The 288,358-nt window shown below is 42.0% G+C and overlaps 5 protein-coding genes and 1 long non-coding RNA gene across 7 annotated transcripts; 4 read left to right on the top strand and 2 right to left on the bottom strand.

The window, feature by feature from the left end:
• Positions 1-42,030: 42,030 nt before the first annotated feature.
• LOC134022457 (adenosine receptor A1-like) lies at positions 42,031-46,576 on the top strand. Its single transcript, XM_062464035.1, has 3 exons — positions 42,031-43,057; positions 45,656-45,950; positions 46,186-46,576. The coding sequence occupies exons 1-3, from the start codon at positions 42,723-42,725 to the stop codon at positions 46,567-46,569; spliced, it is 1,014 nt and encodes a 337-aa protein (XP_062320019.1). The 5' UTR covers positions 42,031-42,722; the 3' UTR covers positions 46,570-46,576.
• A 14,738-nt stretch (positions 46,577-61,314) lies between these two features.
• tpra1 (transmembrane protein, adipocyte asscociated 1) lies at positions 61,315-270,259 on the top strand. 2 transcript variants are annotated; one of them, XM_062456474.1, is made up of 12 exons: positions 61,315-61,326; positions 240,368-240,392; positions 248,758-248,944; positions 250,032-250,164; positions 251,180-251,266; positions 252,869-252,941; positions 254,147-254,226; positions 254,378-254,488; positions 254,593-254,653; positions 257,146-257,248; positions 265,516-265,596; positions 268,747-270,259. In XM_062456474.1, the coding sequence occupies exons 3-12, from the start codon at positions 248,769-248,771 to the stop codon at positions 268,994-268,996; spliced, it is 1,155 nt and encodes a 384-aa protein (XP_062312458.1). In that variant the 5' UTR covers positions 61,315-61,326; positions 240,368-240,392; positions 248,758-248,768; the 3' UTR covers positions 268,997-270,259. The 2 variants fall into 2 exon arrangements, with proteins under 2 accessions (XP_062312458.1, XP_062312466.1); XM_062456482.1 differs by lacking the exons at positions 61,315-61,326; positions 265,516-265,596 and having other exon boundaries at positions 240,106-240,392.
• On the bottom strand, positions 87,512-95,818 carry LOC134030082 (integrin alpha-5-like). Its single transcript, XM_062474020.1, has 14 exons — positions 95,812-95,818; positions 95,367-95,467; positions 94,907-95,029; positions 94,626-94,687; positions 93,162-93,207; positions 93,031-93,040; positions 92,511-92,636; positions 92,283-92,327; positions 91,882-91,925; positions 90,780-90,914; positions 90,613-90,665; positions 89,268-89,470; positions 87,885-87,937; positions 87,512-87,574 (listed from the first exon to the last, which is right to left on the bottom strand). Exons 1-14 carry the CDS (start codon positions 95,816-95,818, stop codon positions 87,512-87,514), a joined length of 1,071 nt encoding a protein of 356 aa, XP_062330004.1.
• LOC134017168 (chymotrypsin-like elastase family member 2A) lies at positions 112,309-116,769 on the top strand. Its single transcript, XM_062456528.1, has 8 exons — positions 112,309-112,375; positions 112,838-112,926; positions 114,832-114,929; positions 115,152-115,280; positions 115,574-115,710; positions 115,822-115,967; positions 116,413-116,565; positions 116,641-116,769. The coding sequence occupies exons 1-8, from the start codon at positions 112,336-112,338 to the stop codon at positions 116,653-116,655; spliced, it is 807 nt and encodes a 268-aa protein (XP_062312512.1). The 5' UTR covers positions 112,309-112,335; the 3' UTR covers positions 116,656-116,769.
• On the top strand, positions 149,868-208,767 carry tctn1 (tectonic family member 1). Its single transcript, XM_062456402.1, has 14 exons — positions 149,868-150,262; positions 176,404-176,521; positions 179,792-179,925; positions 180,193-180,344; positions 180,995-181,097; positions 181,489-181,601; positions 183,516-183,536; positions 202,552-202,698; positions 203,013-203,138; positions 203,286-203,374; positions 203,898-204,035; positions 205,884-206,037; positions 207,391-207,522; positions 208,498-208,767. The coding sequence occupies exons 1-14, from the start codon at positions 149,899-149,901 to the stop codon at positions 208,642-208,644; spliced, it is 1,938 nt and encodes a 645-aa protein (XP_062312386.1). The 5' UTR covers positions 149,868-149,898; the 3' UTR covers positions 208,645-208,767.
• Positions 159,919-162,511, bottom strand: LOC134022409 (uncharacterized). Its single transcript, XR_009930646.1, has 2 exons — positions 161,382-162,511; positions 159,919-160,686 (listed from the first exon to the last, which is right to left on the bottom strand). It is a non-coding gene; the product is annotated as an uncharacterized LOC134022409 (long non-coding RNA).
• Positions 270,260-288,358: the final 18,099 nt, after the last annotated feature.

Below are 288,358 nucleotides of genomic sequence, written 5' to 3'. Positions count from 1 at the left end.
GGGGGCCGGCAGGGTGGCCATTCTCTGACCAATGGTGGCCGTGGCCCCCCCTGGCCACCACATGGCTACGCCCCTGGACGGTGCATAAGGTATCGGGAAAACATGACATGGATTTCGGTAGAAATAGGTTGTTAATGTATAGTGTAAGGCAAGTCGAATGGATTTGGGAAATGGACCGGCCGGGATTTGATATTTTCGGAGCTGGAAGAAACACGTAGGCTACTAGCAGTCATATCGATATTGCCCGCATAATCATACAGTATTAACAAATATCTGGGGGGACAAATTGTCCTTCTTCAAATTTTCTAATATAATATATATATAATTACACCCTTACAACACACAATGTGCCAGTTGGGAGATCGATCATTTTTATATGATTAGCTAAGCAGTCCTATAAAATCCACTTACTCTCATATCGTTTGTGAAACGTTTTGCGACAAAGCACAACAACCGTCGCCTTAAGGTTTCCTAAAAAAGATGGGTGATCATGGGTCATTTGTGGACTGTAGGCTAATTATAAGTTTTTAATTATAATACTTGAGTATTGTCTGCTGTTTTATACTAGTCCACTGCATCTTGGACACAATTATTGTAGCCTACTTTGAATTTTCATTTAGCTTTTTATACTTTTACTTTTTAAAAGATGCAGTTTTGTTTTGTTTGAACACTGGGCTCAGTGGGCCTCATTCACCAATATCTTCCTAAGTTATTTCTTAAATTTGTTCTTAAGAAAGTTCCTAAGAGAAATCTACGTGTGATTCACGACGTGTTCTTAAACAGCAGAATTGTTCCAAGGTGTGTTCTTAGAATGATGAATCCCAATATTTCGTAAGTTGAAAGCTCGTGCCCCGTTGCTCCTATTTAGCATAGGTAAACGCCCCGTTAATTCCCATAAAAGGGCATGATATGGCAGGGCTGTGTGCACACTCAGAGAAATGTCAAAACGACGTGGTAAAGACGGTGGAGGCCTCGACAAAAGACAGAAAAACTTTAATAATTCTGTGGAGGTACAGCTGCAAGAAGTTAGCGACAAACAACACATCATATTTAAAAGCGTCAGCTGTGGATACAAAGCAGTAAATAAAACCGATGCATGGAATGCAATTACTCATGCAGTGAACGCTGTATCTGGAGAAGTGCGCAGAACTGATGAAGTGAAATGAAATGGTTTAACTTTAATCTGAATTCTGAAGCAAAAAAACATATTTCAAAACATAGCCTAGAAAACAGTTGACTGTTACAAAATATCCATGAGGACTGCTCTTGGTAGCCTAAAACGTCCCAACAGGTACTCCTCACTCTCTGCAAATAAATCGGTATGGTCACGGAAGATGCGTTCCCTCCTCAGGGGACGATCTGCAACATTTTGCAGCAGCAATAAACACGCCATTGTGTGATGTTGTCTTAGTGTGCGGAATAAGACTACTTTGGGCCTATAAATACCGTGATAAGTCACTTATTATTGGATGGCAAAGTTCCCCGTTAACATAATTGATGTGAATTGAAGGCAAAGCAAGGCTAGTTAATTTAAATAGGCCTAGCACAATTCATACACCATGGCAATTCAAAGTGCTTTACAAATGAGCAGAAGTGTAAGTGTAGTGTGTATTTATTAAAACAAACAAACATTTAATTATGTGTAAAATAATAAAAAATATTAGTTGCAAGATTATAAAGAAGACAAAATATTCAATTTTAAATTAGAACGGACGAAAACGGTACTACTTATAAACTACTTATTTTGCGCAAACATGTCAGCTCTCAATTGTGCGTAAGAGTGCTCTTGGGTGTGCGTACATTCTGTTCTTACCTAAGAACAAATCCCAAATAAGAAAACATTGGTGAATGGCAGAATCTTCGTGAAAAATGCGTAAGTGGGGTTTAAGAGCAAATTTGTTCTTAAGAACATTTGGTGAATGAGGCCCAGTGTTCTCATCTGAGAATTCCCGATGGGCCGCTCTGCCCGCTCATAAATTGGGCCAGCAGATCGCCTGCTTTCTCTTTGTTATTACAAACACTGAATAAAGTGATATGTGTTACGTTGGTTAAGTAGCCTAACTGTGTGACTGATAAGTAAGCTAATAGGCTACACTAGGTTTTAATCTAAATAAGCGCATTATCAGACTGTGCATTAAAAAGTGCCGTTTTCGCGCATGATCTCTTTCTCAAACACATGATCGTGAACCAAGGTTGTTGCCATGGAGACAACCCTAAACCATCATTTATTGTTGTGGAGGGAGTCAGCAAGATTAAGCTGATGCGAAAAGAATAACATGGATGGGAAAAAGATGCCAAGAGGAACTGAAAAAGCCAGCCAGGTAAAAAAAATCTGTCACTTCATAAATCTAGGTTCCTGCAAGGGTGGGAATTTTTTTTTCTCAAATCGTTCAGGTAAAAATGTGGGTTGTAATTTCCCGAAAATATAACAATGAGTCCAATGTAATGTTTATATTACATAAAGCTCATAAACTATTTTGCACTGAAATTAATGCAAAAAATCTTGCTCGGGCGCTATGCGCGCTCGCATTAATGTGAAGTTCCGATTTCAGCTCACATCAAAACCTTGACTAGGTTCGGGTTAAGCCCCGGATGTTCAACGTATGGCCCGGCCTCTGGTGGGGATGGGCTGCAAATGGGTTCCACTCCGGCCCGGGCTTATTCCTGTTTTGAATTAAAAACGCTTGTAGTGTGTAAGGGCATGATTAAACAATAACTATACCGTAGTTTAAAAGTATTTTTGTGTTGTTTTGTTAAAGCCATTCACATTTAGGGATTCCCACTTACCATTTACCATGCCACCCTGCCATAGGAGTTTTGCTTACTCAAACATGTTCTGAGGAGAGGCGGTTAGAACCGAAACTGTACTGTACTGTAGCGAGTGGTACGTGCCAGTGGAGCGAGTGGTACGTGACAGTGCCTCCACTGGCATGTGACAGTGGCTAGTGGTACGTGCCAGCGCCTCCACTGGTACGTGACAGTAGCTAGTGGTACATGCCAGCACCTCCACTGGTACATGACAGTGGCTAGTGGTAGGCCTACATGCCAGTGCCTCTACTGGCACTCTCTTTTTCTATGGCTCTGGCATGTTCACTAGCTACTGTCACATACCAGTGGAGGCACTGGCATGTACCACTAGCTACTGTCACGTACCACTCGCTCCACTGGCACGTACCACTCGTTACAGTACAGTTCCACTGGGAGTGATCGCGGTCGAGTGCAAAATGAATGGGAGTCTATGGAGCTAAACGGCAAAATTTGTCTCTTTCACCTGATTTTCGTTGAGAAATCTCAGATTTGATTGTAGTGTTTGCATGTTCAACATGGATTATAGGTCAAAAGTTGAATGAACGAGTACTTATGTCCTTTCGATTTCATTTTTACCTCCCCTTTCAAATTCAACATTGAAATTACTAGACAAAGAATTATATCCTGAGAAAAGTGGATTTTGAGGGGTATAGCTCCATAGACCTCCATTCATTCTGCACTCGACCGTTATAGCGCCCTCATATGGAACTAGAGTGGAACTGCAGAACCCGGAAGTTTCCAGAGAGTGGGAGTTCTCCCCATAGATATATATAAACACTAGATGTCTTACGGCGGAGTCTAGAACGGCCGCACGTGGCGGCCATCTTGGGACAGTCAACTCGCTCACCCATAACATTGTGTTGAATCTACATGTACTTTTTAAATGACCATAACTTGCTCAATTTTGAAACAGTTTGGTTTGTTATCAACGTCAGCGATGTCGGTATGCCACTGCATACTTCTATTCTATTTTTTTTTAGAAGGCTCCGTTCTTGAACCAGCTCCGAACTGGGTATAGCACCAGCTCCGAATTAGCTCCCGGTTCATTTTGGTGGAAAGGGGGTAATATAGGTGCCATCACCACTGTAAAAGTAGTTTTGCCAAACTTTATTGGCAGACATAAAATGGTAGATGCATTAAATCAGGGGTCCCCAAACTACGGCCCGCGGGCCGAATACGGCCTGTCCAAGCATTTGGACCGGTCCTCTGAACAATGCCAGAGTTCACACTGATTAATATGCATACGTATGTAAATGTTTTGATTTCAATAGCAATGAATATGAAAAAAGGTCATTACGATAGTAATAATGCTCTTTGATATGTACGGATGTATGGCGCATAACAAAATAATAAACTAATCTAGCATAATAAATACATTTAAAATCATCATAAAATCTCCACAATAATACTGGTAGTCACTCCGGCCCATGTAATTTTCTGTTACAGACTGACCCGGCCCCACATTAAAGAAAGGAAAAATTATCTGGCCCTCGCAGAAAAAGGTTTGGGGACCCCTGCATTAAATAATCATAAAGCTATCTGTTTTTCTCCTTTATTTATTGTTTATTTATGTTGTGTGTAATTATGGATCATATTCATGCAAAGTAACGGGCGTTGTTAGCTCTACTGGGGAACAGGCCTTTCGTTACTCATATAAAAAAAAAAAATCCAAGCTTGCATGGAGCGTGGAGCGTACAAGTGTGCAACACAATGCACAATACAAACTTTCCGTTGCTTAACCCACCATACATACAGTGCAGGGATGTAAATTTGATATCAGTTTAGGCATGCATGGACATCAATATTCAATGTGTGTGTGCAGTAGTTCGCAAACCATAATTTGAGTGCATATACAGTTTGTTGAGCTTCATTCATGTAATATAATATTTTGAACGCATGTTATTATGTGTGAGTCAAAATAAGATGATCGGTAGTATTATTTTTCTTTAGTTTCGTAATGTTTTCTTAGTGTTAGGTCTTCCCTCAATCAGCCTCCAGCTCGTTCACACTCTCTACCCGCAGCTCCTTCACAAACACCCACACAACCCACCTCTTCTGAACGCAACTCCACTTGTATAACACACTCACCTGAGTACTAGCACCTGTTGCCCATAAGCACTCCCTATTTAGGGCTCCCATCTGCCCTTGTTGCCTTGTGAGGTATTGTTGTTGTGATAGCTTTCAGTACCAAGCCATTTGTGCCTTAACCTGTTGTGCGCTTTTTTTTTGACCAGCCCTTTTGACCTGTTTTGGACCTTGTTTGCCATTGATTACTCTTCTTGCCTGTCTTCTGGTACCTTTGCCCTGTCGTCTTGCCTCTATGTGTACCAAACTCTGCCTGGCCTTGTTTTTGTATTTTGCCTGCTCCTTTTTGTGCGGGAAATAAAAGTGTGCGCTCTGCGCTTGTACCATCTCCCCAGTCTCCGCAGAGTATTTGTTACACTTAGCCTATAGCTTGCGCTACCTCAATTCTAACTTGCTTGCCGACACCTGGATTTCTATGTGCAGCTGCAGATATCATAGCAAGCACAGAAGAGCGTGCGGACATGACATTCTGCTTGCACAAATCAGTTTGTTTTCTGTTAAACTTCGTTGATTTCACAAGCGTTGATTGGGAGGCTGTTTATTTTTTCAATTATCTAAATGAATGCACTAACTAATAAAGTAAATTGTTAAAACTCAAATGTGAGATTTTACTGGAGTATAGCAGATTTATACTGGGGCCCGTGCCCAGTATAAAAAGGATCTAGTGCACTGCCACGGTAGTAATGCACATGTGCTCAAATTAGTTAATTACTTGTCAAGTCCCTTCCCAACTTGTAATTCAGCAGGTACATTTGAAAGGTCAACTGATTAGGCATATCAATAGGTAACCACTGTGCTGCTTCTATATTGTCCCAGCTTAACAGGGTTAAGGTTTGCCTGGTGTTGGCCTTGCCGATATTTCCAACTTGGACCGGTTGGAACAGGTACTCCCAGTTACCTTAGCATCCTTTCCAGGTCACACTATCCAGTCCCCCCCACTGTATCTTACCCACAATTCCTTGCCCTCCCAGTACGTGCCCTCAGAAGCCATGCCGGTCCCCCATCGGGTGACAACATGACTTTTGACAACTTCCTAATGAGTCTCCGCCTCCTCCAGCTAATCCTCCTCAGGGAGGGGGTTCTGGTACACCTCTGGACCCCACGTTAAAGAGAATTTACTGGCTGGGACTGTGATCCGTGAAGGACGGACGTTTGCGTGTGCTGTAATCTGGTGCCTCCTGGCACTGCGTGGGTCCTGTCACGGTGTATAACCCTCAGGGTCACAGGTTCATTTCAGGAACAACAAACTCTGAGAACACTGGAATAACTTGGGATATCCCTCACAAACATGTTCCATGAAGTCATCAGCTGACTGAGAAACAAACTGACTAGTGCCTCTGGCTCTACACACAGCTTTCTCTCTCTCTTCATCTCCCCTAAATCTCTCCTGCAATCTGACTCTCAAACACCTCAAGGTACTTAATTGTTAACTCTGCTGAATGAAGAGAGACACCACATACAACTGTCTCTCTCCCTTTTTCTCATTCCCCCCCTCTCTTCCTCTCTCACTCCCTCTCTCAACCTGGGTTGTGTCTTTCCTCTTTGTTCTTGATCTGGTCAAACATGCTGAGAAAGGTACTGTGTAGGACATCTTTTACAGCAACAACTTTGTCTGCTGTTGGAATAACAAAGACTAAGCCCCTTCCACCGTGGCCAAAATACAGTTGTGAGGGACAGTTTCCTGAGATACAGATTCCTTTAGCATAAGAGCCCACACCCATAAATTCCTAAAACCACAAACATTTATAAACAGACTTCATTGTAAAATTGTTGATCAAGTTATCTACTTATGTATTTCATGGTCTATTATTATTCTAAGTACACAGTAGTGTTGTTTTTGGCAGCCTTTTAGTTTTAGTCTAGTCTTTGTGTCAAGCTGTCATTTTAGTTTACCTTAAGTGTTTCTACCTATTCTTATTCTTATTATTAGAATAATAAGAATAAATTGCTTTTTATGATGGGAACATCATAAAAGCAATTTCTCAGACTTCTGGCACATTATAGGGTAAGGGATACAAGCGACACATTGGCAAGAATACAATATAAGAATACAATGAATGAAAAACGGATGGATCAGGAAGTGATGCAATTTACTGGCTCCTACGTCGAAGTAATAATCCCATCCACCAAAAGAAACCATGTATGTAGTACGTCATGTGCCTTGTGCCCCACTAACATAATTTATGTTACTAACATGCATTGGAAGGCTCTCAGACAGATCAATCAGTCATGAGATAAAGTGAGCCTTGCACATTGTAATACACTGATCAAGGCAGTAAATCATGGAAGCTGCACTGATAAAATGCAGCTTTGACAGCGAGAGTTAGAGCGAGAGATGAGTAGAGAGTGAGGAGAGAGAGTGGGAAGGGGAAGAGATAGAGGGGGAGAGAGGGAGGAGAGGGAAGAGAGGAATAGAGAGAGGGAGAAAGAGGGGGAGAGGGGCTGGCAGAGAGAGGGGGAGAAAGAGGGGGAGGGGGTGAATAGGGGTTAGAGAGAGGGGGGAGAAAGTAACAGACAATGTTAGAGAGGGAAACTGGAAGAGATGGAGTCAGAGCGTTAGTGAGAGAGACAGAGTGGTAAAGAGAGAGGGAAAGATAGGGAGTGAGAGAAAGAGAGGATAGAACTGTACGGGAACATTTTGGCAAGTTTTACATCAGAGGAAAAGATAGTGTCTCGTCTTTCATAGCAGGAATGTTGCTTACATAACTACCTCTCTATTTACAGGCCTATTATTGGATGGACGCCTATTCTGTCCCTTTGTATCCCTACAAATCAATGTTGAAGCCATAGTGTTAAGATCTAAAGAGCTGGGGCCTCATTAGCTGTAAGGAGGTTAGTATCCACACTGGTTTTGAGGGACGGGGGTACACACTCACAATCACACACACACTGGTAACACATCTAACTGGTTTACACATCCCAGGTTATATAGACTTGTAACACATCCTACGTTATATACTGTAGACTGGTAACACATCCCAGGTTGTATGGTAACACATCCCAGGTTATATAAACTGGTAACACATCACAGTTTCTTATATACTAGTGTAATAATTGGACCAATACACTGTTCCTATTGGTCCAGAAGACATTCTCAAAAGTTAATAAATCCGTTTATATACCTCCTGAAAGTTCGCAGAGGTAAATAAACGTTTTTACGGACCTAGCAACAAGCGGTTGCCTTGGAGATGTAGCAATTGACCATAACAACGTGGCATCTGCTCGGCAACAAAGTATCCTAAATTGCCTAAAAAACCCTAAAACAACCAAATATGGTTTTTGCACAGGTCCGCAAACGCCCCGCAATCGCTTCCCGTTTTAAAGAAGTATCTGAAGCAGACAGAAGACGAATTGATGTTGTTGATATGTTGCCTTGGAGATGTAGTGACGTCACCAGTGCAAGTGCAGCTGATTGCTCTGACAACATGGCGTCTGCTCCAGATTCGACGTGTTTGATTTCGGATCTTCCCACGTATTGTTGTAGTATATAAGAAACCAAATTTTTACTCCTCGACAGGTCAGCAAACGCTTTGTCGACTTGAAAAAATCTCGGTTTACAAAGGTGTTTGCAGACCTGTCGAGGAGTAAACATTTGCAGTTTATATACTGATAATAACACATCCCAGTTTATATAATCATTGTGGAGCCCTTGCTCTGTGACACACTTTCTCCCTGTTTACTAGGGCAGACGAGGCTTCAGAATTTGGATGCTCAACAAATCCAATTATCCCAACTTCTGTCCAATAACGGGTGTTTCCATTCCATCGCTCTCGCTCCACTGCACAAAGATACCATGGCAATGATGGCCACCACTTGATGGCTGATGTCATTTCATCGGAACCCCGCCCAGTTTTCCCAGATTCAGAACACCTAGCTGGGCAATCACTTCAAAATCACCTACATTAAACGGCAAAGCCTTTCAATTTTCCAGCACACAGCACAAGCCCTCTCATCTCCCTCTCCATCTCTTTCCCTCCCTCCAGGCTCAGCCTACTCTCATCCAGGCAGCAGGAAAGGTGAAAAAGTGTCTCAGAAACAGTTTACGAGACTCTGGGGCCTGATTTACCAATGGCCATCGACCATAACAATGAGTTGTGCAATCGACCATAGCAACGAGTCATCTCGGTTTCCCTCCCTTTGATGAGCTTACAGGCTTGGAACAGAAAAATGTGCTGTGGGTATGCGCTGTGGTTATGCACAGCGGTATCTGATGTTGGAGTAGTTAGTCGTTATTAGTATTAGCAGAATTATTAGTTATCATTGCTTAGTATGAGTAGTTTGTGGCTGGTGTAGTTAGTATTCATAGTAGTTTATTCATGCATTGGTAGGCCTACATCGATTTTGAACTGTCAAATTTAGTAGGTAGCAGGGCTCGATCATCTGTTCAAGCTCAGTTTTTCACAAAGATCATTCTACCTATCAACCTACTAATTATTATAATCAGGGCTATCTCTCCATGTAGTATAAGCAAAATGCTGAATCTGGATATCTACTTGATATATGAATGTCAACTGTCCTACTGGTATTTTATCACACACCCATCATGCACCCTCTCTGTTTGTATAGCCCTTATTAACTTTAATCTTGACGCTGAAATGAAATCCTTCTAACAAAGCTCAATCATTTGGCACTTTCAATGAGACCACATTTGGGGTTTCACGATAAACGGCTCTCTTCTGACTGGAGCAAGATGGAAGGGTAAGGATGACAGAATTGCAACCACTGGCATTTGTCAATGGACCCAGCTTGTTTTATACAATGCAATTGTAGTTATTTCACTGCACAGACAGATGGTGCATTGATGAACCTGATATTTTCTGTACAGTTAAAAATTGGATAGTCAACAATTTATTTTTATTGAGTTATTAACTTAAAATATAACTTAATTCTAGTTAGAGAAAATCATTTCGATTGGGAAATTAAATATCTTGAAGAAAGCAGTTTTTGAGTCATTAAATCCTTCCTCAGCTGACAATATTAGACCTGTCTCCCACTCTCACAGCCGTTTAGGACCTTCTGCATGACCACAAATCAGCTGTGGGATGTTTGAGCGGTGAGGATTCACATTGTGGAACTGTTCCCCCAGGAGGTACCATAACCATTCAGATCAATCACATTCTAGCTGTCTGGAAAGAGTCATCTAGGAAACTGGCTTCTCTACCTAATCTGCAACCAAATTGAATTGCTGTAATAAACTGTATTGCTAGACAATCTGAATATTTCAGTCCTTTGCGAATTGATGAACCTTGTTTTGTGACACTATTAATGTTTAAAAATATATATTTTTGAAGACCTCACGTCTGTTTATCACACATACATACATATACACATACATAAACTCAGAATCAGCTTTATTCGCCAAGTAAGTGTCCACAAACAATTAATTTACTATGGCAGGAAGGTGCATTTGATAAACAAAATATGTCTTAATATAAATGTTGAACATTTACAACAGTTCTAAATAATTTTAAACAATATTTTACAATGTAAAAAAAATGCATATATATATAAACTCCTCAAAAAATGTTAGTAAACGTTATTTCAGTCGATTATTCCTCCCCTTCAATAATACCAATTGGTATTGTATTTTATATCTGTATGTATTTGTTCTCTGTCATTGCTGGTTGCTTCCTGTTATCTCTATTGTGTTGGCCTGTCTTTCGTTTGGGTTGCCGTGTCCATCTCTTCAGATCCGGACGACGTGTTTGGGGATCTGGTAGAAGGTTTTTGGGGATCTGGTAGAAGGTTTCGAGCTGCTTCCTGATGGTTTTCCATCCGAGGAGCCCTGCACCAACGAGGTTGGCAAAGACTCGGGGAGCCGAGTCAGGCGCAGTACCCGGTTGGCCGTGAAATCGGCCAACGTTAAGAACTGGCCGGTGTACAGGATCTTGTACGCCCTTGGACGACAAGGGCATAAGACAGTCATGGGGTTTGGCCATGAGGAGCTGTTCCTGTGTTTTCCCGAGTGAATCAAAGGCAAACAGTCGCCTAGGCTACTGTGCCCATTGTTTAGGCAACAATCTGTATTTATAAGGCTATTTTAGTCCTTTGTTAAATTCATAAAGTAACTTGGACAAGTAACGCAAGTTACTTAAATAAGTAACTGTAATAATATTACTCAATGTCAAAAGCTAACACGTTATATTACTTTGTTACTCACTCAAGTAATAATATTACGTAACGCGTTATACCCCCAACACTGGTCTGAACATAATCAATTAGGCCTACTGTCAGCTGCAACAAAGGTCAGTTAAAACTAGTGATGGGCATAGATAAAACATTTTTAATCTAGATTAATCTCACTGTAATCTTGGCGTTAATCTAGATTAATCTAGATTAAAATGGCTCATTTGAATTCCGCAGAAGGGGTTTCTCAAGCCAGGTGGCGCATTAGACCAGGAGCTCATCTCCTGTTTCCAAAATGCATCACAAACTGCTTGATAATTGGTGATGAAAATAAATGATGTTCAATAAGATGTAATTGTGTTTATTAACTGTTTATTAGATTAGTTAGCTTGGCTGATAGAGCTGTGCTGACGGAGCTGTGCTGACGGGCTTGCCTCGGTTGCACTCAAACATCGTAGTTTGACGACGACTCTTCCCCTGCGCTACATCAGTGCTTGGCCCGGCATCTTCCGCATTAGCTAAGGGATACTTTGCGTTTAGGTGGTATTTGACACTGGAAGAACTCCTACAGTAAACTAATTCCGCATAGCACAAGGTGCAAACAACCTTAGTCTTGTCGAGGTTTCCATTGGGAAGCTTCTTAAAAATACATTTTCCCTGAAGCAAACCAGACGGCTTCATAGCTGCATCCATGTTAGCACGTCACGTTTGATGTGATAATTTCATACACAAGGCATACACACAGGTTCGAAGACTCGTTCTCGCCCCCTACAGTGCAATTCGGCTAGGTATACATCCGCGCTAAAATATCAAGGTGAAAGTCATCATAGCTTGCGTAGTATAGACCCAGCTCCCAACCCAACTTTGAGAATAGATTAACGGCGATATTTTTTTTATCACCAGATAAGAGTCTCACGTTAACGCAGCGCGTTAATGCCGATAACGGCCCACCACTAGTTAAAACTTAATAAGGCAAGGCAATTTCATGAAAACTCGCAATGCAATATTTGTCAATATACCATTGTATGGTCTTTGCCGACCAGAGGATAGCCCGTAAACCTAACCAACACAGCCGCTTCGTTTGTTCTCTGCGGGATCTCAGGGCAGAGATTCTATAGGCATCTATACTACGCATGCTGCATATGATAGGAAAGTAATGCCACCACTCTCAAGCAATATAGTTGAAGTGAAGCTTAGCCAATCAGACAATGAGACTTATTCTGATGCAAACGGTCGTCCACTTAAGCCCATGAAATGTCATATTGTGGTCTCATACTGGTGTGGCAGTTGCCTCTTGGCCACATCCTTCTCGACGGCGTGGCTGGACGATTAGGCCGTACCTGGCATTAATTTCCGATCTGGTACTGCGGAACACTGTCTATGTTGCCTGTCTGTGTTGCCTTGTACCTCCAGAAATGGAATGAACGGCTGGACTGGTCGGTGAGGGACCTCGAATTGATGAGTGTTTACCGGGCACATGCTCTCCTGCTCCGTTTGCAGATCCCTGGCTTGCTCGGTGAACCTACGTCCACAAACCGCATTGGTCGGTAAAAAGTAAAAGTGAGGCACCACACAAGGCCGAAGGTTGGGCCCACAGTCGTCCGCTGTTAGCCCAATGCTGTGTATACATTTCAAGGACTGTATGCCGCTATGCTTATTGCAAATATCTGCATGCTTGCAGTTACTGCGGGGAAGCTCATCCCCGAGCTGTCTGCCCTCGTCGGCCCCACCCGGCCCGAAGGGTAAGTGATTACCTGGGTCAACCCCTGAGAACGTTTGGAGATGTTGTTGAACGAGTGTAAATGCACTGTACCTGCTGGACGATTTTTATTGGAAGATTTTTCGTGTTGCATTTCCATGTTGCGTTACACAGTCGATGAGCTAGGTGTCCCGTTGTATGACGAGAACTGTAGGCCCGCTGACCTCGCTCGAGTTCCTAGGCATCTAGCTGCACGCCTGCACACTAATGCAGGCATCGTTGACCGCGGAGAAGCTCGAGCGCGTTCGCTCCGTAATGGGGGCCGCCTGTAGTGCTGTGACCATGAGCAAACGCAAGTTACTTTCTCTGCTAGGCCATCTAACCTTCGCAATGCCCATTATCCCTCAAGCGCGCACCTTTGTTTCTCGGCTCCTAGACCTGTGGAAAACCGTAGCGAACTTGCAGGACACCTGGTGCTCGATGCTGGGTGCAGGTCGGATCTGTCATTCTGGGCTGCTGTGCGCCGAGTGGCACGGCATTTCAGTTTTAACATTCTATAACAATGAGGTGGCTCTCCAGTCTACATGTGGCCCCTCGGTCGGGTTCGGGGGTTACCACGTCGAGAGTGGTTCTGTGCTGCGTGGCCTGCGTGTTTCCTTTCGCTATGGCCTTCCACCGGAGCGCTATTGGAATGCGCTCAACAAATTGTATCCGATTGTGTTTTCTTGTATTTGTGGGGGCATTTATGGTGTAGGAAACAAATCACCGTGTTCTGTGACAACGAGGCGGCTGTCCACACAATCAATAAGGGGAGTTTGGTGCCTTTTATCAACCGACGCAATTTCATATTGTATGCAGCTACATTCCGGGGCTAGCCGACCTATACATTGATTCCCTGTCTGTGTACCTGCTATGCCGCCCCCGGGTGATGCCTCATGAGCCCCTGTTTGCCAGTGACGCAGCCAGCAAGGCCATGACCAGATTATGGCTCATGCAGCGCCACCGAATCCTGTGCGAACACTGTGGCCTGTCTCTGGAGCTGCATACGGTGCATCCCTTCCGGTCCGGTGCATCCCTTCCGGTCCGGTGCATCCTTTCCGGTCCGGTGCGGCCACCTCTGCTTCTGCGATGGTGTCCATGTACACGCTGGACATTGTGGAAGCGCAGAAACTAATGGGCGCTTGGGAAAGGAGACTGTGTGACTGTGTGTGTTGGGCAATGTTTGCACAGCTGGTACACAATACAGAGGCTTGCATTAGATAACACTCAACGACTATCTCTACTCCAGACATAGTGCTCAAGCTGAGCGGGTCTGAGACCAATGTAGTCCATAAGTATCCTGTGGCTGGGTGGCTTCATACATTGCTAATGCTAGAATGTCTCTTCGGATCTACATGTAGCCGTGGTGATCCGCATACGGGCTCTGATGCGCTAAGATAGCCATCTGAATCCACAGTGTCGACATGGAGACATCTGTTGAGATGCCCCGGACTTCCAGGGTACAGCGGATGCTCTGCTGACACATTGGTTTTCATATCCTCTTGTAGAATCCCATGGCTGCGCACACACAGGCGCCTTCGCATACATCCTTTGGGTTGCCGACGGGCGCTAGAATGAGTCAGGTCTCTAGAGGTAGCATAAATATGCCCTGTATGGATAAGAAGGCTACCGGATCATCACAATGCTAGAATTGCATGCTGCATGCGCTAGCAATCTTTCTGGAGGTATCTCAGGAGATACCCCGGATACCGGCCAGGGAACAGCATGCTGCTGACACTTGTTTTCCTTCCCACTAGATAACATATCCCCGTGTTCCAGCGTACTTTGTGCTGTCTTTGTGTATATCCTGGGCTCGATGACGATGGACCGCTAGATGGTCAGCGCTGCTCTAGAGGTGGCTATCTGCCCACCGTCGGATGAGAAGGGTACCGGGGAGATGGTCGGTGTATGGGGCTTGGTTGCAGGTTCCTGGTTCCTGGTCGCAAGTGGATCTTCAACTTCCTCACGGGGAGGCCACAGGTGGTGAGAATCTGTGAACGCACCTCATCCACACTGATCACCAAAACAGGCACCCCCCAGGGCTGTGTGCTCAGACCTCTCCTGTTCTCCTTGTTCATGCACGACTGTGTGGCAATGCACAGTTCCAACCTCCTTGTTAAGTTTGCTGACAACACAACCATTGTGGGCCTCATCTCTGACCAGAGCATATGAGCGGAGTGGAGTGGTGAGAATCTCCGCTCATCACTCACAGAGTTGTTCACCCCTCCACTCCCCCGCTCAAAGCCGCTCCGCTCATTATCGCTCAGCGCTCAACACAGATTGCATTCCGCTCCACTCAAATTGCCCTCTCGCTCGCTCCAAAAAAGGAAAGAAATCTGCATGTATTTCACTTTTAGCTTAAACCGAAGCCCAAATAACTAAAGAGCAAAAATTACATTTTTCAAATGTATCCTAGAGAGGTGTCTTTTTAGATTCCAAAATGAATCTTTACTGACTGAAACGATGTTACCACATTCTTTTTCTTGTATGCCTACCACATTATTGTTGTTAGTTAGTTTAATATTAATAGTACACCTGTATGACTTGGTGAACTCTTATTGAGGCGATTTTTGGACTGAAAATAGTCTACTGTTGATGACTGGGCAGGACACAGATGGATTCTGGGTCGGGCTTGGGCATGCTTCAGACTCGTGGCGTGAGCATTCCTGGAGCGAAATTGGGGCGAAAATGGAGCGGGACATAGGGCAACGCTCCGTCCTTTTAAAAATCCCGCTTTGCGCTCTGTCCAAAATCCGCCCGCTCACGCTCCCCGCTCGCTCCGCTCACATGCTCTGTCTCTGACAGTGACGAGTTCAGCGTACAGAGAGGAGGTTGATACCCTGACATAATGGTGTCAGGACAATAACCTCTCTCTCAACATCAGCAAGACTAAGGAGATGATTGTGGACTATAGGAGGCGGAAGGAGGAGGAGCGTGCACCCCTACACGTCAACGAATCCGAAGTGGAAAAGGTCAGCTGCTTCAGGTTGCTCGGGGTGAACATCAGCAATGATCTCACCTGGTCTGCTCACACAGACAAGGTGGTCAAAGCGGCCCGGAAACAGAAAGGTCTACGCCAGACTTAGATGGACTACTGCAGCAAAAGGGACAACATATGCTCATCGGGGCTCTGTTAGCAGGTGAGCAGATGGCTGGCAGTGTGGCCCAGATGCCACTCCCTCTGCACAAACACTAATGAGGAAAGACCAGTAAAAGATGAGAGAGACAGAGGGGGATTTGACAAAGGTAGAGTAGAGAGTAGTGGCAAAGTAGAAAGAGAGAGACACTGACACACTGACTTAACTTAAGGCAGGAGCATTAAACAACAGGCAATGGAACAGTCTCCTTTGTCTTGGCAGAAAATATACAGATGCCTCAGGCTCACTTTTAGGTAATGACCAGAAATATGCCAAGGCCTATCAACAATGGTGCAGGCATCGTGTCCTTTAAAACCTTATTGTGTCCATTTGGAGTGCAATGTTTCAAAACATTTTGAGTTGATGAATAAAGACCCTGAATTAATTAGGAATTATTTTATCTGGCAGCAACTTCACTTTGGAAGGAAGAGCCTCAGGATACAACTTAGGTAAAACAAATTTACTAGACAATGTGGCGTTGTGAATGTGAAACTAAAATACTGTTACTGTTTTATTGCTTGACATGGATACAATGTCTCCCATTCTACAAATGAACACTTTAAATTATTTTGTAATTAGAGATCTCAGTTTACACACACGTTTATGCTCTTCAGTTGATGAAGACTAGACTAGTCTAGTTCATCCTTCCACATCTTTCATGATTCTCTTTTTAAGATTCACCTGCCATGCTAGATACATCTCGGCAAGACAATGAATGAAGAAGACCAAAGACTCTTTTTGTTTATCTCTGCTATATCACTGCCTGACCTTAAACTACCGTCTGTGTTGACTGATGGGATGTAAGGTAAACGTTCTGATCAGATACAGACCTTCAGAGAAACTTATAATGTTGTTCTTTCTCGAGTCATGTTTGCATTTTTCTCATCTTAAAGAGCTACACACGGTCAAATATTGCACATCTCATCGCTATTGCCTCATCACCAGACTTCACCTTCACAAATTTTTTACGTAGATATGTGTTTTCAGACATCGAATGTGATCCTTAGATGGACTAACTGCAGTTAGCGAACTCTCCAAAACCTCCTTTCATTGGATTTACGGAATAATTCATGAAAGGGTTAGGGTACACACACTTTCCAACCACTTTTTCCAAACACAATTAGATAAGGACTATGAAGCAGAACCACATGATTGTAGATAAATCACCGAGTGTATCACAGAGGTAGGGGCCCTAATTCTATTTTCGGTCAGTATTTGCGACCAGATCCTGAGTGTGGAGTGGGCAAATTTGGACTCCTTTGTTATTGTACTCGGCAACTTTAACAAAGGAAATCTCAGCCATGAACTCCCCAAATACAGGCAATTTATTAAATGCCCTACCAGAGAAGGGAACACTTTGGATCGCTGCTACCTACAGTAAATTGAGACTATCACGCTGTTCCCCAAGCAGCACTGGGAAACTCTGACCACGCCATGATCCACCTGATTCCTGCATCCATGCCAGAAAACATCTCTCAAACTTAGCTTTTCAACCATTTTCAAAATTTACCCCATTCTTGTTGAACAATGTAAAAATGGCTCTTGACATCAAACAGGTTGCCGACCCTTGGGCTCGTTAGAAACATTCTATAGGTTCTGTTTCTTTGTGGCATGTGGTTTTTATGTACCTAGTTTCCAATTAGTGAGAAGACACTCAAAGTGCACTGACATCAAAGAGTTTGAGGGGACATCATGCTAAATTAAAAACTTGGTTGAACTTACTGATACCCCACATACAACAGTATGTGGGGTATCAGCTTTCCCTTTTTAATTTATTGAAAAATGTAGGCATTCACTTCATGCTCATTGTTCATTCACCTGTTCATTGTTCATGACACTGTGATCTTGTTTCTAAAATTTAATTATATCAAGTGAATGAATATTATACTGACCCAGAGAAATCTCATCCCCTTTTAATTTAATTTCTGTATCATTACTTTCCTAACACATGCAAATGAAATAACAGAGCCAGATAAAAATTCCATGCCCAATGCCAGTTATTTCTTTAACTAGAAATGAACCTCACAAATCACAAGTGACAAACGCATTAAAAAAATACACATTTTCCAATACTCCCCACATCTCTCATGCCTTCAATATAAAAAGTAAACTTCTTTTCCAAATTCAAGGATTTTTCACATGCTGAACTGTTTAGACATGACTTCCAGTAAGTGATGAATATGCATGGCTACACCAGGCCAGACAGCGTCTTGGTGGCGTGTGATTGACACCCCTACAAGTCGTGAAGATTCCATTGTGTCCTAGTGAATCAATTTCTGAATTACAATGAGGATAGTTACAGCCATCCCCAAGGCCCAGGAGTAAACAGAAAATATTTTGCTCTGCATTCCAGCACAGGCCAGGGTTGCTTCATCATATCTAGTTAAAAAGTAACATATTGTATGATGCAAGTGAAATGCACACTGTATTTGTGCATAAGTGATTTATTATTGACAGACACTTACATACATGACTAGTAGGAAGAGTAAAGGAGTAAATAAAAATACATACATGGAATCTCCCTCCTCCTCCCTCATTTATTCCTCCTTCTCTACCTCCTCCTTCTGTTTCTCCTTGTCCTCTCATTCATATTCAGGCTGCAACTCTATACATACTCTCTCTCTATCTCTCTTAGTCCTGCTTCCCACCCCATCTCCCTCTCTCTCCTTCTGAATCCTGTGTTACCTGCTTTAAATAAATATGTGGGATTTGTCCTGAAGGTGAGCCACAGGAGGTCCCCTAGACACTGTACTTTAAAGACAGGTACTTTTACTTCCTGACATGTATTCACTATAGTCAAGAACAGAAGTTAGATAGAAGCGTATTATTATTCTCCATAAATATTATAACTATTATTATGTAACGCCTGTTCCGCTTTACCGCTTATGAACAGCGCCCAAGTTGGTTTACTTACACTCTAAACTAAGTAGACTAGGCTAATAAACCCCAGTATGAGTGTGTAACTAAAGTAAGAATGTATAATGTCTACAATATGTGTAGAGTGCGTGACAGGCTACTTCAATACAAAATATCTATGAGAGAAGATGGTGCAAGCTTAACACTAAATAGGAACGAAGAAACAATAGGATACATTGAAAAGGTCGACCCATTTAATGATTCGGTGGGTCATAAAACTATTGACCAAAGGCAATAGTCACAAGATGATTAAAGAGATTAATACCTTTCTAGTATCAAATACAAATGGAACAATAACCATCCATAAGTGCTGTTAACCACAAACAGTAGGTTATCACATGAACATCATTACCACAGTAATAAACACAATTAGTTAGGGGTCCCTCAATAAACACATCAAAGAAACATTACTAAAGCTGACAATGTTATCAATCAATAAATGTCCCTACTCGGTACCGAGTGCTAATAAAGGTCTCTGACGGTGCAGGCCTGATGTGAAGAGTCGATGCAGCTCAAACTGCTATACGATGGCGGCTACTGTTACACGCCCCAAGAGCGTGTACTCACCAACACCGAAGGTTACCCTTCTGTAATGGCGCCCCGAAACAACAACTCCGGGGGCAGAAAGAAGGTAGCGCGAAACCACAACTCCGGGGAACAAAGCTATCCCAAACTTCCAGCGCTGTCCTCACCGGGTGGATTTCACGGGCTGGAACAAACAATCTAGTGCGGTCCTCACCGGTGCTAGGTCACACGGGTCCAGCGTTGTCCTCAGCTTGTAGGAGATCTTCTGCTCTAGGCTAAACCGACTAAAACACCGGCCACAGTCACGACTACAGCGGGACTACGGCTAGGCAGGAACACAGTACCCACTGAACAGTTCTCGAAACTTCAACGAAGGTAACAGTCCGTTAACCACTTCCCATAGAGGCCGGACATACACAAAGCATAGAAGCTAAGTTTAGCTAGCTTATACAGGGTCCCAACGTCGACGCACCACGAGAGCTTAGAGTCCAGCTTCCCCGTGAGCGGTCGCGTCATAAACAGAAAGAAAGAAACGTAACATCTGTACAGTGCAAGTAGACAAGGGCGTAACTTCCGCCCTACCAATCAACAGAATTGCTATTGCCCTTGATTGACCAGTTTGTTGACCAAGCACATGATACTAATTTACTTGTAATAGTAAATAAGTGTTTTAGAATAATCGAGAAGGATGCTAATACAGATTGTAAAACCTGTAAGGAATGTAGATATGAATCACTAAAGGTGAACATGTGTTTAACAGTGAATGTAAATATAATAGTACTTAAGGGTTATTAATATTTGTGCACACATAAAATATCCCAGGGGGTTACAATTATTATTATTCTCCATAAAACGCTTATTCAGCACAACAAACCAGCTTGGTAAACACTGAACCCCTTTTGGTAGTTTTGTTTATGTTTGTTTGCTGTTTTTTGTGTTTGTATCCATGTACACTGCCTTGGCCCATCATATCAGGAGGTAGAGAGTGGAGTGGGGGGTAGAGAAACGTTGCCATGTTTGCCCTGTGATGGTGCTTCCCCTTTTCTTAAACACAGTAAAAACTGTATATTGCAAGATGCTTCACCACAGTCATCACTGACCCTTCACCCAAGGCCTCTCTGCCATCACTGCCCCTCCCTGTCCCCTGAGCTCTGAGATCCGTCTGGTGTCATCAACACAGTGCTATGCTGCTCTGTGTCACTGCAGGTTGAAGTCTGCTGAAGTGATGCTCAGGGTAAGAATGATTTGACTAAAAGAGGAAGTTTGATGAAATACTTTGTTTCCTGGAAATGTCCAAGACGTGGACTGCTAGAGAGTAGAGAGTTAGGGATTAGGTTAGGGAAGAAACTGTGGCCTATTTGTGAATGTTGTTGTTTATTTAAAGGGGTCATTGATTGCAGAACCGAATTTACCTTGTCACAGTTGAATAAAGATAGTTCAGTGGGTAAAATGGACATACAGTGAACCCCAAAGTCCATTGACACCTCTTTCCTATGCAAATCTCACAATTAAAACATGTAGCTGTAAAACGGTAGGTTTTGAAAAAGCCTCCGAACTGACGTCAGTTCGGTGGCTTCACCTTTTTTGGCTCTGGTCTGTACCTTTGTCATGCCCCAAAATTTGCTGCGCGCTGCTCTGTGTACTTCCAAGGAATTACAAAGAAGAACGTTTTTCAAGGATATTGAAAATTGGACTATGTTCGTAAATGCAGTGTTCCAGCCTGTACAGGGAATGCTGACACTTTTCAGAGTCTTCCCAAGGAACCAAACACTTGACGGGCTGTGATGTTTGTCTATGAGAAGATCCCTGTGCAGTTCGACCCTCAATTACACATTTTCTCGAAACATTTCACTGAGGACAGTTTTGAAAACCTGGGACAATGTAAAGCAGGATTTTCTTTGAAGCTGTTGCTGAAAAGAGGTGCTGTTCCGACCTTATGTTCATCACAGCCGCAAGCTGTAGTATGATGTTGTCGCTAACAGTTATTAGCAATGCTAACGTATCCAGCCTGTATCTAGCATCGGTAGAATGTGTGATGATTTAGTTTACTGGCAATGGGGCTAACGTTATTTCATGTTCCTGACTGTGTTTCATTCAAATAAATAACCTGTGTTGTCATGTAAATCTACAATTCAAGATGCATGTTTGTCCAGATCTATTTTTCAGCAAGATAGCTAGAGCTAACTGAAGCTGAGTTGAATCACAATAGTTTGTTTGCTAAGCTGTAGTGCTAACGTTACCCACCTAAATCGATCCTGTTTGCTTCGACAACAGAAGTGGAAACAACTAACGTAATCATTTCAAATAATATCTAGTCAATCTGTTGAAAACAGTGTTGTGTAGACACAATAGATTTATTTGTATGTTTTTATTTCAAGTCTCCACCTTCAATGTTTCAGTGAGTGTTGGCCGTGTTGCATCTTTGCTCCACAGCTTCACTCGTTGTAAACCAACCAATCAGCGTGCAGCTCATCTATATATTCATGAGCATACCATAAAAGGAGAAAACCTAGCGTTTTTTCCCGGGACAAATTCACTGGAAGGATCAGGGGGCATAGAACAGCACCCGGGCCATTTTCAGCCCAACCAATGTTACATACCCTATTCGGAGACCTTAAGGAACAGTGTGAAATACCCCAAAAACCCAGTCAATCACCCCTTTAAATATATTTATGCTCAAATAGTGTGACTATACAGACAGAACAATACAGGACAGACACTTTTTTTTGGTTTTAGACTAAACCGTTTCATAAACATTTACCTGATCTGTTTTGTGTCTAGAGCTTGTGGTTCTGGACTTTCTTTCATGTTGGGGTAGGCTGCCTGATGCTGTTAGAGATAACGAGATGAACATACAGACAAACAGTCATAAAAGGACATTTCCGTTTAGTTCAAAATCCGAAATGTAAATTTACAGAACATGTTCATAGTCTCGAGAATATGTCCTAATTTAATTTCCTGGAAGTCCGTCTGACCAGCGTGGGCATGTACAGGCATACCTCTGTACATGTCATCCTCTTATTTCTTTCCCCTATCCAAACAAATGTTCCTGACAGATTTATTGTTGAATCAACTCTTACTTTAGCAGAGCAATGCTTTTCAGACTGCAATAACACCCCACCCCTCCAAATGGATGGAAAAAAATATTCTATAACTGCCATATCCTCGCAACACAATGATCCTGACTATACAACTGCCTAACCTTACACAATGATCAGAATCAAAATCCGGTTTATTGTAAGGTATGTTTTCACGTACAGGAAATTTGCTTTGGTAGGTTGGTGTATAACATAGTAAGTAGAAAAATAGGACTGTAAGTAAAAGGCATAAATAGAAACATTTGACAATAAGATATAAACTAATTCTACAAAAGAATAGTATAAAATGTGTAAAATATGACTGTTACTTGAATAAATGATGAGCCGTACAGTTTGTGCAGGGATGAGCACTAAAAGTGCGTTAATGTAATGAATTAGACATGTCTGTTGATTTCACTTTAATTTAACATCAAGTCAGTGTAAGTGGGGCCTTGTTAAGAGGCCAGATGCAGATGGGAAAACACTGTTCTTGTGGCATGAGGTTTTGATTCTGATGGACTGCAGCCTAGTGTCGGACAGGAATATTTGTGTCAGGTGGCTGAGCGGTGAGGGAGTCGGACTAGTAATCCGAAGGTTGCCAGTTTGATTCCCGGTCATGCCAACTGAAGTTGTGTCCTTGGGCAAGGCACTTCACCCTACTTGCCTCGGGGGAATGTCCCTGTACTTACTGTAAGTCGCTCTGGATAAGAGCGTCTGCTAAATGTAAATGTCCAGGGTGAGAGGGGTCAGCTACAATCTTTCTTGCTGATCTGGGGTCCTGGAGGCGGAAGAGTCCTCGAGAGATTGCAGGTTACAGCCAATCACCTTCTCAGTAGAGAGAATGATGTGCTGCAATCTACCCTTGTCCATGGCAGTGGCAGTAGTGTACCAATTTGTGATGGAGGAGGTGAAGATGACTGGTGAGGATTGATGTTTGTGTAGAAGTGCACCATCATTGTCTTTGGCAGGTTGAACTTCTTCAGCTGCCACAGGAAGTATATCCTCTGTTGTGCTTTCTTGGTAAGGGAGCTGATTTTAAGCTCCCACTTGAGGTACTGGAGAGGATAGTGCCCAAGAAGTGTAAGGACTCCACAGTGTTGACTGGTGAGTCACACAGGGTGATGGGGCAGAGTGGGGCTGGGCTCTTTCTGAAATCCACAACCAACTCCACAAATGACTCAATGTCACATCAAACATTAAAGACGGAAGTAAGAAAAAGATTTTCAAGGGATTCGAGGCAACATGCTTCTTGTCTAATTCCAACACAAATGCAACATGTTCCCAACACGCCTGACAGAGGCCTCTCTCACCACCACCAGGTACTGACCCTGTCCTTAGTTGGAATACACAAACAGGAATGCTTCAGCACGAGGACGTGCTTGGACGGGCTCGTACCATTACTCCACAGCGGTCAAACAATCTGTCCATTCAGAGAGGGCCAGAGAGGGGTGACAGAGGAATGCACTCGTTTTGCCAACAATCACACTTCCAAGCACAACTCAACCCAACTAGACCACATGCCGACCCGATTGGACCGCAAATGATTGTTTAAACTCAAATGTGTAGTTTGAGGTACATTGAGTGTAGGGTGGTTGTCTTGTCACAAGCCAATAATATAATACAAATAATGTCAGAGTGCATTTATTCTATTCATTTGAAACATTAGAAATCATGGGATTGTTCAAAAGCCTCTATGCTGTAAAGCCAGTTTCACAAACCCACCATCTTTTTGATAAGTGTAATTTGAACGGCTGACATAAACTTATCCAGGCTCAGAAAAACACTGGCGAGATAGCTTTCATGTGAACTGATTTCAAGTTGAGCTGTGGTTTTGTCGTAAATGTCTTGTTTTTATGTTTTTCTTGCTAAGGACCCTTTTGTGTGTCTGAAATAAAGTGTTATTTGTTTACCTCAATCACTTTCGCGTGACTAGGTTTAGTAAGACGTGAATGATATTCGTTCACAAGTGCAAATTACAGGTTTTGTTATTTTAACTTTTTTTTTTTAATCTCGGCCACGAGAAAATGAACGAATCACTCTCTGAGACTACTCGTTACACCCGAGTCATATTAATGATTCGTTCAAAATGAACGAATCGTTCACGAACGACACATCACTAGTAGGGTTGGGTACCGAAACCCGATTCCACTACGGTTCGCAACCGGTAGGAATCAGACCGGATTAGAACGCAAATTTCGGTTCCTCATTTTGGTTTTACTTAATGTGTCGACTGAAATATTTTCCCTCTGTCGCTCCGAAACGGACGTAAAATTATCACACTCTGTAGTCTACCGTTAGCTAGCTACTGTAAATGTAGGTTCAAATGCCATATTTTCCCTCTGGCCTCACCAAAACAGACATAAAAGCATAACGTAACTTTTATTAGTAACCATTCACTGCACGTGATCGCTAGTAAATATATTACACTTGCTCTGATAGTCTATCGTTAGCTAGCTTTTAGTGCATTTAAAATGCGAAAGTGAGGGTGTATTTCACAGCCAAGGATTCCGACATCGCAAAATGTCACAAATGTTTCATAACGATAACAAATTTATTGAAACATGAATATATAATCTGGGTCTAACCAGGTTAGAGGTTAGATCCTTTGATGAATATTTTACATTAAAACATAACTATTAGTGTATACTCACACAAAAAAATGCCACAGTCATCAAAACAAGAACACATGAATCAAGAACCAACATTTTAAAGTGAGGCTTAATCTGAAAAAAACTTTTGTGTAGGCTTACATGTGTGGCCTACAAACACAAGCTAAACTTGGCATGTGACTGACTGCCTAGTATGCTCTGACCTGGTGCCTGTAGCCTCGGGGAGGGAGCTGCTCTGAGGTCTTGGGGTGGTGCAAGGACTGGGGTCTATTTCCACCTGATCCTGTTTGCTCAGCTTTTTGAAGTCTGCTATCTCACCCCTTCTTTTAATGTTTGAAATGAACCCTAAGGAAAAATAACATGTAGGCCTACACATCCAATTACCCACATTTGAGTCCAATCTCAATCTTAAACATATCCCCATTATTATCTTCAATCAACTACCAGCCTTTAAGTTACTTGATCATGGCTAGCCCTACTCTGAAATACGTATTTCAAACAAGCATTATACAATAGCAAACAGGGTAGCTATCTGACTGCAGTGTTAATCTTTTGTAACGTTAATGGATTGATAAGGCATCTCATCAAGGAATCTTAGCAGCAGTGTTGGGGGTAACAAAGTAACGCGTTACTGTAATCAGATTACGCATTACTGTTGATAACTTCAGTAATCACATTACAGTTACTAATACAAAAATGTATTGCGTTACTTGCGTTACTGTCACGGATCCTCCTCTTGCACCCCTCAGACGGTCTAGTTCCCCAGAGTACTGAGGACGGCGGAGGAACACGGACCGACTCACACCTCATTATTGCACACACCTGCACATCATCATCAATTACACACAGTACATAAACCCTGTTCAGACCAGGCACTGTTGTGGGTAATTGTCTGCACTAAACTATTCTATGCAACTAATGTATCTTGTAAATGTCCTAAAGTGCAAGTAAAAGTGCTTCATCTGCCTTTGTCTCCTCGTTCCTAACTGCCAAGGATCAAAGTGTCTCGTGACAGTTACTTGCATTACTGCGATCTGCAAATCGGGAGGAGAAAAAAACAACAAATCAAACCTCCCTTTACAGTAGGCTACGTGTGTTTGCTTAACACTCGTCAGTTGACTTAGCCCCATACCTATCAACACTCCCGTTTTCCCCGGGAGTCTCCCGTATTTCACACCCGTCTCCCGCCCCCTTCCCGTTTTGTTATTTCTCCCGTGAAACTCGCGTAATTTGTATGGCCCCCGAAATTGGCTGCAGGATGATGAAATACACCATATTAGTTGATATATTTGAATAAAAAAACATGTTATTAAGATTTTACTCCATTAATTGTAGACTACGGTGCACATTTGTAAAGTTGTAGACTTTATAATTACACAATGTTGGTAACGAACGGCCTTTACATGTGGTTACCCTGATGAAAACGAATGAAAATAACTGTTGAGCTAGCATGCCTGTAGTTGTTTTGTTTGCTTGAGAGAAACGAGTTGTCACACGTTGCACACAACACACACGCGTGCAGACATAGCCTATCGAGAGAGAACCCCCAAGTCGATTTCTAAAATCAGCATCAAATGAATTCTCGAAGTTGAAAAGCACAGGGAGTTGTATGACCCCCATCAATGCTGGGATATAGCCAATGCCATGTTTATGTACCATGTCAGCGTAAAGGAAAGCTCAGAGTAGCAGAAAGGCTTGGTGACCGGCACGGAGAAATGCGCGTCTGGTGTGAACAGCTTTTGCTCAGTCGTAGCCGATCGTAGCCGATCGTGGCGCTGCGCGGCGCGTCCAGGCGCTTTGCAGCCAGTGTGTCCCATGCGGAACGCCGATAAAAGGTTGCCGTTGCCATTGTTGCCGACACCAACCAAGCAGCCATGACTTGACTTTCAACATCAGCAGGTTACCAAAGCAGAAATAAACAGGCTTGTAGCAGCATACATAGTAGAGGAAATGTTGCCATTTAAAGTTTTAAGCATTATTTTATTTTGAGACATTTTGCTTACTGCCAGTACTGTAGCCTTGTTATGCTTGACAACTTTTAGGTTGATGTTCACAACTTTTTTGTCAGCTTTGTGGTATTAAAAAGCATAAAAGAGAGATCTGTCCTCATTATAATAAGTATGAGTTTATTTGGGCATATATATTGTTATTTGGCAAGTGCATCTCAGGTGATGTCACGGAATAATCCAAAAGTAATGTAACTAGTAGTGTAACTAGTTACTTTCAGCAGTGAGTAATCTGGTAATGTAAAGCATAACTTTTTTTTTAAGTAACTAGTAATGTGTAATCTATTACTTTTTTTGAGTAACTACCCCAACACTGCTTAGCAGTTAAAGTACAAAAATAGTGTAGCGACCCACACAGAAAGACGTGTGTTAGGCTATATGTTAGGCTGTTAGTTGGTTGTTTACCAATAGTGTTCGCGGGGTCCGACATGCCAATCAACCTGCTGTCTGCCAATCACGGGAATGCCCGGAATATTCAGATGCCGGGCAGCCTGGTGGTTGGCGAAGGGGCATGGAGGGGGGTTGGGCAGGGGGGATGGAGCATTCGAAGTTAAAGATCCTGTAAAGTGGACCTGGAAACGAGTTTTAAGTTCACCACACCACAGAATAATGTGTTATTAACTACCCATCCAAATTCGAATGGAAAAAAAACACAGACAAGTATGTTAAATTAGGCTTTGAAATCGTGAGAAAATCAGCAGTCTTCTCTGCTTGAGACTGGGGGGGCGTGTTGCCCGAAGGAGCTGAAGCTCCGCCCCTCGCTGCCTACGACCCAGATAATGGACGCTACGTCAAGCCGAACAAAACCGATAGAATTTGAATTTATTTGTTCAATGAGTGAAACATACAGATGCATATAAATGAAATGTTCCCCTGAGCTGTAACAGTAAAAATTGACACCAGAGACAGCAGACAGTGAGCTTTCCAATTAGGCTACTTCTAGCACATTAGCTACCATTTCACCAAAATACCATCATTCTACACCGAGTAGCCTAATATCAAGTTAGCGGTTTGCACTAACTCATAGCAGAGATACCTCTGGAAAAGTTATCTAGATAATTATAACAAGCACACAGAACTGAGTGATGAACTGCTGGCGGCGGTGGATGGTCCAGGTGCGACCGGAGGAGGAACAGCCGGGAGGGCAATGCTCGGTACGCGCTGCAAGAGAAGCCGTGTGTCCCTGAACCCCGTCTGTCTCTGGTCCATGTTAAAACTATCCGCCGTGAAATGGTCACTGCAGAAGCGGCTGTTGGAGTTTATCCGAAGCTTTCCATCAGCATGGCTCTTCACAAAATCAATCCACCTATTTTTCCTTTCCTCATCAATAGGGAAATTAAATAGCGTTGCAGCGCAGCTGAAGTATTGCATCCAGGGAAGATGCAGTTGCGGGTGGAGGGAGACATCCTCAGACATCCCAACCTGCAGAGACTCATTTCCGGGAGGTAGCTCCCCCCCCCCAGACGCAATCAGGATGCATGATGTACCCCCTCCACCTGCACGTACCCCCCCCCCCCCCCCCAGACGCAATCAGGACGCGCGATATGCACCTATCTCTACCAGAAATTACCATTAGACAGTCTCTCGCTCGCTCGAAATACAAAATCCCCAATTTCCGGGAGATTGTACAGCATTTGCGGGCGTCAGGGAGCCGCTATTGAAATGCAGGAGACTCCCGGACCTTCCGGGAGACTTGGGATGTCTGCATCCTGAAGCTGGCTAGCTAGCTGATGTAGGCTACAGCAGGAGGAGCCATTCAGTGATCTGACGTAGATGGGTCGAAATGACGTAGATGGGTAACTTTTTGGCCCCACCCATTAAAACCTGATCTGAAAACGGAAGATAAACTGTTCTACGGTCTAACTCCACATTTCAGTGCGACAAAGTTTTAGCGCTTTGCACATGCTTTCAGGAACTCATTTCACACGTATATAATGTACTGAGAAGCAAATCATGGAATTGACTTTACAGGATCTTTAAGACCAGGTTTAGCGTCTGTTCTTTCTGTTACGTCTGGGTTTTACAAGAGACGGTCACTATTGTTTTGTGGGATACCTTTCTTTTATTTAGCGCAAGCTAGGGCCAAACAGCTGTTTAGCTTACTAGTAGCCTGTGTACCGTGTGGTTAATAAACGTCAATTCGGGAACTTCATCTTATGCCTGGACGATTGTTCCTTTCTGACCTAGTCAGGTCATTACAATAGATTTCAAATGGCTAAATGATACTGTTGTTGTTTTAAAAGTGTAAATGAAAAAAACGAAATTGAATAAACTACACCACAGTACGACAACTGCGCTGTTAGCTACTAGGGTAGTGCTAAGTGCTAAACAAAAACAGAGATATTTCTCTTATGGAACCAAATTGCCAATATGCATCTCTTTCTATGGCTCTGCGGCCCAGCAACTCAACTTTTATAACATTTTGTTCAGGAAGCCTCAACCCTAATGCTAAACCTTAAAACGATAACTGTAATATGACGCTTTTGTCTTCTGTCACTGGTGCTGTATCAGACGCTGGCGTAGTGATTTGTGACTGTGAACTGTGGAAATATCCTCGATTGAAAAAATGCGCTGCCAGATGTAAAAAGAAACGCTTCTTTTAACAAGATAAATTAAATGTCAATCAGCATCCAATTGCCAGGGATAGCGAATGACATTTTGAGGTGGCACCTGGGGTGGCCAGTCCGATATCAGGGGGGTCCAGTGCCAACCCGGCCACCCCTCTGGCTCCGCAACTGCATGGAATACTTCTTAAAGCAGAGGGATGCACCGTGTTTGACAGCTTGTGGACATCAGTCCCTGGTCCCGGGACAGCCTCCACAATTTGTCTGCCCTTTCAAACTCATACTTGTGTGTACAGGCCTCTTCGACACCATCTGAGAGAGTTTTCTCCTGTGCAGGACATGCCATAAATCAGGAGAGGTGTCGTATCTTGCCAGAGAAGGCAAATATGGTAATTTTTCTGCAAAAGAAAATCTTGAAAGTTTGAAGCTGGTTTAGTTAGCATACCAACTCAACATTTATTTTATTGTTGCTTGTTAATTGTGTAACTGTTATTTATTGTTAAATTATTGTAGTTGTGTGTTAGGTGACTTAGGTTTACTTATTATATATTGAAGTAGGCTACTTTAAAACAGTAATATATTGTTAAATTTAAATAATTTTCCATTACAAAAAACTCTATAAAAGAGCCTTTCTTTGATTACTTTCATTTTAAAAAATTTCAAGAATCGGCATCGGAATCGTAAAAGTCTGTAAAATGCTGTTGGTTGTACGGAAGGGAAGAGGACGAGTGATACTTGTTTAAGGACCATGGTGTGTACAAGTTGATAACATGAGGATTACATTACGACAGTATGATGACAATATGACATCAGCAGGGTGACAACATTAGGACAGAACGATGGAAACTTGAAGTCAGCAGGGTAAAGCATAGCCTGGTCCTAACCAGACTCTCGTACATTGCATTTGTACAGAGTCTGGCCTCGCTCGATTGACAAGCGTTGACTTCCTTGTAGGCGGGTACTCTGTTGAAGTTTAAAACTATTGGATCTGCCCAGAGCCACTCTGATCTGCCATAACCAATCGCTAGCGTTCGCCTTAGCCAATTCCTTCACCACTACTGTAACAGAGCTAGCTGCCGTAGTTGGAAAATCAAACTGTTCCCGAACCTCGTGGGGAGGAGGGCCACAACATCATGTCCACCAACAAAACTCAGCAAAACTTGTTCTTGCTCCGGCTTTAGCTGTTGGATATTCGGCATTGTTGCCACAACGGACCGAATGGCTTTGCTCGCATCTTCCTCCGCCGCCATTACGGAACTACAACACAAACTAGCGCACAACATCAACGTCATCGTTCTCAGCCACTCCCTCTGTTCGCTGATTCGCCGGTAGAAAATCAACCTGAAAAATCTGACTTACGTACCTCATGGCCAGACCTTTGTACAGAAGCAAAAATAAAATTGAGCGGAAGTACGTAGGAGGGCAGAGCCAGGCTAGGTAAAGCAGCCCAACCAACAACAATATTACCAATACAGGGTAAACAATAGATCATGTAAAAGATATTGAGCATGTTTCAATAGTGATAGCCTTCTATCGCTCAGTTACTAGTTCTACAACACTATGTTCTTTCACTATCCACTATTACTAATACAACATTACAGACGTACTGTATGTCTCCTTGTTCCCCTTTTGTGTATGTTTGTGTTGTAAATGTCAATCTTGAAAGTACAAATACAAATTATTTTCTTGTATATTTAGAAAAATGTTTGTAGTACAGATCAAAACATTGCAGGACAAACTAAAAGGTACACACACGTGCACCCTGTCAAGTGTGAACATCTCCTGTGAGCTTACATAGTAAATACAAAGGGCCCGATCTTGCACCCAGCGCAATTGACTTTGTCAACGACGCAAGTATCATTCCTAGTTTGCAGTCGACGCAAAGCAGACTTTTTCCTCCACAGACTCACGTCGAAATGACCTTGCGCTCCCGTGGGCGGTTCAGCAAAAAAGGAGGCGTGTTCCGGCGCAAACGTTCCCTGGTGCTATTTTGCAGTTTCCGAAAAACAATTCCGCCACTGACCAGGGGGGTATTCGTCGTAGCTCGCTAAGCGGTTTAGCGAGCTAATTTTCAGGCTAAGATAAAAAACGCCCCTCTTTTTGGTTCGTGGAAGCAACTTTCGATAAATCACCATAGTAACATATCAATTAGCACTAACCTGCTCCAGAGCAGGCTAACGTAAGTGTAGCTGGATAAGCTTGCCACACCCCCAGAAAATAACATGGCAGCTCCCTTTTTGAGAGACCCAGTTGACCAAGGAGCTATATTTTAGTTCGATTAGCTTTCCATACCAATAGAGTTCTTCGCGATTGCCAATTAGATCCTTTATTTCACACGGATGAGTTCTTGTTTGAGCGATATCGATTCAGCCGACATGGACTCATTTGGTGCAAGACCTTCTCGGGCCGTACATTGCAAATATCACACGCTGCAGCAAGCTTTATGCTTTATTATGAGTTTATGCTGCTGTATGTGAATATGTTTTACGAAATGTCTTGTATTATTTGTTGTGCCTGTGCTTTTTATATGTTTCACTGTGGGAGAGTGGGAAACGTCATATCGATTCCTTTTTATGTCTTGACATGTGAAGAAATTGACAATAAAGCTACTTGAAACTTTAACTGTGCTTAAGACTGCATAGCCTTGAGGTTTTTTTTGCGTCAGGTAGGCTATAGGCTACATTTTTATACAGTATAGGCGATGCAGAAAACATTGGCAAAGCCGCAGCACGCGTTGCTGTAAGAAAAGTGTACTTGGCGCTTAACCAGCTGATGAATCAATTCATCATATTCCCTGGCCATGTCCCAGTCAATGACATCAAAGAGGGATTTACACATATGCCTACATGCATATACACATATATAGTACATGATATAAGCGCAGTAGCCTACATATATCCTCATAATTGTCTATGAATTCGTATCAATTCGATACTCTTTGGCCTTGTTTTTATCTAGCCTACTTATTCTGAAAGAGTTGAGATCATTATTTTCGCTAGCAAGATCTCATTCGATTATTAATTTCCATTAAGCCTATACCAGCAGGCACAATTAAAGAAATGTGATCTGATAAATTGGGGTAATGAGGCACTTAAGATGAGCCTATACATTTCCCCAAAACTTTCGCATTTAGCTTATCGGCAATTTTTTCCCAAGCTGCTTGCTTGCTCTGGCAGCGGTGGCGGTGTTTGATTTAGCCATGATAATATGCTTATTGTCTAGAGACTCATTATAATAGTTTGCTCGGATGGCGAGAATAGCCTATCACCGCTCTCTCTTTGGTCTTTTCCGCCATCATACCGTTAGAAAATCACGGTTTTGGTGATCGACCTTTCCTGCCTTTTGAAGTAGGACGTGCACGTGCAATTTCCCTGATAAGTTTAGCCTGATTGAAATTAACCACATGATTTGGATGCGGATCAGCCGTTGACGAACCGATATTTGCTTTTCTCACTCATCTCGCTAATGTTAACGGGCTAAAGGGACAATTGATTAACTTAGCTTCAACCCTTACGACGAACGGGGCCCAGGAAAAATGTGGTCTAAAGTCAATGGCGCATTATTCAGATGCTATTTTAAGGGCACAAGCTTGGTCCGTGCACACTGCTGGCGAGGCCATGGTCTTCTTTCTGCGAAGCTACGTTACATTGTTTTGATTTATGGCGTGTTACATTTCTTCAATGATTATAAAAAGATTTTCATGAGAAATCTCTATGTATGTGAACATGATTTGTAACAATTGTGGCAATTTTCTCCCACGCCTGTTTAACCGAAGCTAATTTGTCTTCTCCCATCTCCATCAGAATCAGAATTCGGTTTATTCGCCATGTAGCCTATGTTACACAAACACGGAATTTACTGTGGCAGGAAGGTGCAAACAATAAACATATACAGGTCTTAAATTAAGTAAAAAAGTACAATAGTTAAACTAATTCCAAGAACTAAACAATTTAAAAAATAAAATATAGGGTAGGCTATATAAAAATAAGAATAAGAATTTGAATGAGCAGCATGAGCGGGCAATTTAGTGCAATGAGAAAACTGCTCTGCCTTTCCCATACAATGTCACTTATCTATCTGTTACGGCCCTGACTAGAACGTCGGTCTCCTTGGCTGTGAACAGCTCCTGGCGTGCGCCTGGCAAATCCACCGTTATAATAGCAATCCGCCATGGAACAAGCGCTGCTCTTAAAGGGAATGTGAGATGACGCTCTGATTGGTTTATTGCACGTTACGCCCAAACCACACCCATTCATTAGTAATGTAGCTATTTCGGACCTACCCATTTTAGATTTGCGCCAGGCGCAAAGTCATTTATCCCGCCGGCAAAATAGCAACCGAGCCGGAGTCCCGCCCAAAGTTACTTGCGCTTTGCGTTTTGATACTTGCGTGTCAGATCGTCAAAATAGGGGGGAAAGACTTATTTTATCTTGTCAACCATCAGTTATCCAGGACACATCTATAGCATGCTGGCAATGCTTGAGATGCAAGAACATCTGTGTTCCATAGTGTGCTTTGAAATAAGAAAAAAGTAATTTCTGATTTATATAAAAATATTTTTTTGTATTGGGTAAAATTGGGTAAACACAACGATGGTTCGTTATGAACCTTTGGGTCATGTGACCCGAAGGCAGCACAAGGGTTAAAAAACTCTTTGGTTACTTTCGCAGTATGCTTCGGGTCATTGTCCATCTGCACTGTGAAGCGCCGTCCTATGAGTTCTGAAGCATTTGGCTGAATCTGAGCAGATAATATTGCCAGAAACACTTCAGAATTCATCCTACTGCTTTTGTCAGCAGTCACATCATCGATAAATACAAGGGAACCAGTTCCATTGGCAGCCATACATGCCCACGCCATAACACTACCTCCACCATGCTTCACTGATGAGGTGGTATGCTTTGGATCATGAGCAGTTCCTTCCCTTCTCCATACTCTTCTCTTCCCATCATTCTGGTACAAGTTGATCTTGGTCTCATCTGTCCATAGGATGTTGTTCCAGTACTGTACAGGCTCTTTTAGATGTTTTTTGGCAAACTCTAATCTGGTCTTCCTGTTTTTGAGACACACCAATGGTTTACATCTTGTGGTGAACCCTCTGTATTTACTCTGGTGAAGTCTTCTCTTAATTTTTGACTTTGACACAGATACGCCTACCTCCTGGAGAGTGTTCTTGATCTGGCCAACTGTTGTGAAGGGGTTTTTCTTCACCAGGGAAAGAATTCTTCTGTCATCCACCACAGTTGTTTTCCGTGGTCTTCCGGGTCTTTTGGTGTTGCTGAGCTCACCAGTGCGTTCTTTCTTTTTAAGAATGTACCAAACAGTTGATTGAGCCACACCTAATGTTTTTGCTATCTCTCTGATAGGTTTGTTTTGATTTTTCAGCCTAACGATGGCTTGCATTACTGATGGTGACAGCTCTTTGGACTTCATATTGAGAGTTGACAGCAACAGATTCCAAACACAAATACCATACTTGAAATGAACTCTAGACCTTTTATCTGCTCCTTGTCAATGAAATAACGAACTCCCATGAGGGAATAACATACACCTGGCCATGGAACAGCTGAGCAGCCAATTGTCCAATTACTTTTGGTCCCTTAAAAAGGGGGGGGCCACATATAAAATGTATTGTAATTCCTACACCGTTCACCTGATTTGGATGTAAATACCCTGAAATTAAAGCTGAAAGTCTGCACTTAAAACACATCTTGATTGTTTCATTTCAAATCCATTGTGGTGGTATACAGAGCCAAAATGATGAAAATTGTGTCAATGTCTAAATACTTATGGACCTAACTGTATATGCTGATCAGAATGAATGACGCAAACGTGCGTGGAGAGTGGATTCAGTGGATTGGCACCCTCAGCCGTTCGGCTGCTTTGCGGTGCTTTGCAGCCTGTGTGGCTGGTCCAATTTCATAACATGGGCGCCGAAAGGATAAAGGCTGTGTCTTTGCGCTTTGCAGCTATTTGTGGCCCTTTGCAGTGTGTCCCTGCCATTAGCTAGGTAGTGCAGTTGCAATGCTGGGGCCCGTTCTCCGTACGTCGCTTATTACATCCAAGATCAAATGACACATCCAAGATGACATCATCATGCTAATCATGATCTGGCTAATTCGGTTCTTCCAACACCCTTGTTGTTTATGATTAGTATAGCTGGATTGAGTTATGCGTTGGTTGAAGGTTACTCCAAATTGGAAGATTTAACCAAACTCCAGGGAACACCTCAAAATCTGAAAAATCCAGGAGAGGGATGGCAAAAAGTAGCAGACAAATTAAATGTAGTGACCAATAAATGTATGTTTTATCGTGTATTACAGTAGGCTATTTGTCTTTGTATTTTCTTATTTTCATAATTACTTTGTTTATCATCTAATGTCATATAATAATTTAATGTGGTTCCAACAAATTAATGATGTAAATGACACCCTCACGAGAAAACCAATAGGCTATCTCTCAAAAGGTAGGCTATAGTAGCCTGTCTCGCTGTGCTAATTGGATATATCTATCACGCAATGTGCGATTAATATTAAATGCAACAGGTTTTTGTCGTAAAAATGGACAATACATGGCTGTGACAGACTTCCTATATCACCTCTGCTTGTAAAGCCGCAATCAAATCCTGTTTACATAAAATAAACCTGCTCCCGAGCAGGTTCAAGTTTACGGACCTGTTGCTATGACAGCAAGTCCAGGATGAGCTTTGAAGAACCGAACAATCCAAGATAATGACAAATCGTCAACAATCAAATCCAGCTAACTGAGTTACGTGAGAGACTGCTAGTGCAAACTGATGCAAATTTGACACTAGAGAAAACACTGCGAGTTGCATGCCAGGTGGAAGCTGCCATCGGATATGCGCGAACTCTAGGTCCAGAGTCCCAGGCTCCCGTGCACGCTGTGACGGCGAAGCCTGCATTCAAACGTTGATTCAAGAACAGAGTGAAGAACAACTCTGCAGAGCATGGGAACGCCACTCCAAGACAGGGGGATAGATGCTGTTTTAGGTGTGGGTCATCTACTCATCTTGCAAATGCGCCGGACTGCCCTGCGCTGAAAGTGACTTGCCGTAAATGCAATAAAGCAGGACATTTTGCCCGAGTTTGTAAGTCTTCTGAAAGGTCAGCTGAAAAACCAGCCAAAAAAGTAGGTGAAGTTATTGTGCTGGGAATAAATACAACACAACCAGCTCAGAAAATAACCTGTGAAGTGACTATTAATGCAAAGTCAACTTCCTGCCTTGTAGAACTAGTGGTGGATACGGGCCCTGCTGTGTCCATCATTCCTGAACCTGTTTACAGAGAGCATTTCAGCGATGTGCACGTGACTGAACCTCAGGTTAAGTTAGTGTCATACACAAAGGCAGATATCCCAGTGCTAGGCTGCCTATCATCTACAGTGTGGCATGAAAATACTACAGTGCCAGCTACATTATACATTGTGAAAAAGACAGGTACGGCTGTTTTGGGGATGGACTTATTCAGGGCACTGAGACTTTCCATTGTAAACAACACTGTGCTTTCAACTGTGGCTCCAGTGACCGAGGTCAAGACTGGACCAGTGAAACTGGGCTTAGCTAAAGGCTTTGTCCACCATGTGAAGGTGAAGGAGGGCAACGAAGCTGTACAGCCCGTCCAACAGAAGCTGCGGAGGCTTCCTCTCTCCGTGAGACATGCTGTCTCCACAGAGCTGGAGAGACTGTTAGAGATGGACGTGATCGAGAGGATTGATGCATCTCCATGGGTTTCACCCATCGTGGTCACGCGACGGAAGAACGGTGCGTGGACTTACGTGAGCCTAACAAGGCAATAGTGATGGACAGTTATCCACTTCCACATATGGACGATCTGTTCTCCGAGATGAGCGGTGCTACGGTGTTTTCCACCATTGACCTTGCGAACGCTTATCATCAGGTGCTCTTGGCTGAGGAGAGCCGAGACATGACTGCATTCATAACGCACGACGGACTTTTCAGGTTCAAACGAGTACCATACGGACTGTGCTCAGCTCCAAGTGCGTTCTCCAAGATGATGTCGCTTGTACTGAAAGGCCTTAAGGGGGTCCAGTATTACTTGGACGATGTCATTGTGTACGGCAAGGTCAAGAAGGACCACGACCGCAACCTGCAGGAGGTGCTCACCGCGATCAAGGGAGCCAGCCTCCAGCTAAACAATGACAAATGCCAGTTCAACCAGTTCAGCCTGCGGTTCCTTGGGCACACGATCTCTGCCCAGGGCTTGCTGCCACTCAGCGAGCACGTCAGAGCCATTACAGAGGCTCCGGCGCCGAGTGATACGCTCATTCCTAGGGCTCACAGCGTGGTACCAGAAGTTTGTGAACAACTACGTGTCGCTCGTGGAGCCCATGCGAGCATGCCTGCGTGAGGACACATTCCAATGGACTTCAGCAGCTCAGGAGAGCTTTGAGAGTGTCAAGGACCGCATCGTGAACAGCTCAGCGCTGTCCGTCTTCGACACCAGCCTCCCCACCTTTGTGTCTACAGACGCATCAGACTATGGCCTGGGGGCGGTACTGACACAACTACATCCAGATGGAACAGAACGTACAGTTGCATGTGCCTCACGCTCACTCAACTCCGCTGAACGTAAGTACTCCATTGTTGAAAAGGAGGCGCTAGCCTGTGTGTGGGCAGCTGAAAAATTGAGGACTTTTTTATGGGGTACTAGGTTTACACTACGCACAGACCACCAGGCTTTGACCACACTACTTGCAACAAAAGGCCTGGGCCGCGCAGGGATGCGTATTGCGCGTTGGTCGGCAAGACTACTGTGCTTCACAAACGATGTTGAGTACCGTCCTGGCTCACAAAACCAAGCTGCCGACTGCTTTTCCCGGTTGCCTCTCGCAGCAGAAGAGGATACAGAGCCAGTGACTGAGCCAGAGCTTGTTGCTCTGTTGGACACAGAACTGAAAGCTCTCTCTGTGAAAGACTTTACTGAGGCATGTCAGGCGTGCCCTGAGCTCACAGCTCTTAGAGCACAGATACACAGGGGCTGGCCTAAAACAGCAAAGTCCCTACCAGAAGAGCTCAAACCTTACTTTGCTACGAGAAATGAACTGTCAATACAGGATGTGATAATTTACAGGGGCACCCACCGACGACTCGTGCCTGTTGCTTTAAGGAAGCAGCTGGTGGGCTTGTTACACGAGACACACCAGGGTGTTGTCCGCACCAAACAGAGGCTGCGGGACTTATACTGGTGGCCTGGCATGGACATGTGTGTGCAGGAGACTATCCGTACATGTGGATCATGCCAGATCAATGACAAAAGTGCCAAGACGCATCCCGCCCCTCTCCAGCCCATCAAACTTCCAGATGCCCCGTGGCAGAAAGTGGGGATAGATATTGTGGGACCATTCGAGTCAGCAAACTGGGACTGTCGCTTCGCAGTGACGCTGACTGACTACTACACAAAGTGGCCAGAGGTCGCTTTCACTTCAACCATCACAACTGCGGCGATCACTACCTTCCTATCTACTGTGTTCTCCCGGTTTGGAAACCTTACAGAACTGGTGAGTGACAATGGAACTCAGTTCACCTCCAGCGAGTTTGCAGAGTACCTTGCAGCGAGAGACATTGAACACAGTAAAGTGTCTCTCTACTACCCACAAGCTAACGGAGCCGTAGAGCGCTGGAACTGCGTTCTCAAAGAAACACTGCTCTCTGCCGAGCAAGAGAAGAGGCCATGGAAGCCGTATGTACAAGATTTCTTGCTCACCTACCGTGCTACTCCACATGGCACCACCGGGGTGTCACCGCATGAACTCATGTGCAACCGACTGATGCGCACCAAAGTGAACATCGGCCCGGCATGCAAAACTGACCCACTGCCAGAGGAACAACTACGCAGTCGGGTCGCCGCCAAACAGAAGGAATCGAAAACGTACACTGATGTGAAAAGGGGAGCACGTGTTCCAAAGATCAAAGAGGGAAGCTTAGTCAGGGTAAGGAAACCTTTCCATGTGAAAAAGGGACTGTCTAACTTTCAGATACCTACCAGAGTGATACGCAAAGCTGGTTCAAGTGCCTTTGTGCTAGAGGATGGGCGTACATGGAACGCTACCCACCTCTCTCTGGTCCCTGAGAGTGAAACAGACAGGGGTGCAGACCCTGAACCTGTCGCTTGCCCTGCCCCTGCTCCCGTGACGGAGTCGGCTCAACAACCAGTTGACGCTGGGGTCATGGACAGACCTATGAGAGTGAGAAGGGAGCCTGCTTGGCTTAAGGAGTATGAACACTAGTTCTGATGGACTGTGAGGGATGAGGAGAGAATAAGTTGAGATGTGAAAATAATACTGTTGACTACTGAAACAATACTGTTTATGTTGAACATTGCTGATTGTGATTTATATTAGGCTGTTGTAAGTGCCTTTGTTACTTTGAGATTTTACAGTTTCAAGAGAGATTCCCTGTTCAAGTCACAGTTATATTACAGTGAAGCTGTTGGTTATGGTTATTATGAATAACCTTTCTAATGTGAAGATTCGTGATGATGCTGACAATATAGCACTTATTATTTATTTAATATTGCAATGCTGGTGTCTGTGTAACGGGACATAGTACTTTTGTTTACAGGTAAGCTTCTAAAGAGAGGGGGAATATGTTGTGTATTCGGTCTATATTGTATAGCCTATTGTTCATTCATTACAATACCACCACGCCACCTAAGGGCGCTGTAGCTTATGTTATGTATGCTGTGTGTAATGCCATTGGACTTGAATGAAGAAGTGAGATAAAGTATGGACGTTGAACATACGGTGCACGTTCCTGCCTCGTTCTTATTTTATAATAGTAACCCACAATACTAGTACAAGTGCTTACAGCTAGGGATAGAACAATAGTGAATATGAGGAGGCTGCCTTTTGTTGATTAATTGTGAGGCATAGCCGTTTGCCTGAAGGTGGTAGCCAGTGTGTGCTTTTTGTGGTGCAGAGGTGAGGCCCTCTTGGTTAGTCTTGCGTCTGGCGGGCTGACCCGGGTTGCCCAGACTCAGTTTTAACTTTTGCGTCTGGCGGTGTTTTAACTGGGTCCTCATTGGATCTTGCGACTTGCGGACCAACCTGGGCAGCCTTTCTGCCTTTCGGGCATGACCCTAGCGACTTGCGGGGCCTGTCTTGTATGGCATGTATGGCATGTATATTTGTACATAGTTCGTTGATTGCACATGGGGAACATTCAACAGCATTACGTTACATACCGGTTCGTCATGTGGTTGGTGGTTACGATGCACACCGGTGCCCAACAGCTTTTGAGGTAGTTTAACCACGTTTAGTGGGTGTGCCAGAGGTGATACCCAATCACCATCAAAGTGTTTACATTGTGACTCTGGTGACATCTGTTCACCCTATCCACCTCACAAGCAGACTGGCCTTCTCAGCTTCACCGCTCACATGAGGCAACAGGGTGTTTAACCCCAAGGAGTTTATTGGAATCGCAATGCTTTTTCTTCCAGAAATGCAAATTTGAATCAAGTATCAGGAGGGGATTCAGCTTCACTAAACCCTGAAAAAAATGCTTTAACATTCACAAGAGCACTCATGATTCTGAAATGTAAGATTATTGTGTTTAGCATGAAAATAACCTTAGATTTTGTCCAAAATTAATAACAAATGTGTCTAAATGTATCCAAATTTGTTATTCAATTACCATTTTAAAGTATGACAGTGTCAGAATTGAATTCAGCATTCTCTAAAACCTCTAAAAAGCCTCCAATATTGTATGAATTGGCCATACAGTGCAAAATATGTGGTCAAATTGGACGATTAAGCTAATTATGCTAATTGCTCAACATATGCAAATTAGCATCCGGCAGTTTCTGTATAGTGGGGACCCATACTTCACATTTCTGCAAAAAAAACTTTGGTGTACTCAACATTTCCAGGTTCACCTAGTTGGCTACTAGACTAAGTGATTTGGGATGGAGTTCACAAGCTATTTTTCATACCTACCTGCCTGGGAGAAGTGTTAAAACATCCAAAACCTTTTAAGGGGATTTTTTCTGCTTGTTGGTAGGTGTATAAACATTTAAATAAGTATGTCTTCAGCTATTTCTTTATGTATGTAAAATCTTTTAAGGGGATGTATTCTGCTTGTTGGTAGGTGTACCAACATTTAAATAAGTATGTCTTCGGCTATTTCTTCATGTATGACAGATCATTTGAAAGTTTACAAACTGTACTTTAATAATCTGTAAAAAAAAAAAAAAACTAAAAAAAAACGCACAAATGCTTTTATGACCTTGACTATGTATACCTACCACTTCTTGTTACATTATTAGAAAAAAATCCAAACCACATGAATTCCTTATTTCTTTGATTTGATTGTCAACTCCCAACATGTCTATAAATCCTAGCAACGCATATTGAGATCAATGTGTCATGTCACGTGCGCAGCAGGCAGCACAGACAAAACGGTACCACCGTGCGTTCAATCCTGGTCCCGGTGAAGGATTGGATTGGGTAACTGTTGGAAAACCGCCGGCGCATTAACACAACAGAAAGTATGCAAAGAACGTGCAGAATCGTTTCTGGAGCTTGAGCCGATCTGAACGCACCGAATAAGATAAAGGTCATTTCTATTACAATCGCCTCCAAATCTTTTTATTTTTTTAAATTGGTCTACCTTCAAGGAATGGCTATAACGCAGAACCGCATAAGGAAAGGTTCATGGATGAATTAATAAGATGTACTATCTAACATGGAGTAGTTAGCTAATGCACACGAACGTCGTAAGAATCCACAATCTTTGTTAAAGTTAAATACTAGTTTTTTAGGAAACGATGAAGGGGGGCGATGCCAACTGGATTCCGGAGTAGGCGCTGTGTTCTGACTGATATTTCCACTGTAGAAGCTATTTTCTGTGGATAGGGCATTGGCCACTTTTACTATGTTACTCGAATGTCATTGGAATAACAACATCGTCTGCGATTGGTTGGTCCTAGACCAAAATAATAGGCACCAGTTTACGCGCTTTCCTAATGCTTAATACTACCTCACAGGACCCAGTACCATCATGCGTAAAGAAGAATTACTTTGGTGGGGCAGAAAAGTAACCGAAGAAATATTGTGTATCATATTTTGGTGAGATACTACCCGAAGTCTTCAATTATGTCATCGGATATGTCTAAAGCAGTCTACATGGGAATGGAGGTGGTGATCGCCTTGTCTTCAGTGATCGGGAACGTGATGGTGGTCTGGGCTGTTCGTATCAATCGCTCTCTGAGGGACACGACCTTTTGTTTTATCGTCTCTTTAGCCCTGGCTGACATTGCAGTTGGAGCGCTCGTCATTCCTCTTGCTATCATCATCAGTATCGGACTAAAGACTCATTTCTACAGCTGCCTGCTCGTGGCCTGCACTGTGCTGGTGCTCACACAAAGTTCCATCCTCGCTCTCCTGGCTATCGCCATCGACCGTTACCTGAGGGTCAAAATACCGATGAGGTAAACATGAAACAATTAAGAAAATATTTTCTATCCTCAACAACCTTTCTGTTTAGAATTCACTGATCCATTATTGTACATTTACATTTATATCAACAGTTGGATATGTATAACATAAAAATCCATAGCTAATGGAAGAACATACCATAGCCTACCCGGCATCATTTTTGCTCTAAGAGTCTCTAAAAATGGCAAGCCATACCATTATATTAGGGGGCCCCTAATATAATGGTATGGCTAACACTGGGACACCCAGGTCCGGACCTCTGTACTTTTTTTTATTGTAAAGGGAGGGTAAATCCACTATCGGAATTCACACTGGCTGTAACCCTGGTACAGACAGTTTTTGGATCACAGTATATCACTTTAACACGCGGAGGAGCTATTAAATGTCATAAAATAATTGCCTGATAATAACTCTTTGGTGCTGCAAAGATAGTACAAATATGGCAAACTTAGTTTTTTGGACATCGATATTTTTACAAATCCTGCATATGGCCATGGTTATGACAAGTTATATACTGTATTTTAATTACATTGTATCTTTAACATTGAGAAGTTTTGAGAGCAAAATAGGAAGAAGACATTTTATTTGCTTGTCTATGAATTTTTGTAGCTGTTGAATTCCACAGTCATGCTTGTCCAGTCACCAGGTAAATCTTACATTCCACATGGCTAGCAGTCATGCTTGTCCAGTCTCTAAGTAAATTTTACAGCTCACCCGCACATGTGTGGAAAACATGTGGGAGGTGCTGCAAACCTTACTGGAAGAGAGGGATGTGGCCCTATTATAACTAAGCCCATTCCATAGGTATTTTATTATTATGTAGATATGTATGAATATATTTAATATAATAGCTGTTCTCTGAAATTCCTATTGATTTGTCTGAGTTCAAGATAGCTACTCCCACAATTCCAACTCATCCTATATAAGATCATATTGTTTTGTGGAGACACATGTTCATTTAACTCAAGGACAAGTGGCCAAATATGATTTTTCTGTAGTTTTTGGTGGTTCATGGGAGTATCCAGAACAACCAACAGCTGAACCGCCAGCTATGTGGAGATGAATGGAATGTATAAATGTATTAACACAAGCACTTTATGTACATTTCCATAAATTATTGTAATGGTTCTCTAGAGAGTAAAATACTTAGTTTGGAGCCAAGAGTTTCAGTGTATCTGACTTTTTCTTTTTCTTCTGGCTCACATCCATATATTCCACCAGTAAATATTTCAAATGAATCATCTTGTGCCATGAAACATTCCATAAATGCATCATGTTTTCCACAAGAGCTCTCACTCATCCCTTAGTCACATCTGTCAACACAGATCTCAAGATGCATGATTGATCAATAATATGACTGGTTGGGTTGGCTCCTGTGATGTTTTATGACTTGAATATGTTTATCTTAGACAGCAAAAAGGACACACTCATTGTTAATTGGAAGAGTTCACAGCAATGTTCAATTAGTCAGCAAAGAGTTTAAGAGATGTGCATTCAGTAAACATGCCAGCCACACTCAGAATCAAGCTGCCAATGTCAGTAAGTCAAGCTTTTAGTTACCCAACACAATAGTGCAACACTTGAGGCAGGAAGTGCATTTGACAGCCCTGTGAGATAGTATGTGTGTGTGTGTGGGGGTTCTCTCGGACATAGAGCATGTTTTATCTACCGGCAGCTTTGGGCCAGATTACTCATTGGGGTGTCCATTAACTTCCATTGAATGACCACTCATCCTGCGTGGGATCTGTGTCCTGCTCACTTAGAATATGTGTGTGAGTGCATGTGTTTAAGTGAGAGAAAATAAGAGATGAGGGAAAAGGAGAGACAGAGAGGGCGAAACTGTGTGTTTGGAGTGGGAATGTGTGTGTGTGTGTGTGTGTGTGTGTGTGTGTGTCAAGAAGGAAAGCCAATGTGCACATGTGTAGAGAGTGGGAAAGCTAGTCACTGGAGGTCCTTTATTCATCCTTTTGGGATCGTTGAGTCAACATTCTTTCGTAGAGCTGCTATTGAATCCTAGACCACCACAGATGTGTGTGGTTATAATAATCCAACCCACTCACACTTTGACCCGGTATAAAGACTTATAAGGGTATAGGCTAAGCCCATATATAGACAAACTATAGACTAGGATATAGACTATGACCAGATATAGACTACCATAGAAAACCGTTCTTGTTCGGTTTCTTAAACTACAACATACACTAAGAAAGAAAACCCCCCAGTTTTGTCGTTTCACAATTATTGTTTCAGGACAGGAAATGAACAGAAGGAACACTGACCAACCTCAGGGTCATCATAGTTTGTATGTTGTATGTACTATAACTGAATTGGAGTAGCTGTAAGCCTGTTTGTACTCACATTGGGACTCAATTACCAAGCTTGCGTATGAACGCTTTATGCACAAATCCAGAATTCATCTATATTTACTAACTGAATTTGTTCGTACTCTCAGACCATGCAAATTGCAGAAATTATGAAGGCCCGGTTGACATTTTTACACTCTCTTCTGTCGCTTACCATCACAGAAACCCTCTCTGATCTGTCCCCTACCGTTACAGTAACACTCTCTCATCTGTCCCTTGCTGTCCCAGTTACAAGCGCGTGGTGACCCCTCGGCGTGCGGGCACAGCTGTCGTGGTGTGCTGGATCGTGGCCATCGTGGTGGGGCTCACACCCATGCTGGGGTGGAACAACCTGCAGCATCTCCGTGACAATGGCTCTCAGATCACCCCTGACCTCCTGGTGACCTGTGAGTTTGAGAAGGTCATCAGCATGGACTACATGGTCTACTTCAACTTTTTCGGCTGGGTGCTGCCTCCTCTAGTGCTCATGCTGCTGATCTATGCTGAGATCTTCTACATGATCCACAAGCAGCTCAACAAGAAGGTGAAGGCCCACTGTTGACATCAAGAGAAATAGACAATACCTCAATAGAATGGACACAACTAGAGAATAATAAACAAATATTGGCATTCCCATAATAATAATATGTAGATCCACTGTCATATTCCATATTCAAAAACACACCAGTGGTCTGTGCATTGCTTACATTATTTGGAGAATTCCATTCAAACACTCCTCATTTGCTGAGAATCTTTCTACAAACTCTATCTCATTCCAGGTAACGGCCAGCCAAACAGACCCAAGTCGTTATTATGGTAAGGAACTGAAGCTGGCAAAGTCACTGGCACTTGTCCTCTTCCTGTTTGCCGTCAGCTGGCTTCCTCTCAACATCCTCAACTGCATCACACTCTTCTGCCCCACATACCACAAACCCATGTTCCTCACCTACATTGCCATCCTGCTCACCCACGGCAACTCGGCTGTCAACCCCATTGTCTATGCCTTTCGCATCAAGAAGTTCCGCACCGCCTTCCGCAAGATCTGGGAGCAGTACGTGATGTGCCAGGACTCGGTGGGACAGCTTCCACAGAGGGGCAGCCAGAGGTGCCAGAGTCTCGAGAGGAGGCTGAGGCACCATGAGGTCGACGACAACAACTGTTAGTGATGGGAGGTGGGGGAAGGGTTAGGGTGGGGGAATGGACACCGCATCCCAGGGTTTTAGGGTGCTGGGAGGGGGGGGGGGGGTTGATAGGTTGGGGGGGAGGGGTGGATGTGGGGGTTGGGTGGTAGAAGGGTGTGGGGGTTGAGTTTGGGGTAGAGTGGGTGGGGTGGTAGAAGGGTGGGTGAGTTGTGTTTGAAGTGGGGTAGGGTGGGTAGGTTGGGGGAGGGGTGATTGTGGGATGCATAGGTTGGGGTGGTAGAAAGATGGGTAGGTTGTGTTTGGAGTGGGGGTGAGTGACAGAACTATGTTTATTTCAAGGCAGTGTGGTGGACAACGGACCTGACATAGACAGGGAAACTTTCCACTGCACTAAGCCAGAGATTTGCCTCTTTTTAAACCTCAGGCCGTGATACATGGAGGCTTTTGGTTGGATGAGAGGAACTGAGATTGACTTATCAATACCTCTCATTGGCTGACATATGATGAGGTCATATGGGAAAAGGGTCTCCCAACGCAGTTCCAGCAAAATGCTGCTGAACTTGAATCTATATGAAATGTGAGAAGGTGGCAGCAGGTGATCATGCTTTTGAAAGGAATCCTAAAACTTATGATGGCCTTTTTATGTACATGTTATCACCTCCTCACAGCCAAAACATTAGGTCTGTAGCCTTACAAATAGACTGAGAAACAAAGTGACAAAGTGTCTTTTTTTCCTAATAGTTTTATCTGGTTGCAGCAGATAAGACTAGAAGTTATTTCAGTACATAAACAGTTACACCTGATTGGAGGTAGGAATGTGTGTCTGACTCAGGTCCCAAGCCAAATTTTAAATCAGACATCGTAACTTTGACATTTAAGAAAATCAGGCTAATGGACCAGTTACACAAGTGGACGTTACACAATCAAGTTAGGATTGAGATGATCCTGAACACGCTCTACTACTAGTGGTGATTGACAGCCAAGCACACGTTTCTGCTGATGCTCCTATGACAGAACAAGCCTTGTTACAAGCACTCACTCAGAGCCCCCCCCCCCCCTTCCACACACACACACTCTCATATACCCAAATTAATCTTCTATGACTGGACATGTGTGTATATGTGTGGGGGGAGTGCAAAAGGGTGTGGGCAGCTGAAGGAGGGGGGTTGGAGAAATGATTGTGACTTTTTTTTACGTGTCTGTGTTTGCCTGTGAGAGGTGTCTTGGATGTGGATGTCGATGTGCATAAAGATTTATGTCATTTTGTGTATGTGTGTATGTGTGTTGATGGTGTATATATGTTTATGTGAATGTGTGCGGGTCATTTACAAGGGTGTTGGTCAGAGGGGAGACTGCAGTGGAGATCTCATTTTAATTCTCATCTCTCAGAGGTCACCAGTCACCTTGCAGGTGGTAATGCATCTCCACATGCCTTTCCAGTTACATGATTGATCTAGAACTGTGCACAGCTTAAGGCCTGTGAGTTAAGACACACACAAGACATGAGGTAGGACATTTTCTCATTAGAACCTACATCAACTTGTCTGGATTTTAAAGCTCTTTTGTTGCTATATCCCTGTGGTGGTGCCCTCAGGGGACAGGGTTAACATGGGTTTCCTTTACAGTACCAGCTAAATGAAGTACCTCCAGTGTGTGCTGTATCCTCATATGTAGATTGAAGAGTCCAGACATCATAGGATCCATGTGTGTATCAAGGCCCCAGTAGAATCATCTTAGTATAATTTCCTTTTCTCTGCTCATAAGCCCTGATCCCAGACGTATCATGCATGGTGGATAGACAACTCTGTAGACAAGGTCACTTTAACCACATCAGTCATCGTTAGATCAGTTTTCCTCAAGATAGATTTAGCATTTCAAAACCAAGTTTAGATCTTCATGGTGAAGGTGACCACTATGTCTGACAATCTACATGAGAAGCCAGTGACCAGGTTTAAATGTGATCATTTTGTCCAATTTTGAGTCTTCCACCGTGATGATGTTGAAGAAACACATTTCAGCATTGATGTGTGAAAGCAACTAATAAAGATTTTCAACAAAAGAAAAGTCCCGGCAATAATTTCAACAGATGTCATCCTAAAAGAGTAGATTTTATGGTATTGTAGAGTCTTTGGAAACATAATTAATTGAAAATAAACTTCATATGAATTGTATGCTCTGTTACCCTATTCCTATTCATAGCAGTTCAGTCTGCTCACTATGGTCCTTACTCCTTGGGGAAGACAGATGATTTAAACCTGTTATCTGTGTGAAATGTGATTGCTGCCATTGTCTCAACACATAGACACGCCCCCCACCTCCACACAGACACACACATACCCTGTGTTGTGAGTGAACTCTCACAACACAGTATCTCTCACTATTCACTTCCTTAGCAGCACCTTTTCTGGTTACATGTTGTTTATTGCTTAAGGCCCAAATTCATCAGCTTGGACTTGTTTTGGGAATGACAAAGCATATTGCAACTGCATGATGTTGTTGACAGAAAACATTAAATGTAAATTTACCCTATTTTACAATGTTAATTCAGTGGTACAGGTTGGTACTTGGTACAGGACAGAACATGCAATTGCAAAAATATGTATTGGTGAGACCTTGAACCTGATCAATATCATCATCGTCATCATCGTTGTTTCCCTGATCTCCATGCGCTTTCTCTGTTGCCGGATAGCCCTACCGGGACCTGGGTGAGTTGAACAATTCACTTGTTTGAGGAGGAACCTAAGATATCATTGAGTTTGAGAAAATGCCTTATGTGAGCAAACAATTTACCTGGTTGTGTGTCTGTTCTGAGTTATGTTACAGTAAGTCACACCCCGGTTTGAGCTCTTTGGTTGCCACAATATAGATTAATTTATACTCTGAGGCCCAGTTTCCCAGATATGGATTAATCCTAGTCCTGAAGTAAGAGAGAAATTCTAATAATATCTCCACTGAATTAAAAAAAAATCTAGGAATAGGCTTATATCCATGTCTGGGAAACTGGGCCATAATGTTGGTTGCAACTTAAAGTGTTAGAACTCAAAAGGCATTTGTCTTGGGAATTGGGAGAATTATACAGCGTGCATTTAACACTATTAAATATATATAAAAGATGTGTTTAGCTATGGAGGATCTAACCATTCAAAATAAAATAAATGTTATGAAAGTAGTGGTCATGACATGGAAAAAGGCCATAGAATTGGGACATTTTCTTGATTTGGCCATCACAAAATGTTAAAAGCTACTATGAAACATCTGACACTGAACACATTACACTGTGAAAAAGAATATGGTAACATTGTAAAAAATATTCTGAGAAAAGTGTCACTTATTTTCATTCATTTTCTTACTTTGGGGCTCTACTGTATGCTTTGTTGTCATAGACTACAGGATCCAACTTTCTGTACTAATAAAAAACACTACTGGGATCAATTTAAACAAAGCCTGTAAAATATGAGTCAAATGTAGAGGATACATTACAAAAATCCAAATTACAATTGACAGTTACAAAGCAGAAATGCTACAATTTATTGGTCTTTGCAAAGCATCACTTTTATTAAAATCATCAACCCCTAATAAAATTGCACATAACACACCAAAATACAATGTAAACACAAAGTGACACATATTCAAGTGTTTTAAGGCATAAAACTGGCCTTACAAAATCCCTTTGGTCCATTTTCAGATGATGATTCAGTAGTTATATACATATATCACGCTGCTCATTATTCTTATTCTTATTTTTATATATATTTTATTTTATATTTAAATTGTTGTATTCTTAGATTGTTTAGTTCTTAGAAATAGTTAAACTTTTGTACTTTTACTTAATTTAAGATCTGTATATGTTTAGTGTTTTGCACCTCCCTGCCACAGTAAATTCCGTGTTTGTATAACATACATGGCGAATAAACCAAATTCTGATTCTGATATTCCTAGGGATATAGAATATTTGGACTTTGACCCCAATTCAATCAACCAATTGACCAAACTAAATCAAAAGTAGATCAGATTACAACTTCATAAATTAAGACCCTGAACACATGAATATATTAAAATAATAAATGTACTACTTATTAACAATGGTTTCTTCACAGGCTTCACATGGATGATACCTAACAGTAGTTGCCTTGTGGTTTTCCTACACAACCTGTTGCAAAGGTGCAGCTTCAAAACTGATACAAAACAGAAACTGACATGTACCTACATGATTACGTAAATGATTACGTGTACCTTCTTGAAAAGCAAGTGTTCCTGCCACACTAATGGACACGTGCAATCTGTTGGTATTTGTGGAAATAAGTGAAAGTGTAAAGGTGTGTGTGTGTGTGGCATGTGAGGTGTGAGATGTGTGTGGAGAAGTTAAGGTCTGAGGAAGAAGTTGATGATGTTGGCACTCTGATGACTTATAGTCCTGAGAAGGGCCGCTGATACGGCACTGTACATCATGGGTTCAGGGAGAACTCCCCATGGCCTCTTATGCATTAGTCACTTGAACCTGAAGAGGGAAACCAAAACAACATTTATGCATTTATTAAATCCTAAACACTGTACTGAAAGCCACATTTGCTAAAAAGGTGGTAGTACTGCTTAAGGACTGATTGAACGTGTTTTTGTAAGATGCAGAATCTAAATGTTGTATCATAGTGATTAGTTACTTGAGTACAGCATGGGTATCACTGACCTACATAAAGTGATACATGAGCTCATTCCTTTTAACTGCCTCATCTAAGGCTAAAACACAACAAATCGCACTTTGCCAGTTTGGAAACATGTCAATCAGGATTTCACCTACCGCATGAGTCAGTTTATCGTAACCAATATACAGACAATTTTACTGCTTGGCGATAATTGATTAACAGTGGTTGTAGGTTGATGAACTCTCCACATTGTACACTGACATGTTGTTGTTTATGAAAATAGCTTTAAACCATATTTGGATAATACTTGACTGTCAGTTAACACTTCACTAAAGGCAGATTATAGCTACAGTACATACACATTTTAGATCTAGCACAACTAATAGTCGAAGTAACAGCTTTCTGAATGTTTTCAGAGAAAACAATATGGGGTTTTATAAGAAATACCAGGTTAATGGTTAAAAAGTACTAAAATCCTGGGTCATGTTGGGCAGAATCACATTACGAATTTTGTTATTTCTCCTTTAAAAACAAATTACTTAAAAGGACAGTGAGCATTGGATAATTGATAACTAGCAAATGTTCAGACATGTGTATTCATAACAAAGTATATAGATCTGGTAAACAGGAAAACCAATCTGCCAGTAAACAGACACTCAATTTGATCCCTCACAGACCACCTCATTCATACCTTAACATATATCATTTTCCACTGATCAACATAAATCCTGTCATTTATAACCATGACAATGATAGAGCATGGTGTCCTCACACAGCCCTGCTGGTTTGTAGAGGGTGTCACAATACTGTGTCCATATTTCCTGACAGGAGCAGGGTGTGTCATGAATCAAGACATACTGTGTGCATACTTCAGCTTGGGCAAAGTTCACCCTCTTGGTTGACTGGAGCCTGCCAGCTAAATACTTCCAAGTAGATACAGACTCTAAGGCACAATATATGGACAAGGTAGTTTCCTCCATATAAACACCTGTGGTGCCCTGCAGATGTTTGATACCCAGTGTTTCCTCTACCATTAGGGGGGCGCCCTTTTTTTTTTAATATAGCGCCAGATCACAAAATAGGTCATTTAAGGTTACCTTTCCTATAAAACAGGTATATAGCTTGCTCTTTTATTAAACAAACTAAATGGCCTTATGTTATTTATCTTATTTACACGACGGCATGTCATTTCTGTCTCTCTCTCTCCACCCCCCCCAGCTGTGAACCTAGGGGAAAAACTGATACCAACACACTATCCTAAGTTCTCTTCCATTTGGAACAGGTAGTACCATTGATGGGACAATTTTTACACAGTGCTAGAAGGAGCCCCTAGTTTATACAGCCTGTAACAGTTTTAACAAAGAGAGCAGTACTATAACAAGCTAGATTTATAATCAGCGCCAGCATCGTCACCAATGCTAAGAGCAGCAGTAGAATTATAATGAGCAATCATACTGGTAGATGGTCACTTACCCATCCTCCCTGATCACGCACCCAGCCTACCACGCGAGTGTTGAGGAAGGTTGTCATGGCACCCGCCACCTTGCTTTTGAGTTGGGGAGAGTTGTTTTTCACGTAGCGGCCCAGTGCCACGGAGGCCCTGAGGAGCTGCAGCTCAGAGGACAGCTCCGGCTGGGATGAGGCCAGGCACAGCGTCTCCACCGCCTCCCCAAACACCTGCACGGCCTGGTGGAGGACAGCACTAGTTACCACTGATAGCAAGACTCTACATGGAAGACCAACCATCAGTGAGGAGCATGGGCGGAACGGGAATGTGGTGGCTTACGGGGCTTGAGCCCCGAATGTTATCTCAAAAGCCCTGAATCTTTTAGGTTAAAATTTGGGTTGTCATTTTCGACAAATACAAAAATACGAGTCCAACTTAATGTTTATTTTACATAAAGCTCAAAAAAACGTTTGTGCTCAAATGAATGCCAAAATAATTTTCTCACGCCCTACGCACGCTCGCTTTCATTGTGGAAGTCCCTATCTAGCATCACATCAAACCTAGACTACGTCCTAGGTTTGGGCTAAGCTCTGAATGTTTACAATGTCTGGCTCCACGCCTGGTGAGGAGTCACCACTAATATCACACAATCTTATTAAATGGGGAAATGTGATTCCCAGTCAGAACCACAAACTTAACCTTCACATGGAAACCTTTTTATGTATGATACTTCCACATGAGTCTGGCTGAACTCGGACCTCTGACAACCTGTCTGTTTTTACCACTTCAAAAGACTGAAGACTTCAGAAGACCGAAGGCCTTGTGAACAGGCCGTCCTCACTTGGTTTGCTGTTGCTTGGTGCAGTGCCTTTATCAGGGGCTCCATCTTCTCATCGTTGTACTCATCCGCCAACTGCCTCAGTTTATCTGCTATTATAACTGGATCAAAGTCATCTGTAAAAAATAAATAATAATGAATGTGTTGAGTTTGGGTGTTAATGTGAATGGCATGTTTGAAACCTAGAATTTTGTTTCCTCAATTCTTTCAAGGTTCCAGTCTCTACCTTGTCATGATTTTAATATTATAGGCAATAGGCCTATAGCACAGTGTGAACAAAGCCATGAATAATATTTATTTTATTTCTATAAACATCGGACTGCCTGCTTTGCAATCCATCTATAGGATTAACATTGGTTGTACGAGATAACGAGCTACAAAACAAATAGGGTTCTACCGTCGCTCATCGATCCATCCGTCTCTATTTGTCCACAGCGATCCAGCACCTCATCGTCGTCAAATAAACACTGTACAATTAATAGCGTATCTTCTTCTATATCTCGAGGAGCCATAGTTCCATTACTTTCGATTCTTCAAACGGCTGAGACGAACGCCTGGTTTATACTATTCCTTGTTCTGCCGGCCTGCGACTCTTCTTCTTTCACTTTCAATGGCAGATTGCAACCAACGCTTATGAGGTGCATCATCGCCACCTACTGTTCGGATCTGTGAAGCAGGTGCTTAAACCATATGATTCAACCACAATAGGGTTATGCGCAACATTCTTCCGGGTTCTACAAAACAGATGTAACTACTTCCGGCCGTCCGCTACTGATGTAAACACAGTGTAGTAATGGCCACCTTCGGTGTTTACAGGAGCTAACGTTACCCTTAATTACAATTTCCGATGTACACCGTATTGCCAAACGGACGTCCAGAGCCCCGAGTACTCTGTTAGACAAGGTATTTAAGTTTTACGCCTCCTCATTTATTCATAATTATGAAGGTATGTAATATATTGTAATGTTCTCCTCAATGTTGCGTATGAGATTGAGGCAGGGAATGGTTTCTGACTTCCTTGTGTTTATTAAATGCAGAACCGATGAATCTTGATCACTGTTGGCTGTGACCACGCCGTGCTTCTCGATAGTTCGCTCACACGCCACCAACAGAACCCCGCTCTCCAAACTCCCCCAAACTTCCCGGTTGTCTCGATTGTCGTGAGAACATGCATAACACAACCGATTGACAATAACAGGAACACACTCCGCTCGTTACACAGCTCGTTAACTCCGCTCGTTACACAGCCCCCCCTCAACAAAGTCCCTCGTCCCGACTACACAAAGTCTCTGAGATGGCCCGGCCGACGTCTCTGTCTCCGCGGCAGTGGATGAGTGGGGGACGCCAGCGCCTCTGCCTGGTGAGGGGGGGCACGCCCCTGTGCAGTGAAAGGTGTGTGTGATGGGAAGGGGAGGGGAGGAGGGGTGTGAACAGGGGGGTCTGTCACTGTCTCTGGACAGTGACAGACCCCCCAGAGAAGTATGTGCAGGGGGAATGGGGCTTTGACCAGGCTCACGTGTGTGTCTGTGTGTAGTGCCGTCGCCCCTCCGCACAGGCGTTTGGGAAGGGAGGGAGTCTCCTCTGTACGGGGCCAATCTGTCCCTGTGGAGTGCAACCGGCTTTCTTTTTCCTGGCAGCTGGACTCTGTACACTACTTCACCCAGCCGCTCCACCACCTGACAAGGCCCCACCCACTGACAGTCCAACTTGGGGCACCGCCCCTTCTTCCCACGTGGGCTGTGCACCCTAACCAGCTCTCCGGCTTGGAAGTGTCTCCCTTTTGACCTTGTGTCATAGTTTCTTTTCTGTCTCATGCTCGCTTTCTCCAGCTGGTCTCGGGCAAAGATGTGGGCGGACTCCATCCAATCCTGGAGTCTTCTGGCGTACTCTCTCCCTGGAGGAACAGCAGGGGTGTCAGGGGGTTTGCCAAAGGCCACCTCCACTGGTGTCCTTAACTCCCTCCCCAACATGAGGAGGGCAGGCGTGCATGAGGTGGACTCCTGAACAGCAGACCTGTAGGCCATGAGGACGAGGGGCAGGTGCGTGTCCCAGTCACGTTGATGCTCCGCGGTGAGGATTGCCAGCTGCTTTGCCAGGGTCCTGTTGAACCTCTCGACGAGGCCGTCGCTCTGGGGGTGCAGCGCTGTGGTCCGGGTCTTATGCATGCCCATACGCTCACACATGGTGGCAAAGACCCGTGATTCGAAATTCCTCCCTTGGTCACTGTGGATGGTTTCTGCCGCCCCAAACCTGCTGAACATGCCCTCTACCAGAGCGTCAACCACTGTCTCTGCTTCCTGATTTGGGATTGCGTACGCCTCAGGCCATTTTGTAAAATAGTCAAGACGTACCGGTTGCCTGTGTCCGTGTGGGGAAATGGGCCCATGACATCCACAGCAACTCTTTCCATGGGAGCCCCCACCGCCTGTTGCTGTAGTTGTGCGCGGGACTGGGGGGCCCTTATAGGCCGCACAGAGGTCGCAGCGGCGGCAAAAGTCTTCCACGTCCCGTCTGGCCCTCCCCCAGTAAAATCCCTGACGAAGCCGGCGGAGTGTTTTGGCTACTCCAAAGTGCCCCGCCCCAGTGGTCCCGTGGGATGTTCTCAGCACAGCGTCTCTCAGTGAACTGGGGACTATCACCTGCCACCTTTCCTCTCCCGTGGCAGGCTCCTTCCAGGCTCTCTGCAGTATCCCATCCCTCACTCTCAGCGCATCAAACACTGCCCACAGTCCTTTTGTTGCAGTGGAGCTCCCCGTCACCTCTTCCCAGAGTGGTCTTTGTCCTGCTTCAACCCACTGCCGCACTGGTTGTATGTCCCTGTCCTGCTCCTGTTGTGTCTGCCACTCAGCCACGTCAACCATCCTCGTTTCCCGGCAGACTGGTCCAGCTCCCTCGTGCATGGGGCACGTCTCCTCCTCGATACGGAGCTCTCTCTCACGTGCTTCTCTCCGCTCACAGTGACGGCACCCACCCAGAGCACAGGGGCGGCGGGACATGGCATCTGCGTCGGTGTGGCTGGCTCCGGCCCTGTGTACCACTGTGAAAACATAGGACTGCAGCATTTCAATCCAGCGTGCAACTTGGCCCTCTGGTTCTCTGAAGGACATCAGCCACTGAAGCGCTGAATGATCCGTCCTGACAGTGAAGGGACGGCCACACAAGTAGTACTTGAAATGCTTTATCGCCGCCACCATGGCAAGGAGCTCTCGCCGCGTGACGCAGTAGCCTTGTTGAAGGTTTTGCTGAAATACGCCACCACTCTCTCTCCTTCTGGCCCCGCCTGAGCTAGCACCGCGCCCATGCCCACGTCGCTGGCGTCTGTGTCCAGAATAAACGGCAACAAGGGGTCAGGGGGGGCGAGGATGGGGGCCTCTGTCAGCGCCTTCTGGAGGGAGTTGAAGGCTTGCTGGCACTGTGATTTCCATGTGAAGGTTAACCCTAACCCTAACCCATTCAAGGCTGTTTGAAAGGAGCTCCCATGGGCCAGGATGTCATCCAAATACACCAGACATCTCTGACGGGGGATGCCAGCCAGCACCTGGTCCATGAGTCTTTCAAAGGTGGCTGGGGCGTTGCACAATCCAAAACTCAGGACGCGGAACTGCCACAAGCCCCTGTCCATACAGAAGGCAGTCTTTGGTCTCGCTTCAGGGCTGAGTGTCACCTGCCAGTATCCGCTGCGCAGGTCGAGTGAAGAGAACCAGGAGGAGCCAGACACCAAGTCTAGTGACTCATCGATCCTGGGTAATGGGTACGCGTCCTTTTTGGTCACACTGTTCAGCGGTCTGTAGTCCACGCGGAATCTCATTTTGGAGGTCCTCTTTTTTGAAACCATCACCACTCCCGAGGCCCATGGGCTGTCTGATGGTTCGATAATGCCATCTCTTTGCATCTCCTCCACCGCTCTGTCTGCAGCCTCACGGTGAGCCATGGGGAGGCGCCGGGGACGCGTCCTGATGGGCTGCGCATCCCCGGTGTCTATTTCGTGTTGCATCAGGTGTGTCAGGCCCACTTCATCGTCTGATAGTGCAAAAATGTCTGTGAAGTTAGATAGCACCTCCCACAGCTCCTCCTGCTGCCATTGCTCCAATTGGTCACAATTCTGTTTCCATATCTCTCTCACCGCTGTCAACCTATCTGTCCCCTCCACCGTAGATGACTGGGCTGGGGGAGATGAACTGGAGTGTGCAGAGATGGGCTGACCGTTTGGGGGCAGGGGGCACCAGTGGCAGGGGACTGTGGATTGGGGCGTTGCTCTCTTCTGGGGTTTCCGTGTCATGGCCGTATGTCTCCACGGCTGTCCCGACCAGGGGGTGTGGCTTTGAGGACTGTGTGGGCGGTATCATTCTGACATCGGGGCCCCCGGGGAAGGTCAATGTGTTCTCCCCTAGGTCCAGCAGGCAGCGCGCAGACCTCAAAAAGTCCAGCCCCAGGATACAGGGGTCCTGCACCTGTGCTACCCACACTGTAAAGTCCGTTGTCTGCCCTCCCACATTCAACGTCACCCTCCCCCTACCGAGCATAGGAGCCAGCTCACCAGTCACCGTCCTCAGCTGCACTGTAGTCTGCTCCAACTGTGTCCCCTCTGGAACCACATCTGGCCGCATCAGTGTCGCTGTGGAGCCCGTGTCCACAAGGGCGGTACATGAGGCCCCACATATGGTGACGGGAACGTGGCAAAAGTTCCCAGCATGAGTCCAACCTACCACCATCGTGGATTCTGTGTTCTTGTCTGCTTCAGGGGGGAGTGGAGCCCCTCTCCCCCGCCCGTGCTGTTTGGATCCCCCTTCCCTCGATGATGCAGCATGGGACATAATGCCAGGGGTCCGTATCATCCCATCTATACGGGCCCCTGTCCGTTTCCCTGGTCGTTGGAGTGCTTGGGGCACTGTCTGAGGAGATGGCCAGGTTCTCCACATCCCCAGCAGACTAGGGGCCGTTGACGAGGGCGCGTGGCACTTTGTGGCGAATGCATGGACACGGCCCGGATCAGTTCAGTAATTTCAGCCACCCATGCAGGCTTTACTTGGGCTGTGTCAGTGCATGCAGCGGCTCTCACTGTAGGACCACCCTCACCAGGGCCACTTTCCATGGCCCCGCCCTCCACAATCTCCCTTTCCAGAGCCAACTCCAAAGCCTCCTGTATGGAACAGGGGTGGGCGAGCTGGGTTTGAACGCGCAGCCCCCTGGGGGTTATGGCCTGGATAAACTGGTCCCTGGCAAGCTCCGTCTGTACTGCAGGGGGCATGTGGGCATAAGCCCTCCGGGCTAGAGATTCGATGTCATTAGCTAAGACACGGAGGGGCTCCCCAGGCCGCCTGCGTCTGTTGGACAGTTCTGAGCGCAGGAGACCGGGTTGTTCACAGTGGCCAAACCGTCTCTGCAGGGCTCCAACAAGAGCTGTATAATCATTTCTTTCTTCTGGGCTGAGTACTAACAGGCACGCTAGTGCATCATCTGTAAGGCATAAGGCCAACTGTAGTGCTTTATCACTCTTTGACCAGCCCGCAGCTAGCGATAGCAGTTCAAATTGGTCGTGAAATGCCTGCCAGTCTGCCTTACCGGAGTACTTTGGTGTTTTACACGGGGCCCGGTAAGCATGGGCACCGCCATTTTGCCACACAGGCTGCGCATTCTCTCTGCTGTAATCTTGAGGTCGGGCCGACATTCCAGTGAGGTAGCTGTCCTCACGTCCTCCGCTCTGTCGGGGGTCAGCGGGGCCCATACCCGCGTCGTTGGCCATGCTCCTTGCCGCCAGCTTCAACCGGGCTTTGGACTCCACAGTGTGCTCAAACTCCGCCGCCAGACCCTCCGCACGGGCATAACTGTAGCTCATCTCCTCCTCCTTAACTTTCGGCCGGGCTCCTCCCCCGTGCGGCATGTCTACTGGCAGTACAACAACGGCTATGCTCGGCGGTTCTGCTAGCCGGCAAGGCTAACCCGAAGAAGAAACCAGTCCGTCACTTTAAACTTCTGACACCAGTGTAATGTTCTCCTCAATGTTGCGTATGAGATTAAGGAGGCAGGGAATGGTTTCTGACTTCCTTGTGTTTATTTAAATGCAGAACCGATTAATCTTGATCACTGTTGGCCGTGACCACGCCGTGCTTCTCGATAGTTCGCTCACACGCCACCAACAGAACCCCGCTCTCCAAACTCCCCCAAAACTTCCCGGTTGTCTCGATTCCCCCCCCATAGGTCTTAACACAGAACCACATCAATTTGCTGATAACATGCATAACACAACCGATTGACAATAACAGGAACACAATAACTCAGCTATATGTAGCCTTTGCTAATGGCATCGGATATAGCGATAGTGTTAGCCTAGCTAACTATCAGTAGTTAGTTTAGACTTGTATGCATCAGTAGTTTAGTCTTTTATTTTTGCTCGCAGACAATTAAAACAGTCAAACGAAGACTGCATTTTAGCGATGGGGTTATAGTACCAACAGTATAATTACTACGATGTCCTGTGTGTTTATGCTGGTCAACCGTTATGTAATCCATCTGACTGTAGGTCTAATGTGTCGACTGTAGGTCTAATGTAGACTGCTGTTCTGGCAGGTGTTTCAGATTTCTAAAATATTGTTAGAATAATGATAAAAGTACTGAATGGATGAATGCTGTATCTTCTTGTCCACCAGTTTCAAACAAAGACAGGTTGATCGGTACTATCAGTGTCAGAGCAGCTTGTCACAGGTCCATGCAGAAGAATGAAAAACCACACAGCTTGAGAGTAGACTAATGTTTAGGGATGGGTTTGGGTATTCTGTTCAATTTTGCAGTCTGTTCCAGTTCAATGACTGCAGCATAGCATGCGTTCATCAAGCCTCTCAGAACGAAAATATTTACATTACAACTGCTTTCATTTGACCATGAACATGTTCTCAACTATGTAAACATTCTTCTGAGACACTTGATAAATGGCTATAGTCTACCTGTTAGTGGAGAAGTAAGGTAATTGGGGCAAAGTTGATTGACAGTAAATCTTTCTATTGCAACATATTTGGTATGGTATACCTCACCTCGTATTGTAATAGACTTGTAGGAAACCCCTTGTCAACAAACTTACCCCAGCAACTTTACTAGGCCAATTCTTAATTCAGCGGTATCTGAATAGTAGCAAAATTCACTTCAAAAACAATTCAAAGGATACATCAGTATCAATGTTTGTCTAATTGTCTCTTTGTGTATTTTACACAGATAGTGCTACGTGATTCAGAACCTGTCGTCATGACCTCCAGTCAGTGTTCATGCAAAGCTGGCACAGCAGTGTGTAATGACACTGCTGCACCGCTCTTTCAGACACCTCATTACCTAACCCTTGTACTTGGAGCACTAGTGTCATAACCTCTAAAAACAAATATCCTCTGCAAGACCTACCAGATGCACAAAGCTGATACAGAATCCTGCTGCTGACTGTTGTATATTATGGTAGTTTTTATCCAATCATAATTCAGCTAGCTTGTGTTGTCAGGTTCTATGAAATAGGCCTTCAGAATCAACAGAGCAGGCTCCCGTGTATGGAACGCCGATTGTGCCAAAACGTCTGAATTCTCGTTCGTGTACAGACGTTACATTTTAACGTACACAGACGTTTTTAACGTCTGTACACGTTTTGACGTCTGTACACGGCCGTTTTTAACGTCTGTACACGTTTAAAATTGGGTGCTACCACTTCATTTGTTTCTGAGGGGAAACCAGATAACGATCATTGCAAGAGAGAAAACCTGTCCACACTCAACCAATCTTGATTGAATTAAGGTTAAGAAATAGGCTAATATAAATTGGCAGTGACATTATCAACAACTGTAGGCCATTTTGTAAGCTACTGAAAAAATAATTACGTTTGTATACTATATCATATTCACATTTCGAAAAAGGTATACATTTAAGTTTGTTAAAATTCCCACTAGATGGCAGTGTGAGTGCACAAATAGTAAGGGCAGAGCCTCTGGTCAATGTGATGGGTATACCCAAGGATAATTTGTGGCGCAACAGCAAGCAAAATAACATTACAATAAAACAGGTTGGGAATACACAGGGTTGAAGACAGCTGGACAGTACACAGAGTAGCCGTATTCAAGAAATAAAACACGTAATACCCATGGCAATATACAAGTAATATCCAACACAGGGAATGTACAAAATACTTTTAATGTAATTGAGAGTAAATGAAAATGTACAGGGTCTGTTTTTTTCCCCCAGGATAGGGATGGGAACCTATCAGTAGTAGTGGTTCCCAACCCTGGTCCTCAGGGCATCCCTGTCCTGCATGTTTGAGATGTTTCCCTGCTCCAACACACCTGATTCAAATGAATGGTTATCAGCAGGCTTCTGCAGAGATGGATAACGACCCATTCATTTGAATCAGGTGTGTTGGAGCAGGGAAACATCTCAAACATGCAGGACAGGTCTATAGAGGATAGAGACCTGTGTTATGCTGGATACACACAAAAATATATTTTTAATCTTTTAAGATTTTTAAAATGTGAGACCACAAACATGAGGACAAGAAAATCCTAAATTTAACCTTTTTGATCCTATAGTGTGTGGTGTTTGTCCTCGGGGTTCCCCTCACACATCATGATTTCGGAGCGGCTCCGACGTTTTTCCGAGCAAATTCGGCCACTTTTAACACACCTCACTTCAAGGGAAAATCTGATAAAATAATCTGTAGATAATCGGGACATAAACTAGAATTGTCGGGACATTACCTAGGATTGTCGGAAGGGGGAAATCGGCCCAAAATCAGCCCGATTATCTTGTGGTGTGTACCCAGCATTAGTCAGAGCATGTTTGAACGGAGTTGTAAATTATTGGAGCAAGGAACAGAGTGCCATTAATTAAACCTGAGCAAGGAGCGCACATTATTAATGGCCCAGTTTCCCAGACATGGATTAAACCTGTAGTCCTAGTCCAAAAGTAAGAGAAAAATGCCTAGGCTTAATCCATGTCTGGGAAACTGGGCCATATCGGCTGTAAGAACAAATACAGTATGTAACAAATGTGATCAGATTTAATCTCCATGCCGCTATGTTGCATTGCCTGAGCAGCTCATCTCCTTGCATGCTTTGCACTTGGAGTCATTATAGGCTATGGTTGCATTCATCCCTGTTCCCCAGTCGAGGTGCATCATTTTCGTAAAATTAATGATACTGAATAGTTTGCCATGAAATGCTTGTCTTGTTGACTAGAAAAACAAATTGTAGGCTTATGTGTAGGCTACAGAGTCACATATATTTATGCATAAAGTTCATAAACACGTTCATAAACACGTTGTTTATGAAATGTCTAAAGTTGGCCAATTTAGATTATGTAGGCATACCTTAATATTCTAACCCAAGGGGGTTAGTATATTATGCAGTGTACATAATGCACTGTATATTTAAACATCAGTTCTCTGCTTTTTTTTTTTTTTACTGTCGGAGGCCGAACACACCACAAAACAAGGCTACAGTAAAATATATTGACTTGACTAGGAATTAATTAGCCGACGCACTATAGAGGCTTAATTATTATTATTATTATGATTATAACATGTATTACATATTTCCAGTACAGCCAGAGCTCGCCTTTCTCTACCCAGAAGATGGACTGGCCAGGTTCCCAAAGGCAAACACGTGCGCGCTGGTGCTATACTTACCTGTGGGCCAGACTTATGACAACTTTAAAAGGTGTAGCTTGGAATAGGTTAGAATAGGTTCTGCGGATCAGTTTGGGGAGGGCTAAATGTAGTCATAAATTAATTTTATTTTACATGAACACGTGTTTTGTTCTGTTTAAATGTATGGATTTCAAAGGCGTGATACTCATCTTAGAATTTGTTATGTATGTGATCTGCTGATCCGTTGGGAGGGCTGAATATTGTTCGTCCTACATGCATCCTATTTTCAGTTACATAATGCAAAAACATTAAACACACAAAATTGTATTTGGTCTGCTCATCTTTATTACATTGACGTGATTGAGACTGCTTACTCATTCCAAGGCCTATTGACAATGTGATTACAACAGTTAAATTATGTGTGTGCACTGTATTTAAGACAGGACATTGAGGACCTGATCAGTTCCCAAACTGTCTCTATCTCCACCCAAATGATTTGTGTGTTGCCTGAGGTGTTCCAACTGTTCGTCACGTGGTTGAAATTGGTTTAGGGGAACCACAACTCTTTGTAGCCAGTCAAAGGCAAGTGCAGCCGCCCCCTGGAACTGGCTGCTCCAAATATACCTTGGATACCAGTGTGATGTTGCAACTGTTGTGTCAGACAGCCTTGCACAAAAATTTGATATGGTGACATGTATCTGGCAGTCCTCAGGTCACGTTTTATACGAGGCAGGTAAACGAAGTGAAGAGCCCAAAGATGCCTTTCGTTGTTGGCAATAATGATTCCTTCATTTTCTATATAGATATGTAAACAAGGAGTGGTAGAAATCCGTTTCAAGTCTTATTGTCAGGTACACAGTACACGTCAGACTGGGCACTGACATTTTTGGGACAAGACAATGCAAAGCAACCTGGCATAACATAATAAGTACTTAGATTACATCTATGATAAGACAAAAGAAAAATGATAATAAATTATAAACCTCAATATACAAAATAGTATACAATATTTTAGACCTCTAATACAGATAATGACCTATACTAACCTTAGACCTATACTAACCTAAGACAAGTGGGGTACAGTTAGTGTAATATTGCTGATAGTGCAACCAGTAGCTGAAAGTGACAGTGTGTAAAGTGACTAGTGAGAAATGCATCAATGTAAGGTGGCTAGCGAGAAAAGTCCATGTAAATGTTCATTCAGAAGCCTGCTGGCCCTTGGATAGAAACTGTTGTTCAGATGGCAGCGGGGTAGAGACTGAAAGATGGGTGGTAGCAGTCTTTTAGAATCCTGCCAGCTTTCCTGAGGCATCGTGTGTGGTAGGTTTCCTGTAGGGCTGGGAACTTCCTGTCGATGATAAACTCAACAGACCTGACCACACTACGTAGGACCTTGCGTTTTTTTTGTCACGCCTCTCCAGACATCGCCCCACAGTCTTTCAATGCATTGATTATGAGTGCTCATCCCTCTTAAAGCACTCCCTCGGGTTGATCCTCGGAAGACATCCATGAAGAGACAAATGGCGTTGTTTTCCCCTCCATAGTCATATCTGACTCTGGATGTTACACCAAACTGGGCGACTGCTTCCGAAAACAGGTCCATTAAAATGTCACTTCTGTTGTTGTTAGAAGCCTTCAGGAAAACCACCAGTCGGCTGAAGCCATCGATTCCTCCATGGATTACAATCCTCCACCTAAGAGGTGAAGGAAGGGAAAATAAAAGATTTCACTTGCACATCTTATTTTATAAATAACAAAAAATATATAAATGGCTTGAATGCAGCTAAAATGATTTGTATACATTTCTGTGCAACATGTTGGGCGTTTAATAGAAAGAAAAGTCCTAACCTCTTATAACCTCTATCTAGTATATAAGAAACTGAATTGGCCCACCTTTTAGGTCATTTAGTATACTTTAAAGTACACTTATAGTGTATTTGAAGTTTACTTTTGAATACTGTAAAGTAGCCTGTGTAGTGCACTTTTAGTTTATGAAGTATACTTCCTAAAGTTCTTCAAAGTATACCTTTGAATACTTTCAAGTGCACTTACAATTAATGTAAGTACTTCAGGAAGTAAACTTAATACATTTCCATTTACTATGATTTACTATAATATTTATATGTTTAGGGGCCCCTCCAATGATCTTGCATTACTTGCATCACTTGACAAGAACGGGGGCTCTCGCCAAGTGACACTTATTATAAACTGAAAGAAGCTAATTCCTGTGTATGGTCTCATGTTGCGTGAATACAGCTCTTCTTATCAAACGTAACAGTCATTTAACTCATGGTTACAATGGTAAACCAGCACAACAATGACAATTACCATGCAACAAAACACTACATTCTAAGCAGACACAATAAAAAAACGAAATTCATGAAGTTACATTTGTATTTCGAACAAACGGCAAATTTATCAGCAAATTCTAACACTATTTACCGCCTTGCATCATGGGAATTGACCAGCCAATGAGCCACGCTATCTTCATTTTTTCACGTTGTTATTTCGTTCTTCAGTCAGTTTGACAGTATAACCTTCAAATGCATAATGCAACCCTTCTGTCTGCTTCTTTCTCAAATAGTTTTTTCCCCCCATTAATACTCCAATTGATAATTATTAGTATCGTATAAGAGTATAGGGCTTCAGCAAAACCAAAAGATTTAATCTACCCATTTACTGAAGCTAGTTGGTCCAAGTTTGTTCAGAGTCCATTGCAATTGCAAAATTTTGACAGCAAGGAAAGCATTCTTGCAGAAAAAGCAGTGGAAAGATTCAACTTAAAAGGTGACATGACATGAAAACTTCACTTTAGGAGGTTATTTAACATTAATATGAGTTCCCCTAGCCTGCCTTTGGTCCCCCAGTGGCTAGAATTTTCGATAGGTGTAAACCAAGCCCTGGGTGTTCTTCTCCGCCTTTGAGAAAATGAAGTCTCAATTGCTCTGTTTGAAAATCTCCTCCCTGTGACGTCACAAGGAGGAAGGTTACCTCCCCTCTCTCTGCTTTGCCCACCCAGAGAATCTGGCCCGCCCATAAGAAACTGAGCTACGACCGTGCAAGTGTTTTTATCCTCGAGAGACATCATGGCTTGCAAACGAACAAAGCATTACATTTTCTCAGTTTGGATGTACAAAGGAAAAGAAATCTTTTTACAGTTCCTTCATCCAAGCCTCTGAAGACCCAGTGTCTTAATTTTATTTTCTCTGGAAATGCGCCTACACAACTTCTGTTGTAGGCGCATTTGTTTTGTATGTCTGCGCCAAACACTTCAGCCATGACTGTTTCCTCAACTTAAGCTAATACAAAACTGGTGTAACGCATCACAGGAGACAGGAGTAGACCCAAGCGCAGAGCGCAGATTTATTTAGCAAAGGTACAAAAGGGAGTAGGCTAGTCGTATCCAGTATTCAGGCAGGAGGTCAAAATCCAAAAGCAGGTAGAGAAGCGAAGGTACCGACAAGGATCAGACAGGAGGGAACGAGGTCTGGAACAAACAAGGATTGTCAACAAGAGGCCAAACAGGAAATCAGATCAACGCTCAGAATGTGACGGTAAACTACACACGTCTTCACAAGGAACACAAGGGAGTATAAAACCATTGGCGAGAGCCTCCTCCACAGGTTTCCATGGCCTGGGATTCTGGCAACGATAATGGATAAATCCTACCTCTGGGTGGAGTAGCTCCAGACACCAAATCTATGGCACAGTCCCACGGTCTGTGTGGTGGCAGGCAGGTGGCACTCTTCTTGCTGAAGACCGCTGCGAGGTCTAGATAGGCCGAGGGTACATCTGGTATGACAGAGACTGAAGGGCTCTCGATGCTGGTTGCTCTGATGGGTTTAGCAAGACACTGGGAAACACATTTGCTACCCCAACGGAGCAGTTCATTAGTGGACCAGGAAATCTGTGGTTCATGATAAGCGAGCCATGGCATACCTAAAATAACATTGTTCGTTGTGTGGTCTATGACTAACAGAGACAACAAGAGTGAAGAGCACCCACAACCAGAGTTACCGGGACTGTAGCCTGAGTAATGAAGCCAGAACCAAGGGGCTGGTTGTCAATGGATGTAATCAGTAGTGGAGGAGAACAGGGTGACGTAGACAGTTGAAGTTGTTGAACCAGGCATTTACTTATGAAGTTTCCTGCAGACCCAGAGTCTATCAAGGCTGAAACGGTTGCGTGACTCACACTCCCATAGACAATGACAGGTAAAAGGCATTGGTGCTGAGTAATGTTAGGACAGAGTAGCGTACTCACACGTAGCGGCTGTTCTGATCCAGTCAGCCGAAGTGGGCAGGTATTCCGAAAGTGTCCCGCTTTACCACAGTAAAAACACAAACGCTCTACCCTACGCTGTTCACGCTCCTCAAGAGATAATCGGGTCCCCCCGAGTTGCATAGGTTCTTCCTCCGAAACTGGGCCCGAAGGAGAGAGGGGATGTGGAGAGACCCTGGGACGATAGACATTGCTGCACCTGAAACTCTTTTCCAGCTGCCGCTCTCTCATGCGGCGGTCCAGTTGAGCAGCCAGGTCGATGAGGCCCTCAAGGGTAGTACCCCAGTCCCTATTTACCAACTCATCCTTGATGATATCGTTGAGGCCGTGATAGAAGGTTGTCATCAGAGCGGAATTTTCCCACCTACTCTCTGCAGCCAGGGTCCTGAAATCTATAGCAAACTCGGAAACGGACTGTTGTCCCTGGCGTAGATTTAGGAGGCGTTTAGCAGCTTCCTGCATGTTAGTGGGATGATCAAACACACGTTTTAACTGTTGCATGAACATCTCACTGTCTGAACAAACAGGGTTCTGTTGATCCCACACTGCCGTGGCCCACTCCAAGGCTCTTCCTGTGAGTCTAGATATAAGAAAAGCCACTTAGCGCGACCAGAGGCAAACTGTGTAGGTTGCAGTTCAAAAACCAAAGAGCACTGGGTTAGAAAACCTCTGCAAGATTCAGGGCTGCCATCATATCGCTGGGGTGGAGCTAGATGGAGTGCAGAGTGCTGAGCTGAGGGGGGGGGCTTCGGCACCAGAAACCCCGGCTGTAACAGCAGGGGCAGGTTCCTGAGCAGAAAGGCTCATCACATGGTGTTTTAAATCCTGGAAGACTCCTGCTAAATTGTTGAGGGATTCCCCAACTTGGCCGAGTCTGTGACCTTGCTCCGTTTGTACAGCAGCAAGGTGTTCAATGACCTGTTGCATACTGGGGGCTCCTACTGTATGCTGATCCGGCTCGGGCATCCTCAAACGCTGAGGGAGGCTCGTGACAAACTCCGCTGGGTCTTGTTGAGGCGAAGTCTTCTGTAACGCATCACAGGAGACAGGAGTAGACCCAAGCGCAGAGCGCAGATTTATTTAGCAAAGGTACAAAAGGGAGTAGGCTAGTCGTATCCAGTATTCAGGTAGGAGGTCAAAATCCAGAAGCAGGTAGAGAAGCAAAGGTACCAACAAGGATCAGACAGGAGGGAACGAGGTCTGGAACAAACAAGGATTGTCAACAAGAGGCCAAACAGGAAATCAGATCAACGCTCAGAATGTGACGGTAAACTACACACGTCTTCGCAAGGAACACAAGGGAATCAGGGGTATATATACAGACCAGCTTGATGGGTAACCAGACACAGGTGTGTAGGGATAAGTGGACAACTCTATCCAAGGAGTGGGCGTGCACAACAGATAGGCAGAAACAGAATGGAACAAACCAACTAGACAGTAAACAGGGGGGGAATTTGGGGTCCACATTTGAAGGCCTCAGTACTCAGGGGAAGAGGAGCGTTGGATCGTGACAACTGGCCTTGCTGAAATTAAATTCTGGATCAGTACTAACTCTCCTTCGTCCAGCTACTAACCTCGGACAAGTAAGTTAACTAACGCTATATCATTTTGTAGCTTTACTGTATATGGTTACCTAGCTTGCTACCCTTAGAATGTGGCTGTAACATTAGCTCTGCAGCTAACAGCTGAGTTGCTGTCGCTAATGGAAAGGTAGATAGCATCAAGTATGTGTGTGAATACACATGCTATAACGTGAGTGTTGTACACTTCTTTGTTATTTGGATAACCGTTCTGCTGTTGGTGTTATGGCGCGCGCGATATCCGCCTTTCCCCTCATTGAAATGACTGAGTGTGTACCTCTGCAAACCAGGGTTATCAGATGAGAATGGGCAAATTCGAGGCATCTTACAGCAACGGGGCTACAGCCATTGCAATACATCCATTGTAAACATTAGCGCATGGTGCCTCCCCTCCGCTCCTCATTAGCATTTAAAGCTACAGACACCAAAACAGCGCGTTCTGAGGAAAGCTCCTTGTGGGACTGCTAGTAGTGGCTGTAATTCTGCACCAAGGCTGAATTTCGGGAAAGAGACTTCTGATACAGTATTAGGGGACCACTAAGGCCAATATAAAAGCATCCAAAAACAGCATGTCATGTCACCTTTAAATTCAGCACCTCAGAATATGCGTAATGTTGGATTTCACAAGGGTGCTACAGTAACTTCACAGACACAACAAATATAGCTAAAGCACGTAACAGGAGTGAAAATGCTTTGTTTTGCAAACACTGCCTGTGATCAAGTCATAGAGCAAACAGCCAACAAAGACTCCAAAACTAAAGTTGGACTGACTGGATTCTCCCTAAACAAAAATGCAGTGCATAGATGCACCTCATCACTCCAACACAGTGAACTGCATGAATCATGAAAAGATGAAAAGGATATTCAAAACATCATGTCAACAATCAAATGTATGATCAACACATTTGACCAGACATTGGAGGGAGAAAGTCACATAACATCATGAAAACTAGCTTCAGATGCTGTTGTCAGTGACCTTTTTGAGGCTGAAGAGAGAGGAGGCATTGCCTTTGTAGAGTCTGTACAATAAAGGCTAGAGTGAAGAGATTAAAAAACATAATCTTTAGATGTTTAAGGACAGAGCAAGAAAGACAATGACGAAGGTTAAAGGCCGGGAAATAACTTTTAGAGCAAGCCGAGACCCATCGCTTGTTTGATTATGTTGACACAGCTCAGTCTCCCATCTTCAGCCAGCTCAGTCTACTATCTCCAGTCAGCTCAGGATCCCTTCACCAGCCAGCTCAGTCTACCATCTCCAGTCAGCTCAGGATCCCTTCACCAGCCAGCTCAGTCTACCATCTCCAGCTCCCCCCCAGTCTCAAGCAGAGAAGACAGTTGATCAAAACCAAACCTTAAAGATCCTGTAAAGCAAATTCCATGATTTGCTTCTCAGTACATTATATACGTGTGAATTGAGTGCAAAGCGCAAAAACTTTGTCGCACTGAAATGTGGAGTTAGACCGTAGAACAGTTTCTCTTCGGTTTTCAGATCAGGTTTTAATGGGCGGAGCCAAACAATTACCTATCTACGTCATTTTGACCCATCTATGTCAGATCACTGAATGGCTCCTCCTGCTGTACTGTTATTGTAGCCTACATCAGCTAGCTAGCCAGCTTCAGGATGTCTCCCTCCACCCGCAACTGCATCTTCCCTGGATGCAAGAACTTCAGCTGCGCTGCAACGCTATTTAATTTCCCTATTGATGAGGAAAGGAAAAATAGGTGGATTGATTTTGTGAAGAGCCACGCTGATGGAAAGCTTCGGATAAACTCCAACAGCCGCCTCTGCAGTGACCATTTCACGGCGGATAGTTTTAACATGGACCAGAGACAGACGGGGTTCAGGGACACACGGCTTCTCTTGCAGCGCGGAGCCGTACCGAGCATCGCCCCGGCCGTTCCTCCTCCGGTTGCACCTGGACCATCCACCGCCGCTAGCAGTTCATCACTCAGTTCTGTGTTCTTGTTATAATTATACTAGATAACTTTTCCAGAGGTATCTCTGCTATGAGTTAGTGCAAACCGCTAACTTGATATTAGACTACTCGGTGTAGAATGATGGTATTTTGGTGAAATGGTAGCTAATGTGCTAGAAATAGTTGGAGAGCTCAATGTCTGCTGTCTCCTGTGTCCATTTTTACTCCTGTGTTACAGCTCAGGGGAACAAGCTTCATTTATATGCATCTGTATGTTTCACTCATTGAACAAATAAATTCAAATTTTATACCGTTTTGTTCGGCTTGACGTAGCGTCCATTATCTGGGTCGTAGGTACTTGAGAGAGGCGGCGCCTTCCAGCGAGGGGGCCGAGCTTCGGCTCCTTCAGGCGACACGCCCCCCCAGTCTCAAGCAGAGAAGACTGCTGATTTTCTCACGATTTCAAAGCCTAATTTAACATACTTGTCTGTGTTTTTTTTCCATTCGAATTTGGATGGGTAGTTAATAACACATTCTTCTGTGGTGTGGTGAACTTGAAACTCGTTTTCAATTCCACTTTACAGGATCTTTAAATAAAAATATTGAAAAGTTTACAGGTCCTCAAAGTTTTCACAGATTTTTGCTTCTTTGAGAATCTTATTGAAACAAAATAATGCTCAATTTCTTTCTTAAACTAAATAAAACAAGGCTTTTTATGAAAACCTACATTTGTGAATATAGAACTTTGCCATTAATATAATAAAATGTATCAAATAAACCTGATAACCATTGTCTCTACAGTCCTCTAAAAGACCGAATACTAAGTGTTTCCACATCAAAAGAAATTGGTCATCAATATTTACTGTAATAAAATCACGAACATTCTGCCAAAATGTTTTCCCAAACGGGCAGTGCCAAAACAAATGAACCAGTTTCAGGGTGACTGTCACAAAAGGTACAACTATAATCAATGTCAATTTTAAATTTAAGAAAATAATGTTTCACTGGGTAAATCCTGTGTATAATTTTAAAAGATACCTCCTTAACTTTGTTCGTAATTAAATACTGATTAGGTATAAGCCAAACCTTTTTCCAAATAATATTGTCTGTTAAATGTTCTCAGTACGAATAAATATAAGGCAAAGATACAGAGTCCCTTTTAAGTAACTCTCTTATGGATTTATTACGTGAGTTAAAAGAGAAACAAATATTACCTACATAAGAGTTTACTATAGTAGATGGGGACCAGTGTTGAATGTCTATTCTTTTCCCCTGTCTAAACAGCATACACACTTTTGAAGATATTGCACCAAAAACTCTAGCATAGTCCCCTGGTGTTACAGGAATCGTATAATGTGCCAGAAACTCTTCATAAGTGTAAAGTAAACCATCTTCATTAAATAACTGATCTACCAATACAATGCCATTATCAAACCAACGTTTCAGAAAAAAAGATTTGCATTCATACATGATGTCCTTATTGTTCCAAATATAATACTTATGAGGTGAAAAGTTATGTTTGTAAATCATAGACCATGACAAAAAGGCTTGGCGATGAAATTCAGACAGTTTCACCGGTGTTTTTCCAATACTATAATTACAACTGAGAAAAAAAGGTATACTACCAAGGTTTGAACAAATATGGGAAGGGATAAAGTTCCAAATGGAAAGGGTATTTCTGATAATCTGACGAAGCCAATTCATTTTAAAAGTATTATTTAGTGTTCCAAAACATTTAGGCCACCATTTTCATAAGAATTTGTGATAACTGATTTCTTAATGTAATGTATTTTGTTTTTCCATATAAAGTCAAACAATATTTTATCAATCTCTTTACATATGGTTTTATTTAGATGCAAATACCCTCTGCCTTTGTAATTAAAACTGCCTCTTAAAGAAAGATCTCTCGTAAGCCACAGATTTAATTTCTTTAAAAAAAAAATCAACAATAGGATTGAAGTTAAGTAAACACCTTCTATGTTGATCCTTTGTAATAACTATTCCCAAATATTGAACCTAATTTTTAAGAGGAATACCATAGTAAGACGTTTCAGAACAATCTTTGATCGCCATAAGATCACATTTTGCCAAATTCAGGTATACACCAGATGCCTTTGAAAATATACTGATCAATACAGTGGGCACAGAAATGTGGTTTCGGTTCAGAATGAAAAGTGTAGTGTCATCGGCTAATTGGATTTTTTTAAATATATTTTTTAATCTCTATCAGCGATAGTGATACCTTTTAACGAGCTTGATTTTATATGAGAAGAAAGAAGCTGACTCACTAATAGAAAGAGGTATGGAGAGACTGGGCACCCCTGTCTAATTCCTCTTGTGATATCAAATCTAGGGGAAGTACCATTCAATAACTTAATAGAACAATTTCCATTTTTATATAGAGTTCGAATTGCTGCAGAAAAAAAAAACTACCAAAATCAAATTTATTAAGCGTTTCAAATATAAATTGATGCTCTACGGAGTTGAATGCTTTATAGAAATCTAAAAAATAATATAAATCCGTTATCACTAATCAGGTCTGAATAATCTAAAACATCCAAAACCAATCTTATATTATTTGTTATGTGCCGATTTCCCATGAAACCCGATTGTGATTCATCAATTACGGAGTCCAAAACTGTTTTTAGTCTTTGAGCCAGTATTAGGGCCATGAATTTATAATCGTTGTTTAATAAGCAAATAGGGCGCCAATTATCAATATATAGCTTGTCTTTTTTCGGTTTGGGAAGGAGTGTAATTAAACCTTGTGTTAGAGTGGGTGGAAGATATTGTCTCTCTCTGCTTTCAGTGAATACCTCTACTAAACCTACCTTTTTACCGAAGCATTTAAGTAATTTTATCTCAAAAGGGTTTTCCTACTTTTATTAGTTATATTATTGTAGAATCTTGGTTTAGTAAATTTGGGTCATTATTTGACTTGCTATTTTTACTTTGTCCAGGTCAGAGTTGGCGAACTCTGATAGCGTACAAGAACTCTGGTCGCGTGAAGTATTTAAACAAATATGTAAAACAATCTGTATTCTTGATCTGAGGCAAAGGATCCATTAACAGAGAATACGGCCCATACTCTTGACCTGGGGAAAGGATCTGTTAACAGAGTGTATGGTTTTATATATACAGACCAGGGGTTAACCAAATGTATGTTACTTTTAAGATGCATGTGATGAAGAAAGTGTTTTGTCCGTCTCTTCATAAACGGAGTGACTAAGTTCAGTTGAGTTCTGGATTTTAATAAGTATTATCAATCTGCAGATTGGGAGAGAAAACCAGACCTCTGACAATAAATGACCACACAACACCAGGCTTAGGTCTCAATCATGTCTCTCTCAGCTCTGAAAGCCGGAGGACCATCTTTTATAGGGCACAGGAATGTAAACATAGATAGTGACAGTCAGGCAGTAATGACGTTACAACAGTCTCAGAGGAAGAGATTCACAGCTCCCAACACATGACCACTGAGACTAGAGAGATCATAGTTGGCGCTCTCCTTGTAGTCATGACCAAGGACGTTTACCCAGTACTTTCTCCTGATCACGAACATCTATTAACCCTGACACATAGACACCATCTACTCTTATTAATAGCAAGCTTACATGAGAACATACTAACTAGTATCCAATGACTAGTTATATTGATTAGTGAATAATGTAAGCACACCGGAAATCGCAATTTCTTCCACAGTCCCCCCCTTTTGACGTTTAACGTCAACACAACAACCATTCATAAACTGTTTATCTGGGGCCTGCTGTAGTGCCTTACATTTCACAAGTTTCATACCATTTAAAAACCTTAACAATCAAACAATACAGTATCTGTAACTACTCAGCACAGCATACATGATTATAGGATTTGAAGAAATATTAGGTAGTACCCAATCACAGGTGAAAAGGTACAAAGTCATTGAAGTGAATAGCTTTTTGCTTAGTTTATCAATAGTTCTAGAAACATAGGCATATTTCTCTGCTGGACATACCCACTGGTCATGCTCTCGTGAGCTCAACACATCAGGGTATAGGTCAAACACTGTTCATTAAATTCAGAGTATTTCAAACAGTATAAAAAAAGTAATAAAGTAACCATCTTTAATTATTGTTAACTGATCTGTGGTCAAGGACAGATCTATTCACATTGCATACAGCATTGTATATCAGTTGGAAAATAGAAGGAGGCAAATGGCCATCTTTATTACATTGGCAAAATAGTCACTTGGTACTTGAGATTACATATCAGACATTTCAGTCATTCCCAGGGCAATAAAGTTATCATCAGTCTTGCTTGCTTTTGTCTGTGGCTTGATTTGGGCTACCATAATCTTACTGGCAGCCTTACGAAAACCTACTGCACAGCACTGTACACAGCAGGCAGTACACATCTTCCAAGCGCAAACCACAATCAGCACAACAACGATTAACATGCCCAATCCAGTGATTCCTATTTGAATGATAGTCGAAAAAGAAACCCCGAACAGAGGAGGTCAGTCAGCACAATTCCTAGCTTCAGGTTCCCCCAAAGCTGACATTATGTTTTAATGTAAGCAGCCATACTTGTGATATTAGCAGATTCATCGTGGATAAAAGTACAACAGTCATGACTTATCACAGCACAGCTACCTCCCTGAGCTGACAACAGATAATCCAGTGCCATACGGTTCTGGAGCACTACCTGCCTCATGGCCTTCATCTCAGACGCAACTGCAGTTAAGGCGTCGGCTGTCTCATTACCAATGGACTCCAACCCTACTGCTAAGCTCCTAATATCTCTAAAGGCAGTGATAACACCATACACAGGGAGAATGGCAACTGAAAACGTGAAAAGTGACTGAGTACTATTGAATCCACGTGATGTGATCCCAGCTTCTTAGCATCTGCATTAATAATACTTCTCTTGTGGCGGTGCCACCAATGTTTGGGAAAGGGGTGCAGGGGCAACCCATCTACAGGTCTGAGGGCTCCTACAATAAACCCAAGGTAACACGTTCCTGACCAGACGGCCGGCAGGAAATAATAAGCACTCTTAACACATACCCACATGGTGCCATTGTTAGCTGCACGACGAGACCAAAATGGTGATGCCCTTATACTTACAGGTCCATCTGCAACAGGCAAATCATGCAACAGGCTGTTAGCATACATACCACAGTGTGGTTACATGTATTTTTACCAAATACCTTCCCATAATTATTTAAACATTTAATCAACCATATAGTACATCTTCTGTAGTATGCTAAAAGTGTAGGAATAGCATAGTCAGCAACATCAGGAATTTATGTCACCCGCCCAAATGGTATACAGGACAAGTAACATTGAACTCAGATACAATTGAACTTACAAATCATCCAGTAGAGTGTGAGCATACATAGAAACCGTATCCTTGCATGTATTTTTTTTCACTCTCACTGTACCACTATGCCATACACATAACAATGCAGGTGGGGCATATTCAAGAGATCACTGACTTGTTCGACAGAACAGTCACATTTGTTACATCCAACCCTACACAAGGCCACTTCTTGACCTTACACATATCAGCCATTGACAGAGGGACAGATATCCCTGGATAACCTCCAGAATGCTTGGGACTCTAACCACAAACCCTGCAAGGTCTGTCCCCTCTAATGCTGCGTCCAGTCATTTTTTCCCGTCCACGGAAAGGTGTTGTTGCACAGATTGTTCTTCATGTGTGCTTTATGATGAATCTCAATGTTCACATCAGTATAATTGGGAGCGTGCAATAGTGACTCTCGGTGTGGCTCATGTATGCGATGTCTGTGGACTTGTGCGTCCAGTATCAGTATATGTCTGTCAGGTGTGTGCGTCAGTATGTCTGGATCTCATCTCTCATCGTAGCTCCGGCAGCGGCCTCGGTTTCCTTGAAACAACCGAGGGCCTCCACCACAGTATCCTCTCGTCCCCATTCTGGGTGCTGTCATCTGCTTCATGTAGAGGCCGGAGGAAGACTGAAAGTGTCTTCCCCTCTCCAGGCTCCTCTCTCTGGTTTCCCGTCTGGGTGCTGTCATCTGCTTCATGAATCACACATGGGGGAGAGAGGCATGGTAGCAACAGCAGCCCCTCTCTGGCTTTCTCCTCATGTGACTCACCTTTCGACGTCTTCAACACCTCCGGGTGGGTGCTCTTTGGGACCTCCTTCTCAGCGCCCCTGGATTGGAGTGCTGGTTGGCGGGATCCTGGTTTTGGCTCAAATCGGTCAGCTGGACTGGAGCCTGCTCCCGGATCAGCCGCTGCAAACGGGTCTCCACCCCCCTTGGTGTACTCCTGGAGGAGTAACCCAGTGGGGATGAGACAAATGACAAGTTGGAGCAGGCACCATTTGGAGGTGCACCTGCTCCTCCACCGGCCCCTGGCTCTCCGTTGGGACCCTCCACCGTGTTGTTCGGTGGAGGGGCCATTTTGCACTCCGTTGCATGAATCCATGTCGGACGACCTTCCACTTTTACAGCTGTGTGAGTCACCAAGAGAAAACCAGGTATGGACCGGTCCATCTTGGTGAGAGGGCAGTCCTCCGTTTGTGCACTTTCACATAGTCTCCCGGTTGATAGGGATGACATGGCTCCCCAGCAGGCAGCTTTCACCTGTGAATGCACAACCCTGGTTGCTCTAGTTAGGGCAAAACAAAAGTTTAACATTGCATCATCCATCTGGTGGATATCCATCTGTTTCAATGATAGTGGGGGAGAGACAGGCAATTTAATTGGTCTCCCTAAAACTATCTTGTGTGGGGAAAGTCCATTCCTCCTCTGGGCTCATGGCCATATGAGCTAGTGGGAGTGCATCAGGCCATTTTAGGCCAGTCTCTTCACATATCTTGGCTAGTTTGTTTTTCAAAGTTCCATTTTGCCTCTCCACTGCCCCTGCAGACTGTGGGTGGTAGGGACAGTGAAAATGCTGGTTGATCTGGAGCGCTTTACAAAGTTCCTGAACAATTTGACCCGTGAAATGTGAACCTCTATCACTGGACAGTCTTGTGAGGATCCCATATCTACAGATCACATCTCTAATAATAAGAATCTTGGCTATCGTGGTAGAATCAACTTTCCGACATGGGTAGGCTTCTACCCATTTCGAGATCATGTCAACAATTACAAGTACATACTCAAAATTACAACACTTGTTGTTGTACAACATTTTGTAAATTAATAAAAGGACCACTTGGTGGTGGGTGGGCTCTTCTCTTTGGTCCCTTTTCGGGATTATGCTGCTGGTAAATATGACACTGAGCACAATGTTGCTAAGTCTTTGTGGAAAAAAACAGGTGCAAACCAATCTGTATTTACTATTGAGACCATACCCCCCTTGCTCGTATGGGCACATCCGTGCGCCATGCGAGCCAACCAAGGGAACAATGCACATGGAATCTTTCGCACAGCCAACAGATAACCAATCATCCCTCTCAGTGTTATCAGCAGCGGCTCAAAGGTCCGCCACAACATGAAGAGTGCGTGTTTCCGGTTGCTGAGACACAAACAAATAGAGACCTGGGACCTGGGACCTGGGACACATCAGAGGAGTTGGCCGCAGCCTTTGCTGCTAAATCAGCTCTAGCATTTCCTCTTGAAACATCATCTGTATTGTTAGTATGAGCCTCACACTTAGTAACAATAGCTAGCTTTCTCTGTAGTAGTATTGCAGACAACAAATTATCAATCATCTTTCCATTCTTGAATGCTCCACCTGAGGAGTTAATGAAACCTCTTTCTCGCCATATGGCACCAAAATCGTAAGTAACTCCAAATCCATACCTTGAGTCAGTGTGAATATTTACGACCTTGCCTTCTGACAAACAACATGCCCTTGTCAAAGCAAAACTCTGCCTGCTGTGCAGTGCATTGTGGAGACAGTTTACCAGATTTGAATGTCTCACTGTCCGTGCAGACCGCATATCCGGAGTTTAGAGAGCCATCCCATTCTCGGGACAAAGATCCATCTACGTACAACACAAGTTCAGCATTATCCATAGGTTTGTCAAACATATCAGGTCTGGGTGTTAGCACTTTATCGACAACCATCTCACTGTCATGTGGTTCACCATCATCAGGGTTGGGCAACAATGAAGCTGGATTCAATGGGGAGCATCTATGGATTGTAATGTTACTTTTAGTCAACAATTACAGTTCATACTTTGTAGCTCTAGTGGCTGACAGGTGTTGAGTTTTTGGTGCGTAACAGAAAAGCACTTACTGCATGAGGAACCATCACTGCCAAGGGCGACCCCAGCACTATATCTGAAGTTGCTTACACACATGTTGCCGCAGCACAGACTGCTCGTAAGCACGGGGGGAAACCTGCTGCCACAGTATCTAAAGAAGAACTCACATAGGCAATAGGCCTCTTAAGATTACCATACTGCTGGGTCAGTACACCCTGGTGTAGTCTGGCAGACCGAGAGCTGGCGCCTGGGCCCAGGCCTGCTTGAGAGATACAAATGATTTATCAGCTTCAGTTTTCCACAACAAATGAGTATCAGTCTCCTTCCTTAAGTCAAGGATAGGTCTAGCCAACACAGCATAATCAAGGATCTACTAACGACAATACCCGGCTGAACCTAGAAAAAGACTTGAGTTGTTTTGGTGTTCTAGGCTTCGGTATCCATCGGATGGCCTCCACTCTATCAGGCGTCAATAGATGCTCTGTACCTTTGAGTGTATGGCCCAGATACTTGACCTCCTAAGACCATAACTGCAGTTTTGCCTTTGAGGCCCTGTGGCCCTTCTCAGCCAGTGCCTGTAGCACAGCAATAGTGTCCTGTTGGCAGGAGGCAACAGGACACTGGTAACAGAAAAGAAAGCAAACAATAGTCATTCACAGAGCTAGAAAGTAACAGGGTTACTTGCTAAGTATCGTAACAGGGTTAGGCACAACAGGATGTATAACACAGGCATTACCTGCTTATAAACCCATAATAAACTTCCAAGTATTTTATTAGCATTAAAGGATCAAATTGACCTAAAGTCTACCTATGACTCCTTGTTTCAACAAAGCATTAATAACTGGGACAATACCTTTCCCTACTTCTCTATTACTAGCATACTGAGGTACGGTTCTCAAGAGTCGTACTACAAACAATGATAACAACTGGGGTAGCATTCTTAATGCGCCCAATATGATAAGCGTGTGTGGACCACAGTAGCTCAGGCCCAGCTTCTAGCAAGGCCACATCTGCGGTCGCTAAAATCTCTGCATTCCACTGCTGGGGGATGTGTATGGGATTGCTAGGCCAAGTGTTCTTTATCCTAAGGAATAGATAAGAAAAAGTCAGTAGTGCATTTCATTTCGGTTCAGTTTGCACAACAAATTCCTTTCCAACAGATTTACTTGTTACTTACTTTTACATAGTTGAAAGAAATACATGTTCATCTTTCAAAGATCCATCTATCCACCCATAAGAGCTAACTGACAGTTGTGTCCACAGGAACCCCAGAAACTACCACTATCATCTCATTGATTTGGGTACTGTATACTGTTGAACTGGCTAACCTAGTAGCTCTGGGTCTTACTTGAAAAAAGAGAAGCTCTCTGCCTCCCGTATTCTTGATTATTATTATTTTTAGAGGACTCTAACCTCAAGGATTTGAACCTATTTTTTTCTTTACTTTAGAGGACTCTAACCTCAGGGACTCTAACCCTATTTTTTAGAGGACTCTAACCTCAATGATTTGAACCTATTTTTTATTTTTTTTTGAAACAAAATGTACATATATTATTCTCCGTAAGACATTCATTTGCAATGTCATTAATTTCTCAACTTTCTTTCCTGCATTCTCCTGCATCAATGTACAATTATGTTTGACATAATCCATAATCATATCAACAGTTTTTGTTCTCCCAATTTAGAACCTGTTTCTTAACTTCTACCTGGAGTTCAGGAAGCAATCCACATATGAACACATGATAAAGTGGCATGGGGATGCAGCTGCTGTAAAACCAGAATGTTTTTTTTTGTTTTTTTTTCAACAAAAAAAAATCCTAGTAAGTCTTTCCAGATCATCTGTAGGATCCTCATCTTTTCTGTTTGCGATCATACACTTTGCTCCAGTCAAGCAACACCCCTCCAGTATTACTGCCATTAAACACCATCAGAAACCTAAGTTTTCTCAACATACCGGTCTGGAGTTCACCCTCTAAGCCTTGATTCAAATCAATAAAAGTAGGTATGTTGGCATTGATAGCTATATTTGCAAATCTCTTAGAAATGTTGCTGAGTCCTCTCATGTCAGGAAATCCCTTTCCTAGCTCCCTCAGCTCAGTCACTGACCATGGGCGATAAAGGTACATAGGCTGTCATACATCAGGACCTGGATATGCACACATAGGGTTCATTGATACCTGGGGGTTCAACTGACAGGCCTTCCTGGTTAACCTCACCCATCATGTTTTGCTGTGATATAAACCTTCTCTTGTAGGTTCTGTTCTGGCTGCACCTGACCCGCTGCTTCCCCTAATAATGCATTTTCCCTGTCTCTGGCTCTCCTCTGCATAGCCACAGCTATAGCAACAACATCATCTTCATTGTAGGTGAATAGGCTACAAATCTTTGGTAGACTCTCTTGTTTCCCTTGAGAATTAGCGCTACCTTCAGCCTGTTTCACAACTACTGACTTCTCACAATTAGTTTTGGCACTGTTAGTCTGTTCAAGCAACTTCATGTTAACATGTTCGAGCAATGTCTTGAGTTCAATCACTTTATGACTTTGTTCAGTCTGATCATCTTTTCTCTGTCTCAAGACGCTCCGGGTCATTTCTTGCTTCTCTATCAGAATCCGTTTTAGCTTGATCTGATTGTATTTTCTCAAGATAGACAATGCCACGTCGTCTCGTAGCTTCAGTTAACCATATCATAAACATTGGCCAGCTGACAAATTGTTTACACGTCCGACTTGTTTCCTTGTCTTTCAAAACCGCTTTTAAACTCTCCTATATATATATTTTTTTTTTACATCAAACGTTCACTCCAGCGGAAAACAATGTCTCGGTCATGATTAATCCACGCATGCCATCTCTCAATGCTTGACACTGCTTGAATTCCATGTAAATCAAATCATATATCGGGCTGGACTAACAACGTCTCTATCGCTCCTGTACTGGAAGCTAGATTACCCATACTGAATTACAAAGTATCTGTAACAAATCTCATAACGGTAGGCTCTTATGATTTACTGCAGCAAGAATCACACAGCACTTTAGAATATAGTCACAAAATCACATGGCACTATAAAACAGTCGCACAATCTCATAGCACTGTACAACGGTCACAATATTGAAGAATAAAAGAACTACAATATCATGTGGTAGTGAACTACAAATATGGCCTTTTTCAAGCCAAACTATCCTCGCCCTCCGGCGCTCGATCATGGGACGCGCCTACAAAGACCCAACTCTTTGGGAACGCGCATACAATAATTTCCTCAACTCCATAAGTAACAAAATAACCACAATTCGTGCTTAAAAGGGACGAGTTAATTCATAAACTGCCAGTCTATATCTTTCCCTTAGTATTTGATTGTGTCCCTCGCTGATAATTAAATGCCAAGCTTGTCAGTTAAAAGCCTAACTGCCCCTTTACATTGTCAAAGTATCCCTAACTTGTTTAAAACCACTTTACCCTTAAAAGTTGGTCTCTCGCATAAAGCCTGTGACCCTGATACATTATGACCGCCCACCTACTGTGCTTGGTCTTAAGAAAAGCCCAAAACAAAACTTAATACAGTTACAATTCAAACCAAAATAAAAGTCCCACTAAGATCTCTGTTCAAAAGAGAAAAGCCCAACACAAAACTTAATACAGTTACAATTCAACTTAATACAATTCAAACCAACATAAGATGTCTGTTCAACTAAAGTTTTCAGCTGTAAACGTGCATTTTAAAAGAAACACATACCTTTCCTTGTTTGGTTCACCCCTGGTCTGCATCTGTAAAACCATACTCTCTGTTATCAGATCCTTTTCCCCAGATCAAGAGTATGGGACGTATTCTCTTAACAGATCCTTTGCCTCAGATCAAGAACACAGATTGTTTTACATACTTTTTCAATACTTCACACGACCAGAGTTCTTGTACGCTATCAGAGTTTGCCAACTCTGACCAAGACAAAGTAAAAATAGCAAGTCAATTAATGACCCAAATTTACTAAACCAAAACTCTAATATTATCTTCCTCCTGTTGAGGCCTAGCAGACTCTGGTCTGCTAAGACCAGGCTCCCAACTGAACGTCACAATAAAAGGTTCTTAAATTGTTTACGTTACCAGCATCGCAGAGGGACAGCAGGCGCACCAAGCATAAAGCAGTCCGTGAATGGGGTTTTGGAAAAGGATCCCCTTACCATTTAGTTTTGTGCACCACGGGTTCTGCTTTATACTGGTGCTGCCGTGGGTCTCTCCTGGATCTGGTTCTGCAATCCTGCTGCTCGACAACGCCAATTGATGAAGAAAGTGTTTTGTCCGTCTCTTCATAAACGGAGTGACTAAGTTCAGTTGAGTTCTGGATTTTAATAAGTATTATCAATCTGCAGATTGGGAGAGAAAACCAGACCTCTGACAATAAATGACCACACAACACCAGGCTTAGGTCTCAATCATGTCTCTCTCAGCTCTGAAAGCCGGAGGACCATCTTTTATAGGGCACAGGAATGTAAACATAGATAGTGACAGTCAGGCAGTAATGACGTTACAACAGTCTCAGAGGAAGAGATTCACAGCTCCCAACACATGACCACTCAGACTAGAGAGATCATAGTTGGCGCTCTCCTTGTAGTCATGACCAAGGACGTTTACCCAGTACTTTCTCCTGATCACGAACATCTATTAACCCTGACACATAGACACCATCTACTCTTATTAATAGCAAGCTTACATGAGAACATACTAACTAGTATCCAATGACTAGTTATATTGATTAGTGAATAATGTAAGCACACCGGAAATCGCAATTTCTTCCACACATGTTTAAAGTTGTTTTCTCTCTTGAACAGAGATCTTATTGGGATTTTTGTTTGAATTGTTTATCACTTGTATTATTGTTTTTATTGATTGTATGTAAAGCACCTTGAGCTACAATTCTTGTATGAAATGTGCTATATAAATAAAGTCTTACTTACTTACTTACTAGAAAGGGAGCCAAGTCTTTGGAAAATAATTGATAAAATTCTGAAGTCAGACCGATGTGCCTGGTGATTTGGAATTCTTCAAATGATTTATTGCATCAGTCAATTCCAAAATGTAAGATTAAGATTTAATCTGCAACCCATTCAAAAAGTTAGCAGCTGTGACCTTAGAGTAATTGGAGGTATACAAGTTCTTGTAAAATGTGCTACAATACTGTGAGATTACTACTTGATCATCTGTCACAACCCCATCTATGTTTAACTTACTAATGGCGTAACCAAGAAAATTCTGTCTTTCTAGATTTAAAAAATTATGTGAGTTTTGTTCACCTTCTTCAAGCCATTTTCTTCTCGAACGAATAAAGGCCCCTTCAGCTTTTTCCTTATAAATATCCTCTAATTTATTCATCAACTCAGACAATTCTAACTTTTCCTCCTCTCTGATAGAATCTGGATGTCTTCGTGATAAATCTGATATTCTTGTTCTTATTTTGGTTTCACTGTTTATTTTACTCTTGGCTGTAAAGGAGCCATATTCTCTCATATATTTACCCAATTCAAACTTCAATAGTTCCCAATTAATACTAAAGGAATTTTCCACTTTGGCTTTAATCCAAAAGCTTGAGATCAAATGTCCAACTTTCTGTTGGACCTCCTTATGCAGCAGAAGGGAATTAATAAGCTTCCAATATGAGGAATTCACATTTTGTTTTTTGGGGAACATCTTCACAGTTATATAAATGGCTTTGGCTTAAAGGGAGTAGGTAAAATATCCACATCAACCCCATCTTTGTCAAACTGTCAGAAATTACCCAGTAGTCAATTCTAGACAGACTAGAGCCTGTCTTGTCACTCCATGTAAAGGCTACACTGTTAGGATATTTAACTCTCCAAATATCTATAAGATTAAATCTAGCCATAAGGTTTTTCAGACAGGTGTTTGTTGAGTTTGGCCGACCTGGTGGCCACTTATCTATATCATAGTCCTGAATAATATTAAAATCCCCTCCCATAATTATGTAAGCATTTGGATATTTGCCCAACCATTCTATAAACGTATTTTCTATGACCTCCAGAAGCTCATCATTGTCTGACTTCCTATTGTATCCGTAAACATTAGCTGTAATAATAAACGTATCATTACAGTTGAGTAGTAAACAAACAAAGTGCCCGTCTGAATCACAAAATTAATGCACAACTTCGCCATTAAACCTATTTTTCAGTGTCATCACCCCAGCTGAATGTTCAGAACCATGTGAAAACCATATTGAAGTCCCCCATTGAGACTTCCAGAATTTGGCATCATCGTCAAGCGAATGTGATTATTGAATCAGAAATCAGCCCTGTATTGTCTAGCGTATAGAAAAAGCGTTTTTCGCTTAATCGTATTTTGCATCCCCCTAGCGTTAAAAGATATAAAAGAGAAATTCAACAGGTTAACAGGACAAATTGAACAAATGCAAAAGTAGTTTTTAGATGAAGATAAGAACTAAGAATCAGAATAGATCAAGATCAGCACCCTTTAAGAGCCATTTTAACTAGGATAACCAATCATTAGTAAAAAAACATAACAAGCTAGGCCTAAGCCTGTTCAACAACGCAGTTCCTCTCTGAGTCCCTCGGAGGGGCTCAGAGAGGAACTGCTCATTCTACACCGAGTAGCCTAATGACAAGTTAGTGGTTTGCACTAACTCATAGCAGAAATACCTCTGGAAAAGTTATCTAGTATAATTATAACAAGCACACAGAACTGAGTGATGAACTGCTGGCGGCGGTGGATGGTCCAAGTGCTCTGTACGGCTCCACGCTGCAAGAGAAGCCGTGTGTCCCTGAACCCCGTCTGTCTCTGGTCCATGTTAAAACTATCCACCGTGAAATGGTCACTGCAGAGGTTGCTGTTGGAGTTTATCCGAAGCTCTCCATCAGTGTGGCTCTTCACGAAATCAATCCACGTATTTTTCCTTTCCTTATCAATAGGGAAATTAAATAGCGTTGCAGCGCAGTCGAAGTTCTTGCATTCAGGGAAGATGCAGTCACGGGTGGAGGGAGACATCCTGAAGCTAGCTAGCTAGCTGATGTAGGCTACAATAACAGTACAGCAGGAGGAACCATTCAGTGATCTGATGTAGATGGGTCAAAATGACGTAGATATGTGGTTTTAATGGGCGGAGCCACATCTGAAAACGGAAGAGAAACTTACTCCACATTTCAGTGCGACAACGTTTTCGCGCTTTGCACATGCTTTCAGGAACTCATTTCACACGTATGTTATGTACTGAGAAGCAAATCATGGAATTTGCTTTACAGGATCTTTAACAAAAATACTGAGTGGAGGGGGAGCCAGGCCATGAAGGATCTTGAATACAAGACATGCGTCGGTGTATTGCACAAGATTTTCCCAACTCAGGAGCTCATGCTTTCTGAGGATGTAACAGTGATGATGGCTGTTGATGATATGTGTAATGCTATGGTCTGTAATTTAGGTAATTTGAGTGTTCACCCTGATTGTGAATGTTGTCTAGTTAGATCGCTATCCAAGCTGTCCAATGTGAAAGTGTTCTTGGGTAAATAAACAGTCGGCCTATATTCCAGTGTGGCCTAGACTCTAGACAATTTACAAACACAAAGTTCCCATTCTGGTGGGATGCGGCTTATAGAAAATGCGGCCTATTTTCTGTAAAATACGGTACCCCTGAATTACCATAAACTCTTGAGTTAATTTTATTAGTGTCATGCCCTCTGCCCCCTAGTGGCGGTTTGTTGTGTTTGTTTCCCGGTTGTGGGTGTGGCCATGGTCTCCAGTTCCAATTACCCACTCACTGCCTCACTGCCTCAGTCTCCACACCTGTCTCCCATCAACTCATCAGCCCTGCAGTTTATCAACCCTGGTTTTCACGTCATTCATCGCCGGATAATAGTTTTGTCTACCCTCGGTAGTATACTCTCGGTTACAAAGAGAGATTGTAAGACCTAGTATTTTTTGTGTGAAACCATTCAGTGCTGACTTTGTTCACCAACCTTGCCTCCCAGCCAAACCCTGCACAGCCTACCCTGCCGTCCTGTCTGTTTTCCGTCACCATCATTCCCCTCTGCACTTACCCCAACATTAAACCCCTCTGGACCATCCCTCAGTTTTTTCTCGTCTGTGTTGCGCACTTGGGTCCACCACCACCACCCCGTAACAATTAGTCTTAGTTCTTTATCTGATTGTTGGGGAATTTTACCTCTTAAAAAAACTCAAGATAATTTGGTAAATATTTCACAACAGTGCTAAATTGAGAACAAAAGTGTTAAATGTAAACTTAAAACCAACATTTGTATTATATTGAACTTCTATAAAAAGTGTTAATTTGTCCTAAACATACAACATTCGTAAAGGCAGATCAATGACTATTTATCTGTCTCATTACAGAAGATGGACCTGATCTATCTTTGTACGGTAAAGAAGAACAGTACTACCTACCATGAAACAGAGATGGTCTCATTCCCTTTGGTCACTACACAGGTCCTCTCCTCAGGGTTGATCATAGTAGGGTGCACCAGCAGAGAGGCACTGGCGTTCACTATAGGCCGAGCCCTGAGGATGGCAACCAATAGGAAGAAATGAGATCTCTACCAAATAAAAACTATACTGTACCAACATCAAAGTTACACACAACTCTACAGTAAATATGCAATCTCCCATCATTGATCAATGAAGTTCCTACCATATGATTGACTGAGAAGGCAACAAATATATATTTGGGGTAAAATACCTGTATAGAACAGCCTTGTCAACCCCAAAAGCACCTACAATGAGATCTGAAAAAGATAATGTGAGGATACAACCTCAAACTAAACAAGAATTCAATACCTTTGGAATAAAACTTCACTGAACCATGGCTTACCTGGGTAGCCATTTTGATCCAGGTCTTTGTTACCACGGAGTGCATAGCCAAAACTGGCAGGAAAGGTTGAAGAAGCCCATTGGCCAGCTAGAGTCTGTGTGGCTGTGGCCTCCAGTCCACTAGAATGTCCATTAACCCTTGTGTTATCTTCGGGTCGTTCTGACCCATCAGTCATTGTGACCCACCGTCGTATTGCGACAACTTTACCGCATACAAAAACAAAGTGAAGCATTTTCTTTTAACCGTTGGGCTGTCTCAGACCCCCCACATTGCGAAGGTTAAAAGAAAATTATTTTTATTTGTTTTTGTATTGGGTAAAATTGGGTAAACACAACGATGGTTCGTTATGAACCTTTGGGTCATGTGACCCGAAGGCAGCACGAGGGTTAAAGATGAAGACCAATCCCTGGTGGTCATCACCTCCAAAGGGACAGCCAACGGCTATGTCTACAAACATTAACACACAAGATTATATGTTGTTAAGACTAATAAGAGGCAATTCTGATAAGTTATTAATCAGTGAGAATGGCAGTTTTCTAATTTCTTTCATTTTCAGACTCCTCAAATCTTTGGCAAAAGCAAACACAGATTTTAATGAAAATGTATCCAATTTAAAATGTATCTTCAAATGACACACACCATCAAATAAACAGAGATTTTAAAAACCAAATTGAACACTGATGTTCTCCATGGAAAACACTATGAGTGGAAACCACTACTATGATAATCTTATCAGAAGGCCTTAAGCATTTCCAGTCCGAGTACAACAGTCCGTTGTAAACTGTTATGTTTTCATACTGAAATATAAAACACATAAATACAAGAAAGAAATGTGAATAAGACTACTACTGCATATTCTGTCCTGAAAAATAAAATTCCTACCAAAAATGTATGTCTGGCCAGGTGTGAGATTTGTATAGAACTGCAAAATGAGTGAAAAGCAGGAAATTTGAGCAGAATTTGTATAACTGAAGGAATGAGGTTTAGTCACCGTGTTTAAAGTTCCAATGTTAGTACAAAAGCAACTGAGACAAACTGTAACTGCCCTTGGGATGATATTAAAGTCTTCTGAAAGACCTAAAACTAAGTCTGTCATTTACTGAGAAACATAGAAAACAAGATACTATAAAACACTTGATGAAATGCGTGCAGAACTTTCACAAGGAGTGCTAAAACCATGAATGCACATTGTTACAATTTTATCATCAGCTCTTCAGCAAGAAAAAGCCCTATATCTCTACACCAGATAAGACAAGATAATAACTAATAATCTGCTTAAGGAAATTATGCTATAAGAACATGTACATACAAAACAAGACAGAAAATGACAGATATTTAAGTAATTGTAAGTAATGTAATTGTGGAGCTTCTTTGTGGTGTTACCATTGAAGCCATCCTGGTTTAGATCCCCCAGTGGAGCAAGGGAGCTGCCAAACCTCCCGAAGGCTTGCGTCCCCTGCAGGCTTGGAGGCTGGCCGGGCACCAGGGACCCTTGCTGGAGGTACACGTACACGTTGCCCACCTCCTCAACACGCCCATACAAGCTCCGCATGAACATGGGAGCGCCCACCACCAGGTCCATTAGACTGGGGTGAGGAGGGGGAGTTTAGAGGAAGATCAGAAGATGAGAATTGTGATGGGAAATAGAAGGATTGTAAGATGGAGAAAGATGGTGAGGGAAGGGAGAGAATGGGATATGAGGAAACATTTGAAAAGAAGAGGGGAGGGGAGAGAAGGGTATAAGAGAGGAGTGGAGTGGAGTGGAGAGGAGAGAATGGGAGAAGAGAAGGGCAGAAGAGAAGGGGAGAAGAGAGGAGTGGAGTGGAGAGAAGGGGAGAAGAGAAGGGGAGAAGAGAGAGTAAGAGAGTAAGACTGAAGATCAAAGGTCCCCTAAATCCCCCTTGTATGTTGCTAGTATAAAAGTGTCTGCTAAAAACATATTAAAACAATTGATATACCATGCACATTTCATGCACATTCAAGCTTGAATTGTTGTTCAACTAACCCTAGACCAGTATTTTAGGTTCTCAGTCAGAACAGTGAGAGTTGAGTGATTATACACATTAGTGAGTCTTTAGCAAAGCCATTTGGGAAAGTCATTAGTGACTGATTAGGACAGGGAAGTGAAATACACTAAACAAGAAGTTCTAGAAAGTTTAAGAAAATTAATTCTAAAGAAGTACCAGGGATTTTCACAACTCATGACAGAGGGGGAGGATGGCAAGCAGTGTGATTTGCAGAAGCTCCGAGTTCAGCACTCTGTTAAAACCTCTATCCCTTTCTCTTTCCATGTCTCTTTCTCTATCCCTCTCTTAATCTCTCTTTTAATCTCTCTTTCCCTATCCATCTCTTTTTCTTCTTTGTCTCTCTCTCGCAGAGAGACAAAGTGTCTCTCTGAGACAAAGTGTCTCTCTTTGTCTCTCCATCTTTGTCTCTCTCTCGCAGATCTCTCTTTCTCTCTCTGTCACACTCTTTCATTCTCTCACACATACAATTGCATACACTGTAATCTCTTTTGTAATTTTGGGTAATCTGGTTTGCTGTATTTCATACCCTTCAATCTCTCTCTTTCTCTCTCTTTCGCGTTCTCTCTTTTCTCTCTCCCTCTTTCGCTCCCTCTACCTGTCCTTTACCTCTCCGTTGTCTCTATATTGCTCTCCACCTCCTCTTCCCCCCCTCCTTCCCCCTTTTCCTTCCCTCCTCCTCCCCCACACCTGGATTTACTCACCCGTTGTTGTCGATGTCTGTGGCTGCCACCGCGTAGCCGAAGTAGGACCCCATCTGAACCACATCAAACACAAGACAGGGTCTTTAATCAAACCACAGGGTCTACATCTCTTTCTGCCTTACCTTCCCCCAACCCACCCCTTTCTCCCCCTTCATCTACCCTCTCACTCTTCTTTTTCTCTCTTTCTCTTCTTGGTCAGCCGTGCTGATGACTATGCAAGGCACGCACAGCACTTGACAGCACAGCATTGCATACAGACAAAATGAGATCCAGGGCTGCTTGTTTGGAAAGGGCCCGTTGGCCTGAGACAGCAAAAACTCATCAAAATCAAGCAGAAAACTTAAAAACCCAAATCTCTAAGGTCCCTTGAAAAAGCAGATATACTCTATCGACATTGTTTATTCAGCTGAGCTGGTCAGGGCCATCAAAGCTCCCATGTGGAGACCGCTCACTGTAAATAGATTGTCGAGACTATTATAACCAGGGGTGTACTTCAGATAATTCTGACAATGCAGTTGACAATTATATTTTTTTTTTCATACACCTAATGCCTCAAAGCACCGCATCCATTTATGCGCAAGCACAAAAGATAATTCACGTAATTATTCATCTTAACATAGTCACATCTTAAAATCCATGTCCTGGTATGTACACTGCCAAAAGAGATCCATCGCTTTAGTGCAGTGACACCAGGGTGCACGTCTGGTAGCCATCTTGAACCTCCCTCAATAAAACAGCAGTATTTGGTCAACTACAGTAAGTCAGTAGAAACTGATAATGGCCAATGGTTTTTGTTTTTGATTCACAGCTTAGTGAACACACAATCTGTGTCAGTTACTCTGACACAAGGATAATACTCTCTCCAGAACAAATTCCTTTGGCTCACCCCATGTGCACACACACACACAGGTATACACATTCATGCACAGTGCACTCTTTCTCTGTCTCTTTACAATTCTGTCTCTGTCTGTCTCTCTCTCTCTCTCCATATATACATACCTGCTCCCCTGTTAAGTTCAGTATGGACCTGAGATCCTTGCCATCAAGTATAGACACATAGATAGAGATCGATAGTCAGAAAAATAGTCAGATTTCTTTTTGTTGCATCAATATTAGACATTGTTGTAAAGAAAAAAGAAAGTAACAAAAGAAAGAGTAAAGTTGATGTTGAAATCAAGGAGTTTCCCCTTGGAATGTTCCATAATATTTCCACTTTAATGTTTAACAACCCCGATGTCAAATGAATGCTGGGATCTCAGGCTTCCTTACTAAACCATATAGCATGAGTCTTTTGGGGATCCCTGTGATGAAATCTGCCAAGACAAAAAAACAAAGACGGAACATAAATCCAGGTTAGCAATTAAAAAACGTTTATGTATGTATGTCTTGTTATGTAAAGACAGAAACCTGGGATAAAATGTTGCTATATGGGATGGATATTGATTAGATTTCAGTATTCTATACTTCATATTTCGAGGCTTTGTTCAACAAGACAGTTGAGCAGGCTAAGACTGTTTAGTAGAACCACAGTGATAATTTAGCAAGAATTCTGGTCAATCAGCACAGTAAGTCAGATGGCAGGCAGATATGGTATAGAGTGGTTAACTATTAGACGTAAGCAAAACCTAGGCTCAGCCATGCATGAGCCAGTCTGTCAACATGACCCTCACCCTCGACACGGTCCCCGCTGAACTCTCCTCCAGCCACGGAGTACCCTGATAGGAGGAGAGGGAGATAGAAAGAGAGGGAGGGAGAGAATGAGAGAGGCAGACAGAGATGTAAACCCTGCAATGGTAAATATAGTACCCAATGTCATGGTGTTTGCCTGCTGCATATTTCCCACAAACCAAAACTTTACCTAACCAATAACAGTCCAATAAAGAGGCGGACCATCTCACCCAGGTAACTGTCATCATAACTCCCCTGCGCCTGCTTGGTCTGAATCTGCCCGGTAACAGAAAGCAGGAAGTAGGAGGCGTAGTAGGCCTTGATGATCTCCTCAGTGGTAGCGGAGATCAGCTGGCCTAAGGATGGATGGATGAGAAAACAGGTCAAAGTGACTGTGTTAAAACAAGAGGCTGTGACCTTTGAACTTGGGTTTTAGACACCACTAAGTATTCTTGCACTGTTTGATGAATTATTCCCTCTTCTTAAAAGTCCAGGATAGATGGTCTGATATGTTTTAAGACTGATTTGTTGAGGTAAGCTAAATCAAGATATTTACAGTAGATTTTATGGCATGCATTATTCTATACCTTGGCCAGAATAAGTACATAGATAGCACAATACGTGATCTTCTGAACAATTCATCACAGTATAATCTACAGATCTCAAAGGCAGAACAATACTCCTACTCTCAAATTCTCTGTGAACACAAGTTACATAAACCTATTCTTCTTCTTCATCCTGCTAGCTCACCTTGCCAGTACTTGTGAATTTGTGTTCACAGAGAATTTGAGAGTAGGAGTATTGTTCTGCCTTTGAGATCTGTAGATTATACTGTGATGAATTGCATAAACCTATTCTTCTTCTTCATCCTGCTAGCTCACCTTGCCAGTAAAAGCTGCCAGGCCCTCCAAGAACAACCTTTCCATCCTGAAACCAAGGGAAACATTGGATAAGAAGTTGAGGTGTTCATGGCCCTCGGGAGATTTAACTTCAGGTTTGAGGTGCTGCTCACCTCACACAATGTTCAGATGTCCACCTGTGTGAAAATCTTAGGAGGAGTCTAATAGGAAAGTCCCATGAAAATGTAGAGTGAATGCCCTGCTTTTTGCCCTGCTTTTGATTCCATTTCAATAAAAATGTGCATGTTTTTATTTTGGTTTCCATTTGACAGTTTGTCCATACTGTAGGCTTGGAGATACCCTGTCCCCTCCTCTCATATGCTAAACTGGAGTTGCTGGATGTCTTTGCTTGATGGTTTTTACACCTAATTTTGTAACTTACCGTTGGATTGGTAGTCACATGTTGATAAGTAAGGGTCAAGGTGTGGTCTGATTGGTTGTTCTTAGAGATAATAGTTGGGTTTACTAAAAGGGAATGTGCTCTCAATATTCTTCTCCTGAGGTCCTTCTCCTTTAGCCTGGTCCTAACCAGCCTCGCTCCATTGACAAGCGTTGACTTCCTTGTAGGCGGGTACTCTGTTGAAGTTTAAAACTGGATTGGATCTGCCCAGAGCCACTCTGATCTGCCATAACCAATCGCTAGCGTTCGCCTTAGCCAATTCCTTCACCACTACTGTAACAGAGCTAGTTGCCGTAGCTGGAAAATCAAACTGTTGCCGAACCCCGTGGGGAGGAGGGCCACAACATCACGGCCACCAACAAAACTCAGCAAAACTTGTTCTTGCTCCGGCTTTAGCTGTTGGATATTCGGCAGCGTTGCCACAACGGACCGAATGGCTTTGCTCGCATCTTTCGCATCTTTCTCCGCCGCCATTACGGAACTACAACACAAACTAGCGCATGACATCAACATCATCGTTCTCAGCCACTCCCTCTGTTCGCTGATTCGCCGGTAGAAAATCAACCTGAAGAATCTGACTTACGTACCTCATGGCCAGACCTATGTACAGAAGCAAATACATTTGAGCGGAAGTACGTAGGAGGGCAGAGCCAGGCTACTTCTCCTTAGCCTCAGCTTCTACTTCTCCTTGCTCTCTTCCTTCTCGTTCTCTTTCCGGTTTACAATAAAGTATAGAGTGGTAGGTAAGATTTAAAACCTTCATTTTGTAACATGTTTGTCTTGTAAGAGATTTAATTCATTTGAAATGTTATTACAGTTAATATCAATTTCCTTTAACTTCAACCCTTTCTGTTCCGATTTTACCCATAGAGTCGTATAACTGCTTTTCTATTTGCTATACACTGTCCAGCTTACCCTCTTTTATTAAATCAAGGGGCATAGTTTTGGTTGTTTGGCCAATATAAAAACCCCTACAATACTGACAGCAATAGACATATCTATAACTGTACTGTATAGTGAGTGAGTATTATATGGATTTCACTTACCTTGGTGAAGTCAGCACTGAAGCCACCTTGGCAGTAACCCTGACCTGCAGGGCCATGTCTCTCTGAGGGAAGGATGTGGACAGGAGAGGAGTGGAGCGGAGTGGAGTGGAGAGGAGGGGAGAGGAAGAAGGGAGAAGAGGAGGATTATTTACAAGAGACTAAAGAAAGAAAGAAAATGTCAAATTATGTACTCTGTGAATCCAGATAATGTTCAATAAAAAAACTGTAAGATAAATGTTTTTTTATGTCCACGTTTTTTGAGTTGGGTTGAGTTCCTTAACTGTCCTGCAAGGGGCGTACTCCACAAACATGTGGAAGTCATCCACAGAGAGGTAGCAGGTCCCGGTGGCATCAGAAAAGGGCACATCATGTTCAGTTCTCCAGTAGTATCTAGGAGCACATGCCTGCAGAATAAATGGAAGATTGTTGACGGGAAAACAGATGTTAAAGAAAATGTGTCAATGTTGCTTCCTCCGTTGCAAGATAGCACTCAATCTCAAACTTCAAAAATGCAAATACACCTGACAAATGTCTGAAACCAAATTAGTTAGATTTCAATACGGCTGCTAGGTCCCCCCCACTTCCACCCTCAACACTCCCCTACCCTACCAATGCAATCCCACCCCCACAACAGCCATAGGTGCACCCTAAACCCTCCTCTCCCTGAGCAGTACCTGAGCAGTACCTGTGCTTGTGCTTGTTGAAAATGGCAAATGAAAACACCTGTGGATAATGTCTTACCAGGATAGTGTTACCATGGGAACGTACGGTTGCCCCAAACCACTGATGGGACTTAAACTCCACTGGAAGGTCTGAGTTGTTGATACGGAAACGACGGTCACCTTAAGACATGGCAAAGGAGAAAATGTAAGTGCATTGGGTTGAGAACAGAATGAAGGAAAGACAAAAAGCTGTTAGTAAACAGGGAAACCTAGAAGGTAGTCCCCCCTATTGAATGTTTTCTGCTTTTTTTAAGCACATTAATGTATAAACATTTGGTGCACAAAGTAGTGAGTGGCTGAACGGAATCACATTCAGAATAGCAGAATTACATTTTAAAAGTCAATCAACATGTCAAGGATGTCTGTTTCAATATCCCTGGGGCCACCTCTCTTCTGTGTTTGATGACATCGAGTCGTACTGCACGGACCACTTCCCACAAGGGTTTCATGGCCTCCATCTCTACCTTTCATGTTCTTTTAATATGACACAAACATCGAACATTGCTCAGCTGAACTTAGATACTGTTGTTACTATACCCCAGTAGTTGTCCTTCAGAGTTTGGACCTGTTTAAAGAAGGGGTCAGGAAAGTGATGTTTAAAGATAAAATTGCAGATTGAAAGTCAGCCAACATTAAAGATAGAAAGACTGAGGGGCTCACAGTGCCTTTATGCTGTCAAGTGAACTTTCAGGATGCCATCATAGCTACATTACATCTGGGCTACAGCTCAGCAAGACTCATCTCATTAAGATGTATTTGCAAATATATGCAAAATAACAAATAAAGTTGATTAATCTGTATAATGTGAGTTTACAAATCATTGCGTCAAACGTTTTTAAACTTTGATTTGTGTCCTAAACCAATTGCAAATGATTACTTGGATGGCTGTTGTTTCTGTCTATCACTAAACACGTGTTCTATGTGTACTTAAAGAGGGTGAAGGTAATGTTGTTGAGAAGCACTTTTTGTCATATTTGCCGAAATAAACTTCACATTTTGATTGCAACCAATACATCTAAAGGTTTGACGGTTATTTGAAATCAATCCGACATCTGTGGACGTCGCAGGACTGTAATAAACACAACAAATCATTAACACCGTTCCGAGACTAATGATTGGACGGGCTACCTGCCTGTCTACCTACCTACCAGTGCGCACTCTGCCCCTGCACTTGACTGATAACTTACTGTACCTAGCTAACGTTACCGCAGCCAGCTGTTGATAGCTCACCAGCAATGGGTTAAAATTCTATTACAGAATTTCCCAATACTAACATGCTTGCTTGAAAGTAGTGAGTACTAACGTTAGCCATGTGTATGTTCATTATGATAGTGTTGTGTGTTCTTACATGGGGTAATTTGTGAAAAAAAACTATGCTGCTCTCTCAAAAGTTATCTCTCTCATGGACTAACTAGATTAGTCTCCCGGCAGTTTTGTAGTCAGGCAGCGTGTTCATGTGTTTTGTGGGAGTGGCTTTGAACTGAGGGGGTGGGATATTATGGTTTGAATCGTTTGGAATAGAAGCTAAAATAGCTAGTTTCGCAAAATTTACCAGCTTTATCTATGGTCCAGGTATTCAATTCAGTCAGCACATTATGCACATTATGACTACGATGACTACGAAGGTAGTACCTTTACTGTCAAAGTTGATGACGTAACAATCATATTGGCCATGGCTCCAGGGACATAAGAACACGGAACCTCCTTCAATGACATTTGGTTGACTGGTGTTAGCTTTGGGAGCACCAATCAGAATGCTGACACTGTGAAGTAAACAAAACAAATAGTGCATCAGTAAACGGTAAAAACACTTCTCACCACTAACAGTAAACACACTTCTCAACACCAACTGTACACACACTTCTCAACACAAACAAGTTGCAGTCCAGACAGAAATTAGAGCTCTTCCAGAAAATGTTCACTTCCAAATTAGTCATAAGTCATAGTCTCCTGGGATCTGACATATCCCTTTTGTGCCTTGAAAACATTTGAAAGATTTGTATTGAGTGAAATATGTTTTGTTCAGCCATCTACCATTGAGTTATACCCATCACCATGCTCTACCACTGACCTATACTCATTCATACTGCTTTACCACTAAGCTATACCCATCTCCATGCCTTACCATTTAACTATACTCATATAAATGAATGGGTTGGCTAACTGTACATTTGCACATATATAACACTTTTCACAATTACAACTACAGGAGAAATCATTGTTGTATTTGTTGTAATTGTTGACATTGAATAATTGGTGTTTAAAGGTACTGATTCTTAATAATAATGTATTTATTTAGCAGACACTTTTATACAAAGCAACATACAGTATGGGGGGGATTGGAACCTGCGACCTTGATCTGCAGTCAAGTGCTTTAATAACTGATTATTCTGTCTCAGTGCATGTCCATCTGATTCTTCTGTCTCATTTCAGTTTCCAGGTGGCAGCAAAAGGACACAAATTGTTCTTAAAACTGGGAGAGGGGCAGCTGTTTGGCTATAAGGGCTGCTACAAGGGTGTCAATTTTATTATTTATTCTTTGTTGTAGTTGTAAATTGTATGACTTTCCTATATCATGGATGTGTGTTATTTCTTGGTGGAAGAAAAGGGGTGTTGGTTTGTCTGTAGAATAGCCCCATGCAGGGTTATGGGTTGGTTTGGTCCAATTAGCAACCTATTACGTAGTAAAGGTTGCTGGAAGTCAACCTGAAAAGTGTGAGATGTAACATGAATAAATAGCACGTGTTTTGTTCAGCCATCTACCATTGAGTTATACCCATCACCATGCTCTACCACTGACCTATACTCATTCATACTGCTTTACCACTAAGCTATACCCATCTCCATGCCTTACCATTTAACTATACTCATCCCCATAATCTACCACTGAGCTATATCTATCATACTGCTTTACCACTAAGCTATACCCATCTCCATGCCTTACCATTTAACTATACCCATCCCCATAATCTACCACTGAGCTATATCTATCATACTGCTCAGGGAGTCAGGTGGCTGAGCGGTTAGGGAATCGGGCTAGTGATTAGAGGGTTGCGAGTTCGATTCCTGGCCGTGCAAATGACGCTGTGTCCTTGGGCAAGGCACTTCACCCTCCTCGGGGGAATGTCCCTGTACTTACTGTAAGTCGCTCTGGATAAGAGCGTCTGCTAAATGACTAAATGTAAATGCTCTACCACTGAGCTATAACCATACCCATGCTTTACCCCTGAGTTGTACTCATCCCTATAATCTACCATTGAGCAATACCCAGCCCCATACTACTGCTCTACCACTGAGCTATACCCATCGCCATGCTCTACCACTGAGATATACCCATACTACTGCTCTTCCACTGAGCTATCCTTATACTACTGGCTACTACTGCACCTTTTGCTGTTCAGACTGCGAAAGGCTAGGATAGGCAATATAGGAGTTCATTGTAGGACAGGCTCTGTGTTCACAACACAACACGTTCATGTCCATTCCATGGCCGGAAGGTAAGAAGTGAGACAAACCAAGCTATGCCTTTTAAGGTTTTCAAGACGTTTTCAAGACGCTAAAACAACCCTAAAAAAATATCAGGGAAGTTGGTTTAGGGTTAGAGCTGGAGGCAACAACGACTGATGACGTTAACAGAGGTCAGACAGACTCTGTCATCGAGGGGCCCCTGAATGTCTGGCGAGCACAAGAACAACAATTCTGAGATTTGCTTTCTATAAACCATTCACTCTGTATCCACTTTATAGATTCAAAAAGAGTCTTTATAACTTTTTTGCAATCTTTAAAAGTGATGAGTTGTAAAGTACCCCTGAGGTCAGTGATGGATGTGGGATGTAACAAAAGAAACATGCACTGTTTTGAGCAGGTTAACAAAGTGTATTTTGTACAATAAACAAAATGATTAAACCTCATTACTACAGCTCATTGTATCTGTTGGCAGAGATTAACCCCAAAATTGCCACACATTGAGTTTGTTACAGCCACCTGCACATACCATACTACAACTACTTGTCATATCCCAACGCAAGTGACTGGAACCGCGAATGTGAAGCCTCTCATAACTGACGTCATCTAAGAGGGTTACCGCAACGTTAAACCATGCTCACCACCCTACAGCTGCTGCTGTGTCGGCCACACATCTCTGAAAAGACTAGTCTCCCTTTCCAAGAACACAATGGTTCCATATCAGCCAGCCTTATTGACTTAACCCTTGTGCTGCCTTCGGGTCACATGACCCAAAGGTTCACAACGAACCATCGTTGTGTTTACCCAATTTTACCCAATACAAAAACAAATAAATATAATTTTCTTTTAACCTTTGCAATGTGGGGGGTCTGAGACAGCCCAACGGTTAAAAGAAAATGCTTCACTTTGTTTTTGTATGCAGTAAATTAGTCGCAATACGACGGTGGGTCACAATGACTGATGGGTCAGAATGACCCGAAGATCACACAAGGGTTAAAACTGTGGATGTCACTGAGACACATCAGGCCACATCATGAATTGCGTTTAGAGGAGCGAGGACCAGTCTGAACACTGTCGGACTGGCGTATCACAGTCTATACTAATCGGTCTAAAGCAAGACATTCATCTGAGTCATTTGGGGAAGACAAGGAGGAAGATAAGTAACTTCATCCATCAACAGCAACATCTTAAATATTTAAATCAAACAATTACAGCAGAATTTGGTGCATTGTATAGACCTGGCAAAAACACAATGGGCTGCAAAGAAAAGACTTGCACAATATAACTACATCATCTTGATAATAATCCCACAACATATTGTTACCCTCCAAAACACAGTAAGAAAACGGTCAGAAACTCCTTGGTGTCTGGTGTCATGTTTGCATTCATTATACATATCTAACAAGATCTGAGGACATTTATGTGGTAAATTGCTGATATTTACATTTAGTCATTTAGCAGACGCTCTTATCCAGAGCGACTTACAGTAAGTACAGGGACATTCCCCCGAGGCAAGTAGGGTGAAGTGCCTTGCCCAAGGACACAACGTCATTTTGCACAGCTGGGAATCGAACTGGCAACCTTCAGATTACTAGCCCGACTCTCTCACCGCTCAGCCATCTGACTCCCTGATATATTCTGTATCTGAAATAAAGTGAAGAAAAAATAGGGGAGAGAGAAGCAGAGAGACAGGAAGAGAGCGAGGGGGATAAATAATGTAAGAATACGGGTGGTGAGAGAGTGACAAAGAAAGAAAGAGAGGATTGTAAATGTCAGAGACCTTGTCTTGCTTCTGCTGTGAATGCAAAACCCACTGACTGAGTCAAAGGTGGAAGGTGCCCAGTGGCGGATCTAGAACATTTTACATGGGGTGGCAAAGGGGGGGGGGGCAAGAGGTCTTGGCAGGGTGGCATGGGTAAACGGTACGTGGGAATCCCTATATGTGAATGGCTTTAACAAAACAAAAATAGGACGGGAGTGTAATGGCCCAAACCAGCCCACCCCCACCAGGGGCCGAGCCATACTTGAACATTCGGGGCTTAACCCGAACCTAGGACCTAGGTGCTGTTGATGACGTTATTTGAAATCAGAAGTTCACAGTAATACGAGCGCCCATAGCGCGCGAGTGCATTTTTTTGCATTAATTTCAGTGCAAAATAGTTTTTTTTCTTTTTTTTACCTGGCTTTTTCAGTTCCTCCTGGTATATTTTTCCCATCCATTTTATTATTTTCGCATTATCTTCATCTTGCTAACTCCCTCCACAACAATAAATGACGGTTTAGGGTTGTCTCCATGCCAACAACCTTGGTACACGCACTTGTGTTTGAGAAAGAGAGCATGCGCAACAACTGAAAACGGCACTTTTTAATGCACGGTCTGATCATGCGTTTATTTAAATTAAAACCTAGTGTATCTTTTATAAAGTCAAAGTATAAAAAGCAAAATGAAAGTTCAAAGTACAATATTTGTGTCCAAGATGCAGTGGACTACAAGTAAGCTATAAAACAGCAGATAATACTCAAGTAGGCCTACTTATTATAGCCTAATTAAAAACTTATAATTACAGTCCACAAATGACCCATGATCACCCATCTTTTTTAGGAAAGCTTAAGGCGACAGTTGTTATGCTTTGCAGCTAACATTTCACAAACATGTGAGAGTAAGTGGATTTTTATAGGGCTGCTTAATCATATAAATGATCGATCTCCCAACTGGCACTATGTAGGCCAGACATTATTAGAATAATATGGTGTGTATCTGAGATTTTTTTAAACAAGTTTGAAAAAGATATTGAGATTAGCGAGGATTTCATGCTATTTTCAGAGATTAGCGATTAATTGGAATTTTATTCAAAACTTTATTGGAAAAGTAAAGGGTGTGGAAGTAGGCCAGACATTATTAGAATAATGTGGTCTATATTTTAGATTGTTTGACATAAATCTGAAAAAGTTATTGAGATTAGTGAAGATTTCATGCTATTTTCAGAGATTAGCGATTTATTGGAATTTTATTCAAAAATTTATTGAAAAAGTAAAGGGTGTGGAAGTAGGCCAGACATTATTAGAATAACATGGTGACAGTTTGGTTTTTATATCCATAAAAATATTATAAAAGTCATCATTTTTCAAAATTGTATGGGTAATTTTCACCCGGTCCCTAACTCGACGCTGCAAAGTAGCGTTTTCCGAATGTGAGACGAATGTCGAATGTCGAATATGAAACTAACTTCACCTCGGTTTAAACAAGCGGGTTGTGCACACATGCAAATCCAATAGCTTTATGACCGATGAGAATTGTGCTATCATCCCAAAATCCTTGAGATTAGTTAGAGCAAGGCTCCCATCTCTTTCCAGGAGTCTCCATTAGCAAACAGGATGCGTATGACAAAGAAAAGTATAGTTTTTTAAGTGTTACATTTAGAAAGTAAAATGTACAGAAAATGAATTACCTTACCATGACCCTGGTTAATATCCTTGGAAAGGTCAGTGATGGATGTGGGTTGTAACAAAAGAAACATGCACTGTTTTGAGCAGGTTAACAAAGTGTATTTGGTATAATAAACAAAATGATTAAACCTCATTCCTACAGCTCATTATATCTGTTGGCAGAGATTAACAAAAACATTTGCCACACATTGAGTTTGTTACAGCCACCTGCACATACCATACTACTACTACTTGTTACAGTCAACTGTTATCACATTCCAACACAAGTGACTGGAACCACAAATGTGAAGCTTCTCATAACTGACGTCATCTAATAGGGTTACCGCAACGTTAAACCATGCTCACCACCCTACAGCTGCTGCTGTGTCGGCCACACATCTCTGAAAAGACTAGTCTCCCTGGGTGTGTTCTGGTCCTGGTCTTGTCTGTCTCTCTTGGCTTCCTGCACCTCCTGTGTCTCTTTCCAATCACCCTCCCTGTATATCTGTTTGCTCCCTGTGTCAGTCCTTGTCGCGTTCTCGTCGTATATGTTGTGAGTCAACTGCTTTTATTTCCAGCAAAGCAAAAATGTGTCAATATTGGTTTACAAATATAAATATTCAACAACAAAGACATACATTGAAACTTCACAGACAGGCTAACATAAATGGCCTAATGTGTCCCTGAACAAAGGGTGGGTAAAAATCAAAAGAAAAAGTTGGCATTTGGTGTGGCCAACAGCTGCATTAAGTACTGCAGTTCTTCTCCTTCTCAAGGACTGCACCAGATTTACCAGTTCCCGCTGTGAGATGTTAGCACACTCCTCCACCTAGGCATTTGCAAGTTACCGGACATTTCTGGGGGGAATGGGCCTAGTCCTCACCCTTTGATCCAACAGGTTCCAGACGTGCTTGATGGGAGAGTCAGAGAGTCTTCACCCCCTGACCCCTCCCTGCTGGTTGACATCAGCCACCGTAACCTTGTTCGAAGATCGAAGAAGGACATCCTGATCCATCAACAGCAGGGTGAAGTGGATCAATGAGCGACACACTCTACAGGGAGACGCACAGAAACAAGCTGCCGCTAGGGGGCAGAGGTGGAGGGCGTGACACCTAGTGATTTTGATGGGTTAAGATGCTTGGGTCATAAAGCACTCCATGTGGCTATTGCCTCTAGCCTGGCTCTGCCCTCCTACGTACTTCCGCTCAATTTTCATTTTGCTTCTGTACTGCGTCTGGGCTTTAGGTATATTAGTCAGATGTCTCCGGTAAACCTTTTACCGGTCCAATCAGAGAACAGAGGGAGTGGATGAGAACGATGATGTTGTGCACTAGTTTGAGTTGTAGTTCCGTAATGGCGGGGGAGAAGGATGCGAGCGAAGTCATTCGGTCCGTTGTGGCAACACTGCCGAATATCCAGAAGTTAAAGCCGGAGCAAGAACAATCTTTGCTGAGTTTTGTTGGTGGCCATGATGTTGTGGCCCTCCTCCCCTCGGCGTTCTGGAAAAGTTTGATTTTCCAGCTACGGCAGCTAGCTCCGTTACAGTAGTGGTGAAGGAGTTGGCTAAAGCGAAAGCTAGCGATTGGTTATGGCAGATCAGAGTGGATCTGGGCAGATCCAATAGTTTTAAACTTCAACAGAGTACCCTCCTTCAAGAAAGTTAATGCTTGTCAATGGAGCGATCCCAGACTCTCTGTACAAATGAAATGTATGAGAGTCTGGTTAGGACCAGGCTATATTGCTTCCATCATCATTGGCATTCTTATCATTGCTTTTTTCTGCATAGTTCATTTCACCACAGTAAGGAAGATGATTACAATGTATTACAATAGTCTAGTGTTGCTTTTATATTTTATCATTTGGTTTTCATGTGGTTTTTACACCTAAACTTTTGGAGTGATATTAACCCCAGTTCAATTGATTTGGAACTGAATATAATGGTCTATAAAGGTCCCTAAGTCAACAATGCATGTCAGAACAATGATCAAGCCAAGGTCGAAAGGAGTGGTTCATCAACTTTCAAGACAGGATTGTGTTGAGGAACGAATTTGGGGAAGGGTACCAAAATGTTTTTGCAACATTGAAGGTCCAGGAAGAACACAGGGGCCTCCATCATTATCAAATGGAAGAAGTTTGCAGTTACCAAGACCATCAATCAAACATCTATGGAGAACTGGAAATAACATGTGCAGCTATTATAAATAAATAGCTGCGCTCCCCATACAATCAGATTTTAAAATCATCTTAAAAGGATCTGTGGTGAAGAATGGTAGAAGACTATGGAAAGCCGTTTGTGCCAAAACCCCAAATTTAACGTTTGTGTACAGACGGCATATTTAACCGTGTACAGACGGCAAATTATGTTGTCTGTACACGGACGTTTTTAACGTATGTACACGTTTAAAATTTGGTGCTTAAGTAAAATAAGATAAAATAAAGTTCCCACTAGATGGCAGTGTGAGAGCACAAATGGTAAGGGCAGAGCCTCTGGTCAATGTGATGGGTATACCCAAGGATAAATTGTGGCGCAACAGCAAGCCAAATAACATTACAATAAAACAGGTTAGGAATACACAGGTTTCAAGACAGCTAGACAGTACACAGAGTAGCCTTATTCAAGAAATAAAACACAGGTGATACCCATGGCAATATACAAGTAATATCCAACACAGGGAATGTACAAAATACTTTTAATGTAATTGAGACTAAATGAACATGTACAGGGTCTGTTTTTTCCCCCCTGGATAGAGATGGGAACCAATAAGGATAGAGACCTGTGTTAGTCAGAGCATGTTTGAACGGAGTTGTAAATTAGTGGAGCAAGGAACAGAGTGCCATTAATTAAACCCGAGCAAGGCAGTTAGCAAACAAGGTATAGCTGCATTACCGCCACCTACTGGACTGGAGTGTGATACAGGATATACTGCACAATTTGTTCTCCCCTACGCTCACTTTGAGGATGGCCTGAATACCAAGCAACTGTTTAACTGGAGCAATCCAAAATCCAAAGGGTGGGGATTCCTCCCGTGTAAACTTGAATGGTGCACTTGTCCATCCGGTTTACAGATCGCGGAAAAAGCAAGAGACAAAAAACAACGGGCACTCCAAGCAAATGCTGCAAAATGTAAAAACATTGAACAAATGTTTAGACCGCCAAAAGCCAAGCTAAGTGAGGGAAAGAGTCTGCGGCCCAAAGATGCGGCAGTACCAGAGGCATCAGGTGCAAGCAGCTGCATTTTCGACATTTATAAAATTAAAATATCCAGATCATATTGTTTTCATTTTTCTAAAAACATTATAGGCTACATTTGGTATTACTGCCAATATATAGGTTATATATTTTAAATGAAGGAAAATAAATGGCCAACAGAAAAAGGCACTCATCTAAATATGCACAACATGTTTTTTGGCTTTAAATAATAAATGTGCTATGTGGATACAATTCAATATCACACATCAAAACTAGCATTCTTATAGTGTCTTGTGAGCAGTGTGGTTTTTGAGATATGTTCAGAATTCCATAAAGTTAAGTTTTTGGATAAATCCCTTTGTCTTTGTGAGCAAGTTGTTCCAGTTGCATTGCCAGTTGCGTTGCTATGTGTCAGAAAAGTTGAAGATGTAACCCTTTATCCTGTATAAGGGGGGTCAGATGGCTGAGCGGTTAGGGAATCAGGCTACCAATCAGAAGGTTGCTGGTTCGATTCCTGGCCGTGCCAACATGACGTTGTGTCCCTGGGCAAGGCACTTCACCCTACTTGCCTCGGGGGGAATGTCCCTGTACTTACTGTAAATCGCTCTGGATAAGAGCGTCTGCTAAATGACTAAATGTAAATGTCATGTAAATCTACAATTCAAGATGCATGTTTGTCCGATCTTTGTAAGGTTATTTTTTATTTTTCAGCAAGATAGCTAGAGATAACTGAAGCCTAGTTGAATCACGATAGTTTGTTTGCTAGGCTGTAGTGCTAACGTTACCCACCTAAGTCGATCCCGTTTGCTTCGACAACAGAGTGGAAACAACGTTATCATTTCAAATGATATATAGTCAATCTGTTGAAAACAGTGTTGTGTAGACACAATAGATTTATTTATACATTTTTATTTCAAGTCTGCACCTTCGATGTTTCAGTGAGTGCTGTTGGCCGTGTTGCGCCTTCAGCGCGCAGCTCATCTATATATTCATGAGCATACCATAAAAGGAGAAAACCTCTTGTTGTTATTTTACAGGATGCATCAGGGCTCAAAGAACAGCACCCGGGACATTTTCAGCCCAACCAATGTTACATACCCTATTCGGAGACCTTAAGGAACAGTGTAAAATACCCCAAAAACCCAGTCAATGACCCCTTTAACAGTCTTCGATAGCACTGCATTATACTTTATTATTATATAGCCTATTTGTATTAAGCAACTGTACACAGGTCACGGGCCGGTCTGCGTTTCAAAGTACCGGGATGTTTTTCGGTCCCAGTCCGACCCTGGTTGTAAGCGGCAGGTATAATTCTATTTTTGACTAATCTTTTTGGTTGCTTACGGCAGTGTTTCCTCTATGTTGATTTGGCGGAACGCCACGGCAACATTTCTGCCGCCACGGTATCAGAAATAGGGCTGTACAAAAGGCCATCTATCAGCAGTGACTGAGTGCATGTCGGAGAATAGCACGGTCACGCGCTTCACACCGCGAGCGTGCACATACGCCACTTGGCGTTAAAGGGAGAGAAAGAAAAAAGATACTGCCGCTGTCCAGAGGATAACTAGCTAGTTGAGATTGCGTGTGTGCGTCCTTGAGAACTTTAAGTCGTATAACTTATGTTGTCAGTTCATTTAAGCCTGTTATTGTATTAGCCTACAGTTCTTGCAAATTTAAATTAAGTTAACTGGTGATTTTCGTTGTTTGTATTCTTCACCTGCTAGCTAAATTGCACGTGGCTGTTGATTCGATAGCGATTGCTGAACCCCCTTGCTCACGTTTGTATTTTAGGTGCATTATTATTCCTTTTGGCCTTTCGGGTCCGTGTTATGTTGTCATTTATCGGTGTTGCCTTCTAATAGTATTTAAAGTTGCATCGGTTAGTTAAACTCAAACCCTCCAAGTTACCTGACAGAGCGCAAAAACGCACACCCACCTATATCGCCGCCATCTTGGCCCATCCTGCACGTCGTATCTATGTGTCGTTGCTAACGTGTGCTGACATTGTGACGTTAGGCTAGCACTGAGTTCCCTTTGTGCACACTAGGCACTTTTTGCCACAAAAAAGTTTTAACCTCTTAAACCGTGCAACGTAACGTAAATCCCAATACAAGCAACGCAATCGCTAACAAGAGAAACCTTGAGGGATCCTTAGGGGTAGGAAAATAAATAAATAAGAAGAAAGAAATATATATGAGAGATGGTTGGTTTTGCTCGCCGAAGGCTTGAGCACCCCCAATAATTCTAAACTAAATACTATACAATGTCAAATATAAAATATAAAATAAGAGTGCAATATGACTGGTGCATTGTGCAATGTGCAATAAAGTGACAGATGGACTTTATAAATGTCAGGCCAACACAATCATTGGATTGCATATCAATTGTCACATTAATCCTGTTACTGTAGAATACTTATTTTACTACAAATGCTTCATATTACCTATGCCAGATACTGCAATGTTTTAATGCTTGTTTTTATGAGTGATCTAGGGTGATTGAGTAATGCTATAATCTCGTTATCAAGACAATAATGTACAGTATTTGCAGAATGTAATATTTACTAATACAGTGTGGTGGTTAGAGGAAACCAGTCATAAACATTTTATTTCAAGAGCGTAAACATTTATGCTTAAAAACCTGGTTCATCCTAAGTTTCTGGCCTTCCCTGAAGACCTCCTTAATTCCACCAACATGGTTTCCGACGTGGAGGCAGAGTCTGGAGACATGGGGGGGGGCCCTTCTATCTCTGGGGCTGAGGTCGCCGTTAAAAAGCTCCACAGTGGCAGGGCCCCTGGGGTGGATGAGGTCCGCCTGGAGTTCCTTAAGGCTCTGGATGTTGTAGGGCTGTCTTGGTTGACATGACTCTGCAACATCGCGTGGACATCGGGGACAGTGCCTCTGGACTGGCAGACCAGGGTGGTGGTTCCCCTCTTTAAAACAGGGGACCGGAGGGTGTGCTCCAACTTTAGGGGGATCACACTCCTCAGCCTCCCTGGGAAAGTCTATTCAGGGGTTCTGGAGAGGAGGGTCCGTCGGATTGTCGAACCTCGGATTCAGGAGGAGCAATGTGGTTTTCGTCCTGGCCGTGGAACTGTGGACCAGCTCTACACCCTCGGCAGGGTCCTGGAGGGTGCATGGGAGTTAGCCCAACCAGTCTACACATGTTTTGTGGATTTGGAAAAGGCGTTCGACCGTGTCCCTCGTGGGGCTCATGTGGGGGGTGCTCCGGGAGTACGGGGTACCGGATTCCCTGATCGGGGCTGTTCAGTCCCTGTACGACCGGTGCCAGAGTTTGGTCCGCATTGCCGGCAGTAAGTCGAACTTGTTCCCCGTGAGGGTTGGACTCCGCCAGGGCTGCCCTTTGTCACCGATTCTGTTCATAACTTATATGGACAGAATTTCTAGGCGCAGCCAGGGCGTTGAGGGGGTCCGGTTTGGTGACCTCAGGATCAGGTCGCTGCTTTTTGCAGATGATGTGGTCCTGTTGGCTTCATCGGGCCGTGACCTTCAGCTCTCACTGGAGCGGTTCGCAACCGAATGTGAAGCGGCTGGGATGGGAATCAGCACCTCCAAATCTGAGGCCATGGTTATCGACCGGAAAAGGGTGGAGTGCAATCTCCGGGTCGGGGAGGAGATCTTGACCCAAGCGGAGGAGTTCAAGTATCTCTGGGTCTTGTTCACGAGTGAGGGAAGAATGGAGCGCGAGATTGACAGGCGGATCGGTGCGGCGTCCGCAGTGATGCAGGCTCTGCATCGATCCGTCGTGGTGAAGAAAGAGCTGAGTCGAAAGGCCAAGCTCTCTATTTACCAGTCGATCTACGTTCCTACCCTCACCTATGGTCACGAACTGTGGGTAGTGACCGAAAGAACGAGATCGCGAATACAAGCGGCCAAAATGAGTTTTCTCCGCAGGGTGTCCGGGATCTCCCTTAGAGATAGGGTGAGAAGCTCGGTCATCCGGGAGGGGCTCAGAGTAGAACCGCTGCTCCTCCGCCTTGAGAGGAGCCAGTTGAGGTGGCTTGGGCATGTGATAAGGATGCCTCCTGGACGCCTCCCTGGTGAGGTGTTCTGGGCACGTCCCACTGGGAAGAGGCCCCGGGGAAGACCCAGGACACGCTGGAGGGACTATGTCTCTTGGCTGGCCTGGGAACGCCTCGGGGTCCCCCAGGAAGAGCTCGTGGAAGTGGCTGGGGAGAGGGAAGTCTGGGCCTCCCTGCTTAGGTTGCTGCCCCCGCGACCCAACCCCCGGATAAGCGGCAGATGACGACGACAATGACGACGCCGAGTTAACTGGTCAAGTATCATTAAATTAGGTACAACAAAGTACTGAATATTTTTTGTGACAATTTGAAGAAATTAAACATGTTAGTTAAAATGTTACTATTCTACCTATTTCTATATCATATATATTGTCTTTAGTATGAGTGACACATGAACTGAACACATTTGTAAAATAATCTGCACAGATTTAGGTTTTGTCAAATTTGACAATAAACAATTAAAAGTTTTATTGTAAAAGCAGAAGTTTAGATTTGTACTTACATTGAATGGGACAGTCTGTTTATCAGCTGTTAGAATGTCCACTGGAGATCTCTGTCAGAAGGAAAGAGGATACTCGTGAGAATGTATGCATCTTTGGACAGATGCTCTTACATGCTGATAGAGAAGTGCTGGAGAATGGAATGTGTGACTGTTACACCTCTCTACCCCATTTAAACAGCTCTATCCTTGATTTTCACGTTTGCACTTTCACAGGCTGAAAGTCAGTCTGATACGTTTTGTTATGATGATGAGTTTACAGTTGCTTGATCTTCATGTACATTTTTTAAGGTAACAATGCAAAAGGCCCCTGAAAGTTTTCTGAAATAACCTTCCCTCCCTATAACTACAGGCAAAGTACATGCTAACTGTACTGTAGGATTAGAGAGTACGCATGGAAGTAAATTTAAGACCTGTCATAATGTATGCACATTCTCCCCTTTGAAAAGCTGGATGGGGAAGGGCTGTTTGCTTCTGAGGCCGCAAATGTTACTGGTTTACTAAACTTGCAGGAGGTTTAACACTGCCACCTGTCTCTGAGTCAGCTTTATATGTCAGACAATAGACTGTTTCTGATCATGTTTTGATGTAAACTTTATGTAGTGTGTAGGAGTCATCACATCCAAATTGGAAGCAGAAGGTTAGATTTGACTATTCATCCTGGGATTCCTTTTTTCACTCAGGTTGCAAATCTTTGACAAGAAATGTGTAGCACCTCTTAGAAACTGTACTGCAACATGCCCATTTGGCAATCATCAGTCATCAGATTAAACAACATTCATGGTTGAGCCAATTTCTGCACACCACAGATACATGGCAACTAAACTACAGTTGGTCTGTGTTTCTTTATGTTGTGTACAGTAGGTTTTATACATCTGGTTTCATTACTGATGTATTGCAGCTTCTGAATCAAATATACATCACATTGTTGCTGACAGAAAGGATATAGAGCTGTTTGCTATACCACAATAAACCCCCAAATCCTCTTTCAGTTTGTCTGTGTGCAGTCACAACAACTTCGCCTTTCCTTTGAATCCACATTCTAGTCTACATCATATAAATAATTCACTCTAAATAAAATGTTTAATGTACATTTATCTTGTGAGTGTTAATATTACGTTTTATCAATGCATAAGAAAGTAATACAGTCTAGCTTCTTTGTTTTTGCAGAAAGACATCTCTAACAAACCTACATCTCATGATTATATCCCAGAGATGCTCACTGCCATCAAAGGTGCCAAAAATATGATATAAACCAAGCTAAGATCTTGAGAAGAATTCAAGGAACTCTTAGTTTAAACAAGACAATACAAAGCTCCACAACTAAGAAAAACACAATTTTGAATATTGATGTTATGATTAATTAAGGTTTTTGTTTGGTCAGTAATCAGAGACATCTTTAAACCCAACTATAGATTTAACATGCAATTTAAAAAACTTTCATTTAAAATAGTAGGAACAACATTCACATTTTTGCTACAAGGGGAGTTGATTATGCAAGTTTGCAGAGTAAGCAAAAAAAGGCAAGCACTAGAATCATGAAGACCAGCAACACCTGACACTTTCCCACAGTTTCTCCTTGTCTAAATGGTACCTTTTAACCCTGAAACGTGAATCAGTGACAGTGAATCAGCCATAATTTCATTTGTAGATTATATTTTTGATTATATGTTTTTCATTTAATGTGCTCTTCAAGACACTTTTTCTGTTTCTCTATGTTGACCAACCAAATTTTATTTAACTGCCCCTTTTTATTTGATCGTGTTTTTTATATAAATTACTAGGTAAATACATAGCAACATTAAGTATTTTTTTCAATATTTCTGATATTTATTGCATCTTATTAAATGCACAAAACATTATTGACAACTGTACAGTGGAGCAGGATAGGGTAGATAAGTATTCTCAACAAAAGCCATAAAGTGTTATCAATCTGCAGTGTAAAATACTGCACTTCATGGCTGAAAAAAAGGTTGTTTAGTCAAACCAGTTGACTAATATCCCAATAACAAAAATAGATATATTCTTTTTGATTGTAATTAACCACATTTGGAATTTTGGAATTAAAAACCGTAAGGGTATGAACTGTGCAAACATTTTCAAACTGGAGTGAGTGGGCTAATACTCAAAAACTGTGCTTCAGAATTTGTATTTATGACCTCTAAAAATGATCCTGTTTTGTACTCATTTTTTCTAAAGACAATTTTAAAGACAAAGAAAAGATAAAAGGAAGATAAAAGAAACCAAAAAATAACATCTACTTTCCATTTGACAAAACCAATTGGATGAAGGACACTTATCAGCCTGAGATAAGAAAATCTATAAAGAGAGTTCTGTTGGAACTCACTGACATGATTGCGATATCATGGCTTCACACATTTTTTTCTTTGCTCTTATTGCTACTGGTAAGGTATTTTTTAAATTCTTATAAACTTTAGAAGTGTATCGTCAACATTATAATGTGTTTCACTTAATGTTATGTTTTATTTGAAATATATTGTGAGAAGAGTCTATACATTGTTTGTTGCTGTTACAGTTTTCTATGACATTATAACTTAGTGTCTCAATTAGTGCAAAAACCTTCATTTCATTTCGCACACTTAATTCTAGTTCAACACGACCTCTCTTTATGTGACAAAAGGAAGAATGAATGACTCCTTACTAGTATACAGTGTACATCATACATTATTGTAACTTATTTCACATGTTGTCCTTCCAAACTCCAAGACACAACTCTCATGTGGAGTTGAGCACAAAGAAACTATTGAATAAGCTCCCAGTATCATTTATAATAAAGTACCTACTTTAAAAGTACCAACAATAAAAGAAAGTACCTACCTACTACTACTACTATATCTCTCCCACAGCTGCTGGATGCGGAACCCCATCCATCCAGCCGGAAGTATCCAGAGTAGTCAACGGAGTTGATGCCCGTCCCAACAGCTGGCCCTGGCAGGTACAGTTATTTAGACTCATTTTCATTACATCCAGGCACGGGGAGATCAGACAATGATGGACAACTGACAAACTGAGCAAATGTGTTCAGACAAAACTTCTGACAAAATGTGTCTTTTAATGGAGCACAGTACTCTTCATTTATTGGTGCAGTATTTTCAATAAACTACATTTATTATTAAAGTGTTTGGAAAACATTTCCGCTGCCCTGTATAATAACTTTGCAATTGAGATGTATTAAGTCCAACATTGTACTTGCATACTTACATTTATTTACATTTATTCATTTAGCAGATGCTTTTATCCAAAGCAACTTACAAGAAAGAGCTTTACCAAAAGTGCATAGGTCAATGATCATAAACAACGAGGTAGCCCCCCAAAAATTGCGGGTAGCCAAAACATGAAGCATACATCGTGAAAAGCAAAGAAGTGCCAAAGGGATGAACCAGAAGAGCATATAGTTAAACAAATTACAATTAAAGATCCTGTAAAGTGGAATTGAAAACGAGTTTTAAGTTCACCACACCACAGAAGAATGTGTTATTCTTATTTCATTACATCCAGGCACGGGGAGATCACATGAAAAATATCCAATACCTGGAGCATTAGCAGATAGACAGCTGCATGACTAAAGAGCATCAGCATGTTTGCACCCTGTACATGCTCACCATACATATTTTCCACGGGTTCTAAGGGAAAGGGGGTATTACCATTTGTTAGATAATTTCTTTATCAAGTAATGCACAGAGTCATTGGATTCAAAGAAAGTACAATAGTTTAATGCTTGCCAGCAAGGAGACAAAGTCTGATCGCAATACAAAGTTTGTCTGCTAGCATGTTGTGCTAGCTAGTTATTTAAGCATCCCCGCTCTTTACAATCATTGGCTAAGACAAAGGCATGCAAATGTCCCATGGCTCTTCTTTATTGGCTCCCTTGCATAGACCTGGCGCGCGTGTGTGTGCGTGTTTACGACATCAACCCTGATTGAAACACAACAACAGGATCTCCGGTCCTGGGGTCGTAAACTCCTTCACATAAGTGTCAACAAATGGTCAACAGACCTTGCGTCTCCACCTATAGTCCTTGTCACACAGTATCTCCTTAAAACAACCAAAACCCCCAACATCCTCTAGTCCTAACAAATGCTCACCCTTCCCCCAGGGTGATAAGAAAGCATAGAGTTTAGTTTGGGGGCTCTGTTATCTGCTGACAAAGAATGCTAGGCATCTGTATTGTTCAGTATAAAACATCACATCCTTAATTTCTCCAACACCATTGTCATAGTTTTCATGCCACCTCAGATGTGTTGTGCAGAGTTTACGTAGGCTAAAAGTTTGCCACAGAGTAGCAGGTTATTTGTGTGTCCTGAGCAGTGATGGACTGACCATCTGGCAAATGGGCAAATGCTTGAAGGGGTCGCTAGACTGGGGGCCACTTGGGCCACTCAGAATGGATTATTACATTGATATAAAAAAAGAAAGAAGGAAGGATAAACTAAATAATGTTGTCTTTAATGAATTTCCTTGAAATTACTTATTTCAGCGGCCCAAATCTTTTTTGGCCCTCAAGTATTGTTGGTTATTTGCGAGGCAAGAAGTTATATCACTCATGTTTGCGAATTCCCTCGGCTCAGCAGTTGATTCTTTTATATTACAGAAGTCTTGACCTTCCTAAATAACAGTAGCAATATTAGCAAAAGTGCAATAGAAGCAATAAAAAATAGTAAAGATAACATAACATTAACTATAGCATCAGAAATGGGTGTATAGTTATAACGGGGATAAAATATTATAAACATGAAGTTCAGTCAGAGCACCCAAGATTAAACCCTGGAGAGAGGAATATGTCGGAAGGAACCAATACCGATGACACCACACATGTTCTTTTTTTCTTTATCTGGTACAGATTTCACTGCAGTATGAAAGGGACGCTGTGTTTAGACACACTTGTGGAGGATCCCTCATCGCTACCAACTGGGTCATGACTGCTGCTCATTGCATTGAGTAGGTCGATAAAATACCAAATCACACACAGTCACGACTAAAGCACAGACTAACACAATCTGTAGTTGCATGGTAAATTAGGTTAGCCAACACACCATCACAACTAACTAGCTATGCAAAGACATACAAATAAATGCAATGTAAAGACAACACTGTGTTTTGAATTAACAGCTACTTGAATCTTAAAGATTTTAATTTATTTTTTATGTTTAAATCATCTAGTATGAAGCTGAACTACCGTGTGGTTGTTGGCAAGCACAACCTCAAGGAGGCTGAGCCCACTGCCAAGGCTTATCGTACTGCCAAGATCATTGTACACAGGCAATGGAACCCTATTCTGCTGTCCATGGGGTAGGGTTTGTGTTTTTACTAGTTATACTATACTATAACTCACCTTCCTCAATATTGGAATAACAATTGGTTGATTTTCACAGCATGTATGCATTAATGTCTTAAGATAAAATTACTGATGATGATGAAACATAAATATAACATAAAAAATATGACATTTAGACATTGTCATTCATAGTATTTATGTTGATAAATGGTCCAAATGTATTTAAAGTGTATAAGTACAATACTGTAGTATGCCCCATTTTACTTTCTGCTATGTGACACAACTCTCTTCTGCTTCTTATGATCAGCAATGACATTGCTATGATCAAGCTTTCCGAACATGTGACCCTGACGGACCAGGTCCAACTAGCCTGTATACCTGCCCCTGACACCATTCTGGCACAGAGCTACCCCTGCTACATCACTGGCTGGGGAAGACTTTCCAGTATGTCACACTGCCGTATTATGTTAACTGCCCATTCACTCTTCAAACAAGTATCCCATCATATAGCATGCTGAACACAGTGGAGTGCTAAATACATTTCTTAAATTTCAGCTGGAGGTCCAATCTCTGACACTCTGCAGCAAGCTCTTATGCCCGTGGTAGATCATGAGACATGCACACAGAACGACTGGTGGGGTGTGTCGATTCGCAGATCTATGGTGTGTGCTGGTGGCGATGGTGTTGTGGGTGGCTGCAACGTAAGTACAGGAAGTAATATCTAACTAAATAAATGCCGGTCTCTGTTTGTCTGTCTGTATGTGGCATGATTAGCTCAAGAACAGGGCGCTTTATAAAGTTTCAATTCAGCAGTATATTGCTCAGTGTATTGCTCAGGACCCAAGAATGCAGTGTTGACTGTGAAGTAATTTAGATGAGCTGTTCGCGAGAAATAAATATAAACGCAGTTGCCGCCATGTTGAGCTGCACTAAGTGATGGAGCCATGGACAGTGATCCATGGCTCCAATTTGGTATCCGTCCATGTGACAAGATGTACACCCTGTTGGCCAGATCACTACTATATTTCATTTAAAAGGGCACTGCACTAGTTCATGGGCAATATCAGGACAATTATTTAAAAGAAATGCGGTGTAAGGAAAACATGAAATGTTACATGTAGGATGACTGCACATACTCTGTTACAGGGTGATTCTGGTGGACCCCTGAACTGCAAGAACCCTGAGGGAGTGTGGGAGGTTCATGGCATTGCTAGCTTTGTGTCTGGCCTGGGATGCAACTATGGGAAGAAGCCCACTGTTTTCACCAGAGTGTCTGACTTCAATGAGTGGATTGATAAGGTAACTGGAACAGAATGTCATCGTTTTTGATTACAATTTATTGTTACCCAACACATTTTCATTTGCTTCTTTCAGACGATGATGGACTGACAAACTGAGCAAATGTGTTCAGACAAAACTTCTGACAAAATGTGTCTTTTAATGGAGCACAGTACTCATCATTTATTGGTGCAGTATTTTCAATAAACTACATTTATTATTAAAGTGTTTGGAAAACCATTTCCGCTGCCCTGTATAATAACTTTGCAATTGAGATGTATTAAGTCCAACATTGTATTTGCATACTTACATTTATTTACATTTATTTATTTAGCAGATGCTTTTATCCAAAGCAATTTACAAGAAAGAGCTTTACCAAAAGTGCATAGGTCAATGATCATAAACAACGAGGTAGCCCCCCAAAAATTGCGGGTAGCCAAAACATGAAGCATACATCGTGAAAAGCAAAGAAGTGCCAAAGGGATGAACCAGAAGAGCATATAGTTAAACAAATTACAATTAAAGATCCTGTAAAGTGGAATTGAAAACGAGTTTTAAGTTCACCACACCACAGAAGAATGTGTTATTAACTACCCATCCAAATTCGAATGAAAAAAAACACAGACAAGTATGTTAAATTAGGCTTTGAAATCGTGAGAAAATCAGCAGTCTTCTCTGCTTGAGACTGGGGGGGGCGTGTCGCCTGAAGGAGCCGAAGCTCTGCCCCCTCGCTGGAAGGCGCCGCCTCTCTCAAGTACCTACGACCCAGATAATGGACGCTACGTCAAGCCGAACAAAACAGTATAGAATTAGAATTGATTTGTTCAATGAGTGAAACATACAGATGCATATAAATTAAGCTTGTTCCCCTGAGCTGTAACACAGGAGTAAAAATGGACACCAGAGACAGCAGACAGTGAGCTCTCCAACAACTTCTAGCACATTAGCTACCATTTCACCAAAATACCATCATTCTACACCGAGTAGCCTAATATCAAGTTAGCGGTTTGCACTAACTCATAGCAGAGATACCTCTGGAAAAGTTATCTAGTATAATTATAACAAGCACACAGAACTGAGTGATTAACTGCTGGCGGCGGTGGATGGGCCAGGTGCCACCGGATGAGGAACGGCCGGAGGGCGATGCTCGGTACGGCTCCGCGCTGCAAGAGAAGCCGTGTGTCCCTGAACCCCGTCTGTCTCTGGTCCATGTTAAAACTATCCGCCGTGAAATGGTCACTGCAGAGGCGGCTGTTGGAGTTTATCCGAAGCTTTCCATCAGCGTGGCTTTTCACAAAATCAATCCACCTATTTTTCCTTTCCTCATCAATAGGGAAATTAAATAGCGTTGCAGCGCAGCTGAAGTTCTTGCATCCAGGGAAGATGCAGTTGCGAGTGGAGGGAGACATCCTGAAGCTAGCTAGCTAGCTGATGTAGGCTACATTAACAGTACAGCAGGAGGAGCCATTCAGTGATCTGACGTAGATGGGTCAAAATGACGTAGATAGGTAATTTTTTGGCTCCGCCCATTAAAACCTGATCTGAAAACCGAAGAGAAACTGTTCTACAGTTTAACTCCACATTTCAGTTTCAAATTTTTCACGCTTTGCACATGCTTTCAGGAACTCATTTCACACGTATAATGTACTGAGAAGCAAATCATGGAATTTGCTTTACAGGATCTTTAAGATCGAAACGTTGTGTTCTATTCATAACGTCGGATAAGCATCGGCAAATGATCGTATTTCTCTTATCTCTGTGCTCTATTTCAAACGTCGCAGTCGGCTCATCGTCGGCTCATCACTGACTGTTTCAGGAAGAACGTTCCATTATGCTCATTCCATGTTGTATTGCAATTAGCAAGCATATCTCGAGCCAGAGACTTTTTAAACCGTCATTTATCGTCACATAGAAGGAGCAGTATTATTCGTTGTTAGGTATGGAAGTAGAAATATATCATAACGTTTTGCGATAAGTATGTTGCTTGTAGCCTATCCCTACAACAATGTGTAAAGTTACTGTAAAGAGCTAGGTTTGAGTGAACTCTACACTGTAAAAAAAAAAGATGAAATTACCACACTTTTTCTGTAAATTATACGTGTTTATTTCTGAATGACAGGTGTAACAGGTTAGAAAAGCAGTTTGAATAATTGCACAACATATTCTGTTACGTGTATTTCAGTTTCTTTTCTTAACCTTTTATTTTGAAATCACAAGCACACTGGTATTGGGGGTCTCTGGTAGCCCTCCCTGTCTCCCCTTGTTTTGTTCCCCCCCCCCCCTTCCTCTTTCCTGTTTGATATATGCTGGGAATGAGGTAGGCGGTTGAATTTCAGTGGGAAAAAACAATCAAATTAATATTGCCTTTAAAAATAGTCATCTATGTTATTATCTATCCTCTTACAACTGATTATTAATATGTGTATAATATATCTGAACTATTTTTGTGAAATATCCCTGTGACATATGGTTTATATGTTTTTCTCTTTTGCTACATGTGGGGGCTAGCATTAAGAGTGGAGCTAGCAAACGGGAGACTCACCAAACTGTGTTTCTGTTGGTGTGCTTACACAGGTGTGATAACGTTTTAATTTACCTTTCTTAATATAAATGTTACATATCTCTTTCCTTTTTGATATATGCTGGGAATGAGCATTAAGAGTGGAGCTAGCAAACGGGAGACTCACCAAACTGTGTTTCTGTTGGTGTGCTTACACAGGTGTGATAACGTTTTAATTTACCTTTCTTAATATAAATGTTACATATATCTTTCCTTTTTGATATATGCTGGGAATGACCATTAAGAGTGGAGCTAGCAAACGGGAGACTCACCAAACTGTGTTTCTGTTGGTGTGCTTACACAGGAAATAAATATAACGTCTCAGCAACGGTTGTCCACGGGTCACATTTATTACACAACGCAGAAGTTACACCGGTTACACAGGAAATACAGATAGAAAGACAATGGCAAACTGTACATTTATAATTTTACATAAACATTACAGCCAAATGTTGTTACTTAAAAATACACTAAAAGGTCTGTTTTTTTTTACAAATATTAATAACATTTTCACCAAAATGTTTTGTTAAAACACTTAATTTCACTTTATCAAAACTAGCTAATTTAACAGTTATTTTGCAGATATTTACTTTCATCCCACGGACAAATAACATAATTTTTGGTTTAGACATTGAATTGTGAACTGAGCTCGGGTAGTTGACGTCATGAAATCCCAGCATGCACCAGTCAATATCAAAGACCAGAGCCGCTTCCCTAACCGCTCAGCCACCTGACTCACCTGAAACACAGTCAGGAACATTAAATAACGTTAGCCCCATTGCCAATAAACTAGGCTACCAGGTTCAAAGAACAATACTGCTAACTGTCTTTCCCACCTGCCTCTTCCTTCTGCTGCTGACGAACCAGAAGTGGAGCCTGAGTTTGTAGCCATGCTGTCTGCTGATCACCTGTCTGCTGTCTCCTCCAGTGAGTTTGCGGCTGCGTCTGCTTCCTGTCCCGAGGTTTGTACCATTTGAAATTTTTGTAATATTTGTATTTTTTGGTATTTTTATATTGTAAATTACTGCAAATTATATTTTATTTTATATTTTATTGTATATTTTATTTTAATCTAATTCCACTTAGTATTGCTAGTTATGTACCCTTAGTATAGTTAGTCCTCATATTTAAATTTTAGATTCCTATATGTTTAATGTTGCACCTTCCTGACAAAGCAAATTCCTTGTCTGTGCAAACTTTCATGGCGAATAAAACCCATTCTGATTCTGATAAATCATCACACATTCTACCTATGCTCTTGCGTTAGCAAGCTAAACTAGTTTACATGCCTACAGTCTAGGTGTTTTCGCTATTGTAAGGTTTACAAGTAATGCATATATTTAGGGTCAATCTACTAATCATATATTTTCAATGTTTACACAGTTAACTACTTGCATATTTGTGTTACACAGTTATTATATGGTTACGATAATAAAATGGTAATTGAATAACACATTTGGATACATTTAGACACATTTGTTATTAATTCTCAGGGAGTCAGGTGGCTGAGCAGTGAGGGGAATCGGACTAGTAATCAGAAGGTTGCTGGTTCGATTCTCGGCTGTGCAAAATGACGTTGTGTCCTTGGGCAAGGCACTTCACCCTACTTGCCTCGGGGGGAATGTCCCTGTACTTACTGTAAGTCGCTCTGGATAAGAGCGTCTGCTAAATGACTAAATGTAAATGTAATTTTGGACAAAATCTAAGGTTATTTTCATGCTAAACACAATAATCTTACATTTCAGAATCATGAGTGCTCTTGTGAATGTTAAAGCATTTTTTTCAGGGTGTAGTGAAGCTGAATCCCCTCCTGATACTTGATTCAAATTTGCATTTCTGGAAGAAAAAGCATTGCAATTCCAATAAACTCCTTGGTGTTAAACACCCTGTTGCCTCATGTGAGCGGTGAAGCTGAGAAGGCCAGTCTGCTTGTGAGGTGGATAGGGTGAACAGATGTCACCAGAGTCACAATGTAAACACTTTGATGGTGATTGGGTATCACCTCTGGCACACCCACTAAACGTGGTTAAACTACCTCAAAAGCTGTTGGGCACCGGTGTGCATCGTAACCACCAACCACATGACGAACCGGTATGTAACGTAATGCTGTTGAATGTTCCCCATGTGCGATCAACGAACTATGTACAAATATACATGCCATACATGCCATACAAGACAGGCCCCGCAAGTCGCTAGGGTCATGCCCGAAAGGCAGAAAGGCTGCCCAGGTTGGTCCGCAAGTCGCAAGATCCAACGAGGACCGAGTTAAAACACCGCCAGACGCAAAAGTTCAAACTGAGTCTGGGCAACCCGGGTCAGCCCGCCAGACGCAAGACTAACCAAGAGGGCCTCACCTCTGCACCACAAAAAGCACACACTGGCTACCACCTTCAGGCAAACGGCTATGCCTCACAATTAATCAACAAAAGGCAGCCTCCTCATCTTCACTATCCTCGTCTGTTCTGTCATCATCTTCTCCAGATCCTTCATCACTCTCTTTGCGTTCTTGCTGTTGAGTGAGTATGTTGCAGCATATCACATCATTGCCTTTGCAGGAACAATAACTTCTACAGGCCAGACCTGCAGCTGCACAGCTACACTTTGCTGATGTGCAAGGTTTCAACCCGGCTTTGCAACCACAGCTGACAACATCTAACAAAGCCGGAGGAGGAACTGGACTTGAATCCTGGGTGGGCATAATCAGTTCCTCTCCTTCCTTTAGGCCCATCTTCTTGTCCCATCCAAACAAAGTGATATCCACAGCCGGTGGATCAGCCTGGTCTGCTGCTTTCCATAAGAGCACCTGTAGGTGGGCACGTCTTCCATGAAGGTGCATATTACGCTCTGTAGGATGTAGTGTTTTCAGTGCTGGGGGCCTTTTGCGCTTTTGGTAAATGTCATACCGAGCTGCATCCAAGGTCACAGAGTTCCTCTGATTGTACAGAGCCAGAAAGAAAGTCCTTGTTGCTTTGGTGATCTGTAAATCTGTGGCTTCTGCCTCTCCAATACAGTGGAGAAGCTTGCCAGTTACAACTCTCATGGCCTTGAGTGCAGATACCTTCCCCTTCCCAACAGGATATGAGGTAGTATCACATCCTGAAAGAGCATGCATGGTCAAAATGGAACAACAATGGTCACCCAGGTTCTTTGCAGTTGCATGTATGCTGAGAACAGTGCCATTCCATTTTTCCATCTGGAGGTTAGTTGTGATACCAACCTTCCAACACCAATAAACCATAAGCACAAAGACATCTGTGTCATCACTAAGAATGCGAACAGTTGAAGCCCCATGTCTGACAGCATCTAACATGTAAGATATAACTGATATATCAGCCTCATCATGAGTGTCAATGCTGTCAGCTTTACTGACCATCACGATCTTACTTCCTATATTGAAAGTACACAGGAGTTCGCTCAGCCTTTGCTTGTTGTCCTTGTTTTTAAAAACTCTCGACTAGGTAGAGGTGTAGTCAATGAGAGCTTGTACTCTGTGGAGCTCTCCCCTGCTCTTCTTTGTCTCTCATGGTCCTTGGCAGACACCTGCAAATATTTGACAAATGTTTGGGTGTTGTAACAACTAAGCCGATGTCCCATGCTGGCTGCAAGATCTGCCACTGTCCCAGACGATGGCCAAACCACATGATAAATGAGCTGAGATGCATCCACAATGACAACATCTGGTGGCTGGGGATTGCAAACTGGAATTCCAAGCTGCTGGATAAGCACTGACTTATTGCCCTTTCGGAGGCATCCATTGTCATAAATGATTGACATAAAACTAGACTATGCTCCCTTGCTTTACAACATGCTTATTACAACAGCTAACTGCAACATCTTATTTGCATAAAAACATGACCGTACCTAAAAAATGTAAACAAATTTAGGTTATCAACATTCACAATGTGAGTTTATTGTGTTCATCATGAAAATAACCTTCAATTTCATCCGAAATTAATCAAAAACGTGTCTAAATGTATCCAAAATTGTGTAACAATTACCATTTTGATGTCTGAAAGTGCCAGAATTGAATTCAGCATCCCCTAAAACATCTAAAAAGACTCAAATATTGTATAAATTGGTCACACAGTGCAAAATCAGTTGTTAATCTGGACGATTCAGCTATTTAGGGGCCAAGCAGCGGAGCTGTTACCGTTGGATTCCTTGGAACAAGCCGAGTTCAATGCACACCATGGCGTCAATTTCCGGTTATATAGATTTTCCGCCATTTCCGGTTTTATCAAAAAGCTTTGAAAGCCTACTCCTCCTACAATTTTTGTCAAATTTTCTTCAAAATTACCAGATATGCTCTTCAGACCAAGCCTCACAACAGTTATGGTAAAGAATTTTGATCCCCACAACCTTTTGTCCGTGACAGCCAATCAAATTCAGCAGAAAAGACGCCAAACAGGAATTGAAGTCATATCTCAGCAGTTCTTTGAGGCAGTGACACCAAATTTGTTACGCCTACTCGGAACCTTATTCTGAGGGCGTCCTCCAAAAATTGTGTCATGTGACTAAAAGGGGGCGTGGCAGGAAGCATAAACGTGTTTTGGCTAATAACTGTTGAAGTTTTTACCTTAATAAAGTAATTTCTTTGTCTCTTGATGTCTTGTGAGATCCCAAGCCTGACCATCGATAATATTTCATAACAACCGAATTGACGCGGCCGCCATTTTGGATTTTATGGAAAGTGTAAAAACCTTTTGCACACCCCAAGTTTTGTCCAATGATTACCAAATTTGGCATAGATTATCTTCAGACCCAGCTGCACAAAAGGTATCAGATGGATTTTCCATTTTCAAAAACGTTTGTTCGGTAGAGCCGATCAAAGGCGGCGGCGAAGCCGCCAAACGAGACGTGAGAGCATAACTCAGCAACCATTTGTCCGATTGTCACCAAACTTTGTGTCCTTCGTTCCCACGAGGAGCAGAGGAGGCCTGCGGTGTTATACCAGAAAAAAAACACTTTGAACACTCAGTACTCTTGAACGCAAACAGATATTTCAACCAAACTTGGTGTGTTGCATGAGTGCAACAGGTTGTTGTGACTTAGTTGTTGCACAAGTGCTATGGAGGCCATGTCCTGCTCTGGACTGCTTGGCCCCTCCATTGCTGCTTGCAGCTATATTTATGCTAATTATGCAAATTGCTCAACAGATGAAAGTTAGCATCCGGCAGATCCTGTATGCTGGGGACCCATACTGGATGTTATGGCACGGATGAAGTGTGGAGTAAAGTAAAGTGCTGTTTAAGAAAGTTATCTGTCTCCATTTGGCTGTCTCTACTTATTAAGAGTGATCCAACCACCATATACCGAACCCACACATTACACTATCTGGCTGTTCTTGCATTCCTTGCAAATCAGCGTTAATAAAAAGCAGATGAGCTAGAGTATAGCTAACATTGACTAGGCGGGCATGGCTGATGTTTGTCTATACCATTTACATTTAGTCATTTAGCAGACGCTCTTATCCAGAGCGACTTACAGTAAGTACAGGGACATTCCCCCGAGGCAAGTAGGGTGAAGTGCCTTGCCCAAGGACACAACGTCAGTTGGCATGACCGGGAATCGAACTGGCAACCTTCGGATTACTAGCCCGATTCCCTCACCGCTCAGCCATCTGACTCCCTATACCGTAGCGTAAAAGATCCCTGTGCAGTTTGACCCTCGCGGGAACCATTTCACCAAGGACTGTTTTGAAAACCTGGGACAATGTAAAGCAGGATTTGCTAATCCGCTGTTGCTGAAAAGAGTTCAGACATCCCAAGTCTCCCGGAAGTTCCGGGAGTCTCCCGCATTTCAATAGCGGCTCCCGGACGCCCGCAAATGCTATAGACCAATTATCACCCTACGTCACACCACTGTCAAGCATGCTCAACTGCGCATGTCGGCTGCAAAAGACGAACTTCTCCCAGGTATAATACACTTGGAGTGTCGATCAGGTCATCATATATCTCTGGCCACTGGATTTCAGAGCTTGACATTAACTTTTTGAGGCACTTGTCCTTTGGACAAGTACATTTACGTTTCATTTGTCCATGCACAAAAGTCACTTGACCCCCGATACCTTTAAATAGCCTGACCAAGTGATAGGGCAAAACTAGCCTGGCTAACGAAGGTCGCTTTCTCAGGCAAATGACGAATGAAACTCGGTTAAAGAAATCCGAGATGCTGGCTATCTTCAGCAGGCTTGTATCTACAAAAGGCAGTCCTCCCTGATGTTTATAGTGTAGAATGGAGTGAAATACAACATTGTGCACACTGCCAGTGAGTGACCCGAGTCTGACTGAGGCTAACGACGTCAAAACAGTGTAACGGGGACACAGTCTCACTCAGATTGCCAGTTTTACACAAATCACAAAAATAATGGGACCAGCTGGCTAAAAGAATTCCCATATCTCTTTAAAGCTGCCCTTCTCGACTTTTTAGGTGTAGGACTGTAAAACTGTAAAATTATGAACTTTATGACATGACGTGAAGACATGGCTGCCGCATAAGACTATGCGGTCTACCGGGCGACATTATCACTCAAATTTCAAGACTTTCGTAACCCAAATCAAAATTCTGATGTGACAGATCAATGGGGAATCGCTTTTTCTCTTAAAGGCTGTCCTCCTCCACCTTTTTGGTCTTTTTAAATCGAACTATTTGTATAATCCGTGTACTTCTCTAGCCATTATAAAGGCTATCCTTTCCCGGTTTTCTGCAGCCACATTGCGCGCGCATCCCGAATGTTTACAAACAAATAATTGGTCTATACAATCTCCCGGAATTCGGGGATTTTGTATTTAGAGCGAGCGTGAGGAAATGAGTCTCTGCAGGTTGGGATGTCTGAGAGTTGCGTTCCGACCTTATGTTCATCACAACCGCAAGCTGTAGTATGATTTTGTCAGTAACAGTAGCAATGCTAACGTATCCTGTATCTAGTTCCTGCCTTTTCTCCAGTTCTTTCAAATGGATAATCGTTAGCAATAGGCTAGACTACTATTCGTTTTCTGGCTATTTTTTCGGAAGCTTCCCTTCTAATGCCGACTACAGCTAGTCTAGCTAGAGTCATTTGCTAAGTAAGGTATGTTGATGTGTTTAGAAACATATTTAGCATTCTACCTATGCTAGATACAGGAGACGTTAGCATTGCTAATAGGCTAACTGTTAGTGACAAAATCATACTAATGGTGCGTTTACACTGCAGCGACGCAATGCGAGCGACAACATGTGCGACGCGATCGAGTTGAGATTTTCTCAACTTAATGCAAATGAGGAGCGATTTTCGCTAGCGATGGCCAATGGCAGTGTTTTCTTGTTTCTCGTAACGTAGCAACCATGGTAAACATTTCTAGCTTTCCGTTTTTAAGATGGAGGAGAAACTAATCGCCTGTGTGGCTGCATATCCAGTCCTGTACGATACGTCTCTGTATTTGTACAAAGACATTAATAAAAAGAATGAGGCCAGGCGCAGGTTTGCCGACGTTGTCGGTGCTCCTGGTGTTTTTTTTGTACTTTGTACTCTCGAACAAAGTTACGTTCCAGGGAGTTCCAGCCGGGCTACTACTATAAGGAACTCCCTGGTCGTATCGACAGATTAGCAGAGACTTCGAGTAATAATACAACGTTTTTACACATGTCAACGTGTATGTCTATTAAACAGTTTTCAAATAATTTATTTCTAGCTGAGGTTTGCAAAAAAAGTGGAAGAATTTGAGGGACAGCTACAAGAGGGAGAAGAACAGGGAGAAAGAGTTGGGCAGGAGTGGAGCAGGCCTTTCCAATCACAAACCTTGGAAGTATGCTGCTGTGATGGGGTACCTGGCTCCATTTATGGAGTCCAGGGACTCCAGCAGCAACTTCCAGAGGCCTGCCACCACATTCCCAGTCAGCCAGGCCAGTGAAGATGTAGAGCAGACAGCAGCCAGTGCCACACAGCCAGACAGCGAGCCAGAAACCCCTGCCAGTGAGGCCAGAGCATCCCCTTCTAGTCAGGCAGCAGCAACCACTAGCCAGCCCCCAGGATCCTCTGGTCGAAAGAGGGTGCGCAAAGAGAGGATGACTGAATTCGAGGATAGGATGCTTGGTGCTATGGAGCAGGCCCAGACACCTGCTCCTCTTCCACCACCTCAAGCAGAGGATGAGCTTTTTTTTTAAAGCCTTCTCCCTGCGCTCAAAAGACTGCCACCAGCTACGCGGTCCGAATTAAAGTTTAACATTCACCGCATGTTTTTTGAGGCAGAGATGCACCAGTATACATCACGCAGGCGCTGCTTTGTTCTTACAATGCCCTGATGACCCTCGTGAGCAAGGTCGACCAGAGTGCAGTGCAGGGCAACAGGAGCAACGAGCCTCAATCCACGAAACGTGAGGTCGTTCTGCACAGACAGTTCATGGTGCAGCCTGTAGTATGGGCGCTGGACTGCAACCAGAGCAGTTGGAGAAGGAGGCCAGCCATCAGCAATCTGCGCACGCAGTGCACAGAGCTTGGGACAGGAAGCAGACGCAGCAGCAAACTCAGGCTCCACTTCTGATTCGTCAGCAGCAGAAGGAAGAGGCAGGCGGGAAAGACAGTCAGCAGTATTGTTCTTTGAACCAGGCACATGAGCAACATCATATAAGAAACACAGCAGGCGTGCGGACCAGTGAGCGATACGCATACCAGCGCGGTCAGCTCCTTTGGTAGTCAGGAGGGTGGTCAGTGCCTGGTGATCTGTACGTAGTGTGAATCGTCTGCCCCACAAGTAAGTTCTCCATTTCTCTACAGCCCACACGCATCCAAGAGCTTCTTTCTCGACTGTTGAGTATTTGCGTTCAGCAGACGTGAGAGTCCTGGAAGTAAAAGCGACTGTGCGCTCAGTGTGGTTGGGTTGTGTTACGTGTCCCACCCTGTCTGGTGTGTTGTGTGTGTGTGTATGTTCTGTCTTTTTTCTTAGGCGATGTGGGGATGTGGGGAGTGGCCTACACCCAGCAGCGAGTCATCACCATCACGTCATCACCAGCTCCCACCTGCATCCACTAATCATCCGTCACCAATCAACCAATCGCACCCGTTTGTACTATGATTAAATAGGGCTGTTTTCCTTGGCAGTGGGGGGGAAGAGACCAGACGCTACACATATTTTGTTTTTGGATACACACATCAGCACACATCTCTAGCAGGCATAGATCTTTTGAGACATCCATTTCCTGACAGGCTCATACCCTTTTTGTTTTGATCCATGTCGGTCTTTTTGGTCCATATGGGTATGTCTGTCTTTGTGTAGTGTGTTTTCGGTCCGTGGTTTTGTTGCCTTGTTTGTTTGACTGTTTGTTCTGTTTGGCCTTTGTGTTTACTATTTGTTTCCTCATTTGTCCCAGGGAAAAGGGGAAAGCACCCCAGGAGTGTTTAGGCTAGAGGCCCCGGGGCTTACATCACCCGTAGCTAACCTCTGTCTACAAACACTAGGTAAGACCTGGGCGGACCACCCCCTGTACTTATATTAGGTAGTGAGTCTAGAAGGTCTTTTGGATCTTTAATTTCTTTGCTTTGGTTCCGCCCAGCCCCTTTTCCCATTTACCGTGTTTTGGTTTGTAATAAACCTAGTTCTGAACGGTACCCCCCTTGTTTGTCTGCTTGGTCTCCCGCACCACCTCACCTCCTCAACCACATTGTAGAGTGCCCACGTGTGGCGGCGCGTTACGGTCTCCTCCGTCAGAAGGGGAGTGCGTAACAGGTTGGATCTGTGAAAGCACGGCGCCAAGGCCTTAGTCAGAAGCGACGATGGTGGGGAGATCAGGGTTGAACAGAGCTAGGGCTGGGCTCTCCACTAGTAGCTTTTTCACAGTCTCAAAACTGTTCTGTGCATCCTCTGACCAGCTGAACTCATTGTCCTGGCGAATGCACTGACGCAGAGGCTCTACTACTGTAGCAAAGCTCGGAATGAACTTATTGTACCATGACAAAAGTCCTAGAAAAGAACACAACCTGCCTGCATCAGTAGGAGCTGGAGCATGTAGAACAGCGGTAATGTGGGCCTTGTCTGGCTGAATGCCTTCGGCAGTCACTGGATGTCCAAGGAAAAGCAGATTCACCCTGTTGAAGTGGCACTTGATGTATTCAGTTGTAGCCCTGCATCTTTCAAACGCTGTAGCATAGCTTTCAGTGTGTTATCGTGTGCTTGTGTGCGACCCCACACAATGACATCATCTAGGTAGTTAGCAACATTAGGTAAGCCTGTAAGTATAGTGGCCAGCATCTTCTGAAAGGCAGAGGGTGCAGAGGCCAGTCCATAAGGGACACAGCAAAACCTAAAGAGTCCTTTGTGCGTGATGAAGGCGGTCAGGTCACGACTGTCCTTGTGCAATGGCAACTGAAAGTATGCACTCTCCAAATCAATGGTGGAGAACACTGTGGCCCCGTGCAGCAGGCTCAGCATCTCGTCAATGTGTGGGAGAGGAAAGGAGTCCACAACCACAGCCTTGTTGGGCTCACGCAGGTCCACACACATACGGATCTTACCAGACTTCTTTTGGACAACCACAATTGGGGAGACCCAGGGGGAAGCATCTATCCTCTCTATCACACCTGCCTAGGGATGGGTATCGAGAACCGGTTCTTGTTTAGAACCGGTTCCCAGTGAATCGATTCCTTTGAATCGTTAGCAAAATTCCTTAACGATTCTGTTAACGATTCTCTGTGCCATTAAACAATTAAAATGCTAAGTTTAATAATGGATTAAAATCGATATGCTCAGTTTAATAATGGGACACGCGAACGTCTGTCTGAATAAACTATAAAAGTTTGCGCACGCATGCGCGAAGACAGACTGCAGCAAACATGGCAACTAGGAAGAAGCGTTCTAAAGTTTGGTTGTATTTCACACGACAAAATGACAACAACGCCACTTGTAACACGTGTAAAAAGTCTATTTCGTCGAAGGGAGGAAATACTACAAATATGAAGAAGCATTTGAACACACAGCATGGAATGAAGTTACTGGAACGTCATGTGTTCGATGCATGCAGCAGCGCAGCTAACGTTCGCGCTTCATCTCTAACTATCTAAGGTAGAGCTAAACTGCTCAAAAGCGATCACAACCACTTGTTACTGTGTGAAGCAATTTGCCCTTATTGTGTGTAGTCGATCTAGTTATCTTATGTCCCGTCGTTTGAAGCATACATTTTAGCTCCGGTGTTACGTCCCAACTGGTTCCCAATTTAACTGGTTCCCCAGCTGTGCGTGCACCTATCAGTCTGCCTCTATCACCAGATTCGTCACAAATTCACAAACATATTACTGGCGATTTTCAAGTCGGATCTCATATTTGCTGCGGCAAATATGAAAGTAGGCCTATAGGCTACGTGCGCACTACGTTAGGCTACCATTCGCGACAAAATGAATGGAGACAAAATAAAACATTTGCAGGCTCGCATGAAGTGGGATTCGATCGCACAGACGATAACACAGACAATACGATCAATATAGCCTAAGCGTAACCCTTTGTAACACAACATGTGTCTATTCGTTTCCTATGCGATTTCGTGTATGGCTGAGTCTTCGCTGTATGTTTTGAAATCAATTCATTTCATAGCTGTATATGTAGCAAGCACTACATTACAGCTATTCGCCGCGACAAAATAAATGGAAGCTGAGAAAATAAAACATTCGCTAACTCGCATGAAGTGGGATTCGATCGCACGAGAGCTAAAATGCAAATTGTCTTGCACACTCACACGTCCACAGCTCAACTAAGTGACCTAACGAAGCACTACGAGTCTACAGCTTCCAGTTACGTATTTAACAACTACGTCAGCATCCAGGTAACCTTTTGTCTTGAGCTGATCTGAGACAACTGGTTACCTGGGCTAGTTTAGGAAATACCCAATGATAGTTATATCGTTTCTTTCCTCGCATCTACGGCCATATTAACTACTACGACTCCATCACAGCCACCTACTAAGCTACACATTGTGACTGATAAATATTGTTTAACAGTAACGATAACCCGTAGTCAAATATCAATTGCTACCACCGAGAAAATTACGGAAAAGTGGTAATACACGCAGTTTGAGACAGCTTTCATCTCAGAATGCCTGTGCCTCGTCCATTAATTGTATATAGCAGAAGTTATCCCTTCTCTGCGTGAGAAATGAATGAAGCGTGAGAAATACACAGCGAATGCGTGAGACTTGAGCTCTGGATATAGTAATATATCCCTCCGAATTTGCAAAACAAAGGCTTGTAATAGCCTACAGTGTTACTTGAGTTTGGCTCAGAATTAACCAAGCATTGTGTCTTTAATCGAATCATTCCCCAAGTAGCTATTGATATTCATCTTTAGTGATATGAGTTTCTCTCTGGGTTCAACCAAGTGCGTCCCTTACGGACAGAAGAAAACACCAGCACATTACAACATGAGAAACATCAGAATCAGAATAAGAAAGGGTTTTAATCGCCATGAAAGTTTGCACATACAAGGAATTTACTTTGGCAGGAAGGTGCATACATTTAACATAGGTATTGCAAGTAAATAATAAAAAAAGGTTGATCTGTAGGCCTTAATTGCCACAGTGATCGCCGACATCAAAAACACAATTGACCTCACTGACCCGAGACTGCAGGGCCAGGGATGGAACCACTGACCTGAGCCAAAGCAGCCCTACACAAGTTTATAAAGAACATGCTGGACAATAGTAGTTCTGGTCCAAAGGTGGTCTCCCAACACACACCCAATGGAACCACAAACCACATGCTGTGCACTGGATCTGAGGAGAAGCATGGTAGTAGATTATTATCACATTACTGTAAATATACAGAGTTTTGAAGATGCTTACCCAGTCATCGTGAGCATTTCTTCCTGGACTTTGGCATGCATCGCCACATGCTCTGCACAGCTCTGACAAGTTTTCTAACACATTACACAAGTGTAAATAGTTTCTCAGACACATTAATTATGATACATTGACAAACTAACAAACCTGAATCAGCTACCAGTCTGCAAGCTATTTCCCTTCTCCACTGAGTAGTAGCAGCCTCGTCACTACTGATATCCCCAGTACTGAAGTCCTCATTGAGGACAAGCTCTGCAAACTACAAAAGACACAGTACAATTAGTAATAGCTGTATTCAACAAAGGGTCATTTGCACACAACCTTGCAAACCCATGACCCACAGGACGTTGAGTCTTGCTGACGTGGATGGTCACGGATCTGTCCACAAGTCCATCGCGAGATGTGTACGTTTTTGTGTCTCATGAAAGATCTGTAGATTAGCAAAATATAGTTATTTGGAATGAAGAACATCATGACATTACAACTGACATAACTTGCCTTGTGATATCCTTGCAATAATTTATTTGGTCAGGGGTTTCACCGAGGGGGTTAATGTACAGCGCCCACTTCTCCTTTGGATAGATGACACAATACACGCAAGATCATGTAAAGAGGATGGAATATAACATTGAAATAGTCATTTTATAGTGCATGTACATTCTCACCACAAGTGTCCAGTGATTTTGGTGACAAACTGGTCCTATGACTACATCATAGGCCATTGGGTCCATCTGAAAACATACACAAAATTAATAAATACTTGTATGTATTGTAACCATTTATGAACAACATTTGAAAGTAGTCACCTTCTTTAATCCCCTGAAGGATCCTTGCCACATTGCAGTCATCGTAAATGAATCGACAAAAAAAATATCTTTGACAGTTGTTTCATGCAACTTCAGAATGCGGGCATGGATAAATGCATTCACAACCTTAAGTGACAATTGTGTGGGAAACGAGTTACATATTGGTCTTTAAATATAAAAATATATTTAAGCATGTACATGGAAATACTTAATGAATGCATTTACCTCACTCTCTACCTCTCTTCCAGGGGCCAGATTCAGCAGGTCTCTAGCAAAGAGTTTGTAGGGTCCTACCTTGCTCCACAGCACCCCTTGCCGTTTTCCGGACCAGATTTCTGCTATTACTGAGAATTAGAGAAGTTATTTACCAAGGAATTTGTAATTGAATGCAGCATAAATTTCCAAAAGGTCACCCAAGTCCTGAGGCAAATGACAGAGTTCTGCATGTATGCAGATGGCTTTCAGTATGTTGTTGCTCAAAGTCATTTGCAATGAAACTTGCAAGGATACTTACGTTCCTCTGGGGTGAGTGAATTTCTATTCACTCACCCTCATTCTATTATGACTGTAACTGTTAGCTGCTCCTGGCATTCTCTAATCCCTGCTCTCCTCTCTCTGTTTGAGTTGTCAGCACCTGCCTGGTCGTCGGTCAGCCAACGCTGGACCTGGTCGCGAGTCTCCCGGTCCTGTCCTACATCTATAAAGTTTAATAATGGATTTTGGTGTTTTAAAAACCCATCGACACTGTATGACTATGTTTAGCCTGTGTTCTGCTCCTCTCTCCCACCAACCGTCTCTGGAGGAGGGGATCCCTCTCTGAATTGCTCCTCCCAAGGTTTCTTCCATTTTTTTTTTCTCCTGTTGAGAGTTTTTGGGGAGTTTTTCCTTGTCTTCCTTGAGGGTTTAGGTTGGTTGAGGGGCAGTTCTATGGGCATATGTGAAGCCCTCTGTGACATGCTTGCGTGTAAAAAGGGCTATACAAATAAATTTGATTTGAATTTGACGGTTGACCGACAGGAGACTGGAGGCTTGTGGCTAGGGTGCATGATTGTGGACTAGGCTGCAGTGCTGGAGGAGGCGTGGAGGGGATAGGCTGCAGTGCTGGAGGAGGCGTAGAGGGGATAGGCTGCAGTGCTGGAGGAGGCGTAGAGGGGATAGGCTGCAGTGCTGGAGGAGGCGTAGAGGGGATAGGCTGCAGTGCTGGAGGAGGCGTGGAGGCAGCAATCCATTTAGCTGGTATTCTTGGCTGGGGTTCGACGTATTTTTTTAGATGATCGATGTTGATCTTCTCAAATATTTTTCCTTCTGTTTGAAGGTCAGCACTTTTTTCGTCAATGTTGACAATGGTGTATGGACCCAATAGATCAGCTTCCATCTTGCCCCCCTTCCTTTGTTCCTGGCGAATGTTTTTTCCTCAACACCAGGTCCCCCGCCACAAAGCCATCATCCTGGCCCATTGAAAGTTCTCTTCCGCACCCTCTCTTGTCCTGCCAATATATTGGCCTCCACTTTGGGGTAGACATCTGTCAGTGTGGAAGTCAATGATACCTCCTGGTTTCCAACCAGTACATTGACTTCCTCGTCAGTTATCTGTAGCATTGGTGGAGATAAGTGAACACAAGTACAGATTATAGCAGATACCATTATTGCCAAAGTAGTTATATACTGCAGGAAATTGCCATTATACCTGCCACTTGTCCGGAATTTCAGAAGGGTAACGGGCCTCCCTTCCATACATCAAGAAATATGGCGAGTATTTTGTTGTCAGCTGTTTTTTAGTGCGTAGACCAAATATGGTGGGCTTTAAATATTCATCCCAGTCACATGGGTGGCCCTTCACCATTTTTTTCAAAGCTCTGATATTGGAAAATGATTGAAATTATTCACCATAATTACACAGTTATATCATATATAGAAATGTGTAAACAAAACATGATTCTCACCCTTGAATGGTGCCATTGAGCTTTTCCACCAAGCCATTGGTTTGCGGGTGGTATGGGGCACAGAGGCTTCTGGCAATGCCAAGCTTGGCACACATGTCCAGATTGATCTGGCAGTGAATGTGAAAATTAATATGATACTTTTTCCCCCCAGTGATGTGATGTACAAGAATACAGTAATATCAAATGTCTCTGAACTTGACTTACTTTGTTAACAAATTCTTTGCCCTGGTCCGTAAGAATCCGTTTGGGTGCACCATATTTATAAAAGAAGTCCATTATGCACCCTGAAACTTCTTCCGCCTTTTTACTTTTAAGTGGATATACCTCCATCCATTTGGTAAAATAGTCCACCATTACACACATGTACATGTTTCCTTTGTTGGAGCATTTTAATTTTCCAACCAGGTCCATTCGAACCAGTTCAAACGGCTCAGAAACCTTAAATGCAAACCAAAGAGTAACATGAATAACAATTCCATGTTAAACGAAATGTTAAATGTAATGAGGTCAGATTTCACCTCTATAGGTTTGTATTGCATCTTTTCCTTTATAGAGGCCCTCTTCCTCTGACAGTCATCACACTGCAATCTAACAAAGTAAAAACAATTGAGAACACTTGTGTTATATGTAGCCTAAATATTTTCAAGCTTTACAGACATATTATATAGGGCCTATTATAACGCACTCACCCATTTTGTGATGTCTGCCTTCATCCCAGGACAGTAGTATCGTTGCACGATAGCGTGCATGGTTTTTTCGACTCCACAGTGAGCCTCAATGGCACTGGCATGAAATTCCACAAAGACATCATTGGCCTCCTGTGGAGTAAGAACAACCTTTGCAAGGTGATGTTGCTGTTCGTCTTGCTTCCTCTGGCACTGGTAATAGAGTTCACCATCTAGGGACACATTGCCATAAACATTTTAACATACATTTCAAAATGTTATAATGCAATGGGTAAAGTGCTGTTGTGTGGTTTGCCTTACCAATGAGTTGGTAACTCTCTGCCCTTCTTTTCAAAACATATCTCTCACTCTTGGTGGAGTTTGGAGGAAAGATATTGTTCATTTTCAGGGAAACAATTTCTTGGACTTTTTGGGGATCCATATTTGCTCTTTCTTTCACTAACTGACTGACTCACCTACTGACTTACTCACCTACTCACTTACTCACCTACTGACTTACTACTGACCTGCTGACCTACTGACTTACTACTGACCTACTGACTTACTGACTTCCTGACTACTGACTGACCTACTTACTACTGACTGACCTACTAACTTACTACTGACTGACCTACTGACTTAATGACTACTGACTGACCTACTGACTTACTACTGACTGACCTACTGACTGACTGATTGACTTACTGACTACCAAAACCATCAACCCACTGTTGCTCCTGAGAAAAGGCCCTTTCACCTGCCCCCTTTATACTCGCTCAATTGTGCTGTACAGATGTGTGCAATTACTTTAATTGACTCGTTGACTCCTATGATAAGTGGCATGATATAGAAACATGGATACAGACATTATTGTACTTTTGACAATCACGGCAATTTAACCCTAACAGATAACCAGCTGTTTTGGATAAACCGAAACCATGTGCTGATGTTATGGGTAAGGGATATTCAACTAAATCATTAAATCATTGTTTATAATACTTCACACAACATGTGTAGTGCTTCACATAATAAAGGAAATATGATGGCAATACATGTGTTATGTGTTTGTTAGACACAAAATACAAATGTATGTGTCATAGAAACCTCACAAACTTACCTGGATGCTATTCACAAATGCATGCGACACGAAGTAGCCTACTCTGTTGCGGGTAGAATATTACCACATAGACTACTACTCGGCAGTGTTCGCACTTAAGCTGATTGTATTGTCTGGGTTAACAGCGACGATTTAAGTATTACTTTGCAATATGTGGTGTCATTACGGGGCTGTGATATCTTGGTAAATACGGTTATTGCCTCGAGACAACCCCAAATACGTGCATAGTAGCCTACATTCGGGTAGTGTCTATGGGAACCAGTTGATTCAGAAGAAGCCAAATCAAAATGTTACCTGAAGGCCAACGTAGTTAACAAACTCGTGACTGAATTCCTGTAACACTTATGTGCTTCAGTAGCTCGCGGTGTAATGCAATGGATTTTAACAATGCATGTGTTTTTGCTCGTGGGATCGAATCCCACTCGAATCTTTTATTTTCTTTGCTTCCATTTATTATGGCGTGAATGGCTATAATGTAGTGCTCACTACATGTGTTCAGAATATACAATTATGAAATGAATTGATTTCAAAAGATATAGCGAAGAAACACTCAGCCATAGGCTACACGAAATCGCATAGGAAACGAATGTTTCGATGTTGTGTTACGCGTATTTTGATCGTATTGTCTGGGTTAGCAGCGACGTTCTTAGTATGAGTTTTTAATTTAATATTATATTTTTAAAAGTTCATTTTGTTGCAAATGGTAGCCTAATGTAGTGCGCACGTAGCCTATAGGCCTACTTTCATATTTGCCGCAGCAAATATGAGATCCGACTTGAAAATCGCCAGTAATATGTTTGTGAATTTGTGACGAATCTGGTGATAGAGCCAGACTGATAGGTGCACGCACAGCTGGGGAACCAGTTAAATTGGGAACCAGTTGGGATGTAACACCGGCATTCGTCTCCCATTAGTATTGGTCTTATTGATCATTTCACGTTATCGGGGCGGCGTGTGTTATCAGCAAACGTTTGCGTGTCGCATTATTAAACTGAGCATATCGATTTTTAATCCATTATTAAACTTAGCATTTTAATTGATTAACCTTTTAATAGTCCTGTTAAATGTGCGTGAAAACGCCTAAACAACATACCCAAAGTACATTGAAAGCTGTTGTTGAACCATTTGGAGTACATGCATGTAAATGGTCTCTTTTGAAAGGTGACACTGAAGTTATTTCCCCTGTTGTTGGGACCCCTGTAAATCCTACTGGTGTTGAGTAATAGAAGCTTGAACACAAGGAAACTGAAAGTTTCTCTCTCCGACTAGATTTTGTTTTGAAAACAGAGGCCTGAAGAGGCCTAGAGGTGGTAGGTATTAGCTAATTTCAGAGCCAGTCAAAGCCAGTTTGAGAAATTTGTTTAGAACGAGTGTGTGTGTGGGGGGGTGCAGGACGCACAGACCTAGTTGGCTGTAGAGGGGAACATCGATAAGAGAATCGATAATGAATCGAATCGATAAGCAGGAATTGATAAGGAGTCGGAATCGTTAAAATCTTATTAATACGCATCCCTACACCTGCCTGAGATGTTGAATTTCAGCGCTCACAGAATCCCGCACAGACAGGGGTAAGCGGCGTAATTTTGGACGTACAGGCGTGACAGTCTGGGACACTTTAACCTTATGCACAAAACCTTTTGCACAGCCAAGGATGGATGTTGGCAGAGGAGCAGTGGTCATGACAGGAGCAGAGGTCATCGCAGCAGCAGGTTGAACAGCAGCGCCTTTGAAGCACAGGCTCAGGCCATTGATCAAGTCCATGCCTAACAGAGCAGTACCAGACTCCACGATGAAGAGGGTAGTTTGGCATGTAGCATCATTCCAGGACACAGTAACTGGTAGACAGCCAATGACTGGAATAGGAGCATGAGAGTAGGTCACTAATCTAACTGTAGGAGGCAGCAGATGTAAATGTTTGAAGTGTTTAACGAACAAGCATTTCGGCAGAATGGACACAGTAGAGCCAGAATCCACTGTGAGCTCCACAGGCACTGTAGTAGTTGCAGTCTCAATGTTAACTGTGCATTGAATTTTTTTAGACCCAGTGTGATCATGCAGATAGAGAATCTGCACTTCAGGCATGTCAATTTCATGCACAGAGCGTGTTCCGGAGGAGCGACTGTTGTAGAAAATCAGACATCCGTAGAAGGTAGTATGAAAAAGGAGCCGAAGACAAAATATCTTTCAACAGCTCAAGGCAGCTTGATGGTTTATTTCGGCAAGGCAAATGTGCATTCACATAGACATACAAAAAGACCAAGACCAATGCCCCAAAACTCATGTTTTATAGGCTAAATGAGAATAATCCCCCGCCCTGTATAATATAATGACATAACCTTCTAGAACATTCTAGAAGGTTCTTTAACCAGTTCCTAACCACCCCACCACAGCGTGCGCATCCTCTGGCTCTTAAAATGTTGATCAACTTCTCTCTTACTGGAAAAGCCCCCTCTACTTCACTCCCCCGCTTCATCTCAACCCCAGTTCACCCCAACATGCTTAACCCGTTCCTACATCCTCCATCTCTCTCGGTTCTGGCCGAATCTACCACTTTCGGATGCATGACTGTAGTCCCTTAAGTTCAAAGATGATTTGCTCCCACCTGCTGCACCCTGTCTCACTCCCCCCTTCCTTTCTGACAGGCCCTCTTAAGTTGAATGACCCCACCATACACTCTGTTATGCAATAACAGCCTATTTTCCTAAGGATACCAGTTCCTTTCCCATCATAAGTTTGCCAACTCTCTTCTCCCCTCATATTTTCCTTTGTTTCTGGTTAAATCCAGTTTAGAGTGTTTATCAACTGCGCAGGGTTTCTTCACTACGCAGTTAGAAGTCACATTTGTTGTCTAGCCCTTCAATCTCTCAGCAAAATGTAAGCTAATTATTTGTCCGCTATAGGATGCCACACACGTTGCGTATCAGACAGAAGTTGTGCTATAAATGCGTAGCCCGACATTAAAAATATTTTATAGTCGGTTGACTGATTGTTGTACCCGGTCAAAGGAACACACAGGAACATCATAAACATTCAATAGTCTAGCGGCAGTTATCCTGGCAAAACATGTAGCCTAATGTTTTTTATGTATTGACAGGACATGGTCCAAGTAGCATACAAATTATAGGCTATACTTAATGTTACATGTTGATGTTCAGCCTATTCAATTTAACAACTTTCAGAAGGACAAGGCAGTGGATAATATCTTAATATCTTTTTTTTTTGTAGCCTATGCCACTTTCATTCTATAATTTGTGTAGCCAAAACATTGCTTTTTTAAAGACTGAAAATAGATTAATATGTAGTCTACATGTTATTAACTTAGATCTTTTTCCCATTTTTTATAAAGCCTTACATTTTGTTTTGGAGGTGTAGCCTCTGACCCTACACCCCTAGGCTACTGTGTATTGAAGAGGTTTGTCCTTAACCACTGATCAGTTAACAATAATTAAATATAATGATTATTTTATTAATTTTATACTGTTTGGAATACTCTGAATATAATAAACAATGTTTGATCTATACCCTGCTATATCAAGCTAATGAGAACATAACCCTTGGTCATGTCCAGGAGAGAAATATAGAGAATCTATGAATTATTTTGCTTGTATCATTGATAAACTGACATTTTGCTGTTTGCTTATGCCTGCATAGTCATAAGTTAGTTCTTTGTGAGGTGTGACTAGGAAATGCCTGTGACACTAGTGTAGGTCAAAGGTCACAATATAACCAAAGTGTATAATGCCATGCTACTTTGAACGAGGAAGATAGGAGCGTCAAGGCCATTTCTAGGAGCCCTATATAAAGGCCTAAACAAAAGCTATCTAGACTAGCATGCAGCGTCTTCTTTCTGTGCTTGCAAAGCTATGTTGATTGGTATCCCCCCTGAAGTTTCTTGTGAGAGTAAAACCCCCCATATTGTGATACTATTTAACTGCCCTGATTCCTGTATTCTTGGTCCAGTCCTCTAAGATGCTCAACTTCAGACAGACAACTGCACCTTATAGATCTATAATAAATACAGTGATTTTGTCTTGAACTGGTACTTGGTGATTCACTTCATTGACTTGGTACTTTCACAGCAATTGGGTACTATCTAATATGTCTTCAGTATTAACCCTGTAAGTTTGTCTGCAGTTGTAATTCAATATAGCATCATGTGTTAAAGCTTAATATTATAAGCAATATCAATAGGCTAGTGACAAATACACTTTTGTATCATGTTCTAACAGTCTGCTGGTTTCTGTTAGTGTAGCGTCCACACAAAAAAATTGAAACCTTTACTGATGGTCTGAAGATGTTTAATTTGCTGTCTTGCACTTCTACAGCAGTGCTAAACAGAGAAGTGTAGTCAGAAGGCAAAATTCTAAATTAAAACTCCCAGCAAGGCTACATTCATTAGTAACTCATTAGCACCACCAAGTTAGCAAACACATCAAATAAACTCAATACAATTAAACTGCACTGTTGCCACATGTTGGGAAATAACCAAATACAAGCAATATAACACATTTCATGAATGCAAACTTTACAAGCATGAAACTAACTGTATTGTGGTCACCTAGACTATTCTAGGTTGTGGTTCAGTGAAAGCACGGCTTCTTCGGTAGGCTATAATTGTTAAATCCTACTTGAGAGAGGATACTGTTCACAGCTGTAAATAGGAAATTACCATTACCTGAATGACTTGTAGTGATTGGGAGGTTACGCCGGTTCTGATGATGGCATAAACCATGTTAGATTGTTGGCTCTATGTGCAATGTTTGGGTTTCCTTTCCCTTGTCTTCTGTTTCTGTGTCTTTGGTTCTGTTGCAGGATGGCAGGCAGGTAGAGGAGCTGTGATTGCTGCAAGGGCACACCTGTGACCTGTGCCTTGGTCCTTAATAAGCTGTGCCCTAACAAGCTGGGTCTCTCCATTACTAGCAGGAACATCAAATCTAATCTTCCTATGAACCCAATTAACACAAAATATTGTACACTGCTAATCATCAGCTAACTAAATGGTAGGTGAATAGACAATCAAGCTTGATATGGTATAGTCATGAACTAGCACTGTTCAAAGATGTCCAACCTAAGTTCTCAATGTCAATGTCAGCAGAAAAACACAAAAGAGCAGAAACCTGCTCTCGCAATGCAGTGTTAGTCTACTAATAAAATAATTGTGATAATTTTTCAACTTTCATTTATCTTCATAGCGCCCGCTCACTAGGGATGATTTTCCATAACAAATTACGCAATGCGCCCTCTACTTTTATGAGGTGACCTGACGCTCAGGTCGTTGACCCTTTAGTGACACCATCTATATGGGTAACACCATTTTTATTATCTGGGAAATCACACCATAATATTTTGATACATTTCCTTCTCATGTAATACACTTTACCCTACATTCAGCCTAATAACATACTCCAAACTAACACAATGTACCATCATTAGGCTACAGTGTCTTGGTAACGGGTGAAAAATACTAGATTTGAACTGAGCTTCCATTCAGGGATACGACTGCAGATGCATTGATTACAGAGAAGTTTAAAGAATTATAATAGACATTTTTGTAAGTCCATCGGTAATATCTGTAGGTTGCCACCTACACTCAGAAGCCAATGCTACTTAGAAACCCTTTTAAAATCAAACACTCTAAAAGTAAGGTTATACAATTTAATTTGATGTCTTTAATTAATTCAAATATGCCTTATGTGTTACAGTGTGTGGTGGCGTAGGACCCAAACGCAGGAGAGTAGCCAGACATTGCCTCAAACAAAGGGTTTATTCTTTTAATTGGGAAACAGACAGGGTCAGTAGCGGTCCTAGTACATATGGCGCCCTAGGCAAGATTTATCAACAGCACCCCCTCTTCATGCTGCCCTAGGCGGCTGCCTATGTCGCCTATAGGAAGGACCGGCACTGGACAGGGTACTCACGTTAACAAGGGTAAGGACAAGACAAAGACTGGACACAAAACAGGAACCTAAAATACACAGAACCAAACAAGACACAGGTGGACATGATAATACAAACAAGAACTGAAACCACTGAATGAGACACAGGTGAAGACAATGGCAGACACGGACACAGTAGGGCAGGGCAAAACCAAAAACGGGGTCACGTTTGTGGCTGTGACATTATGCCTGCCCAAAGGTGGGTGACTGTATTATCCTAGACTCCATGTACTGTTTGAACTGTACATGGGTTGTGTGTATGGGCAGTCTCAGGGTTATGTCACAGGTGTTGGCCTCTGGGCACACCCTTGGTGCTGGGGGAGGACCAGGGGGACAGGGAGCTGCTGGTGCTGGGGGAGGACCAGGGAGATGGAAAGAGGCAGAAGAATTGAATATCCAATACAGTGCAAATACACACATCTGTATAAGCCCGACATGAGGTGTGTAGCCAACCAGGGCTTGTTTAATGCTGTCATAATTTGATTCATAGGAAGATTAGATAAGAACTTCAGGAAGTGACAAGCCACGGTAATAAGGATAACAATGTATTTATTTAATAAAAAGTGTTTACAAAGAAATGGTTGGTAAATTAGAAGTGTATGGAATGGGTGTGGGATCAGTGCAAGTGTAGAGTGAAGAGAATCATTACACACTAAAAAGCAAACAGTGATGATGTTCCTGCTAGTAATGGAGAGACCCAGCTTGTTAGGGCACAGCTTATTAAGGACCAAGGCACAGGTCACAGGTGTGCCCCTGCAGCAATCACAGCTCCTCTACCTGCCTGCCATCCTGCAACAGAACCAAAGACACAGAAACAGAACACAGAGAGGAGACCCAAACAATGCACATAGAGCCAACAATCTAACATGGTTTATACCATCATCAGAACAGGCATAACCTCCCGATCACTACAAGTCATTCAGGTAATGTCCTATTGACTCATACAGCAGTGAACAGTATCCTTTCTGAAGTAGAGCAATGGCTAGTGTTTGCTGACCATGGGAGGGTTTAATAGCATTCAACTCAAGTTAAAAGCAGTAGGCCTACATCTTACACAGCATAAAGACAAATATGTATTTCAGGTCATCTGCAAGTCCCAGTGTGCCATTACAATCAACCCTGGGCCCAGCAGCAGCTTGGGTAGGCCAGGTTGCACAATGAAATCCAGCTGCATGGTTGCTGCCAGAAGGTGACCTGAGAAGGAGTTGGGCCTTTGGGACATCATGATCTGTTAAGTATAAAGACAACAGTGTGTGAATGTGAAGGACAGCCGATTAACCTTTATTTCTGTCCCCTTGGCTGTGTATTTCATTTTTCTAGGTCTATACAAGGAAGATGACCGCTCAACAAATTGGCATCACAATATATTGGCACGAGAACCTATCACTTCATAACTGCTACCTCCAATCACTGTACATATTCTCCTGTCACTGAACATACTGTCCTGTAACTGTAGGCTACATACGTTTGCACTGGCACCAATTACTGTTATATGTTGTTTTATATGGCATCATGGTCCTGGGGGAATAGGTTTAGTGTTTATTTTGTATTTATTTCGGAGGTTTATTATATGTTAGCTTGTCATAGGTGTACACTTGTTCTGAGTACTTATATGTCATGTTATGCCAGGTTGCTTTGCGTTGTCTTGTCCTAAGAATTTCAGTGCACAGTCTGACCCTGTGTTGGTCTGTGCATCTGACATTAAAAGACTTGAACTTGAAACTCTGTTTCGTTTTTATTATGTACAACCATATGCAATTGAAAATGACAATAAAATACACTTGACTTGAAGATTAGCCTAACAACAGTTGTATATTGCCACCAACTAAGTTTGCGCATTTGCGCACAATACTGAGGCAACGCAATCGCAGTGCAAGGGAAGTTCACAAAGCTCCAAGACAGACAGCCAGCCAGCCTGATATTACTGAATTTATTTGTCTCTGCACCAATTGTTATATCATAGAGTATTGCAATTGTGACCACCAACTTCATACTAATAGCTAACTAGCATTGTATTTGATAGTAGCCTAGCTCGCACGAGCATTCTAAGACCTACTTTACTTACGTATTAGATGTTACAATTGTTGCCGTAATTTCCCATCGGAGATTCAAGCAAGCAGACTTTAATTTTGGAAAACCAGACGCTGATTGAGCCGAACCAGGCGTTAATTTCGTGTGGTTTGATAGACACGTCTCAAAAAAGCACGCGTTTATTTAGACGCGTGCTTTGTGACACGTGAACGTGTCACGTGACACGGTTCAATTTGAGGAGAAAAAGACGCCGACTTTGTATGGAAGTCGGCGTAATGGACGCCGTCTTTGCATGCAAAGTCGGCGTCAATTACGCGTGGTTGACACACGGAGACGTCCTAATACTTGTCCTTTTGGCCTTCCATACTAATCACGCCCCATACGCCCCATAGTGAGTGAAGGATTCTTATATCTATGTGTCTATTCCAATATGTAATGATGGCATCCAATGACACAAATCTGTGTTCTAGAAAGAGTGGTCTGGAGTCGCAGAGGTCCGATAATATCAGCTTTAATGCAGCAGTTGGAAATCAACAAGTACAGAGCTCTGGGGTTGTCTAAGTTTCCCTACCCGCAACAGAGTTTGGGCTGGTTCACGAAGTCCAACTGGCTATCTGTCCCTCCCCAGCATATATTTATACAGTGCAATTGAAACACAAGTATTAAAAAAAAGGGTTGAGCTTGTTCTCTCGTGCATCAGGGAGTTGTTCTTGCCTACGCGTCCCACCTGCTCGGGTGCCGTCTCCACCCGGTTTCAAGGTTGTTTCTGAAAATGAAGAGATAGAGACACAAAGAACAGCCTGCTTCCCACACCCAGTGTGAGACCCAATGTTTAAGCCTGAGCACACTTCTAAGTTCATAACTTTAATAAGCACAATGCATAACTTTAATAAGCACAATATATTCTTTAATCCCTCTTTTGATCTCTGAAAACACCAGAGATCAATCAACATAGCCCGGACCAACCACCGCCTCCTCGTCCTGGTCAGCCAGCCCCAGCAACGGCATTTGGAACCCCTTCGTCGGGTTCTCCTCAGCCGAGACAATGATCCTGTTACACAGGGACCTGATACATGGGATACAGCAACAATCATGTTGATATTGATATAGCACACTCTTAAGTAAAATAGCGGAAACCTACTTAGTCCAGTACAATTCTAGTGTGGTCAAGCAGTATCACTCTTGACCTAGTCGTAACCCTCTTTTCTGGACTCTCTTCGTAGCAATAGCAAAAGGTTCACTGGCCCTTCTCCACCAACTCCTGCAACGTACGGCTGGATTCTGGAGCAGCACAACACATGCTCCAGTGGTACCACGTACTTCCTTTCCCCAGCACCCTTAGGGCGTGCAAGGTTCTCTCGATGACCTTGAATGGTCCTGTCCATAAATGTACAACAGGCTTCCCCGAACATCTGATGATGTATTGGGGCAGGTGGGACAGGGTCTTCAAGGGGAAGGGGGGGGCCAGACCACTCCTAGGTCTGATGGGGCATAGGGGCAGATGGGGCAGGGTCTCCAGGGGAATGGGGCCTTAGAACAGGGGTTAGGTAGTCAGACCCGCCGGTCTGACTCGTCCTGAAGCAGAAAAGAGTTACAGTCCCAGCATCACCTTATCTCCCATGATCAAGCAGTAACTGAGTCAAATGAGATGCGAACAGTTGAACACCAATGATTAAACACAGATATTGAAATCAAGAACCCATTTCAGGATTTAAAGTGGATATTTTTAAAGTTCAAATAAATCCCTCCTTTCACACCCTTATAGGGTGTGACAACAAACCCAAATTCAAAAAATATCCCATTACCGATTACACAATGGTGACATACAATAATGATGAGACTATGCAGCGTTATAGCCAAGTGGTGTGGACACACTGGACACAGTGGGAAAACCCTAATGATGTTATAGGGGAAAACCCACCGTCACTCCAGAGTGGACATTCGACATCCATGTATCCACGGCAGACCTGGACATGCTCACAGGCCCCCTTCACCACATACATACAACTTTAGCCAAGCTTTTAGAATTGTAATAAAATAAAATAAATTCGAAACAAATAGAAAAACCAGAAATTAGACAGGATATTTTAAAGTTCTCATAAGATCCCTCCTTTCATTGATAACTTTAATCAATACCCAAACTCCTCGTTTGACTCCTCCACTCTTTCGTTTACTGCTTCACCTGGAACAGAATTTAGCAGAAGACATCTCTTTTCTAGTTAGCATTTTTTATAAAATTGGTTAACCATTTGATTCGCCTCTTCATCATGCTATGTGAAATGTTTAAGTTGTGGTATTACATATGATCTCCAATAAATCAATTCAAATGGTGTTATGCATCTGGTATAGGACTAGGAAAGACTTCAATTCACATAGTAAACATACTGTATCTATAATTACCAGGCAGAGCCCCCATTCTTATTGTTGAGCAAACACATGTAACAGCATCTAATAACGAGCCCCCATATTCAACTCCTATTAGTCATGCCTAGAAATGACAATCTGTTTCTTTGTTCCCTTCTTTAGAAAATCAACTTTTAGTCTAATTTCTTTCACTCCAAAAAACCTTTTCTGTCTTTTAAAACAGTGAAGTTTAAGACCAATATTGTTTTAGATTCTCTATTTTACCAAATCACACCTCTTTTTATCAAAGATATGATAAAAGCAATTTTCATTATGCCAAACCAGAATCTGTATGCTTCTTAAATGAAATATAGACCAAATAATGTTCTTAATGCAGCTATTAACCAAACATTTTTCCCAAATATATTTTCTATAAAGGTCAGATAGGTAGAACTTCATAACTCGTTTTGCTGCAGTTCAAAACGAGCCAATTAGCTCAAACCATCATAACCACAATTTATCAGACTTAATGAGTGTTCCCAAATTATTTCAGAACTGAATGTTATAATAATCCTCTTCATGCACTAATACCATTTATTAATACAACATTATCACAGCCTAACTGTTTATCCCAAACAGTATGCCAGGCTCTGATAAAACTCTCAAATAAAACTTACAACCAAATTACAATTAAACTCCAAATAAAAGTACATTTAGTTATGTTCTCTTTCTCATTTTTAACCAAATTATATCTAATGCCTTTATCAAAACTCTTAAAAACCCTAGATTTTACTATTTTGACTTAAAATGTTATCCCATATACCTTTCCAATTGCTTCCTCATAATTTTTCACATACATTTCCTCAAACCATTCTTTGACCAACACAGCTGGTTTGCTCTAGTATAACTCTTCCAATTGTATTAGAACCAATTTATAAACCAGGGGTTCAATTTCTGCATTTTTACTGAATACCATCACACATTCCATATTTTCCACCTATAAATCCAAGTTCTGGTGGAAAGGCTTAAAAAAAAAAAAACCCTCCCTGTTTGGCTAGGAATTATAACAAATGTTGATCACGCATTTGTTAACCACCAAACTTGGGATTCATCTAAACGAACACATCTATCAGCATTAATACTCACATAATTATGCAGAACTATACCCTCTGGGATCACCTTTGTAAGATCTCAAGTAACAGGACTCTTTTAGCCCCCACCTTTCTCCAACTCTCCTCGGGATTTCTGTAACTTCTTGGTCAAAGAAAAAAGCACGAGATTGATAAAAGTGAGTGATTTCACAATTTAAAAACTTGTTAGACTTTGCACCGAAGGCAATTATGGTCCTTGGAGGACACCTAGTGGATCTTTTGATTTTTGATTTTATTTTTTAAAGAACGACAGATCTGTTTAAAATACCGTTCAGCTCAACCCGACTCCACACAAATAGACAGTGAAAAAGACAAAGACAACGAGTTTAGGGACTCTAACCCCTGGAAAGGACTCTAACCTCCCCTTGGACAAGGACAACGAGTTTAGGGACTCTAACCCCTGGAAAGGACTCTAACCTCCCCTTGGACAAGGACAACGAGTTTAGGGACTCTAACCCCTGGAAAGGACTCTAACCTCCCCTTGGACAAGGACAATACACAAAAACGGTTGATTTCCCACCACTGTTGGTTTGACTAGGTACGATGAAACATAGTAATCGTCTAAATTTGGTTCTCAGTTCCGAATAGCAGTACTTTGAATTAACAGGTGTCTGCTTACCTTTTTTTTTATGTTGAGGCGCCTCTGACGATTACGTCTGCCTCCTCGTACCGGTGTATGGGTCTCTCCCCCAATCCGTCGGTCGGGCCAGAACCCTCTGGACTCCCTCTTTTCAGCGTCGGGGTCACCATTTGAAGGATTCTTATATCTATGTGTCTATTCCAATATGTAATGATGGCATCCAATGACACAAATCTGTGTTCTAGAAAGAGTGGTCTGGAGTCGCAGAGGTCCGATAATATCAGCTTTAATGCAGCAGTTGGAAATCAACAAGTACAGAGCTCTGGGGTTGTCTAAGTTTCCCTACCCGCAACAGAGTTTGGGCTGGTTCACGAAGTCCAACTGGCTATCTTTCCCTCCCCAGCATATATTTATACAGTGCAATTGAAACACAAGTATTAAAAAAAGGGTTGAGATTGTTCTCTCGTGCATCAGGGAGTTGTTCTTGCCTACGCGTCCCACCTGCTCGGGTGCCGTCTCCACCCGGTTTCAAGGTTGTTTCTGAAAATGAAGAGATAGAGACACAAAGAACAGCCTGCTTCCCACACCCAGTGTGAGACCCAATGTTTAAGCCTGAGCACACTTCTAAGTTCATAACTTTAATAAGCACAATGCATAATTTTAATAAGCACAATATATTCTTTATGAGGGCACTAATCACGCCCCATACTCAATGTCCCTTTCCGCACGCCATACCGCACGCCATAGTGAGGGCACTAATCACCCCCCATATGCGTAGCGGTGGCAGTGATTGTCAGGCGTATCGACGGTTGCTAGCTTTGTTAAAATTGCATTGCACTAATCACCCCCCATACACAAATCACCCCCATATGTTGCATACGTCGGGCTGACGTCGGCAAGACGTATGGGTGTGTATTGGGCGATCCACAAATGCAGATTCAACACTTCACACGCGAATTGTAAGTGACAGACCATGAGAAATGCACACACGAAATTTTAAGTATTTCAAGAAATTACAAACGATATAGGCCTATTTACGAATGGACATCTATGTGTTCAAATCATAACACATTTATTTTTTGTAGGCTACCATATGCATTTACGAATAATTTTGAGACATCTCTCCATACAAGATTTCTTTCAGATCGTCACAAAATAACGTAATGAAAACACAAACGAGTTGAAAAACATCTTATTAAAATACATTTAAAACATGGCGATTTCCGTGACAATAGTAATTGATTTTATTATTTTACGTGACAATATTACGAAAATCTGTGATACAATGAAAGCATTGGTTCTAGATTACGAAGACGCCACACATACTCCAGTTAGGTAGAAACTTAACCTGGAAGTACTTCTTACGAAAGATCTCTTAGCAACGGCGCAAGGACGCAAATCAAAAGGCAGGCAAGTTGGGCAGGATGGAGGTATTGTTTGGTGTTTTACTGATGCATAGTATGCATGGATTTGATTTCTTAGAGCTGAATACTTTAGACAACATGGACATGGTAAACCATACTCTGGATCGTACCAACAATTCAATTTTTGATTTATTTGATTATCAGAAGTTTACAGCGAATGAGAATACTAGTGGATCGGCGATTACGGATTCCACAGTAACGCTAGCACCTGTAGCATATAGGAATGCTACCCAAACGCGGGTGACCGGAGATAGCCCAACACAGAGAACGTCTGCCTTGACCTCACTGTCCACTGCAGAGCATATACCGCTGTTATCACAACCTCTGTCGTCAATGGGTTCCTTATCGCTCCCTGTCAAAGACGGTAAGTATTGTGATCCTTGCGACTACAGTACTAGGCTAGTTAACACTACTACTAGTCCTACTAGCCACACAGCGGGGGGGGGGGGGGGGGGGGGGGGGGGTAGCTGGGGTCTGACAAGCGTTTTACAATGTCTGCGGTCTGAAGATAGAACTAATGCTATATAAATTCCCAAGAGGAAATGCACTTTATTGTCACAAACATGGGGAGAGGGGAACTTTTGTATTTTTTACTTGGTCAAGGCAAATATGTTTTTCTTTCGAACAAATATGTATTTTACGATGTTGTGCATCCTCAGAAATAAATAAAAATTCAGTTGTGGCCAACATATTTGGTCGCTTGGTACACTGGGGCGGAGCTAGACATTGTAGACATTCGGGATGATACCTTCACGTGCTAGTCGGAATATCCTATTTCCCACTTGTTAAACCATAGCAGAGAATGCCTAATATGGGGAGAACTCATAGACTTATAAAGACACAGCAAGCCTGCTCTTTCAAGATGGCGTCCCCATTCATTTCTATGAAAAGTGCTCAGTGGCGCAGTGAGGCAAGCGAGAGCGCGAAACGGAGTCTGGGCGACCATGTAGAGACAGAAATTACATGCCGTCGTGTAAATAAGATAAATAAGGCAATTTAGTTTGTTTAAGCAAGCTATAGACCTATTTTATAGGAAAGGTAACCTTAAATGACTTATTTTGTGATCGGGCGCTATATATATATATATATACAGTGATCCCTCGCCACTTCGCGGTTCACTTATCGCGGATTCGCTATTTCGCGGATTTTCATAATGCATTTTTTTTTTTTTGGTGCATTGTGCTCTGCATTCTGATTCGCTAAAAACTCACTCCCGCTTCTTGTATCAAAACATGCTACGAATTGTGCTATCATCGTATCATATCATATCATCGTCTCGTGCAGTTATGTGTACGTACATAAAACAGCTTGGCAAATTTACATTAAGTTGGCCAAATTATCTTGTAATTTCGAACATCTCCTAAACCCATAATGTCGACGAAACGGCCTACACGTGAGTCACTGTATTTGTATACATGTAATAGTTGCTAATTGTAAAAAAAAAAAAGTTTTCTATTTCGCGGATTTCACTTATCGCGGGTCATTTTCGGAACGTAACCCCCGCGATAAACGAGGGATTACTGTATATATAAAAATAAAGAATATTTTTAAAAACATTTAATTAACTTGACCTTCCAGGGGGGGCGGGGGGTGCCGCTGGGGGGGGGGGGGGGGCGGGGCGCCTCCCTAATATAATGGTAGGGGAAACACTGCTATCACTGTATCCACCTTATAGACCTTTTTTGATGAACATTCTAGAATGTTGGCCCTTGAAAGCTTCCGGTTTCAGACGCGCGAATGATTGTTTTGATGGAAGTCAGTTTAGAAGCATAAGTGAGCAAGTTACTGTGGCAAAAAATGTTGCTGTGTTTGGCTGTTCGTCGAGATTGGGGTGAACAAGTTGTCAACAAGTTTACATTTCCTATAAAAACGGGACATGTGGGTTGCTGCTGTAGAGAATAGCTTGTTGATCTTTCAACGTTGTTTCAATAGTAATATTGGTGGAAATACCGTTAGAATCGCGTTGGTTTTTCAACGTTGTTTCAATATTAAATAAGGGTGCAAAATGATGATTGGTCAACATCAGTCTGACGTTGTTTCAATGAAATTAGCGTTGAAAGCGGATGTTGATTCAGCGTAGTTTCAATGAAGTTTGCTATCTGGGTTAGTGCTTTAAAAAGGTGGTTTGTGGTGTATAACTTGTCATGGAAGGGCATTTCCAATCATGCCTAGCATCAGTGGCGATGTGTCCTTTCTTAGGTTACTGAAATGAATTTGCGCAACAGGCAAGGGATCCACCTGAACAATAAATATACTTCAGTAGAGATAACTCGGTTGTGGATCTGACACTGCATGCGTAGTCCTAGGCTATGGCTAAAGGCCGAAATATACTTCTGCGTCTCCGTTTACGGATGGGCGGGCGCACGGATACGCACGGATAGACTTCGTTTATGGTTCTCCGTAGGCTGTGTGGCGCAACGTTTTTTGTAAAGGCCGAATATGCTTCTGCGTCTCCGTTTACGGATGGGTGGGCGCACGGATACGCACGTATACGGATGGATAGACTTCGTTTATGGTTCTCCGTAGGCTGTGGGTGCTGAAAACAATTCACCGCCATACAAAATAATGTAGCTGAAAAACCTAGCCTTGAAGAGACCACCCAAAACACTGTATCGTATGTGTACCCATTTCATTTTGTGGACAAAAAGCCGACGGAGGAAATCCGCATCCTACTTTGTGTTTGGGCTACGAAAGACCTCCACAGATTTAGCTAGTTGCAGTACTGCCAGTAAAGGTGGGATGCAAGTGTTCATATAGGAATTTGTGTGGGTTAGTAGTGCCCTGGTCCAGCAACACATGAGCACCCAGCCGTTTGAATTTTACTCTGACGATGAAACTAAAACCCAGGACCGGTGATGTGGGACTTTAAGGCTCTGACTAGGCTCTATGTCTGCTTTAAGGTAGACAAGGTTGTGTCCCACCTCCTTTATTAAAACGCGACCAACTTTATTGCTGTGGAGGTACTGATAAGACTCAGATCTTTTCAGGTTATTCATCGCTTCACCGTCCGTAGCAAGAGAGTTCATAAAGTAGCTAAATATGCTAGTGTACGTTATTTTTCAGGTCGTCCTCCCATCACTCGATAGTAGAAGGCAGGGGTATGATCACATTGTCCCATTTCAGGTGTAACAGGCTGTGTTCCCACATGTTTTATTTTGCATCAGAATTCGCTTACCGCAATGACTGTTTATGAGCGTTACCATGACAATCGCCGGCTCAGGAAGTTGCGCCCATAATTCAGGAAATGGATCATGGGAGCTAGGAATAAGGTGGATATATTCCGTTCACTTGGTTTTTAGCCATATAAACCTATTCTAGATGGATGTTCCACATACCACTCAGACTCACCACATATACGTCGTTCTTTTTGCTTCGTGATTTTAGTATGACTGCTTAAGTATTGTGTCGGATTAAAGAAACTGTAAACTTGAATATCTGGCTCCTTTGCTGTTCTAGCTTGGCAAAGAAAGCTAAGTTAAATAGGCATATTATGATGATGGTGAGTGTTGCTTTACTATTGCTAGCTTACAGTTATTTTTAATGCCTTGTGGTGTATAATGTTGCATAACCATAACAATATTGTGGTTATCAGACATGATTTTTTAATCTTCGTCTTTGCTCCAGAAGAACATGTCAATAATGACGCCTTAACATTCCACGATATCACTATTTATATTAGGCTATAATTACGTTTGTCATGCCATGAACATAATTACGTTCATTACAAAATTGTTAAATCTGCTTTAAAATCACTGTAGAATATCAAACCCTTTCTCTTTGTGCTCATTCAGCTAATGTAAATCAGCAATGTTCCCTTTTGTGCTCGTCCCCTGTTCGTATCCGCGAGCACATTTCCAGGCAACTTTTCTTGACGTAAGCAAATAAATGGGGTGCTAGTTTACCCATTTCGGATTGGTTTCAAACTTAGCAAAAATCAGGAAAAATTATTATTTGAAAAAGCTAGTAGTATGAGCCAGGTTCGAGAATCGAACACAAATTATTGGGGGAGATAGTTTTGGATATGTTGACTGGAGTTAAAGGGGTCATTGATTGCAAAACCGATTTTACCTTGTCATAGTTGAATAGCGACAGTTCGGTAGGTAAAATGGACATACACTGAAAAAACTTGTAGGATATACTTGATAAAATCCTCGTAACAATTTGCACTAGCACTTTAAAAGTAAATTGTACTGCTGTTATATCGTAGAACTCATTTGCCATAATCTAGTAAAACGTACTTACCACTAAACTTCACATTCGTAGGGATACAGTAAATCTTACTTAATATTTATTGTATGAGTTATATTTATTTAAAGGAGTCATTGATTGCAAAACTGATTTTACCTTGTCATAGTTGAATAACGACAGTTCGGTGGGTAAAATGAACATACAGTGAACCTCAAAGTCCATTGACACCTCTTTCCTATGCAAATCTCAAAATGAAAAAATTTGGCTGTAAAACGGTAGCTTTTCAACAAAGCCTTTTTTGGCTCTGGTCTGTATCTTTGTCACGCCCCAAAATTTACATCCAGACCAGCCCACTCACTGGTGTTCTTGCCCAGTCCGAGGTAGCGTAGATCTCCGATACTAGTTTAGCTGCGTGCTGCTCTGTGTAGGCTACTTCTAAGGAATTACAAAGAAGAACGTTTTGAATTATAACAAGGATATTGAAAATGGACCACGGTTGTAAATGCTGTGTTCCAGGCTGTACAGGGAAGGCTAACACTCATAGTCTTCACAAGGAGCCAAACATTCAACAGGCATGGCTGCTGTTTGTCTATGAGAAGATCCCGGCGAAGTTCGACACTAAATTATTCATTTGCTCTAAACATTTCACCCAAGACAGTTTTGACAACCTTGGACAATTTCAAGCAGGATTTGCTAAGAAGCTGAACCTGAAGTGCTGTTCCGACCGTATGCTCATCGCAAGCTGTAAGTACAGTATGATTTTGTCGCTAACAGTTATTAGCAATGCTAACTTCTCCTGTATCTAGCATAGGTAGAATGCTAAATACGTTTCTAAACACATCAACATACTTTACTTAGCAAATGACTCTAGCTAGACTAGCTGTAGTCGGCATTAGAAGGGAAGCTTCCAAAAAAATAGCCAGAAAATGAATAGCAGTCTGGCCTATTGCTAACGCCTGTCTAGATTGTCTATTTGAAAGAACTGGAGAAAGGCAGGTGCTAGATACAGGATACGTTACATTTAGTCATTAAGCATTTAGCATAGCTAATTAGCACGTTAGCATTGCTAATAACTGTTACCGACAAAATCATACTACAGCTTGCGGTTATGATGAACGTAAGGTCGGAACCAGTGTTTCCAGATTAGATTGACAGTTTTCCGCCCAATAACAATTTAAAACCCGCCCACTTCTATAAAAAAACGCCCAAATCCTTACTTTTCCAGAAAGCCTTCTAAAACCATTACATGTTCAATAGAAAATACGGCACAAACATTTTAAAACTTTAATCTGCAAAAACGGATATTACATTTACAGATCACTAAGAGCTGATATGGAAAAATTCTAGCGGCACTGTGTAGATTTGAATAGTCAAGAGATGGAGGTTACAATAAATTTATTTTGCTTGTACAAATCAAGATTTAACAAAGTACTTTGTGATCAGTCATAACAAAGGAGGTGCTAGCCACAGGTCGTTCGCCAGAGTGATACCGAACAATCATAAAACCCTGCCTTATATAAACTTTAGATCAAATGATTCCTCTGAACTCTGTTGATTGGTCAGCACTGCTCAGTGATAGTTTGACTTCATATCAAGTTCCCACGGTTCTTTAATGTGGCCTCTCTCCCCAAACCAGTAGACAGTAAAACCACAGGAGTTCAGCAGTCAAATGGTCAACTGTCCTTTGTGTGGGCCACTTCAAACAAGTCTACAGGAAGGGTCAGAGCAGTTTGATCAGTTAACAATACAATTGAATCCACATTGTCTCCAGACCAGCTGTCTCTTCCTCCCCAGGTGACAAGAACCCTCTCAGGTCACCCAGACTTCCCGTCTCTTAGACTTCACGTCTCCTAGTTATAAAACTGCAAATGGCATCTCTACCAAATGGGTTGAATCGACTGTCACTGTATTAAGCTTCTTAGACTTCCCTTAAAACACCTTCCTCATATAAAACACACATATTATAACTGTATTCCAAAATTTCCACGACAGAGCACAGTGAGAAAAACATTACACCTTAAGTTTTAGCTCAACACAATAAAGTAATTACATTCTGCCATGACATGTAGATTAAGCCACAATTAAACTCCAAAATCCAACCTATTTAGAATGTATATAGCCTATTTTTTTTACAATAAGCACAGAAACACTACTAGGCCTACTGTATTTGCATCGATTGTTCTCTCCCCTTCGCGATTGTTCCTCTCTATCCCTTATACACAAACACAAAAATGTATTGCTAGAATTTACAGTATTGTTGATATCGCAGTATCCATGGATTCCAAAGCCCCACTCCAAATGATTGTCCCTACAGTCACTGCACAAGCCAATGAGCTTACTGGCTAATAGATGGAAGAATCAAATCTCCCCAACATTTGCCGGGGAGGTTTGAAAGTAGCGGATGTCCACCCATTCCTTGAAAGGCCAGAGCGAACATCCATGAGGCTGGAAAGTAGCGGTAGTCCCATGCAATTTCTTGTCATCCTTTAGCAGCGTCACCTGGGAAAATGCCCTCTCAACATGAGCGTTGGATATTGGCAGTGTGGGCAATCGAAAGGCACCCAGTGCTAATTCCTGAAAACACTGATTTCCTCCCGCATCTTTGAACGCTTCAACTTCCATCCAAAAAGCGTCAATGGCCTGGTTACTTGAGAAGCCTGCTGATGCTACATTTCTCCATTGGCACTCTAACTTGTCCATTGAGCATGAGAACAACTCAATTGGTAAGTCTTTAACTCCTGGCCTGTTTGTGGTAGACATCACAGAGGTCGGACGAAGCAGCTCCAGTTTGCGCAGCATTTCCAGTGATGAAGGTAAGCGCATTTGATATTGCACCAGAACTTCTTTTAGAAAAGCCATACATTGCGCTGAAATTCCCTCCTTCAACTCAGGCGTTAACGTACTTGCTTCCAGAAGCTGTTGGAATGTGGTACCTAGGTCTGCATCCTGAGGTGACAGGTAGATGCTGGACGATTTAAGATCAAGTTCCCTGAGATGACTGTCAGTGTTCATGCGCAATACGCTGGGCTTTATAACTCTTTTCAGTGCAGACATGTACAGTCTTTCAAGATCTTTAAACACACCCAGCGTGTCTCCTGTTTCCAGTTGGAAGTATTTATTCACGGTTCTGATTTCCGTCAAAATGGGCCGGAGAAAGTGCATGTAAAGGCTATTCGATTGGTTGCTGTACATTTCTTTCAGTAGCCTAGCTGAATAACAGTGTTCTGCATTTGATACCAAGTTGAAATGGATCTTGAGTGCGTCTTTTTGATCTAAAATCCTCTCGATGCAGTCTGCTATCACTAACCTATGGGTAGAGCTGGGTGATACCAATTTCAGGGGACACTCCATCGTTTATGGTCTCATAGATATTCCTATAGTCACTCTGGCGTTTTGCTGAATGAGCAAACCAGTTATAGGTTTCTCTAATCATATATTCAAGGTTGCTTGGGAGAAGTTGCATAGCTTTGTTCGCAAATAGATTGACAAACACAGCAAATAAGCTGTAGATTAGGCTGCTTTTGTTTGAGTAACGTGAACACTGAGTGATTTTTTCCGACCATCACACTTGCCCCGTCTGTAGCAATCCCCACCATGTTTTTGATGTCCAGGCCACACATCCTCAGAAAGGCATCGATTGCGTCAGTAATTCCAGTAGCACTTGCGTTGTGAAGATCAACAAGCCCCAAATAAGTACTAACAAATTTGCCGTGTTTCTGTGAGCGGTACTTAACACACAGACACAGAAGTTTACTCACTGATATGTCCGTGCTTTCGTCAAGGTAGAGAGAATAAGGAGACTCGCCAATATCTTGCTGTAACTCCTCTCTGAAGTGCGGTGCCAGGACAGACTTTATAACTGCGGTACACTTGGTCCTGTGCATTTTGAATGTTCCCATCTCCTCGTGCAAAATATCTGACAAGTCATCCACTGCGTTGATGGAAGTGTGGCAAGCAACATAGGTTGCAATTCTGAGTTCACAACGTTTTTGGTCATCATTGATTGTGCCTCCACTATTACCAGCCATTGGTACTGTAAATGATTTCACGCTGGGTACACAACGGGACTTGTGCTTCTTTGTGGAAGCATGATCTTTCAGATCGCTAAGTTGAGCCCTGATCTCGGTGTTACAATATTTGCAACGGGCTTTACACTCATCTTGTGGGACAGACTCGATCCACATTTTCAACTCTCTGTCTCCCACTCTTTTCTGTAAAGCTTTTTATACTTCCCCCACTTCGGCATATTTTTACTTTTTGAAAAACAATGCAAACCCAAGTTAGCTACGATATGCTTTAAGCAACTTCATGCTAGGTAGGCCTACCCTATAGGTCAGCCTCTGTTCCTTGCCCTTCCTGTATTCAGTTCCTAATAGTGATTGAACAATAACACATGCCAATCAAATAGTTTGTTTGAATGTTTTTTTAGTCTTTAAAAAAAGCGAACGAAACCTGCCCAAATTTAATCAACCCACCCAAGGCTATTTTGCCCTGCGCAAATGTGTCGAGGGTCAAACTGCACAGGGATCTTCTACGCTACGGTATAGACAAACATCAGCCATGCCCGTCTAGTCAATGTTAGCTAGACTAGCTCATCTGCTTTTTATTAACGCTGATTTTCAAGGAATGCAAGAACAGCTAGATAGCGAAAACACCTAGACTGTAGGCATGTAAACTAGTTTAGCTTGCAAGAGCATAGGCAGAATGTGTGATGATTTAGCCTAGTTTATTGGCAATGGGGCTAACGTTGTTTCATGTTCCTGACTGTTTCATTCAAATAAATAACCTGTGTTGTTATGTAAATCTACAATTCACGATGCATGTTTGTCCAGATCTTTGTCAGGTTATTTTTCAGCAAGATATCTAGAGCTAGCTAACTGAAGCTGAGTTGAATCACGATATAGTTTGGTTGCTAAGCTGTAACGTTCTACCCACTTAAGTCAATCCAGTTTGCTTCGACAACAGAAGTGAAAACAACTAACGTTATCATTTCAAATGATATCTAGTCAATCTGTTGAAAACAGTGTTTTTATTTCAAGTCTCCAGCTTCGGTGTTTCAGTGAGTGCTGTTGGCCGTGTTGCGTTTTTGCTCCCCAGCTTCACTCGTTGAAAACCAACCAATCGGCGCGCAGCTCATCTAAATATTAATGAGCATACCATAAAAGGAGAAAAGCTAGTGTTTTTTCCCGGGAACATTTCAGAGGATCTATCGGGGCATAGAACAGCACCCGGGCCATTTTCAACCCAACCAATGTTACATACCCTATTCGGAGACCTTAAGGAACAGTGTGAAATACCCCAAAAACCTAGTCAATCACCCCTTTAAACCAATTAAGTAAAGTCAATAAAAAAAATTCTGACAGGAAATCTGATGTGCTCAACATATTAAGTAAATCTCATGACTAATATTTACTGTTATTAAATAAATAAGTGGGTCAGATGGGGTCAGATGGCTGAGCGGTTAGGGAGTCGGGCTATTAATCAGAAGGTCGTTGGTTCGATTCCTGGCCGCGCCAAATGACGTTGTGTCCTTGGGCAAGGCACTTCATCCTACTTGCCTCGTGGAGAATGTCCCTGTACTTACTGTAAGTCGCTCTGGATAAGAGCGTCTGCTAAATGACTAAATGTAAGTGGATATTATTATATTTTCGTCTGACATTCAGTTAGTTAGCTGTATAAAGTTATATTACTGACTATATTGACATTTTCATAAAATTATCTTTTGATAAATGTTACCAAATTAATGTAATAATTCTCTATGCATTCAATATACTTTCATCACAAATCACACAACAAAAATACAATTACACAGTTTATTTGGACCAAATATCCATAAATGTGATCAAATCACTGCTCAATCAATTCACAAGGCACAAGCCAAAACTCTTAAATCAGAAGATAGTCTGTGAGACACTCGGGTGTCTAGCATGACCTTTTCAACAACTGTAGGGCTTACATAACTAAAGAAAATGCATGTCTTTGGGTTGGGAATGCAAGTCATAAATTCTCCCAACAGGCTTTGTGAATGCATCCAAACAGTAAGGAGTGGTTTAACAGATTGTTACCTCATCAAAAAGCCAACACATGTCCTGATGAACTCTAAAGCTGCATGTGTTTATGAAAATAAAGTGTCTCATGACAGTGAAAAAGAAAAAAAGAAACTTTGATTTTTTAAATCATGTCCGTGTGTAACTGACATTTTGGGTTTCAAACTGTAAATTCTTAACTTTGTGGTAGAGTAAAATGTTAACTAAACTGTCATAAGTTCTAACAAGATTGTACAGCACCTGCCATGGCGGTAGCATTTAAGACAGCAACTTACATTTTAAAGTTTGTATTTTTGGGGACAGCTTAATCCCATCCAGTTCTACGAAACGTTTTTCAAACACCTCAAAAGTGTAGCGCAGTGTTGGGGGGTATGCCAGGTTGAGGGCATAAATCAGCCCCATGACCAGCACGCAAGCTTTAGCAGAACTCCTGCATCCTGGCAACATCACCTTGCCTTCAAGAAGGATGGATACATCCACTGGATCCCCCATCAGCACCATGAACAACCAGGATCTTCAGGATGTGTTGAGTGGCATCACTGCGGCTGTCCTCCTGCATACAATTCATAAGAAAAATGAAGACAATTCTTTTAACCCCTGTGTTATTTCTGACCCATCAGTCATTGTGACCCACCGTCGTATTGCGACAAATTTACCTCTTACAAAAACAAAGTGAAGCATTTTCTTTTAATCGTTGGGCTGTCTCAGACCCCCCACATTGCAAATGTTAAAAGAAAATTGTTTTTATTTGTTTTTGTATTGGGTAAAATTGGGTAAACACAACGATGGTTCGTTATGAACCTTTGGGTCATGTGACCCGAAGGCAGCACAAGGGTTAAGAATATTTTACATTAATCAGAGCGGAATATCTCGATCCCTAAATTGGCTTTCATATTTTACTTTAGGGTTACGTTGCACTTTAAATGACAACACATTAAAATTTCAAACCATGTCATAAAAAAATATATTTAAAAAATCAGGCTCGGCAAGGTACAGTATAAGGCTGCGGATAACAACTTCACATTTCATCTCAATGCTGTGAATAGATTCATGATGTGTTAGTCTGAATTACAGGATGTGGAGTTAGAACACAAGCAGAGATTTGAGCTCACGGAGTAAAAGCCATGTGTGGATGGATGGAGCATATAGGGGCATTAAATCTATAGTGTGAGGATTTGTGCTATGCGTACGCATTGGGCAAAGTGCGTGTGTGTGAGTCTCCCCTGCAAAAAAAGTGAACAAGCACACCTGACTCAGTTTGTCGAGGAACGGCCTCAGCTTGGTCCCCACGACACCTCCCTTGGCCAGAGAAATAAGTTTAGGTGTGTAGTGATCCAGTTTGTGCATGAATCAGGCCAAACGGTCTCATGCAAAAGGAAGAGGAAATTCGGTAAAAGGCATTTTAAACCCTGTACATATTAATGGTGTATTAACAAGATAGCACTTTAAGTGGAACACTAATTTGGCTTCCAATCTTAACAGTTGTTAAGATTGTTAAGTGTTTCAAGTTTAATTTTAAAAAGGGGTAAATAAAGGGGTTTATATGTTCACCTACCTCTGCTTCACAAAACAAAACAGGCCATCTCTCTTTGAAGTCATCGGCAGCTGGATTACATTTAGTCATTACCACTCACAACCTCAAGCCTTCGATAGGAGAATGTTTTGGCAATTTTTTCTTCAATAACCTTTGTGTTGTTCTTCTTCTTTACCTCATTAAGAAGCTGCAGTCTCTCCATCTCCAGTTTGTTGCTAGTTTCTCCACTTGGATGTGGAGGAAGGTAGTTTACCTCTGCTCTCTTTGGTCTCTTACAGTTTTTGGCTGGATTTATCTCCCCAGGAGATTTCCTTTTCAATGAGTTTATGTCAAGTTCAGGACAATGTCCTTCACGCCTTTGCAGTTTAGAACGGAAATTTGTAGGGCTGTCCCTGAAAATAAGATTTTCTTTGGTCGACCAAGACTCGCCTAAACACTTCTGAAAATCGACTAATCGAAATTTGAAACGTTTTTATTTTCTACAAATGTCACAATGTTTTTCATCAAACCCTTTTGTGTGATGTTTTACCTCACTGTTTTAAGAGATAATATGAAAGAAATACATACGTAAGAAGGGAGATTGACAACTAGACAAACATAATGTACAAACATTTTCCCGATCTGACTCAATGTAGCTGCTGGACATTCCAGATTCAGCCGCTATAAAATAAGCTATTACTAATAATAAGTCTCGTGTCACCAGTGCTGTTGTTACCGAATGCCGATATAATACAAAATGACTGATTGGTTATTATGTATTATCTCTTACAATGTACTACAAATAAAAAATATTGTTTGTTTAACATGCAAATCATCAGAACACACTGATCACTGCCTGAAAAAGCATGCAGATTTACGTAGAAGCCGAGTGGGGAACGGTGCAACAGAGAAGGATTTTGTCTTGGCCAGAGAAGATAATGTAATTCGATTTGGATGTGATTCTTAGGCCCCGTTTACACGGAGGAAAAACACATATTTTCATGCGGTTTGGCCTTTCATTTACATGAAAACTGAGGTTTTATCACAGAAAATGTTCATTTCTAAAAACTCCGGCCAAAGTGGAGATTTCTGAAAACTGAAGGCCGAATTATACTTCTCTGACTCCGTTACGGACAGTCGGACGGATTGGTTGAATTTATAGTACTCCGAAGGCTGTGGGTGATAAACACTTCACTGCCAGAAGAGTTGGTGGCGCTGCACTGCGATGCTAGCTAGGTTATTGAAAAGTCGGAGCAAATTTACAAATTAGCCGTTTCATCAATAAAATAAGCACATTTTCAGCAACTACACTGCCCATTTCTCGTCACATTTTAATTCAGATGCTAATTTACATGTACTGTTTAGCTGAAATATGAATTGTAAACTTACAGCAATGGCGGTCAAAGGATTCTGTTCCGTCTTGTTGGTCACGGCAACTCCGCCCCCGCCCCAAGCGGTTCTTAATACGGACCAATCACAGCCAAGGGGTATCCGTAAAATGACGGACGGACGTCAGGAAAATCAGGAGGTGCACGGGAGTTCCAGGAGGTGCAGGGAGTTCCTCGTCGGAGAGGGCGTTCCCTGTGTCCGTCTCTGTAAAAACTGAGTTTTACAGAAGTTTTAGGTTCTCAAACGTCACAGTATGCGACTAAAAAAGCATCACGTCCAGTGTTACCCCTAGGTTTACAGCTTTTGGGTGGTGGGGGGGGTGTATTTGTGAATCATCCAAACAAATGAACCTCGCGCCATATTTACTATTGAAAGGAAAAGGAAGTCGATCGTGTTATTGGGTGTGCTCAAGCCTTCGGCGAGAGCACAACCTTTGTTTTCTCACATATATATTATTATTGGGTGTGCTCAAGCCTTCGGCGAGAGCACAACCTTTGTTCTCTCACATATATATTATTATTGGGTGTGCTCAAGCCTTCGGCGAGAGCACAACCTTTGTTCTCTCACATATATATTATTATTATTATTATTATTTTTATTTCTTTTTGCCCCCCTAAAACTCAGTCAATATTTGGCCTACATAGACAACGTAGGTGTCAAAAGTTTCGTCTTGGTAGCGATTGAGTTGCTTCTATTGGAATTTACGTTCCGTTGCATGGTTTAGGCTGAAGTTAAGTTTTTGTGGAGAAAAGTGAAGCTAACGGTGGCTAATTTGCTAGCCACAGTCACTGACGTTACTAACGTCACCAACGTCACGAAAACACGCGTGACTACCTTTGGCAGAACATTCGTTTCGCATCTGTTAACTTGGGGGATAGCTAGGCTAACTATAGCTTTACTGCAAGGCAGCTGCAGAAACGCCACAAGCAAAGAGGCCAGGGTGATAACTATTTACTCATTTTACTTTGTGATATGACACACAATTGTCATGTGTAATGTACAGTATAAGCTGATATTATTAAGGAAGTACATCTACTTTCGGAAACAGTAGTCTACTATTTCACTGAAGTATTAGCATCATGACATTAGCCTGTGTTGCCCGGGCAACACATACTACAGTGGTCTATGATGTAGCGTTATCTGTTTTCAATCGTTAAAATAAACATTCCTCACATATACATTTTCGTTGTAGGATTTATTCTGACATTAGTAAACGATTTGTTGGTGAAATTACCATTACCTGTGGTTTCAAACCAGTGTAGCTCACTGCAACGCTGTAGCTTACGCGAGACACACGACAAAAACATCTAACTTACACAGCTGTTTAGGAAGTCAAACGGCGACAGAACATGTTCGGCACTCCCCTTACTTAAATCAAAAGTCTATCTAACTACTAACCTGAACTTCATTGCCACAGCCTAAACGTTGTCAATCTGTTCATGAAAATAATTAATTTCAGCTTAAACCGTACAACGGAACGTTAAATCCAATTCAACCAACGCAATCGCTACCAAGACGAACACAGCAGTAGTCTAGTACTGTACCGTAGTAGTACAATTTACCGGGGCAGCTTCTCCACACAGGGCTATATCGCATTTTGCGTTGTTACTGACAATGATCGCTACCAGTGAGCTTTTTATGAATGAGCGATTTTCCACTAAATGAATGTCAAGCTTATTTACGTTTTGTGGGGCATATTTTCAGTTAGAAGATGGTACTGTTTGAATCGCGATTCCATCTTCTACTGCCGGGTAACGTCGTAGAATAATCTTCAAAGGGGGTTCTTTATTAATGAATGAATGCAATGAGTAGGCTAAATGCCTGAAAATATCATGAGAAGGGAAAAACTTAAAATGACGTTTAAGTCATAGAGATTAGGTCAATTTTTACACCGGTCTGCCAAATGTATTCGTTTTGATTCAATGTTGAGGCTGCCTCTTGCAGGGGAAATGAGAAGACATCTATTTCATTCTACACTTCACTCGTATTTTCAGTTGTAAATGAGCAGCAAAAAAAAATGCTTTTAAATCTATGTAATCTTTATAAATAATAAGTATGCATTTTTATATAAAATATACAGAAATATCAGTTGTAAAAATGTCATTCAAAAACGGACCCCTGTGCAACCGACGCAAGCAAGCACACCCTACAATTTCCCCAGAAATTGTACCCTCTCTAGTTCGTAGTTGTTGTTGATTTTGAGAATTCTAATTGGTTTGCATGGCTTTATCCTTCTCATTACACTGCCGCCTACAGGTTTGGCATAGTTATGATAGCGCTCGGGGGCGTATTTATGCGGGTTAATGTAAACAGAAACATTTTTGAAAACGATCTTGTCTGTACAACGTTATTTTTGAAAACGGGAAGAAATATTCGTTTCTGTAAATACCCGGATATGTGTAAACATGGCCTTATAATAGGCATATTGATTTTTCAACCCAGCGCGTTAGCATGAGAGAAGTAGGCCAATTTACGGTTTTCAGGTGGTAGGCTACATCATATTCGACGTCGAACTATGAAAAATAAACCGTTGTTGGTAGAGTTTGCATTCAACGTTTCACCCGGTACTTTGTAAATGAAAATGTACATTAATGAAATGCTGCCATACCACAGATTTCTTTGCCATTTTGACTAATAACACCGACAAAGTAGGCAATGGCAGAGTTGTAGTTCGGAAGCCAATTGTGCTCGTGCCGTGTGCAAAAAAAACAAAACAAAGCGCAGATTAACGAAAGGGAAAACAATAACACATTTTCTTTGAAATTATATATATTTTAGAGTTCCTTTATTTGTCTTAATTAATATAATCTACAATATATGTAGAACATTTCTTTAATTCAGCAATGGTGACACAAGCGGGAATCAGATCTCACAGTGCCATACGGCAGCTCGACTAAAACAATCTTAGTCGACCAAGAGCATATCGACCAGAAAATCGACTAGTCGACTGAGTGGGGACAGCCCTAGAAATTTACCATTTTGTATTTAAGACGCTGCTGCCACCCGTACATGCCTGAAAATTAGGTTCCAGGCCTTATGCTTTGCTAACAGGGCTTCTACAACTGCCTGTATTTGACGACCAGTGGGATAGGCAGTGTACTGGAATTTAGCTTCAGAAAGTTTCTCAAGTATGTCAGAGTTCATTCTTGGATTTTTAAGGAGTGAGCCATCACTTTCATAAGCCTTATTTCCTGCTTGAAGGGGGATTTCGAAATTATATGAAAAGGTGGGTATCACAAAAGTAGTTGGCCACGGTTCTGATCTGTAGTCTGGGGACAGTGGTAAAATCATGGTATCGGATGAACTAACTGAGGAACTGTCATCCTGGAAAGAAAGTGGCACTGGAGAAGAAAAAGCAGCAGACTCATTGATGGGACTCAATGTGAGAATAATAGAAGGATCTGTTTTCACTAGTTTTATAGTGTCTTTGTCCTTAACCGCATCTGTAGATGTTAACGTAAATAATTTATCAAAATCTTTGTCCATATGCATTACTGCAAAACTCCCTTCAAGATTAAAATGATGCTGAGCAGCTGCCAAAAGTTCATGTAAGGTGCTAGGAATTCCATCTGGTAGGATTAATTTGTGAATTTCGGTCTCTTCAATAATGACACGTAGTTGACTGGGGCTACCCATCACAGCCTTGGGAAAGCAGCACTGCAAGAGGAAAGAAAGACATGGTTAGAGCATATGATCGAGGTATACATAAAAAATGTTGTTTATAGTGAACAGAAACTTTACCTAGTTTGACAAGCAGATGTAGTGTTTCAAAGAAACCATTCGACAGCCTTCGACTGTATATGTAGCTAGTGGGTACATGTCAGTGAGTTGTGATTGATGAATTACTTTCACATTGCTTGTGGACTCCACTTTGAAACATCTAGAATGCTCAGTGTACCATGCACTTTGCATTTTCACTACAAACACGACGCTGTTACGAACCATAAGGATTTGTAGTATTTCGCAATAGTAACAAGCAAACAATAAGCTAACTAACAAAATGACCCATATATTATTACACATAAAAAAAGGTATAACTCACCAGAGATTACACATGGATGCGGTTCAACCCAACCAGAGCACGTCTACATTCTCTGACCCAACCGTCTCTGACCGAGGTAAAATCGTGCGTATCTTCTCAAGTCCAAGGGCGCAAGCAGATGAAAGCGCTAGTTTTAGATTAAAATGTACTTAGTATTTTTTCGTGTATGTACAGTGACTCTAAAACATTTAAATAGTATTAATAAATATATTATAAAACTTACTCTTCCCACACAGTTAGTTTATTACATTAATTAAATGCGTATTTATTAAAATATTTACTTAAAACATTCTAGTTCACACTGAAACTTAATATTATAATGTACAATTTATGACAGTTGAGTTAAAGATCCTGTAAAGTAAATTCCATGTTTTGCTTCTAAGTACATTATATACGTGTGAAATGAGTTCCTGAAAGCATGTGCAAAGCGCTAAAACTTTGTCACACTGAAATGTGGAGTTAAACCGAAGAACAGTTTCTCTTCCGTTTTCAGATCAGGTTTTAATGGGCGGAGCCAAAAAATGCCCTATCTACGTCATTTCGCCCTATCTACGTCAGATCACTGAATGGCTCCTCCTGCTGTACTGTTATTGTAGCCTACATCAGCTAACTAGCTTCAGGATGTCTCCCACCACCCGCAACTGCATCTTCCCTGGATGCAAGAACTCCAGCTGCGCTGCAACGCCATTTAAGTTCCCTATTGATAATGAAAGGAAAAATAGGTGGATAGATTTTGTGAAGAGCCACGCTCATGGAAAGCTTCGGATAAACTCCAACAGCCGCCTCTGCACTGACCATTTCACGGCGGACAGTTTTAACATGGACCAGAGACAGACGGGGTTCACCAACACACGGCTTCTCTTGCAGCGCGGAGCCGTACCGAGCATCGCCCCTCCGGCCGTTCATCCTCCGGTCGCACCTGGACCATCCACCGCCGCCAGCAGTTCATCACTCAGTTCTGTGTGCTTGTTATAATTATACTAGATAACTTTTCCAGAGGTATCTCTGCTTTGAGTTAGTGCAAACCGCTAAATTGATATTAGGCTACTCGGTGTAGAATGATGGTATTTTGGTGAAATGGTAGCTAATGTGTTAGAATTAGCCTAGTTGGAGAGCTCACTGTCTGCTTGCTCTGGTGTCCATTTTTACTGTTACAGCTCAGGGGAACATTTCATTTATATGCATCTGTATGTTTCACTCATTGAACAAATAAATTCTAATTCTATACGGTTTTGTTCGGCTTGACATAGCCTCTATTATCTGGGTCGGAGGTAGGCACTAGGCAGCGAGGGGCGGAGCTTCAGCTCCTTCAGGCGACACGCCCCCCCAGTCTCAAGCAGAGAAGACTGCTGATTTTTTTCACGATTTCACAGCCTAATTTAACATACTTGTCGGTGTTATTTTTTCATTCGAATTTGGATGGGTATTTAATAACACATTATTCTGTGGTGTGGCGAACTTAAAACTTGTTTCCAGGTCCACTTTACAGGATCTTAAATATATTTTACTCTACCAGTTCATTTTATTACTGTATAGTGAACCTCAATGTCCATTGACACCTCTTTCCTATCTAAATCTTACAACTTGAAACTGCAGCTGTAAAACGATCGGTTTAGAAAAAGCTGAATTTGTGACGTCACAAATATAGCATCACCTTTGTCACGCCCCAACATTTACATGGCCCCAACAACCCTCTGGTGTTCTGGTCCAGGATCTCAAACACTAGTTTAGCTGTGCGCTGCTCTGTGTACTTCCACAGGAATTACAAAAGAGAAAGTTTGGAAGTTTTTAAAGGATATTGAAAATGGACCATCGTAAATTCAGTGTTCCAGGCTGTACAGGGAATGCTGACACTTTTCAGTCTTCCTAAGGAACCAAACACTCGACGGGGCTGTGATGTTTGTCTATGAGAAGATCCCTGCACAGTTCGACCCTCAATTACACATTTGCTCGAACCATTTCACAGAGGACAGTTTTGAAAACCTGGAACAATGTAAAACAGGATTTGCTATGAAGCTGTTGCTGAAAAGAGGTGCTGTATGTTATGTTCATCACAACCGCAAGCTGTAGTATGATGTTGTCACAAGATGCATGTTTGTCCAGATCTATTTTTCAGCAAGATAGCTAGAGCTAACTGAAGCTGAGTTGAATCACAATAGTTTGTTTGCTAAACTGTAGGCTCTAGTCAATCTGTTGAAAACAGTGTTGTGTAGACACAATAGGTTTATTTGTAAGTTTTTATTTCAAGTCTCCACCTTCGATGTTTCAGTGAGTGCTGTTGGCCGTGTTGCGTCTTTGCTCTGCAGCTTCACTCGTTGTAAACCAACCAATCAGCGTGCAGCTCATCTATATATTCATGAGCATACCATAAAAGGAGAAAACCTCGTTTTTTCCCAGGGCTATTTCACAGGATGCATCAGGGCTCATAGAACCGCACCCGGGCCATTTTCAGCCCAACCAATGTTACATACCCTATTCGGAGACCTTAACCTTTTCATATTCCTGTTAAATTTGTTTAACAGGAATATTTATTTTGAAAGCTGACACTCTGAAGTTATTTCCCCTGTTGTCAGGACCCCTGTCAGTCCTACTGGTGTTGAGTAATAGAAGCTTGAACACAAGGAAAGTGAACATTTCTATTTCCGCCTAGATTTTGTTTTGAAAACAGAGGCCTGAAGAGGCCTAGAGGTGGTAGGTATTAGCTGGAAGACTAAATTGGACCACAGGTTGAAGCCTTACCCAATTCAAATCAAAAGTCAAACATAATACCACAATATATTCATATTTGACACATGTTTTTGTAAGAGTACATCCAGGCATTTTCTAAAAGGGTCTTTTGGAGACTCCAAAATGACCCTTTGTAACCAAGGTCAAGGTCAAATAAAAAGGTATTATTTTTCATAATTGTTATCTCTAATGAAAGGTGGTACTTGGAACTATCATATATAATAGCTAAATCCCTAATTAGTATTACTGAAACACAAACTGAAGCATGAACACATTGGAGTGCTTTATCTGATTCCAAAGATTGGCGCACAAAGAACACTGATTCTGTCAACCATATTGCGCAATCGACTGTTATTTTGAAGGCTCCACAGACGCATACAAATGAGGTATTGGCATTTTCAGCTAGCTGTCAGCTACAAGGCTAACGAGCTAATTTCAGAGCCAGTCGAAGCCAGTTTGAGAAATTTGTTTAGAACGAGTGTGGCGGGGGGGGGCGCAGGACGCACAGACCTAGTTGGCTTTAGAGGGCTGTCAACGGGGCATGGAAGCTCCTATTGGGTCAAACAAGGTGTCAATCAAAAGGGGAGGGTTCAACGGACATTTGATGCCTTCATATTGTAAATACTCTGTTGCTAACCGGAGAAAAGAACACTTTTATGTGAACAAGTTGTTTCTTCCGTCGGCTAACTTGCATAATGAAACAGGATAATGGCTATTCATGAACGTAAAACATTGTATTTGGACGAATTACTTTACATGGTTAGATACTTTGAACCCTTGGGACTTACGCAGATCAAGTTTTGATGGCATGATTTGCACACCTGGACCTATTTGAACCACTTAGGGTGAGTACAACTTTTTTCTTTGGCATTGTTGAAGGAATGTTCACCGGAAAAAGACGTTGACTTTGCTTGCTATTGCGACTTGATCTTGAATTGGTTTATTTCAATGGAAGAACAAGAATCGTAGCTTTCCAATGATGTATAACATGTGTAGCGTCTAAAAAATATATTTGTTAGAATTTAGTGCTTCGTAACTGAGGGAGGGGGAGGCAGCATTTTTGTCACGCGGGCGAAACAGGAGCGTAAACAGGTTAAGGAACAGTGTGAAATACCCCCCAAAAAACAGTCAAGGACCCCTTTAATAGAATAAAAAAGACCTGACGAGTTGGGTAGCAAATCGGAAATGCAATACCACCTACATCCACTGGGGCCGTTGCCTCAAGCCAAGGGGCCAGGGGTGGGAGTCTGATTCCAGTAGAATCAGAACTTGTAAAATGGGGTTAAAAGTCAGATTAAGATTGAGGTGGCCAAGCAATCAAATGACCCAGAAAACATTTTAGACATCCTCAGAAGAGGGTTATGAGTACACTCAACAAGTTTGGTGTCAATCCATCAAAGATTTGCTGAGATACGACCCAACTTCCTGTTTGCTGGCTTTACTGCACATTTTGGAAGGACCAGACAAAGCGTGGCTCAAAAACCTACCATGAAGAAAACGAACAATGGTTCCCAGTTGCCCCTGCCCGGAAGCGGGTCACCGGGGCCCCCCCCTGGAGCCAGGCCCGGGGGTGGGGCTCGATGGCGAGCGCCTGGTGGCCGGGCCTTTTCCCATGGGGCCCGGCCGGGCACAGCCCGAAGAGACAACGTGGGACCCCCTTCCAGTGGGCTCACCATCCGCAGGAGGGGTCATGGGGGTCGGGTGCAGTGTGAGACAGGCGGCGGCCGAAGGCGGGGGCCTTGGCGGTCCGATCCTCGGCTGCAGAAGCTAGCTCTAGGGACGTGGAACGTCACCTCGCTGGCGGGAAAGGAGCCGGAGCTGGTGCGCGAGGTAGAGAGGTTCCGGCTAGATATAGTCGGCCTCGCCTCGATGCACAGCATCGGCTCCGGAACCAGTCTCCTTGAGAGGGGCTGGACTCTCTTCCACTCTGGAGTTGCCCTCGGTGAGAGGCGTCGAGCTGGGGTGGGAATACTTGTTTCCCCTCGGTTTGGCGCCTGTACGTTGGGGTTCACCCCGGTGGTCGAGAGGGTAGCCTCCCTCCGCCTTCGGGTGGGGGGATGGGTCCTCACTGTTGTTTGTGCTTATGCACCAAACGGCAGCTCAGAGTACCCACCCTTTTTGGAGTCTCTGGGGGGGGGTGCTGGAAAGCGTTCCTCCCGGAGATGCCCTCGTCCTCCTGGGGGACCTCAATGCTCATGTGGGCAATGACAGTGAGACCTGGAGGGGCGTGATTGGGAGGAACGGCCCCCCCGATCTGAACCCGAGCGGTGTTTTGTTGTTGGACTTCTGTGCTAGACACGGCTTGTCCATAACAAACACCATGTTCAAGCATAAGGGTGTCCATATCAGGGCTCTAGAGTGCGACCAATTTGGTCGCACTATGCGACCAAAATGTGTACGGGTGCGACTAAATTTTTTCCTAGGTCGCACCGGTGCACCTAACCTCCTCGCATCCGCTGTCTCTCCACAAACGAAGCGTTTGTTATCCTAAGACGGAACTGACACTCATGGTTGGATCATATCGTGGTCTAAACCAATCAGAGACAGAGATGGGGTGGGTCTTTGCCTCTGATTGGCTGTGATCCAGATATTCCTGTAGCTCCGTGCTGTGTGATTGAAATTACGACCTGAGCACCAGAGTCAGTTTAGCAGACCTGGGCATTATATGGCCCGCGGGCCATAACCGGCCACAGGCTGTCTCAATCCGGCCCACGTGAGGTAAATCAAAAATTTAAAATAAACGTGTTGAGCGGTAGTAAATATGTAGTCCTGAAAGACTACAGTGATCAGGCGATTTACATATGTGCGCTTGCGCAACCTCACCGACAGGAGAGTTAGCTGTTGGTTAGCCCTCGAAAATGAAAACCTTTTCCACTGATTAACTTTTAACAAGACATGGACTTCTAAGTATCTGTTTACTGAGGTCAAAGTGAAAGCTGTGAAGAAAAAAAACTAACGCGGACATAATAAGAACTTGACTGATTCAGTGGGCGCGGGCTGATGGTTTGCTAGTTGAACTGCAGACCCTGATCATTACCTGTCAGCTGTCCTTCGCATATCCACCTCAGACATTCAGACAGATTTCGTGCACTTGTTCAAGCCCACTGGATTTCTCTCACAGAACAAAATGAACTGAAACAACGTATTGCTTTTTGTATAAAGTTGATCAATTCCACATCTTTAACATACTGCAAAACAACTTTTCAGTGTTTGTGAAGATTAACTGGTTACAAATAAAATGAAACACTGTTGTTGTTGTTTATACTGTTTATTACTTCTATAATCTTTCCTATTTGACCTACACCAAAATCTAAAATATTTATATAAATATTTACAGAATATCCTTATTCTTCTGATAACCAGTAGCAGCTAATCAAAATATATACTTTACTGCTTTTTACAATGGGAGAAAATGAATAGTGAGCAAATTGATGAGGCCCTCCAACACATTTCAGGTTTCTCATGTGGCCCCTTGTAAAAATGAATTGCGGACCCCTGAGTTACGAAGCTGGGCCATGGAGCTAACCCATGGAGCTAGGATTTTGATGCTAGGGAGAGTGTGGCAAGATGATTTAGCCAAGGCCATAGGGCAAGAAGGCCAAATTACATGTGTTGGCCATCTGAAGGGCATGGGACAGCAAGGTGGGACCCGCTATAAGACTTGAAATGTTAGGTCGTAGGAAATGTTAGGTCTCAGTTCAGGGAAGCACTTTTAAACTGTAGCACTTTCTATTTTGAAATGTTTTATTTTGCCTAAAATGTTTTAGTTTGGTAGCTCAGTGAAGCACTTAAAATATTTTTTTTATATATATATATATATATACAGTATGATTGTGCTTCAAATAAAAAATATATTTACCTACACCTTATTCTTGTTTAAGATCATTTACATAATATATATGAATGTATATGGAGCGTGATAAAAAGGTGACCTTGAAATTGTGGCAACGCAAGGAAAAATTTGGGTGCACCTAAATTTTGTGCTGGTGCACCTAAATAAAAAAGTTAGGCGCACCAGTGCAACCAAGGCAACAAGTTAGTCTGGAGCCCTGCATATGTGCACTTGGTACCAGGACACCCGAGGTCTCAGTTCGATGATAGACTTTGTAGTCGTGTCGTTGGATCTGAGGCCGAATGTCTTGGACACTCGGGTGAGGAGAGGGGCGGAGCTGTCAACTGATCACCACCTGGTGGTGAGTTGGCTTTGGTGGTCGCGGAGGCAAAAACCCGGGCGTGGGAGGACTTCGGCGAGGCCATGGAGAATGACTTCCGAACGGCTTCGAAAAGGTTCTGGACCACCATCCGGCGACTCAGGAGGGGGAAGCAGTGCACTGTCAACGCTGTATATGTATAAAAAAAAATGTATAAAAAAAAGTATACGCTGTATACTTTGAAGACCTCCTTAATTCCACCAACACGCTTTCCGACTTGGAGGCAGAGTCTGGGGACATCGAGGGGGGCCCTTCTATCTCTGGGGCTGAGGTCGCCGAGGTGGTTGAAAAGCTCCGCGGTGGCAGGGCCCCTGGGGTGGATGAGGTCCGCCCAGAGTTCCTTAAGGCTCTGGATGTTGTAGGGCTGTCTTGGTTGACACGACTCTGCAACATCGCGTGGACATCGGGGACAGTGCCTGGACTGGCAGACCGGGGTGGTGGTTCCCCTCTTTAAAAAGGGGGACCGGAGGGTGTGCTCCAACTTTAGGGGGATCACACTCCTCAGCCTCCCTGGGAAAGTCTATTCAGGGGTCCTGGAGAGGAGGGGTCCGTTGGATTGTCGAACCTCGGATTCAGGAGGAGCAATGTGGTTTTCGTCCTGGCCGTGGAACTGTGGACCAGCTCTATACCCTCGGCAGAGTCCTGGAGGGTGCATGGGAGTTCGCCCAACCAGTCTACACGTTTTGTGGATTTGGAAAAGGCGTTCGACCGTGTCCCTCGGGGGCTCATGTGGGGGGTGCTCCGGGAGTACGGGGTACCGGATTCCCTGATCGGGGCTGTCCGGTCCCTGTATGACCGGTGCCAGAGTTTGGTCCGCATTGCCGGCAGTAAGTCAAACTTGTTCCCGGTGAGGGTTGGACTCTGCCAGGGCTGCCCTTTGTCACCGATTCTGTTCATAACTTATATGGACAGAATTTCTTGGCGCAGCCAGGGCGTTGAGGGGTTCCGGTTTGGTGACCTCAGGATCGGGTCGCTGCTTTTTGCGGATGATGTGGTCCTGATGGCTTCATCGGGCCGTGACCTTCAGCTCTCACTGGAGCGGTTCGCAACCGAATGCGAAGCGGCTGGGATGGGAATCAGCACCTCCAAATCTGAGGCCATGGTTATCGACCGGAAAAGGGTGGAGTGCAATCTCCGAGTTGGGGAGGAGATCTTGACCCAAGCGGAGGAGTTCAAGTATCTCGGGGTCTTGTTCACGAGTGAGGGAAGAATGGAGCACGAGATCGACAGCGGGCTCTGCATCAGTCCGTCGTGGTAAAGAAGGAGCTGAGTCGAAAGGCGAAGCTCTCTATTTACCAGTCGATCTACGTTCCTACCCTCACCTATGGTCACGAACTATGGGTAGTGACCGAAAGAACGAGATCGCGAATACAAGCGGCCAAAATGAGTTTTCTCCGCAGGGTGTCCGGGCTCTCCCTTAGAGATAGGGTGAGAAGCTCGGTCATCCGGGAGGGATGACGCTCCTCCGCGTCGAGAGGGGCCAGTTGAGGTGGCTCGGGCATCTGATAAGGATGCCTCCTGGACACCTCCCTGGTGAGGTGTTCTGGGCACGTCCCACTGGGAAGAGGCCCCGGGGAAGACCCAGGACACGCTGGAGGGACTATGTCTCTCGGCTGGCCTGGGAACACCTCGGGGTCCCCCAGGAAGAGCTGGTGGAAGTGGCAGGGGAGAGGGAAGTCTGGGCCTCCCTGCTAAGGTTGCTGCCCCCGCGACCCGACCCCCGGAAAAGCGGCAGATGATGGATGGATGGATAACATTTCCAGGGGTATTACAGGAGAATATTAAATTAGGTCCATATATTAAATGTTCTTAAGGCCTTTTTGTTGTGGGATTTAGAAAGTAAAGTTCAATGTTATCCAAGTCACTGAATGAGGAAGTGACGTCCAAACTGAAGACCCGCCTTTACGATTGCATTACCATTTGAATTTTGCACCAAAAAGAGCATGGTGACACGTATATTAATGCATGGACTGGGGGTGCTATTTCACTGCCCCACACTGAATTGCCATTTGACAAAATGCATTCCCATTTGAATAAAGAGTCAAAAAAACCTTGTCAATATGATATGCAATTGTCCCATAAGCGTTCATTCAAAATGTTGCACATTGAATTGCCATTTGACAACTGCTCACTATTTGAATTGCAGATTGCATTGCCACTTTGCACATTGAATTTCCATTTGAAAAATGCATTACCATTTGAATAAAGAGTCCAATAAACTTCCATACACCAGCGCTCACTACTGTATCGGCTGTATTTGCCAGAACATAAATGTGTAAGCCTATTTAAATTGGCAACCATGGTATACTAGCCTAGATTTATGTATAAAACAAAAATGCACTGATAAATGAGGCTCATTCATGGTATGTTAATTTGTTTCCCTTCCAGTTACAAGACTGTGTCACTGCAATCAACTGAAGAACAGATGTGATGTAAACTGCTGCTGCGACCCTGACTGTACTAAAGAACTGTCTCTCTTTAACAGCTGCTCTGTAAAGAAAGTCAGGCAAGTACTTGTGAGCGTACATTTTGCATGGTTGATGATGGAATTTAGCATATCAAGTTCCCTCCCTTACCACAAGTATATTGTAATAGCTGTCGGTTTAGGGGACTATGTTCATGTAGCCTACCTGCAATAGAGCCTATTAGCTGGATGTCATGAAGGCAGTTAGGCTACTAAAATATATGAGGTAGTGAAACCTTGATTCCTTGTTAAAAGGAGTCACACGCTACAGTGTGGCTATATTGTGACTAATTACATTTGCAACCATTTCTATGTATTTTGCAACTGAAATCTTGGTAGCACCAGTGTTGGTCACATTCATATGTTTTTCCCCCTCCAAATAAGGACTTGGTCTATCTCTATAATAATGCCAGGAATCTCTCTGTGTGTGTGTACAAATTAGAATGGGTTTAGTTTCCCACAATCATCTCAAGATCCAGGCACTCTGTAAAGTCAATATTCATATTTTGCAGGTGTCCTTGCACAAATAAATCAATGTCAGGGTTTTTCCTGCATAGAGAAAATGTTGGCACGCGCCAAAGCCGTTTTCCCGAGAAAGCAGTGTTTCCCCATTCTATGGCTATATTTCTGCCGCCACGGTATCAGAAATCAGGCTGTACAACATTTTAGGCCGTCTATCAGCAGTGATTGTTAGAGTGCATGTCGGAGAATTGCACGGACACGCGCTTCACTTCGCAGTTAAGATTGCGTGTGTGCGTCCTTGAGAACTGTAAGTCGTATAACTTATGTTGTCAGTTCATTTAAGCCTGTTATTGTATAAGTCTATAGTTCTTGCAAATTTAAATCAAGTTAACTGGTGATTTTTGTTGTTTGTACTCTTCCCCTGCTAGCTAAATTGTCTGTTGATTTGATAGCGATTGCTGCCCTTGCTCAGGTTTATATTTTAGGTGCATTATTATGCTGAAGTAGTTTTAATTAATACAAAGTGGGTTTATTGTTATTATTTGCTACAGAATGCTTAGCCTATCAAAATCAAATGAAGCAGGCAGTGTATGCTTCAGAGTGGCCTACCTTTATCGATAGGCTAGGCTACTGACCATTTACAATAAGTTGTTACGTCAATTATTAATTGGCAGCATTTATGCCATTTAGAACATACTTTGAGTGTAAGGTGTCTTTAACGAGCCTAACTTTATTGCTTTAGGGGAAATAGGATGAAAATATGTGCAATATTTTTTTGGGGGGGTGGGGGGAGATGCAAAACACCTGGGAATAAATACATTGATTAGAAAAAGGGAAAAAAATAATATATATACATTTTTTGGAGCACCGAAGACCAATTTTGACCCAGGAAAAACCCTGAATGTATGGGAAACACTGGATAGCAACATGTGGAAAAAGTGAAGCGCTGTGAATACTTTCCAGATGCACTGTATATACAAGTTGATAGGATGAGATGTCTGTCCAGGCAGGCCGGAAAGAGTCACGACAATTATAAAAGGGTTGACTCGGTTTTATTAGCTCGACGTCGGATCATGCCACCAATCCGCATGAGTGAAAACTCTCAGCCGTGCTTAAATACAGTCAGGCATGTTCAAACATAGAATGCACAGAATCGCTTCCTTAACTGGTCTCATGGTCAGTGCACTGATACATTAGAACGTACAACAGGTGAAGTGGTCGTTAATCATATAAGTTCCTATTTGTTCCTGTTTTGCTCCTTACTGTCTCCTCACTGTCTAGGCCCGAGTGCTATATTCTGCTCAGCGAGGGGCCTCACTGCATGACCTCTTGACCTCACAGAGACTCAAGCTGTACATGTACACAGAAAATCTGCCCTACACACCTGATATGACAATAGTGTGCCTTGCTGAGAGCAAGCACACATAATAATTTAATGAATATCTGTGTAGGCCTGAAGTTTTGCAGTATCCAAATCGACCTGCACTTCAAACTTTCAATTTAGTGCATTCTAGTTTAGCCAAAGACAACAGACCCTTTCGCCGTTAGTAAACAATGCTCACGCCATGTAGTCTCCGCACGCATTCTGGGTGCAAAAGAAATGGCGGAAGTAAGTTCATACCTGCGTTCGCTTAATCCTAAAGATCTTGAAAGTTACCTGGATAAACTGACATTAAGAGATGGATTCCAATTTACCGATCCATATTCGATCAAGGATTGGATAGTTGACCCATAAAAATGGCCAGCTATCGAGTGGCCAGATATTTATACATACCTAATTGAATTTGTTTACACAAAAGATAAATTACGAGCATTCAAGTCACTCGATGCCTATAACTATCTTGTCTGTGGGCATGTCCAGGATATAAAGTACTGCGACCTTAATGATAATTTCTAACTTATCAAGAGCAAACACGCCTTACCTCTCCAATTTAGCTTCGGGTCTCTGGCTTGATTTACAGTACTCAAACACCGAAGGGACAAAGTCGGGGCTTTCTAGTTTATTGAGGCTTCTCCTAAGAGTAAATTACACACGGATTCAACCCACAATCATTGTATCATTGTATGCAATGAATAGATGAATGTACTATGAACTGGCTTGCGATGAACTAGCTAAAGTTAACTGCTAGCTAACGTTAACGGTTAGCTAACCTAAAGTTACAAGGCTAATATAAGTTAGCTATGGATAACCTTAGCTAGCTAGGGAGCAGTTTTGGCCAACTAAGTTATATCAGATTTAAGTAACACAATTTTAAGTTAGCTAACATAAACAAAATGAACTTACCTGATATAAAATGCGCCCCACATATGCTTGCATTTTTAATGATGTCTTCAGTCCAGTCAACTCGTTTTATAGCTTGAAGCCACAATCTCCGTCATTAACGGTCTTTTCCCCGATGGAATGTGGTAGAAATTGAGACCTTTTATTTTAGTTGACCTGTTTTGGCATCCCACAACAAGATGGCATTTTTTTTAAACAATTGATCCAAAATCCACTTGCACTGTCACTAACTGTGGCTGAAATTGCCGCTTTTTTGCATCCAGGATGCGCGCGCATACCTTTTTATGACGTAGGTCATAAAAGGGTCTATACTTATCTAGACTCCAGACAGTTTTGTATGCCAACAATGGAACATGGGATTTCCCATGTCACTGAATAGTTAGTGTTCCCTCTGTAGCCTGTGCATGACTATATGACAGTGTCCTTTACCGGGGAGGCGCTTGGGGGACCCTCAAGTTACAGTACCTATTTCTGCAATTGCTCTTGGAGGTAGCATACTTGGATAGGAAAGGACAAAATTGCTCATCATACATCTTTAATTTGACCTTTGATCTATGTCTTTTTCACAGTGGTAATACAAATCTTTGCAATCAGGATGCTGCCTATTATGTGATTGGGGAGACTGCAGATGGCTTTGCTGAAATACAGACATTTATCCAGAGAGATGTCTACCATAACATCTTGTGCATTCAATTCTCAACCTGTAAGTACATAAAATTAAGGTTATGTTAGTAACGCCTGAATGGGTGAGCGGAAATGCCTTGGATGCAGCCGTTTATGCTAACAAATTGCCTTACATATACACATATACTTTCACACTGAAAAAAAGAACACTCTTTCCAGGCACAATATGAATAACTACCTAAATACATTTTAAGTTGTTTTAGGAATATAATCTAGGCTATATATCTTTTTAATAATTCCAAAATATAATTAAGTGTTTCAATGATGTGTATTATCTGCCCTGAAGATGAATTAGGACTCAACCATGCCATTGAAGTGGTGCCAAGTTTGGGGAACTTTGATGGCCTCTTCAGGCGTTTTGCTGAGTTTAGCTTTAGTTCTGATTGGGGCCATGGCACATTGTCCAAAATGGATCAAGTAACCTCGTCTGAGTACCTGGTGAGTCTTTCACAAAGTATTTCCAAGAGATTAAAATCTTTAAGATTGAGAATAATAAATATCCCAAAATCTTTAAACTTTGTACTAATTGAACTCTTAAGTGGTATACTTTACCGTGCTGTTCATACCTACATTTTTGGAAAGTGGCACATTTTCTGTAACATAGTCTGTCCTAAAGCACATTTAAATGCAGACATCAGATTTAATTTGAGGATTTACATCCGAGAACTATGAACCATGTAGTAGTTACAGTCCTTGAAGTGTATAGTCACCCAATTTGGGTATCAGATATTATTAGGACAAATTAACATATTAAATTAAGTTGTCCAATTAAAAATATGGTTGCATATTTGCTACATGTAGACTGCCTAAGGTTTGTGACAGCTAATTGCTGGTATTTGGTATCTTATTAGCTATCACTCTGTCAAGATACACAAACACTTTGCCTAATTAGTTGACCAAATGACTGCAAAACATAAGGGTATAGAAAACCAACAGCAAAAAACAATAGATTTTACATAGGAACATGTTATGGATCTCTTCAGTGCTTGTTTGTTCAGTTTTTTTGTGACAGCACTAAATAGTCAGATTAACATATGAAATTCTTAAAAAATAAGGAGAGCTTTACTCTTTCACAACTGTTTCCTCAGTATGGGGATGTGATGGTAACAGAGGAAGAGAATGGTAACAAAGGATTATTACGATTGCCTGCCCCCTCCGTCACAACTGACTGCCTTGACATGAACCCTGCAGGTATAAAGACATACACACTCTTTTGTCCTAAAAGGTCTACAAACTCTCCCCTAATTTGCATATTCTTAGAGATTTTCAGAGTGATTATTCTCAGATCTTCCTCATTATCTACCAATACCTTTTGTATGCGAGTGCAGCTTCTCTTAGACACTGATCATTTATGATACTGGCTGCAGAAGAAAGGGAAAATCACTACTTACTTACACATTTTTCAGAATCAGTTGCAAAGCCCTTTAGCACAGCAACTGACGTACATAACAGACAACAGACCATATTATAGAATTGAGCAGTTAAGTTACAGACCTATTTCACTTTTAGCATTTGGGTTAGTTTATAAGTATTGTGGTCACAGCTCACTCACAACTCATTTAGTTGTAAACATTTTCTTCAGCATTCTTAAGGGACCAAACGACCAAATGCTCACGGAGCCTTTTCATAGACAACGACTGTACCTCCCTGCCAGCCCTGAACATGCAGAGCTACACTGACATTCACCTTTATTCCGTAAGTAAAGCTTCCCACGAAAATCAGAAAGAACTGATGTAATCAGTTGGCAAATACCTATCCCTGTCTTTTGATTCATTCCCTTATCACTAGCAGCTTGGTGGAAAAGAATAATCTTCACAATTTGTATAATATTAACTGCAAATACATCCCAATGTAACATAAACCTTTCTGGTTAAGAAAGCACCAATCTATAGGTCAAACATTCTCATCAATTTCTTCAGCAAAATTGTATCCTTTAAAGATATATTTTAGGAGCATTTCTGCCTTTTTATAAATGTTTTGAAAGGGATAGTGTTTCAACAAGAGACGTTGAAATTGGCTAGCTAACACACAGCAAGACAATATGAAGTGGATACTTTATTTTCTGTTTCGATCCGTGAATTTTGTTATGTTACTGAATTAAAGTGCTTACTAATAGTCCATGTGGATGGACAGTAATATTTCTAATTGAATTATGAAACTGTTTTACCTGTGTACACAAGCCCCAATTAAGTTAACACCCAATCAAAAGCACTGACACTGCACTTCTATCTATAATTCCAGGAATATCTGTGTGTGTGTGTTTAAATCAACCACGACATCTTAATCATTGGATGCATTACTGTGGAACCAGGGTCGGCTGCAAGGGGAAATGGAATGCTGTGCCCCCTCAAAAAATAATTTTGTTAAAGTATAATTAAGAAATACTGGTATCGGCTATAAATTAAATATCAAGATGGCTACACTTTCCTGCAGAATATGCAGGTCTGCTCTTATTTTGACTCTCGTACATGCTTTGTAAATGCGTGCCCCCCCATTTAATTCGTTCTGGAGCCGAGACTGTATGGAACGCTGTGTTAGTCAAAATTAAATAAATAAATAGGTAAATAAATACATAAATAAATATGGCTATGAAATAAACCCTGAAAGAAAAAAAATATGGCAATAAATATATAAATATAGCATCATATAATTATATAGCTGAATCCATTTACCCACATCAATAAATTCAAACATTTACTTATTTCAAAATGACGTTTTTGTAAAGACAACATTTATTTATTTCATGGGACTTTTACTTCCTAATGCCACGTTTATTTATTACAAAAACGTCATTTTGAAATAAGTAAATTTATTTTATTTATTTATTGATGCTATATTTAAATATTTATTGCCATCTTTTTTTTATTTCAGGGTTTATTTCATAGCCATATTTATTTATATATCTATTTATTTATTTAATTTTGACTAAAACGGCGTTCCATACATTACGGGCACTGCACTAGTACTTTTTAAATCTTGGAACTCAACATTCAGCAACATTTTGAGGTGTCTGCACTTGCCTGCCTTAACCACTAGATGGCGCCATACATGCTGGAAGTTTCCACACTAATTTGTTTGGACCGATTGTCAGTGTCTTCCATCTGTTGTCAATTTGTTTAAAACATGCCTTTTCCTGTGTTCTGTGCTCAGTCTGGAAGCCTTTTCCAAGCCAGTGTTACAAAATTGCTGCAAAGTGGAGCACATATCAGAATGTGTGCATAGAAAGATTCAACACACTTGCTCTCATTATACCTCTAACACTGCACTCATTCTAATTGCACAGCTGATTGGATGTAAATAGTTTCACATCTATTCAGTACAGCCACCAGCTGGACCTACTTGATTTAAAGTAAGATATACGCTTTCTAGATACAGATTTGCAGTGTGGTAAATTCATAAATGTCTTTCTAAAGCATAGTCCAACTGATAGCTTGTCATCTTAAAACAGTTGCCCTTATACTTTTAGCCATTTTATAATGTACTGTTTCTGAATATAAATCCTTTACCATACTAATTGTGTCAAAACTCAACTTGGAACTGTGAAGGTTTTCATTTCTAGCAGCATTGTACTGTGCAATGTGTTTAAACATTATTTTCTGTATTTCACAGGGGAAGAATGAAGGCGCTGCAGTAAGTAACATTTTGGTAACAATATTTTGATGTGGTGGGGGGTTGCCCGAGTGCAATGGAGATTTGAGGACACGTAGTGAGATATGGGACTTAAAGGGGTCATTTACTGATTTTATTGGGTATTTCACACTGTTCCTTAAGGTCTCCGAATAGGGTATGTAACATTGGTTGGGCTGAAAATGGCCCGGGTGCTGTTCTATGCGCCCAAATGCACCCTGTGAAATAGCCCTGGAATAAAAAGAGGTATTCTCCCTTTTATGGTATGCTCATGAATATATAGATGAGCTGCGCGCCGATTGGTTGGTTTACAATGAGTGAAGCTACGGAGCAAAGACGCAACACGGCCAACACCACTCAGTGAAACATCGAAGGTGGAGACTTGAAATAAAAACGTACAAATAAATCTATTGTGTCTACACAACAGTTTTCAACAGATTGACTAGATATCATTTGAAATGATAACGTTAGTTGTTTCCACTTAGGTGGATAACGTTACAGCTTAGCAACCAAACTACCGTGATTCAACTCAGCTTCAGTTAGCCATCTTGCTAACTAATAAAACATAACCTGACAAAGATCTAGACAAACATGCATCGTGAATTGTAGATTTACATGACTACACAGGTTATTTATTTGAATGAAACACAGTCAGGAACATGAAATAACGTTAGCCCCATTGCCAATAAACTAAATCATCACACATTCTACCTATGCTAGATACAGGCAGGATACGTTAGCATTGCTAATAACTGTTAGCGACAAAATCATACTACAGCTTGCGGTTGTGATGAACATAAGGTCGGAACAGCACCTCTTTTCAGCAACAGCTTCATAGCAAATCCTGCTTTACATTGTCCCAGGTTTTTAAATATGTCCTCTGTGAAATGGTTCGAGCAAATGTGTAATTGAGGGTCGAACTGCACAGGGATCTTCTCATAGACAAACATCACAGCCCCGTCAAGTGTTTGGTTCCTTGGGAAGTGTCAGCATTCCCTGTACAGCCTGGAACACTGCATTTACGAACGTAGTCCATTTTCAATATCCTTGAAAAACATTCTTCTTTGTAATTGTGTGGAAGTACACAGAGCAGCGTGCAGCAAATTATGGGGCATGGCAAAGGTACAGACCAGAGCCAAAAAAGGTGGACCCACATTTGTGACGTCACAAATGTGGATTTTTTGAAACCGCTCGTTTTACAGCAGCAGTTTCAAATTGTGAGATTTAGATAGGAAAGAGCTGTCAATGGACTTTTGAGATTCACTGTATGTCCATTTTACCCACGGAACTGTCGTTATTCAACTATGACAAGGTAAACTCGGTTTTGCAGTCAATTACCCCTTTTGTTGTTGTAGAGGGTGCTTGGACTGTACTGACTGGGATATGTTCACGACTGCTACCTATAGTCTGGGACATCATACATCAGCTTCTGTGAGGACTGCTGTATTCCAACACGCACCAGGGTGAACTTCAACAACGACAAGCCCTGGGGCCTCATGTGTAAAGGATTGCGCAGCTTTCATACCAGAAGATGGCGTACGGCCAAATCTCGAAAAGTACCTACGCACAGAAATATTCACATGTATAAAACCGGTCGTACGCCAGGTCCTGCGCACCTTTCCTTTATAAATCACAATCAACGTGAGATTGACCGCACGTGAACGAGCCACTGACCCCGCCTTGCCTCCTCCCATAAATGAATATGCAGATGACCTATAAATGCGCTCCTGAGGTCATTTCTTTGTCTGAATTAAAATGTCGAAACACAAAATAACAATTTCACAGACTGTGAGATCGAGGTTCTAACAATAACAGGGGGAGGCGAGAAAATGTGTCCTGTTTGTCGGTGTGTCATCAGGCATTAGCAACATAAGAAAGTCAGCGGAGTAAACTGTCAGGCGCACGCGCCCTTTTTTTTTTACCTGTAGCACTTTGAGATTTAGCTAAATATAAAGTGCATTACAAATACAATTATTATTATTATTAAAGGACCTTAAATGCTGTGGGTTCGGAGAACCGGACCATGGCAGAAATTAAGAAGAAATGGTCCGATGTAAAACTCGAAGAAACGAGTGGTGGCGCATCGTAACAGCATGATTTCCTGAGTGAATTTGTCGTTCGTTTGACACCCTCAAATTTGACATAAGTTATTAAGTGGTGGCGGATTAAATAGTAGCCTATATAGAGCTAGCATTTCCCGTTTGGGTTTTGGCATTTTGATGTGATCATCCACATTAATTTAAAAAAATCATGAAAATGTGATTTGAATAGTCAACGTCATAGACGTATGACAGTAAGTGGAAACTTTATTTTGTAATGTTTGGTGAGTTTCGGCACTTTTCAGTTAGAATTCGCCATGTTACAGAGCCAGACAAGACTTTGCGGACGGTCCGCACATTCTCACGTCTGCTCAAAAGTTTCCGTGACGGCCCGCACATTCTCACGTCAAGTAAGTCTTTATAGTCTATAAGTCTCTTGGGATTACGCTCTCAACGAAGGCAGTCACATTTTCTTTCCCTCTCCTCCCCCTGACCTTCCCTGCTTGCTTCCCTGCTTGGCTTCTATCGTATTGTCTAGTTATTCACGGAGAAATGCTCTGAAGTTTCAATCATTTGGATAGTTTTTGAAGATATTACTCAAAATCAAATACTACAAAAAGGAACAACCTAAGAGGACTGAAGCCCAAGGAGAACAGAAGTATTTTGGGCTGCCCTCCAAGACTGACCACAGGCAAGCAAACTTAAGCTTGTTCCCTGTAGAACTATGGCTTGTAATGACTGCAAACAACTTACTCAGAGGATAGTCGAACTGGAGCTAAGAGTCAGAACCCTCTTAGATATCAGAGAGACCCAAGACTTTATAGATTCCATGCTACCTAGCCCGGAGGCTAAGCTACCTGCCAATGAGCCACCCTTGGAATCAGCTTTCTCTCCACCGGCCGTTGGACCGGATGAGTCATGGCCTGCTCTCGGCGCTAAACCAAAGAGGCCTAGCGCCGCTTCTACCTTCATCAGAGATGGGACTGTCACCAAGGATAAACAGCAAAAAAAGCGAGGCAGAAACTCTTCCCACATCACCTCTCCTCCTGTCACACTCAGAAACAGTTTCGAACCACTGGGAACTTTCTCTCCCTTGTGTGTGGAATCCAAGGCGAAGAGGCACAGGAGTGCTAGCCACGCAGCTAACAAACATGAAGGGCCCAGATCGCCGACACACCATGACGGTAGCTACTACACACATGCAAATCCAACACATCATCGTCTGCTGCGACCGGGAGTCCCCCATTTCACTCCAAGCCCCTCTCGGACCACTCGGGGCGCTGTTCGACCCCCTATCAAGCCTAATCAGACAACAATATCACAGGATTATCAAGATCCAAGGTATGCTAAGACTACCCACAGCCCATCAACACTTAGAGGAGCTAACACTGCTAGCACTATAGAATCTACTGCTAGCACTAACGCAGTGTCTAACCTTGGCCTAGCACAAGGTCCTATCATTGCTAACCCAAATAAGATAAGAACTGGCCCCGCAGCTACTGACAAGGCAAACACAACACCACATATGGCCACTATCTTGATTGGAGATGCCATGACAGCACATGTTAAACTGGCAAAGACAGAAAATATTTGTCTTAGCAACACATCTGTCGATGAACTGTCGTCAGAGGTACAAACAATCCTCAACAATAAACCAAACAACCCTAAGATTATCATCCACACTGGCTCGTTTGATATCCTACACAAGAAAACTGGCACTGAGATACTTAAAAAACATTTCACCCAGCTACTGAACACACTCAACAGATATCAAGATGTATTCATCAGTGGACCGATTGCATGCTTTCGCAGAGGAAAAGAAGCCTTCAGTCGACTACTATCTTTCAACACATGGTTGGCATCTGTCTGTCTGACACACAAACTGAGATTTATCGACAACTTCAATGTGTTCTGGAACTGTGCAGACCGTTTTCAAGCTGACGGACTCCACCCAAACCGTAGAGGATCTCGACTACTAACAGCAAATATCAATCACGTGCTCCTGACCACAAATCAAGCTTCTCTCCCTATCCCTGTTGTGTCTAAGCTGACTGACGCATCCCAAACAACCTCCCATGGAACAGAACAGAACATTCAAACAGCCTCCTGCAAGGACATGGGCCCTGCACAGATCTGCACCCCCCGGATGAATTCCCTTGTGATGGAACAGCTCAGTGACAGAGACTTTCCCAAAGAAAAGCTACGCTAGGACAGCCACCATGCTATTTCATTGGACATACCGGTCATCATCACAAACAGAAAATGGCATGGTAAAATGCATGGTTACAAACCTGAAACTAGTGTTAGAAGTCACAGAACTATCCATATTCTTCCAACAGATTTATCTACCCCTGTTTTATCTGTTAATACCCCACAGATGAAACTGGCCCTTCTAAATGTTAGATCACTAAATAACAAAACATTTCTAGTTAATGATCTGGTCAAAGAAAACAACTTAGACTGCATCTGTCTAACAGAAACCTGGCTAAACAATGACACGGCAACAGCAACTTTGATAGAAGCGTGTCCGCCCGATTACAGCTTTCACCAAGTTTCTAGGACATCAAAAAAAGGTGGAGGAGTCGCAGCTATTTTCTCCTCTAAACTGTTGTTCAAAATCACTGAGCTAGGTGAATTCACATCATATGAATATCTTGCTATAGAGCTCAAAACCGAATCAATACTTTTTGTTATTATATATCGGCCACCCAAGCACTCGCCAATATTCATACAAGAATTCTCTGAACTATTATCACTATGTGTCACTAGATATGACAAAGTAGTTTTAAACAGAGACTTAAATATCCAAGTAAATAAAAAAGCAGACCCAAGAACTATTGAGCTCTTAAATCTCCTTGACAGTTTCAATCTAACTCAACACATAACAGACCCAACACACCGACACGGAAACACACTAGATCTAGTGATAACAACTGGACTAAATATCAATAATATTTCAATAACTGATCTACACCTCTCAGACCATCATTATATACTTTTTAATGTGGAAATTATCATAACAAAAACCAAAAAAGAATTCTTAGTCCATAGAAGATATTTAGACGATACAGCTATGATGAAATTTTCTGAACAATTTGCTCTATATGAGCCGACTAACCATGATTGCTCTCTGAATGAAATGGTAGAGAACCTCAATGATGCACTAATATCTGTGTTAGACTCTGTTGCACCACTGAAAACCAAAAAGAAGTGCACAAGCAGAACCTCCCCATGGCTGAGAAATAAAAATGTTAGTGAAACAAAAAGAAAATGCCGTGCAGCAGAGAGAAAATGGAGGAAAACAAAGATCACTATCCACTACAATATCTACAAAGATACACTAACCACCTATAACAAAACCATCCGTCTAGCAAGGAGAGAATATTTCTCCAACATTATTACAGAAAATGCCAGAAATTCCAGAGTTCTTTTCTCCACCATTGACCAGCTGCTAAACACTGTCCCTGCTCCACCTCCATCCTCAGTAGTTAAATGTGAAGAGCTTGCTTTGTTCTTCAAGAACAAAATAACTTTGATCAGAGCTAGTATTATTAATAGTGGGGTCGAAACTGACATCAGTAGATTCTGCAACATAACCATGAGCACATTTACCTGTATCACACTTAGTGAACTTTCCAAAATTGTCAGCGAATCTAACTCCACAACCTCAGATATTGATCCTATACCCACAACATTCTTTAAGCGAGTGTTTGATAGTGTCTCAGGTCCGGTGCTAGAGATTATAAACACATCCCTTAGAACTGGCGTTTTCCCAGATGCCTTCAAAACAGCTGTTGTAAAGCCCCTATTAAAGAAACCCAAATTGGATAACAGTCTACTTGCAAATTACAGACCAATATCAAACCTTCCATTTATTAGTAAAGTACTGGAAAAGATAGTTTTAGTCCAATTAAATTCTTTTCTTGAAGAAAATAACATCCTGGAAGTCTCGCAGTCAGGTTTCAGGAAATATCACAGTACTGAAACTGCTCTCACCAAAATAATTAGCGACCTCAGACTAAACTCTGATGCAAATAAAGTCTATATCCTTATCCTGTTAGATCTCAGTGCAGCATTTGATACAATTGATCACGACATCCTAATCAATAGACTGGAAAAGCTTATTGGGTTCACGGATAGTGTATTGAACTGGATGAAATCATATATCACAAGAAGGACGTTTTATGTTAGTTTAGGTGACCATAGGTCCAAGAAACATGAGAACTGCTACGGGATTGCTCAAGGAAGCTGCTTAGGTCCATTACTTTTTTCTCTATATATGTTACCACTCGGCGACATAATCAGAGAACATAACATAGATTTCCATAGCTATGCGGATGACACACAACTATATATATCCACTGAACCCAACGATGCAACGGCCATCAATTCCATTACCAACTGCCTGTTGGCAATAAACAAATGGATGAACGCTAACTTTCTTAAATTAAATGAAGACAAAACCGAAGTCCTACTATGTGGCCCCAAATCCAAAAGAGAGATGCTTATTAAGAATCTTGGAGGTTTAACCCCCTGTCTTAAACCAGAGGTGACGAGTCTCTGTGTAATCCTGGACTCAGATTTGAATTTCAACTCTCACATTAATAAAGTGACCAAAACAGCTTTCTTTCACCTGAGGAATATAGCAAAGGTACGACCATTCATAAACCAAAATGATGCAGAGAAGTTAATTCATGATTTTATATCCAGCCGGCTGGACTACTGTAACGCACTTTTCACTGGTATTCCCAAGAAAACCACTGAAAGACTACAGCTCATTCAAAATTCTGCAGCTAGATTATTAACCAAAACTAAAAGGAGAGAACACATTAGTCCTGTCCTAGCTACTTTACACTGGCTCCCTGTTACCTTCAGAATTGACTTTAAGGTCCTTTTCCTCACATACAAAGCTCTACACGGACAAGGACCTAGCTACATTGCTAACTCCTTTATAAACTACACACCAGCTAGAACACTGCGATCATCAAATGCAGGCCTATTAGAGGTCACCAGAAGCAGTCATAAGAAGATTGGTGATTCGGCCTTTGTCAATTACGCCCCAAAACTATGGAACAAATTACCCATAAATATTAGGGAAGCAAACACTAGACATTTTTAAAAGACAGCTTAAAACCTACCTTTTTACCGAAGCATTTAAGTAATTTTATCTCAAAAGGGTTTTCCTACTTTTATTAATTATATTATTGTTATTTTTAAGATGCATGTTTAAAGTTGGTTTCTCTCTTGAACAGAGATCTTATTGGTATTTTTATTTTTGTTTGAATTGTTTATCACTTGTATTATTGTTTTTATTGATTTTATGTAAAGCACCTTGAGCTGCAATTCTTGTATGAAATGTGCTATATAAATAAAGTCTTACTTACTTACTTACTTACTTTATACATCACACTGTGTGCGTGAAAACCAGCGTAGGCAAGCTTTTTGTGCGTACGCAACGTTTATACATGAGGCCCCTGGTTCTCAGCAGAGCTCAGAAGGTTGAGGTCAGAGAAGGAGGAAGCATTTAGGAGTGGGGATAGAGACAGATTCAAGGACTCGAAGAACAGCAGGGCTCAACATTAATAAAAATTGGCACTGGCCCCACCGGGCCAATGGGTTTGAAACTTCCTGGCCCCAAGACAATTTTTACTGGCCCCCCCTCCAAAAGTTGTAATTTATCATTGTTACAACAAAACCAAAGACTTCTAAGTTGTGTTATTCTGTTAACATGTTTAACCATTTATTAAACACATCCTGGATATAAAAAGAACAATTCTCACAGATCACATTTCTAGTGATAAAAAATAAAAAGGTAATAGTCAGCCAAACAATTGACTTTTAACCTCAAACATGACGTGCTCTCTTCCCTGCTGACAGCCATCTCTGCACAGCTCTGTCAGGCTGAAACTGAAACCTCTGGTCCCTCAATGCTAATATATAAAAGCTTCCATAGCATTTCATCAGTATGATACTAAGTACCCAAGTCGACACCATTCTTCTGCTGCAGTTCAATAGGCTGGGGGAACGAGGTGAACGGCTGGCCCGTCTTAATTACGTGATATGCCGTTGTTATAAGTCGTGCAATAACACGATGGGCATCTACATTTAAATTCCTGACCAGCATGGTCAACGGTCTGGAAGATGGATTGTCAACCATCCGCTTAGCTGTCACGCAAACCAGGTGCTGTCTGCTAGCATGGCTGGTCAGGGATTGTTTTCGAAAATTGTCGATGCCTGTGTAAAAAGATCCACTTTTGTCTGCTTTAGACGGACGACAGACGACACAGTGCATCTTCGTTCCAGAAAAAAATTGCTTCCGTTTGAGCTCATAGCTCTACTTTGCTGCCATCTTAACTTTATTGTCTCGCGCCAGTTGTTAAAAAATGTATAGAGAATAGAGAATTACAATTTGACAACCACTCGTCACTCACTACTGAACTCTTGATTTGCCAACTGTGCGCCCAACAAGCTGAAGTTATTTATGCATTTAGCAAAACATATGAAGGATGTTAACTTTTACAATGCAAATTTTGTTTTCAATCAATAATTTGCAGTGGCCCGATCGGGCCAGTGAGTTGCTAGTTTAACTGTCCCGACGTTACTTTTTACTGGCCCCGGGCCATCGGGCATTCGTTATTGTCGAGCCCTGAACAGGTTTAGCAAGGCGGTGAGAGAGGCTAAACGACTGTACTCTGAGAGACTGAAGCGTCAGTTCTCTGCTAACGACTCTGCTTCTGTCTGGAGAGGGCTCAGGCAGATTACCAACTACAAACCCAGAGCCCCCCCACTCCACTAACGACTCCCACCTGGCCAAAGACCTGAACAAGTTCTACTGTAGATTTGAAAGACAATTGGACAGTCCTGAACTACCCCATGAGGCCTCCTCCCTCCCCCCCTCTACAGTCACGACTCTCTCCATTCAGGAGGGTGAAGTTAACAGACTTTTCAAGAGGCAGAACCTCCGCAAAGCAGCTGGGCCGGACTCTGTCTCTCCTGCCACCCTCAAGCACTGCGCTGACTCCGGTGTTTACCAACATCTTTAACACCTCCCTGGAGACATGCCATGTGCCAGGCTGCCTCAAGTCCTCCACCATCATCCTTGTGCCCAAAAAGCCAAGGCCAACAGGACTCAATGACTACAGACCCGTCGCCCTGACCTGTGGTAATGAAGTATTTTGAGCGCCTTGTGCTGGCACACCTCAAATCCATCACAGACCCTCTACTGGACCCCCTGCAGTTTGCCTACAGAACCAACATATCTGTGGATGACGCCGTTAACATGTCCCTCCACTTCACCCTACAGCACCTGGACTCCCCAGCATCCTACGCCAGGATCCTGTTTGTGGACTTCAGTTTGCCTTCGACACCAACATCCCCGCCCTGCTTCAGGACAAGCTCTCCCAGCTGAACGTGCCCGACTCCACCTGCAGGTGGATCACAGACTTCCTGTCTGACAGGAAGCAGTGCATTAAGCTGGGAACACAAGTCTCTGACTCCCGGTCCATCAGCACCGGATCTCCTCAGGGCTGCGTCCTTTCCCCTCTGCTCTTCTCCCTGTACACCAACAGTTGCACCTCCAGTCATCCGTCTGTCAAACTTCTGAAGTTCGCGGACGACACCACCCTCATTGGGCTCATCTCTGACGGGGACGAGTCTGATTACAGGTGGGAAGCTTTGCATTCTAACCAAAGTGCCAAGACAGATCAAATTAAAGTTCCGGATGCATGTGTGTACTGTGAGAAGAAGCATGTATTGGAAAACTGTGAAAAGCTCAAGAAACAGACACACAAAGACAAGATTGAATTTTTGAAACATAAAGGATATTGCTTCGGTTGCCTTACACAAGGTCACTTAAGTAAGGATTGTACAAGTAGGCTGACATGCCAGGTATGCTCGCTGAAACATCCAAGCATTCTGCACGTACAGAAACAGGAAAAGGCCAAAGAAGGAAAGAACAGCACAAGCGAGGCTCAGATCACGAGTGCTGTAGGACAGGAGACGTGTGGATACACAGGAGCCGGAAACGGAGAATGTGTTTTAGCCATTGTTCCTGTAAGACTCAAGTCCAAGAAAGGCACACGGACAGTGTGCCTTTCTTCTTTTCTCTCATTTCCAACATCAACAGCCTGAAATTCCTGTAAAGAAGGAGAACATCCCTCAGCAGATGGACCTGCAGAGATGGACTTGCCTTGAGGAGGTACGCCTTCCGAGTATCAAGGCTGAGATAGGCCTGCTGATAGGTGCTAATGCTCACAAGGCAAAAGAGCCTTGGCAGGTTATCAATAGTCAAGATGATGGTCCATATGCAGTCAGGACAGCGATTGGATGGATTGTAAATGGTCCCATCAAGAATGAAGATGAACCTCAACACAGTGAAGGATTGCAGAGTGTCACTGCAAACAGGATATCCGTGGCAGGCATCGAAGAGATGTTAACACAGCACTTCAATTCTGACTTCTCGGAGCGCAGCTGTGAAGACAAAACAGAGATGTCTCTTGATGATAGAAAGTTCATGCAAGATGTGGAACAATCTGTTAAGCTGATTGATGGACATTACTGTATTGGATTACCCTTTAAGGACAGGTCCATGAAGATTCCCAACAGTCGCAAACTGGCAGAACAGAGAGCAATCAGCCAAAAAAAGAAACTCATCAAGAACAAAGAATTCTGCGTTGACTACCAGGCCTTCATGCACGACATTATAGCAAAGGGCTATGCAGAGAAGGTGCCTGCGGAAAGCTGTCAGTGTAGGGAGGGAGAGGTTTGGTACATCCCGCACCATGGGGTGTACCATCCCAAAAAGAAGAAAATCAGGGTCATCTTTGATTGCACTGCGACTTACCAGGGAGTTTCACTGAACAACCAGTTACTCCAGGGCCCGGATCTCACCAATACCTTGATTGGAGTATTGACAAGGTTTAGAGAGGAGCCAGTGGCAATGATGGCTGATATAAAGGCAATGTTTTATCAGGTCAGGGTACCAGCCAAGGACTCTGACTTCCTCCGTTTCCTCTGGTGGCCAGAAGGAGACTTGACAGGAGAACTGAAGGAGTACAGGTGTGAAGCTTACTAGCTTCATAAAGAATGAATGATTCATGATCCACATTTCCTTTGTAAAGACATATCTGAGTGGCCTGTCAGACCTGACATACCAAGCACCATGGATGACGACGACGGTGAAGTCAGAAGGACAGCACTCGTTAGTCTCATCAGTACAGCCCAGGTTGAAGCCATGAAGAAGCTGGTGGAATACTACTCTGATTGGCACAAGCTGAAGAAGGCTGTTGCATGGATGTTGCATGTGAAAGATCTACTCCACCACTTTGCTGTGAAAAGAAGGGAATATGAAATCAAGGTTGATCAGACAGAAACTGATCAAGACAAACGGAACTTGAAAGTACAAGAAGAAATTAAGAAACTAAGACAGACAGTGGATAAGAAGGCTTTGTCTGTACAATATTTAAAAGATGCAGAACTTGTGCTGATACGGTTCAGTCATATGGAAGCAAATCGTTACCAAAATTCAAATGCAAATGCATTTCCAGAAATGCATTTGCATTTTAAGAATGTGGCTGCATTATTTGACTCATAAATGAAATTAGTAATCAATCATCCTATTTGCATTTTAATTTTCTTCTTCAAGAGTGCTCAATCTTTCACTTAATTAAAATGAAAAAGAAATAGACATTTGAGATTTAATTTTCAAAATATGCCCCAGCAAATAGATACCAAAATTCAATTTGAAATGTAAAATTTGAAAATTCAAATGCATTTCCAGAAATGCATTTTCATTTAAGAACGTGGCTGCAAAATCGTGACCACAATTCAAATGCATTTCCAGAAATACATTTTCATTTTCAAGAACGTGGCTGCAAAATCGTGACCAAAATTCAAATGCATTTCCAGAAATGCATTTTCATTTTAAGAACGTGGCTGCAAAATCGTGACCACAATTCAAATTCAAATGCATTTCCAGAAATGCATTTGCATTTTAAGAATGTGGCTGCATTATTTGACTCATAAATGAAATTAGTAATCAATCATCCTATTTGCATTTTAATTTTCTTCTTCAAGAGTGCTCAATCTTTCACTTAATTAAAATGAAAAAGAAATACACATTTGAGATTTAATTTTAAAAATATGCCCCAGCAAATAGATACCAAAATTCAATTTGAAATGTAAAATTTGAAAATTCAACTGCATTTCCAGAAATGCATTTTCATTTAAGAACGTGGCTGCAAAATCGTGACCACAATTCAAATTCAAATGCATTTCCAGAAATGCATTTTCATTTTCAAGAACGTGGCTGCAAAATCGTGAGCACAGTTCAAATTCAAATGCATTTGCAAAAATGCAAAATGAACGAAAAAGCATTGTGAGCGGCGCAGCAGAGTGACGTCAGTAGCCGCTCTTCTTCAGCTCCCTGCTGACCGAGCTACCCATCTTGTTCGGTAGGGGGCGGTGTGCACATCTGCATTACATTGCAAATGTGCCGGGAAATTGATTGAATTGCCGGGTATTTAGAGCAGCGTTCCCCAACCGGTGCCCACCGGTCCGTGGACCGGTACCGGTCCGTGGGTCATTTCGTACCGGGCCGCACAAAAAAGAATTAATAACATTATTTCCTTTTAATTGATTATCAGAGTCTGAAAGACGTTTTATTCTGAAAAATGACCTGATTCTCTCCTTCTCCGCGGGCCTTTTCCCCTGAGCAAAAATGCTCTGCAAAGACGTGTGTTTACTCATTTTTTAGCAAGTTTGTGGGCTTTATAGAGAGGTATCATGCGCGTCTCTTCCTCTTGACACATGACAAGTGATAGTTACCACTCAATGGAGCCTGTTTGAGACAACAACTCTATTGGTGTTTTGAATGAAGGCTATCCTGAGATCGCCACTAAAGCACTGAAAACCCTGCTTCCATTTCCAACATCAAGCGGGATTTTCTGCCGTGACAGCAATCAAACAAAATTTTGGAATAGGCCTAAACTGGATATAAGGAACGCACTTCGGGTGTCACTGTCGTAGCTTATAGTCACACACAACAGTGGGACTGACATATCGAAAGCTAGCTAGTAACAATATAACGATGGAAAACCAGGCTAAGAAATTTAAAGATGGGGCTGAAAAATTAAGAGACAAAAATACATCACATTCACTAGACATGGTTTTGTCAATTGAAAAAACGGCTGTTTATTTTACATAAAACTTGCTCAAATCACCTAAACTATTTTTCTCCGCGCGCTCGCATTAGGTGTGGAAGTCACTAACTAGGATAACATCAAACCCAGAATGTGCATGCATTAGCAGCACAGCTGTCCAGGGCCTATCTTTCCTCCCAGTCCGTCCCTGCCGGTCCGTGAAAATATGTCTTACATGAAAGCGGTCTGTGGCGCAAGAAAGGTTGGGGACCGCTGCTTTAGAGGACGCATCACAGATCATGGCGCTCACTCAAATTGTGCAAACACTGTTAGAATTAGCTGAGCAGGTAGAATCTAATAATATATCTGAGTCTGATGCCCGTGACCGAGTAGAACAAGTCATAGAGAGCTTGGCTGCATACTCTGCCGTCACAGATTTACACATTAATAGTAGCTCTGCCACTGTTTTAGTCATTGTTTGACATCAAGTTGCTCAGTCTGTGATGCGTCCTCTAAAGACCCGGCAATTCAATCAATTTCCCGGCACATTTGCAATGTAAAGCAATGCAGATGTGCACACCGCCCCCTACCGAACAAGATGGATAGCTCGGTCAGCAGGGAGCTGAAGAAGAGCGGCTACTGACGTCACTCTGCTGCGCCGCTCACAATGCTTTTTCGTTCATTTTGCATTTCTGCAAATGCATATGAATTTGAATTGTGGTCACGATTTTGCAGCCACGTTCTTAAAATGAAAATGCATTTCTGGAAATGCATTTGAATTTGAATTGTGGTCACGATTTTGCAGCCATGTTCTTAAAATGAAAATGCATTTCTGGAAATGCATTTGAATTGTGGTCACGATTTTGCAGCCACGTTCTTGAAAATGAAAATGCATTTCTGGAAATGCATTTGAATTTGAATTGTGGTCACGATTTTGCAGCCACGTTCTTAAAATGAAAATGCATTTCTGGAAATATATTTGAATTTTCAAATTTTACATTTCAAATTGAATTTTGGTATCTATTTGCTGGGGCATATTTTGAAAATTAAATCTCAAATGTCTATTTCTTTTTCATTTTAGTTAAGTGAAAGATTGAGCACTCTTGAAGAAGAAAATTCAAATGCAAATAACCAAAATTACCAAAATGCAAATGCCTTTGGAAATGCATTTGCATTTGAATTTTGGTAACGATTTGCTTCCATACAGTCAAAGGGAGATGTATCCAGAGGAGTTGGCCTCACTGCAAAGTAAAGATTTACAAGTGAGGAAATCGAGTCAGCTCCGCCGGTTAGACCCAGTGCTGCATGAAAGTGTGATCAGAGTAGGTGGTAGGTTGAATAAGTCAGCCATGCCAGAAGAAGTCAGACGGCCAGCTGTGCTACACAAAAATCACCACATTGCAAACCTGATTCTGCAATGTTCATCATCAAATGGGTCATTGTGGAAGAAATCAGCTTATTGCAAAGGTCAGACAAAAATACTGGATGCCTGGATTGAACAGAGCTGCCCGCACAGTAACATCCAGATGCATCACATGTAGAAGGTTGCATGCCAAGCCTGCAGAACAGAAGATGGCAGACTTAGTTGAGGAACGCATACTGCCAGACAAACCTCCCTTTACACATGTGGGCGTAGACTATTTTGGACCCTTTGAGGTCAAAAGGGCACGCAGCATGGTAAAGAGGTATGGGGTTATGTTTACATGCCTCGCACTTAGAGCAGTCCACATAGAGGTGGCCCACTCTTTAGATACCTCATCATGCATAAATGCCATCAGAAGATTTGTCTGCAAAAGGGGACAAGTCTTTACTATGCGATCTGATAATGGCACCAATTTTATTGGAGCTGAAAGAGAGCTCAGAGAGGCACTTGAAGAGCTTGATCACTCCAAGATAAAGGATGACCTAATGCAGAAAGGGATCAATTGGATCTTTAACACACCGACTGCCTCCCATCAAGGTGGAATATGGGAAAGACAGATTCGCACTGTCCGAAAGGTGTTGAACTCTGTGTTGAAACAGCAGGTGTTAGATGACGACGGCCTACACACCTTGTTGTGCGAAGTTGAAGCCATCATCAATGATCGTCCTCTGACTACTGCCTCAGATGATCCAAGCGACTTAGAAGTATTGATTCCAAATCATCTTCTGCTAATGAAGAAGCAGCCAGCGCTGTCACCTGGCGTCTTTAGCCGTGACGACACCTACTCACGCAGAAGATGGCAACAAATACAGTATATGGCCGACTTGTTTTGGTCAAGGTGGACGCAGGAGTACCTCCCGTTGCTGCAAGAACGCCAGAAGTGGCATGCTCTGAAGAGGAACTTCGTTCCGGGAGACCTTGTGCTCATCGTGGATAGTTCTGCCCCAAGAAACACATGGATGACTGGAAGAGTCAAGAAGACTTACCCTGACTCGAGAGGAGTTGTCCGGCGGGTTCAAGTCCTGACCAAGTCCAGCCTGTTGGACAGACCTATCAACAAGCTGTGTCTGTTGCAAGAAGCGGAATGATTCAGAAAAAGGACTGCTGATGTTTTAGGCCTCAGTGGAAAATGTTTGATTCATTCATTGAGTTAACATATACAGAAGATATTGAATTGGTATGGATATGGCTCTGTTTGTAAGTTTGTAATTGTTATGCATCCTGCCTATACAATTAAAAAAGGAATGTTAGAGCCATAAACAATATGTGTATTATTTCTGTAATAATATTATTTTATTACCTTGTTATCATAATGAATACCTCTGTAAATTAGAGACTTTTATTTTGACACGTTGTCGACCATGTGAAGAGAGCATGTTAGTTAGAAGGAACAGAGGCACGGAGGTACTCAGTTTTTTGACCGTGCTGCTTAACTGTGAAAGATTAGAGCCATTTATTTCATGTAAAGACAAGTTTACGTCAAGATAAAGAAATTGAAACCTTTTGAGCCTGCACGCGTCAAGTACTTTCCCCGAGTGCTTCAAGGAATGACACAGATAGTGGATCTGCTGCCATATCAGGCCTCTTCAACAAGGCCAAGAACTCCCATTGACATTCATTCACTTATTTAACTATTATAAGTCCATCTAATGGCAATTACAGTATGCATAAGCCACCTTATCTCAGTATCCGATTGCACTATGTTGACCACTCACGCTGCTCATTCTTATTCTTATTTTTATATATATTTTATTTTATATTTAAATTGTTGTATTCTTAGATTGTTTAGCTCTTAGAAATAGTTAAATTAAGTAAAAGTACAAAAGTTTAAGATTCGTATATGTTTAGTGTTTTGCACCTCCCTGCCACAGTAAATTCTGTGTTTGTATAACATACATGGCGAATAAACCGAATTCTGATTCTAAATATTGGCAAACAACCAAAACTATTCCCCTGTGGTTTAAAGGAAGAGGGGAAACTGAACAGTGTTTTAACATTAACCAAATTATGCCAATACCAATGGCATTAGTTTTTTCACTCTATGGGTTAAATCAGAGCAAGAATGGTCAAAGTAAGGTTAAATTAAATAGATATTTAATAATATTTCAAATGAATGAAATCTATTACAAGGCAAACATGTTACAAAATTAAGGTTTTAAATCTTACCTACTCTACCATAATTATTGTAAATCAGAGAGAAGGCAAGAGGTGAGGAAGGAGAAGGAGTGTAGGACAGGAGATGAAGAATCCATATAACAATGCTTCACAATTCCCTTTATACCAAACTATTATCCATGGAACAACCAATCAGACCACATCTTGACCCTTACTTATCAACATATGATTAGCAATGTGACAGTAAGTTACACAATGAGGCATGAGACCCATCAGTGTTTCCTGCAGCACTTTTCAGAACCTGTTTTTCGTCCAGGCCCGCCCGCGGGCCCGAAACACTGCCCCCTCCTCCCCCAGTTACTACGCAGTAAATGTTAATAAATAAATGTTTTAGACTACTACACATGTTATACATCATTGGAAATCTACGATTCTTGTGCTTGTAGATATGTAAACCATTTCAAGATTGAGTCACAACAACAAGTTTAGTCAACGTCTTTGTCCAGTCACCACTTTGTAAACAACACCAAAGCCAAACGTCTCTACTTACCCTCAAAGGTTCAGTGTCGTCCAGGTATGCAAACAACACATCAACTTGATCTGCGTACATTCCCAAGGGTTCAAAGTATCTAACCATGTAAAGTAATTCGTCCAAATACTGCCCAAATTATTTCTCACCAATTCTCGTTTTTCATACCACTGCTTTTTTCAGTGTTTTTTCAAGAGTTTTGTCCCATTCCTTCTACCAGTGGGTGTGGCTACTATGGTGTAAATTCGTTCTTGTATATGACGCTGCACTCCAGGCGTCCAACACAGAACGGAGACCCTCTGTATTTCCTGATACAGATGTACTGCATGAATGTATAAGTGTACAAATATAGCTATATATTGTGCCATGATCATCATTGTTTTCTGTACATGTGGATGTTATTGAAAGTGAGGTTACAACAATGTACCTTCTAAGCATAGATTATGCTTTGTACTACCTAGTTTGTCGTTCTGTTTACTACCTAAAGTTACCCAGTAATATCTGCAACATAAGTGCCCATCGAGTGACACTAAGTACACACAAGTGACCGCTATTTTATTTACGGTTACTCTTCAATATTAATAAGACTTTATTTATATAGCACATTTCATACAAGAATTGCAGCTCAAGGTGCTTTACATAAAATCAATAATACAAGTGATAAAAGTAATAAAACCCTTCTGAACACAGGCCGCAGTCTTTGCGAGAATCCAAAACACATAAGCCGCAGTCTTTGCGGTATTTCGAGCCACAGTCTTTGCGGTATCTCGAGCCACAGTCTTTGTGGTTTCCCAATATAAACAAGCCGCAGTCTTTGCGGTATCTCGAGCCACAGTCTTTGCGGTATCTCAAGCCAGTCTTTGTGGTTTCCCAATATAAATAAAAAGCCGCAGTCTTTGCGGGAATCCAAAACACACAAGCCGCAGTCTTTGCGGTATCTCAAGCTGCAGTCTTTGCGGTGTCCCGAGCTACAGTCTTTCCCAATATAAATAAAATGTTACTCAACAAAATAAATAAAATGTAACACAATCAATAAAAGCAATAGTACAAGTCAAATATAATATTTTTAATTGATTCCTTTCGTGTCTGAGTTCCTATTTGAAGCCATGTACCAATTGTAGCTCTGGCTCTCATCAGACTCTATAAGCTGTCCAATTGCAAACTTGGACCCTATCTAATGCAGTTGGCGCCTGGATGGGGAATTGGCAGGCCGAGATGAATGTTTTGTGGGTGTGACTTTTTTTCTGTGTCATCACCATTCATAGCTATACTACCAATGTGTTTATGATTAAATTGTGTAGTGGAGCACAAAATTGTTTACAAAAGCACAACATTCTTCATAGATCTAGCCTCTTAATCTTGCTCTCAAAGTGCACCAGACTGACGCATTTAATTTTTAAATATACCAAAAAGTATTACGGGGGAGCATGCCCCCTGACTAGATTTTCCAGGTTGTCACCTCAAATTTCCCCTAAAAGTAACAATAACATTTTTTGGGGTTGTACTATTCTTTATTTTACTGTTGATGCAACATCTCATTTAAAATCCGAAAGAAAATACAATAACAACTTTGGGAATAAGTAGAACAAGTTTTAAAATTGTAGGTTAGCTACAGTAATTGTTGTTGATGGCTTGTTGCCCGAAAGCATACTCACTGTTGTAGATTGTTGAGTCTACCTTTGAAAAGCTAAATGGTTAGTGTGTGTTTCAGCAAAAAAAAAATTTTTTAGATGCTTTCTTTGTCCATCGAAAAATATACTTCTGTCTGCTGCAGATCGTTGCTGTTGAGATTGCATCCATCACCTACCAGTCCTTGGAAGGTACTCTATCTCCACTGCAGCTCACTAGTGACCAGAGCCATGACCCAGTTCTGCTCATCCAAGGGGTAGAGCCAGCAGTGTGTATGAACGTGGTGCTCCAGGTATAGCGCAAGTAAAACATCTGTTTGATTTACAAAGAAATGTATGCTTAAGAAACCAGGGTTTCCCACAGCACTTTGCAGCTAAGGCAGCAGCCTATACACGCCTGCCGCCTTAACTACGTCATCAAAAACGTTTTTTCAGTATTTCTTTTTTTTTATAGCGATATCCGTCGTGTTACTCTGTCCTGTTTTCTCCCTTTCATTCCAAACGCCAGTCTCCCTTCTCTGCAGAACGCATTAGTCTATCGCACATAAATATTTGTTATTTTTGCACAAAAATAACAAAATATTGTTATTTTTATTTCTGCTTACAGGTTGACTATTTGGTCTTATACAATGAGGCTGGTGAAATTCTGAACCTGTCTGTGGCACTGATTCTTGGAAACCTAAATGCAGAAATGATGCCAATGAACCAGGAGTTTCGGATTAAGTTTGTCCAGGTATTTCTTTATTGTGTAAAAACCACTGTCTGGCTCAGTTTTTTAAGATATGCTGTTAAGTGGGGATTTCATTGCCAGAAACAATTGCACTGAATTGAGATGTGGGAGTGTGACGCATGAATGTATATCTGTAATTTCCCCTGACAGAAAAATGCTGAGAAGGTGTCTGTCCAGTACAGTGGGAATCCAGGGTACGTGTTGGGGCTTGCGTTAGTGTCGGGATCAAGAACAGTGGAATATCCTTTTTCTATTTTCCAATCTCCTTAATTTCTGTATGTCACAGACTTCAGTAAATCATTGGTTGGAAAAGATCTGCAATCATTTGATCCTTGAAATCTTTTGCTCTTTTTATATATATGTTTGCACACCATTTGAAAAAATATGTGGTTTCACCACAAACTGTCTTACCACTGGTCCATCGTTCAACTTGCATGTAGATGGTAGAAAGAATGCATAATTCACTTGTTATTTGTTAACAGCATTCAAGTTTAGAAAATGGCTGATGTTACCCTATGCCACTAAAATTATCTTCTCCTGACACCACCATGAACTGCATCACCTACCTTGAAGCAAACAGATTCATAGGCAAATCTTGCAGTATTCAAACCCATTTTTTATCCAAAACAGACCTTTGATGTCAACAGTAAGCAATGAATGATTAATTTAACGGGTCTCTTGGTAACTTGGTATGTGTTATTGCCTAGTAAAAGTGTATCTGTTCTGTTTATTGAAAAATATGTTCTTAACGGTTATGCTCACTGGAATAGTTCAGAGTTCAGATCCCAAGGGAAACATTACCCTTTTCAAAGGTACTGAATTGGAGGACTGTCTCAGAGGGCCACATCAACGCTCCCCTGTCTTATTTGGAGTTAATATGTTATCTGGCTGCACATTAAGGTACAAATAAGGAAATACATGCAAATGCAGAATTTATGAAGCTTACAACACAGAAGCCTATTTGAAAGAGCCCTGGAGTGCACAATTTACAGACCTTGGTCCATGTGCACACAAGTCAGGAAAGTTGATACAGATCTCACATGCCACACCTTGTATTTCTCACGCTGAGAAGTAAGGGATAACTTGTCCCGCTATATAAAATTAATGGACAAGGTGCAGGCATATGGAGGGAAGTTTTCTGCCGAGTTTATAACTGTCTCGAGTTATACATAGTTAAATGCCACCTACCAGCCAATCAGAAACACCAGCACCCACCCAAATGTTAGTCAATGGACCTCTTTGAATTCTAATTGTGCACCCCTGACCTAGCCTATGCAATATTATGTGTGTCAGTGTAAAAGTCAAACTTGCCCTGATTAGACCCACTGGCAAATGATGAACAACCAGTTGCGAGTCTTAAAGACAGGGTAGATAAGTTTTGCAAAACATGCAATATTGGCTTGAGTTTGAAGTACCGTATTTTTCTAAAACAAAGTCGCGGTTTATACCCCGATTTAAAATTTTTCTTGTGGTGGTGAGGCCATTTGGAATTTTCATAAAAACAAACTCCTCGTTCGCCGTTGCTCCTATTTTCATGGACATGTAATCAAATCATTTTCAGACCACAATCACCTTGACATGTCAAAATAGGACTGAATTACAGCTTTTTATACTTGGGTCAAATCTGACAACGCTTCCCACAGGAGAAACTGCTTACTTGTTTTTATACAGTAACTGAACACAGCATTTCCCTGCAGTGAGAATAGCTCACTGGGATAAGACAGGTTCCTCTGAAGTGCAAGGTCATAGGTTCGAACCCAGCCACAGTCATCAAGCATGTCATGATACTGGTTCATCTGTTTAGTGAAGCCAGGTATGCCACAGTAGCTGTCTAACAGTACAATGGTAATGACCATGTTTCATTCTCAGGGGATCTATACTCAAGAAGAGTCAGATTTATTGTGCTTTGTAGATATGTGTCTTCTAACCTCTAGGGGGGCGATCCCGTGTCTGACGCATGTAAACTTGTGATACCAGCCGAATTGATGCCGCCATTTTGAATTAATAAAACGTTTTTGTCCTACTCCTCCTACAAAATGTATCAAATATTCACCAAATTTGGGACAGATTATCTTCAGACCACAATCACCTTGACATGTCAAAATAGGACTTGGGCCAACTCGGACAACCGCTTGCCACAGGAAAAACTGCTTATATTTTTACCCAGTAACTGAACTGTGATTTGCAGCACTGAGAATCGCTCACTAGGATAAGTTGGTGTCCTGGCAACGGCAACGTCAGAGGTTTGAATCCAGCCAAAGCCGACGAGCTTGTCATGTCTCTGATTCTCTGTTTAGCGAGACTGTAAGCCACTGCAAAGGAAGCCAGGTACACCGCAGTCGCTAGTTACCTGTAGTCAAGCTACAAGCTATAGTCAATGCAATCCTCACACAAACTATCAAAATGATTTTAGATTTTCGAAACCGTTTGTCCGGTACAGCCAATCGAAATCGGCAGCAGAGCCGCCAAACAGAAAGTTGTGTCGTATCTCAGCAAATCTTTGATGGATTCACGCCAAACTTGCTGCATGTACTTGGAACACTCTTCTGAGGATGTCGAAAGTTTCTTCTGGGTCATCTGACCTGCTTGGCCACCCCATTGCTGCTTGCAGCTATATTTTACTAATGTATCCCAATTAGAACTGAAAATGCCTAGTTCTTAAGAGCATTCTCTTGTTCTCTTGTCATTTAGATGTTAGTTTAGACAGTCAAAAGACAGATCCATCTTTTTGTGTATTTTTCTTTTTAGGTTAGAGGAGACAGCAAACTGCTCTCAACTGTCAAATGGCATACTGGGTGTGCTAAGGGGACAAGACTATCCTGAATATGTGGCCTCCTTTGGGAATTCCCAATCTCAAAATCCAATGGACTGGGTACCAATCGAGAACAGTAAATCAAGTATGGTGAGCAACCTTTTAATAGTTTTGGCACACTCAATTAGCTAACTAGTCTAGCTACATAAAAAAAAAAAAAAATTAATCAGTTTTCCGAATACACAAGTGTCAGTTAATGTATCTACCCAACTAAAACATTGGTTGCTTCCCAGAGACATCTGGAGTTCAGAATGGATGGGAAAAAGTAAATGTTTTGAGATTGACTGAGTTATATCATCCCAAATACTTCAAATACAAGGACAAATAGCGAGGGCTTGGAGCACATGGAGTAGTTTAACTAATGTATTAATTCTGCCATACAAAGCGATATCGGTCGACAGCTGTGTAGGTTACTAAGCAATTGGCGTCGCAGAGCAACATTCCATTGCCCCCAGGCAACATCGCTCACCTGCCGTGTGTAGTGACCTTTACGTTCCTTATCGTCCATAGTCAAAATGTATTTGTCAGGTGGCGGCTGGTATAAATGGGCAAATAGGGCTCAGCCCTCCCTATCTTTTATAATAAAGTTGAGAATTTTTGTTAAAAGTTTGTTTAAAGTTTTGGTGGCACCTAGAGCAGCAACACCAAATAGTCACATGAAAAACTAAAAAGATCTAAATGGGCTTATTTTTTCCTGCCCAAACGCATCAGCTACCATTCATCTTCATAGTGTGTGTGACAGGCATTGAGGCACGCCCCATTGATTTGCTTCTAGTTTTGGCTAATTTAAATCAGCCCACACAGGCCGTTGACATTTTGACCAATGACAATGGATGTATAGACAGTACAGTCTAGTGGTGCTAGTGGTTACTGTGTATGATAGAGTGGGGAACGTGATCATTGACATGGTTGGTATTGGCTAAATTTTGAATGAGGTGGATTATTGACTTTTTCATCCATTTTCTTTGGAATAATAATTTGAAGTAAAGCGACTTGGTACACAACATCCAAACGTTCAAATTACACAAAATGACAAACAACATTTTACGTTTTGTGTAAGTTGGTTTGAAAGAAAGGACTGGTTAACGGCAAGTGTAGCTAAGAATTCACATGTCGGTTGAAACTTGTTTCATGTAATTCTGCATTTGCTGCAGCGGGAACTATTGATGAATATAGCCTATTATAGCGTACACTTTTGTAGCCCACCCACCCAATATCACCACCAGCCGTCACTGAATATAACATTACTGTAAGCTAAAACATAAAAACTGGTCTCTGTTTCAATCAATAATCATAATCAACCATAATCAGTCACACTTAAAATACTGTTTCAGTCTTGTGGGTGGTTTGCCTTTTATGTTTTTCTATTTTTCTTTTGAAATGGTAACGTGCTATGTGTAAAACATTGTTTTAACACTCACAATTCTTTCTTTGGCTGTGTAGGAACAACATATTTGCAGTATCCCCCTGTCCTTTGATTTGGAGGTGAAATGGACCAGCTATGGATCCTTGATGAACCCTCAGGCTCAGATCGTGAGCGTCAAAGAAGTGATTCCTACAAACACCAGCAACTTGGTAAATAAGTATTTATTTGTGAAAGTCACAATATAACTTCCTCACTGAGCTACCTTACTGAAAATCTAGGGCAGCCTAGGGTGTTATTTTTCAGTAATTTTGCTAAGTTATTGTTTCATAAAGAAAGAGCTTTCCTAAGAGGGACCTTTCACTCCTGGCCAATCAGTTCCCTTCAACTTAAAGTAACTGAATGCAGCAACCAACATTATTAGTTGGAGTGTCCTATCAATAAAATATAATTCACTGACTGAAGCTCAATAAACCACTCTCAAACTTTAAATAAGCTGAAAAAAAACCTACATTAGTCGCATTAACATGTTTTTTTGTTTGATTTGTGTTGCCGATTTTATTGCATGTGCAGTTTCCCACAAGATTTTGTGAGACTGTGGTGGGTGGACCTACCATAAGACCCCCAATAAGAAAATGTGTATATTTAGTGTTGAATACACTTTAAGAGTAAGATTAGTGCCTAGATCTATGAAGAATTCAGAGGTTTGCAAACAGTATTGTGCTTTTTGTAAACAATGTTGTATTCTAGCAAACAATATGTCATAAACACATTGGTTGTATTTATATGAATGGTGATAACAGTAAAAAAATAAGTCACACCCTCAAAGCATGGTTAACCAGACAGAGTTTAACGCAGTTTATGGACAAAATCAACAAGAGCATGCATTTGAGCCATCCAAAACATGAAGCAAGCGTGGTTACTTCTGTTGAGCTAGTATATTTTTGGTTTATGTTTAGAAAAAAAATGGCTTACACAAAGAGCCAACATGCTTCTCAGATGCTGAAAATAGTGACGAATTCAGAGCAGCTGGTAATGACGTTAAATATGTAGCTAATCTTAGCTAGCTGCTACAGTCTAGGAAATTTAAGGGAAACACTGATTTGATATCTCATCATTTGGCATTAGATCTTCATGGAGGTTATTTGCATTAATTGAACATTTACCAATTAGCTTTTTGTCCACAGGCCTTACTCTTTGGAAGTAGCCGAGTCATTTACGTGACAAGTTCAGTGACCTTCATCCCTGTAGAAGCAGCCACACTTCCTGGTTATAAGGCCACTCCGACTTTTGACGCCAAGCTGCCCTATGACTTTTTCTTTCCCTTTGTGTAAACATGTTCACCAAAATGTGATTTTTTCAGTCATCTGCTATGCAGATACAACATGAATAATACCCAATGACTGTTTTAATGGATAATATTATTATTTCTTTGAATAAAGTAACATTGTTTTAATAATTAAGACAGAATTGTTTTATTTATTGGTATATAATTGAGACATCTTTTTTTATTCAATGCTCCACGCACTTGATAAGCGTAGCTAGTTCAGGCAGGGCAATCGGGCAGCGCGCGTCATCCGTCTCTCATTACCACACCTGTGTTAGCCAGCACAAGCCCATTGGGCCACGTCCGTTAAGACGGCATTAAAAGGCCGCGAGGATACGCACACACACGCACACACTCAGCCCATTTGTTGTATGATCAGTGCTGCTGCCAATGTTGTTTGTGTTCCTGCGTTGTCGGTTGTTGCTTTCGCCTGTGTTGCTATATCCGGCTCTCGCGATCCGGGGGTGGACTGTTTGTTGTTGGAGGAGTTTGCGGGAGGTTTCGGGCATTCAGCCGGATTCGCACCCTCTGAGAACCACCCCGATGGCGGTTGCGACGATGCGGGTAGCCAGGTCGGCGTAACTCGCGTCGGCTCAAAGATCGCCTACCATCAAGGGCCGGCCGGTCCAATGCATCCTGGATTCCATGTACGTCATGGTCGTGTCTCTTCCCTTGGGTGTAGTCATGAGGAACTGTACGTTTCGTGGAGTGCAGCGAGGCCGCTCCTTTCTCTTTCCTTCTCTTCCCGAACGGCGCCCGCTAAGAGGGCTCTGGTCCAGGGAGGAAGACCCGGTGCTGTTGGCCCCTCTGGACGTCGAGGTCTCTGCCGGACATGAGTGCTCGACTCGTCACGCTGGAGGATGGGTCAACGACGGCGGTGGATCCGCCGATCCCCGGTACTGCTTCAGAGGCGCTCCCGTGGCCTTTGACTTCACATTGACTTCAGGTGAGGACTGACGTGGTCCCGGGTCTTAGGGCACCACCGGCTGGAAATCTGGAATGGCGTACCGGAATGAGGGTTTGTGTATCTTTGGCTTTTAAAATCGATTGTATTGTTTGATTACCATGGCATTCAGAAGTATACGCTGTGCAGTCAGAATCGATATCGGAAATGTATGAGCCGGTGCTTTACGTAACGGCTTGTCAATATGTTCATTGTCATTCTCATTTATTTCAGGGACAATGCACACTGATCAACAGCAAAACTGTAAGTGCGCCGGAGTTAGCCAGAGTGGCTAATTTTCGTCTGCTGTCCCGGACAGATATTTAAAGGCAGCCAAAAATTACGAAATGTCAAATACCATCATAAGTAACGGGTAACACCAGCGTCTAGTAGGCCTAGCGTTGCTAGCTACGAGTGTTATGCTAGGTACTTGCCCGGAAGGAACAAAGCTAGCTAGCTAGCTACGGTTTTGGGAATAACTCATGCTGTGGGAGCGTTGGGATATTCGGACTCAAGCATCTAAGTTATGCCGAGTGTGGCAATGCAAAATCGAGTGTAATTGACGTGTGATGGGCCGTCAGAGTGATCCTACGTTGTTGGCTAGTAGTGGGTTGATAGTAACGTGTGGGTACTGTTGCCATCATCGCATGAAGGGACGTCTATCTGCATTACATGCTTGGACACATTCAATATTATCAGTTATGACTGCGTCATTTAGCAGACGCTTTCATTCAAAGTAATTGTATTTCGATTCACAGCGAGTACAATAGTTAATCAGTTACGACTAACCAACGAGTGCAACAGTCCCTCTTAGTGTCATCTTGTTCTGGAGGAAATTGACTAAACTCTAGCATTCACATCTCAAGCAGACAGCTATTTCTCAGCCTGCCTGCAGGTCAACGACCCCTGGTCCGTGCTTCTGCTGCATGCCTCTTAGTGGCACCTAATCGGCGTCAGTGGGGCGGCATCTGTAGCCTACTCTCGGTAGAGTTGGTGTTCGGCTGCCGCAGTGGCCTGCGCACATCGACACGCTGTCGGTGGCTCCGTGTTGGATCCTGGTAATGAGCACCAGTCGGCATCGTGCACCTGCTGGACAATTTGGTAGTGGATGTTCCGTCGTCTCCGCTCGCGCTGCATCTCGGTGTTCGGACGCGTTCAATTGCGGGGACATTTAGCTGTCCTTTGAGTAGACCGTAGGCCCTCGTTACCCTCGGATACCTGTAGCGCGTCCTCAGCGTCGTGAGGGCCGCTTCGGGCACCTCTCTATGGCTGTGCGTGACCTGATGTCATTGTGGGGCCCGGGGGCACTTACTCCCGCTATGCATCATGCCCCAGGGTTCGTGTCCCGTCTGTTGGACTTCTCGACGCGTGGCTAATCTTCGGGATAGTGTAGAAGACGGTTGCGGTCGGATCTGCGTTTCTGACTAGGCTGCGCGGCCGTTGGAATGGCATCAGTTCTTCTATCACGATTCCGTGGAGTCGTCCGCCGCCTTGATTTTCATACTGACGCGGCTCCCTCCGTGGGTTTGGGGGTTATCGCGGTCTCCGGACATAGCCCAGTGGCCCACGGAGTTAACTTTCCTGGCACTTGAGACGTATTCCGCGGCTTTACACAAATTGTATTTCATCGTGATTGCTTGTTATTGCGTAGGGAAATGTTACTGTGTTGTGATATCGAAGCAAGGTCCACATCATCATAAGGAGGTTCTGTGCTTATCAATCTAGTCAGACTGCTGACGTGGACAAACGTGCGGGAATCTCACATTGATCACCGCATTCATTCAGGCTATAGAGACGGTGTGGCCTTGTTTCAATTTCAGGAGTTCCGGTAGGCAAGCATGCCGCCATTTCTCAGACGGTGACCTGGGTTCTCAGACCCGGGTGCGTGCACGGTGCACATGTAGGCCTATGTTGTCTGCCGGCGAATACAGGAGGAAGGTATTTTCAATCCACACTGGTGGATGAAGGATGCAACTTCGTGGTTCTAAGCAGGAGCTAAGGAGCGCACAGCGCAGACATGTTATCAGCGTGGTACAGTGCCTGTGGAGAGATTGAGTTGTATCGGATATTCAATTTAATGTAGGTGTTCGGAGCCCTCAGCAAGCTGCTGATTAACGGGCCAAGAGAACAGCATTCAGAATCAAGATTATTGGGGCGTCAGGTGGCTGAGCGGTGAGGGAAGCGGGCTAGTAATCTGAAGGTTGCCAGTTCGATTCCCGGTCATGCCAAATGACGTTGTGTCCTTGGGCAAGGCACTTCACCCTACTTGCCTCGGGGAGAATGTCCCTGTACTTACTGTAAGTCGCTCTGGATAAGAGCGCCTGCTAAATGACTAAATGTAAATGTAAATGTAAGATTACGTCTACTATCATAACGTCTCTACCCATCTTGCACATATGCCTACTGAGGGTTTAGGTTGGTTTAGGTTGGTTGAGGGGCAGTTCTGTGGGCGTATGTGAGCCCTCTGACATTGCTATCAGCAATATTGCACTATTGTACTTCACTTGTCTTAGGTTAGTATAGGTTATAAGGTTAGTATAGGTTATGGGTATTTATAGAGGTTTAGTATATTGTATTGAATACGGTATATTATTGTATATTAGATTGACATTACATTACATTTATGCATTTAGCAGACACTTTTATCCAAAGCGACTTCCAAGAGAGAGCTTTACAAAAGAGCATAGGTCACTGATCATAACAACGAGATAGCCCCAAACATTGCGAGCAGCCAAAACATGAAGCATACATTGTGGAAAACCAAATAAGTGCCAAAGGGAAGAACCATAAGAGCATGCAGTTAAACAAGTTACAATTGAACAACATGAAACTCCCCACAAGAGTGCAAGAGTGTACCTGTAGAAAAAAAACAACAATCAACAGTAAAAGATTTCACAGCGAGTACAAGAATTTGAAACCGTTACAACTAACCAACAAGAGCAACAAGTCTCTCAATACGAGTCATTGTGATCCTGGAGGAAACTAAAATCCGGTCCAGCCAAGCATTCTTAAGTGCCGTTGTACTCCCGGAAAACAAGTGTCTTGAGCCTTTTCTTGAAGGTGGGGAGACAGTCAGTGTCCCTGATGGAGGTGGGGAGTTGATTCCACCATTGGGGGGCCAGACAGGAGAAGAGCTTGTGTTGGGACCGGGCGCTCCACCATATTAGGAGGTTTACTATATTTTTGCTTAGCAAGAGGGGCAGCTCTCTAGAGGTAGCTATCTGCCCGATGTCGGATGAGAAGGGTACCGGGTAGATGGTCGGTGTATTTGGCTTAGTTGCAGGTTCACCTTACATTTAGTCATTTAGCAGACGCTCTTATCCAGAGCGACTTACAGTAAGTACAGGGACATTCCCCCGAGGCAAGTAGGGTGAAGTGCCTTGCCCAAGGACACAACGTCATTTGGCACGGCCGGGAATCGAACTGGCAACCTTCAGATTACTAGCCCGCTTCCCTCACCGCTCAGCCACCTGACTCCCACCTTCCGTCCAGCACCGGGTCTGGACGGGATGTGCGCGTGGGACGGCTCGGTAAACCGCACATCAGATGGTATGTAACATGACGGATATGCACACATAGTCTTAGTCATCGTTAATGCTAGCATGACTCGCGCATCCATAAAACGCTTGTTTTTCGCCAACAGTACGTACGTAGTGGGATGTCAGGGGGTCCTCCTGTGGCTCAGGAGCAGCGGCGCTCCGCTCTACACAGTCTGGCGGAGTGGTGGCATGTTGGGGATTATATCTCTATTGCTCCCTGCCTCATATGTCATGTATGTATGTGTTGCATCGAGGAGGCAGGGAGTGCTTCCCTTAGATCATCCACTCCGCCAAAGTCAAACCTACATGTTCATGTCATGTAACAATAAATGCTCAAATCTAATACGTGATTGTCTTGACTGAAATGTATCTCATGGCATCTCAGGTGCATAAAGCATATATTCCGTAAAGTCTGCCATAGACTAGGCGTTGCAGGCTATGGATGTGTCTTCATCAGCAATTTTTTACACAGCACATTTATTTCCAAACCCTTAATTCCAATAAAGACTAACAATCAGTCAATCAAGCACATTTATGTATAGAGCACTATGACATATATATAAATGACAAGGTTTTCCATTGCACAAATATTCAGGTTGTTTGTGATAGGAGAGGTTATGTCCCTCATTTCTACTGCAATTACCCTGGCTCCACAAATGATTCTTTTTACTAAATTCAAAACTTCTTTCAGAGCAATCTCTGACCAGGTGGCTGATAGGAGACAGTGATTATCCAAAGACTCGGCTCATCAAGCCATACTGTAGCTAGTACCCATCTCTCTGAGACAATACAATACAGTGAGGGGAGCACTACTATAGTCATCAGAAATCCAGTTCTTTCTTTCTGGAATGTTGCTTCCTGCACAGCATTGCCATGCGAAAACAATGCCATTTCAATATTACAAAGGAGACGCTGCAAGGCTATTAACAATCCTTGCCGGCGGGCCGTGGAACGCTAAGAGGTAAATTCAGATTTTCCATTTAACTTTGTCTTGGTCCTTAAGCACATACCTCAACAATAAAACATTCTGCTCTGTATGGGAGACATCTGGAGTTACATCACATATTATCAAGTAATAGATTGCTTTCTCCCTTTCACTTGCTATTTTTGTTGAAAATGTGATCGCCACATAGTTGTATGACTTAATTTTGGATTTCAGGGCTCAGTTAATGAGTTAGTACTTTTTGTTTTTGACTATTTGTAAGTGCTCCTGTAAAAGTGGGTCATAATGTAACTAACTTAAGTGTGCCAAGAACATTTCCATTATGCACATTATCAATATTCTCAGTTCTCTACCGGATGAGAAAGTTTCTAGATGCTTGGTGCAATGTCACATCCGAAACCCTGTCCAATATTGCTTTGTTTTTCTAAATTTCTGACTTGATTTGTCCCTTCAACTGACTGTCTATCACTGTTGCTTTCATTAAGAAATGTTGCAGATTCCATTTCCAGTAACAAAACTTGTGTGGCTTATGTGCCTCATGTTCTGGTAGTTTTCTGGACATTCTGTACCATTTTACTGCACGCATCTGATAGCTATCTTTACTATTTTAGGCACTTGCTGATGGTTTTGTTAGCTCATGTGAGAAAAGCAGACAAGGTGTGTACAATACAGTGCTGGGGGGCTTTTTTTATGCATATCATCAAATATAATTTATTTACAAATCAGGAATTAACATAATTGAGCAAACATAACTGTCCTTAGTTGGTAATAGTCTGGACGTTCAATTAGTAATCTACTCGACCACAGAGCCTTATCCATCGCTTACATTGGTCCAGTTGAATTTTTGGCTTTGGAAAAGGAGCAAAAAAACGACTCCTCCCTCTAATCTTTCAGGGTACCTGGTGTCTGTATTACAGGTACCCCATGCATAGTGTTTCACCATCCCGTATTACTACTTGTTTTACTTTTATAATGATTTTAACTTATCTCCTGCAATTTTTACAATGAGGTTCAATGAGCCTGACGAAATGGCTTGTCCGAGGTCTCCGTGCTTAGTTACTATGGTTACTATGGTATTATTGGACAATTATTTTTTGGGGGAGTGGCTTAGCGATGGGTCATTTGAAAACCATAAAAATTACCTGCCGAAAAAAATCGATATTGGAATCTCTTGAGGGTCTGTTAGTACAATTAACCGAAGAACAAGCCATAATTAATTGGTGAACCAAAATGTAATTAAAACAAGCTAATGACTATCAAAACTGGAAAATGCACAGACAAATAGCGACAATAACAGTTATTGTTATTATAACAGAAGAAAACATGCGACTGAAGTTCACCGGGGAAAAGACGAGAAGACCAAATGGATTGTCAATCACTCCAGACTGGACCTATCCCCAAATATACCGATCTTTGAGACCTAATATGTACTTAATTATAAAATTATTTTCAGATGGAGCAACCGGACATTGATAAGTAGAAGGGAATCTAGCTAATGACACCATAATGAATTGTGGAATTTTTGGGGGGACTTAGTATTTCATAAGAGAAGTTGGCAATTTTTGAATGGGAGTCAATTGGAGCCAGAGTTATTTGGAGCCAGCCCCAAGCTACCATCGGCGGTATTGCACTTTGAGCCACTTCCGTATTCATAGTTTTCAGTCACATGACACGCGCGGTGACCTGGAGGACAGAACGCTGCTGGCGATAGCGGCTCACACCATTGACGCAGCAAAAGCCGGCAAATGTACCTTCCCACGTTTCTTTGGATCATCTCTCAGCTAAAGAAAAGGAAAGATATGGACACAAACGGCAAGTGTTGCAGTGGCATCTAACACAACAACCCAACTATTTAGCTAACTAGCTAACTTTAACTCACTACGACCACTGCTGTTGGTCGCCTTGATACACAACAAACTATCTAACCGATTACAGGTGTGTTTTATGGCAAAAAATACAAGATTAGTGCATCCGATTGCACAACAACTATCCGGTATTTTGGCAACACAAAAGCAACAGACTCAAAGTAAATGTATGACTTTCTTATGGTTGGCGGTCAGCGGAAAGTCTTTTTTGCCCTCCAAAGGGGCGTGTCCCTTGTAACGTGACGTCACGGGAAAACAATAGGTGCGTTCGACTTCATGCAGCGCCGGCGTCGTCTACAGCCTCCTGCAGCCCGGCTGACTTGAAGCAGCCAATGGCATTCTCAGATTCAAGACAGCCGGCTGTCGGCGCCGCTGGCGCTGCATGAAGTCGAACACACCTTGTGAATTGGCTTCATTTTTCATCCCCGGAGGTTGCCTCTTGGTCACAGTGAGGGGGAAAGGGATGACCAGAGGACCAATCAGAGTGAAGGGGCTGGGATGAGTTCCCATGATGCTGGGGAGCCACATGAAAGATGGGGATTGTTTTTGGAAATGTTGATCCGAACGTCAATCTGCACTCTGTTGGATTATAAAAAGGACACCTGCGAAATATGAACTTATTCATAGAGTGCATATTCGCAGAGTGCCCAGTTCTCCAGATAATTGTAGGAAACTAAACACAGCCACGCACACAGAGATTCCTGGCATTATTAGAGAGATGGCAACCCCAAGAACTGTATGGTCATCCTCATCCTTTTCACCAGGTTTCATGTCTCCTGTAGAAGCACTCTAGCGCCACCAACGGGTAAAAGTTGGATGTGTGTTTACATACGTAACTTTTGAACCATATGTCCAATTTTCAAAAATAAAGTACCGTTGGATTCCCCGGATCAAGACAAGTTTTTTTTAAATTGCATAACAAGTAGCATAGCTGCGCCACTGCATTTCCCAAAGGCAGCCATAGTGACGTTAGATAATTTGCTGTCTCCAGTTGTAATTTGATTGCTTTATTGCTGCAAGATGTGAATGTAACAGAGTTTAAAATGCACTTTGTTAATTTTTCATTCCAATTTGTATTTGTGAATTTTATTTCATGGAATGATTGCATTTACTATTATTTTTCATCATTTCTTTAACGCGCAAGTGTTCCGAACTGCACTCAGTCTCTTCTGCCTTTTAAGCTTCCGTAGGACTCCGTATCCCTCACACTAATTTTGTAATGCTGAGGGTAAGCTGTGTGAAAAAGTGTTGCTGCACAAATGTCCTAATTTAGTCCGAAACTGATCTGTTTTGTTATCATTTTTAATGCATATCACTTTCTGATTATTTGTTATCTAGTTGCTTTGTTCTGACCATGAATATTTGTAACTTGTTAGCCACCAAATGTATTATGCTAGCGAGCTGTGACATGTGGCTAACGTTAGTTCTCCACAGACTTTAGCATAAATATATTTTATTTGCGTGTTTAGGAAGCTGTGGTGCAAAGAAGAAAGAGAAGAAAAAGGCAATTTGTTGTTCCATTGTCTTTTGCAGGTACATGCGCTATCCTTTGTTTGTTGTATATAACTCTAGATATCTCTGTAATTGCTCACCTACGCACACTTTTCTAATTGGCCCTCTAGGTGGCACTGTTATCCCTTCTGGATATAGTTTTTCTAGTAGTGTGCATTCAATACATTATGTAATGTACTTTGTATGTATTTTAAGAATGTGTAAGGCTCACACTAATTTTGTAATGCTGAGGGAAGCTGTGGTGCAAAGAAGAAATAGAAGAAAAAGGCAATTTGTTGTTCCATTGTCTTTTGCAGGAGCGAATAAATGACAAAACCCATTGAGTTGTGCCTGTTCATGCCCTAAACACACATCCGTTACATGAAGATAATTTCAGCAACAAAAAATGCTTTTGAAATAAATTGCCTACCCTGCCTTTAAGATGTAGAAATTCTATCTGACGTGTTAACGTGGCAATCTTTTATGGAACGCCAACTGTGCCAAAACGTCTGAATTGTCGTTCGTGTACAGACGTGACATTTTAACGTGTACAGACGTCAATTTTTTACGTCTGTACACGTCCATTTTTAACGTCTGTACATGGCCGTTTTTAACGTCTGTACATGTTTAAAATTGGGTGCTGCCACTTCATTTGTTTCTGAGTGGAAACCAGATAACGATCATTGCAAGAGAGAAAACCTGTCCACACTCAACCAATCTTGATTGAATTAAGGTTAAGAAATAGGCTAATATAAATTGGCAGTGACATTATCAACAACTGTAGGCTATTTTGTAAGCTACTGAAAAAATCATTACGTTTGTATACTATATCATATTCACATTTCGAAAAAGGTATACATTTAAGTTTGTTAAAATGCCCACCTGATGGCAGTGTGAGTGCACAAATAGTAAGGGCAGAGCCTCTGGTCAATGTGATGGGTATACCCAAGGATAAATTGTGGCGCAACAGCAAGCAAAATAACATTACAATAAAACAGGTTGGGAATACACAGGGTTGAAGACAGCTGGACAGTACACAGAGTAGCCTTATTCAAGAAATAAAACACGTAATACCCATGGCAATATACAAGTAATATCCAACACAGGGAATGTACAAAATACTTTTAATGTAATTGAGAGTAAATGAAAATGTACAGGGTCTGTTTTTTTCCCCCAGGATAGGGATGGGAACCTATCAGTAGTAGTGGTTCCCAACCCTGGTCCTCAGGGCACCCCTGTCCTGCATGTTTGAGATGTTTCCCTGCTCCAACACACCTGATTCATCTCTGCAGGCTTCTGCAGAGATGGATAACGACCCATTCATTTGAATCAGGTGTGTTGGAGCAGGGAAACATCTCAAACATGCAGGACAGGTCTATAGAGGATAGAGACCTGTGTTATGCTGGATACACACAAAAATATTTTTTTTAATCTTTTAAGATTTTTAAAATGTGAGAGACCACAAACATGAGGACAAGAAAATCCTAAATTGAACCTTTTTGATCCTATAGTGTGTGGTGTTTGTCCTCGGAGTTCCCCTCACACATCATGATTTCGGAGCGGCTCCGACGTTCTTCCGAGCAAATTCGGCCACTCTTAACACACCTCACATCAAGGGAAAATCTGATAAAATAATCTGTAGATAATCGGGACATAAACTAGGATTGTCGGGACATTACCTAGGATTGTCGGAAGGGGGAAATCGGCCCAAAATCAGCCCGATTATCTTGTGGTGTGTACCCAGCACTAGTCAGAGCATGTTTGAACGGAGTTGTAAATTATTGGAGCAAGGAACAGAGTGCCATTAATTAAACCTGAGCAAGGAGCGCACATTATTAATGGCCCAGTTTCCCAGACATGGATTAAACCTGTAGTCCTAGTCCAAAAGTAAGAGAAAAATGCCTAGGCTTAATCCATGTCTGGGAAACTGGGCCATATCAGCTGTAAGAACAAATACAGTATGTAACAAATGTGATCAGATTTAATCTCCATGCCGCTATGTTGCATTGCCTGAGCAGCACCTTTGGCTCATCTCCTTGCATGCTCTGCGCTTGGAGTCATTATAGGCTATGGTTGCATTCATCCCTGTTCCCCAGTCGAGGTGCATCATTTTCGTAAAATGAATGACACTGAATAGTTTGCCATGAAATGCTTGTCTTGTTGACTAGAAAAACAAATTGTAGGCTTATGTGTAGGCTACAGAGTCACATATATTTATGCATAAAGTTCAACACGTTGTTTATGAAATGTCTAAAGTTGGCCAATTTAGATTATGTAGGCCTACCTTAATATTCTAACCCAAGGGGGTTAGTATATTATGCAGTGTACATAATACACTGTATATTTAAACATCAGTTCTCTGCTTTTTTTTTTTTTTACTGTTGGAGGCCGAACACACCACAAAACACAGCAAAATATATTGACTTGACTAGGAATGAATTAGCCTACGCACTATAGAGGCTTAATTGGGTGTGCTCACGCCTTCGGCGAGCACAACCATTGTTCTCTCACATATATATTTGTGAGAATGCTGTTAAGCATTCTCACTATTGTTTTCCTGTTTCTCTTTATTGTTGGAATGCTGAAGCAGCATTCCAAGTATTGTTCTTTGAATCTTTATTCAACTTCTTCTGTTTCTTCCAAGACACCTTTCAGCGCCTTCAAATCTTCAGCTATTAAAACCGTTCAGCTATCAAAAAATTCAGCAGTTTCAGGCCATGGGTGCTATGACTTTTCAGCTTTGTACCTCTTATGCTTGAATTAATATAAATCAATATTCATAATATTTTTAACATGGGTTTCCAATGGAGTTTTCTTTCAAATCCTCTCAAACTTCTTTAAACTTCTTCAACTTCCAAATCCTTCTTTTTCCTCAATCTTTCAGCTAGAGCCACCATTTAAACTTTAAAATGTTGACAAAACCCTAAACTATTTTTAAATAATTCAGCTTTTTGATATCTATTCAACTTTTTGCAATATCACTGATTATGTTTCATGACTTTTTCAAGCCGTTTCTGAGATTTACATGGGTGTTTACTGAAACCTTAGAGTGCAGACTGAAACGCTTAGAGTGGAGGGCAGCTTTGGATGTCGTTGAAAAAATATTTCTAGTTTGCCAGCATTGCCACAATTTTCGCTCTTCATGCTTCGTTTTTGGATCAATAGATAGCTAATTTTGTGCTGGTCGTAGACAGTTGTCTGTTGAATCCAACAGACGTACACATTTGTTCAGAGCCCCACGAAAGCGAGACAAAGTCCAACTCTCGCCCCATAGAGACCAATGCAAATCTGGTGACAAAATCGTCAGAGAAAGCAAAAAGAACAAGATTTTGAAACTGCCGGTAGAGTCGTATTTCTGACCGCACAGAAATATAAAGGACATCTCTGGTTTCGGCAGTCTTGGGTCTCGGAAAATATCCGTATTTTTTGGATTGGACGTATAGTTTTGCGTCTAAGTTAACTTGTTTGAGGTGTGGATTCTAGCTACATTTCTGTTATTCTCTGCCCTGAGCGCGTTAGCAATCATAGCTGCACCATCACCATGGCAACGACAGACACGCACCACTCAGTCTCTCACACAGGTGATTTGTATTAGCTGATTAGTGGAGTCACAAGACAGAGCTATTCAGTCAACTCGTCTCATTTAAAAGACTAAGAGCACTATAATTTCAGCTACTAAAACGAATATACTACTTCTACAGTTTAACAGTTCAGCTTTCAGCTTCTCCCGCATTGTAGGCTATTTAAGCTCTTAGCGTTGTTAGATGATGCAGTTCAGCTTCCACACTGCCTCTTGAAATTCTACTATTTCTTCGATTGCTTCACAACGTTCAAACGTATTCTCCCGCATTGTATTTAAGCACTTAGCTTTGTTAGATGATGCAGTTTAGCTTCCACACTGCCACTTTTGTGTGACTCACACATTTTTGAAATTCATTTCAGCTTTCAGCTTGCGGGTATTTTCTAATTCTGTAGCCTATTTTCGGCAATTTAAAAACAAATAATTCATCTTTCAGCATTCCAACGCATTTTCAGCAGGAAATGCACTTTCTAGTTGTTGGAATGCTGCTTCAGCATTCCAAGTATTGTTCTTTGAATCTTTATTCAACTTCTTATAATAATAATAATAATAATGATGATAAACGTCCGTATTCGCGGTGTCATTACTCTGCTCTACAGTGGCATCTGGTGGTGTATGTGGAGGGAGGGAGGGGAGCCCCCCCCCCCCTCCCCCTTATCTAAACAAAATGTAACAAAATGTAACAAAAACTAAAGAGGGTACAATTTGTAGGGTGTGCTTGCTTGCGTCGGTTGCAGATGGGTCCATTTAATATGAAACAAGCTGAACCCCCTTTGAGACAAGCTATTCTAACAACGTTGTCACTGGCAGTATTTTTCAGATGGAATCGCGATTCAAACGGTACCATCTGCTAACTGAAAATATGGCCTCAAACGCGACTTTTTAGTCTCAGTCTAGAGCTCTGCGTGGAGAAGCTGAATTATGCTACGAGCAAGCTAGCCTAGCTGCTGTTGCTAGCCAAACTTCACTGAGGGGATTGTTTGAATGCGCCAGAAATTAAAAACGTTTCTTTTGACATAAAGTTTAGGCTGTGGCATTGAATACAGGGACGCACCACACAAGCTTGAGTTTATATACATAATTCATTGTGACATTACTTACTGTATATGCAAGTCTTGAATTGCTTAAATGTATAATGCTCCTATTACACCACGGCACGATACGATACTTGCTGTGCAACAGCAATGCACGTTGTATCCATGCGTTGTTGCTAACGTGTGCTGACGTTGTGACGTAGGCTAGCACTGAGTTCCCTTCATTGACACAAGGCACTTTTTGCCACAAAAACTGAATTTCAGCCTAAACCGTGCAACGGAATAACAATACAAGCAACTCGTGCGATTAGCGTGTGGGGGGCCTCAAAAAATGAAAAATGAAGTCCATAGCCCAGGGGCCTCAAGTGCTATTAAGACGCCCCTGGCAGAGGCGGCTGTTGGAGTTTATCCGAAGCTTTCCATCAGCGTGGCTCTTCACAAAATCAATCCACCTATTTTTCCTTTCCTCATCAATAGGGAAATTAAATAGTGTTGCAGCGCAGCTGAAGTTTTTGCATCCAGGGAAGATGCAGTTGCGGGTGGTGGGAGACATCCTGAAGCTAGCTAGCTAGCTGATGTAGGCTACAATAACAGTACAGCAGGAGGAGCCATTCAGTGATCTGACGTAGATAGGGCGAAATGACGTAGATAGGGCATTTTTTGGCTCCACCCATTAAAACCTCATCTTAAAACGGAAGAGAAACTGTTCTTCGGTTTAACTCCACATTTCAGTGTGACAAAGTTTTAGCGCTTTGCACATGCTTTCAGGAACTAATTTCACAAGTACTTAGAAGCAAAACATGGAATTTACTTTACAGGATCTTTAACAGTTCAGCTTTCAGCTTCTCCCGCATTGTATTTCAGCTCTTAGCATTGTTAGATGATGCAGTTCAGTTTCCACACTGCCTCTTTTGTGTGACTCACACATTTCTTGACATTCATTTCAGCTTGCGGGTATTTTCTCATTTCTGTATTTTCTGCAATTTAAGAAAAATAATTTCATCTTTCAGCATTCCAACGCATTTTCAGCAGGAAATGCCTTTCTAGTTCTTCTTATTCTATTTCTTCCGTGGCACGTTTCAGCGCCTTCAAATCTTCAGCTATTAAAACCGTTCAGCTATCAAAAAATTCAGCAGTTTCAGGCCATTCCTGCAATGACTTTTCAGCTTTGTACCTCTTATGCTTGAATTAATATAAATCAATATTCATAATATTTTTAACATGGTTTTCCAATGGAGTTTACTTTCAAATCCTCTCAAACTTCTTAAAACTTCTTCAAATTCCAAATCCTTCTTCTTCCTCAATCTTTCAGCTAGAGCCACCATTTAAACTTTAAAATGTTGACAAAACCCTAAACTATTTTTAAATAATTCAGCTTTTTTATATCTATTCAACTTTTTGCAATATCACTGATTATGTTTCATGACTTTTTCAAGCCGTTTCTGAGATTTACATGGGTGTGTACGTGAAACCCTAGAGTGCAGACTGAAACGCTTAGAGTGGAAGGCAGCTTCGGATGTCGTTGAAAAAATATTTCTAGTTTGCCAGCATTGCCACAATTTTCGCTCTTCATGCTTCGTTTTTGGATCAATAGATAGCTAATTTTGTGCTGGTCGTAGACAGTTGTCTGTTGAATCCAACAGACGTACACATTTGTTCAGAGCCCCACGAAAGCGAGACAAAGTCCAACTCTCGCCCCATAGAGACCAATGCAAATCTGGTGACAAAATCGTCAGAGAAAGCAAAAAGAACAAGATTTTGAAACTGCCGGTAGAGTCGTATTTCTGACCGCACAGAAATATAAAGGACATCTCTGGTTTCGGCAGAGTCTTGGGTGTCGGAAAATACCCTTATTTTTTGGATTGGACGAATAGTTTTGCGTCTAGGTTAACTTGTTTGAGGTGTGGATTCTAGCTACATTTCTGTTATTCTCTGCCCTCAGCGCGTTAGCAATCATAGCTGCACCATCACCGTGGCAACGACAGACACGCACCACTCAGTCTCACGCAGGTGATTGGTATTAGCTGATTAGTGGAGTCACAAGACAGAGTTTGATAGTATTTCAACCTAATACAATTTACAAGAGGTGACTCTGCAAAGTGCTGGTAATATCTCTTTTACTACTATTGCTAATGGAACTGTTTTATTCTATTATTTACGCCACTGAGTGCGTTTACTTGACCATGAGAAACCCGATTACTAGCAATTGTCGGTTTATGCCATACGATTACTCCGTTTACATGTGTAATTAGTTATGCGATTACTCAATAAGCGCGTCTACATGATTCTTTTTATTAATCGTTGTATGCTCCACGGACAAAACTTGCACCATCATCCTTCAGCAACAAAGTGTCGCCGTGTCTTCCTGTATCGGTCCTACTGCTGTATGTTTCATTCAATCAACACATTGAATCCTACTAAGAAAGCCGAGTAAACGCACTCAATGCACACATCTGCTACTGCTATTACTATCCCAACTATAATTTCAGCTGTTAAGACTATAATATTATTTTTATAACTAGCTAGCCTAGGCCTACTTCTTCTTCTGTTTAACAGTTCAGCTTTCAGCTTCTCCCGCATTGTATTTCAGCTCTTAGCGTTGTTAGATGATGCAGTTCAGTTTCCACACTGCCTCTTTTGTGTGACTCACACATTTGACATTCATTTCAGCTTGCGGGTATTTTCTCATTTCTGTATTTTCTGCAATTTAAGAAAAATAATTTCATCTTTCAGCATTCCAACGCATTTTCAGCAGGAAATGCCTTTCTAGTTCCAACTTCTTAGTTCTTCCGTAGGTTTTTTGGCCTTTAACTAGTCCTGCATACTTTCACCGATTCCTACAATTTTTGTATCAAAACGTTCAGCTCCTCCAGGAGATGTTGGCAATGACTTTTGGTATTTCTCACTTTTATACTTTTTAAGACATTAAGGTTTTTGTGCAAATTATTCTCCCATTAAAAGTAATGGTAAATCCTTTCAAATCATTAAAAAGTTTCCTCCTCTTTCAAACTACTTCAGCATACTTTCAGCTAGAGACACCATTCAACCTTTAAAATGTTCACAAGACATTCAGCTATTCCCAAATGATTCAGCTTTTTCAAATATTCAGCCAATTTTGAATTATGACAGTTTGAAATACATTAAAATGTTTGCTCCTTCTTGATTTTTATGAATGAGCAGCAAGCAGAGTGGCACACTGCTGCCTGCTCTTTTTCTGATATTCAACTAAATTGTCAAACAAATTCCTCTAACTTTCATATAGTTTAACTTACAGAAACAAGTTATACCTTAAAATGTAGGAAAGAGTATCCTCTTTCAGCCAATGTAACTAATAAAGAGCTCACATTTACAGATTTTCAGCTATGAGCCTTGAAGCGAGAGCAGCCTTTCAAATTCTCTCACTAACTTCAATGGAGAGGTGGGTAAAATCCGTCAGAGAAAGCAAGAAGGAAGACGATTTCGAAACTGCCGGTAGAGACATATTTCTGACCGCACAGACATATAAAGGACATCTCTAGTTTCGGCAGAGTCTTGGATCTCGTAAAATATCCCAATTTGATTGGACGTGTAGTTTTGCGTCTAGGTCAACTTGTTTGAGGTGTGGATGCTAGGTAAATGTTCGTTTTTCTCTCTGCCTAGCTCGTTAGCTATCACAGCTGCGCCATCATCGTGGCAACCAAACAGACACGCACCATGAAAGCAGAATTGGGTACACGTTTTTGAAACTGCCGGTAGAGTTGTATTTCTGACCGCACAGACATATAAAGGATATCTCTGGTTTCGGCAGAGTCTTGGGTCACGGAAAATATCATTATTTTTTGTATTGGACGTACAGTTTTGCGTCTAGGTTAACTTGTTTGAGGTGTGGATTCTAGCTACATTTCTGTTATTCTCTCTTATAATCGAGCTAGCGCGATGGCTCTCCATAACTAAAAACGTTTCGATTTATTTTCCACAATCGACCAAATTGGCCAAACAAGGTATGTACATTGAGCTTAAAGTGTACATAATCTAGCTAGATCGTTTTTATTTTAGCAAGTTTCACAGAAATCTGCAAAATCGAGGCTCAAGACTGTCATAGCTGACCGTCACGAACAGCCAAACCGGGGCTGGGGTTTGCTGCAGCTGGCGTTAATCCTACGAACAAACGCTTCGTAACTGGAAAGTTTTTACTTTTAATTGACGATATTGAACACAGATGTTAAGTAAATTGTCTTTACTCTAAATATCTTCTCCGTTTTCAATTTGAAGCAGTAAATCTAACACAGTAGGAATTCTCCCACGACATCCGCTCGCTCTGCTTTGACTAACAAATATGTATGGAAGCAAATTGTTACCAAAATTCAAATGAAAATGCATTTCCATTTTAAGAATGTGGCTGCATTATTTGACTCATAAATGAAATTAGTAATCAATCATCCTATTTGCATTTTAATTTTCTTCTTCAAGAGTGCTCAATATTTCACTTAATTAAAATGAAAAAGAAATAGACATTTGAGATTTAATTTTCAAAACATGCAATTCAAATTCAAATGCATTTCCAGAAATGCATTTTCATTTTAAGAACGTGGCTGTAAAATCGTGACCACAATTCAAATTCAAATGCATTTGCAGAAATGCAAAATGAACGAAAAAGCATTCTGAGCGGCGCAGCAGAGTGACGTCAGTAGCCGCTCTTCTTCAGCTCCCTGCTGACCGAGCTATCCATCTTGTTCGTTAGGGGGCGGTGTGCACATCTGCATTGCATTACATTGCAAATGTGCCGGGAAATTGATTGAATTGCCGGGTCTTTAGAGCAGCGTTCCCCAACCGGTGCCCACCGGTCCGCGGACCGGTACCGGTCCGTGAGTCATTTCGTACCGGGCTGCACAAAAAAGAATTTATAACATTATTTCCTTTTAATTGATTATCAGAGTCTGAAAGACGTTTTATTCTGAAAAATGACCTGATTCTCTCCTTCTCCGCGGGCCTTTTCCCCTGAGCAAAAAAGCTCTGCAAAGACGTGTGTTTACTAATTTCTTAGCAAGTTTGTGGGCTTTATTGAACGGTATCATGCGCGTCTCTTCCTCTTGACACATGACAAGTGATAGTTACCACTCAATGAAGCCTGTTTGAGACAAAAACTCTATCGGTGTTTTGGATGAAGGCTATCCTGAGATCGCCACTAAAGCACTGAAAACCCTGCTTCCATTTCCAACATCAAGCGGGATTTTCTGCCGTGACAGCAATCAAACAAAATTTTGGAATAGGCCTGAACTGGATATAAGGAACGCACTTCGGGTGTCACTGTTGTAGCTTATAGTCACACACAACAGTGGGACTGACACATCGAAAGCTAGCTAGTAACAATATAACGATGGAAAACCAGGCTAAGAAACTTAAAGATGGGTCAATTGAAAAAACGGCTGTTTATTTTACATAAAACTCAAAAAACTATTTTTCGCTCAAATCAGCTAAACTATTTTTCTCGCGCGCTCCGCGCGCTCGCATTAGGTGTGGAAGTCACTAACTAGGATCACATCAAACCCAGAATGTACATGCATTAGCAGCGCAGCTGTCCAGGGCCTATCTTTCCTCCCAGTCCGTTCTGCCGGTCCGTGAAATATGTCTTACATGAAAGCGGTCCGTGGCACAAAAAAGGTTGGGGACCGCTGCTTTAGAGGACGCATCACAGACCATGGCGCTCCCTCAAATTGTGCAAACACTGTTAGAATTAGCTGAACAGGTAGAATCTAATAATATATCTGAGTCTGATGCCCGTGACCGAGTAGAACAAGTCATAGAGAGCTTGGCTGCATACTCTGCCGTCACAGATTTACACATTAATAGTAGCTCTGCCACTGTTTTATTCATTGTTTGACATCAAGTTGTCTGTGATGCGTCCTTTAAAGACCCGGCAATTCAATCAATTTCCCGGCACATTTGCAATGTAATGCAATGCAGATGTGCACACCGCTCCCTACCGAACAAGATGGGTAGCTCGGTCAGCAGGGAGCTGAAGAAGAGCGGCTACTGACGTCACTCTGCTGCGCCGCTCAGAATGCTTTTTCGTTCATTTTGCATTTCTGCAAATGCATTTGAATTTGAATTGTGGTCACGATTTTACAGCCACGTTCTTAAAATGAAAATGCATTTCTGGAAATGCATTTGAATTTGAATTGTGGTCACGATTTTGCAGCCACGTTCTTAAAATGAAAATGCATTTCTGGAAATGCATTTGAATTTGAATTGTGGTCACGATTTTGCAGCCACGTTCTTAAAATGAAAATGCATTTCTGGAAATTAATTTTAATTAATTAATTAATTTTCAAATTTTACATTTCAAATTGAATTTTGGTATCTATTTGCTGGGGCATGTTTTGAAAATTAAATCTCAAATGTCTACTTCTTTTTCATTTTAATTAAGTGAAAGTTTGAGCACTCTTGAAGAAGAAAATTAAAATGCAAATAGGATGATTGATTACTAATTTCATTTATGAGTCAAATAATGCAGCCACATTCTTAAAATGCAAATGCATTTCTGGAAATGCATTTGCATTTGAATTTTGGTAACGATTTGCTTCCATAAATGTTCTCAGTCCACCATACATTAGACGAGCTAATTTTCGAGCACTTTCGATACAAGATACAGGCCATGTTAGAGGTGGGCATAGATTAATTTTTTTAATCTAGATTAATCTCACTGTAATCTTGGCGTTAATCTAGATTAATCTAGATTAAAATGGCTCATTTGAATTCCACCGAAGGCATTCAGAATATGTGTGCTACCCAAATAATGACTAAAAGTAAGTCTTTGAGAACGGGTTTCTCAAGCCAGGTGGCGCATTAGACCAGGAGCTCATCTCCAAAATGCATCACAAACTGCTTGAGAAAGCTGTTCTACTATGATAATTGGTGATGAAAATAAATGATGTTCAATAAGATGTACTTGTGTTTATTAACTGTTTATTAGATTAGTTAGCTTGGCTGATAGAGCTGTGCTGACGGGCTTGCCTCGGTTGCACTCAAACATCGTAGTTTGACGACGACTCTTCCCCTGCGCTACATCAGTGCTTGGCCCGGCATCTTCCGCATTAGCTAAGGGATGCTTTGCGTTTCGGTGGTATTTGAGACTGGAAGAACTCCTACAGTAAACTAATTCCGCATAGCACAAGGTGCAAACAACCTTAGTCTTGTCGAGGTTTCCATTGGGAAGCTTCTTAAAAATACATTTTCCCTGAAGCAAACCAGGCGGCTTCATAGCTGCATCCATGTTAGCACGTCACGTTTGATGTGATAATTTCATACACAAGGCATACACACAGGTTCGAAGACTCGGTCTCACCCCCTACAGTGCAATTCGGCTAGGTATACATCCGCGCTAAAATATCAAGGTAAAAGTCATCATAGCTTGCGTAGTATAGACCCAGCTCCCAACCCAACTTTGAGAATAGATTAACGGCGATATTTTTTTTATCGCCGATAAGAGTCGCAGCGCGTTAACGCCGATAACGGCCCACCACTAATATATATATATATTTATATATATATATATTGTGTGGCCAATGTAGAACAGCAGACAGATTTGAAATATGATCTTTTGTTATGGCCATTCTAGTGACACTACGACTGTCATCATACGGCGAAACCAGGTCACATAGCTAGCTACGTTTTTCCAGACATAATATTCGTTACCTAGCTACAAACAAATGCTTCGTAACTGAAGAGTATTTACTTTTTATTGGCGATATTGACAACATAGGTTAAGGAACTTGTCTTTAATCAAAAGATGGTCTCCGTTTTCAATTTGAAGCAGTAGATATGGCTTACTGTAGAAAGTCTCCCATTGCATCCTCTCTCTAGCTTAGCTTCGGCTACAGATGGACGACAATCACGATGCATGCATTATTCACGCCTACGGTGTTAATACAGTCTGTAAAAATACCACTTTGACACACTTGCAAGATGATCCGCTGGTTAGATGTAGCATGATCTTATTTACTACCCACAATAGTTCAACTTTTTTTGCAGCAGCATTTTAATCAGTTAGCTCCAGGTCCTCTCTAAAATACATTTCAGACCTTTTGAAACCTGAGCAAATGACTTTCTACTAAATTTTCAAATTCTTCTGAATTATTTCACTTTTTGCATTGTTCTTCTCTTTTCTGTAGTTTTATGCCTTCGTCAAGGGCCGGATTAACAATTTTCTGTGCCCTGGGCAACAAGGCTCAAGGCCCCCCCACCTGTGTTTGATGTGATGCAAGTTACGATTTCAAAAATAAAAATTAATTAACGAATTTTTGGGGCCTTGTACCTTGTGTTTCTTAGCCTGGTTTAGCCAAGGAGCTCTCCACCTTTATTACTCATTTAAAAACTATTTGATAAATCGAATATAAAAGCATCATAGAATGTAAAGTAACAGCTAGCTGGCATCAGTTACTTGTAAAATGCATAGATAATGTTTAACAGTAACATCTCAATTTAGCTTGCACCTAAGTTAAAACATATTTGAGTGTGCTAACATTAACAATAACGTCAGCTAGTTTGAGGATTATGCATAGGCTAACCATTAAATTAGCAGCACATTTCCCGTATTTAACAATGATTAAACATGGGCTTACCTGAAAGTGATGCACGGGCATCATCTCGCAGTCTCTTTCTTTCTTTTTTTCTTCCCCTGACTCCTGTTATCTTTTACCATTTTAGAAAAGTTGACCTAGCCTGTTGTCAAAGTTCGTCAGACCACTGAGATAGGGAAGGGCACCCACAGCGAGCTTGGGAAGTTGAGTGTGTATTTGTTTTTTTTGGGGGGGTGGCACCATCGTAACTTTTTTTGAGCATTTAAATAGGCTATATCTCTTGTTCTGCCTGTTTTGTAATATACGTGCCTAATATTTCTATACTAAAATAATATCGGCATTATAAGTATTATAACTATGAAGATTTTTCATTTGGCTAATTTTTGGTGCGCCCTCAGGAGTTGGTGCCCTACGCACAGCGCGTAGTGCGCGTTATGGGAGCGGCGGCACTGGCTACTAGACTACACAAACACTGTTTTTGACGTGATTTAACATAATATTTTGATCGAACGAGTTGCAATAAAGTACTCACATTAAGGAAAGTTAGGACTGCGTTCATAACGTGATATAACATTTTAGTAGACATTGTCAAGGGCCCCTTAGATGTCATGTGCCCCTGGGCAAGTGCCCAGTTGCCCTAATGGTTAATCCGGCCTTGCCTTTGTCCAGCTCCTGCCCCTTTCAAAAATACCTTTCGGGCGCTTTGAAGCTTCAGCTTATAACCTTCTACTAAATTTTCACTATTTTCAGCTTTTTTAGCATGGTCAGCTATCCCCATTCAGCATTCTCACTGCTGTTTCGCAGGAACAGCCTTTTCTAGTTGGGTGTGCTCACGCCTTCGGCGGGCACAACCATTGTTCTCTCACATATATATTTATTATTATTTTTATTGTTTATTTTCGCCCCCCTAAGAATCAGTCAATATTTGGACTACATAGACAACGTCGGTGTCAAAATGTTCGTCTTGGTCACGATTGCGTTGCTTCTTTTGGGATTTACGTTCCGTTGCACGATTTAGACTGAACTTAAGTTTTTGTGGCAAAAGTGCCTTGTGTCAACAAAGGGTATCAGTGCTAGCCTACGTCACAACGTCAGCACACGTTAGCAACGACGCATGGATACAACGTGCATAGATGTGATGTTGCACAGTGAGTATCGTGCCGTGGTGTGGTGTACTAGCAGCATCATACATGTACATTTAAGCAAATCAAGACTTGCATGTACAGTAAGTAATGTAACATTAAATAATGTATTTAAACTCAAGCTTGTGTGGTGTGTCGCTGGCTTCAGTGCCACAGCCTAAACTTTATGTCAAAAGAAACATTCTCATTTCCGGCGCTTTCAAACAATCCCCTCACTCAGTGAAGTTTGGCTAGCCACCGCAACTAGCTTGCTCGTAGCAAATCTCTTTTGAATTAGCCAATTCTCCCTAAATAGATGTCAAGCTTATTTACGTTTTTGGGGGCATATTTTCAGTTAGCAGATGGTACTGTTTGAATCGCGATTCCATCTGAAATACTGCCGGTGACAACGTTGTTACAGTAGCTTGTTTCAAAGGGGGTTCTTAATGAATTACGCAATATGAGTAGGCTAAATGCTTGAAAAATGTCACTACAAGAGAAAAACTTAAGGGGACGGACCTACCTGCAACCGACGCAAGCAAGCACACCCTACAATTTCCACAGAAATTGTACCCTCTCTAGTTATTGTTTATTTTCGCCCCCCTAAGGATCAGTCAATATTTGGACTACATAGACAACGCCTGTGTCAAAATGTTCGTCTTGGTCTCGATTGCGTTGCTTGTATTTTTATTTACGTTCCGTTGCACGGTTTAGGAGGTTACAACGTTTTTGTGGCAAAAAGTGCCTTTAGTCAACGAAGGGTACTCAGTGCTAGCTACGTCACCCTGTCAGCACATGTTAGCAACGACGCATAGATTGATGTGCAGTTGCACAGCGAGTATCGTGCTGTGGTGTACTAGCAGCACATGTACATTTAACCAAATCAAGACTTGCATGTACAGTAAGTAACGTAACATTAAATAATGTATTTAAACTCAAGCTTGTGTGGTGCGTCGCTGTCTTCAATGCCACAGCCTAAACTTTATGTTAAAAAAAACATTCTCATTTCTGGCGCTTTCAAACAATCCTCTCAGTGATGTTTGGCTAGCAACAGCAGCTAGCTTGCTCGTAGCAAACTTCTTTTGAATTAGCCATTTCCCCATGTCAAACTTGTTTACGTTTTTAGGGGCATATTTTCAGTTAGCAGACGGTACTGTTTGAATCGCGATTCCATCTGAAATACTGCCGGTGACAACGTTGTTACAGTAGCTTGTTTCAAAGGGGGTTCTTGAGTAAGCTAAATGCTTGAAAATATCACTAGATGGGAAAAACTTAAGGGGACGGACCCACCTGCAAGCGAGCACACCCTACAATTTCCCCAGAAATTGTACCCTCTCTAGTTATTATTATGATTATAACATGTACATATTTCCGGTACAGCCAGAGCTCGCCTTTCTCTACCCAGAACATGGACTGGCCAGGTTCCCAAAGGCAAACATGTGCGCGCTGGTGCTATACTTACCTGTGGGCCAGACTTATTACAACTTAAAAAGGTGTAGCTTGGAATAAGTTAGAATAGGTTCTGCGGATCAGTTTGGGGAGGGCTAAATGTAGTCATAAATTAATTTTATTTTACATGAACACGTGTTTTGTTCTGTTTAAATATATGGATTTCAAAGGCGTGATACTCATCTTAGAATTTGTTATGTATGTGATCTGCTGATCCGTTGGGAGGGCTGAATATTGTTCGTCCTACATGCATCCTATTTTCAGTTACATAATGCAAAAACATTAAACACACAAAATTGTATTTGGTCTGCTCATCTTTATTACATTGACGTGATTTAGACCGCTTACTCATTCCAAGGCCTATTGACAATGTGATTGCAACAGTTAAATTATGTGTGTGCACTGTATTTAACCCTCGTGCTGCCTTCGGGTCACATGACCCAAAGGTTCACAACGAACCATCGTTGTGTTTACCCAATTTCACCCAATACAAAAACAAATAAAAATAATTTTCTTTTAACCATTGCAATGTGGGGGGTCTGAGACAGCCCGACAGTTAAAAGAAAATGCTTCACTTTGTTTTTGTATGAGGTAAATTTGTCGCAATACGACAGTGGGTCACAATGACTGATGGGTCAGAATGACCCGAAGATAACACAAGGGTTAAGACAGGACATTGAGGACCTGGGGCCTGTACTACGAATCAAGATCAACATGCTCTGGATCACTTTCAGTTACCCGGCTACGCGAAGCGTAACAATCGCAATCACGATAAGTGGTATCACGACGGCGGTTATCAACTCTCTAACTCAACCCAGATCTTTCCAATCTAGAGACGTGCGCGTTCACATAAAGGGGCGGTGTTTGCACCGTATGTCCAATCGCAAACATGGACAAAACAAGAGCCGCACATTTCACGCAGGAGGAGCCGACAATAATCTTCCAAACTTTGTCTACTCCTCCTGCGTGAAATATTGTAATACAAACATATCAGGAATACAGACATATAATACAGACAAAAATCAACAAAGTCGCTGCTGCCAAGCTGGCAGAAAATAGCAGACGCTGTAAATGCGTAAGCTACATGACTTATTGATATCTTGTGCCCCAGGCACAAGATATCAATATCAGTGACCATAATTACACGTGTGCATTCCATAACGTTAAACTTTTGTTGCTGTATTATTTTAGTTGCAACCCTGGCAGTGGCAAACGATCGTGGGAGCAAATAAAAAATAAATATATAACCATAATTCAAAACGGTAAGTAGCAGTAGGCAATACCTACTTGCACATATTTTAAGGCTAACAAGTACAAGGCTGAATTGCCTGAGTCAGTCCCTTTTGTAGGATATTGGTATAGCTACAAAGGGCCTATAGAACAATGAAATTGCTTGCAGCCAACAGGAAGAAAAATAAGGCATGAAAACTGGGGGGGGGGGGCCTCCTCCACAGGACTTCACTCCTGCTGAGGAGCTGGCCCTCTCCAGCTATCAGGGTCACCCCATGATGGAAGGAGTGGAAGGGGGCATTTCTTCAGACCCTGGTGGCAGCAGCTCGGAAACCCAAGCATATGTATGTTTCAAGTATGTGACTATCTATGTGGTCTATGTGACCATGTTCATTCAACAATTATTTATGAATATTGTAGGAGTGAAATGTATTACTGTTCTCTGCAGTGACAGGAAATACAGTGGTGTTGCTGCCACCACCCATTGTTGTCCCACTGTGCCATACAGAGGTAACAGTGAAACTAATAGTCATACGCCAGTATGTATGCCATATGTGGTTGCTGAATATTGATCAAATATGCCATTTACTTTCTCAAGTGGAGGTCCTAGATGATCAGGAAACTGTGACTGCCTGCTCAGACAGCATTTTGGGGGTACACTTTTGAGTTTTATTTACCACTTGCAACACAGATGGTGAGAGTGTGTGAACGTGTGGCTGTGATTGAAGTGTCTGTAATGACTTGCTAATGGTGGTGGTCTGAACATGAGACACAAGTCCTTACAGTGCTCATTTCAAATATGACTCAATTGATTAAATTGCGGTGTTAAAGGAACGTCTTCCTCCCCCTGAGCCTATAGGCCTCCACTTCAAGGCCAAGACAGACACAAATTATAAGCAATGAACCTTGAAACACAGTAGTCAAATGGACACCTTCAACTTTCTCCAAGTGTGCCTTGCAAAGGGACAATGTTCTTTGTTTCAGGTTGGAGCAGACAATGTGAGGGCCCTGTATAAAAGAACCCTGGAGCTCGATATAGAGTATAAGAGGCTTTTAATTAAAAAAAAACAAGGCTGGTGTTTCTGTGTTCCTAGGGAAGGGAGAACACATAAGGATGTATTTGTTAAACTTTGTTCTACATTTTGGTCTTTTTATACCTTTTTGTGGCTTTTTTTGTTGTGCATTTTGAGTCTTTTGTGGGGGTTTTCACCATTTCTTTCTTTCAATGTCCTATTTATTCTTTTTGAAAAATGCTATAAAAGTGAATGAAACATCCAAATTCAATGAAAGTAGTGAAATTATCATTTATTTAACTTGTGAAGAGCATTGTATGGTACCATACACATTGTTCTTTATGGTTTGAAATGTTTTGGTTGAAAGAAACACATTTCTGATATGGAAATGATTAGAAAAAGGCTCAAAGCAACCCAAGGACAACAGAATGGGTTAAGGGGAGACACCCCAGGGATAACACATCAACATGAAACCTCCCCAGTTGATAACTAATATTAGGTCAAATATTGTTTTCATTACTAGTTTCCTGTAAATGTATGTTTAAATGAGCAAATGATGCATTAAGTTGTAAAATATGATATCATTTGAATACATTTCCAGAACGGAAATCAGAACATTGCATGAAGACAGAATGAAAATCCGTTTCATTTTGTCAAGATATTAGAGTCCAAAGGTTTTACAAAGGGCACTTTGGATATCTCTTTTTCATCACTCCATTAATCAGAATATGGTGGCAACAGCCATTGAAGAAAATCCTTTGCAAATTGCACGGCAGACCGTGTTCTTGCTCAGGTTCTCCGCATCACCCACACTATAAAAGTAGGTAGCGAAATAACGAAACGCTATAGTGGGACTGTGAGCGCACGGCTTCGATGTGTCGCATTGGCAACATACGGCTCAAGCAGCTGGCAAAGATACGTAATTCCCTCTGCTGAGAATCTATATCTTTCATAAAGATACTCATGAGGGAATGCGAAAGGGTTTTGTCGGTCTCTAAATGTTCTTACTCTTCTGAGCGCACCTCACTATCCGCGCACCAAGCTCCACAGGATATTCTATGAACGGTGACGGCATTATCCTCAAGAATGAGTTAGTGGGCGGGGCTTTTATACCGGTTGATCTCTGATCTCCAACTTAACCTGCTCCCGACCAGGTTAGCCGTTCAGCATGTGTTACCATGGCGACCTACCCCGGTAACAAGTGATCCACCGTCGTAGTACAGAAAACCCTGGGTTGGACCTGAAGTTACCTCGCTAACAGCAAATCTTGATTCGTAGTACAGGCCCCTGATCAGTTCCCAAACTGTCTCTATCTCCACCCAAATGATGTGTGTTGCCTGAGGTGTTCCAACTGTTCGTCACTTGGTTGAAATTGGTTTAGGGGAACCACAACTCTTTGTAGCCAGTCAAAGGCAAGTGCAGCCGCCCCCTGGTCAGCCACCCCCTGGAACTGGCTGCTCCAAATATACCTTGGATACCAGTGTGATGTTGCAACTGTTGTGTCAGACAGCCTTGCACAAAAATTTGATATGGTGACATGTATCTGGCAGTCCTCAGGTCACGTTTTATACGAGGCAGGTAAACGAAGTGAAGAGCCCAAAGATGCCTTTCGTTGTTGGCAATAATGATTCCTTCATTTTCTATATAGATATGTAAACAAGGAGTGGTAGACATCCGTTTCAAGTCTTTTTGTCAGGTACACAGAACACGTCAGACTGGGCACTGACATTTTTGGGACAAGACAATGCAAAGCAACCTGGCATAACATATTAAGTACTTAGATTACATCTATGATAAGACAAAAGAAAAATGATAATAAATTATAAACCTCCTAAATATACACAATAGTATACAATATATTAGACCTCTAATACAGATAATGACCTATACTAACCTTAGACCTATACTAACCTAAGACAAGTGGGGTACAGTTAGTGTAATATTGCTGATAGTGCAACCAGTAGCTGAAAGTGACAGTGTGTAAAGTGAATAGTGAGAAATGCATCAATGTAAGGTGGCTAGTGAGAAATGTCCATGTAAATGTTCATTCAGAAGCCTGCTGGCCCTTGGTTAGAAACTGTTGTTCAGAAGGCAGCGGGGTAGAGACTGAAAGATGGGTGGTAGCAGTCTTTTAGAATCCTGCCAGCTTTCCTGAGGCATCGTGTGTGGTAGGTGTCCTGTAGGGCTGGGAACTTCCTGTCGATGATAAACTCAACAGACCTGACCACACTACGTAGGACCTTGCGTTTTTTTGTCACGCCTCTCCAGACATCGCCCCACAGTCTTTCAATGCATTGATTATGAGTGCTCCCTCGGGTTGATCCTCGGAAGACATCCATGAAGAGACAAATGGCGTTGTTTTCCCCTCCATAGTCACATCTGACTCTGGATGGGACACCAAACTGGGCGACTGCTTCCGAAAACAGGTCCATTACAATGTCACTTCTGTTGTTGTTAGAAGCCTTCAGGAAAACCACCAGTCGGCTGAACCCATCGATTCCTCCATGGATTACAATACTCCACCTAAGAGATGAAGGAAGGGAAAATAAAAGATTTCACTTGCACATCTTATTTTATAAATAACAAAAAAATATGAATGGCTTGAATGCAGCTAAAATGATTTGTATACATTTCTGTGCAACATGTTGGGCGTTTAACAGAAAGAAAAGTCCTAACCTCTATTGCATTCATGTGAAGCTGAAAATCTTATTTTAAATTCAAAACTCATAAAATCAGCTTGTCATTTGCTAGGGACACAGTTAGGGCAAATTAACGAATCACAGTAAAACAAGCCACTTACTTTATGAGCTTGTGGTTGCCATCAAGATGCCACAACGAATTTGACCCTGCCACTCGATATGTTCTCCTCCGAAGCCTGTGGGACATACTCCGAATAGCAGCACCTTCAGATCAAGTGCATCATCTGGTCTGTGTAGCGACCTCTAAAAGAGAAATTGTATGTACTGTCTATGGAAGACAATGTATACATATTAGAACTTTAGGAACAATGACAAGGCAGCTATGTGGTACATGCGCGTGACAGTTTTTTTCTCCAAAGATATGGGATATTTAAGAGTTCTAGCTATCACAGTATATCAATTTATTTATGAAATGTATAGAACGGGTAATTCTGCAGTGTTTCATGTTCTTTGTAAAGAAAAACAAAATTGTGTATGGCTCAGTGAGAAGGGGGTGACATTATTTAGATCTCTCCTGAACTAGTCCTTCAATTGACACATACCTTAACCGTCGGTTCACTGTAGACACCCAAGATCTCCGCAATCTGTTTAGCAGAGAAGTTAGGACAACAACATCTGCAACTGCTCTTGGGCGATTTGGTAAACCGGCCTTCCTTCAGTCTGTCCTCCCATTCGAGGTACGGTGAAACCAGGAGCAACTGCAGTTCAAGAGACAAATGTTAGAGGCATCGTGTTTTGAATCTTGCTTCTTCAGATCATGTTTAAATATGACGAGTACATTACCACGTTGTTGTTGCTGATCGTTGGCTTCCCGAATTAACTCGCTGAGCAAAAGCATTTCATCAACCACTTCAGATTGAAGCAGTCGCCCTCTGCTCCAGCGAACGCTCGTCGCCATGATCTCCAACCTGTTAGCATGACAAAATATATTAGTGGTAGGCTAACTACAACAAAGCTTGTTAAACAACTGAGATGCTGGCTTCAGTAACATAACCGCATTCAGTAACGCAATATTCAAAGCCTTATAAGGTCTAGTTTAACGGCGTTAATTTGAGCTTGCTCATTATTAAAGAGTTAGCACTACAAGTGTGATGACGAGTGGTAGGCTAACTACAACAAAACTTGTTAAACAACTGTTTAAGATTGCTGGCTTCAGTAACATAACTGCATTCAGTAACGCAATATTCAAAGTCTTATAAGGTCTAGTTTAGCGGCGTAAATTTGAAGTTGCTCATTATTTAAGAGTTAGTTAGCACTAAGTGTGTTGATGAGAAGTCAGGAGCCCAGGAGGACAGGACTAGCCAAACAACTATACAAAACAAGTAACTTGGCTTAACGTTGCTAATTGATAGCTTACCTGGTTAGAACAGTCTGTATAGAATCCTGGTCATCTGAAGACAAATGTCGGGTACATGCTTCAAAAGTTCCGAAAGTTTGTGGTCTCATTTTCTGCTATTTGCCTCCACCAGAATTCGAAATCACACACAACGTGTTCCTCTTCTTCTTTGGTTCTTTTAATGGCGGTTAGCAAACAAGGTATAGGTGCATCATCGCCACCTAGCTACTGGACTGGTGTGATACAGGATAAACCGCACAATTTTTCTTCCCCACACAAATGGACTGTCCCAAATACTAAATGATAGCTACGTAAGAGCCCACATGATCACAGTAGAACTACGTACAGCCTAGCGCAGACACTAGGTCAAAATGGGGGGTGGCTATGTTGGTCCCAACCAACATAGTACAGACGTCAAAAATTGACGCCTGTACACGTTAAAATGTAACGTCTGTACACGAACGAGAATTCAGACGTTTTGGCACAATCGGCGTTCCATAAAATGTCACGTCTGTACACGAACGTCAATTCAGACGTTTTGGCACAGTTGGCGTTCCATAATCTTTGTAAGGTTAACGCTTAAAGATGATATGTGGTGACACCATAGCATAGACGTATTAGGTTAACACGACCAAACACTACTTTTTTTTGTAAACACAAGTTCCATACATTCACACCATCGCGGAAGAAGAACGTCTGCAACGTGAAAAGGAAGTTGTCACACTCCACAGATCTAGTTGAAAAAACGAAAGCTGATTGTCAGCTGACCAAAGAAGGAACGTATTATTATTTAGCTAGCTAGCTACTGTAGCAGTGCTGGAAATGTCGTAGTTATTTCCCCTTAGTAATAAGCACATTGAATATACTGCTATGTCGTCTGCTTCTGAACTATAGACACTATTGGGAATAATAACGTAAATTGGCCTTGAAATTAAGACTAGAGCTAAGTGAACGGTAAGATGAATTTTGTGAAAGTTGAGGTCCCCTTCATGCGGGCACGATGTTGTTTATTTTGATTCACAACATGTGAGCCATGTGAGTGGAATTCTTAACGTTAGTGATGATAATACAGAGTATGAACATGTAGCTTGTTGACAAAAATATAGTCGTTGCCGCATTATTTTGTTTTGGTTGCTACCGTACTGATCCTTGCTCTCACACTGACGGGGCATTTGCGAAATAGTAAATATAGCTACAGTACGTAGCTGGCTAACAACATGCTAGCAACTAGACTGTTGAACACTGTCGAAGCAAAGGACAACTAATTAGCTAGCTGTTGTGACTCAGTGCTAGCTACATTGTAAAATGTTGGTTCTGTTGTGTATAATACGACGATAACACGATTTATGTTAACGTTCCGGACAGATGCGCACTCAACTAAAACGTATCACATTAGGGTTGACAACTTTCTCACTACCAAACACGGGACAAGAGGTGGCGTGCCTGTGATGGTGCACCGTGCACCGTGCCACGGCAGCGTGGGTAAGGTGTTGTGTGAATTTACAGTGAAAATTCATGCTCTCAGACAGTAAAGGCAAGGCAAAAACGTTTCACCTTCCATGTTGTCTCTAGCTTTACTAAAACTGTCGTAATCGTTATGTAAGAATAGACCTCAAAATAAATGATCAGAGAAATCAACATTTGGACAGCAAAAAACAAACACCAAAAACATCTCACATGCAAAACAGAAAAAGAGGGGCACGAGTTACCATCGATGCGTCCCAATACCCAACCATACTATAAAGTATACCTGAAAAATGTAGGATGTGTCTCAATACCCACATTACATACTATTCAAGCTATTGTCAGAAAATGATTTGTCCCAATTTGCTAAGTAAAGTATGTTTATGTGTTTAGAAAGGTATTTAGCATTCTACCTATGCTAGATACAGGAGACGTTAGCATTGCTAATAACTGTTACAGTAGCGACAAAATCATACTGTAGCCATAATCAGAATGGGATTTATTCGCCATGAAAGTTTGCACAGACAAGGAATTTGCTTTGGCAGGAAGGTGCATACAATAAACATATAGGGACCTAAAATTTAAATATGTGGACTGTCTATACTAAGGGTACATAAACTAGCAGTACTAAGTGGGATTAGAATAGAATTAAATATACAATAAAATAAAATATAAATTGCCGTAAATTACAAATATTACAAAAAATACAAATGTACAAGATACAATTTTGTAATGCAGTGCAAAAAGCAGTGTGTTTTAAGCAGGAAGTCATTAGAGTCAGTGTGGTCCCTTGGCCTTGTTGAAGAGGCCAACAGCGGAAGGGAAGAAACTGTTTTTGTGGCGTGAGGTATTGGTCCTGATGGACCGCAGCCTTCAGCCGGAGGGGAGTGACTGAAACAGGGAGTGTCCAGGGTGGGAGGAGTCGGCCATAATCTTCCTCGCTCGCCTCAGGGTCCTCGAGGTGTGCAGGTCCTCGAGGGTAGGCAGATTGCAGCCAATCACCTTCTCAGCAGTGCGGATGATACGCTGCAGTCTGCTCTTGTCCTTGGCAGTGGCAGCAGCGTACCAGACGGTGATGGAGGAGGTGAGGATGGACTCAATGATGGCTGAGTAGAAGTGCACGATCATTGTCTTTGGCAGGTTGAACTTCTTCAGCTGCTGAAGGAAGTACATGAGGGAGCTGATGTTCAGTTCCCACTTGAGGTCCTGGGAGAGGATAGTGCCCAGGAAGCGGAAGGACTCCACAGTGTTGACTGGGGAGTCACACAGGGTGATGGGGGTGAGTGGGGCTGTGTTCCTCCTGAAGTCCACAACCATCTCCACTGTCTTAAGAGCATTGAGCTCTAAGTTGTTCTGGCTGCACCAGGTCACCAGGTTGGCCGCTTCCCACCTATAATCAGACTTGTCTCCACCAGAGATAAGCCCAATAAGGGTGGTGTCGTCCGCAAACTTCAGGAGTTTGACAGACGGATGACTGGAGGTGCAACTGTTGGTGTACAGGGAGAAGAGCAGAGGAGAAAGGACGCAGCCCTGAGGTGATCCGGTGCTGATGGACCGGGAGTCAGAGACTTGTGTTCCCAGCTTAACGCACTGCTTCCTGTCAGACAGGAAGTCTGTGATCCACCTGCAGGTGGAATCAGGCACGTTCAGCTGGGAGAGCTTGTCCTGAAGCAGGGCGGGGATGATGAAGGCAGAGCTGAAGTCCACAAACAGGTTCCTGGCATAGGATGCTGGGGAGTCCAGGTGCTGTAGGGTGAAGTGGAGGGCCATGTTAACTGCATCGTCCACAGACCTGTTGGCTCTGTAGGCAAACTGCAGGGGGTCCAGTAGAGGGTCAGTGATGGATTTAAGGTGTGCCAGCACCAGGCGCTCGAAAGACTTCATTACCACAGAGGTCAGGGCGACGGGTCTGTAGTCATTATGTCCTGTTGGCCTTGGCTTTTTGGGCACAGGGATGATGGTGGAGGACTTGAGACAGGCTAGCACATAGCATGTCTCAAGGGAGGTGTTAAAGATGTAGGTAAACACCGGAGACAGCTGGTCAGCGCAGTGCTTGAGGGTGGCTGGAGAGACAGAGTCCGGCCCAGCTGCTTTGCGGGGATTCTGCCTCTTGAAAAGTCTGTTAACTTCACCCTCCTGAATGGAGAGAGTCGTCACTGTAGAGGGGGGGGAGGTGGGAGGCCTCCTGGGTGGGAAGGGGTAGTTCAGGACTGTCCAATTGTCTTTCAAATCTGCAGTAGAACTCATTCAGGTCGTTGGCCAGGCGGGAGTCGTTAGTGGAGTGGGGGGCTCTGGGCTTGTAGTTGGTAATCTGCCTGAGCCCTGTCCAGACAGAAGCAGAGTCGTTTGCAGAGAACTGGTGTTTTAGTCTCCGAGTACAGTCGTTTAGCCTCCCTCACCGCCTTGCTAAACCTGTTCTTCAACTCCTTGAAACCGTCTTTGTCCCCACTCCTAAACGCGGCCTCTTTCTCTGACCTCAACCTTCTGAGTTTAGCTGTAAACCAGGGTTTGTCGTTGTTGTAGCCTACCCTGGTGCGTGTTGGTATACAGCAGTCCTCACAGAAGCTTATGTATGATGTCACAGCCTCTGTGAGCTCATCCAGACTATTGGTAGCAGTCGTGAACATGTCCCAGTCAGGACAGTCCAAGCACGCCCGCAGATCCTCCATAGCTTCACTGGTCCACTGTTTTGATGTCCTCACAGCAGGCTTACAGCGTTTTAGCTTCTGCCTGTATGCAGGAATCAGGTGGACCATGGCGTGGTCAGAGTGACCCAGTGCTGCTCGGGGGACCGCATGGTATGCTTTGCTGATTGTAGAGTAGCAGTGATCCAAGGTGTTTCCTTCTCTGGTAGGGCATTTGATGAATTGTCTATATTTTGGGAGTTCTTGAGTGAGATTGCCTTTGTTAAAGTCGCCTAGCACAATAACCAAGGAATTCGGATTTTCATGCTCCACACTCAGTATCTGGCTGGCGAGCACACGTTGAGCCTCGTTGACGCTAGCCTGCGGAGGCATGTAGACGCCAACCAGAATGAATGATGCAAACTCTCGTGGCGAGTAAAAAGATCTACAGTTAATAAAAAATGATTCCAGATCAGGAGAACAGTGCTGCAGAATCACTGTCACATCTTCACACCAGCCACTGTTAATGTAAAAACAAATACCACCGCCTTTCGTTTTGCCAGAGAGCACAGGTTCACGATCCGCTCTCAGCAGTTTGAAACCTGCTAGCTGTAGCGCAGAGTCTGGGATCAGTTCACTCAGCCATGTCTCCGTAAAGCACAAAACGGAAGATGAATGAAAGTCTCTGTTTTTCCACACCAGTAGCTGAAGTTCATCCAGTTTGTTGCTCAGTGAACGCAAGTTGGAGAGAAATATCCCCCACGCCGACGGAGTCGCACCAGAGCACCGGCTCGTTTGCCTCTCCTACGACGCTTTGCTGCTAGTACAAAGCCGAGGGTGGCTTTGACTATAATTCCCACTAATTCTGCCGCTGGAAGCAGAAAAGTGGGAAATAAATCTACAGGAGTTGTAGTCCTGATGTTTAGAAGTACTTCTCTTGTTAGAGAACCCTGGAAATCTTGGCAGAACACTGAATTAACAGACAAATCAAGACAAAAAAGAGCACACCTAACGACCGAGGCAGCCATCATCGGCGCCATCTTGGATCTAAGATAGCCTACTTACAGCTTGCGGTTGCGATGAGCGTACGGTCGGAACAGCACATCTTTTCAGGTTCAGCTTCTTAGCAAATCCTGCTTGAAATTGTCCAAGGTTGTCAAAACTGTCTTGGGTGAAATGTTCAGAGCAAATTAATAATTGTGGGTCGAACTAAGCCGGGATCTTCTCATAGACAAACAGCAGCCATGCCTGTCGAATGTTTGGCTCCTTGGGAAGACTATGAGTATTAGCCTTCCCTTTACAGCCTGGAACACAGCATTTACAACCGTGGTCCATTTTCAATATCCTTGTTATACTTCAAAACTTGTTCTTTGTAATTGCTTAGAAGTAGCCTACACAGAGCAGCGCGCAGCTAAACCAGCATCGGAGATCTACGCTACCTCGGACTGGGCAGGAACACCAGTGAGTGGGCTGGTCTGGATGTAAATTTTGGGGCGTGACAAAGATACAGACCAGAGCCAAAAAGGGCGGTCCCCCGTCCTACGCCACTCCGGTGGCTTTGTTGAAAAGCTAGCGTTTTACAGCCACATTTTTTCATTTTGAGATTTGCATAGGAAAGAGGTGTCAATGGACTTTGATATTCACTGTATGTTCATTTTACCCACCGAACTGTCGTTATTCAATTATGACAAGGTAAAATCGGTTTCTCAATCAATCGCCTCTTTAACCTTCGCAATTTGGGGGGTCTGAGACAGCCCGACGGTTAAAAGAAAATGCTTCACTTTGTTTTTGTATGCGGTAAAGTTGTCACAATACGACGGTGGGTCACAATGACTGATGGGTCAGAATGACCCGAAGATAACACAAGGGTTAAGCTTTTTAAAACCTTAAAACCTTTTTATCAATACCTTGGCGCAAACTCACACTTTCTGCAAGTTCCAACGAGTGATTTTGCTTCAGGTGGTAAAAAAGGTTTGTCGTATTACCAGACTTGGTAGCCACCTGTTTGTTTACTACACAATTTGCACTGAACATTGCTCTGCTCTTTGTCGGATTTCAAAAAGCCAAACCACTTCCAAATAACTGAAGAAGACAAACCCTTTTTATCAATAATTTCTTCATTGGAAGTTGCTCCCTCGCCATGGCTATCGCTGGCACTGTTTTCGGCAATAAGACTCATTTTCCGCGGTTAACATTAGCTACTCCACTTGAGGTGCTCAGTATATTTTAGTGAGCGTAGGCTACCATTTCTCCGCAACTTCCTGCTGCATTACAGTAATTAAATGGACTGCTGTTCCTAATTATTCTCTATCGATATTATTGAAAATGAATTAATGTTAAGATAAGTTAATTGAGGGAAGTCATTACTTCGATAAATCGATTTAAAAAAAATATCGCCCAGCCCTACCACAACGGACCGAAAATAGCTTTGCTTTCTCCGCCGCCATTACTGAACTACAACTCAAACTAGCGCACGACATCAACGTCATCGTTCTCAGCCACTCCCTCTGTTCGCTGATTGGACCTACAAAAACGTTGTTTCCAAAAACCGAAATCCCAGACCTAGTACAGAAGCAAAATGAAAATTGAGCGGAAGTACGTAGGAAGGCAGAGCCAGGCTAGGTCAAATGCAGTGTGTCAAAAATACAGTGCCCTCCACAATTATTGGCACCCCTGTTTAAGATGTGGTCGTGGACTTCTAAAAATTCTCCTTTTTTTTTTTAAACAACATGCAAAAAAAGAGAAAAATCCAACCTTTCATTTAAATACATTACTTTGGTGGTAAAAAAAATCACACATTTAGGAAAAAAAACAAACACTTGAAATCATGTGTCCCACAATTATTGGCACCCCTGATGTGAATACTTTGTACAACCCCCTTTTGCCAACAAGACAGCACTTAATCTCCTCCTATAACATTTCACAAGATTGGAGAACACAGAGAGAGGGATCTTTGACCATTCTTCTTTGCACAATCTTTCTAGATCATCCAGTGTCCTGGGTCCTCTCTTATGCACTCTCCTCTTTAGCTCGCCCCACAGGATTTTAATTGGGTTGAGGTCTGGGGACTGAGATGGCCATGGGAGGACCTTGAGTTTGTGACTGCTGAACCATTTTTGTGTAGATTTTGCCACGTTTTGGATCATTATCCTGCTGAAAGACCCAATGACGAACCATCTTCAGCTTTCTGGCAGAGGCCATCAGTTTTTATTTAAAATGTCCTGGTAGTTCAAAGCGTTCATAATGCCATGCACCCTAACAAGGTTCCCAGGGCCTTTGGAAGAGAAACAGGCCCACAGCATCACAGATCCTCCACCATACTTCACGGTGGGCATGAGGTGCTTTTCGGCATACTCATCTTTTGTTTTACGCCAGACCCACTTAGAGTGTTTGTTGCCAAAAAGCTCAATCTTAGTCTCATCTGACCAAAGCACACGATCCCAGTCGAAGTCCCAATGCCGCTTAGCAAACTCCAGACGTTTACGTTTGTGAGTGTTAGTGAGAAAAGGCTTTTTCCTTGCATGCCTCCCAAACAGCTTGTTGGCATGTAGAGAGCGTCTGATGGTTGTTTTGGAGACTTTGTGACCCCAAGATGCCACTCTTTGATGCAATTCTGTGACAGTGAGCTTAGGACTTTTTTTTACCATCCTCCTCACTGTGGGTTGTGGCAAGATAAACTTGTGACCTCTTCCAGCCTTGTTTGTCACTGTTCCAGTTGTTTTAAACTTCTTAATGATTCCTCTGACTGTAGATACGGGCAAGTTAAGGCGAGTGGCTATTTTCTTGTAGCCATTGCCTGACTTATGAAGGTCGACACACATCTGCCTTACTTGAATGGTGTGTTCTCTTGTATTTGCCATGTTGACAAATGGGTAAGAGAATTAGGCCTCTGTGTCAAGTCATATTTATACCCCAGGGAAACTGGAAGTCATGAATTACTAATTAAAAGTTCCTTGACACCCTGACCAACTTTAGCAACTACAGAAAAATATATTAAAAAAAATATATATTAAATTTGTCAGAGGAATTGTTAGGGGTGCCAATAATTGTGGGACACATGATTTCAAGTGTTTTTTTTCTTCTAAATGTGTGATTTTTTTACCACCAAAGTAATGTACTTAAATGAAAGGTTGGATTTTTCTCTTTTTTTGCATTTGGGTTCTATGTTGTTTAAAAAAAAAAGGAAAATCTTTAGAAGTCCACGACCACATCTTAAACAGGGGTGCCAATAATTGTGGAGGGCACTGTATGCTTTATAGTGGAAGATATATCACATCAGTTGAAGTTCAGACATTACAAAGGAACAAAAGGAGAGACAAAATGTTGCACCAACCTTGTTTTTTTTCTACGATATTAAAGTTTTGTGTCACAAACTGACGGCTGGATGAGCAAGGTCAAAGTTCAAGGTGCAATGTTATGATAAAGTAGGTTGTCCCAGTTGAATTGCATGCAACAGTACATCATTTGTAAGGGCAGCTGAACAAAAATGTTATGTTGTTTTTGTGTGCGATTTGAGACACAGGTGACACCAACTCTAGTGTTAGGCAAGCAAGAAAAATATTGTTACCTAGCAAACTAACCTAAAATAAAGTACAATGGCCTTGAAATACATTTTAAATATTGCTATAGGTATACATAGGCATACAAGTTGCTAAAAATTCAAAAAGGTAGTCTAGCCCTATTCGTCCATGAAGTGATTTTGTTCGGCTCATTTACGCTATACATACAACTGATGCGCATGAGGTGACCTGTGATCTGATGACAGATGATCTCATGGCGTGATCAACACATATTCTGCTATTGCTGTTGTATCAGATCTACGATCTGTAAGAGTGCCCCACACAGTAAGAGTGCTGTGTGGGGATCAGAATAGACCGTAATCAACATACGGGAGAACGGAGGTCCCGTAGACGACAAAACAATTCAGCCCAATATAGATGTCCTCGCTAATACGGAACAGTTGGCAACCCTGTATCACAAAGTATCACTTAAACGCAAACATTATTTCAGTCGATAAAATCTGCCAATATATTGGTAATACTGTAAAATATTGGTCAACGTCTGTGAAAAGTCAACATGGCTGGAGTCAAAGTCCAACTGCATGTGGTATTCCAATAACAGTGGCATAGTTTTCCAATCATGTGCATTTTTATCTCTAGCTGTTTATGCATGAAGTACGTAATTTACCACCACAGAAGCATTTCCTGATGTTTACCGTTTTTGTATACTAGGCCCAGGCATTATGCTTGACACGGCGGTGACTGCGGTGGTAAGGTTTGCCAAGTACAACAGCAGTGTGTTCCCCACACCTGTGGACAACACTTCTGTATTTCCTACCTGGCAACCCAACTCAGAGGCCAACATCAGCAAACCTCACAAATGTCTACAAGTCCTTTACGAAGACATTGGGGACTCCAGGTAATTGTCCTTGGAAGTGTTTGTTCAAAAACTGACTTTTTTGTATCTGGCATTGGTAAAGTTTTTGTCTTCAGGTTTGAATCTCCAAATGGTGTTATCAATCCACAAGTGAGAGGTAGGGCTCGGCAATACAACAATCTTGATCATTTTCACACTAAAATCTCCCAAGATAACGATAATACATTTGAGATGTATTTTCTATAGTTGTTTTGAGTCAGATTTCCTCTACCAACAAAAACAGTACACGAATGGCCAATCAAACATGTGGTTGACGCATGTCAACGGGACGCCAACTCTAAACAGATTTTAGAGTAGAGATAATGTCTACATAATAGGTATATGGGTCAACACTGCTGATGTTACTGCTGCTAGCTAGCTAACTCCTACTACCAGAACACACACAGCTAGTTGGTTAACTCTTATGTAAACAAAAATCTATTGTTGATTTCTGACATTACAGAACATCAAAGCTGGAGGTGCCAGAACAGCACCCGTGCTTCTGGTATTGACAGGACTAGGCAACGCGTGAACAGCTAGTTAGCATGCTAGTGTTACCTATTTCACCACAAAAGCTTGGAATTCATTGTGCAACAGAACCTTCAACTAAACAATAGCAACGCAATCGGTAACAAGATGCACATTTAGACACCTTTCATGTCTACGTAGGCCATTTCAAAACTGTGGGAGGAGTAGCGATGGCTGTTAAAGCTGTATAAGAATAGTGTGTTTTTAGTTAACAAACAAACAAATTAATCTTCTGATCTCTTTAGGGTTCTGTTCTAAGGAGAATACTCTTAAAACCTTAAATTAAATTATATATTACTATATCGTGATCATTTCCGACATCGATCAATGTAAAAAAAATGTTGTAATAACATTTTTGACCAAGTGACAATGTGAGGCATGTCTTAGCTAGGTTAGTCATATAAACAGTTGGCACTCTCCTTTGCAGTGACGGAACATTTATAGTAGGATAAGCGGAGGCAGTGCTGCAAACTCAAGTCCAATTTCTCAACCCTTACCATTCAAAATGTCACCATTGTGAGATAAGGTTTGTGTCATGTGTCTGCTCTTAATCCTCTCCTAGAGTTCGGTTTTGGGATCTCTTGCTGCTGGTGCCCAATGTGGCGTTCTTTATATTCCTGATGTGGAAGCTTCCCTCCGCCAGGGCCAAGATCCGGCTAACCTCAAGCCCCATCTTCATCACCTTCTATATACTGGTATGCTGCATTATCTCCTCACATATAATGCCGGGTACACCCTATGCAATTTTTAATAGTTTTTTGCGACTGTTGCTTGTCAGACTTTATGAACATGATCCCAGCTGTAAGCCATGTCACACTGTAAGATCTCAGTAGTCATTCATATCGGACTGTACGACAGTAAAGATGCAAAAAAACTGACACTGAAGAAGACTGGTATGGAATTATACATCATCAATCAGTGACACATTCGGTGATAGTGAGCCGCATTCACCCGCAAATGTACAATGTAGTACAGCAGCAAACAAAAACAATATGTAGTATTCATTTGATAAAATGTATCTTCTTGCAGTATCGTCCACCTGGCTCTTTTAAAAAAAATTCCCTGTGGTGGTTTGTTGTCACACCAAGTGTGCCATTAGGTTCTGCATTCCTATTGGTTTTTGATTTGACAATATTCGTAGCAGATGAAAATCTACTGACACTGCCATAATTAAATCAAAGGCGAAATTTGATCACAACGGACATTAATCGTGTTTCGGGGGAAACATGTCAAACTAACGATCAAAGACTTTAGCCTAGGATTCTAGGAATCTTTTAGGATTCTAGGAATCTTTTAGGATTCTAGGAATCTTTTAGGATTCTCACAATTAGTCTCAGACAACCAAATTGTGGCCAAAATTGTACAGTGTGCAGCCGGCTTAACTTGAAAGCGAGAAACTGTTCAGATTGATCATGACTACCACAATATCAATGCACAATATGTATAAGATGAGTTTCTAGACAATGAACATGTACATTTTGACACATGTATTTAAATGTAAATGTGCTTTTGTTGTCTATAGAAAGTAATCAAAATGTGTCTCTTGTGTCGTGGTTTTAAGTTTTCTGTGAATAGTTTTGTGAGCCCTTAGTTGTATGATAATATGTTGCTTCTAGAGCTGATATTGAGGTATTGTCTCTAAATAAGAGCGTCTGCTAAATGTAAATGGCATTTGTCATGCCCCCTTTCTCATACTGTGTGTCCTCTGAGGTGTTTGTGGTTGCAGCAGTGGGAATCACCCGGGCGATAGTGTCCATGACCGTCAGTGCCTCCAGTGCTGCTACCATTATAGACAAGGTAAGGCAGCACACATAATGGTAACATTTATATAATATAATAAATATAGCTGCAAAAAGCTATTGTTCCTGCAAGGGATTGTTCCTGAAAGTTGCAGACAATTAGAAAATGTGCATGGTAGAGAGACATGTATCTCACACACCATTTTTCACAAATAATCACTTCAGGTAAAAAAAATATATATATACATGTATGTGTGTATATATAATGTGGACATTGAGTTCTGGGGGGGGGTTGATACAAATTTATTGATCTATGAAGAACTCTGTGCTCTTGTAAACAGTTGCTCTTGCAAATAATTTGATCAAACACATTAGTCGTATATGAATGGTGATGACATGGAAAAGACACACCCACAAAACTAGGTAAATGAAACAGTTTATCGCAGTTCACAAATGGTCAAAACACAAATTTGACTGCCGCATAGGCCCAAATATACAGTATTAATTTAAAAAAATTGCCCCTGGGCTTTGAAGCACACTGCTTGTACTCTTATTGCAGAGTAGAAACATAGCCTACAGTTTAAAGCATTACTTCAACAGAAGGCGCCACGATCGGTTACGAATGGCGCAAGGCTGTTCACACTAGACATGCATTTCTCCGCGCCAGACACCAAGCCTTTCACCTTCTCTGAGCTTTCCTTTTTCACATTGAAAGCTGACATAAACATTGCATGGGCTTTATTTAGGCAACTTGCTGTTCCAACAGCCATCGCAACAGCATCCCAACGCAATGTGGCAACATTGGTCTTTTTTGCCGTAGGCTAGTCTTTGTAAAATAGGCTACGTGCTGTGGGTTATACAACTCCATGTAGGCCTATGCTACTCAACTTCGATGATTAACTTTGCGTTGTCAATCTTTCTTCACTGGTTTGTGATGTAAGGTTCTGGTGTTTCTTCTGCTTGAGTGTATGCCAGCTCATCTATCTCACTCTGAAACACATTGTTTCATCAACGCCATCATCAATCAGGGTTTTTTATTTAAAAATGTTTGAATTTATCAGTTTTGACCGGGGTTGTTACCAGCGTAGTGAAGTTAGGTGTTAAGTGACAGGCTATGGCCTACAACTAACTTAGTAAAATTATAATAACATGTTTTTTTTATTCATGTATACCAATAACATGGTGTGTTTTATCATCGTCATCTTTTGTCAGGGTACTGAATCAGTGCCTATTTGGTCATTTTCATCTGGGTTCCAGAAGGATTGTAACACTACTCATAGCCCTAATCCTAGTATATCCCCATGGTACATAGGGAGAACATGTGTGTGTTCACAATATCAAGGTTCAGGGAGGTGTCATGTCACTTCCTCTAGTGGCATTCAAATTACACTGCTCTGTTTTAATCCATGCATCACTAGTTATGAGGGAGCATAAAGGTCCATACATAATGTTCTTTTTATACTTCTCTAGCATAATTTTTAGTACCTTGCTTCAAACCAGTAAAAATATACCTGTTGATGCTATTTGCCTTATGAATGTGACACTGTCCAACTGCATGATTCTATTAACTTGTAGGCAAATTATTTCAGATGATTGTGTAATACCTGGCACTAGATGGGTTGTTGGATATAATACATTGTTAATATTATTCCTCCATTAGGTGCTGTGGGAGATCACTCGCTTCTTCTTGCTGACTATTGAGCTCAGCGTTATCATTCTGGGACTGGCATTTGGTAGGTGTTGTACATTAGCATTCTACAGATGAACACTTGTAACTACCTGTATTCTACCTGTATGTGCAGGAAGAAGGCTTTAAAAAGTTGTGCTACACGGGTCAAACGCTCTTAAGTAGTTCAACTTAAGAATAATTGACCTTTCGCAAGCCCCGCCCACCATAGTTACTGTTGCGCTTGGCAGGCTAGTACCCGCTATCTTTGAATAGCAAGTACTACTGTAAAATGCCAAGCATGAAGGGCATAAGATGCATACTACCTGTCAGTGTAAGTGATTCTTTTTGAAGTAACACCTTCACAAAAACCTCCAGATTGAGGCAAAAGTGATTGCAATAATATGCATTGGAGGGATCTATTTAGAATATTAAAATCAAGGAAAGGGACATGACAATAATGTAAGCAAAAGCATACAGGTCTGAACTACTACAAGGTTAATGATACTGTAGAGAGGGCTGTCCATTCACAAAATGCTACAACGATTAAAGAAAAATAAATTCATATTGGCCAGTTGAGATATGTTCAACCTTTATAATCTACGAACCATAGGCCATGTGAAGCCTTCAGCAACACTGAGACTCACTTTCTGGAACCCAACCTATAGTTAATGTTGTCTTGCTAATTTTTACAGTTGGTAACGTTAGTTTTTTGCTTATATATGATACTAGTTAGGAAATTATAGTTGTAATGATACTAGTAAATGGCAACCATCATTTTTTTAAATCTAGTTATGCGAATGTTCTCTCACATCTAACATATCATTAGCTCAACAATGACAACAGATTAGTCCAATAGCTTAGTTGGAGCAGATAGAAGTATGTGTTCTGAATCTGTTGAAAACAGTGTTGTGTAGACACAATAGATTTATTTGTACGTTTTAATTTCACGTCTCCACCTTCGATGTTTCAGTGAGTGCTGTTAGCCGTGTTGCATCAACTTTGTTCCGCAGCTTCACTCGTTGTAAACCAACCAATCAGCGCGCAGCTCATCTATATATTCATGAGCATACCATAAAAGGGAGAAAACCTCTCGTTTTATTCCAGGGCTATTTCACAGGGTGCATTGTTGTTGCAATGTTACATACCCTATTCGGAGACCTTAAGGAACAGTGTGAAATACCCTATAAAATCAGTAAATGACCCCTTTAAAAAAACACCACTTGTGTCTATGCAAGAAAATGGGATGATTATTTTTGACTATTCCAACAGGTCACTTGGAGAGCAAGTCCAGCATAAAGCGTGTACTTGCCATCACTGCTGTGCTAGCTCTGGGTTACTCCATTACACAGGTAAAGTGAATGATTCTGTTGAAAGTCTGAAAGAAGGCAAAATAATTGTGCCTTTTTATATAAGAGAAATTACAACATATTAAGTGATGGATTCTGAATAATTTCTGTAACAGTTTGTTTAATTGTCCATGATGGCTCTTGGGCCACTCAGGGTACATTGGAGATCCTATACCCTGACGAGCACCTATCCGCTGAGGACTTCAATATCTATGGCCATGGGGGACGACACTTCTGGTTGGCCAGCTCTTGCTTTTTCTTCCTGGTACGTGGCCTATTGCTGTGCTTTATAGTGTAGTATGGGAAACATGCATTATAGGCAATTACAAAGGCTTAAACCTAAATTTGACCTAATCTTTACTCATTAAGGTGTACTCTCTGATCTTCATCCTACCCAAAACCCAGATGAAGGAAAGGATATCTCTGCCCTGTAAGTTTGTAGTCTTCCTGTTGCCTAGTTTTATCCAGATTAAATTATACCCTCCTAAATACCCTCCTTCACCTTCTGGTGTCTTCACATAACATTCAGTTATTATAAAATAAAAAGTATCTTGTTGGATATTTATCTATAGTTGTCTAGTTGTGCCTCACCAAAGCTCTGTAAGTTACTTACAGTAGATCTTCTGATGGAATGTTGGATGTTGACTGAGTTCGCTTTTTAAAGAGTAAACACTAACACCTCTCGAGTTAAACCCTTTATGGCTAATACTCATGCACGTCTAAAAAGTATGTGGGCACTGCTCAGTACACAGACAATTGCTTGTTGATCCTCTAATTCCAATATCATGGGGATTAATATGGAGCTGGTTCCTTCTCTGTTTCTATAACTGCCTTAACCTTTCTGGTAAGGCTTTCCAATGTAACATTGATGCATCCACAAGAACATTACGGAGGTTGGACACATGTTGGATAAGTAGACCTTGCTTGCAGATGGCGTAAGAACTTATCCCAAATGTGTGTGATGTCAATTATGTCAGGGATCTGTGCAGACCAACTAAGTATTTCTACACTTCTACACCAACATTTCTGTATGGACCATGCTATTTGCATGGGAGCATTATCAAGCCAATTAACAATACAAATGCACCTATGCTCTTTTTTTTCAGTTCAGTTCCGATTCCAATATGTACATTTGGCTATCTGCTGATTTTCTTAAATATTAGGAAAAAACTTGAGTTGAAGTGGGTTTTCATAACATGTAATACGAGCATTATAATCACTGCATAATGTGTCGTAGTCCATGACAACAAGGGTCATAACCTGTAAGTGTTAATGACATGACATCATGATACACATTTCTAGCATAGCCTTGGCCCACCACATAGGTCCAACAGTGAAGAAGTGTCTAAGGAAAAATGGTGTGAGGCAGAAAATTATATCCATGTACTTTTCTATCAACTGCAACAATAAAATAAGAAATTTCAAACATTTAGAAGAAGCAGTGTTTAGTTACTGTGCTAATTTTTCACAATGTTGTGTCACAACTTAACACTTTAGCTCTTAACACTAGAAGTAAAACACTAAAATTGTATCTTTGCACTCGATCAAAATTCAGGACCCTGTTTTCTTGACTTTTCCTCCTATAGTACCCATTACCCTTCCTTTATCACCCAGTATTTTTACATTTTCAAAGTCCCACCAGGAAAAGCTAATTTAAGGCTATTTCACTCCTGCTTACTGTTAAATAGCTGCCAGATGCACGTTCTGCCATTTATTTTCTTGCATTCCAAGGCTGCGATTTCTCTTTTCTATCAGCAGATGTTGCAAGGGCTCCCGTATATGTTATTCAGACAAAGTTTAATATATAGGCCTAGTGTATAAATATACCTATAACGTGTTTGACATTCTTTAGCCAATAAATCACATTTTGATGAATGATTGAAGGTCTAGACAACAAACGCTCCAATGAAATAATCACAGACTAACAACACAAATAAATGACAGAATGCTGAAGACGTTTATTTTAAGACCGTGCCTTTGCTCCATGCAACAAGCGCCATCTAGCGATCATTACATGTCAGTAACAACGTCCCTGTCGGTAGACTCATGGGTCAATTTGACCCCTAACGGCAAAAAAGACTCAGAACATGTCTATAGATAGACATGTTATATTTTCTAAAATAATTGCTATTTTTGGTCTATTGGTATTTCACATTTATAGACTACAGAGGGTACCATTTATGGGGAAATTGTGAGTTGTTTGCAGCTGGGGCAATTTATTTAACTACAGCACCACAAAACCTATTGTTTAAACTAATATCAAATGTCCAAATATTTGGAGAAAGACAACATGGCTTTTTCATGGGTGTACAGTACTTACATTTATAACTAATATTTCTGAATCTTTTAAATAAGTGTACTTATTATTTATGAAGATTGCATATATTTAAAAGCATACAACATAATTTATTTTGCTTATTGTTTACACTTCAAAATACTAAGTGTGAAAGTATAGAATGGAACAGGGTTCTCTTATATTCCTGAGTGTAATAGGTACCTCAGGCTAGAGGTGATGTGTAGCTCACATAGTTGAAACAGTTCAGTCAAAACTAAGAAATTGGGCAATCGTGTAAAACAAAATACTAATCCTTTCCTTGAAATACAGTTTGACATATTCCTAATTGAACTGCTGTCTAGAAAGTAATTAAGACAAGTTTGTTCATACCTAGGCACCTAGCGAGACTAGACTTTACTACTATGGGCTCGCGGTAAAGTTCTTTACCCTTAATACTTTGTTTGCATACACAAATTGATTCATTGTGTAAAGAGAATCCTACTCGATTGAGGTGACCAAAAATACACCTGTCTGATGGTTGAAAATATATATATTTTTTCAATAGACAATTACATCATCTGCCTTTTTGGAAACTTACTGTAGCTAACAAATATCTCCCGCTAACCATTTACTTCCTCCTTTCGTAGCTAAGAAGAGTTTCTACGTGTATGCAGCCATCCTGTCTTTGCTCAACTTGGTCCAGGGCCTGGGCAGTGCCTTGCTTTGTGCTGACATAATAGAGGGACTTTGGTGAGTATGTGTCTGTCTTGTCCTGAGATTGTCATTGTCTTAAAGGCCAAGTCATGGATATGGATGTAAAGCTGATGTTGTATATTTTATAGAATAACATGTCATTTGGATCTCATAAAATGTTCACCTGGTTACTAAAAATAAAACAGGCGGTAGTAAGTAACAGGTAATACAATGGATCTATGCATTTTAAGAGATAATTGAACATATTGAATGATATATAAACATTTTATATATATATATATATATATATATATATATAAATATATATTAGGACTGGGAATCGATAAAATAAAAAAAACTAATTAATCACACACTATGCTGTGATTAATCGCATTTTCCCCGAGCTTGTTATCATCATGTAAAACATTGAATTAAATCAATTAACAGAAGTATATTTTAAATAGATCATTTGATGACATCTCGTGAACTGTAAACAGTCTCCTGGGAACTACAGAATAGTCATTCCCATCAAATATGTGCAGCAACTTTATAAACAACAAAGTGTTTAAGTGCACATGGAATATTTAAAGTTTAAACCCTGAAGGTTATGCTTTTTTGTATATATGTATATAGGCCTTAGTGGTCCCCTAATACTGTATCCAAAGTCTCTTTCCCGAAATTCAGCCTTGGTGCAGAATTACAGGCACTACGAGCAGTCCCACAATGAGCTTTCCTCAGAACGAGCTGTTTCGGTGTCTGTTGCTTTAAGGCCAGACACGGCAGGCAAAAATAGGAGTTTTTCATATACTGGTCATTTTTTGCTATTTTGCTTCCTCACCATGTCTATTTTCAAACTAGTTGAAAGAAGTTCAAAGTTCAAACTATATCTTAAAGTGTTTATTTGACTGCACTTTGTCTTGTTATGCCTGTGGATTTCACCAAAATTCACCAAAAGTTAGCATTCTAACGTAACATACAGTACCGCGACCGTTTGCTTCACCATGACATCCGTGGTATCGTTGTAACGCTCTCCTTCTCCTGCACAATGTTATCCGATCCAAACATGGTCATTTCCTTTGTATCAGCAACCAATCGTGAAAATACAAACGGGGGTTAGACCAAAATAAGAAATCCCAGTGGCTGGAGTCGATTTCTGATAACTTGATTTGTTCAAATGCATCACGTGATGTGCGCTGATGCTTCCTGGTTTAGCTGTCAGTGGGACCTTTTAAATCTCAAAATGCCGAAAGAAGCGCGAACAAAAACGACTAAGAAAAGAAGACAACAATTGTCACTTTCCAGACAAAAGGCTAAACCGTCTAATGGAGAAGACGATCAAGTCCCTTCACAAAGCGCATCCATGCGAAAATTATCGATGGGAAAACAGTTGGATAGCGGTGAACTAACGCGCCTCACAGCAGTGGCTGATGGTTCATGTGGCGCGTTTGAATGAACTGGTTAATGGATTAATTTGTCCTAATTGCGCAGGGACAGGGCTTAAAATTAATATTGATCTGCAAAATCAAGGCTTTTGTAGCAGTTTGCTTCTGGAGTGCAGTCTGTGCGAAAGAGATGGGTACCGCAAAAGTATATACACATAAACGCGTCTTCAAGACGGAACGAGAAACGACGTTGCCTTTGACGTGAATGTGCGAATGGTGCTCTTAGCGCACAAGTTATGGTTGGGGGGGTATGCAGCGCTCAAGAAAATAAGTAAAGTGTTAGGTTTTCAAATGAAGAGCAGGTATCCCTATCAGAAACACGACAAGAGAGTGACAGGTAGGCTATGGAAACAGGGCTGAGACTTAAAGTGGTAGGGGAAAAGGAATGCATCTCTCTCACTCTGGTGGAATCAATTACTAATGAAAGGAGGCATTGTTGTATCCCCCCCACCAACCACACAGCTCCACTGTAGCCTTCATCAATTTGTTTTACGGATCAATAAAGTATTTAATTCATGTGTTATTTAGTCAGTTTTACAGTAAACCCCACAGCTTTTTCCTTTTAATATCAGAGTGGACAATATTTAGATAATGTAGCTTACCAATACACATAATTTGTTTTACTTTAGTGGCAAAAACATAACTTTAACAATAAAACTTGGCCAAATGAACAGTAAGTAATACACTAAACATGTGATTTTAGTGGCAGAAATTGAAAGAGGGCAGGAGTCACTGCACAGGACCAGGGAGCAGATCAGATGTTGACCCAGAAGTGGCAGAGTTGCTGAGGGAGGATGAAGATGCAGTCATTAACATCAGCGTGTCTTTTGATAGAACCTGGCAAAAAAAGAGGCTTCACCTCTCATTATGGCATTGGTGTTTGCGTTGACCTCCTTTCAGGGCTGGTAATAGATTATGAGGTCCTATCCTCATACTGCCATGCTTGTTCTCTAAAAGAAAACGCCAAGCAAGAAAAAAAAATTACAGAGCAGGAGTTTGACAGTTGGAAGGAGACTCACAATGACTGTGCTAAGAACTTCACAGGGTCATGTAAGGCAATGGAGCAGGAGTCCGCAAAGAGGATGTGGGCGAGGTCGGTGAATCGCCACCAGGTGCGGTACACAGAGATGCTGTCAGATGGGGATAGTGCAGCATTTAGGGAAGTGTTTGCACTGAACCCATACCCTGGGCATGACATTGTTAAACTAGAATGTATAAATCACGCTCACAAGCGAATGGGGACAGCTCTAAGAAAGCTGAGTGCACAGGCAAAGTTAGGAGGAAAGGGTTTGGGAAAGCTAACTACAAATAAATGCAAAAGTTTGCAAAATTATTACAGGGGGGCAATTATAAATAACCAGGGTTCAGTAGATGGGATGAATGCAGCAATATGGGCAAGTCTCCTCCATTGTATGTCCACAGATGATAACCCCTTGCACACCAGGTGTAATCCTTCCTGATGTTGGTTTAGAAAAGAAGAGGAGAACGGGGAATCACCTGGTAGCCACAAGCTGCATGCTGGAAACTATTTAACCCGTGAGGTGGGAAAGCAGCTTATACCAGTGTACCACCGGATGTCAAGTGACAGCCTGCTGCAGCGAATGCAGCATGGAGGCACTCAAAATGCAAACGAGTGCATCAACTCTGTTATATGGGCGCGGTGTCCCAAAACGTTTTTTGTGGGGAAAAGCAGGGTTGAGGCAGCAGCCAGTATGGCCATCCACTTTTAATGAAGGTGCCTCTGCCATGCTAAGTGTAATGGAGAGGTTGTGGCTTCAGAGCACAGGTGTGACAGTTAACGTCATGAGGGAAACTGATTGGTTCCAAATATCCAAAGCTGAGGCTTACACCACCAGCATGAAGCAAAGGCGGAAGTGTCCGCCTTTGGACCGCAAAAAAAATGAAAAGGCATCAACAAGAAAGGGATGAGGGTCAAACATATGAAGCAGGCATGGAAAACTAGGCTGCAAACATAAATGCTAACAAATAAATATAAATGCGACAACCACCAAACCAGGGTGGCAGTTCTGGTCGCAGTGTGTGTTTGTGCGGGTGCGTGTGTTTGACTACAGTTCTGTTCAGTTAAAGGCCAATGCTGGTTCAGTTTTTAGTTTGAATGTGTTTGGGATGTTGTCTGTTCTGGTTGCTAAGGTCTTGATGAGATATTTTGTCTGTAAATAGTGCTTTCAAATACATTTGTATAACATTTTACAACACAAGGCCGTTTTCTCAAAATGAGTTTTTTCTCATGCTCTGAGCGTGAAATCTCCACTTCTGTAGTACTTACATAAATCAAACTTTCTATTTATATTCCTATTTACTTTGTCTAGGAGTTTACAGAGGGGTTTGTTTATAAATATTTCATAGTGATAAAAAGAGATATAAAAAATGTCCTCTGTAAAAAACGTTATATTCAAAGTATCAACAAAAGGACACAAAGTGTTTACCTAGCTTTAACCAATGTTCAGATTTCAGTTCTGGAAAAGTGTGCATATTTAAGTATATTGTGCCTCATTTGCATATAATTTGCATATCTACATAACATATTCAGAAAACTTGTAATGCAAAAAAACATTGTCTTAATATAAGTAATCAACTTGGGAAGTTTAATGGGGATATCTATTAGTAAATTTTTTTACCATATTAACCTGTGGTGTCTGGCCTTAAATGCTATTGAGGAGGAGAGAGGGCGGCACCATGTGCTAATGTTTACAGTGGATGTATCGCAATGGCTCGTAGCCCCGTTGCTGTAAGATGCCTCGAATTTGCCCATTCTCATCTGATCACCCTGGTTGGCAGAGGTGCACACTCATAGTAATTTCAATGAGGGGAAAGGCGGATATCGCGCGCGCCATAACACCAACAGCAGAACGGTTATCCAAATAACAAAGAAGTGTACAACACTCGCGTTACAGTGTGTGTATTCACACTATTGCTGTCAAACGATTAAAATATTTAATCGCGATTAATCGCATTAATGGCATAGTTAACTCGCGATTAATCGCAATTAATCTCACATTTTTATCTATTCTAAATGTCCCTTGATTTCTTTTTGTCCAATAATTTTTTCTCATTTTAATGCTCTTATCAACATGGAAAAGTGGATTGGATTGCTTGGTGCAAATGTTTTTTTTTTTTATTGAAAACAACATTGCAATCGCCTGGCTTTGACGAGGGGGCGGAGAATTCGCATCAGCTGTGTGCTTGGCCATCAAGTGGTATTTCAGACTGGACGTGCCGAGATGATAGCTCAGTTCACAACGACAAAACACACAGATCACTTTGGTCTTGTCAAAGGAACCATTTGGCAACTTTTTTAAAGTAAACTTTCCATTCAGAATCTTATTGGCATCCATTTCGGCGTCTCACGCTCGCCATCCACTCAAAACGTAACGTTAAACTGACAGCACTAATTCACACACATACTTGATGCTATCTACCTTTACATTAGCGACAGTAACTGAGCTGTTAGCTGCAGAGATAATTTTACAGCCACATTCTGAAGGTTACATTCTGACATGATGAAGGGTAGCAAGCTAGGTAACCATATACAGTAAAGCAACAAAATGATAGTTGACTTACTTATCCGAGGTTTGTAGCCGGACCAAGGAGAGTTGGTACTGATCCAGAATTTAATTTTAGACGGTCAGCAAGGCCAGCTTTGTATTGGACCAAGTTGAGGAAACAGTCGTGGCTGAAATGTTTGGCGCAGACATACAAAACTGGGTAGTTGTGTCAGCGCATTTCCAGAGAAAAGACACTGGTTCTTCAGAGGCTCGGATGTAGGAACTGTAAAAATACTTTTGTTTTAATTTGTACATCCAAACACTGAGCAACTGTTATGCTTCGTTCGTTTGCAAGCCATGATGTCTCACGAGGAAAAAACTATATCGCACTCGCATGGTTGTAGCTCAGATTCTCATGGGCGGGCCAGAGAAAGGGGAGGTAACCTTCCTCCTTCTTACGTCACAAGGAGAGGATTTTCAAAACCGAACGTTTGAGCTTTAATTTTCTCAAAGGCGGAAAAGAATACCCAGGGCTTGGTTTACACCTATCAAAATTTCTAGCCACTTGGGGACCAAAGGCAGACAAGGGGAACTCATATTAATGTTAAATAACCTCCTAAAGTGAAGTTTTCATGTCATGGGACCCTTAAACATTTCATCATTATTAGACTATTGAATTCATTACCCAAATTGACCGGAAACAGGATTGGTTACTTATTTATTCATTACATATTAATTTTACTTTTTTGTATTCATTGTAACATTGTTTCAAACTGACTGGCTTGGCCAAGCTTTGTAGCATGGGAGTCTTGATCTTTTTCCAGCTGACAGCCAGTTTTCAGCACATTTAGAGGCATCAAACATTTCCAGGGAGGGCGCCTCTGTACTGATCCGAATGAGGTCCTCTGTGGTGGATGGTTTCAAACTACTCATTAATGGGAAATGTAGTTTCTATGTTGTATTCGCACCGGTGTTATTGTAGGGTCGCAACTGCGCCCTTGGTTTTCAGCATGGCTTGTGGTAGGACAGAAGGGGATTCAGTTGGGGGGTTAATTTTGTTGACGGAAGCATTGTTTAAGTTTCTATAGTTATTTTGGTATGTGTCGTGTTGGACGTTAGTTTGCTTAGTTCTATTGTTCACACTGAGTGTGAAGGTTAGCTAGCTAGATCGCTAGCCAGGCTGTTACAGCGCAGGACAGATGCAGTAGGCTATCGCAGGACACAGCCTATGAGGTTTATCCGAGTCACAATTATTAGTAGTTGAAATCTCTCAAAAAAAGAGGAATAAACGTTTCTTGTTGAAAATAATGGTTTGAGCATTTTCGGGTTCCATAGACGCAAAAATGGTCTTGCGTTAATTGCGCAAAATTATTTTTAACGCGTTAAACATTTCAAATTAATTGCTAAGATTAAGGCGTTAACTTTCCCAGCCCTAATATATATATATATATAGCTAGGCTAACAGTTACCCACTGCATACAAAAAATGTGGGCCCCAAGGACTGCCGGTAACTGAGTGACTCTGGAGAAGGAGTTGGTTCTCCAGAGTCACTGGAGAACACATTTTTTGTGGGCCCCACACAGTCACTCAGTTACCTGCAGTCTGCAGACATTTTTTGTATGCTGTGGGTAACTGTTAGCCCAGCTCTAATGACTAGCATCATCAAATTGTCCAGTTCTACAGTGCATCTGGACAGTATTCACAGCACTTCCATTTTTCCACATTTTGTTATGTTACAGCCTTATTCCAAAATTGATTCAATTCTTTTTTTCCTCAAAATTCTACACACAATACCGCATAATGACAAAGTGAAAAAAGTTTGTTCTTATATATTTTTTAAATATTGGCAAAAATGATCTTGGCTGTGTGCTTCGGATCGTTGTCCGGTTGGAAGATTATCCTTCACCCCAGTCTGAGGTCCAGAGCGCTCTGGAGCAGGTTTTTATCAAGGATGTCTCTGTACATTACTGCATTCATCTTTCCCTCGATCTTGACTGGTATCTCAGTTCCTGATGCTGAAAAACATCCCCACAGCATGGGGGCCAATTCTAAGAAGAGTCCTGGGCTGCGTTTCCCGATAACGATGGATCGTAGCAACGTTCTAGCAAAATAACGAATAACAAAAATTACGAATTTTCAAGAGACACTTAGCTACGGTGTCTTTGGGAACGGCCCGTAAAACTAAGATTCGTCGTACGATGGATTCTGCGATCAACTTAGGCTTACGAAGCTTTCGGGAAACGCAGCCCTGGTGGTTCCAAACTTCTTCCATTTACAGGTCACTGTGCTCATTGGACCTTCAATGCTGCAGACATTATTCTGTACCCTTCCCCAGATCTGTGCCTCGATACAATCCTTACTCCGAGGTCTACAGACAATTCCTTGGACTTCATGTGCTCTGACATGTACTGTCAACTGTGAGACCTTATATAGCAGCGTTTCCCATACATTGATGTGAAATAAATGTTTTTTGATGCACTCAGCCCCTTCTTGCCCTGCTCGCGTTCTCTCTCACTCACTTCAATGGACCCGTCTGTGAAAACGCTTTGAATCAATGCGTGGGACGAACGGTTAGTATTATAATTCTCTGCACAAATTTGTCAAAAACAGATACATTCAAGTTAAATCTAATAATATTCATGGTTAAATACATTCGGCAAATATAACAATATGAGTCTAATGTAAAGTTTATATTATGTAAAGTCCCAAAACGATGTAGCACTCAAATTAATGCAAAAATAATTATTGCGCGCAACGCACGTTCACATTGATTGTTGAAGTCCCTATCTATACTCACATCTAACCGATACTAGAACATAAGTTTGGACTGAGGCCCACATTTTTACATTGTCTGGCTTTGCCCCTGCCTACCACCACAAATATAATCACATTATTTACATTTAGTCATTTAGTCATTTTTTAGCAGACGCTCTTATCCAGAGCGACTTTATGTGGGAAACACTGTATAGACACGCGTTTGCCTTCCTAAATTATGTCCAATCCACAGAATTTACCACAGGTGGACTCCAATCAAGTTGTAGACACATCTCAAGAATGATCAGTGGAAACAGGATGCACCTGAGCTTAATTTAAAGTGTCATGGCAAAGGCTGTGAATACTTATGTACATGGGATTTTGTCATTTTTAATTTCACGTTATCATTATGGGGTATTGCGTATATAATTTTGAGGGAAAAAAATAATTTAATACATTTTGGAATACAGCTGTAACATAACATGTGTAAAAAGTAAAGCACTGTGAATATTTTCTGGATGCACTGTAACTGACCCTGATTGTCTCAGTGTTGTTTTTCTACAGCTAACTGAGTGAGGTAACTAGTAAACCTCGCTGATGTGATTTATGTTGATTAAAACAGCTGCGTGGATGTCACCACCTTCCTCTACTTCTCAGTCTTCGCTCCACTCATCTATGTCACATTTCTCAAGGGCTTCTTCGGGTATGTATGAAAAATGATACCATGTCTAACTGGATGCATGCTGTCCTTTGAATTGATGGTCATATAATTGGGTGTGCTTTGCCTTCGGCAAGGGCACAACCTTTGTTCTCTCACATATATATTATTATTATTATTATTATTTTTGCCCCCCTAAAACTCAGTCAATATTTGGCCTACATAGACAAAGTAGGTGTCAAAAGTTTTGTCTTGGTAGCGATTGAGTTGCTTCTATTGGAATTTACGTTCCGTTGCATGGTTTAGGCTGAAGTTAAGTTTTTGTGGCGAAAAGTGAAGCTAACGGTGGCTAATTTGCTAGCCACAGTCACTGACGTTACTAACGTCACTACGTCACTAACGTCACGAAAACACGCGTGACTACCTTTGGCAGAACATTCGTTTCGCATCTGTTAACTTGGGGGATAGCTAGGCTAACTATAGCTTTACTGCAAGGCAGCTGCAGAAACGCCACAAGCAAAGAGGCCAGGGTGATAACTATTTACTAATTTTACTTTGTGATATGACACACAATTGTCATGTGTAATGTACAGTATAAGCTGATATTATTAAGGAAGTACATCTACTTTCGGAAACAGTAGTCTACTATTTCACTGAAGTATTAGCATCATGACATTAGCCTGTGTTGCCCGGGCAACACATACTACAGTGGTCTATGATGTAGCGTTATCTGTTTTCAATCGTTAAAATAAACATTCCTCACATATACATTTTCGTTGTAGGGTTTATTCTGACATTAGTAAACGATTTGTTGGTGAAATTACCATTACCTGTGGTTTCAAACCAGTGTAGCTCACTGCAACGCTGTAGCTTACGTGAGACACACTACAAAAACATCTACACTACACAGCTGTTTAGGAAGTCAAACGGCGACAGAACATGTTCGGCACTCCCCTTACTTAAATCAAAAGTCTATCTAACTACTAACCTGAACTTCATTGCCACAGCCTAAACGTTGTCAATCTGTTCATGAAAATAATTAATTTCAGCTTAAACCGTACAACGGAACGTTAAATCCAATTCAACCAACGCAATCGCTACCAAGACGAACACAGCAGTAGTCTAGTACTGTACCGTAGTAGTACAATTTACCGGGGCAGCTTCTCCACACAGGGCTATATCGCATTTTGCGTTGTTACTGACAATGATCGCTACCAGTGAGCTTTTTATGAATGAGCGATTTTCCACTAAATAAATGTCAAGCTTATTTACGTTTTGGGGGGCATATTTTCAGTTAGCAGATGGTACTGTTTGAATCGCGATTCCATCTTCTACTGCCGGGTAACGTCATAGAATAATCTTCAAAGGGGGTTCTTTATTAATGAATGAATGCAATGAGTAGGCTAAATGCCTGAAAATATCACGAGAAGGGAAAAACTTAAAATGACGTTTAAGTCATAGAGATTAGGTAAATTTTTACACCGGTCTGCCAAATTTATTCGTTTTGATTCAACGATGAGGCTGCCTCTTGCAGGGGAAATGAGAAGACATCTATTTCATTCTACACTTCACTCGTATTTTCAGTTGTAAATGAGCAGCAAAAAAAAAATGTCATTCAAAAACGGACCCCTGTGCAACCGACGCAAGCAAGCACACCCTACAATTTCCCCAGAAATTGTACCCTCTAGTCTATCTTGCTATAACACTCATTGTGTAGTGGGCCTATCTTTGGACTATTGTCTTTGATCTGGTCTTTGAACTTATTAGATTGGAATCTATCAATTACTTTTGGGAGTATTCTTATTATTCTCCTTATCTCCCTAAAGTGCCCAATAACCCAAATGTAAAAAGTTTGTCCATGAGTAACTCCCATACCACAACTGGCACACATGAACCCATAGGTGGCGCTACAGACCACTTCCAAAGTCTATGTGATTTTCCCCATAAGTATGAAATGCCTGAAAATTGGTATACCTGACTTATTTCTCGTGGGGAACAAAACAGCCATTGGGACCCATAACGGCTGCTATCTTTGATATTTCTGTACATGAATGTGGCCAAAACGACAATCTTCTCCTCTTGAACTGTAGGTCCGATTTATTCATTCATTCCGATTGACCTGAAATCTGGTTTCACGTGATTGAGATACATATCTGACAATTGTATGTTTGTGAATAACAAACTATGTCCAATATGGTGGATTTATTTGCATATTTGAGAATTTACACCCTTTGCACATTTTTCATGTGTCCATCGATCAATGCCACATTAACCTAGGGATTTCATCTGTACCACACACAAGGATGACAATAGAGTATGTTACCATGTGCAATGGCAATTTCATATCTCCACAAACAATGAAAGGGAAATAGGATTTCAACACTAAAATAATGCTTTACACATCCGCTGACTAAAAATGTATACTTCGATTCCATCACCAATTCATATGAAGACTCATGACAATGTTTAGTAACAAATCTAACTAAATGGGTGAATGAAAGATTAAAAGTATTGTGAATATTTGAAATATGCATGCTTGGCTAAATGTTAGTGCAATCTGCTCAGTAAAGTGTCCTTCTCGCTACATTTGGCGTGCACGCTCCAAACTCTCACGGACACAAGCCGTTAAGAAGACATTCTGTGGCTAGTTTGGCCACAGCTACTGCTACTTCTAACAGAAACAGACGGTCTTCTCCTCCAGAACAATGAAGTTCAATCAACCAAACACAGCTTGGTCATTTTTGTATTCTTCTTTGACATACTGAAACAAATGACTAGACTTAACATGGGCCTGATCAGAGCATAGTTGGCACTACCGAACACTCCTCAAAGTTGTCACTTTCAAAATTATGGCATTTGGTTGTGCTTGCCTTATTCCTCATGGGGAACAATACAAGTCAAATGAAGTGTGAACTTAAAAACAGCCATTGCTCCAATTGCCTTGAAATGTTGTGTACATGTGTGAAATACATGTCTCTGTCATGCCAACTTTGAAAGGGTCTGGAAACGTTGGGATTAATTCGCCATTGCTGCTTGCTGCTATATTTATATTGATATTTTTAGGTAAATGCAAGTTATTTCTTAACATTAACCATAATGTACTGTATCCCTCATCTGTAAATATACTACTTCCCCAATACTCTGTATTTACATATTTTGTACTATTCTCTCCTTTTCTTTCTTCCACCCCTTCAGCTCGGAGCCAAAGATCCTCTTCTCTTACAAGTCCCAGGTTGATGAGCCTGATGAGACGGACGTGCACCTGCCCCCCACCACCTCCTCAAGCCTTGGTCGCAAGGAGGTGGAGCAGGCTTCCTTTTACTCCAGCACCCAGATTGATGGGTCTGACACTGGGGCCTACCTGGACGACGTGGTATCGGGACCCTATGGGGCCGGCAGCATCAACAGCATTGACAGCGACCGCTGGAGGGCCATCAACGCTTAGCAGGAAGAGAAAAAAAGGAAAGAAGTGGAGCAATGGGAAGGATAAATTGAGTTGGACTGTGTAGGGAATGACCATGGTGGATAGGGAGGTAAATAATTGAAGCAAAAGAGCATGGAGAGTGCTTAAGTGGGAGCTCTGCTGGGGTATATTGAGACTAAATAGGAAGGCTAAGCCAGAAAGCCAGAGGAAATATTGCACGTGATGCCCCACCTCCTGTCAGGATACTAAGAATTGAGAGACTATGAGATTGCACCTGGTTAGCTTTCAAGCAGGTGACAAAGTCCATAACTGTAGAAATTGTACTCCATTTGGCCCATGGCATCCCCTCCATATCAGCTGTTGCTGCCTCATTCAGTCTGTTTCACACATTTTACAATACCTACTGTAGCCACAGCTACTGTGGAGTAATACTTCCATGCTTTGTAAGTAAATCAGTGGTTTATCAAGATTAAAACAAATCAATGTTAAGTGTCCCAATTCTATTCTTCTATTCTGTTTGGGATTATTGGAAAATATCAATTTATACCTAATAATTGTGACTCCCTTTCAAGCTAAGCCTCAGTTGTCTCGCAAAAGGACCTTCCCTACAAATAGGGTAATGTGGTATTGTACCACATTGTAAATTCTTTAATAACTGAAATTTTGTTATTCATGTTTGAAAGGTTGTGTAAACTCATGTCTTCATAATTTTCTCCACATAATTTATTAGTGTGAGTTGATGCACCCTTGGGACCAGCATACCGAGCAGTGCATTTGGTACTGTGTGAGACTCACTGTTGGGTCCTGGTTGAGACCCAACATGGAAGCATTCCCAATGACAATATGTCATAGATACATGTAAGAATTTGCTGTTTTTATTTATGCAAGTTTGGTGATTCATTCCTTTTATGTTGGGGGTTATGGTGCACCATATTAATCATTCCTTGTATTAATCAGGATTAAATCTCATTCTCAGTCAATAAAGACCTTATCCAAGAAATGTATTAGAAGATATTGCACGTATAAGTGTTTTGATGACCCCTTTAAATTTGAAGATACAGAAAGTTAGTTTTCTATCCTGACAGTTTGCAATAAATCTCATTTTAAAGATGTGGGACTGCTTAACTCAAATAATTGACATAAGACAGAATTCATACTTAATTTTTGAAACTGTGCTCTTGTACTATTGCTAAGGACCAGTAAATATTACACAGTATGTTTGGTGACCAACTACCTATATAATAAAATGAGGTATTAAAATGCTTAAGCTAAAATACCAAAAAGTTGTAATTGCTTGCCTCATTTTGTCTAAGCCTTAGACAAAATGAGGAGTATTTCTGTCGCCCACAACAGCTACCAGTGACATCATCATGCAATAAATCATACCTCTTCCACCACTTGTGTCTCCTGGAGGTCATGAAATTGACTATGGTAGGGGTGCAATTCAGCAGCCACAGGGAATGTATTTTGGAGCTTGAATTTAGACTCAATATTATGACGGAGAGTCTATATTTATTCAGTGTCTGTGTTTAACACTTTGATGTTATCAGGCATAACATAACAGATGTTTCCTTGAGTATTTCAAGAGTAGCATGTACATTTGATGCTATAAAAAGTATTATTGCTTAGAAAGGCATTTTATAGGATGACATAGCTGACAAATAGACTTTACTCTTTACTGTCTAGGCATTATAACTAACTTATAGTAAAAAAAACAGGACAGTGACAAACGTTTCCAATCATTGAGTTTACCATTTTTGACCAAAGTGCTTCTTCTGAGTTCCCCTGTTGCTGTGAAGTCTGTTTGCAAAGAAACAGGTCTTAATATAATTGGTCAAATTGTTCTTAGGGGTTCCTCTGGATTCCCATGGTAAAACCTGGAAAGTTAGCGGGGGGAAAAACATTGATCTGGAAAAGTCAGGGAAAAGTGTTAAAAATGTTTTGAACTTGGAAAAGTCAAGAAAAAAAAACACTTTCCAAAATCAAACAAACAAAAAAAACATCAGGTTCCCTGACAGGGCCTTGAAAATCTTTGAAAGTTTTGTGAAATCTAGAAAAGTTCAATAAGGCCTTGAATGTTTTTGAAAATTGAACATAAACCGTGAAAGTGCTTGAATCCATAGTTGAAATATAGCCTGGTCCTAACCAGACTCTTGTACATTTCATTTGTACAGAGAGTCTGGGATCGCTCCATTGACAAGCGTTGACTTCCTTGTAGGCGGGTACTCTGTTGAAGTTTAAAACTATTGGATCTGCCCAGAGCCACTCTGGATCTGCCTTAACCAATTGCTAGTGTTCGCCTTAGCCAACGCCTTCACCACTACTGTAACGGAGCTAGCTGCCGTAGCTGTGAAATCAAACTTTTCCCGAACCCCGTGGGGAGGAGGGCCACTATGGAGGATTATAGGGGCCAAAACTAAATAAATAAATACTTGGATAAATAAATAATTATATAACACAAAGCTTAAATAAATGACTAATTATATAATGAAATGCCTAATTAAATGTTACATGTATTTGTGTGTATATATATATATATATATATTTACGTTTTAATGTGTTCACATTTATTTATTTATATTTACATTTATTTATTTATCCTTACAATTATTTATTTATCCTTACATTTATCCACGGTGTAACTTGCTGCAGAAAAATAAATCCGTCGTCTACGTCACCAAGTCAGGGGGCGGGTTTAAGCCTCTGATTGGTGGTTCAACTTGAATCGACTGCTTTTGACTCATTCAAGATGGCAGCACCTATTGCGGATTCAATGAATGAAATATTGCATGCTACAGTGTTCGAAATGTTGTCGGTAGCTGAAGAGATGGAGGCAACTGCCAATTCACTTTTTTTTTACATCATATTGAGAGCTTCGCTGAAATTATAGCAATGATATCGGCCCTGACTGACACAGACATCAATGAAAATGTGTTCACGATCATCGGCGAGATGGTACAGCATAGGGGGTGGGCGAATCGATCTCAAGACCGATAGTATCGATACCAACGTTGGTATCAGTAGCCTATTGATTGATACTGGCGTGATAAGATCGATACTTAAGTTTCAATTTCTGTGCTCTACATTCAGTACACAATTCCCTTTACATCATAGTGGTTGTAACTTGTGCAAACGCCGTCTAACTTCGCCCAAGCTCACTTTGCCCCTCCCCTGCTAGGCTGTGAGTTGTTGCCGGCGTGTACGTGCAGTAACACGACTCAGCGGCACACACTAACAGTATTTTTGACAAAACTCTTTGTCCTGTGTTTTATTATGACCATAATCACGAACAAGTAATTAAAGGAAAAATCATTAAATGATCATGAAAATTCAAATTTTAAATTTTAATTCAAATTTTCATATTGATGTTGCATTCACTTCATAAATTATGAGGCATTGCGCCCTCGACACGAAGGTAGATAAACTGCTTTTCTAAGTAAAAAGTAATATTGCAAATCAGCAATATTGGTATTGGCAGGGGCGCCGTATGGCCCTGTATTTACTCCTTGGTATCGGATCAATACCACATTTTCCAGTATCACACACACCTAGCAGCTGCAGAGTGAGGCGATAGAGGATCCCTCTAGATCAAAGAGAGCTTGATCGACTGGTTGAGCCTGCCTGGTGTGTAATACTGTTCATTCACCAATCAGAGGCTTAAACCCGCCCCCTGACTTGGTGACGTAGACGACGGATTTATTTTGCTGCAGCAAGTTACACCGTGGATAAATGTAAGGATAAATAAATAAATGCAAGGATAAATAAATAAATGTAAGTATAAATAAATAAATGTGAACACATTAAAACGTAAATATATATATATACACACACAAATACATGTAACATTTATATATTTAGTGTCTCATTTAATTTGTAATTTATATATTTTGTATGTCAATTAGGCATTTCATTATATAATTAGTAATTTATTTAAGCTTTGTGTTATATAATTATTTATTTATCCAAGTATTTATTTATTTATTTTTGGCCCCTATAATCCTCCATAGGCCACAACATCATGTGGCCCTCCACCTGGCTATACCCAACGTTTAGATCTGTTGTGGATCTAATTTTTAAAAACTTGTCATACATTTGTTGTTTGTCTTGATGTAAGTCATCAACTCATTAATTTTCATGGTGATATCTAACAGTGCGTGTCCACTGCAGCGACGCGAATCGCTTGCCATCGCTCGCCTTCCCACAGTTCACCACGCTCGGGGGCGTTTCAAACAGATTAATGTAGAATGTAGTTCTCTAAAATCACTGTTGTAGTTGTCATGGCCAAGTGTGCAGACTTGGGTTTACGTACTCGCAACATCGATCAAAATACAACTTGTATACAAAATACAAAACAGTTTAATAGACATACACGTTGACGTGTAAAAAACATTTTATTATATTACTCAAAGGTCGATACGATAGGGAGTTCCAGCCGGGCTAGCTAGCTAGTTACCACAGAACGAAGTTACGTAATGTGACTAGACTGAATTTGAAAGTACAAGCACCAACAACTTCGGCAACCTTGCGCCATGCATCGTTTTTTATTAACATCTCTGTACGAATACAGCTATGTATCGTACAGGACTGGGTAAGCAGCCACATAAACGATTAGTTTCTCCTCCACCTTGAAACCTAGAAAGCTAGAAAATCCAGGGTGGGGGTGTGCTCAGGAACAGGGGCATGGGTAGGATCAGTCCTGTGCCTGTTAAACAGAATACCCTTTTCCATATTGTGTCTTAAGCATATTGTACAGCTTCTCAGGTGGTTTTCACAGGTGGTCTCGACTGAAAGGGATAAACCATCCATCCATCGTCAACCGGTTATCTGGAGTCGGGTCCAGGGGGCAGAAGCTGCAGCAGAGGCCCCCAAACGTCCCTATCCAGAGCCACATTAACCAGCTCTGACTGGGGGACCCACGAGGTGTTCCCAGGCCAGTGAGGAGATATAGTCTCTCCACCTAGTCCTGGGTCTTTCCTGAGGCCTCCTCCCAGCTGGACGTACCTGGAACGTCCAGGGGGCATCCTTACCAGATGCAAAACCACATCAACTGGCTCCTTTCGACGCAAAGGAGCAGCGGCTCTACTCTCCTCATGGATGACTGAGCTTCTCACCTTATCTCTAAGGGAGAAGCCAGCCACCTTGCGGGGGAAACACATTTTGGCCGCTTGTACTTGCAACCTAGTTCTTTTGGTCATGACCCAGCCTTCATGACCAGAGGTGAGGGTAGGAACGAAAATTGACCGGTAGATTGACATTTTTGCCTTCCAGCTCAGCTCTCTTTTCGTAAAAACAGTGCGATAGAGCGAATGCAATACCGCCCCCGCTGCCCCAATTCTCTAGCCAACCTCCAGCTCCATTGTCCCCTCACTCGTGAACAAGACCTCGACGTACTTGAACTCTTTCACTTGGGGTAAGAACTCATTCCCTACCCGGAGTAAGCACTCCATTGGTTTCCTACTGAGAACCATGGCCTCAGATTTAGAGGTGCTAATCCTCATCCCAGCTGCTTCACACTTGACTGCGAAACGATCCAGTGAGTGTTGAAAGTCACGGACCGATGATGACAGGAAGACCACATAATCTGCAAAAAGCAGCAATGAAATTCCCAGCCCACCGAACCGCACCCCTTCCCCACCCTGACTACGCCTCGATATCCTGTCCATGAATATCACAAACAGGATTGGTGACAAAGCGCAGCCGTAGCGGAGGCCAACCACCACATGGAACAAACTCGACTTTGTGCCAAGGACCGGGACCCTGTACTCCCGCAGCACCTCCCACAGTATGTCCCAGGTGACCCGGTTATATACGCCTTCTCCAGATCCACAAAACACATGTAGACTGGATGGGCATACTCCCAGGCCCCCTCCAGGAACCTTGCCAGAGTGAAGAGCTGGTCTGTCGTTCCAGGGCCAGAACGGAACCTGCATTGTTCCTCTACAATCCGAGGTTCAACAATTGTCCGAACCCTCCTCTCCAGCACCTTAGAGTAAACATTACCAGGTAGACTGAGAAGTGTTATACCCCTATAGTTGGCACACACTCTCTGGTCCCCCTTTTTCAAATGGGGAACCACTACTACTACTAGGGAGGTCAGATGGCTGAGCAGTTAGGGAATCGGGCTATTAATCAGATGGTTGTTGGTTCGATTCCCGGCTGCGTCAAATGACGTGGTGTCCTTGGGCAGGCACTTCACCCTACTTGCCTTGGGGGGAATGTCCCTGTACTTACTGTAAGTCGCTTTGGATAAGAGCATCTGCTAAATGACTAAATGTAAATGTACCCTGTTCTGCCACTCCTTAGGCGCTGTCCCAGACTTCCATGCAATGTTGAAGAGGCGGGTCATCCACCATACCCCCTCCAAGTCAAAAGCTTTCAGCATTTCTGGTCGGATCTCATCAATCCCTGGGGCTTTGCCACTGTGGAGTTGTTTGACTACCTCAGTGACCTTCTCCAGGGAAATTGAATCTGAATCCCACCATCAGCCTCCGGCTCTGCCTCTATCATACAGGGCGTGGTGAGAGTTCTTTAAAGTGTTGCTTCCACTGCCCAATAACCTCGGAGCGCCTTGGTGCAGACCGAAAGTCCTTCTCCATGGCTTCTCCGAACTTCTCCCACACCCACTGTTTTGCCTCTCTCACAGCAGAGGCTGCAGCCCTTCGGGCCTGTCGGTACCTTGCACCTGCCTCCGGAGACCTCCGGGACAAGATCCCGGAAGGCCTCTTTCTTCAGTCGGACGGCTTCTCTGACCACCAGTGTCCATCAAGGTGTTCGGGGGTTACTGCCCCTTGAGGCACCAAAGACCTTGAGGCTGCAGCTCTCCATCGCGGCTTCAGCAATCGAAGCTCTGAACATTGCCCTCTCCAGTTCAATGCTCCCAACATTGCCTGAAAAGTTGAAGATTTCGTGGACAGGGGCCTCGTGAACGTTTACAGTTCACCTGCAATATTCGCTTGGGCTTACCAGGTCTGTCCAGAGTCTTCCCCCCGTATGCGTAGGGAGGTGACCCTCTTGTCCACCGGGGTAAACTCCAACGTAGCGGCGATCAGCCAGGGGCTTGTGAGCATGGAGTATTCTCAAAAGTGTCAAAAATATCAATGCTGAGACCAAACGAAATACTAATATGAGGCTTTATTATTTCCTGGCGTATTTAGTAGTTTACCGTGTCAGACTACTGACAGCTCTCTTTCTGCAAGTCAAGATTCACGTGTTTCTGACTGCCACTTCAGCCAATTAAATTACATCATCTTGTCTCGCAGGCTCGAGGGCGCATTGGATAACTTGAAAATGTATTTTTCACTTTTCTGGGCGACGAACAATACAAATGAGTTTTGCAAATATATTGTGCTAAATATTTTTTCGGAATCGATCCAAATTACAGCACAAAGGAGTTCGCTAAAATATTGGTGGGGACAATTTTGTAATCTTAAAATATTGGTGGGGACTAGTACCTAGCGTCCCCCCCTAAATCTGGCTTCGCAGATTTAGGGGGGCTTCGCAGCTTGGCCCCTAATAATACTAACAAAAACAATAGGTGCCTCGCAGCTTTGCTGCTTGGCCCCTAATAAGAATACGTAGAAACCCTCTAGGTCGCTAGGTTTCGCAGCTTCGCTGCTTGGCCACCAAAAAGGTAGAAACACTCTAGGTGGCTACGCAGCTTTGCTGCTTGGCCACCAAATATAGCTGCAGGCAGCAATGGCGAAATTCTTCACAAATTGTCACTGTAGAGAAATATCCATGCTGCCGACATTATGGGTTCTTGAGACTTTTTTGTTCCCCATAAGCAATAAGGCATGCGTACCAACTTTTAGACATCTTGGCCTGACAGGGTGACACGTACGATGGTTCTCCTTACGAGCATGTTCGGGAAACGCACGTAAGAAATAATGATGGATCGTTATGATTTACGTTTGATCGTAGAGAACCCTCATAACAGCTACGATCCATCGTTATCGGGCTAGTTCAGAAGTATAAGTTACCTTGGTTACGTAGCTAGAACTAGAACAAGCCACCTAATGGAATGGAACTCTCGTTGAAGTAAGTGAGACTTGTCAAAATAAGTCTCGCTTTTCCTTAACCTGTTTACGCTCCTGTTTCGCCCGCGAGACAAAAATGCTGCCTCCCCCTTCCTCAGTTACGACGCACTAAATTCTAAAAAATATATTTTTTAGACGCTACACATGTTATACATCGTTGGAAAGCTACGATTCTTGTGCTTCCATTGAAATAAACCAATTCAAGATCAAGTCGCAATAGCAAGCAAAGTCAACGTCTTTTTCCGGTGAACATTCCTTCAACAATGCCAAAGAAAAAAGTTGTACTCACCCTAAGTTGTTCAAATAGGTCCAGGTGTGCAAATCATGCCATCAAAACTTGATCTGCGTAAGTCCCAAGGGTTCAAAGTATCTAACCATGTAAAGTAATTCGTCCAAATACAATGTTTTACGTTCATGAATAGCCATTATCCTTTGTTTCATTATGCAAGTTAGCCGAAGGAAGAAACAACTTGTTCACATAAAAGTGTTATTTTCTCCGATTTATCAACGGAGTATTTACAAAATGAAGGTCTCAAAATGTCCGTTGAACCCTCCCCTTTTGATTGACACCTTGTTCGACCCAATAGGAGCTTCCATGCCCCGTTGACAGCCCTCTAAAGCCAACTAGGTCTGTGCGTCCTGCCCCCCCCCGCCCCCCCCCCCACACTCGTTCTAAACAAATTTCTCGAACTGGCTTCGACTGGCTCTGAAATTAGCTCGTTAGCCTTGTAGCTGACAGCTAGCTGAAAATGCCAATACCTCATTTGTATGCGTCTGTGGAGCCTTCAAAATAACAGTCGATTGCGCAATATGGTTGACAGAATCAGTGTTCTTTGTGCGCCAATCCTTGGAATCAGATAAAGCACTCCAATGTGTTCATGCTTCAGTTTTTGTGTTTCAGTATTACTAATTAGGGATTTAGCTATTATATATGATATTTCTAAGTACCAGAGATGGGCCAGAGATAACAATTATGAAAAATAATACCTTTTTATTTGACCTTGACCTTGGTTACAAAGGGTCATTTTGGAGTCTCCAAAAGACCCTTTTAGAAAATTCCTGGATGTACTCTTATAAAAACATGTGTCAAATATGAATATATTGTGGTATTATGTTTGACTTTTGATTTGAATTGGGTAAGGCTTCAACCTGTGGTCCAATTTAGTCTTCCAGATAATACCTACCACCTCTAGGCCTCTTCAGGCCTCTGTTTTCAAAACAAAATCTAGGCGGAAATAGAAATTTTCACTTTCCTTGTGTTCAAGCTTCTATTACTCAACACTAGAAGGACTGACAGGGGTCCTGACAACAGGGGACATAACTTCAGAGTGTCAGCTTTCAAAAGAGATCATTTACATGCATGTACTCCAAATGGTTCAAGAACAGCTTCCAATTTACTTTGGGTATGCTGTTTAGGCGTTTTCAGGCAAATTTAACAGGAACATGAAAAGGTTAATCAACGTTTATGGAACACCCCCCTGGGTTGAGTTAAGGAGTTGATAAGCACCCTCATGCTAAGCAGTTGATACTGCTTAGCACGATTGCGGTTGTTAGGCTTAGTGAAGCAAGATAACTCCTTCACCACGGAGCTAGCTGCAGTAGCTGGAAGATCAAACTTTTCCTGAACCCCGTGGGGAGGAGGGCCACAACATCATGACCACCAACAAAACTCAGCAAGGATTGTTCTTGCTCCGGCTTTAACTTATAGATATTCGGCAGCGTTGCCACAACCGCAGAATAGCTTCGCTCGCATCTTTCTCCACCGCCATTACTGAACTACAACTGAAACTAGTGCACAACATCAACGTCATCGTTCTCAGCCACTCCCTCTGTTCGCTGATTGGACCTACAAATTTTTTTTTCGGAAAACTGACTGATGCACTGAAATCCCAGACCTAGTACAGAAGCAAAATCCAAATTGAGCGGAAGTACGTAGGAGGGCAGAGCCAGGCTAGGTATGCAGTACAAATAAACACCCTTTTGTATTTTTCAGGCAGACATTAAGACAGTAAACAGAAGTGTGTCTCAGGTGCTTCAGTAGTTGAGAGTACTTTACCACTATGCAACATGTTGTAACTCATATAATATACTCATTCACGTATGACATAATATTTCTGCAGAAGGCTATCAATAAAGATTTTTCAGGGTTAAAAATGGGAAGATGACTGTGGATGAAAGGTGAATTTTCAGCTTTGAACCACTAGATGACGGTATTTGAGTTTGTTTCATGTTTTGAGTACACAAAGCAGTAGGGATCCACAGACTGCAGAGCAACATGTGCTGTACGTTTCCCAGTTTATCCCTGTGTGTGTTTGCTGGTGTTTGTGTGAACCTGTCAAAATCTGTTTGGTGTGTGTGTCAGATTGAGAGAGTTAAAAACAATGATTAGAGATAAGCCAATGCACGGATTTTGACACTGTCGAAAAGAACAATGATGAAAACAAGCATGAAAGGCAAGTCATGGCGAGGAAGATACCCTGGTACGCACAACATATTAAACATTACGTAAATGATAATTCTTAGATCCTGAAGTTATACCTGACCATGTGACCTGACCAAATACACAGGGCAGGTACTAGTTTGAGCTGCACAATACAGTCCCATGAAAGTCCCCACAAACATGGCAGCCTACACATTCAGTTAACCCTCGTGCTGCCTTCGGGTCACATGACCCAAAGGTTCATAACGAACCATCGTTGTGTTTACCCAATTTTACCCAATACAAAAACAAATTAAAATAATTTTCTTTTAACCTTTGCAATGTGGGGGGTCTGAGACAGCCCAACGGTTAAAAGAAAATGCTTCACTTTGTCTTTGTATGCGGTAAATCTGTCGCAATACGACGGTGGGTCACAATGACTGATGGGTCAGAATGACCCGAAGATAACACAAGGGTTAACTTTTTTTTCTTTTCTTTGCAATATCCAACACACTATTGTGCCAGACTTTTGTTTGTTTGTGTGTGAGAGTGGGTGTGTGTGGGTCTAATTATATACGTTGTGTATGTTTTAGGACATACAGATATTCGGCTTCAAAGACTTTAAACCTTTTCACGCCTTAAGAGAGGTGTGATTGTTTTGTGTTAATCATTAAAAGTGTTGAGCGCCGCTCATTTCACCGCAGTGAAGAAAAGAAAAAGAAAACAATATTTGCACTCAACCAAATTTCAGGCTCCTGCTTTCTTGACTTATCCTAGATATGTGTGTTTTAACACCCAGTATTTTTGTACTGACTACATTGCACTGTACCTGGCCTGAATATGGTTGAATTTATGTGTTAAGTTGTTGCTGCAAATTGCATCTTACGAAAACAGCCTGAAAGATGTATTCACGGTTTACCTGGTCAAACAAAGAACAATTCATCCTGTGCATAATGCAATGCCTATTCATTTCATTTAGTCCATGGATGTAGACTAAAACGAACGTATGACAACAATTTTGCCGAACACACAAAAGACAGGCTTGAAAGTTGACACAACTACTTGTGAAACATATTTAAGCAGGGCCAGTCCTTCCTATAGGCGACATAGGTAGCCGCCTAGGGCAGCATGAAGAGGGGGGTGGCATTTTACGTGCATCCATTAATTAACCCTCCCGCACTACCAGCAAAGGGCGCCAACCGCGCCACGTCATATGTCCGTGTTGTGGTTGGGGGGGCGGCACCTCCAGACCCTCCCGACGGCCAGTCCGACCCTGCATCACGCATTAAGCGCCCTCAACTCAACTGGAAGCTTCGGTAAACAAGAACAAATGATGAGTATTTGGCATACGTATTTAGTGATCCTAATCATGTTGTTTATTATATTGAGTGGCTTCTTCAACACTTTAACCTTTGTAATATGCACGAAAATTAAAACTGTAGAAAATAAAAATAACATTATCGGCTTCTAGCGGACAATACGGAATGCTTCCAAGAGCCCCTTTTCGCTGGATTGTGTCACATGTCTTCACCACAGACAGGATTGTGTCTGTTGTAAGAATGTTCAAGTATATTTTGTATTGAAAGATTGTATTATCGCTGAGTCAAGCTGGTTAAAAAATATAAATAGGCCTATTAGTTTAATGGTCATGTGTCATGATATTGGTTAATGAACACTTACAAAATCTTAATTCTTTCCAGATTTGGTGAGTTTGTTTGTAGGCTATGGCAAACCGATCCCATTTTTTGTTTATTGAGTGGTGCTACTTATATTGATCTGTTTATGCCAGTCTTTAGTTTTTCAATTGTGGTTTTTAACCCTCGTGCTGCCTTCGGGTCACATGACCCAAAGGTTCATAACGAACCATTGTTGTGTTTACCCAATTTTACCCAATACAAAAACAAATAAAAATAATTTTATTTTAACCATTCCAATGTGGGGGGTCTGAGACAGCCCGACAGTTAAAAGAAAATGCTTCACTTTGTTTTTGTATGAGGTAAATTTGTCGCAATACGACGGTGGGTCACAATGACTGATGGGTCAGAATGACCCGAAGATAACACAAGGGTTAATGAAGTGCAGACAAGAAAATTACTTTTCTTCTTTCCATTCTATTTGTCTTTTCCAATCCTGCAATAATACGTCAGTTTGTTGTCATTGTACACTGAACACACACTACCATATATTTTGAATAATGGTGTGACTAATGGTGACAAGACTTCTCCATTTTTATTAGTGATATGCTTTTATAGTTTTATTGAATTGTTTGATTTATTTTGTTGTAGTGTGTATACTTATAATTGGAAAAAGTATGTGTCTGTTTGTGTGTACGGTATACACGTCATGCATACACGAGTATGCATGCTACTTATATTCTACATCCTAAAGCGCCTGAAACACCTGTGAAAGAATCTGAGTAAGGACTGCTATGGAGAACATCAAGCTGTGGTTTTCTTGGCATCTGCCAGAACGGAATGCGGAATATGAACAACACTAAGATAATGGAGGGAAGCCTCAGCTGATAATAAATTCAGACGTGCAGAAGTCAGGAGCTATGGCTTCAGGGTTTAGAGGCAGAGGAAGAAAGGAAAGACGGGAGAGGGGGAAAGTAGCTTGTCAAAGGGAATGTCAAAAAGAGAGGGAGAAAGAAAGAAAGGGGAAGCTTGTTAGAGGGAATGTATATGTGTGTGTCTGAAACAGAATTTAACAAGTGAGAGCGACTGAGAGCGTAAAAAGGATGGATAGGGAAAGAGTGTGAAAACTAGAGGGGAGAGAAACGAGAGATGGCGAGAGATGCATAAAGATAAAGACGACAAGGGTAAAAAAGAAACAAACACATGAGGCTTGAGAAAGAGAGGCTTCCTACTTTGTATAGCCTATGGGTGTTTTATCTGGGTATGTCCCTATAGGCAGAACTTGTCTCTTCTCCTCAATCCCAGAAGACTCTATTCCTCCAAACACACTGCATGATTATGTGTAACAGATGTGGTGGGGAGACCCCATCGGAGTTACACTTGGCCGACATTCGCCCACACCCGTGATCGAACCCACCACCTCCAACATCTCAAGCACGACCACTAACATCTATACTCCAATAATAAGCTAGCGATTTGCTGGTGCGGGTAGCCTGTATACATACCTAAGGAGTGAGTTTAACCGATGTAGGCCAGCTACACTCACCCCTCTAAACTCACATGGGAGTCAGGGAGTCAGGTGGCTGAGCGGTTAGTAAATCGGGCTAGTAATCTGAAAGTTGCCAGTTCGATTCCCGGCTGTGCCAAATGACGTTGTCTCCTTGGGCAAGGCACTTCACCCTACTTGCCTCGGGGGAATGTCCCTGTACTTACTGTAAGTCGCTCTGGATAAGAGCGTCTGCTAAATGACAATGTAAATGATCTCACACCACAGCTACCCCAGCCAGTTGGCAATGGCTAACCTGGTGGATCCAGGTCACAGCAACAATGTAACAGACATGGCTGTGCCTTGACTCCCCAAACTTGATCACTACCAGCTACACCAGTCCTGGTTGATTCTCCACCCTCTAGTGCAGGGGTGGCCAACCCTGGTCCTCGAGAGCCGCTGCCCTGCATGTTTTAGATGTTTCCCTGCTCCAGCACACAGGTAACGTGGAAACATCTAAAACATGCAGGACAGCGGCTCTCGAGGACCAGGGTTGGCCACCCCTGCTCTAGTGGGTTGGCCTGGGGTGGGATGCATGGATTGCTGAAATAGAGCACAGGTTTGCTTTTTTGGTCCAAAACGTGTTGAGGGTTCAACAATTACAGACATACAAAACGTAGTCAACTCATATTGAAATAGATGGACTCGAATGATGCCACGCAACAAAATAATCACGCATTTACAAATTGTTAATCTACACAGCCTAAATTTAAAGTATTGATTCAATACAGTACATTCAATCACCGACATATATCCGACCGTTACATGCAATCGCCTCAGATAAACAATGTGGATTATGATATGCTAGCTAGCTAATAGTATATTCATGTTAGCAGGGCCGGTCCTTCCTACAGGCGACATAGGCAGCCGCCTAGGGCGGCATGAAGAGGGGGGCGGCATTTTCCCAAGTGCATCCATTAATTAACCCTCCCGCACAACCAGCAGAGGGCGCCAACCGCGCCACATCATGTCTCCGTGTTGCGTTTGGGGGGGGGGGGGGGTACTGCATGTTAGCATTAGTTTTAAATGGAATCAAAGTGCAGTTTCGAACATTAGCAACAACTTTACCCAAACTAATTTATAAACACAATAACATCAATGTGTGCACTTGAACAATAAGCACAAAGATGCAAAGCTTCACTCTTAAAGCTTTACTGAAAATTAAGCATTGCGAAAAACGTCCCCAGTAGTGAGAAAAAGTAGATGGCTTGAATAGTGATGAAGGTTTAAAAAGGTTTTTAAATGGTTTCTGCAATAAACAGTGTGAGAGTATGTAAATTAGGTGAAAGTATGTAGGTGAGAAAAAGTGTTGCTATAAAAAACTAAACTGAGCATGCAGTGGGAAAGTATATCTGTCAATGTTTTGCATTGTGATATTTTCTTACTATTGAAAATGGATTATGAAAAGAGTACCTTAATTACGTTTATTAATTTTATAGAGTGAAAGTATAAAAAGATTGAGAAACAAAAAAAGTTGGAAAGTTGGAACAATGTTTCTAGCTCTCTATTAAAAGAATTAGCAGATATAGTGATGAAAAGAGTATATTACATGACATCTATCAATGTCATAGCAGACAAAAGTATGTCAGCAATAACGTTGGAAAGGTGTTTTTAGCTTAAACAGTGTGAGAGTATGTTAACAGTCTGAAAGTATGAAGGTGAAAAAAAGTGTTGCTTTAAAAACCAAATGGTGAAAAAAATGTATTAAAAGTATATATGTCATTGTTATGCATTGCAATATTTTCTTACTGTTGAAAGAGGAGAAAAATGAGTGATATGAAAAAGAGTATCTTTTTTAATTTAATAGCCTACATTTTAAAGCGTTAAAAGTATTAGATTGAAAGATTGAGAAACCGAAAAAGTGTGAACATCTCTGGCTATATAGCGAGTTACGCTATCCGTGAGTGTGCGCCATTTGCGCTGTCACATTTATATTTGCACTGTCGGGAAAAGGCATCTGTAACAGATAACTGTATGGAAGACCCCTTTCCAGCTCTAGCTGCAGTTGTTGTCACAGGTTGAACAAATGGGTGGGATAGTTATGTTTTAGGTGAGATGTTAGGTTAGTTGCCTCTTTTCGTTTCCACTGTTTTCAAACAAGGGTTAGGGTTAGGGTTAGACATACCGGCTCGTCTTAAGAACTTTGTATGCGCCCTTGGGGTCGAGGGCTTGTAAAGGGTGGGGCTGTGTGCGACCCTGCACTGTATGAAGTTGTCTGGGGGTTGGACTATGATAAATGGACATGGACATGGATTACATTATTGGTGGATTCCGGGAGGTCAGTGGGCCAGGGGTCACCTTGAAGTTCCGGGTGACAACAGGCGTTAAGGGGAGGTTTTCGGGGAGGTTTTGGGGGGATTGGGTCTCTCTTGAGTTGTAACTGTTGTGATGAACCTGTGTTCCGCTGTTATTAGCAACTGTTGTGTTAGCCTGTTCCCAGCAATTCTGACGAGTGTGGAGTGGGGTTAGTTTAGGGCGTGGGCAGTAGCCTATAGCTGCCTGAGTTGACAATAAAGCCTAGTTGTTCAGATGGACCAACTGGCTGGTGGACCCAAATGCACAACTCCACAGAAGGCACGGTTGACTGGTTTATTGAATAAAAGGTCAAGGAGAACGAAGGAGATCCGGTGAGGCAGGCAGGTGTGGCAGGCAGGCAGATGAACAGGAGGATGTGGCACTGTCTGTAACAAGCAGAGAGAAAACAAAATGTCTAGGAGTGTACTAAGTTATTTTAACATAGCATATGAGCCGATACTAATGTAACGATATGAATATGTAGTTAAATTACTGCATAATGTTGGGAGTTCACACCATCTACTGGCCTTTTATTGTAATTACCGGAGTAATGCAGCCGGCAGCAAAACTGTGGAATTCTGGGACGGTTACCACAGAATTGGGGAGAATGTCTGTCGGTAAGTTGGGTGAAGAACTGTTGGATTAAATATGGTTTAAAAAGTGTATATATTGTTATTATTTACTGAAAAAAATGTTAGATTTATGCAATTGTTCAGATTTGGCATTGAATATAACTTTTTTTAGTTTGTTTGATCGATTAACCGTGTTTGATGCTAGCTATGTTATTCTTCTTAGGAAGAAACCGTTCTCAGTGAAACCCCGACACATGTGCATTATACCGTTGCAGGTAATTCACTGTTATCCTTTTTTTTGAGAGTTTGTATTGTGTAATAAAAACCACTATACGATCACAGGGACGGTTACCACAGAATTGGGGAGAATGTCTGTCGGAAGAAACCGTTCTCAGTGAAACCCCGACACATGTGCATTATACCGTTGCAGAAATAAACTGTGGTTGAGTTGGAGGACGGAGGACAGTGGTCACACTAACACACGTAGGAGAAGCGTTGAACTGGCGATGAGTGACTGGAAAACAGGTTCTGAACCTGTGGACCCCGTAGCTTTGATCAGGCCACAACATAGAGTTAATATTACTAGAGGAAGCAACTTTTGTCTTCCAAGATAGCGTCCCCATTCATTTCTATGAAGTGCTCAGTGGCGCAGGGAGAGCACGAAACTGGACCACGCCATCTTTCCACTTCCGACTCTTCCGGTCTAGCTTTAAACCAAGCCCCCACCCCTCGCCCCTTGGCTTGAAGCAACGGCCCCGGTGGATGTAGGTGGTATTGCATTTCTTGTTAGACTTCCGGCTCTTCCGGTCGTTTTTATTCTATTAACTCCAGTCAACATTTACAAAACTATCTCCCCCAATAATTTTTGTTCGATTCTCGAACCTGGCTCATACTACTAGCTTTTTCATAGAAGAATTTTTCCTGATTTTGCTAATTTTGAAACCAATCCGAAATGGGTAAACTAGCACCCCATGTATTTGCTTACGTCAATAAAAGTTGCCTGCAAATGTGCTCGCGGATGCTAACAGGGCACGAGCACAAAAGTTCACATTGGCCGATAGCCGATTTACCTGGAGCTGAAAGAAATGGCTTGAGTTGCCTGCCCTGTTGTAGCAAGTTTAGCAAATGGTTGTCACACATACATGAAATGTTGTTAATATAGTTTATTCCCGTTATTTTATCTATCTGGAGCAAAGACGAAGATTAATACTTTAACTGATAACCACAATAGGAAATGATATATATTTAAATAATATTAGTCTTGCCTTCTGAAGCTTTTGTTAAACACACTCATTATTCTTTTTTTGATCGTGTCATCAAGCCAGACTGCTTTTGTGGGACAATGAAGGTCCTCAGTGACTCTATGTTTCACCCCCACTTATATCTGATGGAAACGTCTTGTATATAGTTCTGTTAATATGCCCCTTTCAAAGGCACATGTTCAATAAAGTAGACTATATTTTAGACACACTTCTCAATTTATTACATTATTACCAAGTCTTGTTAGATCACGTTACATCCATTAATAGGCGTTTGGTTTTGTAGGTTGAACATATAAAACACAGGCCACATTTCTACACTGATGTTAAATTGAAGGCAGTGTGAATTTCGTGGCATTTCGTTTGAATATAAAGTTGACAGTAAGCTATGGTAAGTCTGCATTATGGAAGATTTCTGTTACAAAAATAACTATTAAGCTTTATTTGCCTGGCAAGAACAACGACGGAGCTAAGTGTTCATGTTAACAGTTTATTTAATCCGATACAATGCGTTGGAAATCATACTCATATCACAAAGAAAAAAAGCAACATATGTGATGAGTTACATCTAGAATAGCCCTATATTTAGCCCTATAGCCTATTTCTAAAAACCAAGTGAAAGGAATACTATACAGTGACGGCATACATTTCCGTAAAGTTTGCATCATGTCTCTGATTCTTATCGGACTTGTACCCCATTCTGCCACTGCAATGCCTTAGCTCACACGCTCGCAACCATATAAATCTATGCTCGCGACTGGTTGTCGCAAAGTATGACGTGTGCAGCTAGTTGCAAGCGTGCACGAGGTCTCGGAGCTAGGGAAAAAAAGAGCCACTGTTTAAAGCTAGACCGGAAGAGTCGGAAGTGGAAAGATGGCGCGGTCCTGTTTCGTGCTCTCGCTTGCCTCACTGCGCCACTGAGCACTTTTCATAGAAATGAATGGGGACGCCATCTTGGAAGACAAAAGTTGCTTCCTCTAGTAATATTAACTCTATGCTTTAAACAGTGGCTCTTTTTTTCCCTAGCTCCGAGACCTCGTGCACGCTTGCAACTAGCTGTACACGTCATACTTTGCCTTTGCTAACTCCACATTTCAGTGCGACAAAGTTTTAACGCTTTGCACATGCTTTCAGGAACTCATTTCATACGTATATAATGTACTTAGAAGCAAAATATGGAATTTACTTTACAGGATCTTTAAAATAATGCATCATGAGAGTTTGTATGATTTGAAATGGTAATTTATTATCACACTAGCATTTAATTATCACAGCAAACAAATACACTGCACTGAACTGTAAGTAAAGTACAAAAAAGTTAAATAACAAAACCTGTAATTATTACTTGTGAATGAATATCATTCATGTCTTACTAAAGTGAATGAACCTTTGTTTCCTCTTCTGAGCCTATGCAGTTCACGTGAAAAATTATCCAGACTAGCCATTTTTCATGCTCGGGAAACACACCTTGTATTTCTCACGCATTTCAACCATTTTTCCCGCTGAGAAATAAGGGATAACTTGTCCCGCTATATGCAATTAACCCTTGTGCTACCTTTGGGTCGTTTTGACCCACAGCTATGTTGTGACAACTTTTCATGATAAAAAAAATTAAGTGAAAC

This window comes from Osmerus eperlanus, chromosome 1 (genome assembly GCF_963692335.1).
Source record: "Osmerus eperlanus chromosome 1, fOsmEpe2.1, whole genome shotgun sequence".
NCBI lineage: Eukaryota > Metazoa > Chordata > Actinopteri > Osmeriformes > Osmeridae > Osmerus > Osmerus eperlanus.
The sequence above is the reverse complement of the archived record's forward strand: the minus strand, read 5'-3'. Positions and strand labels throughout refer to the sequence as shown.

Excerpts from the sequence above, each read along its gene's own strand:
- LOC134017168 (XM_062456528.1), top strand. The coding sequence starts at position 112,336 with ATGGCTTCACACATTTTTTTCTTTGCTCTTATTGCTACTG. Across the intron at positions 114,930-115,151 it reads ACTGCTGCTCATTGCATTGA|TATGAAGCTGAACTACCGTG; the intron begins GTAGGTCGATAA and ends TAAATCATCTAG. Across the intron at positions 115,281-115,573 it reads CCTATTCTGCTGTCCATGGG|CAATGACATTGCTATGATCA; the intron begins GTAGGGTTTGTG and ends TCTTATGATCAG.
- tpra1 (XM_062456474.1), top strand. The coding sequence starts at position 248,769 with ATGCTTGACACGGCGGTGACTGCGGTGGTAAGGTTTGCCAAGTACAAC. Across the intron at positions 251,267-252,868 it reads CTGCTACCATTATAGACAAG|GTGCTGTGGGAGATCACTCG; the intron begins GTAAGGCAGCAC and ends TTCCTCCATTAG. Across the intron at positions 254,654-257,145 it reads GGAAAGGATATCTCTGCCCT|CTAAGAAGAGTTTCTACGTG; the intron begins GTAAGTTTGTAG and ends CTCCTTTCGTAG.
- tctn1 (XM_062456402.1), top strand. The coding sequence starts at position 149,899 with ATGGAGGTATTGTTTGGTGTTTTACTGATGCATAGTATGCATGGATTT. Across the intron at positions 183,537-202,551 it reads GGAAGAATGAAGGCGCTGCA|ATCGTTGCTGTTGAGATTGC; the intron begins GTAAGTAACATT and ends TGTCTGCTGCAG. Across the intron at positions 204,036-205,883 it reads TTATCTGGCTGCACATTAAG|GTTAGAGGAGACAGCAAACT; the intron begins GTACAAATAAGG and ends TTTTCTTTTTAG.
- LOC134022457 (XM_062464035.1), top strand. The coding sequence starts at position 42,723 with ATGTCATCGGATATGTCTAAAGCAGTCTACATGGGAATGGAGGTGGTG. Across the intron at positions 43,058-45,655 it reads AGGGTCAAAATACCGATGAG|TTACAAGCGCGTGGTGACCC; the intron begins GTAAACATGAAA and ends TTGCTGTCCCAG. Across the intron at positions 45,951-46,185 it reads ACAAGCAGCTCAACAAGAAG|GTAACGGCCAGCCAAACAGA; the intron begins GTGAAGGCCCAC and ends ATCTCATTCCAG.
- LOC134030082 (XM_062474020.1), bottom strand. Across the intron at positions 94,688-94,906 it reads AGTACGCCCCTTGCAGGACA|AGAGACATGGCCCTGCAGGT; the intron begins GTTAAGGAACTC and ends TCCTTCCCTCAG. Across the intron at positions 89,471-90,612 it reads ACAGACATCGACAACAACGG|TCTAATGGACCTGGTGGTGG; the intron begins GTGAGTAAATCC and ends TCCTCACCCCAG.